The following is a 288,358-nucleotide window of genomic DNA, read 5'->3' as shown; positions in this document are numbered from 1 at the left end:
GGAAAGCGCTCTGCACATATGAAGTAGTGGAGCATCTGTCATGGATAGCGAATGTAGGCAGTGTTAAACACACTCAAAGAATTTTATAACTACACTCCTGGAAATTGAAATAAGAACACCGTGAAATCATTGTCCCAGGAAGGGGAAACTTTATTGACACATTCCTGGGGTCAGATACATCACATGATCACACTGACAGAACCACAGGCACATAGACACAGGCAACAGAGCATGCACAATGTCGGCACTAGTACAGTGTATATCCACCTTTCGCAGCAATGCAGGCTGCTATTCTCCCATGGAGACGATCGTAGAGATGCTGGATGTAGTCCTGTGGAACGGCTTGCCATGCCATTTCCACCTGGCGCCTCAGTTGGACCAGCGTTCGTGCTGGACGTGCAGACCGCGTGAGACGACGCTTCATCCAGTCCCAAACATGCTCAATGGGGGACAGATCCGGAGATCTTGTTGGCCAGGGTAGTTGACTTACACCTTCTAGAGCACGTTGGGTGGCACGGGATACATGCGGACGTGCATTGTCCTGTTGGAACAGCAAGTTCCCTTGCCGGTCTAGGAATGGTAGAACGATGGGTTCGATGACGGTTTGGATGTACCGTGCACTATTCAGTGTCCCCTCGACGATCACCAGTGGTGTACGGCCAGTGTAGGAGATCGCTCCCCACACCATGATGCCGGGTGTTGGCCCTGTGTGCCTCGGTCGTATGCAGTCCTGATTGTGGCGCTCACCTTCACGGCGCCAAACACGCATACGACCATCATTGGCACCAAGGCAGAAGCGACTCTCATCGCTGAAGACGACACGTCTCCATTCGTCCCTCCATTCACGCCTGTCGCGACACTACTGGAGGCGGGCTGCACGATGTTGGGGCGTGAGCGGAAGACGGCCTAACGGTGTGCGGGACCGTAGCCCAGCTTCATGGAGACGGTTGCGAATGGTCCTCGCCGATACCCCAGGAGCAACAGTGTCCCTAATTTGCTGGGAAGTGGCGGTGCGGTCCCCTACGGCACTGCGTAGGATCCTACGGTCTTGGCGTGCATCCGTGCGTCGCTGCGGTCCGGTCCCAGGTCGACGGGCACGTGCACCTTCCGCCGACCACTGGCGACAACATCGATGTACTGTAGAGACCTCACGCCCCACGTGTTGAGCAATTCGGCGGTACGTCCACCCGGCCTCCCGCATGCCCACTATACGCCCTCGCTCAAAGTCCGTCAACTGCACATACGGTTCACGTCCACGCTGTCGCGGCATGCTACCAGTGTTAAAGACTGCGATGGAGCTCCGTATGCCACGGCAAACTGGCTGACACTGACGGCGGCGGTGCACAAATGCTGCGCAGCTAGCGCCATTCGACGGCCAACACCGCGGTTCCTGGTGTGTCCGCTGTGCCGTGCGTGTGATCATTGCTTGTACAGCCCTCTCGCAGTGTCCGGAGCAAGTATGGTGGGTCTGACACACCGGTGTCAATGTGTTCTTTTTTCCATTTCCAGGAGTGTATAACATTTCCAGAAAGAGGCGTTATCAATGTATCCACCACAATGACATATTATTCTGTAGCAAGTCCTTTATAGAAACCATTTTTATATTGGCTGAACTATACACAAAAAGTCTTCATTCTCTGACGATAGACTAACTGGTGGCAGTCGGTCGCCACGCCTGTACGCCGTCGCTTTCTCTTGTGTACATAAAGAGTATGTTTATATCTACGGCTACATGACTACTCTGCAGTCAACACCTCGTCTACGTCTACAGCTGCATACACACTCGGCACGCCCCCGTACGGTGCGTCGCGAACGGTACCATGCACCACTACTAGTATTTCCTTTCCTGCTCCACTTGCATGCAGGCTGAGAAAAAACCACTGTCCATAAGCATGCATATGAGCCCTAATCGCTTGTATCTTATCTTCATGGTCTGCTGGCAGCAGTACTATCATTCTGCAGTCAGCTTCAAATGCCAGTTCTCTAAATTTTCTCAGTGGTGTTACTCGAAAAGACTGTCGCCTCTCCTCCAGGGATTCTCATCTGAGTCAGCGATGCATCTCCGTAATATTTGCGTGTCGTTCGAACCTACCGGTAGCAGGCCCAGTACCCCACCTCTGAATATCTTCGATGTCTGCTTTTTAATCCAGCGTGGTGTGCATCCCAACCCCTGAGCAGTACTCACGAATAAGTCACACTAGCGTCCAATATGCAGTCTCCTTTACAGATGAACCAAATTTCCCTAAAATTCTCCCAATGAACTGAAGTCTTCCATTCGCCTTCCCTATCACAATCCTCGCATGCTCGTTCAATTTCCTCATTCGCTAGGTAACGTTGCGCCCATATATTTAAATAACGTGACTGTGTCAAGCAGGACTCTACAAATGCTGTATCCGAATATTACGGATTTGTTTTTCTACAGCCACATTAACACACATTTTTCTACATTTAGAGGTAGCTGCCATTCATCACAACATCAACACTCATGCTCATAAATTAAGGATAATTTCAGAATGTGGTGCCACATAACGTGGCACTTCACAAAACTGGCGCTAATATCATAGCCACATAGTGAACACACACGGCACAGATCTGTAAGTCCACGGTATTGGCGATAAGTTGAGAAAACCGTCCCGAAACACATGTGCTACAAAACGTCACTGTTTCCTGCGCATGTACCCCGACATCAGTATGGGATATGATCAGCATGCACACGTACACAGGCCGCACAACAGGCTGGCATACTCTGGATCAGGTGGTCGAGTAGCTGCTGGGGTACAGCCCCCCATTCTCGCACCAGTGCCTGTCGGAGCTCCTGAAGTGTCGTAGGGTTTTAAGAAGTGCAGCGATACGTTAGCCGAGAGCATCCCAAACAGATCTGTGCCGTGTGTGTTCACTATGTGGCTATGTGGTTATTCTCATGTCTGTGTACTTCTATAGCCTGTTTGCCAGACTGCAGGCCTGGCAAACAGGCAGGCGACTCCATTCGCCTGATATCTTCTGTTTCAAGGTACTCCTCCACGATGGCAGCTCGATGATGCACCAATCGTAATCCAACCCCACACCATCAAACCACAGCCTCCATACAGGTCACTTTGAAGTGACTATACCTGGACTCGTCTGTGAACATAAGCTGGGACCACTGTTCCAATGTACTGTGTTGTTGACACCAGGCTTTACGGGCTCTCCTGTGACCAGGGGTCAGTGGAATGCACCTTGCAGGTCTCCGGGCGAATAGTCATGTCTGTTCAGTCGTCTGTATACTGTGTGTCTGGAGACAACTGTTCCAGTGGAGCTCCCGAGCAAGGCTACCTGAAGTACTCCGTGGCCGTCTGCGGGCACTTATGGTGAGATATCGGTCTTCTTGTGGTATTGTACACTGTGGACGTCCCGTACTGTAGCTCCTGGACACTTTTTCTGTCTGCTGGAATCGTTGCTATAATCTTGAGATCACACTTTGTGGCACACGGAGGGCCCATGCAACGACCTGCTGTGTTTGACCAGCCTCCAGTCACCCTAGTATTCTACCACTCATAACGTCACCAATATGTGTTCTTTGAGCCATTTTCAACACACAGTCACCATTAACACGTCTGAAAACGTCTGCACACTTACTCGCTGCACCGTACTCTGACGTGCACCAACACACCTCTGCGCTTGTGAACTGCTGCCAGCGCCACCGTGCGAAGACCGCAGGTCAAATGCACCGCATGGCCATACCCCGAGGTGATTTAAACCCGCAAACCGCCCACCAGAGCGTTGTTTCACCATTTATCAGCGTTATCCTTAATTTATGAGCATGAGAGTAGAAATTTTGTGTAAGTCGTCTTGTACTCTCGTACAGTCCCTCAACTTTGACTCCTTCCCGTACACCACAGCACCGTCAGCAAACAACCGCAGACTGCTGCCCACCTTGTCTATCAGATCTATGTACACTCCTGGAAATGGAAAAAAGAACACATTGACACCGGTGTGTCAGACCCACCATACTTGCTCCGGACACTGCGAGAGGGCTGTACAAGCAATGATCACACGCACGGCACAGCGGACACACCAGGAACCGCGGTGTTGGCCGTCGAATGGCGCTAGCTGCGCAGCATTTGTGCACCGCCGCCGTCAGTGTCAGCCAGTTTGCCGTGGCGTACGGAGCTCCATCGCAGTCTTTAACACTGGTAGCATGCCGCGACAGCGTGGACGTGAACCGTATGTGCAGTTGACGGACTTTGAGCGAGGGCGTATAGTGGGCATGCGGGAGGCCGGGTGGACGTACCGCCGAATTGCTCAACACGTGGGGCGTGAGGTCTCCACAGTACATCGATGTTGTCGCCAGTGGTCGGCGGAAGGTGCACGTGCCCGTCGACCTGGGACCGGACCGCAGCGACGCACGGATGCACGCCAAGACCGTAGGATCCTACGCAGTGCCGTAGGGGACCGCACCGCCACTTCCCAGTAAATTAGGGACACTGTTGCTCCTGGGGTATCGGCGAGGACCATTCGCAACCGTCTCCATGAAGCTGGGCTACGGTCCCGCACACCGTTAGGCCGTCTTCCGCTCACGCCCCAACATCGTGCAGCCCGCCTCCAGTGGTGTCGCGACAGGCGTGAATGGAGGGACGAATGGAGACGTGTCGTCTTCAGCGATGAGAGTCGCTTCTGCCTTGGTGCCAATGATGGTCGTATGCGTGTTTGGCGCCGTGCAGGTGAGCGCCACAATCAGGACTGCATACGACCGAGGCACACAGGGCCAACACCCGGCATCATGGTGTGGGGAGCGTTCTCCTACACTGGCCGTACACCACTGGTGATCGTCGAGGGGACACTGAATAGTGCACGGTACATCCAAACCGTCATCGAACCCATCGTTCTACCATTCCTAGACCGGCAAGGGAACTTGCTGTTCCAACAGGACAATGCACGTCCGCATGTATCCCGTGCCACCCAACGTGCTCTAGAATGTGTAAGTCAACTACCCTGGCCAGCAAGATCTCCGGATCTGTCCCCCATTGAGCATGTTTGGGACTGGATGAAGCGTCGTCTCACGCGGTCTGCACGTCCAGCACGAACGCTGGTCCAACTGAGGCGCCAGGTGGAAATGGCATGGCAAGCCGTTCCACAGGACTACATCCAGCATCTCTACGATCGTCTCCATGGGAGAATAGCAGCCTGCATTGCTGCGAAAGGTGGATATACACTGTACTAGTGCCGACATTGTGCATGCTCTGTTGCCTGTGTCTATGTGCCTGTGGTTCTGTCAGTGTGATCATGTGATGTATCTGACCCCAGGAATGTGTCAATAAAGTTTCCCCTTCCTGGGACAATGAATTCACGGTGTTCTTATTTAAATTTCCAGGAGTGTATATAGAAATCAATGGCTGTCCTACATACTTCCATAGAACACTCCTGACGATGCCCCTGTCTCTGATGAACACTCGCCATCGAAGACAACGTACTGGGTTCTATTGCTAAAATGTCTCCAAGCTATTCTCGGGTTCGATTCCCGGCGGGGTCAGGGATTTTCTCTGCCACGTGATGACTGGGTGTTGTGTGATGTCCGTAGGTTAGTTAGGTTTAAGTAGTTTTAAGTTCTAGGGGACTGATGACCATAGATGTTAAGTCCCATAGTGCTCAGAGCCATTTGAACCATTTTTTCTCCAAGCTAGTCATATATCTAGGAACCTATACCATTTTTTTATACCTTCATTGTTAAGTTAAGTGCCTGGCAGAAGGTTCATTCAACAACTTTCACACTATTTTTGACCGTATCACTCTCTAACAGTGTGCGGGAAAAACGAACACCTAAATCTTTCTGTGCGAGATCTGGTGTCTCTTATTTTATTACAATGATCATTTCTCCCTACGTAGCTTGGCGATAATAAAACATATTTGCTTTCAGAGGAGACAATTGATGATTGAAATTTCATGGAAAGACCTCGCCGCATTGAAAAGCGCTTTTGTTTCAATGACTGCTACCTCAAATCGCGTATCATATCATTGGTATCCTCTCCCTTATTTCGCGGCTGCCCTTCTTTGAACTTTTTCGATGTCCTCCATAAATCCTGCCTGGTAAAGATCCCATACTTCTCAGAAACACTCTAGCACAGAACGGAAAAGAGTAGTATATGCAGTCTCTGCGTGTTCTGGTAATAAAACGCATTGTTTGGCTCGCTTTCCTCACAACTTTATCTATGTGATCGTTCCAATTTAAGTTATTCGTAATTGTAATCCATAATCATTTAGATGAATTGGCAGCCCATACATCTGTGTTACGCATCGTTCAAGTGAAGTTTAACACCTCAAACTTTTCATTATTTAGCATCAATCACCAGTTTTTGCACTATACATATATTTTATCTAAATTATTTTGCAATTGGTTTTGATCTGATGACTTTACAGGTTGGTAAATGACAGCATCATCTGCGAACAGATCTAAGAGTGCTGCTCAGATTCTCTGCAAAATCGTCTGTATAGATTAGAAAATGCCTACACATTGTCTAAACACAGTACGGTCTATAGCATCAGAAGCACTCCGGGTTTCTGGTTAGTGATACTCGTAAGACAAGGAAATTGAATGATGGGCGTTTTAGACGAAACTTTCAGGAATTTGTGTATTAAAAGATAGTGCGCCAGTACGGAACTGTGTCAGGATACCGTTAGTTACCATGGATAAAGGCTGCCCCTCCTAAGAGTCGTCAGATGTATTTTCTCTGGTGTTTCCTTGTACGTTTTCAATTTCTATTTTGCAAATTATAGCTGAAATCGATCCAAAAAGTACTGCTCACCACATCTTCCACGCATCACTCAGGTTCGATAGAAAGTGTCCCATTTGCTAGAGCAGTCCCAAATGAGTCTAGTGCCATTCATTTCACTGAACGTTTCACGGGAGATAAACGAGTTAATGAATCACTTTATCTCTGTACTTAATTTTCAGCGTGCACTGATTTGTTTTAGGGAACAAAGAATACGAGCACAGGAGCTGCATATCTATGAGATCATTACTGGTTTCTCACCTCTGCAGCAAGAAATGGCAGAAAAACCCTTAAATTCTGTATGAAGTAACCTCTGCGATGTACAGGATGGGTACACTGTTGAACGATTGCCAAGCTGTAATTCAATAATTAAAGAAAGAGAAATCTTGATAACAATAAGAAAATTATATTTAAAAAACAGATAGACCAAATATGTTGTAAATCTCAAAGACAATAGTTTCAATGACGAGAATGTAGTGGAAGGCAGATTCATACTCCTACAAGTCTTGCTGCTGCACCTTCAACTAGACAACGAGGTGGTAAGAATGCAGAGTTTCTGTAAGAGTACAAAAAGCTTTAATGATTTAATACACACATTTTTAATTTTTCCCGTGTACTATACAAGAGCGGAATGACTTTGATATCGCATTTCGACTAGGGTATAGTATACATCACTCCCACATGGAGACTGCACATGCACGAACATGATATACCATTAATAACACAGCTGACATCGTACAACACATTAAAGACATCCACATACCACCAACCACTATATATGCCTCATTAGATATTGTTAACCTTTATATTAACGTACCAGTAGAAAAAACGATTAACACGATAAAAAATAATGTCCTAAAACACACAAGGCTCAGATTACCTGAAATATATGAGTTAAGAGATTCTCCTAGTTGTACTGTCCCATGACTATTTTCCTTTGAATAATGAAGTCTACGACAGACTTGCAGTGGGTAGCCGTCTTGCTAGATTCTTAACTGGTTTACATTAATCATCCGAAGTGAAAGTTCTTCTTATTCAGTAATCAAAATAAACAGTAAAATCGGTACACACGCGACAACTTGCTCTACCTAATATGTTCCAAAACGCCACGCATAAAAACGGGATTTTTCCTGCTCTCGCACCTCAGATTCTATTGGTGACAGAAAGGTAGGGTCTAGCGTCCTTCATAGCCCTTGGTCTAGGGATCATTTGTACACCCAACAGAAGAATTGTCGTACTGTAAATACCCTACGGTACAAGGCCAAGTTTGAATATCAAAATCCAGCTATGGATCCCAAGACGGCTATGCACACCATGTCGACGTAATTTTTGCAATGTATTCCCAAGACCGCGATCTCAAACAGTCTTGAAAATTTTCTTGGCATGTATATCCATTTCCGAGATACAGACGTTCAATGGTGCCCTTTCTTACACACGTAATGACTGTTGCTAGGCGAAAACATAGTTTATAGAGTAACGTAGCATGAAGAAATATGCCGTAAAGTGTCTACGTTATAATCAGAAGGGTTCCGGTCGCCCCATATTATTGTAGTACTGATGTACATGCAAAATTTTTGTGCACATAAAATCCGGTCTGATGTGTAATATTATACAGTCCTGCATTATTTCAATTTCAGATAAGGAAACTACTACAATTCTTTGCATATGAATGTCATGCCGTGCCGTAGCAGGGTAAAGAAGGGAACCAGCAAGAAAATGCTCCTATCGGAGCACAAAAAAGACGAATACGCTCGTGTTTATTAAAAGAAATGAATGAAGAATAGGGTACTAGCTGCCTCATTCAACATTCCTCAGTAGAAAAATGGTCCTATCCGAGTACAAAAGAGGCGAATATGCTCCTGTTTACTAAACGACTCTGGTTGAAAAGTGAGGTGCCAGCTGCCTCATTATACCTTCCTCTGCACTTTTAAAAATTTTCCCAAAAATTTTGGCGTGCGAGTATCTTAGCGCTTTCTAGCTGAGAGATAAGGAGACATTGGTAGCAGGAAAGAGACAGGAACGTGATAAATACTGGAAGATAGTGGACAGTGGTTTTGGTATAGAAAGAGCGAAGGAGACAATGTTTCTCTTTAACACGCAGCTCACCCCTCACTCCCACAAGCTCCCCTCTTAACTCGCTTGCCCACTCTCAGTCACTGGTTCAACCTAACTCATTGTCATTATTTCTCTCTTGTCATTATTTCTCTCTTGTCTCACAGTCAGTTTCCTTCCTTCTGTCCTACTACCAAAAAAATATTCAAATGTGTGTGAAATCTTATGGGACTTAACTGCTAAGATCATCAGTCCCTAAGCTTACACATTACTTAACCTAAATTATCCTAAGGACAAACATACACACCCATGCCCGAGGGAGGACTCGAACCTCCGCCAGGACCAGCCGTACAGTTCATGACTGCAGCGCCTCAGTCCGCTCGGCTAATCCCGCGCGGCTGTCCTACTACCAATGTCTCCTCTGTCCCCCTCATACTCTCTCTTACTGTTACTATCTCATTCCTTCCTTCCCACTGCTGCTGTTTCTTCTCACTTTCACTATCTTTCATTTACACGTTGTCATTGCCATAGACTATTTCTCTCATTATCACTGGCTCTCACCTATTTGCACTTTCTCCTTCTCTTCATTCCTCTCCAACTGTCACTATCCCCTTCACTATTTTCCTAACACTGTTTTATCACTGTCTAATACGTTCCATTATCCCTGTGTTCGGATGCAAAAAATTTTGGGAATTTTTTTAAAAGTGCAGAGATAAGTAAAATGAGGCAGATGGAACCCCACTTTTCAGTCAGAGTCGTTTGATAAACAGGAGCATATTCGCCTCTTTTGTGCTCGGATAGGAGCATTTTTCCGCTGATAATTTACTATAGAACGTATGAAGACGAGACTCTCACACTGTTTGATGGTAACAGCAGTGAAATTGATATCTTAGCTGAAGATCGGAAAAAATTAGAAAACAATATCAAATTCACAGTCAAACAAGAAATAAACTATATTATTAACTTCCTAGACCTTAAAAAGTTCAACATAAAAAACAAACATCACTTTGTTATAGTTTGAAAGCCAACAACGCAGATGTTTGCATCAGGAACATATCTTGTCATCCAAATCATCATTAGATGGCTAACTTCTGGTCATGTTTCATATGCATAAAACCTCCCTCAGCTCCACCGAACAGAAATGAGAAATCATCATAATGAAATCAGTTGCTCTCACTATGGATATGATTCTTCAACAATAGGTACACTTTCTCGGAAAATAAAAGAAAAAATTGCTAATAATAAGCCTCTGCAACAAACATCTACAGCCACTGTGAAGAACACAAAACAGATATAGTATGGATTCACACTATATAAAGGCCTACTTTCACCAAACAAATTCAATCTATTTGTAAATAAGAACGTCAACATCAGCTTTTAGACCAATACTTAACCTCAACCAGGAGTTAAACACACCCGTTAAATACCTCCACAAAAAGACCAAGAATTTAACTGTAGTAACTGTCCCAAATTCTACGTTGGTCAAACAGATAGAACGTTTGAAACGACGTCAAGAAACGCACTGATGCTTTATGACTGAATAACTTAAGCAAATCAGCCTTTGCCATCCAGCTTGCAAAAAATGCGTGTGAATTCCTAAGGGACCAAACTGCTGAGGTAATCGGTCCCTAGACTTACACGCTACTTAAACTAACTTAGGCTAAGAACAACACAAACATCCATGTCCGAGGGAGGACTCGAACCTCCGGCGGGAGGGGGCGCGGCTCTAACCCCGCGGCCACTCCGCGCGGCACCAGCTTGCAAACATTAATCATACAGTAGATGATATAGAAAAGAAACTACAAATAAAGATATCCTGTAAAGGAAACTGAAATCCATAATGCATAAAACACAGTCCCAGAACTACTACTTAGTGAGCAGTCATTCAACACCGTAAATAACTTCCAAGAGGTCTTCTCACCTTTAAGGCAATATTATATTATTCGTTCGGAGACTGGTTGAGATTCAGTAATTCACGACAACAGTTCCCGTCGTGTTTGAAATGGAGGGATTTTGACAATAAGTGACAGAGCTCTACGATCCCTGCCGGTTATTGTCTTTCTACAACCACTGTTCTTAGGCCATATTGCATAGCGATGGTGCATCTTCCCGGTGAACACTTAGAACAGTTCGCGTTGATATGCCATCAAATTGAGCAACATCGTTCATTCACGGTACGGTCATGGACACGTGCAAACTCAATAGATGCTTTGCTGCTCGAGTGCCGGCCGAAGTGGCCGTGCGGTTAAAGGCGCTGCAGTCTGGAACCGCAAGACCGCTACGGTCGCAGGTTCGAATCCTGCCTCGGGCATGGATGTTTGTGATGTCCTTAGGTTAGTTAGGTTTAACTAGTTCTAAGTTCTAGGGGACTAATGACCTCAGCAGTTGAGTCCCATAGTACTCAGAGCCATTTGAACCATTTTTTTTGCTGCTCGAGTGTTTGGGATCCGTACCAGGTCGGACTGAAGGAAGACATCGAAGCTATTCAGAGATGGGCTGCTAGATTTGTTACCGATAGATTCGAACAACACGCCCTTGTACTCTGGGCCCTTCAGTCCCACAAAGCAACCAACCAACAAACCGAACAACACGTAAGAGTTACGGAGATGCTTCAGGTAGTAGTAATAGTAGTAGTAGAGGGTTCTTTGGGCGCACGACAGCAAGGTCTTCAGCGCCCGCTCAGTAACAGATTGAGACGGGTGTCAAGAAAATAGTCAGAACAGTAAGGTAAAACAGAACGTAAAACACAGGTAACAAGGTTTGAAAGCGTGGGACGAAGCATGCCGTCAGCAGTAAAACATGGACAGCACAGGAAGAAAGAGGTTGAGGGAGCTAAAACAATATAGCAGATGGAAGTAGCTGGCTGACCGCAAGGAAAAAACGGAGGAGCCAGCCACTCTGCAATACACTAAAACCTCCAGCCTAAAAGTTTAGGCCAGAGTCCAGACACATCACAAAACTTTAAAACCCGAGACACACACGTCTCATCGTTAGCTAAAACACAGGGCACATCCCCATCAACTTGTGCTTCTGCCCTTGCATCACGGTATGAAATGCAGTCTGTTAAAATGTGCCGGACAGAGATGTGCACACCACAAGCATCACAAAACGGGGGATCCTCTCGCCATAATAGAAAGCTATGTGTGAGAGGACAGTGTCCGATCCGAAGACGTGTGAGGGCCACCTCTTCCCGCCTGAGCATCCGGCAGGAGGAACGCCACGGCCGAGTTGTTGGTGCGTCAGGGACTCAAATGAGAATACCTGGCGAGTTTACAGAACCGGCATTTGAAGTGACTGCCGAACGATTCTACTGACGTCAACATGCATTACGCGTAAGGACCACAAAGATAAGATTCAAGAAATTAGGACTCATACGGACATACACTGAGGTGACAAACGTCATGGGTTAGCGATATGCACAAACAGGGTGCTACAAAAAGGTACGGCCAAACTTTCAGGAAACATTCCTCACACACAAATAAAGAAAAGATATTATGTGGACATGTGTCCGGAAACGCTTAATTTCCATGTTAGAGTTCATTTTAGTTTCGTCAGTATGTACTGTACTTCCTCGATTCACCACCAGTTGGCCCAATTGAAGGAAGGTTATGTTGACTTCGGTGCTTGTGTTGACATGCGACTCATTGCTCTACAGTACTAGCATTGTTGGTGATGTCTTGATTGGGCCCCATGTTCTTCCACCTACGCTCAATGGAGCACGTTATCATGATTTCATACGAGATACTCTACCTGTGCTGCTAGAACATGTGCCTTTACATGTACGACACAACATGTGGTTCATGCACGATGGAGCTCCTGCACATTTCAGTCAAAGCGTTCGAACGCTTCTCGACAACAGATTCGGTGACCGATGGATTGGTAGAGGCGGACCAATTCCATGGCCTCCACGCTCTCCTGACCTCAATCCTCTTCACTTTCATTTATGGGGGCATTTGAAAGCTCTTGTCTACGCAACCCCGGTAGCAAATGTAGAGACTCTTCGTGCTCGTATTGTGGACGGCTGTGATACAATACGCCATTCTCCAGGGCTGCATCAGCGCATCAGGGATTCCATGCGACGGAGGGTGGAGGCATGTATCCTCGCTAACGGAGGACATTTTGAACATTTCCTGTAGCAAAGTGTTTGATGTCACGCTGGTACGTTCTGTTGCTTTGTGTTTCCATTCCATGATTAATGTGATTTGAAGAGAAGTAATAAAATGAGCTCTAACATGGAAAGTGAGCGTTTCCGGACACATGTCCACATAACATATTTTCTTTCTTTGTGTGTGAGGAATTTTCCTGAAAGTTTGGCCGTACCTTTTTGTAACACCCTGTATACAGATGGCGGTAGTGCCGCATACACAAGGTATAAAAGGTCAGTGCATTGGCGGAACTGTGATTTGTACTCAGGTAATTCATGTAAAAATGTTTCCGACGTAATTACGGCCGCACGACGGTAATTAATAGACCTTGAACGTGGAAAGGCGGAGGGAGGTAGATTCATGGGACATTAGATTTTGGATATCGCTAAGGAATTCAGTATTCCGAGTGTGTCGAGAGGAGGGTAGAGGAGGGTGGAATTGTCAGTGCTAACAGACAGGTAACACTGCATGAAATAACCGAAGAAATCAAACTGGGACGTACGACGAACGTGCTCGCCAGGACTGTGCGGCGAAATTTGGCGATGATGGGCTATGGCAGCAGACGACCAACACGTGTGCCTTTGCTAACAGCACGACATCGCTTGTAGCGCCTGATAAGTCTCGATTAAAGTTGGTAAGATCTGATGGTAGGGTTCGAGTTCGGCACAGACCCCACGAAGCCACGGACCCAAGTAGTCAACAAAGCACCGCGCAAGTTGGTGGTGGCTCCATAATGGCTAGGGCCGTGTTTACGTGGAATGAACTGGGTTCTCTGGTCCAGCTGAACTGATCATTGATGGGAAATGGTTATGTTCGGCTATTTGGAGACCATTTGCAGCCATTCATCGAGATCACGTTCCCAAGCAACGATGAAATTTTTATGGATGATAACGCGCCATGTCACTAGCCATAATTGTTCGTGATTCGTCTGAGAAACATTCTGAACAATCCGAGCGAATGATTTGGCCACCCAGATCGCCGGACATGAATCCCGTCGACCATTTACGGAACATAATCGAGAGATCAGTCCGTGCACCAAATCCTGCACCGGCAACACTTTCGCAGTTATGGGTGGCTATAGAGGCAACATGGCTCAGTATTTCTGTAGGCGACTTGCAACGACTTGTTGAGTTCGTGCCACGTCGAGATGCTGCGCTACACCGGGAAAATGGAGGTCCGACACGATTTTAGGAGGTATCGCATGACTTTCGTCACCTCAGTATACACACCATCATATTTATGCAATTTCTACAGCTTTTCCTGTCGCCTAGTCATCTCTCCTTCACCATTTTACACATTCTGTCAATCTCTCTGTAAAGATGTCTGCATTCCCTTTTCTCTGCTTCATCTGTTGCTGTTCTATGCTTTATTGTTTCGTCAGTGAAAGTCAATACTTCGTGTGTTTTGTATCTTGTCGTTTAGCCTAGTACTTCTCTTTATTACGGGGCTCATCCTATAGCGTCTAGAAGAGATCGTTTTTTCTACACAATTCTTCCATGGAAAATCTGTAAGGCGTGCTGCGAGAGCATATGTGCCTACGACAGAGTCAGTTACTATTCCAGCACACAATTTTGTACTGTTCATTTGTTCTATGAAGGTAACAGTATCCTACAGATTTTGGGGGTCCGCGTGTGGCACAGAAGCATGCAGCTGAGATATTGAAACTTTGTGACGAACTTCTGACATGATAGATTCATTGACTCGTAAGAAACGAAGGATTTTCGGACATGTTTACGTAGAAAGTTTATCTTGTCGGTGTCCTTCAAATCTGTGTAAATATTTAGAATAATCCCAGTACATTGCTAAAGTACGACAAAAAATAAGGAAACCCGCTTATTTGACGACATGACTTTAGCAATGATAAAAACTGCTGTAATACTCAGGGGTAACATTACTATTTGACCTCAGGTGAGTGAAATGGAACCTACGGAAGCCAGAGTATACTTTCCTTCATTTTAATAATAAACCGATGAACCATCGAAGATATGCTTCAGCATAACCCTATCGAAAAACTTCAGAGCTACTCTGGATATGATTATATCAAACAACATTTTGTTACAACCTCTGCTCAGATACGAACACCGGAGCAGTCCATGCATCACATTTTGGGCAGACAGCTGGTGTTTGCGACGATTTGACACCCAACTGAACTCTGCAATGCGAATTATCATTGGCTTCATAAAGTTAACTCCTATATTTACGCTGCCGTCAGCCATATCGAGGGGAAAGAATCTTCGACTTGTCACATCCAGACAATAACATGAGATATAGGTGCCTCTACTATTCACATCTCTTAGTCATGAAAACTAACAGTCGCTACATTTCAACAGCAGAAAATGTGCAAACAGATTCATCAGCACAGATGGCGCAGAAGACAAAGACAGCACGTCAAAGATAGCTCGAGCAGCTCCAGTACTGACGATGAAACAAGTGACACTAATGACACTGACATAACAAAGACACACAAAAGATACATAGCATAGCACACATAAAACATACGCAACGAGTAACATAAATGTCAGTCAAAGATCGCAATTTATCTCTCATTATGCATGAATGTAATTAAAAGTAGAAGCAATTAGTCCGTTCTAGAAGCCACACTATACCTGTACACTTCATTGTTTTAATATGAATGAACACATCTTGGTAAATGCAGTAATATGAGTCTAATGTAAATGTAACATAAAGTAAGTAAGCTGTAATTCGAACAGTGTTAGTATAAAACAGTGACAGATCATGCAGATTACAAAACATTTACCAAATTAACAAGTATACTACCCAAAGAAACTAATTTTATTACACAAATATCTGTTTTTACAATATTAATAATTAGACTAGTTGTGGCTTGTTATTTCTTTCTACATCCACGTAAAATCTGTATGTAATCTAATTAGACTACATCAATGCAGGATACTGTTTTAAACCCGTGCAAAATTTGTTTCGTAACTTACCTAGTACTAGTTGTTATGTAACCTAACAAACATTAACTCACACAGCACGCTAACGAAAAACACCAACATATATTAGATTATATCCGCATGGGCTGAACAAATCGAGTTTTCTAAGGAGTGAAGTTCTTGCGGAAATACTAACGTCGGTAGCGCCATGCGAGGCCACTGGACTGCAATATCAAGTCCTCTTCTCCAGATGGTACTGGTGAAGGGGCTTCTACGTCTACTCTTTACTGTCTTCTTTTTATTCTCTTCTTAAAAACCGAGCGAGGTGGCGCAGTGGCTAGCACACTGGACTCGCATTCGGGAGGACGACGGTTCAATCCCACGTCCGGCCATCCTGATTTAGGTTTTCCGTGATTTCCCTAAATCACTCCAGGCAAATGCCGGGATGGTTCCTTTGAAAGGGCACGGCCGACCTCCTTCTCCGTCCTTCCCTAATCCGATGAGACCGATGACCTCGCTGTTTGGTCTCTTCCCCCAAACCAACCAACCAACCAATCTTCTTAAAATATACCATTTATAATTTCTTACCTCCAAACCAATTTATTTTTCTTTCAAAAATACAGGTCATTGCTGTAGGTAAATAAAAGATAATATCAAAGTGCAGACAAAAGAACGGTGCTGCATGAGCGACAGTGTCAATAGCCTCAAATGTGTAGCATAATTCTGCTGCGCGGTGGTGAGCGTGGCATACCCACATTCACACTTGGCTGAAGGTAACTTGCCACATTTCTGCAGTGTATCTGCATGTGTTCCGTGTCGGTGCGGGTTCTTTTAGTTGTTTTCATATTTCCCGGGGTAAGAAGTCTTTTCGGAGCACTATGGCCTGTGTAAAGTGATAAGATGGCAGGCACTAGTACTCATAATACAGCCTGGAAAAAAAATGTAGTCGGTACTGCAGAGAAACTTTTGATGTGTGATATGGAAGCAGACGTTCCACTGGAGATCTCTCGTCGGCCGTTGTGGCCGAGCGGTTCTAGGCGCTTCAGTCTGCGGTCGCAGGTTCGAATCCTACCTCTGGCATGGATGTGTGTGATGTCCATAGGTTAGTTAGGTTTAAGTAGTTCTAAGTTCTAGGGGACCCCAGATGTTAAGTCCCATAGTGCTCAGAGCCATTTGAACCATTTTTGGATATCTCTTACATGTTAACAACGAAGATTGTGCCTAATGGATTCGATCTACCCCGGGAAATATGAAAACAACTAAAAGAACCCGCACCGACACGGAACACATGCAGATACACTGCAGAAATGTGGCAAGTTACCTTCAGCCAAGTGTGAATGTGGGTATGCCAGCCGCAATGTAAGTCGCATTGTAAGGCATTTCGAAATGAGATGATAGCCAAAAAATAACTGATTTTTTACACTCCCCCAGGCGACGGATTTATTGGTTGTAGGGTTATTTCTTGCAAAGAAAAAAAACTCATGCTATCTGTCACTTAAAAGTGAATGATAGCATAAATTAATTCGTTTATGAGAAATAACGTTAAATTCAAACACTCACACGCTGTCTCCACAATCAATGTATAAACTGTAAAGTAATGTTGAGGTACTGTACAACCATGGCCAGTAAAATCTTCAGATCTACTCCAGATAAAACTTGTGTGGTGTCATCTCGGACGCTATCAGAGATCTCGAGGACCAGTTACAACAATTGCGGGCCAATTTGCCTCATAAGAGGATACAACGACTTTATGAAACCCTTCTCAACCGAAGCAGTGCATGCAACCAGCCCAGAAGCGATGCTACGTCATGCTTGTAAAGTCGCTCATACTGCCAACTTCTTGGCAAATTTCATTCGATTTTGGAACCATGTAGTTTCAGTTCGTTTCCTTGCCCTCTTCTGGATGCTTCACTTATCTTTTGTCGGCATTGTACAAGAGTAATCAGTATTTGCGATTCTTTCGAAGTCGATTCTTTTGTGTCGATATTATCTAGGGTACGACATAATACACTACTGGCCATTACAATTGCTACACCAAGAAGAAATGCAGATGATAAGCGGGTATTCATTGGACAAGTATATTATACTAGAACTGAAATGTGATTACATTTTCACGCAGTTTGGATGCATAGATCCTGAAAAATCAGTACCCAGAACGGCCACCTCTGGCCGTAATAACGGCCTTGATACGCCTGGGCATTGAGTCAAACAGAGCTTGGATGGCGTGTACAGCTGCCCATGCAGCTTCAACACGATATCACAGTTCATCAAGAGTACTGACTGGAGTATTGTGACGAGCCAGTTGCTCGGCCGTCATTGACCAGACGTTTTCAATTGGTGAGAGATCTGGAGAATGTGCTGGCCAGGGCAGCAGTCGAACATTTTCTGTATCCAGAAAGGCACGTACAGGGCCTGCAACATGCGGTCGTGCATTATCCTGCTGCAATGTAGGGTTTCGCAGGGATCGTATTAAGCGTAGAGCCACGGGTCGTAAAACGTCTGAAATGTAACGTCCACTGTTCAAGATGCCGTCAATGCGAACAAGAGGTGACCGAGACGTGTAACCAATGGCACCCCATACCATTACGTCGGTTGATACGCCAGTATGGCGGTGACGAATACACGCTTCCAATGTGCATTCTCCGCGATGTCGTCAGACACGGATGCGACCATCATGACGCTGCAAACAGAACCTGGATTCATCCGAAAAAATGACGTTTTGCCATTCGTGCACCCAGGTTCCTCGTTGAGTACACCATCGCAAGCGCTCCTGTCTGTGATGCAGCGGCAAGGGTAACCGCATCCATGGTCTCAGAGCTGATAGTCCATGCTGCTGCAAACGTCGTCGAACTGTTCGTGCAGATGGTTGTTGTCTTGCAAACGTCCCTATCTGTTGACTCGGGGATCGAGACGTGGCTGCACGATCCGTTGCAGCCATGCGGATAAGATGCCTGTCATCTCGACTGCTAGTGATACGAGGCCGTTGGGATCCAGCACGGCGTTCCGTATTACCCGCCTGAACCCACCGATTCCATATTCTGCTAACAGTCATTGGATCTCCACCAATTCGAGCAGCAATGTCGCGATACGATAAACCGTAATCGCGATAGGCTACAATCCGACCTTTATCAAAGTCGGAAACGTGATGGTACGCATTTCTCCTCCATACTCGAGGCATCACAAATCGGTTGGAAACTTTCCTCATGTCAGCACGTTGTAGGTGTCGCCACCGGCGCCAACCTTGTGTGAATGCTCTGAATAGCTAATCATTTGCATATCACAGCATCTTCTTCCTGTCGGTTAAATTTCGCGTCTGTAGCACGTCATCTTCGTGGTGTAGCAATTTTAATGGCCAGTAGTGTATTAGCTACTGGTATCAAGACGAAAGTGTAATATCGAATCTTGTATTGGAACATCTGTAGTTCCAGTGGTAACAATACAAAGTCATTAATATAAAAACATGACTCCAAAAATAAAGTAATCGCATCTGTAGAGATCGGGACTGTGTGGAGGATGTGTAAGGGCTTCCCAGAAATATCTGCAGCGAACTCAAAAAAATCTTGACAAAATGTGAGCGGGTCCCCACACGATCTCGAGCCCTCCCTAAGCGATTTCCATATTGGGTCCCTGAAGGAAGACACTCGTGGCCATCGATTTGCTTCGGATAAAGAGGAGCACGCCTGGTACAATCATGGTTCCGTAGGCAACCGTAAAATTTTTTCCCTGAATGCTCTTACCGTCTTCTCTCACAGTTAAATTATTGTGATTATTTTCGAAATAATAAACAGTTTACTTGCTTTTTTCCATGTGTCTGGTTTTCATTTGCGTGCCCCTTATAGTATCCATACAGGCAGTAGTTTCGATACTTAGTCCTAAGCTCCTAACTGTAAGGAAAATTCATGTAGAAAGCCTTACAGTAAGTAGATTACAACCAGATCAACTAATACCAACCGAAGTCTATCTGTGTCAAAAGATACAGTAAAAAAGGAATTGTCTTTGGGTAGCAATTTGTTTGCTACCTACAGGCATACGAGGGTGAGTCAAATGAAAACCTTAAATTTGTAATAACGAATCGAAATTTCGCTCCGTTATCCTGTAAGTTGGTAAGCGTGCTACAAACAGCGTACAGAATCGCCTGTAGGTCGCGGCATAGTGTAGATGCATACATACCGTCGCAGTATCAGTATAAAGATGGCCACCCCACCTGCGACTTGCACCAAGGAAGAACAGCGTTCTGTTATTCCGTTTTTGCATAGTGAAGGTGTGAAACCTATTTAAATTCATCGACGAATGAAGGTTCAGTACGGTGATGCATGTTTGTCACAGCATCAAGTCTAGGAATGAAGTAGGAAGTTCGGAAATGGTGTGACTTCAGTGGAAGATGCTCCGAGTCCAGGTCAGGCACAACGAGTTGTGACTCCACAGAACATTGCAGCAGTTGTAGCCATAGTGAAGGAAAACCGCCGAGTGACACTGAATGACACTGCAGCTTGTTTACAGATTAGTGATGGGTCAGCACACCACATTGTGCATGATGTGCTCCAGTTTCACAAAGTGTCTGCTAGTTGGCGCCCCGACGTGTTCATGTTTGTGAAGAACTTCTTCGGCGCTTTGAACGAGAAGGTGATGCTTCCTTGCAAGAATCGTTACAGGCGACGAAACCTGGGTTCACTTCAACCAACCGGAAACGAAGAGAGCGAGCAAGGAATGGCGCCATTCCTCGTCACCAAAACCAGAGAAGTTTCGAACAGACCCATCAGCAGGGTAGGTTATGCTGACTCTCTTTTGAGATGAAAAAGGCGTCATTTTGGAGCATTACATGCCTAGAGGGACCACAGTCACCAGTGCATCATACACATATCTCCTAAAAAATCATCTGCGGCCTTCAATCAAATCAAAGCGACCTGGATTGCTGTCAGCAGGTGTCCTTTTTTGCAACGTGACAATGAAAGACCCCACACTGCCCGTACAACAGTTGCAACAATCACAGACCTGCATTTTGAGTGCCTTTCTCATCCATCATACGCACCAGACCTTGCCCAAGTGATTTCCATACGTTTGGACCACTCAAAGACGCAATGGGAGGAAAGAAGTTCTGTTCTGACGAAGAGGTACGCCACGGGGTGCATGGGTGGTTGCGAGGACTACCAAAAGAATTTTTTTCTAAAGGAATTTGTGCACTTTGTAAGCGCTGGAGGACTTGAATTGAGCGTGGGGGAGATTATGTTGAAAAGTGATACAGCTTTCTGCCACTTCTGCATAATAAATAATATTTTAAAAAATATTTAAGGTTTTCATTTGACTCACCCTCCTACACTAAAGGACTCACTGAATCAAAGAAGAAATCTCACTTCCTACATTTAGACCTTTTATACTCCAAAATTCATATATCCGCTGAGCAGGGAACTGCCAAATTGTAGAATCATGTAGATGCCTTCATAGCCCTAACGACACGGAAACAGTTCGGCGACTGAACAGAAGGTAAATGACTTTGTCTTGCCCCTAATCGCTCTGTCAGCAAGCAGCTGGACCGTTACAAGAGTGACATTAAAGCCATTACACGGCCAGCTGTGACGACAAACAGAGGCGAGGGAAATGTCACCTCGTTATTGGGGGGATAATAGCTGACAGGCGCCTAAACGAGCGCCTGCGGTGCTTTCCATGGTAGCAGCCTAACGGTGCGTCGCGGCCGTTCATGATTGTGCCACGTCAAAGAACTCTCGCCTGAACTGCCGTCATACTGAAACTGCTACATCGGTACGTCTCTATACGTACGTATGTATACCGTGATCCGTGGATCTGTTATGAAAGAGGGCCATTACTGACATATAAGTGCATAATTACTTTTACATAAATTGATTGGTTGGTTGATTCTGGGGGAGGGGACTAAACAGCGAGACATCGGTCCCATCGGATTAGGGAAGGATGCGGAAGGAATTCGGCCGTGCCCCTTCAAAGGAGCCATCCCGGCATTTGCCTGAAGCGATTACTTAGGGAAATCACGAAAAACCTAAATCAGGATGGCCGGACTCGCGTTTGAACCGTCGTCCTCCCGAATGTGAGTTCAGTGTGGTAACCACTGCATCACTTCACTCGGTACTTTTAAATAGTCTGTAGAAAAACGAATATAAACAGGGATTCGGTCTCAAGATATGCAAGTTAAACACAGACGAGGAAAGACCTAGGAAATAATGGTATTACAGCTGAAACTTATCGTGGCTGTGTCGAAAAAAAAAAAACAGAGATCCAAGCTCTCATGAAACCAATGAAGCAGAAATCGTTATAGGTACTGAAAGCTGGCTAAAGATGAGTTCAGCCGGAGTTTTTGCCAAGGACCTAACAACCTTCAGATACGATTTATTAAATTCAGCAGATAAAAATAAAATGTCGTGCGACTAGGGCCTCCCGTCGGGTAGACCGTTCGCCGGGTGCAAGTCTTTCGATTTGACGCCACTTCGGCGACTTGCGCGTCGATGGGGAATGATTAGGACAACACAACACCCAGCTCCTGAGTGGAGAAAATCTCCGACTCAGCCGGGAATCGAACCCGGGCCCTTAGGATTGACATTCTGCCGCGCTGAGCACTCAGCTACCGGGAGTTAACCGCAGATAATTTTAAAACAAGAACAATCACAGCTAAAATACTTACTTACATATAGTGTACAGAACTTTCATGCAGTATAATACAAATGCTAAAATGGATACAAGTGATGAAAATAAAGCTGAGCGAAATCTCGTTAATCCACTACAGCTGTATTTATTGAAGTCCTTGTAGACTCGCACTAGTGCTTTCGCAACTTTTATGAACAGCAATAGATGCAACTGAAAACGTTGCGAAAGCGGTAATGCGAGTCTACACGGATATTAATAAATGCAGCTATAGTGGATTAACGTTATTATAAACTGCTTTATATTTAATCAGTTTTATCCATAAAAGCATCTGGATTTTACTCCTTTAAAGTTCTGTGAACTATGTACTGATTAAATTCAGTTGGACGTGGCGTGTTAATTTCCGTGTAGTCAAGTTGAAGTAGATAATGATTGTTAGCTAATAAGGGTAGAGGTTATATTTGACAAACGGAATAAATTAATAATTGATTCCTTTTGGCGATACCCGACTCGGATGATATAATTTCTGTATGGCTGAACGTAAATTTGAGCCTCATCTCAAATCGGCACCCGACTCACACAATTATAGGTTAGTTGGTTGTGACCTCTATCTAGCCTCGAGAAATTACATGTATAGTAGTAGACATAAAACATTATTCTAAATTATTTTAAATGATCTCTCCGAAAATTATTTTGTGTAACTAGTTCAGGAGCCCACACGAAGTGTAAATAATTGTGATAATATACTATACATTTTAGACACAAATAAATTAAATGTCATGCTGGATACACGGATTGCGCCCAGTAGGTCATGGTAGTGAGACTGAATATCGTAATATCTAAATCCATTGAAAATATTCGAATGGTTCAAATGGCTCTGAGCACTATGGGACTTAACATCTTAGGTAATCAGTCCCCTTGAACTTAGAACTACTTAAACCTAACTAACCTAAGAACATCACACACATCCATGCCCGAGGCAGGATTCGAACCTGCGACCGTAGTAGTCCCGCGGTTCCGGACTGCAGCGCCTAGAACCGCACGGCCACCGCGGCCGGCTTGAAAATATTCGCTTGACGCCTTTCTAATGGACAGTGTCATGTATCTGTCCCATTTCGAAGTGCAGTGCAGCATTGAATAAAAGCTGGTTGGCCTGCCATAAATTTCGAAACTTCCTCATGTTCCATATACACTTAACAGCTAATCACCCTGCACCATATTTCGCACTTTCTTGTACTTCGTCTATGTTTGCAGTTTGGGATTTCATGACATGCGCCATCTCCAACAGAAGGACTGTGAACTACGACGTTCTAATTCAGCCGACAAATTTCTACTCACCATGAAGGGGCACACTCCTAATAAGCCTCCACCGTCTTTGACTTAATATGCTTTGCCGATAAGCTTCTCAGAACAAAGAATTTTATGAAGGAAAAGTGTTCTGAAAGGATATTATACCAAGCCCCTTTCATGTAATACTTGTTAGAATATTTAGTTTACGTAGAATTAATATGAGGTTACTCTGCTGCTGCTTGCTTTACATAAATAATAGCAGGGAGAAAGACTGCCTATACTGCCTATTATCTATTGATTTCATCAGCCGTCCGTTTATCGTTTCACCATACTTCCCTTCAAGAACAAGTCCTATGATATGTGGGTGACTGAGTAAGTGGTAACTAGAGGTTACTAGTGGTAACAAGAGAATTAGGGTGGCTAACCTTATTCCTTCTTTGTAGATGCTCAATAATTTTCAGTTGAACTTTTTCTTCACATCTAGCCTGTGGCCTGAGCTGGCTGTAGACGGATAACTTTGCGCTCCTTTTAGAAAGTATTCTCTGACCTTTCTGTTCGAATTTCGTTTGGTGAACTTTGGTGGAAACGGAAGCATTTCTTTATAGTTTTGCGTCTAGAGCGAAAGGTGTTTTGTTAAAGCTTTTGAAGAAAATGCATAGAACGTCGTAAAAATATATTTAAGTATCCAAATGCTACTCGAGCGGTTTGCTGTCATCCATCGGACTGGCGCCGCCAGGACGTTTTAGTGATTGGCCGACCAACGCCCCCATCCCGTAAAGATGAATCGGTCAAGAATCGGCTAATGTAGATTTCTAAAATTTTGAAGAGAACGCTTACCACAAAATGAGTAAGATATATTCTCATGAGTGCTTCTAGCATAAGCTCATGTTGGTTTGATCGGTTCATTTATTTCGTAATTCGATGTAGGTGTTCGCTGAGTTACTTAAATTCAACCTCCCAGAATATTAAAAGCCTTTGGGGATGTGTGTAGAGAAAAACTTTCCTAAAATCGGTTGCTTTTCTGTTTGCTAGGTATGAGTGCCATCTTATGGATCAAATTATTACTCTAACTATTAATCAGAGCATTCGAAGCAGAGTGGAAGAAATGCTAAAATCGATATTTAAATTTGCGAGTGAGGATTTTAACGAATTTTCTCCATTTTTCACGGACTGACTTTTAAGTATCGGTTCGCTCATAATATCGCCATACCGTGCTTTTCTTAGTTCTTGAACATTATGGATGCAGACAAGCCAGGGAAGACAGTAGTAGTTTGGAAATCAGCCGGGAACATTGGAATCTTATATGGTTTTGGGCATTTTTCATACATCGGAAAAGACCTTTTCTATTAGCTGTCTACTTTCCTCTTGTACCCATTAAGGAACCATAGCGATACGTTTGTCTACACTGACAGAAAAAAATGCAGTACCAAGAAGGAGATGTGCGCCATAAACAAAAGTTGGTAGGCGTGTTTCTACATCTTGAAAATTACGTCTATTTAAATTTAGCTCCACTCACGTAAGAATGAAGCTAGTAGGTGCACTATGAGGATGCAAATCGGGTTTGCTTTAAATACACGCTACAACGGTCGTGAGCGTTAGTTGCCTTTGAGATTGGACGTGGTGAGTTCATTTTGGTCCAGAACAAAGAACTGAGTTTGAACGAAGACGTGTAATAGGGCTACGACAAGCTGGATGTTCCTTCTTCGATACTGCGGAAAGACTTGGCAGGAATGCAGCCACTGCACACGATTTCTGGCAGCGGTGGTCACTAGGATATACCGTCGCAAGAAGTGCTCACTACGGACGGCCATGTGGCACTACCGGGAGGGAAGACCATCGTGTTCACCGTATGGCTCTGGTGCATCGTACTGCATCTGCAGCAGCAATTTGAGCAGCAGGTGGCACCACAGTCACACAATGAAATCATTTACAGGGTGTATCAAAAAGGAATTATCCGATTTTAAAAAAATGGTAACTATTATGTTATTTGAGACATGTGCGTTAACAACGTATCGTTGGAAAGAGTAAACTCTCGAGTTTTACACGGTTCCAGCTAGGTAGCAACAGTAAGCGTCCACTTCAGTTGTAGTAAAAATGACGTCGGGAGAACAGAAACCGCTTTTTGTTTTACGTTTTGCGCAGCGCGGGCCAGTAATAACTGTTCAGCGTGACTTTCGTACTAGGTACAGTGTGGATCTTCCTTCAGCACAGAACATAGACGATGTCATGAACAATTCCGAGAAACAGGTTGTTTGTGTAAAGGCAAATCGCCGGGCCGTCCCCGAGTGTCTGACACAGACGTCGGACACATCCGCCATAGTTTCACAAGCAGTGCGCAGAAATCTGTTCGTCATGCAGCTCGACAGCTCAACGTGCCCTCCATGTCCGTTTGCGTGTGTTGCGTCGACGTTTACACATAAAACCACACAAAATTCAGCTACTGCAAGCTCTTCGTGAAGGTGACAAACAACAACATGTGGAGTTCTGTAATCTCGTCCTTGGCAAGATGGAGGATGACAGTTTTCTTCCACGTTAAGTGTTAAGTGAAGAGACAACATTCCATTTAAATGGAAAGGTGAACCGCCGTTATGTGAGAATATGGGGTACGGAACAACCACATGAAGTTGTACAACATGAGAGGGACTCTCCAAAATTTAATGTGTTTTGTGCAGTTTCATGGGAAAAGGTGTGTGGTCCACTTTTCTTTCCCGAGAACACTGTTACAGGAATCACATATCTCGATATGCTTGAGAACTTTCTTTTTCCGCAGTTGGAGACTGATTCGAACTACTTCATTTACCGACAGGATGGGTCTCCACCACTAGGGCATCTGGAAGTGCGTGAATTTTTAAATCAGAGGATTACTGAACGAAGGATCGGTCGCACTGGACCAAATGATTCAGCCTTAAGTTACTGGGCACCAGACCTGACTGTATGTGATTATTTCTTGTGTGTGTGTGTTGGGGGGGGGGGTTATAAAAGACTCTGTTCATGTGCCTCTGTTACCAACAGCAAAGAATTGACTCAGACATCGCATAACAGCAGCTGTGGAAGCTGTAACTGCAGTGTAGGAATAGTTTGAATACCGCATTGACTTATACCGTGCATCTGAAACTTTTTGAGTTTCCCGTTCATCAACAACCAAAAGTCATTGTATATGTTTATTAGTTTCGGAAATATAGACGTGCCAAATCGGATGATTCTTTTTGATACACCCTGTACTTCAAGAATAGCTTCTAACCAGATGTCCTGTAGCATGCATTCCACAGACCCCAAACCACCGCTATTTGCGACTTCGATGACATCAAGCGAGAGGTCATTGGAGTGCAGGGTGGAGGATTTGTTATCTTTTCTGATAAAGGTGATTCTGCCTTGGAGCCAGTGATGGCTGTGTATTGGTAGGAAAAAGGCCAGTTGACACCCTGCAACCAACCTCCTGGTGTTACGGTCTGGGGCGCGACATGGCGTGACAGGAGGAGCACTCTCGTAATTATCCCACGCACACTGGCTGCAAATTTGTACGTCAGTGTGGTGATTCGACCTGCTGTGCTGCCATTCACGAACAGCATTACAGGGCGTGTTTTCCAACCCGGTAACGCTCGCCAACATACCGCTGTTATTACCCAACATATAGAGTGTCGACATGTTGCCTTGGGATACTCGATCGCCAGATCCGTCTCCAGTCGAGCAAATATGGGACTTCATCGGACAACAACTCCAACGTCGTCAATAACCAGCATTAATCGTACCTACATTAACCAACCAGGTGCAACAGGCACGGAATTCCATCCCACAAACTGACATCCGTCACCTGTACAACACAATGCATTCAGGCTTGCATACTCGCATTCAACATTCTGGAGGCCACACCGGTTATTAATGTACCAGTATATCACATTTGCATTGACTTATCTGTCACTTACATTAACCTGTGTCCCTGCAATATTAATCATTTACATATGTCATCTAGATAAATGTATTCCCGAAACTTCATTACTCTACAGTAATTATTTTTTTATGTTGCGATTCTTCCGTTAGTATATTTCTGATACATGAGTGAAATGCAAAAGGAGAAGCTTAAAAGGCAATAAATATTAAATCTCAAGGAAAGTAACTCAGTTCTCATTCTTTCCTCCACATGTATTCTGCCAGCTTCCAACAACCTCTGTAAATCACTGGTAATGACAATGCCTGCCTGATAGATGAATGGAGAAGTTTGATACAATTCATTCCCTGGTCCGTTGTGTGAAATCGTAATCCAGATTCCACCGCGCTCTTGATATGATTTAGTGAATCATGTTCTTTCAACGATTTCACGCAACACTGCTTTTCTCAAAAAGAAATATCGTAGCTGCAACAAGTCTACGGGATATGACAATAAGGTAAGTCCGATAAACACGAAGAAAGTAAATTATAAAGAGAAGTAAAGACACACCTTTTAATTCTAATGTACCCATTCGAACGAAACAGACATAACAATACTGCTTTAAAATCCATATAAGGAAAATTACTCCACACCTACATTTTTATCCCGGAAACAACTGTGCAGTGGGTGGAGGTAAGTACATTATTAGACAAAAAAACGACGCACGACGAACAATTTTTTCTAGTCTAATCATCGGGGCTCACTTCGAAGCGGGACTCGTCATAGAGTCAACAAGTTTCTAGGCCGAAGACGGTTTGCAGACGGACGTGGGACATCAACGTGACTGTCCCCCGCTGTAAGTCCCGACAACCAGCAGTGAAAATCTGGGGTGCCATTTCTTTCCATAGCAGTAACCCTTTGCTTGTCATGCGCGGCACCCTTACGGCGCACCGGTAGGTCGACGATATTCTACACCCTGTTTTGTTGCTCTTCATGGGAAACCATCCTGATCATACTTTTCAGCAAAATAACGCCCGTCCACATACGGCAATAGTTTCTACTGGCTGTCTTCCAGCTTTCCTAGCACTACCTTGGCCAGAAAGGTTGCAAGATATGCCTCCAATTGAGAAAGTTTGGAGCATTATGGGCAGGACCAACCACTTCGGGATTTTGACGATCTAGCGCCCCAGCTGGACAGAATTTAGCACGAATCCTTCCTGAGGATATTCAATAATTCTATCGATCACTGCCAAGCCGAATAACTGCTTGCATAATGGGCTGAAGTGGACCAACGTGTTATTGACTTGCTCATCTCGCAAAATTCTTTCTCTTACATAAATCATCCAGTTTTTCTGAACATGTACATCACATCTACCGATTTCCCGTTCACTAGAATAATTCCTTTTTGGTGTGTCGTTTCTTTCTTTCTTTCTTTTTCTTTTTTTTTATATACTTAAGTTCGTAGCAATGATAACGAGATCAAGTTGATGCTAGATAAAGGTTATTGCGACAGATGTACCAAGACAATAACAACAAAATTTCTTCGATGTCAATGACACCTCTATGTCAACTAAACTATTTTTTTCTTATTATCGTAAATTAAATGTTACTATGGTTAAATTTCCTTTAGTGGCCTTGGTGGTCTATTGGCCAGTGCGCACGACTCAGTCCCTGGAGGACCCGGATCCATTCCGGATAGGCGCGGGAATTTTTGCTGTTTCCAGTCCCTCCAGCATGATCCCACGTCTATTTGACTCACTACCCTCCCCCTTGTAATGCCGCGACGGACGTAAGACTGCAATCAGTCCACAAGCCCTTTCATGGTTTGAACGCCACAGGCTTTATCTTTTTTAAAGTTTCATCTCATTTTTCGTAATTTATGCATGTTTCTCAATTCCTTTTACATACTTTATGAGATGTAAACAGCGTTGGATAACATGATTCAAACAGGAGCGCGTGTCGGGAGTCAAGTGTTTACATGTTACAAGAACAAATAAGTAAAACAGTATATCTTCCTACTCGCTTACTAAATGAACCAGAGATACTGTTATCACGTTTGTAGCAATGTAGGTAATGTGGTACGAATATTTTGGAACTAAGATGCAGGCCGACAAAAATAAAATTTCCAGAGGGAAAAGTGTTTCAGATATTTTGTAACAAACTGGCCTGAACGACATAGAGGTAGTTAGAAAACTGTTCGAGACTAGTCCAAACACGCCAATTAGCGAACCAAAACAGTATTAAAAAGGAACTGAATCTTTATCCTTAAATATGTTCTGTTGTGTTTGAGTTGAGGCTTCCAGATCAATATGTGATGTTCAGCGAATGGTTTCTGAATGAAGCGGTATCGGAATATACGAATTCTGACTTTTTCATTTCTTAACATGACTTCTGTGTCACCCTGTCCAGATAAGTGAACACTGAAACGTCCCCTCTGGAAAATTTAAAAATGACAGTGCTGGAAAACCTATTACGTTATTTGATTTTCAAACAGCTGAGCAAAACTCAACGTACTCACAGTTTTCTCTTTACTTATTCTGATCATCACTAAACTGACACGCAATATTTTTAGCGCAACGCAATCTGACTTTCAATAATCGCTACAAAAGAATGGCCCTGACTAACAATAACCTATACCTTTCATGAATCACTTACCTCACAAAAATCTTCGTTACTCGAAGTACTGCAATACAGCAATCGCCAATACTGCCAGCTAAATAAAAGATTCTAACTACTGAAGGCACTAACTACTGATAGCACTAACTACTGATAGGCATAGTTAGCAAATGAAAGATTTTGATAGAGAACAAACAATGTATTTACCTTAATAAAGTTCAAAAGTCATTATATATATATATATAATCAGTTCATGACATACAGTCTTTCAAATTTCCTTTTTTTGACGGACATCCGTCCAGATCGTCCCCTCTCAAAACTTTGGCATCTCTCTCCCCACACCCAGCACTGCTGGCGGCTCACCTCCAACTGCGCAACGCTACGCGCTGTTCAAATCCAACAGCCCAACACTACCATTGCGAATATTTCAACAATGCCAACCAGCCACAGACTGCACACAGCACAGTCAGTGATTTTCATACAGAGCGCTACGTGGCGTTACCAACATAAAAACCGAAACAGCCTACTTACAACATAAAGAACCAGCGCAATTATGGAGCATAAAATCTTCATCTATACACTGAACAACCCTTAAATGGTGTTAAGACTGGTATTTAGTGCGCAGTTTCCGGACCACTTCTGTATTTGCCTTCGCCGAAACGATGATAATTGGCACACCAATATGTCGTACACAGCATGGTGAGCTGAATTTCTTCGTTTTAGCTGTAGATAGGCTTCTAGAGATTAGGTATTTTCCAATCAAACAGAAATATTGCTCATGATTTTCATGAATAGGTCAAACTCGTTTACACCCACATCCAAAGAAAATAATAGAAAATGGCAAAAGATAACTAGTCTTGAACGGCTCCTTGCTCCCATGTCACATGAAATGAAGTGTCCATTACTTTGTATAACATGTGAGTACATCAAGCTTCTGATTATCGTTTTTTTGGACTATCTGTACATAATTCAGAGATTTTTGAAAAATAGCAGACGAATCATGAAGTGTTCTGTTACAATCGGAGCGAAAATTTTCTTTCAGAAGACAGTATTATAAATATGAGTCGTGTTTTAGCGCCAGTAGACGACGCGGGCACCTATCTTCACCGAGATAATTTGGACTGCCGCATTATAAACGATCTAGTGTGTTAATGCGTAGAGAAAAAGAATGAAGAAGACGTCATATAGGAACCCGTTATGACACACACTGAACCACTGAAATGTACAAATCCGCTATTAAAGCTCTATTAAAGAATTCAAGGCAAAATTCGTTTGAGTATACCGACCGGGAAAGGAGAACCGTCGTCTGGGAAAAAATGAAACGAAAAGAGAAACAGTAAATATTAGACCACTAACTGCTGAAAGTGAACTAAAAACAAGTGATACGAGATACAGAGCTATTAAGTGAAATTTTGTAAATAAAGTGTCAAGTTTCGGCGAGTAAAGGTTATTTAAGGCAGTGAACTTTCAACTGTGACAGGCAGCATGTTTTATAAATACAGTAAATAGCAGTTTCCAATTTAAAAAAAGTGTATTTTGAATTATCCGCTATTTTCGGTTACTTTTGTAGTCTTTCGGGCCCGCATTAACCAGGCTAATCGGGAGTTTTTTTGTGTTGTACCGCTAGAGATGGTAATTAATTGCAGACAAATGCGGAACATATTCGTGGTATATATATAAGTGTTGAATGGTATCCTAAAATGAATAATGGATGGCGTTCGTAGTAGCCAGCGGTGGCTCATCTGTACGTAGGCGAGCAGCGATAATCGAACGCAGCGACTGACGTCACAAGTGTGACGTCATGCTGTGACGCAATAGCTCCGACGTCACTTCCCTCCGTAAGCAAATATGCCAACAGTCGGTCGTTAAATTCAGTACTGCAAGACGAGGATAATCACACGCACACAATGTATGTCGCAGACCATAGAATGAAATGCAACATGCTCTTCCCTAACAGACTTACACTTTAATGCGGCAGTAGATGTCCTACATGGCACATACATTAAGGAAACGAACTAACGTAACACCTCCCACATCTCACGTAACAGTAGCCTGTACATTCTGAAGCAGATATTTCGTAATCACTAACCTTGTAGAGGCCTAGAAGCACTAACGTCTTAGTAAACATCTCTTGTTTATTCAGTTGACTTATCTACGGGTACTTCGTTTCTTGTTGTTACTTGATGAAACATTGTAATAATTGTACTGACGCCGACTAGTCTACAGCATGTGATTCCGGTTATTAGAGAAATAGGTTAGTAATGTGCAACTTAGATTAGAAGCCCATAAAAGATTTGCGGAATGTATAATTAAGAAATAATGTGTCAGTATATTTGTCACTCATTTAATTCATCTACCAGCTACTTAAACTGAAGAGCCAAAGAAACTGGTACACCTGCCTAATATCGTGTAGTGCCCCCGCGAGTAAGCAGAAGTGCCGCAGTACGACATGACATGGACTCGACTAATGTCGGAAGTAGTGCTGGAGGGAACTGACACCACGAATCCTGCAGGGCTGAACATAAATCCGTAAGAGTACGACGATGTGGAGATCTCTACTAACAGCACGTTGCAAGGCATCCCAGATATCCTCAGCAATGTTCATGTCTGAGGAGTTTGGTGGTCAGCGAAAGTGTTTAAACTTTGTTCCTGGAGCCCCTCTCTAGCAATTCTGGATGTGGGGGGTGTAGCATTGCCCTGGAATTTCCCAAATGGTTCAAATGGTTCAAATGGCTCTGAGCACTATGGGACTCAACTGCTGTGGTCATAAGTCCCCTAGAACTTAGAACTACTTAAACCTAACTAACCTAAGGACATCACACACATCCATGCCCGAGGCAGGATTCGAACCTGCGACCGTAGCGGTCGTGCGGTTCCAGACTGTAGCGCCTTTAACCGCTCGGCCACTCCGGCCGGCGGAATTCCCCAAGTCCGGCGGAATGCACAATGGTCATGAATGGATGCAGGCGACCAGACACGATGCTTACGTACGTGTCACCTGTCAGAGTCGTATCTAGATGTATCAGGCGTGCCATACCACTACTACTGCACACGCCCCACACCATTAGAGAGCCTCCGCCCGCTTGAACAGTCCCCCGATGACGTGCAGGGTCCATGAGGTTGTCTCCATACCTGTACACTTCCATCCACTCGATACAATTTGAAACGATACTCGTCCGGCCAGGCAACATGTTTCCAACAGTCCAATGTCGTTGTTGACGAGTCCAGGCGAGGCTTAAAAATGGTTCAAATGGCTCTGAGCACTATGGGACTCAACTGCTGTGGTCATAAGTCTCCTAGAACTTAGAACTACTTAAACCTAACTAACCTAAGGACATCACACACATCCATGCCCGAGGCAGGATTCGAACCTGCGACCGTAGCGGTCGTGCGGTTCCAGACTGTAGCGCCTTTAACCGCTCGGCCACGCCGGCCGGCTGCGAGGCTTAAAGCTTTGTGTCGTGCAGTTATCAAGAATCCACGAGTGGGCCTTTGGCACCGAAAACCCATGTCGATGATGTTTCGTTGAATAGTTCGCAACGTGACACTTGATGACCAAGCACTGAAATCTGCAGCAATCTGTGGAAGGGTTGCACGTCTATCACGTTGAACGATTCTCTTCAGTCGTCGTTGGTCCTGTTCTTCCAGGATCTTTTTCCGGCCCCATCGATGTCGAAGATATCATGTTTTACCCGATTCGTGATATTCACGGTACACTCGTGAAATGGTCGTACAGCAAAATCCCCACTTCATCGCTAGCTCGGAGATGCTGTGTCCCGCCGCTCTTGCGCCGACTATAACACCACGTTCAAACTTACTTAAGCCTTGATGACCCGCCATTGTAGTAGTAGTAGTAACCAATCTACCAACTGCGCCAGACACTTGTTGTCTTACATGGGAGTTGCCGACCCCAGCGCCGTATTCTGCCAATTTACATATCTATGTATTTGAATACGCATACCTGTATCAGTTTCATTGGCGCTTCGTATAACGAAAAGCATATTGCATACGCAGCTGTGTTTTAGTTAATTGACGTAATGCGTCGTTCAATCTCGTTTATGCTTTTGTATTTTGCACTGACCGCCATATGCTCCCAACCATTTTGGCAGCCGTCTGATGTTATTTAAAGAAAAATTTGACATCTCACATTTTATGTTACTTCAGACTCATGCCTGACAGGAGAGCGCAGTACACTTGCCTTCCTTGACTATGTAGACAGTTGTCGCTCCAGCAAGCAGGTGTGATCTACACGGAAAACGAAATAGGTAACTCAAACAAATATTCAGGAACTAACAATACGAAACAACAAAAGAGTAATAAAAGTGCGACGAAGAAAAGAAGAAAAAGAAGGCAAAATGGATTAAAATCAGAATATACACTGACGGAAAAAGTCGCCGCACCAAGAAGGATTTGCACTTCTTAAACGAAAATTGGTAGGAGTGCTTCTTCATCTGAAAGATGATATCTATTCAGATTTAGCGCCACTCACTAAACAGTGGCGCTAGTAGCGCCACTATGATGATGCAAATCAGGTTTACTTTAAATATGACCCACAACGGTCGTGAGTCTTAGTTAGCTTTGAGGTTGGACGTGGTGAATAGACATTAACCAAGACTGACGACATTATCAACAGATCACTGAGTTTAACGAGGTCGTGTAATAGGGCTAGGAGAAGCTGTATGTTTCTTCTTCGATATTGCAGAACGACTTAGCACGAATGTAGCCGCTAATGTACATGATTGCTGGTAGCGATGGTCTACATCTACATCTACATCCATACTCCGCAAGCCACCTGACGGTGTGTGGCGCAAGGTACCTTGACTACCTCTATCGGTTCTCCCTTCTATTCCAGTCTCGTATTGTTCGTGGAAAGAAGGATTGTCGGTATGCCTCTGTGTGGGCTCTAATCTCTCTGACTTTATCCTCATGGTCTCTTCGCGAGATACACGTAGGAGGGAACAATATACTGCTTGACTCCTCGGTGAAGGTATGTTCTCGAAACTTCAACAAAACCCCGTACCGAGCTACTGAGCGTCTCTACTGCAGAGTCTTCCACTGGAGTTTATCTATCATCTCCATAACGCTTTCGCTATTACTAAATGATCCTGTAACGAAGCGCGCTGCTCTCCGTTGGATCTTCTCTATCTCTTCTATCAACCCTATCTGGTACGGATCCCACACTGCTGAGCAGTATTCAAACGTACTGTAACCTACTTCCTTTGTTTTCGGATTGCATTTCCTTAGGATTCTTCCAATGAATCTCAGTCTGGCATCTGCTTTACCGACGATCAACTTTATATGATCATTCCATTTTAAATCACTCCTAATGCGTACTCCCAGATAATTTATGGGATTAACTGCTTCCGGTTGCTGACCTGCTATATTGTAGCTAAGTGATGTGGGATCTTTCTTTCTATGTATTCGCAGCACATTAAACTTGTCTACATTGAGATTCAATTGCCATTCCCCGCACCATGCGTCAATTCGCTGCAGATCCTCCTGCATTTCAGTACAATTTTCCATTGTTAAAACCCCTCGATATTCCACAGCATCATCCGCAAAAAGCCTCAGTGAACTTCCGATGACATCAACAAGGTCATTTATGTATATTGTGAATATCAACGTTCCTACGACACTCCCCTGCGGCACACCTGAAATCACTCTTACTTCGGAAGACTTCTCACGAGAATGCACGGTCGCAAGACGACATGGCTCAGGACGGCCACGTTGCGCTACCGACAGGGAAGACCATCGTGTTCAGCGTATGGCTCTGGCGCATCGTACTGTATCTACAGCAACAATTTGAACAGCAGTTGGCACCACAGTGACACAATGGCATTGTTGGCCGGGAGGCCGCATGCGGGGGACTTCGGCCGCCGTATTGCAAGTCCTTTTTAGTTGACGCCACTTCCGTGCCTCGCGAGTCAATGATGACGAAATTATGATGACACACAACACCCAGTCATCTCGAGACAGAGAAAATCCCTGACCCCCGCCGGGAATCGAACCCGGGATCCCGTGCGCGGGAAGCGAGAACGCTACCACAAGACCACGAGCAGCGGACCAATGAACTGTTACAAATCGGTTACTTCAAGGGCAGCTCCGAACCAAACGACCTGCACCGTGCATTCCACTGACCCCAAACCACCGCCATCGGCGACTGCGGTGGTGTCAAGCGAGAGCTCACTGGACGACAGGGTAGAGGTCTGTCGTGTTTTCTGATGAAATCTGGTTCTGCGTTGGTGCCGATGATGGCTATGAGTTAGTTAGAAGAAGACCAGTTGAGGGCCTGCAACCAACCTGTCTACACTCTACACACATTGGACCTACACATGGAGTTAAGGCCTGGGGTGCGCTTACATATGAGAGCAGGAGCACTCTCGCGGTTATGCCACGCACCTCGAACGCAAATTTGTACCTGAAACTGGTGATTCGACCTGCTGTGCTGCCATTCAAGTGGTTCAAATGGCTCTAAGCACTATGGGACTTAACATCTGAGGTCGTCAGTCCCCTAGACTTAGAACTACTTAAACCTAACCTAAGGACATCACACACATCCATGCCCGAGGCAGGATTCGAACCTGCGCGGTTCCGGACTGAAGCGCCTAGAAACATTCGGCCACAGCAGCCGGCGCTGCCATTCATGAGCAGCATTCCAGGGGCTATTTTAACAAGACAACGCTCCCCCACAAACCGCTGTTATAGCCCAACATGCTGTACAGAGTGTCGAAGTGTTGCCTTGGGCTGCTCGATCGCCAGATCTATCTCCAGTCGAGCACATATGGGATATCATCAGTCAACAACTCCAGCCTCATATAGAAACAACATTAACCACCCCTGTACTGACCGACCAAGTGGAACAGGCATGGATCCCCCGAATTGACGTTCGGCACCTGTACAACATAATGCATTCATGTTTGCATGCTTGCATTCAACATTCTGGCAGTTACATCAGGTATTAATGTACCAGCATTTCACGTTTGCAATGTCATATCTCATGCATATATTAACCTGTGATCTTGCAATGTTAAACACTTACGTATGGTACAGAGACAAATGTATCCACGAAATTTCATTACTCTACATTTATTATTTCTTGGCGTTGCGATTTTTCTCCGTCATTGTATGTCTTACTACAGAATAAAAAACAGTGAGACAGTTTAGGGCGTAAGATGTACCCAACACAATAAGTTTAACAATATGAAATACATTAAAAGGATCTCAAAAAACGAACACTAAAACGTGTTTTAAAAATAAATTAAACATATTTGATAGAAATCACTCAAGCATACCCCAACGTGATCCCGTTCAGACAACGTTCAGAGCTGTACGAAAGGTTTCCAGAAACTGATAATCGACAGATATCACTACAAGATGACAAATGGTTCAAATGGCTCTGAGCACTATGCGACTTAACTTCTGAGGTCATCAGTCGCCTAGAACTTAGAACTAATTAAACCTAACTAACCTAAGGACATCACACACATCCATGCCCGAGGCAGGATTCGAACTTGCGACCGTAGCGGTCGCTCGGTTCCAGACTGTAGCGCCTAGAACCGCACGGCCACTTCGGCCGGCCTGCAAGATGACAATGGTGGACATTAATGCAAAAAGCAATACAAAAACTGAAAAAGAATTCATCAGTGAGAAATTCGGATCTGTTAACAAAAGTACTTGAGTAGAATTAGCCGAAAAAACAGCATACTAATCCTTACCTAAATCTTCTAAAAGAACACAAATAGAAAACGGTCTCGATAAGAAATAAATGGAGCAAAATTCAAGCTATTTTTATCAAATCGTAAGTAAATCGTTTAGTATTTCATAGTTCAGTATCAGTTTCGAATTACAGGAGATTGTAGCCTCGTAAAGCATACAGTAAAACGTAGATAATAGGCAGAATGAAAGAAATCAGGAGAGAAATTTAGATTAGAGAGGTTTAAGCAAAGGTAGGTACACTAAAGCAGATTACCTAACACCTTCGGCGTCTTATAAAATGAAGATTACAACAATTTAGACTAATCTGGTAGCTATGTACCAAAATTAGATCAAATGATATTACAGACCCGTAGAAAACGAAAGAAATTTATGCGTAACATGAGAATTTCGAGTAAACAATTAAAGGAGTATGACAGCTTGTGGTAAATCAATCCTAGAACACTTAAGGGGAGACCATGTTACACTGTTACTAAACCATCCTAAATTTTACTGCTCCATATTTTATTCAAAGTTCTATTATTTATAGTTTATGCACTAGTTCATTACAATTATGTCACATATATAAATAAGTATAAAGTGGCCTGTTTTACACCATGTACTGACAATACCACACAGGTGGGAACCGCGAATTGGCACCAACAGCAAACGTAAATTTTTCGAGGTTTTAATAGTGGAGGGCTAAAAATTTCATTTCGGGATTGTCTACGAGAGGATGTGAGTATATTCCGTGAATCTTTCGTATAAGAAACAGCTGTTAACATTAAAACATGAGAAAAAATAGAATTGTGTATTAGATAGACACCGCATTTCTTCAAGCACCACAGTGATATACATCAGAAAGGAGACTGTACAATCATTCCAAGATTTTAAATGTTTCTGTAGTTCAAGAAATGAATCGGAAATATAAGTACTGTTGTACTCTTCAGTCCGAAGACTGGTTTGACGCAGCTCTCCATGCTACTCTATCTCTTGCAAGCCCCTTAACCGCCGTATAACTAATGTAACGTACATCCATTTTCGTTTATTGTAAAATTCCTTTATGTGTCCTGTCAACGGATCCACTCTTCTAGTCAAATTTCATTTATCCTCCATTCGATGCAAAACCTCCACATTAGCTTCCCAGTCTACCCATCTAATCTTCCCCATCTAATCTTCGGCATTCTTCTGCTGCACCATGCTTCAAAAGCTTCTATTCTCTTCCTTCCTGAACTGTTTATCATACACTTTTCATATTTTAATGAAATTAAATAAAAAAAAATAAACAGTTACCTTTTTTTAAATTTGTTTTTAGTTAATTTGCCTTTCTTTCTTTCTGTACGTACGAACTTTGTTGTAGAACCCCTTATTTACGTGTGGTAATAAAAATTCATTTAGACAGAATTAAGTACATTTAAAATTACGTGAACTTAGTCAACCCTCTCATGCTGATATATTCATATTAACTGATTAAGAATATTTAGTTGAGAATTGAATCCTTTACATAATTCGGCCTTGGCACACATTTTCTAAATGCAGTGGTTTTTTTTTTTTTTTTTTAATCTTTACTGAATTCTTTCCCGGCGTTAGCTATGGAACACAAGACTGTCTCTATTAGCAGAAAATGGTTAAATATTGCCAAGCCGACCTGAACGTTTAATTATCATTGATAAAACACACTTCACTATACATTTAAGTTATTTGAAAGAACCAACGAATTGTTAAATTTCAACGTTAACTATCCGCCTATGAATACACAAATGTGAAACTAGTAATAAATTCCGTCAGTCTCAGGATCGCTGTAAAAGAAAAACATTTTCTTATTCACTGCTAATTTTTATCTGCTCCCGATTTACGGGTTTGGTTAATTTTTCTTAGCGGAACAATCGTTCGGTCGCGGCACAGCCCAGCAACACCAGCGATAATTGCTAAAAATGCTGAAAATTCTTTAAAGAAATATTATAGATGACATGGGCAAACTAATTTACATTAGTAATACACACTTTTGATAAATTATAATGTATTTAGACCACAACAATAATTCAACTTACATTAGTTTGTAATGTCTCCTCTAATGGCGGCTAACTCTAGATACAGACAGATGAAGTCTACTCATTCACAAAATGCTACGTCACGGGTTCCTCTCTCTCTCAGCTCTCGAGGAAGACGACAAAGAATACACACTATGTATTCCTATTTATACCACTATCAACCGTTAATGTCTCTTTGCAATGTGCGGCTGTATTTTACATTTTTGCTATCGCAGATATTGACACATTTCGTAATTACATCATGAGTATAGAAATATTACAATCATAAATACATCGAGAATATTACTACAGAAAATATTACAATAATAACGAATGTCCTTTACACAAAATTAAATAATATTTTTTGTTAAATAATTACAGTATATACAAATTGTTTCATAGTGGCGTATATAGTAAAATTAAATTTTAGTTTATTAATAGCGTATGTGTTGCCAGGGAACGTTACAATATCCTTACAATGCTACGCTCCAAATACTTTCAGATAATGACTGTGCAACATTTAAATTTATAAATTTACTTTACTTCACGTCTATGGCCACAATTTTTTTTTTTTTTTGTCTAATGACAAAAAATTTGTGACCATAGGCGTGAGTAAAGGAAATTTATTCTGTATTTGGGTCACTTTTTCACTCGCGACCATGTCGCAGCTTGTGATTTAAATTTATATTAAATGAAAAGGAATTTCTCCTTTTAAAAAATTCTTTTCTTGCTATTGCCAGTCCTTTCTACTTCAACCAACATCAGTTATTTTGCTGTCCAAATTCCATAACTCATCTACTGTTTTTATTGTTTCATTGATAATCTAACTCCAGCAGCATTGGCTAATTTAATTCGTCTACATTCCCTTATCCTTGTGCGACTATTGCTTATAACCTAATTTCATGACACTATACATTCCGTGAAACCGATCTTCCAAGTCCTTTTCTGTCTCTGACATAATTACAATGCCATTGGCAAGCCTCCCTGGTTGGAAAGTTAACAATAAGACTAAAATAAATATAAACGGAGAGTTATTGACTGTGAACCACGGATTAAAACAAGGGTCTCTCCTTTTTGATTCATACATGGTGTTAGGAGTACAACTGCAGATATTATCATCATTGGTACCTTAATACACTCCTGGAAATTGAAATAAGAACACAGTGAATTCATTGTCCCAGGAAGGGGAAACTTTATTGACACATTCCTGGGGTCAGATACATCACATGATCACACTGACAGAACCACAGGCACATAGACACAGGCAACAGAGAATGCACAATGTCGGCACTAGTACAGTGTATATCCACCTTTCGCAGCAATGCAGGCTGCTATTCTCCCATGGAGACGATCGTAGAGATGCTGGATGTAGTCCTGTGGAACGGCTTGCCATGCCATTTCCACCTGGCGCCTCAGTTGGACCAGCGTTCGTGCTGGACGTGCAGATCGCGTGAGACGACGCTTCATTCAGTCCCAAACATGCTCAATGGGGGACAGATCCGGAGATCTTGCTGGCCAGGGTAGTTGACTTACACCTTCTAGAGCACGTTGGGTGGCACGGGATACATGCGGACGTGCATTGTCCTGTTGGAACAGCAAGTTCCCTTGCCGGTCTAGGAATGGTAGAACGATGGGTTCGATGACGGTTTGGATGTACCGTGCACTATTCAGTGTCCCCTCGACGATCACCAGTGGTGTACGGCCAGTGTAGGAGTTCGCTCCCCACACCATGATGCCGGGTGTTGGCCCTGTGTGCCTCGGTCGTATGCAGTCCTGATTGTGGCGCTCACCTGCACGGCGCCAAACACGCATATGACCATCATTGGCACCAAGGCAGAAGCGACTCTCATCGCTGAAGACGACACGTCTCCATTCGTCCCTCCATTCACGCCTGTCGCGACACCACTGGAGGCGGGCTGCACGATGTTGGGGCGTGAGCGGAAGACGGCCTAACGGTGTGCGGGACCGTAGCCCAGCTTCATGGAGACGGTTGCGAATGGTCCTCGCCGATACCCCAGGAGCAACAGTGTCCCTAATTTGCTGGGAAGTGGCGGTGCGGTCCCCTACGGCACTGCGTAGGATCCTACGGTCTTGGCGTGCATCCGTGCGTCGCTGCGGTCCGGTCCCAGGTCGACGGGCACGTGCACCTTCCGCCGACCACTGGCGACAACATCGATGTACTGTGGAGACCTCACGCCCCACGTGTTGAGCAATTCGGCGGTACGTCCACCCGGCCTCCCGCATGCCCACTATACGCCCTCGCTCAAAGTCCGTCAACTGCACATACGGTTCACGTCCACGCTGTCGCGGCATGCTACCAGTGTTAAAGACTGCGATGGAGCTCCGTATGCCACGACAAACTGGCTGACACTGACGGCGGCGGTGCACAAATGCTGCGCAGCTAGCGCCATTCGACGGCCATCACCGCGGTTCCTGGTGTGTCCGCTGTGCCGTGCGTGTGATCATTGCTTGTACAGCCCTCTCGCAGTGTCCGGAGCAAGTATGGTGGGTCTGACACACCGGTGTCAATGTGTTCTTTTTTCCATTTCCAGGAGTGTATGTACGCACTTCAGTGTTTTAGTTGTTTATTCTCTGTGTCTAACAGTCTTCCCACAAACATTTCATGTAATTTACTACCTGATGTTTTCTACATGGTCGTAACTGCACCACTAAGTGGGCTGCACTTGTCAGTATATGAGTATGTGGTATCATGTATCAGTGAGGTATCATGTATCGACACCGCCCTACCGGCATGTCACAGTTGCCAATGGAATTGTAAGTTTCCGTCCAGCGCTGCGAGCGGTCTTGTGGGATCCGGCGGCCCCAATGAGGCGTGCCCACTGAGCCACAGCTCCGGCGTCTCCATACCACAAGCGCCCTCTGCTGCCACAGTATAGAGTGGCCGGCGGCAGCCGCTCATCCCGCTTGTGTCCAGAGCCACATTGCCATATGACGCTGTGCAGAAGCCATCTAGTCACGGCTCCAACACCACAGTTGGCGCTTAGTACCAAGAAACTCTTCCTTGTTGACGTCAATAGTTGGACTCTATTTGTTGTTGCATCATTTGTAATGAGTCTTCGTATATTTGGAGAGATGCTAGCTAAGTAAATCTCCTGTTCGCTGTATTACTTGTTCTCTAATCGTTTCTGCATCTGTCCAGATTTCCTACAACAATAGTTACCTCACCACTCTGTAGCCCACCTCTCCTTACCGTTGTGTACAAGGTTATACACAACACTACAGACTAAACTTTTTGTCTCCAAGCATCCACACTACAACATCCGATGTGATGTCCAGAGGAAAATAAGCATTAATGACTAGCTCCTGCCACATGTACTTTGAGGTACCAACCAACCTAAAAACATCCTAGCTTTAATTATTAATCTGCAAACGAAGTAAATACTGATGTTATGTTATTCTGTACACTGCCCTCAGGCACCTATAAAATATCTACCTAACACGCTCATCATCATCAGTGCCCTGCCTTAGAACAGGCCTTCACCTGTAGCTCTCCATGCAGTCCTGTCATTTTGATACCCTCTTCGTTTTCTCATAATTGTTTCCTATCGTTGTACTATACACCACCCAGTACATCAAAAAAATGTATAAGACTGAAATTCTAAATCCCCAAGAGGATCGACTTGGGAACGAACGAATTTGTCAACAATATACACTCCTGGAAATGGAAAAAAGAACACATTGACACCGGTGTGTCAGACCCACCATACTTGCTCCGGACACTGCGAGAGGGCTGTGCAAGCAATGATCACACGCACGGCACAGTGGACACACCAGGAACCGCGGTGTTGACCGTCGAATGGCGCTAGCTGCGCAGCATTTGTGCACCGCCGCCGTCAGTGTCAGCCAGTTTGCCGTGGCATACGGAGCTCCATCGCAGTCTTTAACACTGGTAGCATGCCGCGACAGCGTGGACGTGAACCGTATGTGCAGTTGACGGACTTTGAGCGAGGGCGTATAGTGGGCATGCGGGAGGCCGGGTGGACGTACCGCCGAATTGCTCAACACGTGGGGCGTGAGGTCTCCACAGTACATCGATGTTGTCGCCAGTGGTCGGCGGAAGGTGCACGTGCCCGTCGACCTGGGACCGGACCGCAGCGTCGCACGGATGCACGCCAAGACCGTAGGATCCTACGCAGTGCCGTAGGGAACCGCACCGCCACTTCCCAGCAAATTAGGGACACTGTTGCTCCTGGGGTATCGGCGAGGACCATTCGCAACCGTCTCCATGAAGCTGGGCTACGGTCCCGCACATCGTTAGGCCGTCTTCCGCTCACGCCCCAACATCGTGCAGCCCGCCTCCAGTGGTGTCGCGACAGGCGTGAATGGAGGGACGAATGGAGACGTGTCGTCTTCAGCGATGAGAGTCGCTTCTGCCTTGGTGCCAATGATGGTCGTATGCGTGTTTGGCGCCGTGCAGGTGAGCGCCACAATCAGGACTGCATACGACCGAGGCACACAGGGCCAACACCCGGCATCATGGTGTGGGGAGCGATCTCCTACACTGGCCGTACACCACTGGTGATCGTCGAGGGGACACTGAATAGTGCACGGTACATCCAAACCGTCATCGAACCCATCGTTCTACCATTCCTAGACCGGCAAGGGAACTTGCTGTTCCAACAGGACAATGCACGTCCGCATGTATCCCGTGCCACCCAACGTGCTGTAGAAGGTGTAAGTCAACTACCCTGGCCAGCAAGATCTCCGGATCTGTCCCCCATTGAGCATGTTTGGGACTGGATGAAGCGTCGTCTCACGCGGTCTGCACGTCCAGCACGAACGCTGGTCCAACTGAGGCGCCAGGTGGAAATGGCATGGCAAGCCGTTCCACAGGACTACATCCAGCATCTCTACGATCGTCTCCATGGGAGAATAGCAGCCTGCATTGCTGCGAAAGGTGGATATACACTGTACTAGTGCCGACATTGTGCATGCTCTATTGCCTGTGTCTATGTGCCTGTGGTTCTGTCAGTGTGATCATGTGATGTATCTGACCCCAGGAATGTGTCAATAAAGTTTCCCCTTCCTGGGAAAATGAATTCACGGTGTTCTTATTACAATTTCCAGGAGTGTATTATTTGTGGACGACCAACTTCTCCTAGTAGATAGTGAAAGAGCTCCATGAGAAAATGTGGTTAAATTGAATAATGTTTTTCAAACTTATCAAATGGTTATATTATCAAATAAAAGGAAAGTAATGGGAATGGAAAGGAAAGTATAGAAAGGGCAAACATTAAAATAACAGAACAGGTAAAATCATTTCATTACCTCAGAACAGGTATCCCAATATACAAAACTAATTCTGATAAGAAACTTCCTGGCAGATTAAAACTGTGTGCACAGGAGAGGAACAAAGAACTGAATCAACTGAGTTGAGGGTCCTGTGGTCACTTCTTTGAGTATAATTAAGAGGCAGAGTCCAGAGTGAAGACATAAGGTAGCTACCAACCGTAAATACAACGACGGAAGAGAGTAGGTGCTACCAAAAAATAGTATGACCTCACCAAATAATGCCACCTGAGCACTTACCATGGCAAGCATTACATTTTAACCAAACTGTAAGACAGGATATAGGACAGCCTATATAGAAATGAAGACAACAGTTTACAACGCGTACCTTTCAACCAGCGATGGCGAGGCATGACAGAATCTCTGACCAGAGAGTTATTTATCGTTGCTAGTCTGCGCTTGACCGCGCGAGAGTTCAGTTGTTGTATGTAGCGAGTCGCGAGAGCATGTAGTTCAGTTCCGAGTTGGACGCTGTTGCGTGTTGGACTCAGTTGCGAGTCGGAGTTATGTGTGAGGAGTCGGCGGGCGTTGACATGGGTCTCTGGTCACGATTCAGAACGAGGTATATTGTTATCAAAGGTAATGAAGCAGCATTGCGCTCAGCCAATAACATCTGTTAATTGTAATTAATTTGTTCAAAAAATGCCCAATAATAATTTTGTATTCAAAGCAATCGTTTTTAAGAAAAGAATCCTTGCAATTGAAACAATGTTTCCTATGCTTTTCCTCCCAGAATCAAATTAACAGATTAATTATTGCACAGGCCTAAGGTCAGCGATGCTGCCCTTCAATTTATCAGATTAATTATTGCACAGGGCCTAATTTCAGCGATGCTGCCCTATTGTGGGTTTAATGATTAAATTTCATTTCTCAATTTTTGTGTCGAGTTTACATTGGGCAATTATTTTTCTGTAATATTTGTGGGGAGACTACACTTGGTTCTATTCACTTCTTTTCATTTTCATGTTTTTACGGGGAGGTGACACTTAGCCAGATGTCCAATTCACATTAAAAAAAAATTTACATAAATTTTTGTGGGAAGGTTATAAGTTCTCTTAACGGTTCAGTTGATTTTGCAACTGGTCAACACCAGCTCCTTGAACTGGAGGAAGAAATCTGTGATTTATGGATTGGAGAATGCTTTTGAATCAGTTTCGATATAATCTGCACTAAGATATCTTACAAAACAAGCCACTGATTCAATCTACCTCAATATACTGCAAAATATATACATTGCTACTGCAGCTTCCATTGGTCTTCATCATAAAACTGGGAAATTCAAAGATGGGGCAAAGAGAGAAGAAGCCTTGTCACCTACACAATTGACAGCTATCTTAGAGGAACTTTTCACATCCTTATAATAGGAAAATGAAGAGAGAATAGATGTTGATGGATTGCATAGACTGTTAGTCTTAGACATTGAACGATACTTTGAAGTAAACAGATTCAGATTCTACTTTGAAAGAGTTTATAAAGTTGAAAGCTAGAAAAATTTCAATATAAGGTTTATCAGATGGACGAACTTATAGTCTGTTTGCTGAACAACTGTAGAAATATACATGTTCCTAGTAGATGATTTCTCTTTCGTATCACCTGTAACTTTTTTTTTTGTTTTCAGTTGCATACATAAAAACTTTGACCATGTTTAAAAATTTTCATCTACTTTCATGATAAATTTTCAAAAATTTAACTACATACTGGTGAGTTTTCTTCGTAGTACAAAATTAGATGATAGTTTTTCTGTGCTGCTGTTTCCTTTTTTCGATGAAAAGTTAAATAATTTGTAAGTTATAATCTGAAAACGTACCGTTATTTAGCTGCATCATGACACAATTTAAATATATTTTCAATATATGCATTTAGTTTAAAAGATAGCACATTTTCATTGGCGCAAAAATAACACAATAGATCTAATTACTTTTGCTTTCATTGAAAGCTGTGAAAGTTGTCAGGAATTACTTTATACGGATATAGTTTCTTCTTTTAACATTTATTATCGGAAAAAGTTTAATAAAATATTTCTGTTACAGTGGAACGTCGGTATATTATTCATTTTAAAAGATAAAACAGGATCCGGAGGAAATCCAATTCATGTGTAAGGGGAGGGGAGAAGGAGGGGAGCGCAAAATGAAATCTCGATCGTGTGGAAAAATTTTCTCGAACCGATCCTGTGACTCACCTGTTAACATTTATTTGTTAAGGTGAATGATGAGCAAAATGAGAACAAAGCGCCTGGAGACACTATCGCCGTGTTACTTCTTTACCAAACTCGTTAAAAACAATTCAACAGAATCCTCGAGGTGATTTTTACATTATTTGGGAAGTTCTTTCTCTAAACGTTTCCTGTAGACAAAATAATGGATCAGTTGTTGAGCTTCCATTGTTTCCAACATCCAGAAAAGTTCGAAACAAAATATAACGTCACTTCTCAATAGCGCCCACCATCTAGGGGTCGTTTATAAAGTTAAAAGCGCTCCTCCTAAAATTAGTTACGGAGGTTTTTGTATTTAGCGCAGTTGGACACGATTATGGAACTCACAGGAACAGAAGAGTAAAAATGATGCAGAATACCTTTTAATGAACTAAACAGACTTTTAAAAACTGAGCTTCCTGCGTGTACAAAAACGAAAGTTACAGTCAAGTCAGTGTGTATTACCAGATTTGAACTACGGCAGTGGAAGATGGAATTCTGACTCTGATAAAAAAGGAAATGGATGTCAGCTGGATTTATAGATCGGTTGATTAGTGGGGAGAGACAAAACAGCGAGGTTTTCGGTCCCTTGGATTCATAGACACGTAAACTGATAGTAAGGGAGCAACGAAAAAACGTTTCTGGATTTAATGAGGTGCAAAGAGGCAGAGACAAGCAATAACTGAACGTGGGTGAACTGCGGCATGGATGTGTACAGCTGAAGGTCGTAATGCATGGAAAAATTGAGGAAAGGGAACATAGAATGATTGATGATGATGACGACGATGATGATGATTAATCAGGTATCAGTTTCTCCTAATACAGCGATTCCGAAGACTCACTATACGCGATCTCTTTTACGGATAAACCACACTTTTCCGGAATAATAATTCTACTGATATAAGACCTACATTTCTCTGTATATCATGTGAGAAACGGGTAAGATGAGTTTCGCACGTACGATGCTCTCTAAAACCGTACTGATTCCTGGGCATACACTTTTCGGTCTCAAGGAAATTTGTTGTTTTCGGATTTTGAATATGTTCAAGAACTCTGCAGAAAACCCATATTAAGAATGCTGGTCTGCAATTTCGCGAGTCGTTTCTTTTACCGTTCTTATATACAGCTGGCAGGGGTAAAATACTGTGAGCGAAAGGCTGTTTACAATTTGTACAGAAAGCAGATGGTAGTTATAAGAGTCGAGGGGCATGAAAGGGAAGCAGTGGTTGGGAATGGAGTGAGACAGGGTTGTAGCCTCTCCACGATGTTATTCAATCTGTATATTGAGCAAGCAGTAAAGGAAACAAAAGAAAAATTCGGAGTAGGTATTAAAATCCATGGAGAAGAAATAAAAACTTTGAGGTTCGCCGATGACATTGTGAGAGCTTGGAAGAGCAGTTGAACGGAAGGGACAGTATCTTGATAGGAGGATATATGATGAACATCAACAAAAGCAAAACGAGGATAATGGAATGTAGTCGAATTAAGTCGGGTGATGCCGAGGCAATTAGATTAGGAAATGAGACACTGAAAGTAGTAAAGGAGTTTTGCTATTTGGAGAGCAAAATAACTGATGATGGTCGAAGTAGAGAGGATATGAAATGTAGACTGGCAACGGCAAGGAAAGCGTTTCTGAAGAAGAGAAATTTGTTAACATCGAGTATAGATTTAAGTGTCAGGAAGTCGTTCCTGAATGTATTTGTATGGAGTGTAGCCATGTACGGAAGTGACACATGGACGATAAATAGTTTGGACAAGAAGAGAATAGAAGCTTTCGAAATGTGGTGCTAAGAAGAATGTTGAAGATTAGGTGCGTAGATCATGTAACTAATGAGGAGGTATTGAATAGAATTGGGGAGAAGAGGAGTTTGTGGCACAACTTGACAAGAAGAAGGGACCGGTTGGTAGGACATGTTCTGAGGCATCAAGGGATCACAAATTTAGCATTGGAGGGCAGTGTGGGGGGTAAAAATCATAGTGGGAGACCAAGAGATGAATACACTAAGCAGATTCAGAAGGACGTAGGTTGCAGTAAGTACTGGGAGATGAAGAAGCTTGCACAGGATAGAGTAACATGGAGAGCTGCATCAAACCAGTCTCAGGACTGAAGACCACAACAACAACAACAACATATACAGGAGTCACCTGCGCTTTTTTCATGTCGTTTTGGACTTTGCGCTTGGCGAGAGGTTGGCGATAAATGCAAGTTACTTAAGTGAGGAGCCAGTGCCGTAGAGTACTCTTTGTAAAACCGAGATGGGATTCCATCTCGCTCTCGCGACTTATATCTTTTCAACTCTTTAGGTGTTTCTCTGCGCTAGGGATGCTTATTACCGCGAAATGTAAAACTTCGGCTTTGGTTTTGCTATCTTTTACTGCCACACCGGAGTGGTCAACGAATGACTGGATGGAAGCCTTAGACCAGTTGCCGATGTTATTTAGGACCTGAATTTTCTCGGGTTGTCGGCTAGATCTTCGGATGTATGGAGGTGGTAGTCGTATGCTTCACGCATAGATCTTTTCACACACTTACGAATCTCTAGTATCCTTTGCATGTCGTCATCTAAGCTTTCTTTTTTGAGCCGAGAGTGCAGGAGCCTCTGCCTCCTCAGCATTTTACGAATTTCGTTGTAAAACGATGGTGGGTCTTTTACGTCCTTAATCCACTTACTAGGCACATATTTTTCCAGACCACGAATTGCAATCTGTTTAGACTTTGTCCCTAATTCTTCTACATCCATCTTACTGGACTTAAATGATGTCAGTTCATAGTCCAAGTGATATGATAATACTGCTTATCTACTCTTTCTAGCAAAAACACTCTCCTAGCTTTTTTGAATGATTTATTAACTTTCGTAACCATAGTTGCTATAATGACATCATGATCGCTAATCTCGGTTTCTATACTGACATTTTCGATAAAGCCAAAAGGCCCTAAAATATTTTCATTTCGTGTGGGCTGCCGAACTCTCTGCTCAAGACAGTTTTCGAAAAACCATGTTCAAAAGTACTACACAAAAGTGTCTGTCCCTCGTGCTATGAATCCAATTACGCCCCAGTCTATACTCAGCACGTTAAAGTCGACTGCCACTAGTTTTGCATGGTTTGGATATTTCGCGCTACTGACTGAAGACTTTCTTTGAATGACTCCGGAACTACCACAGCGAAATCGGGTGGCCGGTGAAAGCATCCAACAATTAACTTGGTTTCACCTAGATCTGTTATGCGCGACTAGACAACTTCACAGTAACACTCAACTTCGACCTCAACTGGGACAGTATGTTTGTCAACTGGAATAAACACTCCACCTCAAATGGCATATATTCTGTCTTTCAGATATACGTTTCATGACTCGCTAAATATCTCACAGCTTTCTACTTCGGCTTTCAGCCAACTCTCACTCCCAAGAATAACTTGAGCGCGAGAACTTTCCTGACGAGCAGTAAAATCGAGAAGATTGTTAGGAACATTTCGACAATTTACTGATAAAATTTTGACAGTCCAAATGTCTTTCCTTTGAACGCGATATTATTGCGCTACAATGTATCGCGTGGCGAGTGTGAGCTGTGTTACTGATTAAGTTACGTGCTAGAGAAACCAATATTGCAATTTAACCACAGCTACTCAAAGGAGATAGGAAGCTAGAGATCTTTGATGATGGACAAACCTGTGGTTGGTACATAATTTTTATTTCAACTAAAGAACAAGTTTCATTATTACAGGATTACAGAATCAGAATAACAATATAAAAATTTAGTTCAGATCTTTGTCCTCTTAAGAAAATATAAAACTGACTTTAACCGTCTGGCCTATTTTTTTAAATAAAAAAAGATACAAATGGAATTACCGAAGACCAAGTCATGAAATTGCGGACGCTTGTCCTTCACGTAACTTAGAAAAACTGTGTGATTAGGACATGAACTAATATAAAAAACAGTATTTTAAAGATAATAATTAGATCTGATTGCAAAAGGACCACAGACAGTCACCACCATAAGCACACTATCCAGTTCATTGCTTAAGTAACCAAAATTTACACAACACTAATGATTCTCCTTGAGTTACTTATGAAAAGATCTCGTCCGTTCCGGCGGACAGGTCGGATATTTAACTAAAGGATGGAAGCGCGGCTTATACACCGTGGTACTCGGAACACCAAACGACTAGAAAGCAACCGCCAAGCACTTTCGGAGATGATCAGGCTGCAAGCCGGGGCAGAAAACACGCCGAACACACACACGATCTCAGCTTGCCCGCCAAGGAGAAAAACCCCATCTGCCCAACACACCAGACCATTTCTGCAACAGCAAATAATTCACGCAGCAGACAAATTTAACTCTCGTGATTCCCCTTATTCAAGACCATGCAAGGCTTACTAACTACGTGACTATCTGTAACTGAAAACCAAAGTGAGACATTTTCCGAATAGAAGAGCAATTAAAATTACACTGACTTAACAAAAGCTCTGCCCTTCATATTAAAAAAAAAATGTCTCAAACCGAAACTTGGCAAAGAGCACACTAATTAACATGTTGTTTGTTGTGGTCTTCAGTCCTGAGACTGGTTTGATGCAGCTCTCCATGCTACCCTGTCCTGTGCAAGCTTCTTCATCTCCCATTACTTACTGCAACCTACATCCTTCTGAATCTGCTTAGTGTATTCATTTCTTGGTCTCCCTCTACGATTTTTACCCTCCACGCTGCCCTCCAATGCTAAATTTGTGATCCATTGATGCCTCAGAACATGTCCTACTAACCGGTCCCGTCTTTTTGTCAAGTTGTGCCACATACTCCTCTTCTCCCCAATTCTATTCAATACTTCATCATTAGTTATGTGATCTACCCATCTAATCTTCAGCATTCTTCTGTAGAACCACATTTCGAAAGCTTCTGTTCTTTTCCTGTCCAAACTATTTATCGTCCATGTTTCACTTCCATACATGGCTACACTCAATACAAATACTTTCAGAAACGACTTCCTGACACTTACATCTATACTCGACGTTAACAAATTTCTCTTCTTCAGAAACGCTTTCCTTGCCATTGCCAGTCTACATTTTATATCCTCTCTACTTCGACCATCATCAGTTATTTTGCTCTCCAAATAGCAAAACTCCTTTACTACTTTAAGTGTCTCATTTCCTAATCTAATTCCCTCGGCATCACCCGACTTAATTCGACTACATTCCATTATCCTCGTTTTGCTTTTGTTGATGTTCATCATATATCCTCCTTTCAAGACACTGTCCGTACTACATCAAATTAGCGCTGCAAGGAGCCTTTAAAACAATCAGTAAAACTCTATTTCCTTTTGCATTTGCCGAAATAATTATACTCCGCTCCGCGGAAACAACACTCCGAAGCCTTAGACTTCGTAAGTTCCGTATAACACTCTCTTATTCAAAACCATCCTTAACTGATCTCCGGTAAATACAACACGCCACCATAAGTTTCACAAATCTTCATAGGTTAACAGCAGAATATGAATCATACGCAACTTAATGCTTCCAGTTACGCGATGAGAAGATGTCCAGCATGAGATGACGGACCCACCACCGTTTCACACGCAAACGCGTTGACTAATCAGCACCGTACACTCCGCGCGCGGCAAAATGGCAAGGACGGCGAGGCCCAGGCACAACTAATCGAGACGAGGGCCTGCCTTCAAAGCACGTTGCCTCGTTGACCGCCGACCGGAGAGAGAGCCCGGCCACACGCCAAGCCGGAAAACTAAAGGCGGAACAGAGATAAAAGACCAGACGACTGTCGATATCAACGACGCAAGTGGAGCATAACTAGCGCCAGTAGCCACTGCTCACAGTGTTCAACATTAGGTGTGATTATGTTACACTAGTAGATTTCCTGTTGAATAACGTATTTTTTAACCTTGTCTTTAGTTCGAACGCTTTCGATAAGAACCGTCTTCGAGAGGCATCAGAAACTTATTGAGTTAGTAGCTGATCAACTAGATTTAGCTCTCCATTACTTTCCCTAAATCCCGGGAGTGGGATCTCTTCGGAAAGGCCTCGGTACTCTGTCCTTCCTCAGTCCGAGCGTGTTCTCTCTCTCTCTCTCTCTCTCTGATAACCTCATCATCGACGGGACGTTAAAGTCTAATCTTCCCTTTTCCCTGTCGATTTCGTTTGGTAAGACCGGAAGTGTCACGCCTATGCTCATTGAACTCCAGGGGCGGACGCTGCAGGAGAAGCGAGCTGCATTGTGGAGAGATCTTCCGTTGTAATTCCGAGAGCGTACATTCCAAGAAGTGTCAAGCAACGCATTGCTTCCTCCCATGCATATCTCACAAAGCGATCACGACGGTATGTTCAGAGAAAATACAGCTCAACGAGTGCTTACCGAATGGGTTTTTTCTCCGCGAATAGAGTTCGCGTTTTGCATCTAGAAAATTCATTCAGGCACGGACTGTTGCATGCGAGAATGATTAATGTTTGCTGTTATGCATCAGAAGGAATTGTTGCATGACCTCATGCCAAGTAGTCTTGCAGTTGCTGCAACCGCCGGAAGATGATATCACCGAGCGCTGTGCGTAACTGGCTTCAGGAAGGTGCCAGGAATGGGAGACAACACGTGCGCGGCTACCGTGCAACCATCCTCGCGACAGGGGAATCCGCTGGCCTCGCCAATATGGGCATCGGACTGCAGCCCACTACGGGGCCAGTCACATTCGGGTAAATCCCAGATTAGTTTTCCATGTGACAGCAGATGTTTTTTGATTCCATCAAGTTACTTACAGAATATGCATTGAATCACATCAGTTCTTGACCATAACACAGAGGCACTGTATAAAACACGTTTTAGTAAGACGTGTATTCTCATAGTTTTTAGTTTGCTGAGTCCTAGTACGATAACAAAAATAGCTGCCAAGTATTATAATTAACACTCAATAATTTAAAAAATCTTTTCTGCAGTTTCAGTTATTCCGGTTGGATATAATTAAACTGTCGGTGTTCCAAGTGCTGCAGCGCGGGCTATATAGATCACAGGATTCTGAAACATCGTAGATATGTTCATTAGCCGGTGCTCTCGTGGAATATGCTGAAAAAATGATAATTTCACTTTCTGTCACCAGATGAAAATATGGGGCTGTAAGCAGTCAAAACGTGAAATGTTTCCTGTTCTGACTACAGTATGCTGTTCGTCGCTTGGTGACGTGTCTTGATTTCTTTTCTGAAGCTGCTGTTTGTGCAGATGATTAAGAAGATTCAACTGTTCCGTGCGAAAGGCAATGACTATTGAGAATAAAGACTGTACACTGCTAGTAACGTTATATTGTCAGAATGGCAGCAATAGTAGCGCTGCATTGCGGCAATATCGCCGACAGAAAGAGCTGTGAAGATGCCCCATGTCTGCAACTGAGCTAAAGAATATGATCGAGAAGTTTAAAGAAACAGCTGAATTACGCGGTGTGATTTTCCAAATCCTCCGACCTAAAGCCCAGATCGTCACGATAAAATAAGAGAAATCAGGGCTCGCACGGAAAAATTTAAGTGCTCGTTTTTCCCGCGTGCCGTTCGAGAGTGGAACGGTAGAGACACAGCATGAAGGTGGTTCATTGAACCCTCTGCCAGGCACTTTATTGTGCATAGCAGAGTAATCACTTAGATGTAGATGTAGATGTAGTTGTAGTGTCTATCAGGGATGTACCCGGACTCTTCCTCACCTGAAGGATAGCATACGACGACATGTCACTCTGATTATCTGATTACACTGGATATTTTGCGAGCAACTGTCAACCATGTCAAGTTGAAGATGCAGCAAGCTGCTAAGTTGGGAGATCATATTGAACACGTGTAACTTGTGACCATACACTAATTAATTTGTCAGAACCACCGTTTCTTGCACCCATACCACATTCTGTCTGCTTACAGCGACAAATTTTTACCTGGTGGCAGGAAGCAGAACCATTATTTTTTCAGCATACCCTGCAAGTGCACCAGTTAACGAGTAGAGGAGCAGTACCAGTACAAACCAAGACAACGATCTTATCTCAAGGTCACATTCTGTGCCAGGTTACACCTAAGCCAATTGGCCTTGCTATCTCCAAGGTCAGGATGTAACCTAATACTGGTCACGTGGTCGCCCACGCCTGTAGGACACTTGTGTGTGGTACATTCAGGATGTAACCTCATACCCTGCCCTTGCATCTTGGGCAACTGAGTGACATAAAATTGGCTGGGAAACAAAGCTCGCCTTCAACCTTGCTCCCCTCCTCTCTGAGCAATTGTATGAGCTTTGTCGTTCAATGTCTGTTTGCCATGGTGAGAGGATCAGACGGTTTTTGAATAATAATAACATACCAATTTCTGAATTATAAACAATAATTTTCAATCCCTCCTTTCCTCTCTCTAGAACAAGTGCATGTGGCTTATCATTTAGACTCTGTACTGAAACGATCGGCTTCTTTTCTAACTAATAACAATGATATAACAAATTATCTTATTATTTATTAACAGTAAAGTTCTGTTTCCAATTCCTCATTTTTGTTTATTTATAACTATTTTTAATTTTTAATTTATTATTTATTTGCAATAAATATCAAAGCCGCTTTTACAATAAATTCTTTTTTATCCTTTAAAGATAACTTGCATGCATACTGCATAATCATTTTTTATGAGCTAATACTATTAGTTACAGAGATACATACATACAGAGATGCTATTTATCTACACTAAAACTAGTACTAAAGAAGAAGAAACTATACAGATGAGGCAGCTAAGAAAAACCCCTCCAAATATATCCAGAATGAAAAAATACATCGAGGTGTGGTTTTCGCCAAGTTATAGCGGACAATATGGTGAACTTCCTGACGTTCGCAGGCAATTTTTATCGTTTATTGTCGCCAAATTAGGACACCGACTTGGTTCATTTGCTAATGGGATTACATACATTTTCTGTGGCATTTCAACGAAGCTTCTAAGAGAACTTTAATGACGTAACATGTATGAGACTTGATCAATACTATCAAGATAACAGCACTGCAAATCACTGTCCAGCCGTCAGAATAAGAGGTTGCACAAAACATCTCTCCCATTATGCAAAATGTAGGCAAACGTGTAATTCAGGTATGATTCTTGTGTTTACGTGTGCGGTTGACGCCCGTCAGTCTATGTTCTGCTGTTGTAGCAGCCAGATAATTTGCTCATAAAGCTATTGAGAACTGCACAATGTATAAGACAGTCGAAAAAGTGAATATCATTTACAGCGAATGTCGCCAAACTACACTGGTTCCAACATTAAAGGAACAAACGGAAATTTTGCAAGGTTGCGTTTATTTTGCCACAAAACAGTATAAACAAGCGACAGTAAAACAGAAACAAAGCAAAGAATACAGAATGTAAACAACTGCAACGTGAATAACGGAAGACAAAAATGTTCTTCGTTTTTTCCAACTTAACGGATTTGTACATGTGTTGCGACAACTGATTACTGTGCTTAGTAAGGGGTGTGAGCACCTCTGGTAGCAGTACAGGCCTGACAACGACAGGGTATGCTGTGAATGATGTCGTCAATCTCGTGTTGAGGCAGTAACGCCCATTCTTCCTGCAGAACAGCTCGTAAGTCTTGAGTATTGGTTAGTAGATCCTGGGGTGATGCAGTCCGTCTCCGTAGTGTATCGCAGACATCTTCTATGCAACTCAAATCTGAAGAGCGCAAAGGCCACGTCATGTGTGCAATATCTTCTGTCTCCAATAAAACATCAACCACCTGTGCTCTATGAGGTCGAACATTATTGTCCATCAAAACGAAGTCTGGGACCACAGCACCTCGGAACAACCGCACATGAGGTCACAAGATCTTGTCACATTACCTGACAGCAGTTAAACCTTACCGATTCACCCGTACAATTTCATGAAGAGTTGTTCGAGGGGTCACATAATCTCTGTCCACACCATCAGGGATCCTTCTCGACATCGGTCTCTTTCCACAATGTTTGGGTCCTGAAATCGTGTTCCACATTCTCTCCAGATGCGAATCCGTCGAGACTTGCTGTCTAATCCAATTCAGGACTCATATGTGAAAAGAACATTGGTCCACTGTTCGATCGTCAAGGTGGCGTATTGACGGCTCCACTCTAGACGTTCCCTTCTATGAAGACGCGTCAGAGGTACACATACAGCCTTCGACAGTAAAGGCCACTCGGCCGAAGACTGTTGTACACCGTTTGCCTCGTGGATACTGCGAGGTCAAATGCCAGTTGCCGTGCAGTACTAAGACGGTACCGTTGTACCCTTACTGCCAACTGTCTTCTCTTTCTGATGTCACATGAGGTAGGCCCTGCCTTGGTCTTTGGGATACAGTTTCGGTCGCTACAATCTGTCGCCACCTCCGAGAAACAACAGAACGATTCACCTTAAGCCATCGGGCCACATCAGATTGCAACTAAAAAATGGTTCAGATGGCTCTGAGCACTATGGGATTTAACATCTGTGGTCATCAGTCCCCTAGAACTTAGAACTACTTAAACCTAACTAACCTAAGGACATCACACACATCCATGCCCGAGGCTGGATTCGAACCTGCGACCGTAGCAGTCCCGCGGTTCCGGACTGAGCGCCTAGAACTCAGATTGCAACTGTCGTGCGTATTTCCCCTACTCTTCTCCACTGCAGAGAGTCAGGGAGGCGTCTTCTCTGTGCCATACTACACCATCTGCGGCTATGTACACAGCAATTGTGGATGTGGAGCTACCCAACAAATACCACCCAGTTTGATGGGTACCCCGCTGTCATTACTGACGTGGTTGTCCGTTAGATCGGAATGCCATCTTCCGTGCAGAACACGATTGTATGGACATCTGTTGACGGTTGGTATGACTATATCGTGAATTAGATACAGTGCGGGGAAATAGCGGTTTGTTCCTTTAATTTTGGACACCAGTGTATTAGAGCAGCAGTGCGGTTATATACTGAAGACTGTCCAGATCCTGTCAAGCACTCACAATCTGTGAAACTGAAAGCGTGGAGAATGAAATACGCCACAGAAAAAGAAGAGCAACTGATGAAAGAAATGAAACTAACATTTTAGCAGCACAGTGCATGTGTCATTAAAAGGCATCTCCGATGATCTAGAGAGATCAATCCAACGGTTTTTCTGTGAACGTTACATTCCATCGCCTTTCATCCTGTTCACTTTTCGATGCTTCTACAGCGTCATGGCAATGACTTCCAAAACTCTTTACTGTTCTGTGAGTGTCAGCTACGAAAAGTGCAAATTGATGTGACGTATCTATGCAAAATTTTATTTAAGGAACAAGCGTCGTTTACAAACGACTGGTAAGCTAATCTTAGGAAACTGCGCTACCCTTTACTTGAAAATTCACGCTGACTCAAAGAAGTTTATTAAATCAACGATCTTGATCTATGAACGTTTGGTGCATGCTCTTCAAAATCCTCATCACTGGTCACTGGTTTATTGATGGGTACCTAAATACAGCTAAGAATTTCAAATTTCTAAGATATGGTGCTACCGCAGTTATTGGAAGATATCCCACTGGACCTAAGGTAATCAATAGCGTACCTAACTGACGGATATCCCCTAATTCTGCACATATTATGACCTATTAACAGAACATTTGAAAGGCATTAAAACCGTGGTTCAGGAAACGCAAAATGGTCTGCACACTCACGAAACTTAACACTTCTATACTGTTATCTGTGGCAAAAATTAAAATAAGAGGTCTATTAGGAAACACCGACAACTCCCGAAGGTATCAAATGCCTCAAAACACGGGCCTGTGCTACCGTTAGTTCCAGATGAAATTAAACGTATACTATTGTTTCTCTAGACTGACTTTATAGCTTGCAGCAGTGCTCAGGGTCAATATTTTGAGCACTTGATGTTATAGCCGTACCTGAGCTTTTTTCTTGCTTATTTTTGGTACAATACGACAGAAGTTTGTGGAATCTCGTCTCCTGACTGCGGGACAGAGGTTGGTGGCGATGTTATCTTAATACTGTTTGATTAAGTCCCATACGTGTTATGTTGTTGAAGTTCTCTTAGAAGCTTCTTGCAAATAACACAGAAAGAAGTATATAGTTCCACTGAAAACTAACCAAGTCAGCGTAGTAATTCGGTGATTATAAACGATAAAAATTACTTTCGAACGTCAGAAAACTTGCCATCTTGTCTGCTACAACTTGGCAAAAATTGCGCCTCGATATAATTATTCAATCTGGATATATTTGGAGTGATCTGTATTAACTACCTCTCATCCTGTATACTACATTTTCCATCTGATCATTCATTTTTTCTGACTGGCTTTTAATAGGGTTCAGTTTTCTTTCTACTTATAGTTTTCGCTCTTTTACGCAAGTAAATGTCCATCATAATCTCCAATTACTCAAGTGAATACTATGAGAACAGTAGGGTCCCAGCCCCGTCCTCACTGATCAACCGTTTGTCGTCATGGCGCCACAGACCAACTTTCAGCTGCGTTGCAGTATGTACCTCATGACATCTCCATCGAAAGACTACTCGGGGCACTATAGAATTGGCGGAGCACCATCAACGCCGTTGAGTAGACAATCTTTCCAGTCTCTGATCGCGAGAACCGTTGAGGGCGCACGACTCGCCCACCTCTCGGTTGCACCTGTAGCTGTATGATATGCGTACGTTTTAGATTTGAGCCCCTCGAACTCCACAAGACAATACAAGACCCACTCATCTCGTTTTTCATCAGGACGATATCCTTCTTGTTTTATGAATTATAGGCATATCCAGACTAGTCGAATGCGTTAAGATGATAACTAATTACTTCATATGGATCACAGCCTTTCACCTAGTGGATGAAGCTGCCGGTATCCATATAAAGTAACTTTGGATCAGGGAAGTTTGGCTTCGCAAGCTCATAGCAAAATCGGCACATGTGGGGTTTGGAGATGTCCAGAATACATATGCCGACATTGACAGGTTTCGTGAACTCCAACGAAAGCTTAGCCATCTCCTTACCAACTAGTTCTTTATTGAAGATCGTGACCCACTCAAAATTAGGCCTGCCAATACATCTCTTCATCCATAACGCATCTCTTAAGGGTAAACTAAATTAATTTCGCGGCACCTCTAACATTTTTCATTGTTTTGCCAATAGCTGTATCGTCCATTACATTTAAAAAATCATTTTTGAAGTTACATGTCGCGAGAGCCTTCTTTTCGGTATTTATATGTATGTACTCCTTCAACTTGCGTTATTGAATGAGAAGCTGTAGATGGCTCTTATAAGTTTCATCCCCAAACTGAGACACTGAGACATTTTAGTGCAGAATGTATCTCCCCAGCTTTGTCATCAGCTTGGGGATGGAACCACTGCGTGGGACTAAACGCTACGGACCAGCAACAAGTCGCTGTCCACATCATGCAAATCAGTAAAATATGCCATGTTCGCCTCCATGACATATCCTTCATCAAAATCCGGAGCCACATCTTAGAACTTATCCAATCTGGCGATTTCCGCATCAGCCTGCCTTGGGAACCCGTCAACTGAAAAGTATGTTAACAGGGTGTGCCTGTAAGCCTGTAGGTTGTTTACATCCAAGCAAAGGGTGTAACTTGCCTTGTATTCCTCACTCATTCGCAGGTTATTCATCTTGGCATACCTATGCACACACTAGGAAAATCTCCAGCGAATCCTGCTTTCTATAAAGACCAACATGTCAACATCGGTCCAGAGTCCGATGCTGACACGTGTATTTTTAACATTGCGTCCCAGACAGGATCCAGAGTGTACGGGTCGACGCACACACTCTGCAATTTCTCGAAACATCTGTGAGCAGTTGCACATTAATGTTCTTATATAATATTGCATATTCTCCTAAATTAGGGATCCCAAATTCCTGCCTAATATTCGCCAGATGCTCATATTCCGCATCCGTTATGGTATTGACTGCTAGTTTACTGGAGAATGTGCTGATGTCGGGCAATCTTTTTTCATGGAGTTGTTCCAGCGAACCCAGGTATTTGTAAGGAAAGAACCCATTCTTCGTTATAGACTTTTAATCATACGGATACACAGCTCTGTGAAATGCGTATCCACCTGACGCAATTTCTCAGAAAATTTCTGAAGAGACGCGCAAATGAAACTTAGTGAGTGGAGGAAGTGGAACCTTAATGATTTGCTTGGAAAACGCTATGCAGTCTTCAACAGTGTGAAGAATGACACAGAATTTATTATTTTCCACACCAAAGTGCTCAGTAAGAGAGTGAGCCATCGTAGTCACTCAAATTATGGAAGAAGATGGGTATATGACATGGCAGTAACCTCTCAAATTATGGGATGATATGGGTATGTGTCTTGGCAGGTGGTATTTCACGTTGCAAGCATACTAAACTTCACCACAGAACTTCCCCATAAATATGACAGTACAACAGTCGGCTCGTATAAGGCATCATCCCCCCCCCCCCCCAAACTGGTCATGAGAATTATTTTTGTTGTAAATAGTGACAACACGCCAGCAAGTTTTTCCGAGTTCAGAGAGCAACCAGGATTATCCCCGACATATGAATCGAAATGGTTGAAGTGAGAGACATGCAAACATACCACTTTATTCATCCTTCGCATATGTTAGATGTCGTTCTCCTTCCTTGTATTCTACGGTCGCTGTGCGTAACGGTTCCGATTGGAACTGGTTACATAATATCTACCACGTGTCAAGTCAATATGAAAAGACAATTCTTCTGCTATATAGTTTAACAGCACTGACTGAACAATGGGATGGCTATAACCTCACTGTTGTGTATGTACGTTAGCTGTGTTGATATGGTGAACAGTTCTATCCATAACGATTTCACAGCATTTTGTTATGAATATCCCGGTGTCTCTAAGCAGAGAGGAATAAATTGGACTGATTCGTTTCCTGTCCAAACGAAAAATTTACCAGCGGATAAATCGCCGTATAAGTGAACGTGAACGTAGCTGCAACGAAGAGCGTTCGGGGAGAACTTCCACTTCCAACAGGGACATCGAGACGGCTGAGTGAATGATTCGTGATGATCCTCATGCCAGAACAGATGCTATTCTGCATGAACTGAACATAAGCCAAGGTTCAGCCGTTTCAATCGTCCATGAATCTTGAAAGTATCATAAATTTGTGGTCACTGGGTACCACATCAACTAACAGACAGACACTAATAGGAACATACTATGAAGGCTTTCAAGACCGGATGTCATAGTTTCTGATGAGTCTTCCGAGCTCCATGGCTGTGGTCCAAGATACTTTTTGATTCCTGCTGTTTTGTCCAGAAATATGCTGGGCATCTTCGGAGATACTCCTGGCGACCCCAGTCTGATGAATACCCCAGTCTGATGAACACTCGCCGTCGAGGACAACGTACTGGCTTCTATGATTTAAGAATTCTTCGAGCAACTCACTTATCTGTGAAACCACAATGGGGTACCGTGTCAAATGCTTTCCGGAAATGAAATACAGAATCTGCCTGTTGCTCTTCATCCATAGTTCTCAGTATATGTGAAAGAAGGGCAAGCTGAGTTTCGCACGAGCAGTGCTTTCTAAAACCCTGCTAGCTCGTGGACATATGCATCTCAGTTTCAGGAAAGTTTTTTCTATTCTAACTGAGAATATGTTCAAGGATTCTGGAACAAACAGAACTCAGGGATATTGGTCTGTAATTTTGTGGGTCCGTTCTTTTACCCTTCTTATTTACTGGAGTCACCTGTGCATTTTTCCAGTCACTTGGGACTTTGTGCTGGGCGAGAGATTCACGATAAATGGAAGCTAGGAAAGAGGGCAATGCCGTAGAATACTCTTTTTAAAATCGAACTAGGTTTTAGTTGTTTCTCTATGCCAGGTACGATTATTACTACGTCACCCATACGGGAGTGTGCCCGATGGTCAAATAACAGTACATTTGTACGATTCTCTTGTGTGAACGGTTTCTTGAACGTGAAATTTAAAACTTCGGCTTTCGGTTTGCTATCTTCAACTGCCACACCAGACTGGGCAACAAAGGATAGATGGAAGCCTTAGACCCACTTAGCGATTTTACATAAGACGAGAATTTTCTCGGGTTCTCTGACAGATCTTGTGCTAAGATGCGGCGGTGGTAGTTGTTGTATGCTTCGCACATAGATCTTTTCACAGGCGCACGAATCTATACTAACCTTCGCCTGTCGTCACTATTATTAACTTGCTGAATCTCTGAAGCTTTCTCTTGTATAAATCAACCAGTTTTTATGAAACTGGAATCATTTGTTTGTATATGAGCATCACATCTACCGATTTCCGTCCCATTCGGGTAATTCCTTCATCTTACGTTGTTTTTTGTAACATTCTTCGTTGCAGTTATCGGCAGGAGGACTGCGATATTAACGATTTCTTCAGCGACAGCATTTGAGCGCAGCACGCCGCTTACAGCTAAGCGAGAAAGCCACTTGTAAGTGTCCAGACAACATGCCGCCGGGCAAGCATCGATCATCCATCGCTCGATGTTTTCCATCCGGTGGTGCCAGAGGATGCTAAAACCACGTAACCTAACTGTGTGCGACGCCTATTGGCCGCTGCGTTCTTTTAAGCAGATTTAGTGCGCTGACACACTCATCAATATTAGTACGGAGGACTGCTGTGAGATCAATACATCAGTGTAGCATGATGGTACTGGGAATTACAACGTCTCAGAGACGCACAGAAGTTCATCAGCATTCAAGACTATCTGACAAGCAAGAACGTTAGTGTCATAAATCAGCACCACAGAAGAACCTACGCCATTCGATGTTACGTATAACTTGATTATTAAATTTACATAGTGTAAATAAAGGTATTAATGTGTCACCTTTTATTGTAGATGCTTGATTATATTTATTGACCACCTCAGCTACCGACACAATAGTTATCAACTGGCGACGAGTCTGAGTTGGCAGTGTTCGGCAAAACGTAATATTCCTTCCTAACTTTTGTTTGTGGAACTTTATCTATTTCAAGCAACTCAAGCTTGTGGGTATGTATGCAGTGGCAACTTCTGGAGAGCAATACCTAACAGCCTCATTCAGTTTCAAAGCCAACAAATTACCTCCTTGCTGGAAACTATTGGCAGATTGATGGAAACGCAACAAATCCAATAAACAATAAATGAATCACTGAATGCCAGTGGCTAGGTGCTATCGCCTCCTCCCTTCCTCTCTTTTGATGCACAACGAGAGGAAGGGACAGATTACCGTCTGCAGCTAGAGCAACACTTTGCTGCATACAGCATATCAGGTGAATCACGACGCTCTTTCTTCTTTCGTGGATAGAAGTGCGAATTTTCTGATTGTGTCGCAAGTTGTTCCCTTACAGCTCAAAACCTTACCCTATGAAGACATTATTCGAAACACAGACTCATTAAGCTGCCGCTTCCTTCAAACTTTTTCATATGCGTCGTCATAGTAATGACTTACAACGAGTGGACTACTGAACTCAAGGGCATGGCTCTGAGCACTGTGGGACTTAACATCACACCATATGTGATTTATGGAGCTTCTGTTCTCTGCGACAGGTATAACAGCCACCAGAGTGCTTTAATGTTGTTACGAGGCCTAGTAGTACTTAGAAGCGACGTGAACGGCGTCAGATGTTGAATCATCATTGTAAAGGACACATGCCGTGGACCGTCTGAGACAACGTTATCAGCATCTGACAGAGTTTGAAAGAGGCCTCAATAGTTCAAATGGCTCTAAGCACTATGGACTTAACATCTGAGGTCATCAGTCCCCTAGACTTAAAGCTACTTAAACCTAACTAACCCAAGGACATCACACACATCCATGACCGAGGCAGGATTCGAGCTTGCGACCGTAGCAGCAGCGTCTAGTCATGAACGGCAGGTGGCATGACTAGGAACTCTAAATTCAACAGCTTTTGCGAAGCCTGATTTTGAGACGAAATGCATCGTGATGCCCTTACTGAAAACCTTCCTAATAACGGAATAAGGCGAGCCTGGTATTAATGACGTGCCTAAAGTAGTCGCAGCTGAGGAAGTTCAATACTTCACTGAATGTGACCTTAATGTGCCTGTTGTTGCAATGCCGACTGGGGATAGCTCGAAGTAGCCTTATTTCGCAGGGCACACGACAACCGCTACCACAAGCAACGATACCCACAAAGCACGACGTTGTTAGCCCCCTCCTCGGCTCATTCCAACGTTCTGAAGTCTTGTGTGACATGTTGTTGTTGTCTGCTGTTTCGTTCATGTCAGTAAGAAGAGTTGGGCTGCAGAGTGGTGCAGCAACTGTTGTCGTATCGAAACTGGTCAAGAGCAGAAATGATTAGCGAACACTTAAACACGGCAAACAAAAGTTTCCCCTAACTTATACACTATTGGCCATTAAAATTGCTACACCAAGAAGAAATTCAGATGATAAACGTGTATTCATTGGACAAATATATTATACTACAACTGACATGTGATTACATTTTCACGCAATTTGGGTGCATAGATCCTGAGAAATCAGTACCCAGAACAACCACCTCTGGCCGTAATAACGGCCTTGATACGCCTGGACATTGAGTAAACAGAGCTTGGATGGCGTGTACAGGTACAACTGCCCATGGAGCTTCAACACGATACCACAGTTCATCAAGAGTAGTGACTGGCGTATTGTGACGAACCAGTTGCTCGACCAGCATTGACCAGACGTTTTCAATTGGTGAGAGATATGGAGAATGTGCTGGCGAGGGCAGCAGTCGAACATTTTCTGTATCCAGAAAGGCCCGTACAGGACCTGCAACATGCGGTCGTGCATTATCCTGCAGAAATTTAGAGTTTTGCAAGGATCGAATGAAGGGTAGAGCCACCGGCCGTAACACATCTGAAATGTAACGTCCGCTGTTCACAGTGCCGTCAATGCGAACAAGAGGTGACCGAGACGCGTAACCAATACACGGATGCGACCATCATGATGCAGTAAACAGAACCTCGATTCATCGGAAAACATGACGTTTTTCCATTCGTGCACCTAGGTTCGTCGTTGAGTACTCCATCGCAGGCGCTCCTGTCTGTGATGCAGCGTCAAGGGTAACCGCAGCCATGGTCTCCGAGCTGATAGTCTGTGCTGCTGCAAAAGTCGTCAGACTGTTCGTGCAGATGGTTGTTGTCTTGCAAACGTCCCCAACTGTTGACTCAGGGATCGAGATGTGGCTGCACGATCCGTTACAGCCATGCGGATAAGATGCCTGTCGTCTCGGCTGCTAGTGATACGAGGCCGTTGGGCTCCAGCACGGCGTTCCGTATTACCCTCCTGAACCCACCGATTCCATATTCTGCTAACAGTCATTGGATCTCGACCAACGCGAGCAGCAGTGTCGCGATACGATAAACCGCAATCGCGATAGGCTACAATCCGACCTCTATCAAAGTCGGAAACGCGATGGTACGCATTTCTCCTCCTTACACGAGGCATCAGAACAACGTTTCACCAGGCAACGCCGGTCAACTGCTGTTTTTGTATGAGAAATCGGTTAGAAACTTTCCTCAAGTCAGCACGTTGTAGGTGTCGCGCCAACCTTGTGTGAATGCTCTGAAAAGTTAATCATTTGCGTATCACAGCATCTTCTACCTGTCTGTAGCACGTCATCTTCGTGATGTAGCAATTTTAATGACCGGTAGTGTAACTTTCTCCATGCCTTGTGCAGAAACTTAACGAAACTACAAACAGCAATAAATTCCACCTATTGCAAAAGAACGTAGTGTAGTGTCAGACTCTCGCTGCTAATGCACGAGCGAACTGTTGAAGGCTGACAGACTGAAGATGTCGAAGATTGCGACTGAGACTGGGCCGTGTAGCTGCCGCCGGCCGTCCTATGTTGCAGCGGCAGATGGTGCTCGTAGACAGAACCGCTGTAGCGTTGGCTCACCGAGCGCGCATCACTGGATTCGGCAGGACTCTTCGTCTGTCTGAAACGTTGCAACTGTGAGTCGCCAGTGAAGATGGCATCGATCTGTGATACCACAGATGCATGACCGCAAAAACTGATTCTTTCACCACGCAGAATACCGACCCCGCCATAAAACAGGGGCGCACGGCCATGTGCATGCAGACGACCAGTAATTTCTGTTCCACACGTTTGTCCATTTGAGAAAACACAGTCTCTCATTGTGGATCTGTACACACTCCTCCTGGAAATCCACACAGGTACCACAGACGAAAGCGACGTAATAGCACAGCAGAGTGCACAGTGGAAGACTTCCGTCATTCTGATCTCCTTTAGCAGATACACAGCTAAACGCTTCGTCAATCACAGCTGAGACAAATATTTTAAAATTAAAGAGACCACTCAGAGAGAAAAGCAGAAGCATTTAGTTGTCCACAGGCACACACGAAAGAAGGAAAACTTGCTAGCTTTTGGAGTCATCATCTTTTGACGCGCTAGAGTACGCACACACACACACACAACCTATGCCCCTACATGATGCTGCCACCATGTAGGGACATAAGTATGTGTACGCGTGTATTTGTGTGTGTATTTTACTCTAGCTCGTCAAAGGATAGCTCAGAAAGCTAGAAAATTTTTATTGTGTGTGCCTATGGACAACTCGAAGCTTCTGTTTTACAGTGAGTGGTCTCCTTTAATCCTAAAGTATTTACTTTTTATTACAACTTTCCTACAACAATTCCAAGACAGTCTTTCGAAAATCAGAACAGGTTATCACATTCAGTGAACAAACCACAAATTGTTCGCCTCTCTGCAGACTTGCAGTTCAGTTACATACTGGTTCTTCAGTCATATTGATTAATCAAAATACTTGTCAGCAATTGGAACACTCAACTGCAAAAATCACGCCTGCTCCTCACCGCCTACAACGACGAAAGTATCTCGATACTCGGAACGTGTGCTTTGCAAGCAACATAGTTACAGTCTAGTCCCAATATTTTTGGCGTGAATGTTTCTCATGTGCATGCTATTGATACCCAACTTTCCCATGCCAGTATCCATCAACTATCTGAAAAATATGGACATTTGTTCGACGGCACACTGGAACATGGGAAGAATTTTCAAGCGCATATTACGTTCAAAGACAATGCAGAACCTAAGTTTTACCGCCCTCGTCCGGTATCCCATGCCACTTGCGATGTTGTTGTTTCTGAACTCAACAGAGTAGAAAAAATTGAGGTTTTGAAATCTGTTTCTGTCTCCGCGGGAAATCGATGAACCTGCGCTGCTTACAGAATCTGATATGGCGTCATTAATTTTGCGGAATATGGCATCATTTCTACCAATAGGGGAACGTGTTTTTTCCTAACATATGCACTACGACGATGCACACGCACACGTACAAGCACACACACACACACACACACATACTACTGATGCAGTGATGGCTTAGCAACAATAAATGGTTGAGTACTTTTGGACAAACATTGCATTGTGATTCATCCAGAGCGTCACGACGTCGACGTCACGTGACGTCACATTGGCGTGATATCACGACGCGATGAGACGTTGACGTGATGTGCAGTGAGAGCAGTGGGACAGAACTCACGTTATTAGATAAAATCGCAGAAAAATACGAAAGGTAGTAAAAATGTGGAAAATATATAAAACTGTGGAAAATATGGAAAAATACCAAAAATAGTAAAGTATGTGGATAAGATGAAAGATTGAGAGTACTTACTTATCTACCTGTGTGTGGTCCCTGATGATGCGCCGAATGGCAAAAATTAAATTAATTTTTTTTTATTAAAACATAGATCTCAAGTGATGGGACTTAATGTAATTACAATGACATTAATTTCTTATTAACAAGTAAGCACAGCAGATTCCTGCATAGGTCCAGAGTGAAGCTGAAACGTCCCCTTTGAACAATTTATACACGACTGTCCTTAAGCTGATACACAATATTTTTTTAGCACAACGCAATCTGACTTTCAAAAATCCCTACAAAAGAATGGCCCTGACGAACATTAAGCTATAAGTTTCACAAATCACTTACCTCACAAAAATCTTCGCTACTCAAGCTACTGCAATACAGCGAGCGCCACTACTGCCAGCTAAATAAAAGATTCAAACTACTGAAGGCACTAACGACTGATAGGGATAGTTAGCAAAATGATAGATATTAATAGAGAACAAACAATGTATTTACCTTAATATCATCAAACGTCATAATATATATAGCAGTTCATCACAAATTACAAAACTCCGCCATCTCTCTCCCCACATCCACCACTGCTGGCGGCTCACCTCCAACTGCACAACGCTACGCGCTGTTCACCTCCAGCTGCCGCTGCCCAACACTACAATGGCGAGTATTACAACAATGCAAAGCAGCCGCAGACTGCACACAGCACAGCCAGTGATTTTCATACAGAGGTGGCGTTACCAATAAAAAAACCTAAACAGCCTACTTACAAAGCCACCCAAACAAGTGCCCCTCCTACAAAAGGTGAAGATGGGGAATGGGTTCTTGAGTCTGTTTGGTCTAGGAGGTGGTGTGAGGCAGAAGTGGGCAGTTCCCCTGGACTATCTTGATCAATGGCTGGTGAGTCCCCGGAGGTACAGGAATGGGGCATGACCACGAATATACAGGTAAGTAGCCCAAACGTGTAAACTACTGTATCACTGACTTTGAGATAAAATCGTTGCCTGTTCCAGTATGCCCACTGACAGCCTACGTACAATGTGTAAAGCAAACTTACTAATATGTTACCTTTGTGTAGATGTCTGACTGTATTTATTGGCCACATCAACTATCGATACCACATGGCTAATGACAGTGCTTCATATTCTCAATTACAGTGGTTGTGGCCAGACAAGGTACATGATTACCACACGTTACGTCTACTTGACTGGTTCCTCAGTATGCAAGTACTCCATTACTTCGCATCAGAGACAAATGCCACCGTAACAGATACTCAAGATCCCATTTATCTATTATCCTGGTTGTACCCACTCATAAAACAAAAACATTTGCAATCTCCCTGGCTGCCGTGCACCTTTTGCACAATTTAATGCCCTGTTGCTTTTAAGAACAAGTCGTAGAATATCCTTCCGTCACCCTCATTTCATACTTCCCCAAAAATTAACGTATATAGCCAACTTCCTCTCTGTCAAATACGAGGGTTGGAACTTAAATAGTGGCAACTATTTATTCGCAACCGATACAAAAGAGTTACATGTTTGCACCTGTTACTGTCCTTCAAAGTAATCACCAGCGTTGTGTAGAACCCGTTTCCAGCGATGTGGAAGCGATTTGAACGGTCTACAGCCTTCATCTTCGGAATCAAATCAAGGACTTAAGTCTGGGGAGCATGATGGATGGTACAGTACTTCCCAGTCCCATCGAGCGAACAGAGCAGCCACGGCTTGCGCTGTATGCACCCGCGCATTGTCGTGCAAAATGATGGGTGGGCTGCGCAGAAAGTGTCGCCATTTCTTTCGCAAAGCTGGTCGCAGGTGATGGTGACTTTGATTTGATTCCGAAGATGAAGGAACCACTTTGTGGCACTGGCCTCAGAACTGTTCCAAAGATTCGACAGGCAGTAGACCGCTCCATTCGCACCATCAACAGAACAACTCTGCTAACGGTATACTACGCCTTCCACATTGCTGACAACGGGTTCTACACAACGCTGGTGACTACTTTGAAGGACAGTAACAGGTGCAAACATGTAACACTTTTGTATCGGTTGAGAATAAATAGTTGCCACTATTTAAGTTCCAACTCTCGTAGTATATCCAATGCTCGTATGTTCCTTTCTCTTTTCCTTTCTCTATGATTCATGCCACATCCCTTTCCCTTTTATTCATTAACTGGGTGTTGTCACGTTCCTTTTTCCCACCCTCCTCCACCTCTTCCTCTCACATCCAGTGCTGCTAGCACCGAATTCTAACTATTGATGTACTTGTTTTTTGGACGCGACGCTGTTGTGAACGCATTATCCGTAAACAAACCAAGCTCGTCACAGAAGGATAGCTCGTCGACAGAAGGAATCCCAGCGGCGGTAAGCAGACACTCGAAGTCCAGAGTAGGCTTGATTGGAACACATGGGCATACTATAGCAGACTGGCCGGGGCAGCTTACTTAGCCTGTTGCTATGAACAGGTGGGCCCACTTGCCACGCCTTCCGCACCTCTGGTGGCGAGCTTCACTGCTGGACTGCGATGCCTCCGAGCCGCTATCAGTATCATTCACTGACGAGGATGTTAAATTTATCACGTGTTTTTTTAATCCGTAAAACGTTAACTCAAACCCCATCTACAGACTCTGGGGGTTCATCAATATCGTCCGTGTCATCTTATGCTAAATGCTTCATTGGGTGCAATATGGAGGGGTGAGGTCAGCAGACTGCTCTCTCGGTGTGAGTTTTGTGACCTGCAGCCGCTACTACGCGGTCAAGTAAACTTGTCAGTTGGCAACATGAGCCTGAGTGCACTCGTTTCCAGTCCCACCCCAAAGGAAAAATACCTAGCAACACCGGGAATCGAACCCGGGACCTCAGCATGGAACTCAACCGCGCTGACTACTCAGCTATGGAGGGGAACTTTTACCTGTACAATTGTAATTATTAATTTCTAAATGTAGTATCACAAGTTTATTATGATTTTTTTTCATCCTTCAGTTTTCTGACTCGACTGAAGAGACCCACCTCGAATTCCGATCCTGTGCCAACCTCTTCATCTCAGAGAGCAATTGAAGAATTCCGATCTCTGTATCCTCTACAGTTTCCACCCTCTGCAGCTTCCTCTAGTACCATGGAAGTTACAAGAATGCCTTAACAGCTATCCTACCATCCTGCACCTTCCTCTTATCAGTGCTTTTCATATCTTCCTTTCCTCGCCAATTCTCTAGAGAATCTCCTTATTCCTTACATTATCAGTCAACCTAATTTTCAACATTCTTCTGTAGCCCCTCATCTCAAACACTTCGATTCTCTTCTATCCTGGTTTTTCCACAGTCTGTGTTGCACCACCATACAGTGCTGTGCTCAAAAAGTACATTGTCAGAAATCTCTTCCAAAATTAGGTCCTATGTTTGAAATTAGTAGATTTCTCTTGGACAGGAATGCCCTTTTTTGCTAGTGCTAGTCTGCTTTTTATATCATCCATGCTCCATCCATAGTACGTTATTTTGCTGCCTAGGTAGCAGAATTCCTTAACTTCATCTACTTCGTGATCATCAATGCTTATGTTAAGTCTCTTGCTGATCTCATTTTCGATACTTGTCATTACTTCCTTCTTTCTTCGATTTACACTCAATCCATATTCTGCGCTCATTACATTGTTCATTCCATTCAGAAGATCCTGTAATTCTTCTTCACTTTCAGTGATGATAGCAATATCATCAGTGAATCTTATCAGTGGTATCCTTTCACCTTGAACTTCAATTCCACTCTTATTTTGGTCACCACTTCTTCAATGTATAGATTCAACAGTAGGGGCGAAATACTACATAACTCGAGCGTTTCATTCTTTGTCTTCCTCTCTTATAGTTCTCTCTTGGCACTTGTACATATGTATTACCCACATTTCTCTATAGGTGACCTCCATTTTTCTCATAATTTCGAACATAATACATCTAATATAAAATATGTAGAATTCCTGGATGCGTGCAAGAGAAGGCCTGGTGGCCGAAATCTTGATACATTAAATAAATCATTAAATAAAAAATAAATGGAACATACCTCCGAACTATGTGTCTCACAATGATGCAATTTTGCAAGTATATTCAGTGGTATGCATGGATACCGCTTGTAAGGTATGTTGCGAATAGATTTAGCAACGAAGTAGAAACATATTAAAACGCCATGACAGATGCAGACAAACAAGTGGTTCCTGAAGAGGGGCAGTAGCCTTTTCTGTAGTTGCAGGGGCAACAGTCTGGATCATTGGCTGAACTGACTTTGTAACATCAACCAAATTGGCTTCGCTCTGCTGGTGCTGCGAACGGCTGAAACTATAGCCGTAATTTTTCCCAAGATCCTGCAGCTCTACTGTATGGTTAAATTATGGCATCCTCTAGGCTAAAATATTCCGGAGGTAAAATGGTCCCACATTCGTATCTCTGAGTCGGGGCTACTCAGGAAGACGTCGTTATCCGGAGAAACAGAACTTGTGTTCTACGTATCGGAGTTTTGGAATGTTAGATCCCTTAATCGGCAGGTACGCTAGAAAATTTAAAAACGTAAATAGATCGGTTAAAGTTAGATATGCTGGGAATTAGTTACGTTCAGTGGCAGGAAAAACAGGATTTCTAGTCAGGTGAATGCAGGGTAATAAATATAAAATCAAATAGGCGTAACGCATAAGAAGGTTTGATAATGAATAAAAAAATACGAACACAGATTAGCTACTCCGAACAGCATAGTGAACGTATTATTGTAGGCAAGATAGACAGGAAGTCGTAAAAGTCTATATGCCAATTAGCTTGGGGGAAAAGGAATGAAAGAGGAAGCTGCCTGGTAGACTTTTACACAGGACATAATTTAATTATAGCTAACACTTGGTTTAAGAATCGTGCAAGAAGGCTGTATACGTACGTAGAATAACATGGAGACACGGGAAGATTTCAGATTGCTTTTATAATGGTTAGAGATTTAGAAACCAGATTTTAAATTGTAAGACATTTCCAGGGGTAGATGTGGACTCTGACCACAATTTATTGGTTATGAACTCTATATTAACACTGAAGAAACTGCAAAAAGGTCGGGATTTAAGGAGATGGGACCTGGATAAGCTGAAAGAACCAGAGGTTGTTGAGGATTTCAGAGGGAGCATTAGAGAACGATTGACAAGAACAGGTGAAAGGAACACAGCGGAAGAAGAATTGGTACCTCTGAGAGATGAAATACTGATGGCAGCACGTGATCAAGTAGGTAAAAAGACGAGGTCCAGTAGAAAACCTTGAGGAACAGAAGAGAGATAGAATTTAATTGATGAAAGGAGAAAATATAAAAATGTAGTAAATGAAGCAGGCAAAAGGGAATACAAACGTCTCAAAAATGAGATCGACAGGAATGCAGAGTGGCTATGCAGGAATGGCTAGAGGACAAAAGTAAGGATGTAGAAGCGTATATCACCAAGGGTAAGATCGATGCCCCCTACAGGAAAATTAAAGAGAACTTTGAAGAGAAGAGAACCACTTGTATGAATCCAAAGAGCTCATATGGAAAACCAGTCCTAGGCAAACAAGGGAAAGCAGAAAGGTGGAAGGAGTAGACAGAGAGGCTCTACACAAGGAAGATGTACTTGAGGGCAATATTATGGAAACTGAAGAGGATGTAGATGAAGATGAGAAGGGAGAGATGATACTGCGTGAAGAATTTGACAGAGCTCTGGAAGACCTAACTCGAAACAAGGCTACGGAAATAGGCAACATTCCGACAGAACTGCTGATAGCCTTGACAAAACTCTTCCATCTGGTGAGCAAGCTGCATGAGATAGGTGAAATACCCTTAGACTTCAAGAAGAATATAATAATACCAATTCCAAAGAAAGTAGGTGCTGATAGGTGTAAGAATTACCGAACTATCAGTTTAATAACTCGCGGATGCAAAATACTGACACGAATCCTTTACAGATGAACGGCAAAACGGGTAGAAGCCGATTCGGGGAAGATCACTTTGGATTCCGGAGAGATGTAGGAACACTCGAGGCAATACTAACCCTACGACTCCTCATGGAAGATATGTTAAGAAAAGCAAGCCAACGCTTATAGCAATTTTAGACTTAGAGAAAGATTTTGACAATGTTCACTGGAATACTCGCTTTCAAATTCTACAGAGAGCGAAATGCTATTTACAGTCGAGGGGCAGGAAATAGATCCAATGGTTGAGAAAAGAGTAAGATAGGGCTGTAGCATATCCCCGATGTTATTCAATCTGTATATTGAGCAAGCACTAAAGGAAACAGAAGAAAAATTTGGAGTAGGAATTAAAGTCCAGGGAAAATAAATAAAAACTGAGATATCCCGCTAACATTGTAATTTTGTTAGAAGCAACAAAGGACCTGGAAGAGCAGCTGAACGGAGTGAACAGTCTCTGGAAAGGAGAATATAAGATGAACATCAACAAAAGAAAAACGAGGATAATGGAATGTGTTCGAATTAAATCAGGTGACGCAAATGAGAAACATAAAGTAGAAGATGAGTTTTGCTATTTGGACAGTAAAATAACTGGTGACGATCGAAGTAGAGAGTATGTGAAATGTAGACTGGCAACAGCAAGAAAAGCATTTCTGAAAAAGGGAAATTCGTTAACATCAAGTATAGATTTAGGTGTCGGAACTCTTTTCTCAAAGGATTTGTATGGAGTGTAGTCATGCTTGGAAGTGAAATATGGATGATAAACAGTTTAGACAATAACAGAATAGAAGCTTTTGATATGTGTTGCTACAGAAGAACGCCGAAGATTAGATGGGTAGATCACGTAACTGATGAGGAGGTACAAAGTAGAATTGGGGAGAAGAGGAATTTTCGGCAAAACTTTACAAGAAGAAGGGATCTGTTGGTAGGACACATTCTAAGGCATCAAGGGATTACCAATTTAGTAGTGGGAGGAAACTTGAAGGGTAAAAATCATAGATACCAAGATATAAATACGGTAAGCAGATTCAGAAGGATATAGGTTGCAGTAATTACTCGGAGATGAAGAGGCTTGCACGAGATAGAGTAGCATGGAGAGCTGCATCAAACCAGTCTTTGGACTGAAGACCACAACAACAACATTATTTTGCCGAGGGTGTCAGGGAGAAAAAGCTTTACGAAGGTTTGAAATTATGTGTATAGTTTGTCTGAAGTCTAAGTAGTCTCACTCTTCAATACTGGATGTATTTGGTCTGGAGTATTTGCACGCAGTGAATTATGCTATGTCAAGGCATGTTCACAGTTTCTAGCACTGATACTTGTTTTAATGTTTTTATTTTTGTTTGGTTACATCTTTTAATGAGTAAATTGACAGCATTTTAAATTTTTATTTTCGCTCAATAATTTTATGAAGCACTAAAAAACTGTCGTATTGGTACAGTGTCGATCGCGGGGTACAGTAGGGCTGCGAACGAAAAGGAATAACGGTCCTGGGACATTGCTCCGTTGTGTGAACCGTATATAGAGATCTGAGTTGGGCAAGGGATGTACTCGGATGGCCGAACCGGTAAAGCCGACCGATCGCACAAAGAGGAAAATCCGGGCTCGAATCCGGTCCGGCACAAATTTTCATATGGACACACGTCCTTTCATCTTGGGAGCCTATACACGTTCTTTCTTCGCTCATTGTGTGAAGAACCTCCTCGTCCCTTATCATATCAGTCTTCCTACTTATTTCAATGCCCCAGTGCAGTCAAATTCGGAAATGTATTTCGTCAAGTACAAGAAATCAAATTTTCGTTGCTCCTGAAAGCTGTTAGATAGGCAACCTGCAACTGAAACAGTGCATCGTATACCAGGTGCCAGTAATGACGCTGCATTGAGCCAGACACTCGTGCATGGGCGACGACAGGTCTACTCGACTGCGTCAGACGACAGTAGAGCTGTCGCCATGACGCAATATGCTGCTCTGCTGACAGCAACAAACAGATCGTTAATGAAGTTGCGATAGTGCAATGCCCGGAGAAGCTTACAGGCTGTGCAAACCACAGGCTGACCTCGACAAGACCTTAGACTGACGACTCGTCACCATCAAAGAACAGGCTGTCCAGCACGACTCACAAGCCGTCCTCACAGCTGTACTTTCCCCAGTAGCTCTCCTCTTCTTTTAAAACTTAACAGAAGAACTTCTGTAAAGGTATTTTGCGGGTCAACCACCACCGGAAAAAAGGATAACGCGGAGAAATGGATTAGCCACACCCTTTTTTTTCTACTGGCTCGTTGCGACCCGCCACAAGTTCCCCTCCTGTGCGAACCTCTTCATCTCAGACTAGCGCTTGCACCCTCGATCCTAAAATATTTGTTGGAAGTAATCCAATCTCTTGTCTTCTCTCACAGTTCTAACCTCAGCGTAACGATTAGTACAGTAGACTCTTATGCGGGAGGACGGCGGTTCAAACCCACCTCCTGCCATCCTGATTCAGGTTTTCAGTGATTTCCCTAAATCGCTTAAGCCAAATACCGGGATGATTCCTTCTAAAGGGCGCGGTCGTTTTTCTTCTCTGTCCTTCCCTAACCCGAGACTGTGCTCCGTCTCTAATGACTTCGATGTCGACGGGACGGTAAACACTTGATCTCCTCCTCCTCCCTTCAGTTCTAACTCTCAACAGCTCCTTCCAGTATCATTTAAGCTACACTGCCGGAAAAAAATAGCACATCATTTTAGAATTTTCCAGTTGACTCTGATTTATCGTTGCAACAGTGCATGTGCATTACGTGAAATGATTACACTTACACATCAATAGCACAAGCGGTTCTGAGGTACCAGGTATTGACTCACGCCGGAACACTTATATTGGTGCTTGGTGTAGTCTCAATAGGCTGCTACCTCTGGCATCTGGTCGACCGTACACACAGCAAATACTGTCTTGGGATCCGTTACGCCACGCCTGTTCGACCTGTGCACGTAGTTTTGTCAGAGTTGTTGGCTGACGAGTCACGTGAGTCACTTCTCGTCCCAACATACCCCACGCTTAATGCCACTTCCTCGGACGAGAAATGAAGATCAAAAATTAGCTCCAAAATTCCCAAATACTTCCCCAAAACAACTTCCAAATTCCAATTAACACTATTATTTGGATATTAACCAGTAATTGAATCAGCAATCTAATACTTAGTAATTTATTAACATACGAAAGGAAGATAGGATTCCAGTAAAATCAAACTCAAAATTCAAAATCATAGTAAATCGCAAAATCACCATAATTAAAATTCGCAAAGTAGGACCAACGTTCCCAAAGAATACTCCGTGTGAGTACTCTTTGAGATTCGTGAGTAATGGCTAAGGATAATTCAATCCATTGTCACTACGTTACGAGAGTTAGCCAAAGCAGGTCATACTTTCGAATCCTCGTATATGTAGGCGCAATTAGATTGCTTTTTTCAGAATTGATTATTGCGATCTACTATGACGCAGCGAAACGATACTTTGACTTCAAATATTACGTTATTTAGAATTCAGATAGAGGACTTGCATATATTAGACAGAAGTGACTTTCAATTAGATAACCATAAGTTAATACTATTTAAGAATGAACACAGATAGACAATTTCATTCGTAATAACTATTGGACTATGGAACTTGGCGATAGTTACGAAGCATATAATTTACAATTCCCCCCAACACCTGGGAAAGCTTCTTCCTCACGGCTCTGTTAGGAAGTGACTAATATTGCGTAATAAACCAGCGTATCGTGTCAATTCATACATTTATCATTCAACTTTTACAATATTATTTATAGAGATAACGTGCTGCGATATTATTTGACTGAAGCGATCGGCGCTTATATAGAAACTCCTTAACGTTAAAAATTAATAACACTGTTATGACTGATTATAGATTTGAGATTACAACCACTCTATAGGGAATGCCGCTGGAACTAATTTGAACTTATCATTAATATTTTAATATCAACTGATAAACCATCGATTATAAACGATTTAATTACGACATTTGGTGAAGTAAATATCTCGTACAAGTCGCGAGTTCAGTTCATCAATGTTTTTCTTTTTTTTTTTTGTAACGTCGATACCGATACACAAGAAATAACAATCTCACTGCTCTTCCGCTGAGTGTTAGCCAAGACCGAAGATCCGAAAAACATTACAACGCGTGTTAGACTGGAGATAAGTCCGGAGATAGTGGTAGCCAGGGAAGTTGCTGCACATCTCGCAGAATACGTTGAGTTTCATGGGCAGTGTGTGGTTGAGAATTATCCTGTTGGGACAACACATCACCTTCCTGTTGCAAGAACGGTAAAACAATGGGACTAAGAACATTCTGCACAAACCGAGCCCTGGTTAGCGTCCCCCCCCCCCCCCACAAACAACAAAGGTGAACGAGAGTTGTAGCTTATAACACCCCGGACCATAAGGCTGGGATGGGACCGTCCGAGGCCTTATGGTCCGGTGTGCGATAAGCTATAACTCTCGTTCACCTTTGGTGTTTGTGGAGGGGACGAATGCATTCTACGAGACAGCGCTCACCAGTCTACGTCGTACGCGTAAACGACCATCACTTGCTCGCAGTCAGAATTTCCTTTCACTGCTGAGGACCACATTGAGCCATTCCATCTTCCAAGTGATTCTCCGACAACAGTCGGACCTTGCACGTTGGTTCCTGTGGCGTGTTCGAAGACGAGTTGGTTGGTTGGTTGTTTGGGGGAAGAGACCAAACAGCGAGGTTATCGGTCTCATAGGATTGGGGAAGGATGGGGAACGAAGTCGGCCGTGCCTTTCAAAGGAACCATCTCGGCATTTGCCTGGAGCGATTTAGGGAAATCACGGAAAACCTAAATCAGGATGGCCGGACGCGGGATTGAACCGTCGTCCTTCCGAATGCGAGTCCAGTGTGCTAACTACTGCGTGTTCGAAGACGGTCTAGAGGTCTGCATGCCCATAGTCCCACTGTTAAATATTGGTTCGCAACAGTTCGTGTTGACACATCTGGGCTCACAAGCCTAGTTATCTGTGCTGGGTAGCCGTACGATCTGCCACTGCGTAACAATATGACGATTCTGGCGGGCGTCTGTGCTGCGTGGCATTTCTCTGAAAGAACAATCACTCCATTCGGAAGGCCACAATTTGGCCCCTTTAAAATTCGTTCGGCCAGCTGTAGGAAGCATGAGTGTGTCTCCGTGGCATGGTTGCCTGCTTGCTATACACGTTTGCACCACACTGAGCCTTCTGGTTGTGAGCTTCCCTGTTAAAGGGTAGACACAGATTGCGCTCTGGTAACTATGCCACCATGTTACTGTTGCTGGACGACGATGATACCATTGCCAGTACGTCATTTAGCCCCCAAATGGCGTATGCCGTCATCGGATCAAAATCGACGTCATCTTTCGAGGTGGACTAATTTATTTTCAAGCTATGTATTTCCTCATGTCTAAACACAAGTGCTTCCTTCGCCAATTATACCGAGAAGTGCCTCATGCCTAATATCAATCAAGCGAATTCTCAGCATTCTTCTATACCACCACATCTCGAAAGCCTCGATTCTCTTGTTTTCGGTCATCCCACAGTCCACGTGAAATTCATCTGACAATCTGAAAACCGTCTGACTTCTACATTTCTATTACAGATTCCGATCTAGGATGGGCATAGCTACCCTACTTTTGAACGTGGAATTATTTATGCATATTACTTTTTAGGAATGTGAGCTTAACTAATCTGAAATTCTTATGACTCTCTGTAAATTACACTGCGTAAAAAGAATAATTAAGAAGAATACTCAGAATCACTAACTGTTAAGTAATTTAAATGTGGCCTATTATTAAAAAAAAGTGCACCCCGATAGCTGAGTGGTCAGCGAGGCTGTCTGCCACGCCAAGGGGCCCGGGTTCGGTTCCCGGCTGGGTCGGAGCTTTTCTCCTCCCAGGGATTGGGTGTTGTGTTGTCCTCATCATCAGTGGAAGGCAGCGGGAAACCACCACTGGAACCACTTCCCTAGACGCTCATGCGGTGGACCTCTCTCACGGGGATTCCCCCATGACAAGACCTGCCGTAAGGCAGAACACAAAGTTTAAAAAAAAATTAATAAATGACTCTGTTGAGTTTATGTGAAATTTCAGTAATTGAAAACTGTTCCTAATATACTGTCAGAGTTTTCATTCAGGCCCTATAACAGATTCTTACGTTGCAACAGATAACTTGACTCTGGCTGGCTCCACTGGAAGAACGATTGGTTGAAATAAATTACTGCAAGACAGCTTGCCTTCTTATTCTCGTTTCCTTTAAAATGCTGTTTTAGCAAATTAGTATTTGATTCTCTTTTCAGAATTATTAATTACTGTTCACGCAAGCAGGACGACAGTGGGCCATTCGTGTAGAGAATGTGCTGACAGCACTCTTATCTGTGATGTCATGTTACAGGTCTAGGAGTAAGGTCATTGATCTGTAATCAAAACGTCCTGCAATAGAGTCGCAGGTAAGCAGGTAAGAGCAGTCTCTGCGGTAGTTGGAGTCGCTCGCTGCTACAGTGTAGTTGCAGTCTGTCGCTGGTACAGCGCAGTTTACAGCTGATAGTTGTTAAAGCCACAGTGCAGAACAAATTGTAAAATTTTTGATGATGAACAAATGAGTAATTGTTAATATAATGAAAAGTCAACAGTGTAATTAACTCAACCATCTATTGCAAGGTAAATTTTATTATTTTTATTAGCATTCGCATAGTTAAGTCACTTGTCTATGTTAATATGAAATTTTTTCAATCTTTTCTTTTGTGATTCATCAGCACCAGTTGACCCAGATTTTTAATATATTCAATTTTCCCTTGTATTAGATTGTAGATCTTTATCAACAACGTAAAAATATTTTTCGGAATATAATTGTTTTTACCAGTCAACTATAAAAGTATAATTTCCCCTTAAGTCATTGCCAGTCCAGATCCAGTCATTTATCTATTCCAGAATTTTCGTCAGAGCATAGTCATGTGCTTTTTAGTAATCAGACGACCAGCTGTGCAGCTGTGTCACTAAGTAAAGTCTGTTTTTCTAGTAATTCAGATCTCAGACAAATGTTGTCCAGTACTAGTAGATAGGCCAGCATTGCACTAAGCTGCGCCATTTACGAGCAGATATATAGACAGCCTTATCCGGCGACACCATCACGGGGTAAGAATTTTTCGGTTTGTTGCTCACGGACAGATTCAGATTGATTTCACAGGGCCATGGCGTACCTGCTTTAATTTTGAGTAAAAATTATCAGGTTTGGCGGCCGAAGACTTCCAGCACAAGAAGTCACCCTCATTCAGTCAACGGTCTTATCAAAAAGGGCGGAGGAGCGGATAGAGGTTCAGGGTACTCTCTTGCCCTTGGGGCGGGAAAAGCGGAAGACGAAAGAATCAGAAATGATCAACGAAATGAGGATGCAAAGGGCAATGGAAAACACTGCATTAAAGATCCATGATTTGTATCCACAGGACCGTAATGATCTCTCCATTGGCAAAAGATAACGGAACATTCCCCATTCGGATCTCTGGGAGGGGACTGCCAAGGGGGAAGTGGCCTTGAGGAAAAGACTGAATAACCAACGAAAAGAAAACGTTCTACCAGTCGGGGCGTGGGAAGTCAGAAGTTTGAACGTGCTAGGGAAGCTAGAAAACCTAAAAACTAAAATTATAAGGCCCAATCCAGACATAGTGGGGTCAGTGAAGCGAAATAGAAAGAAAACAAGGATATCACGGCATAGGAATACAGGACAATATCAATAGGAGCATTAAATGGCATAACGGGAATAGGATTCGTTGTGGATAGTAAGGTAGGGCAGAGAGTGAGTTACTGCGAACAGTTCGGTGATAGGATACCAGAATGGATAGCAAACCAACATCGACAACCATAGTTCTGGTATACATGCCGACATCGCAAGCAGAAGATGAGGAGACAGACAAAGTATATATGAGTATGTTGAACAGGTAATACAGTACGTAAAGGGAAATGAAAATCTAACAGTAATGGGGGGGAACTGGAATGCGCTTGCAGGCGAAAGAGTAGAAAAAAGGGTTACGGGACAATACGGGTTTGGTAGTAGAAAATCGAAAAAGGAGAAAATCTAATTGAGTTCACCAATAAATATTAGTCAGTAATAGCGAATATTCTGATCAAGAATCACAGGAGGAGGTATACTTGGAAACGGCAAGGAGATACGGTAAGATTTCCGTTAGATTACATCATGGTCAAACAGAAATTCCGAAATTAGAGACTGCATTGTAAGGTGTACCCACGAGCAGATATAGACACAGATTACAATTCAGTAGTGATGAAGAGTAGGCTGAAGTTCAAAAGACCAGTCAGAAAGAATCAATACGCTAAGAAGTGGGATGCGGAGGTACTAAGAAATGAAGAAATACGTTTGAAGTTCTCTGAGGCTATAGACACTGCGATGATGAATAGCTCAGTAGTTCGGAAAGTTGAAGAGGAGTGAACATCTCAAAACAGGACAATCACAGATGTTGGAAAGAAAACCGTAAGTATAAGTAAGTCTACTCCCAAGAAATCATGAATAACACTCGAAATACTTCAGCTGATCGACGAAAGGAAGTACAAAAATTTCTGTGAAATTCAGGAATACAGAAATACACAGAAAGTGCAGGGGAGCTAAAACAGAATGACTGCTTGAAAAACGTGAAGACACTAAAAGAGAAATGATTGTCAGAAGGACGTTTTCAGCATATAGGGAAGTCAAAACGACCTTTAGTGAAATTAAGAGCAAGGGTGGTAACATCAAGAGTTCAATGGAAATTCCACTGTTAAACACAAAAGAGAGAGCGGATAGATGGAAAGAGTATATTGAATACCTCTATGAGGGGGATAACGTATCTGAGGAATTGATACAAGAAGAAACAGGAGTTCACTGGGAAGAGTTATAGGACCCAGTAATACAATCAACTTCTGAGGTCATCAGTCTCCTATAACTTAGAACTACTTAAACCTAACTAACCTAAGGACATCACATACATCCATGCCCGCGGCAGGATTCGAAACTGCGACCGTATCGGTCGCGCGGTTGCAGTTTGTAGCGCCTAGAACCGCTCGGTCACCTCGGTCGGCCGATAATATACAGAAGAACGGAAAAGAAAGCTGAGGATCTGTTAGATGAGGATCAGTCTGGCTTTAGGAAAGGTAAAAGCAGCAGAGAGACAGTTCTGACGTTGCGGTTGATAATGGAAGCAAGATTGAACAGAGAAAAGACACGTTCATTGGATTTGTCGACCTGGAAAAAGCTCTCGACACCGTAAAAAGGTGCAATATGTTCGAAATTCTGAGATAAATAGGGGTTAGCTATAGGGAAAGGCGGGTAACATACAATATGTACAAGAACCAAGAGGGGACAATAACACTGGATGTTCAAGAACGAAGTGCTAGGATTAAAAAGGGTGTAAGACAGGGATGAAGTCTTTCGCCTTTACTGTCCAATTTAAACTTCGAAGAACCAGTGATAGAAATAAAAGAAATTTTCAAGAGTGGGATTAAAATTAAGGGTGAAAGGATATCAGTGATAGGATTCGCTGATGACATTGCCACTCTCAGTGGAAGTGAAGAACTTCAGGATGTATTGAATGGAATGAACAGTCGAATGAGTACGGAACATGGGTTGAGAATAAATCGAAGAAATGTTACTTAAAATCCGTCTTGATTGCAAATTTTTTTTATTATTCATATGACCGGTTTCGGTTCATTCAGAACCATCTTCAGATCTGATATTTAAGTTACAGGAGTAACCCGTCCAATTCAGCAACTTTCACATGCTACGTCACATATGTGCAATTGACTTTGAGACTCATGTGTCCCTAATGTATACCAGCTATCCAGGCAGAGAAAGGAAGCCTACAGCTTAACGAGGAACCCGAACCACAAGTCGTTTCTGACGAAACTGCACACCAAGGAGATGTGCCAGCTGAAAAAGAAAAAAAAACAACGGTTCGACCAGGATTCATTACTGCGACTTTCAGATTTCCTGGTAGGCGCTTCATTGCTTCAGCACCAGGCCCCACCAGAACTTGAGTAAAAATATGTTCTTTGTTAACTCTGCGCCAGGCCCACTGAAGATTTTTACGCCAGCGGACGCGTGCGCCACTATACCATGTAACTTACAATTTTTTTAATTGTCTGGTTGAATTTATAGAAGAGGGTTTGAGCTACAAGTAGGATCGTTATAACCATAGATTTTAGTGTTATTCTAGGCCTATATTAAAGCAAGTCTTACAAAAATGTATAGTGAAGAGAAACGGAAATATTGTATAGTCATAATAAAGAACAAGACGTCCAATTAAGAAAAAAAGTATCATGAACATGTATCAAGAATCACACTTTCTTTCTCTGGAGAAGCTAGGCAGTTATTACAAGTCACAATGTTTTGGCTGTGTGCAAACAAATATTTTGCAACTGTTGCAAGTCACAGCAGTTTTGTTATTTTTTTACCACTACAAGGATAGCACCTTCCACTTCTAACAATCTCTTCGTTCCTTACGGGGACCGATTGATAGGGTGACAGAAATCCTTGTATTTTACTTTGATAAAGAGTTGTGCCCTTTCTTTCGACTGGTTGTCCATTACAGCCATGACCAGGTTTGTGAGGTACGTTCTTCTTCTGAACCTTTTATTGAATTATTTGCGAATAACAGCGATTGTTAATTAATTCCAGCAATATGCAGATACCGGGAAAAAAACAAAGCTAACGCCAATCTTCTTGTTGTCTTCTGAGTGGAGTAGTATGTACACATGTAATCAACAGAATCTATGCCAACTTTGGTTGCATTTTAATCCAGATTTACAACAGACTTTCCTGTAGAAGTATCTATTTCATCTGTTTCATGCATTGACGACAGAAAAAGCACCGATTTGTTTCATTTCGTTTGGCACGAAACAAGGCGGAAGTCATCTTGAAATCCGAAAAGACAGTTTCCAGTATCTCGCGACCTGCACGGCAAAAATTCCGGAGGAATTTCGTTCCTGTTCTTTTTCAGTGTCCCTATGAAGGCTAGCCCATTTTGTAGAAGATATTGTCCTGAAGGATAACTGCTGTAATAATTGTCCGTAATTACATTCCTGTGAGTGCCCTTGATTGGTTCAAGGTTAATTTTCTTTACTCTCTGTCCCTCGCATCTGTTCACAGATGATCTCTTGTTAATTATATGTCTGTTGCTGTTCGCAACAACACAATCAATTATCTCAGTATCAAAAAATTCGAGAAAACTTTCAATTTCATTTTTAGTTTCTGTAGCATTACGTTTCGGGCCTGGGAAGACCTTGATTATATTCTTACGTTTTGTTGTATCCGGCACCACTAATACATTATTTATCCATCAAGTTTCCTGGTCCTTACCAATACAAAAATGGCACTCCTCACTTGGTGATTAATTTACGTAATTCCGGCCATCGTACAATTGTTCAGATTCACTGGAATTATTTGCAGCGTCAATTATTTCTGTTTCATCATCGCTGTCAAAGAAATTGCATCTTCGTCAGATGATTCCAGAAGAATTTCGTGTGGCGTCTATCCTTTTCTTTGTGCGAATCTTCAAGGCAATAGGAAAAGTATAATACTAACCTTGTAACTAAATAATCATTCACTCGAAGTCTTTTTGTAAAATAAAGCTTCTTATCTTCAAAACATTCAGCAGAGATTACGCCATTTATTTACATCACCGGGCGCCTGCCGCCTCAGTGTAGTTGTCCACTTCACAGATCAGTCACGGATATTATGAAGGGTCTTATAATGTGACAATAGTGTAACTTGTCGCCTGAGAATGTCGTTGAAACATCTCTAGCACAATGCTGAGTGCTTGGTGCCACGCACCTGGATTAAAATAATAGGTGGAAGATTTCACTGTTCTCCGAGTTACTGGTCGTCCATTGTTCTTTTTTCAGTCGGTACACAGAGCAGAAGAGAAGAGAATTAAGTTTGGAATTTAACACAAAGCTTCGGTGCGCAACTCGTAGCTAAAAAACTATGGTACCACTATCTCTCCTCTCGCTACTAGGGAAACTGTGAGAAGAAAATTTCTTTCACAAACATCTTAGAACTCGATCATAATGACGTAAATGTATACACAGCAATTTAGTCTTAGGATTCACGTGTGAAATATGAAAACAGACGGAAGCTAAAAGTCACGTACACCTTTCAAAGAGCTACAGCTGTTGATGAAAATTCCCTTAAAAGGTACGTATTCTTTTAGTAAATGAAATATGATGTTAATCAAGATGTTAAATTATCACACACACACACACACACATATATATATATATATATATATATATATATATATATATATATATATATATATATATATATATATATATATATGGTGTTACAAAAAGGTACGGCCAAACTTTCAGGAAACATTCCTCACAAACAAATAAAGAAAAGATGTTATGTGGACATGTGTCTGGAAACGCTTAATTTCCATGTTAGAGCTCATTTTAGTTTCGTCAGTACGTTCTTCCACCTACGTTCAATAGAGCACGTTATCATGATTTCATACAGGATACTCTACCTGTGCTGCTAGAATATGTGCCTTTACAAGTACGACACAACATGTGGTTCATGCACGATGGGGCTCGTGCACATTTCAATCGAAGTGTTCGTACGCTTCTCAACGACAGATTCGGTGACCGATGGATTGGTAGAGGCGGACCAATTCCATGGCCTCCACGCTCTCCTGACCTCAACCCTCTTGACTTCCATTTATGGTGGCATTTGAAAGCTCTTGTCTACGCAACCCTGTACCAAATGTAGATACTCTTCGTGCTCGTATTGTGGACGGCTGTGATACAATACGCCATTCTCCAGGGCTGCATCAGCGCATCAGGGATTCCATGCGACGGAGCGTGGATGCATGTATCCTTCCTAACGGAGGACATTTCGAACATTTCCTGTACGTTCTGTTGCCGTGTGTTTCCACTCCATGATTAATGTGATTTGAAGAGAAGTAATAAGATGAGCTCTAACATGGAAAGTAAGCGTTTCCGGACACATATCCACATAACATATTTTCTTTCTTTGTGTGGAAGGAATGTTTCCTGAAAGTTTGGCCGTACCTTTTTGTAACACCCTGTATATATATGCTCTTTTTCGAAAGACTGAAGACGATCTGTACTTTGTCACACATCACCTGGATGAAATATTACCCAGCAGCTACTTTTGGGTTCACTAATCCGCAAAGAGGTGCACTTTCGAAGACACTGGCTTTATTTTTGATGTATCGTTAGTAGAGGTGGCTAGTAAAGACAGTCAGACATCTACAAAAGAATATTAATAAGTTTATTTACACTGTGTACGTTTAGTAACTGAGACATACATAACATTGTATAGCTGTAGGTTCTTCTGTGATGTTGTGTTGTATACTAAGAAGGTAATGTTCACAATACTACCAAACTGACGTGAATGCTGATACTCTCATATAAGTCTCTGAGTATCTGTAATGCTTAGTAGCGTCGTGTTATCTCGATGTATTGTCCTCACTGTTTTCTTCGGTACTAATGGTGATAAGTCTGTAGATGCATTTGAGTCTGGGTGGTGAAACTATGAGTTTGGCTGCTTAAAAAGACACACCTCCCAATCAAAGTCGCGGGCGGTGTGGTTAAGTCAGCGTCCTCTGGTGGCGTGCGTCTGTAGCGCCACCCATCGGAGAACAGCGAGCGATGGAAGAGAGACCTTGCCCCGCGGCGCGCTGGCGGGAGGTTCAAAACTGCCCTCTGTCTCTCTCGTAGCTGTGAGACAAGGGCGGCGCGCTGGGTGCCGTCGTCGGAGATACCGTCGATTCAGCAATTTTGGTTATTGTTTCGTTTTCATTTCACAGTAAAATTATGTTTTCACTCCCTGTGCCCCTTGGATCTTAACACGCGTTCTCAGGTTTGTAGCGGGAGTGAAACTTCTTTGAACAGTAAATTAAGTAATAACAGTACGCAGAAGGGAGTGTAACTCGTCTTCTTCTGGTCTATAATGACATCGTCGTTGAGTGGACGTTAAACCCTAACATTCCTCCTTACTTCCTTCAGTCATTGTTCCTATACCCCATTCACGAATGTAACAGGAAGTAATTTTAATCTACAGTTAAATAAAACCAATCTTTACTACACACCTCTAGCTGATACGCAGATAACAGTTAAATTAAGATTCAGAATATAGTTGTATCATAATATTACACTTGTAAGCTAGGAACAATTTGGAGCGATAAGTGTTTTTATTATTGGTGAATATAGCACTTGTAGTATTCCTCAGGACAAAAGCACGGAAACCATGGAAAGTGAAAACAGAGTTACGGCATTGAACGTGGGTCTGGTAGCTGTCAAGTACACTACTGGCCATTAAAATTGCTACACCATGAAGAAATGCAGATGTTAAAGGGGTATTCATTGGACAAATATATTATACTAGAACTGACATGTGATTACATTTTCACGCAATTTGGGTGCATAGATCCTGAGAAATCAGTACCCAGAACAACCACCTCTGGCCGTAATAACGACCTTGATACGCCTGGGCATTGAGCCAAACAGAGCATGGATGGCGTGTACAGGTACAGCTGCCCATGCAGATTCAACACGATACCACAGTTCATCAAGAGTAGTGACTGGCGTATTGTGACGAGCAAGTTGCTCGGCCACCATTAACAAGAGATCAGTTGGTGAGAGATCTGGAGAATGTGCTGGCCAAGGCAGCAGTCGAACATTTTCTGTATCCAGAAAGGCCCGTACAGGACCTGCAACATGCGGTCGTGCATTATACTGCTGATATGTAGGGTTTCGCAGGGATCGAATGAAGGGTAGAACTACGGGTCGTAACACATCTGAAATGTAACGCCCACTGTTGAAAGTGCCGTCAATGCGAACAAGAGGTGACCGAGACGTGTAACCAATGGCACCCCATACCGTCACGCCGGGTGATACGCCAGTATGACGATGACGAATACACGCTTCCAATGTGCGCCCACCGCGATGTCGCCATACACGATGCTGTAAACAGAACCTTGATTCATCCGAAAAAATGACGTTTTGCCATTCGTACACCCATGTTCGTTGTTGAGTACACCACCGCAGGCGCTCCTGTTTGTGATGCAGCGTCAAGGGTAACCGCAGCCATAGTCTCCGAGCTGATAGTCCACGCTGCTGCAAACGTCGTCGAACTGATCGTGCAGATGATTGTTGTCTTGCAAACGTCCCCATCTGTTGACTCAGGGATCGAGACATGGCTGCACGAACCGTTACAGCCATGCAGATAAGGTGCCTGTCATCTCGACTGCTAGTGATAAGAGGCCGTTGGGATCCAGCACGGCGTTCCGTATTACCCTCCTGAAACCACCGATTCCATATTCTGCTAACAATCATGGATCTCGACCAACGCGAGCAGCAATGTCGCGATACGATAAACCGCAATCGCGATAGGCTACAATCCGAACTTGATCAAAGTCGGAAACGTGATGTTACGCAACTCTCCTCCTTACACGAGGCATCACAACAACGTTTCACCAGGCAACGCCGGTCAACTGCTGTTTGTGTATGAGAAATCGGTTTCAACTTTCCTCATGTCAGCACGTTGTAGGTGTCGCCACCTCTCCGTCTCCGCCCAACCTTTCTAACGTCATCACGCTGCAAGCCCCTCAGCGTGTGGCAATCTTTTACGGCAGCTCTTAAGCGTAGATCCACTAGCTAGAAGATAAACTGAGGGAATACTCTCGACTTTACCTCATAATTACCAAGACATTTAACGAGCTATAAATCTTCGAGATTGCTTCACAGAGTGCGAATACGTTAGTGTTTATGACTTTCCAGCATTCCTTTCTTATTACAACTCCATCTTAGTGCTATCTCACTTACTCCTGTAAATGCATACCTGTTACTTTTACGATATTTCCAAATTACTGACGTGTGGATCATGGTTTGTGACATACGCTGAAAGAATTATTGTATACAATGATATATGCGGCTGAGATGTGATTTCGTAGACTCGCATTACATCAACAAAACTCTCATTACGTTTAAAGTCCAGGATGGTCTCAAGAATTTGTACACACTGTCATTACATACTGTTTGTTGGAAATAAAACAATTTATTACACGACAAACACCACTTCAGTCAACAACCACTTTTTTTATCGTTGAGATTATAGAAGATACAAGCACAAAATTATTTCACTTTGTAGAGAAACTACACTGTTCCATAATATTGCAATCCCTGTCAACATGCAGTTGCATGACCATCTTGACAAGCGTGGTGATATCTATAATAACTAAAATCTGTGCCAGATCGGGACGCTAATCCGGATATCTGGTTTTTGGCGATTAGTTTTCTCTAGGCTTTCATTGTCACTCCGACTATGTGACGTCTGTCACTTCTGCTACGGCGAGGTTCACCATTCTTTGGATTTTGCCTCAACATTGTCGAACTCATTCTCTCGCATGTGAGGGGGATGATTTTCCTATTCCAGTAGCAAATCCACGACGCTAATCTCCATTGATCTGTACAGTTTTCTGAACCGCTGGAAGCTCTGTAAAAGCTATATGCACTCCTTTCTCTAGCGATTCTAAAATTCTCTTTTATTTTCTGCTGGAACCCCAATTCCTTCGAGAGGTCCATTCCTTTATTCATTGACTTCCGTGGATTCCATCAAGGAGAAGAACCTTTGAACATGTGAAACACATGTAGACATACATTAACAAAAAGGAGGCAACTCCTCGAAACTTCATCAATGTACTGTATTAACAATAAAATGAGTCGCCACCAGGAGACAACATACTAGTACCATACAGCACCCTCAGTTCGGCTAGGAATAGAGTCCGTATGTTTGTCCAAGTATGTGCAGTCCATCTGAAGCCGCTCACTGATGACTAGATCTCACAGAGCTACCAGACTGCAGACGTGTTCTCTGCTGCATTTCACCCATTGTTCTAAATAGTCCCACACAATTCCTGTAGGATTAAGATAGGGGCTCCAAACTTAGTGTCCAGTCACTTATGGACAGGAAAAGAACTGAAATTGAGAGTAGCTAAGAAAAACCAGAAATGGTAACTCTGTTTTCAAATGATCGTTTACAAAAGAAAACCGAAGAGTTTCGCCACAATGTAGGTCTCGTATCACTGATAAGATGAGTGAAATAGACTTCACTGGCATAGATCATGCGAAACCCAGATTGCACTTTTCTCACATGACATCCTGCAACCCATGGACCAAAGGAATCTGATAGATGCAGTATTTCTCGATTTCCGAAAAGTATTTGACTCAGTACCACACCTACGCTTATTTGGAAAAATATGTTTGTAAGGTGTATCAGATGAAATTTGTGACTGAACTGAGGAGTTCTTGGTATGGAAGACGCAGCATATTGTCTGGAATGGAGGGTCGTCGATGGATGTAAAAGTAACTTCAGGTGTACCCCAAGGATCCCTTCCTGCTCATGTTGTATATTAATGACATTGCGAACTTTATTAATAGTAACCTCAAACTTTTCGCAGATGGTGGAGTTACCTGTAATGAATCACAGTTTGAATGAAGCTGTACAAACATTTAGTCAGATTTCAAAGTGTTCCAAAGAGTGGCAACTTGCTTTTAATTTTCAGAAATGTGAAACTGTGCACGTCACAAAACTAAAAAACATAGTAATATGTAATATCAGCGAGTCACAGCTGGAGTCGGTAAACTCAACGAATATTTGGGTGTAACACTTAGTAGGAACATGAAATGGGAAGATCACACAGGTTCAGTCGTGACTAAAGCAGGTAGCAGACTTCGGTTTATTGGTAGAATACTAAGGATATGCAATCAGACTACAAAAGAGATTGTTTAAAAATCACTCGTGCGACACGTCCTAGAACATTGTCCAAGCATGTGAGAGCTGTATCGAATAGGACTAGTAGGCGATATTGAATGTATACGGAGAAACGGCAGCACAAATGGTTACAGGTCTGTCTGACCCGCGGTAGAGTAACACAGAGATGTTGAAACAACTGGACTGGCAGACCCTTGAAGCTAGACGGAAGCTATCTCAAGGAAGTCTACTAACAAAGTTTCAATAACTGGGGATTGTGAGGACAAGATCAGATTAACTTCTCATGGTCGGGGTTTACAATCATATAGAATTATTTAAAGAACGTCATATTGCCCGTTGACTGTGGATGTTATTTATTTCATAACTGTAATTTCAGCCCCTGGGATATTTTTAAGTGGTACTGCAAAAGATTTTGCTTCAGCACAGGTCAGCAGGCCAGACCTTACAATCCTCTGACATATATATACAGGGTGACAATTATTAAACTACATGAAAAAACGTAAAATAGTTACAAACTACGACGTGCACACGCGTTATTCAATATGCAAACGTCACTAGAGGTCTTCGGATTTAGGTAATGATTTGTTCGATATGCCTGCCATCATTCGCCATGATGTGGCCCAGATGAATAGCGAAGTACGGCATGACCCGCTAAAGTGTCAGGACGTCGATGTTGTGGATGACCTACTGAATGGCTGTTTTGAGCTCAGCAGTAATTTTGGGGTTATTGCTATACATCATCATCATCAGTTTTCTGCTATATTAGCAGGTCCTTTGCCTCTCCATTCTCTGTGATCCATTGCTTCCTTCTTAAGACTACTGTATGTTGTACCGTCCATCATTTCATCCAGTATCTGAAATCTCTTCCTTCCTTGCTTCCTTTTCCCTTTTACACAACCTTCTAAAACTGTTTTTATCAGTCCGTGTACAGAAATCTGGACCACCACCTCTGAAGATCTCACTGTATGTTGGTGCAACATGCAATGTGTGGTTTTCATGAGCGATAGAAAGGGCGGAAATGATGATTATGTTGATCTGTATTCCACTTTTCTGTACAGGTTTTGGAACTCTCGGAACCAAGGTGATGCAGGACTTTTTTTTATGTATGTATATTGCGAGGCGGCGCGTTTCGCCTGCGCGAGCGAAAAATTTTTCCTCGTGTAATTTGTATAATTTGTGTTTTTGGAGACTCACAAGCGATATGTAACGATATGTAACTTAGCCTTTAAGCCCGCCCGGTGTGCCATGCGGTCTAACGCAGGCTTTCCGGGCGGGAAGGAGCGCCTGGTCCCCGGCACGAATCCGCCCGGTGAATTTGTGTCGAGGTCCGGTGAACCGGCCAATCTGTTGATGGTTTTTAGGCGGTTTTCCATCTGCCTCGGCGAATGCTGACTGGTTCCCCTTATTCCGCCTCAGTTACATTATGTCGGCGATTGCTGCGCAAAAAAGTTCTTCACGTACGCGTACACCACCATTACTCTACCACGCAAACATAGGGGTTACACTCGTCTGATGTGAGACGTTCCCTGGGGGGTCCACCGGGGGCCGAACCGCACAGTAACCCTGGGTTCGGTGAGGGGCGGCGGAGGGGTGAAGTGGACTGCGGTAGTCGTCGTGGGGTTGTGAACCACCGAGGCTGCGGCGGGGACGGAGCCTCTCCGTCGTTTCTAGGTCCCCGGTTAACATACAATACAATACACACAACTTAGGCTTTAGTAAATGCTTTCATCCTTGGCCAGAAATCCAATTATCATGCCCTTTTGGACGTCAGGTAGATCGCTCTGTTTTTGCATTACGACAATGAGTGCACTGTTGTCCGTGTCCAACCTACACGCTTTATAAAGCCTCCGCTGCTAGTGCTGCCACCTGCCGTCTGTGGGTTGTACGTTGCCCGTTGATGTCGAACAGAGGTGGCGGTCACATTAATGTGACTGAACTATGTATATTTCTACTGTTATAGTGGTGTGCTAGCCAGGAGACAGGTGCGTGATGCGTTCTGCGCAGACGGAGACGGAGAATACTTTGCGGAATAAGCAGTGCTCTCTCTGTCTCTCTGTCTCTCTCTCTCTCTCTCTTTCTCTCTCTCTCTCTCTCTCTCTCTCTCTCTCTCTCTCTCTCTCTGCCCCATGCCACACGCTCCAGCCATTTCCTGTCTTGGTAATAGACAACATTGGATTAAGTGCTACATTGGAGAATTGTCTCCATTTCTGAAACTCCCTATGCTCAGACAACTATCGCCATCGCTTCTTAATGTAATACTTCACATGTTTCCTTTATTCCAACCGTAGTGAACACTATATTGAGTATCGTGAATAACCACATCCATTTATCCGGGGGAAGGAGGGTGCGAGACTTAAATTGCCGTGTTTGATGTAAATGAGTTGATTAGTTTCACTAGGTGTCATACCATTCCAATTAAATATTATTGCCGACACATCTATCCACTCACTAGTAGAAGTGTTTAAGAATTATGTCATGAATAAAAGCTCTGTGTTGTTCTTGTGGATGCCTGTAGTGACAAAGTACCGCCACCACACGAAAAGTACGAAAATCAACATTGATGTTCCACAAGTACTTTGAAGTGCACGCTACATTTAGATGTGGCAGAATGGCGCTCTCAGCTCGTTGTCATGTGATACACATCGTCTTGTTGTTGGGGGTCACCCCACCACCTGATAGCTTAAGTGCACAAAAATGTAATTGCTGCTATGTGTCACAATGATTGATCCCGTAGTGACATTTCAGGTCACTCTGCTGAACCATTTGTATATTTACCATAGAAATAAATTAAACCATTGGAAACGTTATCGCAGGATAGGAGGTGTAGGTGTCATTAGCATAGCCGAACTTGGTGTCCCCCATGCGACAAACCATTGATCACTTAAATCATGTGGATGACTCAGGCTTGTGAGTAAGGAACTTGGCTTTCAGGGCCATAGCATGGGGTGGTCTGATGCTCAACAGCCAGTCGTCTTCAGTCTGATGATGTAGACCGTGACCTATCATGTGCAAGTTTTTTTATCTCTGCGTAAGTATTTCGACCTAAATCCAGTTCAACCTCATTGTTTTCAAGTCTTGGTCTCCCACTACAGCAGTTCACACTCACGTTATCAAGGCTAAGCCGACCATTGCATCTAGCTCATACAGAGAAAGTGCATTTTATAATTCAACTACCTGAGAACCCCAGCATTTCGCCAATTTTCTATTAGAAACTAAAACAAAAAATGAACTGTGTCAATCATTTTCACATTTTCGTGAAAACGCCTTTGAAATTATGAAACAGTCGTACAAAGAAATATGCATAATGTACAAATTTATGAGTACTGTATCCCGGGCAGTATCTGCTAGCTGGACAATTTCTTCACGTGTCTACAGCGCGTTTTTGTATACGTCTGCATGGCAGCGCCTCTTCAAAGCTCTATCCATTGATCAGCCAGAATATTATGACTATCAACCTACTATTGATATAAACCAGTACAGGCCGCAGCAGCGTCACCTGACGAGGAATGACTACTAGCCAGTCACACGCACAGTGGCTGTAGTATCAGTGAGCGTACTGTCCGTGTGTAGAATTGGGAAGGCGCGCCATCTATCATCTGTGTCTGACCGAGGGCAAATATTTGTGACCTGGAGGCTCAGCACGAGAATTTCGGAAATTGCACAACTTGTCGAGTTTTCGAGGAGTGCTGTGGTGAGTGTCTTCAACACGTGGCAATACCATGTGGTGAATATCTTGAACATGTGGCAAAACCAAGATGAAACCACGTCCAAACTTCGTGGGGTTGGCCGACCACTCGTCATGACAGGTGTCGGACGTTGTAGGCTGGACAGGTTGGTAAAACAGGACAGGCAGCGAACTGTGGTGAACGTGTAACTAACATCAGACTTTAATGCTGGGCAGAGTACAAGTTTGTCTGAATACACAGTGCACCGAGCTCCCCTAACGACGGCCTTCTGCAGCCGACGACTCACGCATGTACCAATGTTAAAACCACGACTTCGGCAACTACGACTGAAATGGGCACTGGACGTTGGCGCCGTGCTAAAGCGTTTCATGGTCTTAACAAGGATAGATCATTCTGGCTTCTCTGCAGGTTGGCCGTTCGGGCTAGGGTTTTAACCAGGGAAGCACACTATCCAGGTTACAAAATTGGTGGATGATGATGATGATGATCGTGTTTCGTTTGTGTGGCACTCCAGCTCATTCATAACTCAGTCATCTCATTCATTTCTCATTCTTTTGTTGTGGCATATTCGTTTTTTGTCAATGTGGACTTTGGTGCAGCAGTCTGCCACCAGCAATGGGGGAGGTATGTTTCATGACAGACTGCAGTGTTGTCTGATTCCCTCTCTGATATCACTGAAAACGTCACGTATTGTTGCCGTATTCCTCTCTACACTCGTCCTCCCATCGCTCTGTTGCCACAGCGGACATAGGTCAGTTGACCTATGTATAAAATGGTGAGTAGTTCAAGAAATCGTGGGAAAACATCCAAGCTGGTGGACCTAACCCAATCGTCATAAGTATAAAATCCAAGAGTCAGATATGAACCATTTGTCCTAGAGCATTTTTCCCAGTTCTTTGACGTCAGAATGCAAGATGGCGGCCCAAAATGGCGGGCATAGCCCAACTGTCCTAAGTTAGAGTCCATTAGGCGGGCCTTAGGACAATATCTGTGATGTTATTATCCAAGAAGGCGGTCTTTAGGACAGCCTGTGTGATGTCACGTGCCATCTGTGCTACGTTTAGAATCCAAGATAGCGATCGGAGGTGGCCACTTGCCCTACTGGGTTTTTCCTACTGGAAGGGGCATCAAGCCATTACACACGTTGTGGTGTGCTGACACGCTGTCCAGTTGTTTCAATAAATAAAAGATGCCCCTATGCTATTACAAACTTGGCAAAACAGTGATCTTGAAGAGTATATGAAATTCGTTAGTTGGCTGACATTAGAAACTAGATCAAATTGGATGTTAAAGACACAACATGCTTCGTTTCTTACTGTATGAGATATGACTTGACTGCCTCTTTATCTAGATTACTGAACGTATAAATCACTCTAGTTGTTTCAGTTGCTCTTTGAACTTTAGTAATCGTGAATGCATATTTTATTCAACATGTTGGAGGCTGGATACAATGAAACACAGTTTAGATTGGTAAAACATCATTTATTAGCCTTTTTAAATTTAGTTTAGTATATTTGGGTATACAAATAATTTCAAATAAGCATGTGATTGTGCACCAACGTCTGGCAGTGATTCTGATGTGTGGTACGTACTGCATCTTGCAGAATGGGCTCAAGAAGCCTCGTCTTTTATGCAAAAGGTAAGGCTACGTTCAGGTCTGCAGCATCAAGCAGAGATTACAGCCAAGATCTCTGCTTCTCATCACAAAATTCTCAAAATCAACCTCTAAATATGTCCACAATAGCTCTTGGTGACTTTCCGAACAGCCAACACTGGCCAGTCATTTATGCAGTGAAGTGTCACATTGCAGTTATTCAATCCATTCCTTGCCGAAGATGGTAGTTTGAAAGGCCAAACTGGAAAACATTCTCCAAATAACTGAACAAAATTATCAGACTGATACCAGCTTCACCTGAAAATTATGACAGATTTGTTGGTGCTATAATCTCGACCGCAAAGAAATTTATACCAAAGGGCTATTGTAAAGAATATATTCCAGGGTAGAGCCATGAATACGAAGAACTTTAAGAATCATACATGGTGGATGGTGATTCTGATCTAGTTCGTGAACCGATATAAAAATTGAATGAATCAAGAAGAGAGATGTGGGTCAAACCAACAACTGAGTTGGATTTTAAGAAATAAAGTCGACAGTCCTGGAGCTTACCGAAGAAGTTGGGTGGAAGTAGCCCACCAGTTCAGCTAGTTTAATTAGTGACACCAGACCAAATAGCAAACAAAATTCTTTCACTGTCGAAAACCCCATGAGATAAAAAGCGTACAAGAAAAGTATAAGAGGAACCTAGTAACATTCGCCAAATGACATCTGCTGTTATCTCTAGATTTCACACTGAAGGAAACACAAACGGTTCTCCAGAATGTAAAGGCAAGCAAGTCCCTTAGTTTTATAGGAGACACCCTGAGATTCTAACTAGCTGTGGGAAGAGCACTAGGGTATGGCTGAACAAACCTTTTACACCGATTCTAAAAATCTTTCAAAATTACTAAAAAATTATCGCCTTCGGATAAAAGTTATCATCCAATAGATCTTCTCGGTTGTTGCTACAAACTTTTGGAGGGACTTCTGTTAAACAGGTTAGGCACAGGTCCCTGTAGAACAAGCAGGTTTCAGACCAAACAGGAGCTGCACAGACCAGATTCTGTGCCTAAATACACACATCGAATCTGGCTTTCAGAAATAACTGGAGACCTCTGTAATCTTCCTCGACTGTCGCTTACGACTTAATGTGGAAAGAAGGGCTCTGGTGTACGCTGATCAGAGTCATCCCCTACCAAACCTTGCTAAACCAAATCAGTAACTTGCTCTCAGACAGGCACTTATCAGCAGTAAAGCGTATAAGCAAAGAAGGGAAATTAAATAATGGGCTTCCTCAGGGGTCAGTATTATTCCCTACACTTTTCAACCTTTATATTTCCCACATACCTGAAAGTAGCGCAAAGAAATTTGGATATGCTGACGATCTAGAACTTGCGGTTCAGCACAAAGAGTCCAACGATGCTGAACACTCTCACTGACGAAATACATTAATATTTTGCCCAATGGATACTCATTCCAAATCTCTCTAAAACCGAAATCAACAGTTGCCTCTTTCCCTTAAGACTTTCTATCAATTTCCTGTACACACCTATATATGTTTTCGGCAGACATGTGTACAGTAGCACATGCCATAAGCAGTGTTATCTTCTTGTAAATTCAGAGCGTGTTAATCTGTTGAGTTGAGCACGATGATTACTCCACTTTAATAAAGAGAAAGAATATAATGTGATATCTCTTCCTCCCGCTTTCTATACTTCGATCATTTATTTACTAGCTGGCACCGAAATTTGACTTTCTGCATACAGATCTTGTTATACCTTTTATTAGACATTTTAACTGACTGCAAATGTATTCCCTTCAGCAAAATGAGGACGCCATCCATTAATATTATGTTAATGTGTTAACAAATTAAAACTACGTTTCTTAGATAATGTTTTAGTATATTCATATTTCAGTCAACTGCTGTGAGTTCGTTTGCTTCACTAACGACGCCAACTCTTAATACAAAGAGACCAAGCCGTTTTCTTCTTTGCTCGCTGCAGTAAAATCACACCTGTTACCTGTTCTGGTCTGCTACGGCTGTAGAAGTGGGAAACTGAAACTGATTGGTGCCTACCAGTTCTCCTAGAGTGTCAGAGTAGGAATGGACTGCATATATGCTCAAAAGGGAAACCTTTAAATGACAAACTGACTTCTGTCTTGCGCGAACCGGCTCCTAAGTTCGATTACCAGCGACCTTGTATCAATGGAATGCCATACGATCTGCCCTTAGGATCGACCTATTGGAAAGTTCGTGATATATCTCCAGAGGGGAAAAAAGTCAGAAAGCGGAAAAGGAACAGTAGTCAAGAGTATGTGAATACCGTAAACAGGGTGATCCAACGGAAGGAGCAGGGAATTGGATACACACAGGGTGACAATTGTTGAACTATAGAGAACACACGTAAATTAGTTACAAACTACGGCGTGCACACACTTTCAACATGTAAGCGTCACTAGAAAGATTCGGCTTTAGATTATGACACGTTCGATAATCCTGCCATCATTATCCATGATTTGGCGTAGACGAATAGCAAAATTCTGCAGCAACCGCTGAAGAGTCGGAACATCGATGCTGTCGATGAAGCCCTGAATGGCTGTTTTCAACCTAGCTATGGTTTTGGGGCTACTGCTGTACAAAAAAAAAGTGTGTGAAATCGTATGAGACTTAACTGCTACGGTCATCAGTCCCTAAGCTTACACACTAGACTTGGCCACTGTTTCTATGTTTCGAGCCAGACACAGAAACTGTATCGTTGTTTCAAAATAAGGCTGTTTCAGTCCACCTATGCTTGGAACGGACTGATTGTATCGAAACAGTGATGTTTCATTCCGCTCTGTGTCGGACGAGATTCGGGCTCGGCACAGGTACTGAAACACAGCATAACACTTCGTGAAACACTTTCAAGAGTGTCGAAATCTTTTTGACAAGCAATAGCATGAAGCTTAAGATGTCCGAAAATAAAGCTTCGTTTCTAGCTGACTATCCTATTCCGAAATGGCGTAACATCTGCTTTATAAACACTAACTAAACAATAAAACAACGCATACTATTCACAATCAAAATAATAAATATGTGAAAATCATTCAGTTAAATTACACTTTTTTATAACATATTCTTCTCTGTTCATGTACTGTAATCATATTAAGAAACGCAAGTAAGCCTGCAACATTTTGAATAAAAAAGGCGTAGAGTGACAGTTATTAGACATATACATAAATTTGATGTAGGTATAATTGCAAGCATCTGTTTGACATATCACTGATAGTGTAATGGTGAACGGGAAGGACTAGGAAGCATGGTGAATGTATACTAACGGTTCGAAACACCTTGAAAGACAAAATTTTTTTGTTATATTTTGTTATTTATTCGAATTATTTGGCGTTATTTGTGAGTCTATAGTGACTGTGCCTATTATCCTCAATGATTCCCTTTGTGTGCATGGAAAGAAGCAGGATGGGTATATTACCCATACTAATGGAATGTGGGAACCCCAGTAGCATATCCGTTGTTTCTGCAGTTTGCTCCCACCTCCAGTTCCGTTCGTGGTGGTTCTTCTGTCTTCAGCTATGGCTGTCCTCAGCCAATTGAAAAGTATGAAAGTCACACGACACGAAAGCAGTGCATTTGCTGCAGGAAATACGAAACTGCCAAGACGCCTAAGTGATAGTTTCATACTTTCTGCGACATGATTAGTGCTCTCGCACCTCATTTGTGTTTATATGAACATACTTATACAGTAGACATTCAAGGTGATAAAATGTGTAGGTTTATTAGATTACAAAACACAAATTGTTTCACTGTTTCGAAACAGCGTATCGAAACATTACATTGTACTGTTTCATTTGTTTCGAAACAGTTACGTGTTTCAGTTTGCCCATCTCTATTACACACTACTTAACCTAAATTATCCTAAGGACAAACACACACACCCATGCCCGAGAGAGGATTCGAACCTCCACCGAGACCAGCCGCACAGCCCATGACTGCAACGCCTTAGACCGCTCGGCTAATCCCGCGCGGCTTATTGCTGTACATCTTATCTTTAATATAGCCCCACAAAAAGAAGTCGCATGTGTTCAGATTCTGAGAATATGGTGGCCAATCGAGGCCCATGCCAGTGCAGTGGCCTCTGGGTACCCCAGAGCCAGAGTTCAGTCCCCGAAGTGCTCCTCCAGGACATCAAACACTCTCCTGCTTCGATGGGGTCGAGCTCCGTCTTGCATGAACCACATCTTGTCGAAATCAGGGTCGCTTCGAATATTGAGGATGAAATCATCTTCCAAAACCTTCACGTACCGTTCGGTAGTCACTGCGCCATTAAGGAATATCACACCGATTATTCGGTGACTGGACAGTGCACACCACACTGTCACCCGTTGAGAGTGAAGAGACATCTCGATTGCGAAATGCAGATTCTCAGTCCCCCAAATGCGCAAATTTTGCTTATTGACGAACCCATTTTCACGTGCAAATGGTCGACAACAACAAGACCCGTGTGCGTGCGCATGTGCATACTGTCATCATACCCCGCGGCCAATAGTGCAGTTTGAATGTCCTAACGCAAATCGTTCAGAAATTATGACGATTTTATTTCATATAGTTCAATAATTGTCACCCTGTATGTAGTCAACGAGATAAATGTAAGGTTGAACTACCATGCAATTTTCGAAACTTTGGAAAGAAGGAAAGACAAGCAACTTTATTGAATTTTACAAACTCGTGAATTACTATTCACACAATACATTTATTGCAAGCTTTGTAGTTGAAGTAAAATGTAAATGAGAGTACATATACTAAGACTGAAAGTCAAATATCAGAAAACATATAAGCGGCTAGAAAGCTACGAATACTGCATACTAAGTAATGTTGGCAAACCATGGCGTCTGTCAAAACGCTCTTCTGAACGTGTTTGCCATTTTTACCATGTGATGCTGACTCCGGACAAATCTAAGACGAAAAGAGCAAAACTGTTTCAATTTTCTCACCTGATGCTTGTTGTTAAGTTACACAGTTAACAAGGCTAGTTAAGCGTTTTATAGTCTGTAAAATGGACTGTGAGGATTTCAGAAACTTTAAGAGTATTATCAACCTCACTTCCACATCTAAACTTAATGTACATGGTAACAATACACATTTCAGAATATTTACGATGGTGAAGTTTTCAGTAGGCTGGCGGGAACTGTTGTTTAAAGTAACATACACTTACAGGAGACATGGGAGGCCAACATTTTCTGAACGTCACATCGAGGAAGACCACAAATTGTCATTTGTTTGTAGGTGCCTTGAAACACCTAGTGGCTACATACACTCCTGGAAATTGAAATAAGAACACCGTGAATTCATTGTCCCAGGAAGGGGAAACTTTACTGACACATTCCAGGGGTCAGATACATCACATGATCACACTAACAGAACCACAGGCACATAGACACAGGCAACAGAGCATGCACAATGTCGGCACTAGTACAGTGTATATCCACCTTTCGCAGCAATGCAGGCTGCTATTCTCCCATGGAGACGATCGTAGAGATGCTGGATGTAGTCCTGTGGAACGGCTTGCCATGCCATTTCCACCTGGCGCCTCAGTTGGACCAGCGTTCGTGCTGGACGTGCAGACCGCGTGAGACGACGCTTCATCCAGTCCCAAACATGCTCAATGGGGGACAGATCCGGAGATCTTGCTGGCCAGGGTAGTTGACTTACACCTTCTAGAGCACGTTGGGTGGCACGGGATACATGCGGACGTGCATTGTCCTGTTGGAACAGCAAGTTCCCTTGCCGGTCTAGGAATGGTAGAACGATGGGTTCGATGACGGTTTGGATGTACCGTGCACTATTCAGTGTCCCCTCGACGATCACCAGTGGTGTACGGCCAGTGTAGGAGATCGCTCCCCACACCATGATGCCGGGTGTTGGCCCTGTGTGCCTCGGTCGTATGCAGTCCTGATTGTGGCGCTCACCTGCACGGCGCCAAACACGCATACGACCATCATTGGCACCAAGGCAGAAGCGACTCTCATCGCTGAAGACGACACGTCTCCATTCGTCCCTCCATTCACGCCTGTCGCGACACCACTGGAGGCGGGCTGCACGATGTTGGGGCGTGAGCGGAAGACGGCCTAACGGTGTGCGGGACCGTAGCCCAGCTTCATGGAGACGGTTGCGAATGGTCCTCGCCGATACCCCAGGAGCAACAGTGTCCCTAATTTGCTGGGAAGTGGCGGTGCGGTCCCCTACGGCACTGCGTAGGATCCTACGGTCTTGGCGTGCATCCGTGCGTCGTTGCGGTCCGGTCCCAGGTCGACGGGCACGTGCACCTTCCGCCGACCACTGGCGACAACATCGATGTATTGTGGAGACCTCACGCCCCACGTGTTGAGCAATTCGGCGGTACGTCCACCCGGCCTCCCGCATGCCCACTATACGCCCTCGCTCAAAGTCCGTCAACTGCACATACGGTTCACGTCCACGCTGTCGCGGCATGCTACCAGTGTTAAAGACTGCGATGGAGCTCCGTATGCCACGGCAAACTGGCTGACACTGACGGCGGCAGTGCACAAATGCTGCGCAGCTAGCGCCATTCGACGGCCAACACCGCGGTTCCTGGTGTGTCCGCTGTGCCGTGCGTGTGATCATTGCTTGTACAGCCCTCTCGCAGTGTCCGGAGCAAGTATGGTGGGTCTGACACACCGGTGTCAATGTGTTCTTTTTTCCATTTCCAGGAGTGTACGTAGGAGAAAAGCAAATATCAACCTTGAAACACAAAAATATGACAAATCTACTAGATTTCATGCCTGAAGTGGGCAGACTTCTATCCGAACCTCAATTCACAGAATGTACTTTATGAAACCATGATAACAAGGACGATGAAGTGTTGTAATATGTCAATAGTGTGTGTGGTGCATTTAGTATCTAATCTTTAAGTTCATTTATAGTTTCACATTAATTACAACCTTTACAACTATCAAAAAGACACTGTTACCGCTAGCCTATAAATGACAATTTTGTGAATTGACACTAATAATAATAATTCTAAACCCAGATTAAAGTTTCGTTACATAAAATGCGTTATTATTTTTTCACAGGAAATATACAAGGTGATAATTTCCTATAAGCATTATTTAATCGGATAGATGGCTTATTCGCTGTTTACTTGTACCCACTGATTTGTCATCGTGTCGCGTCCCGTTCTACCGTCAGAGGGGCAAACTTCGCTCCTCAGTTGTAATAGTAGTAAGTCTTGACCCAGTACAATATTTGTTTACTAATGGAGTGAAACACCTGGAGTGAGTTCACTGAGGTGGTTGGTGCTTACTACATAGCGAATTACAACGGACGAACATCACAGCGGGTCTCTCGACAACAAAAGCCCAGTCGCTGTACCCGCATCAATCGGCGATTACCTCTGTGTGTCAACGCCTGCGCGAGACCGGCTCATTTAGCGATTACCTGTAAAGGGATGGAGTCGCACAGTACGAACTCTGCAGTTTTGAGGAAGCTTCCTGCAACATATGGAGCAGGATCCTCCCATAGGCACTCGTGCAACTGTGCGTAACATGGCAACGAATCAAAGGAATGTAACAAACGTCCTTGCTGAGTAATTGTTACATCCATTTTAGTTACAGCGTATGCACAACATGGAACCAAATTATTATCCGCCCAGAGCAAGTTTTCGTAGTGATACCTGGAACAGTGTGAAATGCATTCTATATTTCCATCCTCTCCACTGTTTACAGGGCGTTCGGGCGTGATGGGGTCTTTAGCGCCCACAATTCGCATGTTTGGAGTGAGTTTAAACTACATGCCACATTTGCTCGCACTCATAAGCTGCCGTTCTGCGTGAATGCTTGGGCAGGAATTGGTGCCTGTTTAATTGGACCTAGATCATTAAATGGCAGGCATTATTACCAATTTCCTCGCAAGAGCATTGCCGGGGTTCTTGGATGACGTGCTGCTCGTTACAAGACAGGGCATGTGCTCCCAGCATGACGGAGTACAGGCACATTTCAGTCGTTCTGTGCGTCCATTCATGAGTCGATAGTTTCCAGAAAAGTGGATTGGCAGAGGTGATCCTATACTGTCACCTACTTGATCCGCTGCTGTGGCGGTTCTGAAACCCTCTGAACTTTTTTGTGTGAGTAGAGATGAACAGCCTTGTTTACAATACCCCTGTTGAACCAGAAGAGGGTCTGATTGCCCAGATAGTAGCAGCAGCAGGAGATAGTAAGAATACTCCTGCAGTCTTTGACTGTGTTGGACAAAAAATGACCCGCCGGTGTAACGTTTGTTTACAAGTCAAAGGACGCATTTTTGAACCTCTACTGTAATTGAAGTAATTGTGTTGGGTGAATGTTGTTGTACCTTGGCAATAACAAATAAAAAATTGTTTTGTTACTTTTTGTCTTTTTTAAGTAAGACTTGATGTCCTCGAAAGAAAATGCCTCACAGGGAAACATGTTGGAAAAAGGGTTTTCAGTGTCCCGTGCAACCTAATTAATTTTCATTCATCGATTTAAAAGATGCGCACAGGGAAATATGATATTAGAAAAAAATGGTTGTTTTGGTATCCCGTGTAACCGTCCAGAGTTGGTCGGTTTAAATAATTCTCGGCCTACAGAATGCTGAGACTTGGTTAAATCACAAGTTAGACCTATGAGATAGATGGCTTACCTTCAAATTTGATTTTCACAAACATCTATTTTCTCAAAATTTGGGCCCTTATGAGTCTCAGTGCCTTATTCTAAGACATACTCGGCCTGTCTTCACGCGAGGATGCATCGAAGACGACTTATCATTTGATGTTTCTTCGTGTTTCCTCGTTAGCTAATAGGTGGGATGGATACTAACCACACAGTTCAAAAAGACTCTCTACGTGGTATCTAATGGGAGCAGCGTAATCAACAGTACTCCCAGAATAGTATGCGACTTTTTACTAATGATCATTTGTTTCAGGCCGCTACCTACGTTAGCCTATCACACAGTGCAATGTACACTGCGACTGTTGTCACAATTTTGTGTTGTCTTAGCTGTGCTGGGTTTTGTTTCGTGTGTCGTTTAGTCAGTGTCACGTCCGCTTTTGTACACAAAACCAGACGACGTGCTAAACTCAGTGCTGTCTACCAACGCAGTTAGACTAGGGTGGCAGTGAGGTGAAGGTGTCAGGGGGCGGTCGAGTGTCTTAGATTTGTGTCGATTTGGCTAGCCCCTGCCCATCAGCCACCTGGCCGAGTGTCTCTAAGGAGCGCGCGAATAGTTGTAAAATCCGCCATTTCCTTTGTGGGAGGTAGCTGCTTATGTCCCCTGCTGATGTACTCCAAAATCTGAGCCAAGCTGAGGAGATCGTTTTTCAGCACTTCATTTAAGAGGTGAATCGATTTCCTGCCTTTTGGACATTATTGGAATCAACGGCTGCCGATTTTTGAGGGAAGCAACCCAGTCACCGCCGCTGTTTCGTAAGGTAAGACGCATGGAACTCTTCCAGAACTGCTTTCCTGCACTCCTTAATCGGTAATTTTCAGCACTGGTCCCTATTGCTTCCGGATCGCGGAACATCATTAGTCGACTGTTTAAAAGCCAGGTCAGCAGAGCAGGCAGAGCGATTGGCTGTAACCAATCGAGGACCTCTTCTGAGCGTCACGACGAATTTCGGAAGCAGTAGCGTCAACGCACGAGATATCTGTATCGGGATGTCCGTATCAAGTTTCTACTGCTGCGTTGCTCTTATGTTCAGTGTGACATCTGCCAGCTGCAATTTACTGGTATGCTGCGTTATTTCGGCCTGTTTGGACACAGATATCTCGAAGAGGAATGTAAACGCTCTATTGGCGCGACAATTTCGTGATGTCATGCCATGCATTTCTATCTTCTGTTGCACGTGTCGGTGTGACTCTGATGTGATTTAAGAAGACTAAATTGCAGATGTTTCAAAGAATAAATAAATGAATAAAAAATAGTTGTTGTTGTTGTTGTGGTCTTCAGTCCTGAGACTGGTTTGATGCAGCTCTCCATGCTACTCTATCCTGTGCAAGCTTCTTCATCTCCCGGGACCCACTGCAACCTACATCCTTCTGAATCTGCTTAGTGTATTGATCTCTTGGTCTCCCTCTACGATTTTTACCCTCCACGCTGCCCTCCAATGCTAAATTTGTGATCCCTTGATGCCTCAAAACATGTCCTACCAGCCGATCCCTTCTTCTAGTCAAGTTGTGCCACAAACTTCTCTTCTCCCCAATCCTATTCAATACCTCCTCATTAGTTACGTGATCTACCCCCCTTATCTTCAACATTCTTCTGTAGCACCACATTTCGAAAGCTTCTATTCTCTTCCTGTCCAAACTGGTTATCGTCCATGTTTCACTTCCATACATGGCTACACTCCATACAAATACTTTCAGAAACGACTTCCTGACACTTAAATCTATACTCAATGTTAACAAATTTCTCTTCTTCAGAAACGATTTCTTTGCCATTGCCAGTCTGCATTTTATATCCTCTCTACTTCGACCACCATCAGTTATTTTGCTACCTAAATAGCAAAACTCCTTTACTACTTTAAGTGTCTCATTTCCTAATCTAATCCCCTCAGCGACACCCGATTTAATTTGACTACATTCCATTATCCTCGTTTTGCTTTTGTTGATGTTCGTCTTATATCCTCCTTTCAAGACACTGTCCATTCCGTTCAACTGCTCTTCCAAATCCGTTGCTGTCTCTGACAGAATTACAATGTCATCGGCGAACCTCAAAGTTTTTACTTCTTCTCCATGAATTTTAATACCTACTCCGAAATTTTCTTTTGTTTCCTTCACTGCTTGCTCAATATACATATTGAATAACATCGGGGAGAGGCTACAACCCTGTCTCACTCCTTTCCCAACCACTGCTTCCCTTTCATGCCCCTCGACTCTTATAACTGCCATCTGGTTTCTGTACAAATTGTAAATAGCCTTTCGCTCCCTGTATTTTACCCCTGCCACCTTCAGAATTTGAAAGAGAGTATTCCAGTTAACGTTGTCAAAAGCTTTCTCTAAGTCTACAAATGCTAGAAACGTAGGTTTGCCTTTTCTTAATCTTTCTTCTAAGATAAGTCGTAAGGTTAGTATTTCCTCACGTGTTCCAACATTTCTACGGAATCCAAACTGATCTTCCCCGAGGTCCGCTTCTACCAGTTTTTCCATTAGTCTGTAAAGAATTCGCGTTAGTATTTTGCAGCTGTAATAGTAATAGTAATAAATAGTAATAAAAATAAAATAAATACATTTTATTTTATTTACAAAAAAATTCTCTCCCTCTCTGTTTTTAAATCTATAACCTAGATGTGAAACCATAACCTATGGGTAAAAAGGCATACGCACACACTCACACACATTCACAAAACAGTTGAATGCAGAAAACTTAAAAAGATGGCAGCTACAGTGATGTGTAACTTAAAACTGGAAGTGAACTGTAAATTATCCACCCGGTTCCCACATGAGAAAAAGCAGTTTGCTTGGATGGTTGGTTCAAATGGCTCTGAGCACTATGCGACTTAACTTCTGAGGTCATCAGTTGCCTAGAACTTACAACTAATTAAACCTAACTAACCTAAGGACATCACACACATCCATGCCCGAGGCAGGATTCGAACCTGCGACCGCAGCGGTCGCTCTGCTCCAGACTGTAGCGCCTAGAACCGCACGGCTTGCTTGGATGCAATGAATTAGAAGTTACCTGTAAGTACCTTTCCATTTCATAAAAAACGTTAAGGAACTGTTTTTAAATCTATAACCTAGATGTGAAACCATAACCTATGTGTAAAAAGGCAGAAATCATATAATATTTCAGGACACCCGCTGAAGATGCCTTGTAAAAAAGACGAAACGCGTCTGGATGCACAAATAAAAATAAAAATTTCGATGTGGAGCATGCAAAATAGGCATTTTCTTTGAAACAACGGCAATTTATATACAGCTGCTGTGAAAATCACCACTACAAGAAACGTGAAGACTAAATGTGTGCACTTTCAGCAACCAGGTGAGAATCAACCGTAGTTTCATACTGTCTATAAGAAAACTCTGCCGATGAAGGTGGACTGGGAATCGGGATCCAGAATAAGGTTCAAATGGTTCAAATGGCTCTGAGCACTATGTGACTTAACATCTGAGGTCATCAGTCCCCTAGAACTTAGAACTACTTAAACCTAGCTAACCTAAGGACATCACACACATCCATGCCCGAGGCAGGATTCGAACCTGCGACCGTAGCAGTCACGCGGTTCCGGACTGAAGCGCCTAGAACCGCTCGGCCACCGCGGCCGGCCCAGAATAAGGCTCATATTCCATGTGCAGAGTGTAAATAATCTTCAGGTTCTTCCCAGCTAAAACTTCCGCTGCATTTTTCCGGTACCATCCAGTAAAGATCACCGCTTTTACTTTTATTTGTTGCTCTACGCCGACTTCGTAATACTGTTTAATAAATAGTCATCTTTAGCTCTTGCAAGTGTTTCCAAAGGTTAGCCCCCTTGTGTTGAGATTATATCTCTTATTTAATTGTTTCTTTACGGAATTCATGTCGACGCAGTAAACGTTCTCGAAAAACCACACACCAGTTCATTTACTCGCGAGTTTTCGGTTGTTGTTTCTGCGAAGTCTTGGCTAACGCCTTTTCACTAAAGATTTCTGACGTTTCTGCTTACACTAGGGACCAGACTCTCATTTCCTCAAATAGTCTGTTTTCTTAGAGTATTCAGTTTTGTATATTTGTATATTCTTTAATCGTTTTAATCAATTTTTTCCTAAGGTGTCACGTGGTCCGGTGTTATAGATCATACAGGTATGCGCAAGATTCGCCAGGGAAAATTACTTTTATACTATTGGGTACACCGAGAAATGTATGCTGGACGGCTCCAACGCAGAATCGTTTGCACATTACAATTCAATAGATTTCGTACAACGAAAATATTGTTGTGGTCTTCAGTATAAAAGACTAGTATGATGCAGCTCTCCATGCTACTCTATCCTCTGCAAGCCACTTCATCTCCAGATAACTACTGCAGCCTATATCCTTTTGAACATGCTTACTGTATTCGTCTCTTGGTCGAGCAATACAATTTTTAACTCCCACCCGCACTTCCTTACAGTGCTAAATCCCTGACATCTTGGTGTCTCAGGATATGTTCATTAACAGATACCTTCAAGTTGTGCCACAAATTTCTTTCCTTCACAATTCTACGCAGTACCTTCTCATTAGTTTTGCGATCTGCCCATCTAATCATCAGCATTGTTCTGTAGCACGAAATTTCCAAAGCTTCCATTTTCTTCTTGTCTGAAATGCTTATCGTCCGTGTTTCACTTCCATATAATGCCGCACTCCAGATAAATACCTTCAGGAAAGATTCCCTAACACTTAACTCTATATTCGATGTTCGCCATTTACTATTTCCCAGGAACGCTTTTCTTGCCGTTGCCCAATCTACATTTTATATTCTCGCCACCTCGGCCATCATAATTTATTTTACTGCTCAAACAACAAAACTGCTCTACTTCTTATTGTGTCTCGTCATCATCTCATTTAATTCGACACAATCCATTACCCATGTTTTGCTTTTGTTGATGATCATCTTACATTCTCCCTTCAAGACACTGTCCATTCCGTTCAACTGCTCTTCCAAGTCCTTTGCTGGCTTCTGTCAGAATTACAATGTCATAGACAAACCACGAAGTTTTTATTTCATCCCTCTGAGCTTTAATTTCTTCTCCAAATTTGTCTTTAGCTTCCTGTACTGATCGGCAATGTACAGACTGAATACCATGGAGGAAAGGCTACAACACTGTATCACTCCTTTCCCAACGACTGTTCCTCTTTCAAGCTGCTCGACTCTTATAACTGCCGTCTAGTTTCTGTAAAGCTTGTAAACAGATTTTCACTCCCTGTTTTTTTACCCCTGCTGTCTTCATAATTTCAGGGTGTGAGTATACGGGGGTGGTCCATCTGAAGTTTCGGATGAGATTATCTCGAAAACTATACATGGGGTAAAAATAGTGGGCAATTCAAGTTCTTAAGCTCAAAGGGGGACATCAAATGATACTACACGTGACCTCCAGCCCCCACCCCCTTGGATGGGGCGGGGGGCAACTTTTAAATCTTAAATGGAAACCCCCATTTTTTATTGCAGATTCGGATTCTTCATAAAAAAGTAATCAAGTTTTGTCTGAAACATTTTTTCAAACCATTGACAGATAGCACTGAAATCGAGAAAAATTAAAATTGGGGAAGAACTCCGATTTATTTAGAAAGATTCGAGAAGGATGCATCGAATCGATACAAAATGTGCACGAATTCTTTAAGCTATTTTTCTACAGAATGTATCCTACCCGCCACAGTTTTTGATGGAAGGAGGCACAATGGTATTAGAATCGCGTTAGGGAACTCTTCACAATTGCATTACTCACCCGACTGTGCGCTACCGTGGCCAAACTGCGAACAATGTCTCAGTATAAAGGTCGGTGCACTTCACTCTCAGATTGTGAACCGTAAATATCAACTGAAGAAAGTAAATTATTCTTTAGCGAAACATGGCTCACTATCCTCCTACAGAGATTGTTGATATGATGTCAATTTTAGGTGAATGCCATAACAATTACGCTGCAGCTGCGCAATTGTATAGAGATCGTTTCCCAAACAGACAACATCCAAGCGAAAACATTATTCGAAATTGCACTCAACGAGCTCGATATGGATACATGCACCGTCGACCTCGTCATCGCGAGTACAATGAAAATGACACTCGCACTCTTACCGTTCTCGCCTGTGCTCAACTGGATCCCGAAATGAGTAGTCGTGCAATTCAAACGGGAATACCGAAATCAACTGTTTTTACGATCTTGAAGGCACCTAAATATCATGCGTATCGTACACAGGTATTAGCGCCGAAAGATATGCAAATACGCGTGCATTTCTGCCAATGGGCCCTGGAAACGATAAGAGGTGGCAATGATTTCTTTAGATACGTTATGTTCACCGATCAAACCACATTCAAAAACAATGGTGAATTAAATCGTCATTATTGTCATTATTGGTCCCCTGTCAATCCACACTGGCACAGACCCGTTGCCGGCCTGTGTGGTCGAGCGGTTCTAGGCGCTTCAGTCCGGAACCGCGCGACCGCTACGGTCTCAGGTTCGAATCCTGCCTCGGGCATGGATGTGTGTGATGTCGTTACGTTAGTTAGGTTCTAGGGGACTGATGACCTCAGAAGTTAAGTCCCATAGTGCTCAGAGCCATTTGAACCATTTGAACAGACCCGTTGACAATCAACACAAATGGTTGTTAATGGTCTGGTGTGGAATTTTAAACGGTTACTAGATAAAACCGTATTTTTTTGACCGAAATGTTACTGGGGAATCTTATTTGCAACTTCTCCGTGATGATTTGTTGGAGCTAATTGAAGATGTTGATTTAGAAACTAAGCTACGAATGTGGTTCCAACAGGGCGGAGCAGCTCCCCTTTATGCTAAAAATGTGCCGACCATTTTAAATTTACGGTACCCTGGTCGATGACCAGGACGCGGCGGACCAATTCAGTGGCCTCCACGTTCACCATCTCCTGATTTTTTCCTTGTGGGGTTATTCAAAAAATATTGTTTATGACAGACAGCCCACAACCCGAAACGATATGCAGCAACGCATTCGAAGAGCGTGTGCAGCCATACCACGGGATGTGCTGGTCAAAACTGTGGACAACTTTATGCATTGAAGCAAACGGGGATAATTCTGAACAACTTCTTCTTGGCTAATTTCATTAATTAAGCATCCCAAATTGTGAGAGGCAAGGGGAGTCACACTAATGAAGCACCCCAACATGTGAGAGACAAGGGGACTCACGCTAATGAAGCACCCCATGGGAACATCATTCTATTACGTCCATGTCGTTGTTCCTGGGTAACGCTAAACGTAGGATACAGTCCATTTTGCACAGAAATACCTTAATTTAACGTAACGAAAGAACTGGTGTACATTTTTTTATCAATTTGATGCGTCTTCCTCGGATCATTCTAAATAAATCGGAGTTCTTCCCTAATTTTAATTTGTCTCAATTGCAGCGCTATCTGTCAATGGTTTAAAATAATGTTTCAGTCAAAACTTGATTACTTTTTTTATGGAGAATCCAAAACTACAATTTTAAAAAATGGGTGTTTTCATTTAAGATTTAAAAGTTGCCCCCCGCCCCACCCAAGGGGGTGGGGTCTGGAGGACACGTGTAGTATCATTTGATGTCCCCCTTTGAGCTTATGAACTTGTCTTACCCACTATTTTTACCCGATGCACAGTTTTCGAGACAATCTCATTTGATACTTTAGATGGACCACCCTGTATAAAGAGTGAATATACAAGGTGATTCAAATAAAGGTTTACAAACTGACATGGCACATTGGGCATACAACAATGATCAGTAATGACATAGGGACTGTGGATCGCAAAGGCCATCCGGAGGCACTAAATGGAGTTGCAGTTATTTAGTCAATTACTACAAATGGAACCCAATACAGGAGATGCTCAAAGTTTTGTCCAAGTGCATTGAGACACGTCTGACGACACTGCATAGAACGGTTCACCCTTTCAAAGGCACCTGCTGCATCTCGAAGACATCCCGCTGACCTAACAATCCAGCTCACTAGGTCCTCCGGCGATGTAACAGGTGTTTCATACACAAGACCCCTCAAATACCCCTCAGGAAAAATGCGATTGGGAACATTTTGGGAGATCGCGACAACCCAGCGGCCGGGGAATGTTGCCTGCAGATGTGCCCTCACTTGCCTGCTGGAACGCGCGGGCACTCCGTCGTGATGAAATCAAATGTGGTGACGAATAGGCATGGAACGTCATTCAGCGTGTCCGGCAACACTCTCGAGATAAGAGACACATGCGACCATCAAGTCGATCCGGGAGCCCAATTAAACAGTTTACAGCAGAGCGAGCCCACACGTGACCGTAGCGCCCTCTCCTGGCTTTTGCGACCCTCGCTGATTACTGATCCTTGTTGTATGCCCGATGTGTCACGACAGTCTGTAAACGTTTTTCTGAATCACGCTGTAGAAACGTAAATAAATGAATTTAATGAAAACGGTACAAAAGCTACTTCAATGGGTAGTTAGTGTGCAAATTGCGACTAGTTACATAATAATGTCTTAAACACTTTCATTCTCCCGTTAGCCAGTTTTGGAGCCACTGTTGACTCCTCGTCGTATGGTGGCTATTTACACACACTTATTACAAAATACACTGAAGAGCCAAAGAAATTGGTACACCTGCTTAACATCGTGTAGGGCCCCCGCGAGCACGCAGAAGTTCCGCATCACGACCTGGCATGGACTCGACTAATGCCTGAAGTAGTGCTGGATGGAATTGACAACGTGAGTCCTGCTGGGCGGTCCATAAATCCGTAAGAATACGAAGGCGTGGAGATCTCTTCTGAACAGCACGTTGCAAGGCATCCCAGACATGCTCAATAATGTTCATGTCTGGGGAGTTGCTGGTGGACAGCGGAAGTGTTTAAACTCAGAAGAGTGTTCCTGGAGCCACTCTGTAGCAATTCTGGGCGTGTGGGGTGTCGCATTGTCCTGCTGGAATTACCCAAGTTCGTCGGAAAGTACAAAGACATGAATGAGTGCAGGTTGCTTACGTACGTGTCACCTGTCAGAGTCGTATCTAGACGTATCAGGGGTCCCACATCACTCCAAGTGCAGTCGCCCCACACCATTACAGAAGCTCTACCAGCTTGAACAGTCCTCTGCTGACATGCAGGGAACATGGATTCATGAGGTTGTCTCCCTCCATACCCGTACACGTTCTTTCCGCTCGATACATTTCCAAATGAGACTAGTCCGACCAGGCAACATGTTTCCAGTCATCAAGAATCCAATGTCGTTGTTGACGGACCCAGGTGAGTTGTAAAGCCTTGTGTCATGCAGTCATCAAGGGTACACGAGTGGGCCTTCGGCTCCGAAAGATCATATCGATGATGTTTCATTGAATGGTTGGCACGCTGACATTTTGCGGAAGGGTTGCACTTTTGTCGCATTGAACGAATCTCTCCAGTCGTCGTTTGGTCGGTTCTTGCAGGATCTTTTTGCGACGCAGAGATGTCGGAGATTTGATGTTTTACAGGTTTCCTCATATTCACGGTACACTTGTGAAATTATCGTACGGGAAAATCCCCACTTCATCGCTATCTCGGAGGTGCTGTGGCCCTCGCTCAAGCGCCGACTACAACACACGTTCAAACTCACTTAAATCTTGATAAGGTGCCATCGTAACAGCAGTAAACTATCTAAGAACTGCACCAGACACTAGTTGTCTTATATAGGCGTTGCCGACCGTAGCGCCGTATTCTGCCTGTATACATATCTCTGTATTCGAATATGCATTCCTATACGTTTCTTTGGCGCTTCATTGTATAAAGTTCCTGTACACAATGTGTGTCATAAATGACAACGAAAACCGATACGGGCCAATGTATCCGACAACAGAAGCAATAACGTTACATTAAGCATTGGTCGGTAACGAGCAGTTTGCGAGTTAATTGAGGATGTGTGGTTACGATCCACTACAGAGTTCGGTGTGGAGTGTTATCCTCGCTAACACAAATTTATTTGAAATGCAAACTTTTCAATTAAATCCTCATCTAATTGTGTTTTTTGTTTCTGTTATCGTATGTTTTTCGTTTTTAATTATAGTGCACTTCATACAGTCACCACTTGATGATAAAACTGCAGTGGCTCGAAAGCTAGCTAATGGCACAGTAGCCGGCCGGAGTGGCCGTGCGCTTCTAGGCGCTACAGTCTGGAGCCGAGCGACCGCTGCGGTCGCAGGTTCGAATTCTGCCTCGGGCATGGATGTGTGTGATGTCCTTAGGTTAGTTAGGTTTCAGTAGTTCTAAGTTCTAGGGGACTGATGACCTCGGATGTTAAGTCCCATAGTGCTCAGAGCCATTTGAACCTTTTTTTAAATGGTGAAATGGCTTTTCAGGATGATGCGAGGACTAGAAGACTCGCGTGCTTACTGGCATGTTTACGGGCCTGAATCAGTTTTCCGAACAGACTAGGGTTAGTGCAAGAGACGTAGCAACATATTCACGCTCCAGGAAGCAACTGCGTGTTGCGTTAGTGTGTGCAGTGATGCAGTGCAGAACTATGTTTTACACCATCAGGTTACAGGTGCAAGTTGTGTGTGAACCAGACGACATTGTACAGTAGGAAACAGCCGAATAAGTACAATCGTTAAGACACTGACCTTATATTTGGAAGGACGGAGTTTGCTCTGTCCGTGCGTCCTGATTTAGGTGTTCCGTGGTTTTCTTAAATTGGTTTTCTTAAATCATTCCAGGTAAATGCCTGGATTATTCCCTCATCAATGCCACGGTCAACCACTTGCCGTATTTGAAAGCGATCCGATCTTCGAACTTAATTTACATCCGCCGGCCGAAGTGGCCGTGCGGTTAAAGGCGCTGCAGTCTGGAACCGCAAGACCGCTACGGTCGCAGGTTCGAATCCTGCCTCGGGCATGGATGTTTGTGTTGTCCTTAGGTTTAACTAGTTCTAAGTTCTAGGGGACTAATGACCTCAGCAGTTGAGTCCCATAGTGCTCAGAGCCATTTGAACCTTAATTTACATCCAAATGGAACATTTCTGGGGATGGGTTCCTTATCAACATATTCGCACTTGCGAATATGGACAACCATCAGCTTTAAAATGGAATGAAGACATGCATGCATGTCCGAAGAAATCTTGCATTATAATTTGGAATAATACAGGCACTGCAATATCGTATTTATCTTTCGAAACCGGGCGAGCAACTTCTAAGTAAAATGTCTCCCCTGTAGGAGAATACACATAATGGATGTACGAGTAGAAGTTGTTGACACATGGTTGACAAGATACGAAAGTCTGGATCTGGCCGTTTCGTGCTCGGATAGCCAACTGGTAAAGCGACCGCTCGTGATAAGCGGCTAATCATGTTTCGAGTGCTGGTCCGGCACAAAATTTTCACTGTCGTCATTCCATTTTACAGGTGATGGTTGTCTATATTCCCAAATGGAATACATTTCATGTACTTAAAGACGATGTAGTCGCCGTAGTGCCTGTTCCTTACGAACATTGGATCGTAATATGGAATAACACAAACAATGCAATATCGTATTTATCAACTAAGTCCACGCTACAACCCCTGTCACCTCGCAAAAGCGATTGTGAAACATATTGAATACAGAGACGGCGCAGTGGTTAAGATGCTGTAGTCGTGTTCTGGAGGAGCAATTTCAAATCGTCGGCCTCATTTTCATTTCCTGTGATTACTTAGAATCCCTGCTACTGTACTACTGATGGTCCTTTATACAGGTGTTGGCCGTTTCCTTTCCCCATTCTGATATAACTGACAAGGGGACCGCACCTACTCGCCATAACCAATTTCTTCCAAATTTATGTATATGCAGGGCCCGGCTAGAAATGTATGTGACAGAGGTGGAAGCTCCAGATGGCCAATAATTTAGAGAGAAGTAGCATTTTTCGCACGGATCGTGTGAGGCATGAGCCATTTATGGTAGCCTTGGTTGCACGCAGCGGTTAGCGCAGCTGATCGAGTGTAGAACGGTAATGTGAATGCTGCGAGGTCGAATCTCGCGGAGGAAACTTTCTTCCATTTTTTATTTCCAGTTTTTAAGTTATTTACACTGCAGATGAACAGGGATAATGCTGAATATACACTACTAGGCATTAAAATTGCTACACCAAGAAGAAATGCAGATAACCACCTCTGGCCGTAATAACGGCCTTGATACGCCTGGGCATTGAGTCAAACAGGGCTTGGATGGCGTGTACAGGTACAGCTGCCTATGCAGATTCAACACGATACCACAGTTCATCAAGAGTAGTGACTGGCGTATTGTGACGAGCCAGTTGCTCGGCCACGATTGACCAGACGTTTTCAATTGGTGAGAGATCTGGAGACTGTGCTGGTCAGGTCAGCAGTCGAACATTTTCTGTATCCAGAAAGACCCGTACAGGACCTACAACATACAGTCGTGGATTATCCTGCTGAAATGTAGGGTTTCGCAGGGATCGAATGAAGGGTAGAGCCACGGGTCGTAACACGTCTGAAATGTAACGTCCACTGTTCAAAGTGCCGTCAGTGCGAACAAGAGGTGACCGAGACATGTAACCAATGGCACCCCATACCATCACGCCGGGTGATACGCCAGTACGGCGACGACGAATACACGCTTCCAATATGCGTTCACCGCGTGTCGCCAAACACGTATGCGACCATCATGATGCTGTAAACAGAACCTGGATTCATCCGAAAAAATGACGTTTTGCCATTCGTGCACCCAGGTTCGTCGATGAGTACACCATCGAAGGCGCTCCTGTCTTTGATGCAGCGTCAAGGGTAACCGCAGTCATGGTCTCCGAGCTGATAGTCCATGCTGCTGAAAAACGTCGTCGAACTGTTCGTGCAGATGGTGGTTGTCTTGCAAACGTCCACATCTGTTGACTCAGGGATGGAGACGAAGCTCCATGATCCGTTACAGCCATGCGGATAAGATACCTGTCATGCTGACTGCTAGTGTTACGAGGCCGTTGGGATCCAGCACGGCGTTCCGTATTACCCTCCTGAACTCACCGATTCCATATTCTGCTAACAGTCATTGGATCTCGACCAACGCGAGCAGCAATGTCGCGATACGATAAATCGCAATCGCGACCTTTATCAAAGTCGGAAACGTGATGGTACGCATTTCTCCTCCTTACACGAGGCATCACAACAACGTTTCACCAGGCAACGCCGGTCAACTGCTGTTTGTGTATGAGAAATCGGTTGGAAACGTTCCTCATGTCAGCACGTTGTAGGTGTCGCCCCCGGCGCCGACCGTGTGTGAATGCTCTGAAAAGCTGATCATTTGCATATCACAGCATCTTCTCCCTGTCGGTTAAATTTCGCGTCTGTAGCACGTCTTCTTCGTGGTGTAGTAATTTTAATGGCCAGTAGGGTATTAAATTTTCTAAATGAACGAGGATTGCCATCGTCCAGTATTAAAGTGACTTCCCTAACCTACCGCCCCCCCCACTCCCCACCCCTTTCTCCCAAATGCAATCGGCTAGTGCAGCCCTGCGGTACCGTTTTCATCCTCAGATAAAGAATTTAACCAAAAAGCTTCAAAACTTTTCTTATCTCATCAAGAGAGAAAAAGAAATAACATTCCGAGAAGACTGCATCAAAATACATTCCATTGTACATTACCTGCTGTCCTCACCAATACTGCATGAAATGAGTAGTTTACTGCCAGACTGTGCGATTAGAGAGAAACTGTTATGTATGTTAACCAAGGCTGTCTTTCTATAGAAACTTTCAAACAACCATGAAACTGTAAAGATGCGGCACTGATAATGTGAGCATGAAGCAGAGAAAATTACGATTCCTCTGCTTTCACAGTAACTATCACCCCAGCCCGTGCAAAGCATCAACTTTAAAATAATAAAAGTACCTAATTTTATGTATGATGTTCTCGTGTACGCCTTACAATCCCTCCTTGGAAATTAATTTACAATCCTAAATTTTGCTCTGCCTTTCCGTTCCATGCCTATTATGAAAATATATTGATAAATCTTGTACACTATCATTTCGGTTCATCTACAGTGTAAGTAACATAGAAATAAAAAATAAAAAAGTTCCCGCATGGAGTCTCGATCCCTCAACCCTCTGATTGCCGTTCTGTACTCCTCCGCTATCTATACTCTGTCCCCGCATATGTAACTGAATTACCTTTACACGTTTTTAGGACATGCAATGGAGACCAAGACGGTTAAGTTTGGCATAGGAACTCTTGTCCGAAAACGAACCGTTTTCCCGCTACTCTCAAAATATCGCAACAAATGTTACTCTCTGTCTCCTTCTGTGTGTTGTCTGGGTCCACTTACAAACAGGGCTCGTTGCGACGGTCATTGACGTCAACACTGATACCGTACCTCCGTACCATGTTCCTCTTCCCCCAGAATCCACCATAGTCATAACTTGCGCCAGTGGCTCTTCTACGGATGCCACAGGGTTCTCGTAAATCAAGGATTACATGTGATCTCACAGGTAGAAGTCTAGCGCGTTCAAATCGGGAGAACGTGCAGGCCAAGTACACGGGTGACCAAGACCTTTCCACTTTGTTCAAAGATAATCTAGAATCGCACGCGCAAAAGGTGGTTCGCCATCGTGTTGGAACCACATGTTCTGATGCACACGCAGTGGCATATCTTCCAAGAGCCCATGCAGCCATGAGATGTGGTGGAAGTAGGTATTGCCCAATCACAGGTCCATCCGGGAACTCTGTCCAGATGTCCAAAAGGGTATCGCTCCTGAAACCCATGGGAACAAGTAGCATGCGGGATTTCATCAGCCCACACATGAATGTTGTGCTAAATGAGAACACATTCCTTGTGAACTTGGCTTCATCCGTGAAAAAGAGCCACCGTGGGAAGTCGCACTCATCCGCACAACGATGCCAGAACCACCTGCCAAAGTGAGCTCGTGGTACAAAAGCCTGGGGCTGCATTGCCTGTGCCTTCCATTCAGAATACGCCAGACAGTTTGGTGATCCATATCGAGTCTACCTGCTGTGTTTCTGCTATTCATAGTCGCGTTCTCTTCCGCTGTGTGGAGTACAGCCTCTCCAAACTCGAGAGTGCGGCGCCGCCGCGGAGCACCATACGCGGCCCTGCTACTGGTGAATCTCCCTGGGACTCGCTGATGCACTGTAGCAAAGAGAGAGTGCAGAGGTGTCTGGCGGTGTGGAAAACGTTATGCATCCTACTGACGAGCAGCACTCCCATTGCACAGAGCTTCGCCGTTCAGTGACAGCAAGTCGGCGTGTTCCGCGTGTTCACCACGCTAAGTAACAACACATTAAAAATGATATGTACAAACAGCTTCCATTTTGTATCGTAATGAATGATTACTACTGTACAGTAGTGCAGTTTGAACAAAGCCCACAAGCACAACAGCAGGTATAAATCTCTCTCGCCAGGTCATACACCCAACTGAACGGCATGCAAACAGACCAGTAGTGGGCACGGGACATCAGACGTCGATGAGGACGTGCGTAATGCCCTCGTCACTGCCGCCAAAAACGAAGCAGAGTTAAACATGCATCTTAGTATTTTGCGTGTAGCAAGAAAACGGTACGTTCCCGGACATGAGTTCCTATGCTACGCTTAACCGTCTTGGTCCCCACAGCCAGTCGTGAACGTCTATAAAGGGAATTTAGTTACACGCTATGTGCAGATGTATATGTTGGTGACTGAGGTCAGACAACATTAAATTAGTATTTACTTAATTTGCAGAGTAATTATTATAGCTATCAGGAGTAGTATGTGCTTAGGTTGGTTATCATCTCGAAGTACAAGTGGCAAGGGAAAACCATTAATGCTTATTTTCCCCTGGCAGCAATGTGGACCCAGAATGATTATAGACAGGCGTAGTCCATTTAGTGGTGCAGTTACATGAGATACTAAATTATGTGACTAGTCTGTGGGAAGCCGGCCCTTATGACCGAGCGGTTCTAGGCGCTTCAGTCTAGAACCGCGCGACCGCTACGGTCGCAGGTTCGAATCCTGCCTCGGGCATGGATGTGTGTGATGTCCTTAGGTTAGTTAGGTTTCAGTAGTCCAAGTTCTAGGGGACTGATGACCTCAGATGTTAAGTTCCATACTGCTCAGAGCCATTTGAACCATTTGTCTGTGGGAAGACTGTTAGATACAGAGAAAAAACAACTAACACACTGAAGTGGCTAGACATTACAGTACGAATGATCACAATATGCCTCCCTCTGACATATAGTTTCCAGTTTTAGCGTGCAGCATATATATGGAAGGCAGAATGCAACTAACGTCAAACTGGCACGAAATATGCAAGCAAACAGAATTTCAGCGCAACCACTCGAAGTAGGTAGGAGTAACGCTAACTATATCCTGTATACAAGGAAATATTTTATGCAGCAGGGTTCTCATTTATGAATCTCATTTCAGTGTTGATTTTTTGTGAGGGGATCGTGTTACGCCTCATGTACGAAGTAGAAGCATGTTCTAGCATGTACCGGAAATCGCCACTGCCAGAATCCTGGCCTATCAAGACTATGGTTTATAATTCCACAATGCTGCTACTCGCTTTGGGATCCGGCGTCTGTCAAACCAGCATAGAATCCATGGATTCAGAAGGGCCACACTCAGCACCATGTAGAGCCACACGACTAGCGCCCGAGAGGACAGGCATAGCGTTCACTCGGACGTGCGGGACTGTACAATACGCGACACATACCTTGCGTCAGAGTATGAGTTTATTCTCTGTAGGAGAAGTATACACAAGGGCAGTGAGACGAAGTCTGGAACACCATGGACTGCCAACACGGCGACCATTGTTGCGGTTTCCCTTGACGCGGCGGCAGAGAAAAATGCGTCAACAGTGGCGTATTCATTGGACTCAGGAGTGGCACACATCGTCTTTCCAGAAGAGTTCATGTTCAGAGTGCAGGTATACAACGGATGTATCTGTGTACTTAGGCCCTGAGGAAAACGAACTTTGCCAGACTACATTCGTCGTTGTCATTTGGGCCGAGCAACTGGCGTGATGGTATAGTTGACTAGTCGGTACACAAACAATCACATCTGGTTCGTACAGCCGGTAAATTGGACAGCAAGTTTTACATTTCTGACGTGTTAAGGCCCATGGCGAGGTCTCTGTGACGTTATCTTTCGACAAGATAACACAAGACCGCATGGTGCAATTGCTGGCCTGACATAAGTGGACACAGAACGCGTTTGTCTGTTAACATGGCCAGCTCGTCCTCAGATCCCACAACGAATGAAAGCATTTGATTATGGATTGCTAAGAAATTGGCACGGTAGCTCTCGGAATCCACTATAATTGATGAACTCCGACCCAGCGGTGAAGCATCCGCGGTATCGGTAAGTCATCCAAGTTCAGGTGGGCACCGTGCCAGTCAGTTGCGATCCATTGTTACTGGTAGACGCGGCAGCTCCGTGTACTAAATTCTGCATCCTGCGTACCCTCAATATGCTACAGTAAATAAAATTTCTATGATACAGTGTCTCCATTTAACAGTTTCTTTTTAATTCCAGGCGCTGTTCCTTTGGACGCGCATACAAGTCCAGAGGGATATTGCATCGAATTTTAGACACAGTCCAATAACTGATGGGTTTCATGCCAAAGCCAAGGCATTCTGACGAGGAAGCTAAACAAGTCTCTGACTGTGCGGGAATCACAAATTGTGCTGGCACTATTAGAAGCAGATACTGGGGCATAAGGAAGTTTTGGTCTGTCCGGATAGCTGAAGCCGCGACCATTCGAGTTCCGGCACAAATTTTGATATGTTTCTAGTAAATCGTATAGCTGTTGTTCAACCGCATTCGCAGTTTGAGAATATATTTCATAATTTAATATGGCTGTTACTTGTCAGCAGTGGCTGCTTCTTCAGACATGGATGCGTGTCTGAAGGAACATTGCACCGAGATAAAGAGACACTGTTAAATACAGACATTGTACCACTGCATTCCATGACAAAGCAAAGCAACCTCACGAGAAAATCGAAGTCTCTCCCTTTGCGGCAGTCACATGTCGGACGGAAACACTACGACATACGGAAGTTTGGGTCAGCCTACGAGACATTCTCGGATACTTCTCGGACAGCTGAAGTGAATAATATGATAGCTCGCGAGAAGCGGGAAATCCGGGTTCGAGTCCCGACTGAGCACAAATTTTCACATGTTTCTAACAAACTGCGAATACATTTCATAATTTCATAAATAAAATTTCGTTATTTACAATTCTTCCTGGTGTTTCAAACTGGCTCTGAGCACTATGGGACTTAACATCTGAGGTCATCAGTCCCCTAGAACTTAGAACTACTTATACCTAACTAACCTAAGGACATCACACACATCCATGCCCGAGGCAGGATTCGAACCTGCAACCGTAGCGGTTGGGCGGTTCCAGACTGAAGCGCCTAGAACCGCTCGGCCACTGCGGCCGGCCCTGGTGTTTCAATTGTAATTTCCAGTAATAAACTTACATACATTTATATATGTTCTAATACCAGCAAAGTGTCCTCGTTACCACAGCAGCCACAACTCTCCCTCTCACCTCAGCACCCTCCTCCTTTGCTGCTCCGTGCTGTTCCGATGATCCCTCAGTCTACCTAATAGTAAGGGTAGTTGCAGTGTGCAGCAAGCATTGTTATATACAGTGAAACGCAAAAGTGTGCCATGGAACTGACTGAAAATTTAGGTTTCGTTCATATAATGCTTACATAAGAGCCAATTGACACACATGTAGAATAGGAGACGTAAGAGGAAGTGTTAAATCACAAAAATACTTTTTCATTTGGAGACCAGCTTAGGTGCCTAACATACTACATGAAACAAGTTTGGTAAAACCAATAATAAAAATTCTGTTGTGAAAGAGAGAAATGATTATTCTCACTTACATGATAAACGTTTTTCGAAGTGACAAAAATTGCAACTACTCATTTATGTCCTTGATATAAACGGCTCAAAAAAGTTTTGCCTCGCCTAGGCTTCTGCGAAAGTGTGTGAGTTTAGAATGAAGGGGAGCAGAAAGTGAAAGAATGATCATTATGAAACTAAAGGAAACTTCACTGCCAAATACGATTAAAAGAAAAGCAATACCCTAAATAAAGGGAGTCTGTTCGAAAAGGCAGATCTTTGCCCACCTGTGGAAACAAACTCCGCTGCTTGGTATTATTCAACACCGCGTTGTTTATCCAGTGCTTTGTAACATGCTAGCATACCCTCTGACATATTTTCGTCAAGTTGGTGCAAACGTCGCGCTCAAATCTGTCCCCTCTTTGATAGGAGCTCTCGGAGGGCTGGGGGGGGGGGGGGGCGGTCTTGCGAAATCATTGTGCACCATCTTGTGTTTTCTTTCATCTTTTTCTAAATTCCAGTTGATTTAAAGAACGCTCAGTGCGGTTCAAGTCGGCGGATACCTCAGGCCATTACAATCCGTCGTTTCTCGCCTCCTAGATGGAGGTGTTCTTGAAGTAAGCACAGTCGACTGGTATTTTTTTGCCTACGTCGCAGAAATATAGGGCTGTTCAATAGGTCGAAGAATCTTGACACAACACTGCACAGCCCTCAGACTGCCCTCGATAGCAATGAGTGACGTCCGGGGTCCCTACACGATACCATGTGTCGGCTCATTCAGTGAGACCCTATTCTGAAGGTATCGGTAAGCTCGATGCTCTTCACTCTTTGTCCACCCCGATAGCTGCGTGGTCAGCGTGACGGATTGCTGTCCTACGGGTCTGGGTTCAATACAATTGGAAGCAAATATGGGGAAACGTCTCGGAAAACGTGTTGCCTAAACATGCGAAGGAGACAAGGTACAAAATAGTTAACAGAATGGTACCAACCAACCAAAGACTGGAGGAGATAAAATCCGGCGCAAGTGACAAGTGCGACGTATGTGCCATGACCGACCCCCTCGAGCACCGATTCACCTGCGGGAATGCCACCAACATATGGGAAGCTTGCCAGCAGATGGTGGCCCACATCAACAGAACGGCGCCGGGAGGCATCACAGTGGAAGCAATCACCACCCCAGACTGCAACCCACTTCCACGACCCAAACGACTCTTCTGATCCTCGGGACCTCTGGGAGGAGAACAAGACGGCCCAACAGCACAGGCGCTACCGCTAGAACTTCAGAAACTTCCTGCAGATTCCACTGCAGACAGCGATCGCCAGAGTCTTCCCCAGCCTGTGACCCTCAGCACCGTCACCAGCCACCTCAACACACTCATCACAAGAAGAACGTGTTCACTGATACTTTACCATTCTGCGTGGTTTCTGTTTGTTCTAAGTCGTGTCTCCCTACCACTTTCGCGCAACGATGCTCTGAGCGTGTTTTTTAGGGAATTGACTAGTTTGAACCTGGGACCTGTTGCTGGTAAGGAGACGCCAGACCACACATGACATGTAGACTTCAGAAGAGTTCAGTGAGACTAGCGATGATATAACCAAATACTTAATGATTTCAGCGTCAGCTCCACTGCACTCCCTGTAAAAGAATCTTAATACTAACTAAATTTAGTGGAAGGGGTTCAAGGCTTTCCTATTTTTAGTTAGCTGGTAAAATAACGTCGAAAAAGCAGTTAAGTTTACCATTGGAAATTTTATTCTACTCACAAAACATTGTTTATAAATTGCACTATTGATAAAAGAAAATGTTTTAATACAGAATGATAAAAACCAACAACGTTCAACAAAAATGTGAACGAATATTCCCTGAATGGGTTTCAGAGTTCTACAATGGATCGAAGGATGACCTATGCCATATCACATCTATAATCTAGGTTTAAATTAAGTTTCACAAAAGAGAAAACTATCAAAATGGTCTACAGTGACCTTCAATTATCTTTAATTATTTATCTAACTTTTCGTAAATTACAGTGACTGATGTGGCTTCTCAATAATTATATAACAGAAAAATCATCGCGTTTCAGATTTTAACTTACGTAGCAAATGTGAATACCATGAGCTTTAATTGACGATCGACACTAGTATTACGTAAAAAGGGGATGTAACAGATGAGACTTCTGCAGTTCTGAGTGAAGCTTTATGCGCTCAAAAATGCGGCATCGCTTGCGTTCATTACCTTTTCGGTGTTTGTCAGGGGGCGGCGGCCGGCGCAGCGCCATCCAGTTCGCCGTCTCGGAAGCAACTCTTTCCTAACTTCTCCTTACTACAATTTACCGAAGTTGCTTTAAAAAAAACCTATCTGGCTGTGTTTTCATCTGACCAATCAGGGTCTCAATGTTAACCTTAAGCTCCGCCTACAAAAATTCTGTCTATCCAATGAGAAACGTTATACTTTTAGTGGTGGGGCAATGTTTTTAAAGTTTGCAGCGTAACAGAGACGCGAAAAAGTCTCACGCTAAAACTTTCAGCTGGTGTGGCCTTTTTAGTGTTATCGTAAGATCTATACTGTTCTTCTGGAGGGCTCTATCTTTTAACATGGGCTGGGGGGTGGTCCTGTCGGTTACTTTTCGTGGTGAGGCAATGTTTTTAACGTTTGCAACGTAACATAGACGCGAAAAAGTCTCACGCTAAAACTTGCGGCTGGTGTGGCCCTTTTAGTGTTATCGTAAGATATATACTGTTCTTCTGGAGGGCTCTAGCTTTTAACATGGGCTGGGGGGTGGTCCTGTCGGTTAGCTGGCTACGTGGGTATCCGTCCCTTATCGTAGGGCCTTCTAGCTTAACACGGTTCTGCTCTCGGCTTCTGTTCTCGTTTCTCCCCTCGGAACTGCGTCTGTCTCGCGGTGGGGAGGTATGGCAGGCATTTAGGCATTCTTGTGTTAGTCTGTGGTATTCCATTTGCTCACTCGTTACTCGTATTACTTTGGTTAATTTAATGTTACGATTTATTTGGGGCTATGTGACATACTACTGGATTTGCTTATCATGTCAGGGTTTTCATGGAAGGTGTTGGATTTGCCTGACACCTTACATAGTGAATAACTGCATCAGAAAAGATAAAGTGCTTTCTCCTCTCGCCTCAAATACCGAAGTATAATGGTATAAAGTGTTTCTTCTTAGAGAAATGAGTGATACAAACTGCTTCTCACCAAACATCTGTCACGCTCACAGCCAAATCAGTGTCAAAAGAATGCCCAGTAGTACTACCAGTCTTTTTTTTTCACTATTTGTACTATATTGTCTATGATATAAGCATTACTTAGTGGAAAGTACCAACTACTCATAATTTTTTTAATGATTTCCTTTACCATGTGCCCCATAAAATTTATATTGTTTACTCACACTTTCCTCTCTGCTTCTCTTATACAATATGACATAATTTTCTCTCTTCTTCAATTTATGTATAATCTCTAGTATATGTAAAAAAGTTTCTTCCACTTCTGCCCCATCTATCACGTTGATGTTTCCCTCATACTGTCCCACCCAACAGTGCAAACTAGAGGAAGAGATCAAACCAGAATGGACAATGTGCCTGTGGCATCACAAGTGCATGACATACAGAAACATGAACTCAAAATCAATGTGTCGATGCTACATATAAATTATTATACCTGTCCTGCAATGATTTACTCAAAAAAAGATGACAAATGGCCATGTAAAAAGGTTCAAGGAACAACAATAAGGGAAAACGAAAAAGAAAAGAATATACAAACGAAAACGTATAAAATGACAGTAATTTTAAGCAACACTAGGAATGTAATAGGTTAATAGAATAAAATGTTTTTTAATGTATCGTTGTTAATATATTTAAATAAATATATATGGTTACAAAAAAAAGGTTCGCTTCCCGTCTGGGTCAGGGATTTTCTCCGCTCAGGGACTGGGTGTTGTGCTGCCTTCATCATCATTTCATCCCCATACGGCGCGCAGGTTGCCCAATGTGTCGTCGAATGTAATAAACCTGCGCCAAGGCGGCCGGACCTGCACCGCAAGGGGCCTCCCGGCCAATGACGCCAAACGCTCATTTCCATTTTTGTTCACTCTTTGGTTGAAGGTGGAATGTGGGAAAGCTGCTGCCTTGGCCACAGTGAGAATATCACGCTGGGTAATGGTGTCTGGTGAATGAGTGGGAACGGTTCATGTCGTGCGAGAAGATGGCAGGAAGGCCTGCCTACGCGCTCAGGTACAAGTGACAAAGGGACACCGGACACAGAACAGTTAACTCTTCCACACAGTGTTTGCTACGAAGCCTAGGCGACACGTGGAGTTGTTATGAAACCGTAGCGGCTCCGGGAGCTCCAAGGCTATTAACATACACCGAACGCTCGTGGGTCGGCAACTGTGAAGTTTTGCTTTCCTGCTAAAGGTAAAATTTGTGATTTCCAGATGACAGGTACACCAGGAATTTCACCTGGGAGGAGCAGACTAGGCGACAGGTTAGAAGCGAGCCGAGTGGCAAACGGATGTTTATGAGACACCTAATCAACACAATGGAGAGGCCAAGAATTTGTATCAGCCTACAGGAGCTGGAAGGCAGTAAAGTCTGTCGGTGTTAATCCGACCATCGCTGCACAGCGGTCGACTGGTTAGTGTAAGGTGCGACGAGATATGTTTAAAGTGGGTTCACTGCACGATGGAAGAGACTGGGAATTCCGCCTGGAGTGGCGGAAAGCGAAAGACGCAGTCTGCGTAACTCGAAGTACTGTGCTGAAGGGAGCTCGTAGCAGTTACACTACTGGCCATTAAAATTGCTACACCACAAAGATGACGTGCTACAGACGCGAAATTTAAGCGACAGGAAGAAGATGCTGTGATATGCAAATGATTAGCTTTTCAGAGCATTCATACAAGGTCGGCGCCGGTGGCGACACAACGTGCTGACATGAGGAAAGTTTCCAACCGATTTCTCATACACAAACAGAAGTTGACCGGCGTTGTCTGGTGAAACGTCGTTGTGCTGCCTCGTGTAAGGTGGAGAAATGCGTACCATCACGTTTCCGACTTTGATCTAGGTCGAATTGTAGCCTATCGCGATTGCGGTTTATCGTATCGCGACATTGCTGCTCGCGTTGGTCGAGACTGTTAGCAGAATACGGAATCGGTGGGTTCAGGAGGATAATACGGAACGCCGTGCTGGATCCCAACGGCCTCGTATCACTAGCAGTCGAGATGACAGGCATCTTATCCGCATGGCTGTAACGGATCGTGCAGCCACGTCTCGATCCCTGAGCCAACACATGGGGACGTTTGCAAGACAACAACCATCTGCACGAACAGTTCGACGACGTTTACAGCAGCGTGGACTATCAGCTCGGAGACCATGGCTGCGGTTACCCTTGACGCTGCATCACAGACAGGAGCGCCTGCGATGGTGTAATCAACGACGAACCTGCGTGCACGAATGGCAAAACGTCAGTTTTTCGGATGAATTCAGGTTCTGTTTACAGCATCATGATGGTCGCATCCGTGTTTGGCGACATCACGGTGAACGCACATTGAAAGCGTGTATTCGTCATCGCCATGGTGGCGTATCACCCGGCGTGATGGTATGGGGTGCCTTTGGTTACATGTCTCGGTCACCTCTTGTTCGCATTGTCGGCACTTTGAACAGTTGACGTTACATTTCAGATGTGTTACGACCCGTGGCTCTACCCTTCATTCAGTCCCTGCGAAACCCTACATTTCAGCAGGATAATCCACGGCCGCATGTTGCAGGTCCTGTACGGGTCTTTCTGGATACAGAAAATGTTCAACTGCTGCCCTGGCCAGCACATTCTCCAGATATCTCATCAATTGAAAACGTCTGGTCAATGGTTGCCGAGCAACTGGCTCGTCACAATACGCCAGTCACTACTCTTGATGAACTGTGGTATCGTGTTGAAGGTGCATGGGCAGCTGTACCTGTACACGCCATCCAAGCTCTGTTTGACTCAATGCGCAGGCGCATCAAGGCCGTTATTACGGCCAGAGGTGGTTGTTCTGGGTACTGATTTCTCAGGATCTATGCACCCAAATTACGTGAAAATGTAATCACATGTCAGTTCTGGTATAATATATTTGTCTAATGAATACCCGTTTATCATCTGCATTTCTTCTTGGTGTAGTAATTTTATTGGCCAGTAGAGTACTTTATTGGTAGGAGGGAGGAACTCTGTTCGGTAAAGGACTGGAGGTTCATGGTTTTTTGTTACTATGTCTACTTTCCAGGAGAACCTATAAGCTATTAAGTGTATTACTGAGACAACAAAGATTTAGCAACTTCTTCAGTTAAGATACGAAACCAGGGATTGCTGGGTATTAATATTCAGTATTAATTTATGTTGACATGTCCTTATCAATAGTTAGCCTTTATTTTTCTTTTCAGTTAGTCCAGTGTGTGGCAGATGTATGGGAACAGAAGATTTGCTCATTTTAAGCGAGTTATTGCTGTCCATTTTCCGGCGCAGACATTACTATTGTTCGCCGGTCCTTTGAACGTACGCTGGGCGCTCTGGAAATGAGCAATCAGAAGGATATGATGAGCCGGTTAGTGAATTACTCTTGAATTATAAGGGACGATCAAAAAAGTTTCCGTCTGAGGGCGTTCCCGTGGCGTATACAAACGAATCGCGACTCCGTTGCGGGTATAGAAGCACCGACATGTAGACAAGAGATGAGTGTGGCATCCGTGTCTCCCCAACGCACGTGCGGTAAATGCTAAATGTGAACTATGGCGACGTTATTATGAAATGAGTCCAAGCAGGGACAACGTCCTGTTATTCTTTCCTTGACTGCCGAAGGACAAACACCGATAGACGTCCACAGCACCGCTGTGAAATAGTGTGCTAAGGGTGTTGCTGCTTCATGATAACGCACGTCCCCATATCGCAAATTTCGTAACGCAGAAGTTACGCCAACTCACGTGGGAAACACTCGAGTACCCGCCCTGTAGTCCTGGTCTCTCCCCATGCGATTTTCACGCCTTCGGTTCCTTAAAAAAAAAAGGCCTAGAAGGGCTTGAAGGGCCGACGATTTCTGTCGGAAGAGCATGTGCGGCAGCAGAACGTGGTGTTTCTCCAAACGGGTATCTTCATTCTGGTGCTTCGTTAGGATGATTGCCTCAATATTCATGGCAATTTTACCTGGTTTCCATATCGGCTCTGGGCTATACGTCCTCGAATGAAAAACTTTCTGATCACCCCTTACACTCCTGACTCAAGGGGGACAATATTTTATCATTTTAATCGATTAAACTGTGGGTTCTTGGTGAAACGATGTATATTGCATTAACTAAACGAAACACTTTTTTAGCATTTTTCGCCAACTTTATTATAGTGTAAGACTTAAGTTTCGGGTCATAACCCCATTTTCTAGTACACTGCCGATCCTAAAGATGGGAAACAAGCAAAGATAACCACCTCGACTTCTTAATCCATATACAGCTAGATAGACAGGCAGATAAAGAAAATGACATGTTTATCTTTCATTAGTTCTCATCTTTGGGATCAGTTGTGTTCTAGGAAATGGTGTTATAACACGAAACATAGATCGTACATTAATAATAAAGTTAGTGAAACAAGGCTAAAAAAGCGTTTCATTTAGTTAGTCAACATTTTATAGTGAGACCGGCGACCCAATTATTTACCGTTATCGGCTTTGGGAAGGTTAGTATCAAAAGTAGCCAAAAGCGATCAACTTTTCTTAAGTAGCTAAGAAAAGGGATGATGAATTACAGATAATCCAAATCAGGATTGATCCACCTCCCTATTTAACCCGAGAATTACATACCTGAAACGTGTATTTGTACCTCGCGTCATCCAAACTTTTCTACGGCGATCATCGTGCGTCATAAAAATCCCACAATGGCCAGTTAAGAGAGACGAACGCCCTGATCTAAGTTTCATTCTATCCGTTCCCTTCCCCACCTTCCTCGTTCACGACGGTGTTGGAGCATTCGTACTATTATTCGTAACGGACAATTGGAGGCCACACTAATCGTACGGACAAGGTTGCTTACTGTCTGGATCGACACAACCCTTCCTCATATATCTAAAGGAGCCCTCACGCATTCAATAATACTGTCAAACGTATTGTCCGTCTAAGGGCCGTATTGACGTATTGTCAACAATAGAAATACTGGCGAGCAGTATTGATGGTCCCAAAAATATTCTCAGTACTGTCAATATGTACCGACCGTGTAAGGTTGAGTACTGACGGCGTGATAATGTCCGTCATTCAGATGTTGACAGAGCTTCATGAATCAGCCGCAGAGCTTTAGTGTGCACTGTTCGTGTTTGTGCATATCATACCGCAGATTCTATTTTTCACGTAGTTTTTTTAACACGAAACAGTTCTAATAGCCTAATGCAAAGATAGTCATGGAATGTGTCACTTTAAGACGATCACTGAAGGATTCAGTACGGTATCGCTTCATTTATTCATTTCTAAACATAGTGTTTCCTTGTTGAATTGCCGGTCGTTGTGGCCGAGCGGTTCTAGGCGCATCAGTCCGGAACTGCGCGACCGCTATGGTCGCAGGTTCGAATCCTGTCTCGGGCATGGATGTGTGTGATGTCCTTAGGTCAGTTAGGTTTGAGTAGATCTAAGTTCTAGGGGACTGATGGCCTCAGATGTTAAGTCCCATAGTGGTCAGAGCCATTTGAACCTTGTTGAATTACACAGCAGTGTGGAAAAACTTCGAAAAGTAAGTCATTCATTTGCAGTGACTACTAAGAGGTCTGCAAAATGCATGCCAGTCTTGCAAAATTCTCATAAAACGTAAAAAAAAGTTTTGCGTTAAACAAGTGCACATATCCTTGTAGGGCAGATATAATTACGTCACAAGTCGTCCCTTTGCAGCCCTTCTCAGACCCGTTTCCTCCTTTTCGTTGTTTTTCATTGTTTCTTGGCAATTGTAGCTGATAAAATTGCAGCACACATTTTCTTTTGGGTGTCCCAATGTCATTCTTAGCCTTCTTAAAACCTCGTTCCAACTGGCGTCTGACAATACTGGTAGATTTATCGATGGTATGACAGTGGCTTCAGTTTATTGAAGGTTTGACAGTCTAGCACGCCGGGGTAGCTACGTGCCGTAAATTAGCGGTCATCAACTGGAGACGTTCGCTGCGAGCTACACCTTAACTGTCTCTCACGATAGGACATGAACGTTCCAATGCCACTGCTGTGATGTACGTCATTTCGGCGAGTAACTTCCCGGCAGCTCTCTTTGCCATAAAGTGACAATGCGTACAGAGCCTAGATTTGAAATAATCCTCTATAGTTCATTCAAATTGTGCACAAAAAAAGAAACTAGCGGAAGGTTTTGTAGAAGTTTTGTGACAAGGTTTCTATATGTTTTTGAGGATGCCGAATCCGAATTTTCAAAGTCCCACCAAAATTTCGGCCCCGAAATGGGTCAAAAAATAAAGAAAACTACAAAAAAATGGGACTTTTTTGGTCTTTCTCTTATAACTCGGAAACAATTAAATTTTCGGCGAAGCTGAGTATTTATGAAATTAAAGGGTATGGAACTTCCCACAAAATAGGTCTGCATGACATTTTTTCGTCAGCGCTTGTTGAAGTTAGCGCGATTTCGAATCTGAAACGCAGGACCTTTATTTTCATAGTCAGTTTTGCTGAAAATTGTGCCGTTTCTGAGATACAAGTGCCGGCCGCGGTGGTCTAGCGGTTCAGGCACTCAGTCCGGAACCGCGCGACTGCTACGGTCGCAGGTTCGAATCCTGCCTCGGGCATGGATGTGTGTGATGTCCTTAGGTTAGTTAGGTTTAAGTAGTTCTACGTTCTAGGGGACTGATGACCAGAGATGTTAAGTCCCATAGTGCTCAGAGCCATTTGAACCATTTGAGATACAAGTGAAAAATAAAAAAAAAACATGTTGTGGTTTTTCCATTTATGATCAGCTTCCGGACCGAAATTCTGACGGGGCTTTGAAAATTCGGATTCAGTACTCTTGAAAACATATAGAAACCTTGTGAAAAATGCTTCTACAAAACTTACCACTGTCTTTGACTGCACTATTAAGATGCGCCGACAATCTGAACGGTGAACACAATCCACATTTTCCCATTCACGATTGGAGAGATAGAACACTGTACTGAACTGATTCATAATACAGATTTATTTTTATCTCCCTTAGACATATGGCTGACAGTGGCGATTTTCTTTGCTCAAACTACCACATACTGTACTTTGCAAGTAGAGAGGCTGATGTGAAACTTGTTTTGATTAGCTTACTTTGAATCTTTGACTCAAATGGCTCTGAGCACTATGGGACTTAACTTCTGAGGTCATCAGTCCCTTAGAACTTACAACTACTTAAACCTAACTAACCTAAGGACATCACACACACCCATACCCGAGGCAGGATTCGAACCTGCGACCGTAGCGGAAGCGCGGTTTCAGACTATAGCGCCTAGAACCGCTCAGCCACCTCGGCCGGCTTGAATCTTTGAGTCGGTATATGAAACTTGTACGGGTAACGCAATTGACAGCGCATTACATGCAGAATTCAGGTATCTGGGTTCGAGTCCCAGTCAGATACACAATTTTAACGCGTTACAAATTTTCGTCACAAAGTTAACTGCACGAAAGAATGGAAAAATTTCATGTCACTGAGAGCATTTAGTTCAACATTAGAAACTAGTGCCCCGTTTAAACACACAGCAATCGCTCTGTTGGACAGTGATGGGGAAAGACATCGTTCATATTCCGTTCACTCGTGGAAAATCACAGAAAACGCAGACTGGTCGGGCAGGATTTGGACCAGAGTCTCCGCCCCCGAATATGAGGCCAGTGGCCTAGCGAGTGCGACAAGTAGAGTACAAGCCGCGGTGATTTTGTGCAACACCTACGGGCACGGAGTACGGGAAATGCACTCTTCCTCAAACGTTAGCACATGCCGACAAGTCTCTGCCTACGAATAAGAATAAGTGACGTCATGTTCTTATTTCTGTCAGACTTGATGAGGCGCCAGTGCTGGTTCCGAGGATAGAGAGGGGAAAACGGTGAGGGGAATGCTATGCCTGCAACCTTGAACCTCGCCTCTGGTGTGTGGCGCCGAAGAAGATCGTCCTCAACCGCGGAGATCCCTGCTGCCAACCCGAACCTGTCGCAACTTGTGCAAAAGCTCCGTCTGGCTACGCCTTCGGCGCGTGCACTCGGCTGCGCTCGGTTCCCGTCGGCAGAGTTCGGGGTCGCCGCCGGCTCTGCGCCGGGTCTGCCTCGTGGTCTCGCTCCTCATTCAGTCTCTGACTGTCGCCGCGTGCGGACGAGGAGTGGCGCAACTTCCCGACGTAGCCGGCGGCTTACGTCTGCGACAGCTAACAAAACTTGCAAGAACTGGAGTTCCCGCCTATCTCACACGTAGCACAAACAGGTATGAGACCGAGCACTGTATTAGTGATCTGAAGCTGAATACGCTGGTAACTTGGCATTTTTTGCCGGTCGTTGCGCAATTGCTGCCGGCGGAAAGAACAAATGCAGTTCAAAACGCACGTCATTTATTACTATACGCAAGACTTCATTTTCTCTCCTGCAGTCGACAATGCGTGCGCCAGTGACAGATTTTCCTCGCTGTTTACACTCATTGCTATATTGCAGCATTTGTAAACAAACCTCAAAGAAATGCTGGTGATTCGACCCTGATGTTCTTATGAGTGCTCCTGTTTTCCTCGCAATTTATTGAAGCTGCTTAGTCTAAAGTGGCACAATATACAAATATATTGAACATTTAGCCATTTTAGCGTACTGATTCGTCGTAATGTTGTAAAATCTGTGAAAATGTATTCTCCAGTTTCGCTAAAGTGTCACTCGTTAGGTTTTGAGTGTTCATGCAATGGTCTGTTTATCCATTTACCAAGAGAAAAGTAAACATCTGGAATTTAGTGTGACATTTATCCACGTTTATCCGTAACCTGACGGTGTAATTAACAGTGCGCGCGCGCGCGCGCGCGCGTGTGTGTGTGTGTGTGTGTGTGTACGTGAATGCACCTTTTACGGCAAAGATAAGCTATTTTCTGTTCCTAAACCATTATGGACGCTAAAGAAATTAAATTGTAGTCTTGCAGTGGTTTCAACGAAATCCTTGGTTCTTCTTACAATGAAGAAGGCAAAGCAAGAGTAACCGGATAGTATTCGGCGCTAGTGATTGTTTATTTACTTTTAACTACAGGCGCCAGGCTTAGTGCCGTCTCAACGGGCAACCACATGTTTCGTTTGCAAGAGGTAAATAGTTCGTCCAGTGTTTCCCTCATTGCGTTTGTCATGAAATAAGAGAAAACTATTTCTCGGTTTCTGTGCTACTCCGATATGGATAATACTTTTCCACGATCCAGTTTCCTGTACTAGCACATGATAGCTACACTATTTCTTGGACAGCGTGTAGAGCACTGAATTGTAGCCACGTGAAGATAGATTGCCCGCCTGAAATCAGTTGTGGCAAAAAGTATACCTTTTCACTTAATTTCGCAGTGTCAGCTGTCGTCTGCAGCTGCATAGGAGTGCGGGACGAGAGCCAACCTGTTTGTATTCTCCTCGCAGCACAGTCTTCCTTATGCAGATGCCAAGAGTCTCGCAGGAAAAGGCGTGTTCGCCACACGACGCCTTCATCTAGGGACGGGAGCGGTTTGTGTCTGCCAGGTCGTTGCCGTGGGTTACGTACTGCGGCATTTCCATAGCAGCGTTATCCTGAATATTTCATTCCGTCCATTTGAACGAATGCTCCCGATATTTTCAGAAACGTTTTACACAAGCAGAGCGGACAAGAAATTGCCATAACGGCGTTAGGTGTCACCAATATAATGGACGAGGTCCCTATCGACCAGAGAGCTGACTAAGCGTTTCTCGTTGTGACGTAGTCAGCCAGCTACCTGTTTCACGCCGGCCCGGCCGCGAGAAACTGTATACTTTCGCGATAGTTACCGCCTTCTGCAGCGGGTGAAATCCGGCGACCCCGGAGCGCTGAACGCCTAGCACTGTTGGCGCCTTCCCTTATGTAACTAGACGCAGTTTCTTCATTTGTATATTAAGTCGTTTAGTTCGGTACTAATTTACTTTTTAGGAAAATAGCCACCGTTTTTCTAGCAAAATTCCAGAAACTGGCAGAACACACTCCTTTTTCTGCTTTTCCGCCGGAACGAGCTAAGATCTACAATGTATTTAGTAATAACATATGGACCAACCTTGGATTAGTTCACGAGCCTCAGACGAGACTGCCCAAGCTTTGCACAAAAAGAAGCCATTAACACAACTTGTTTGAACAGCATAGTGCTAAATGTTAAACACGGCAGGTGCCTGCCTCTTAGCAACCGGTTCGTTCAGCCAATTATAGCGAAACATAAAATTTAACGAGAAATGTAAATAGTGATTAGAGTCTTATCCGCGTGCACGGAGGTCGCAAGTCGAAGTAAAATGATGGTAAAATAGCTTAAACTTAAACCAGGTAATTAAGTACGTGGATTTTTAGTCTCGTTAAACTGCGCTGATACCGCACAACGGAAACCTGTTGCGCAAAATGCATCGTGGAGAATGCTTCGACAAACAGCTGTGTGTGTTCCCCTGCCATTGTGCTGCTAATATGAGACGTAGAATTGTAATGGCCTACGACGGTTGGCACATCCATTTAGACTACCACTCAGAACTCCACTGTGTGTGTGTGTGTGTGTGTGTGTGTGTGTGTGTGTGTGTGTTTTCAGATGCTCTTTTAGTTAACTGTATGTTATGTTAGTTAAACGCGATACCTTTAGTGGCAATTTTGGCCACACAAATATATAATCATCAACCAGAGAGGTCGGGGTCGTATTATTGTTACCGATTAACCAACGAGAAAGGCTAGGGAAACCAAAGACTGTCCGGCGATATGTGAAAGCAGTAATCTTAGATATCTGAGGAGAACGTTGTGAACGTCCACTTCATTGCGTCTAACAATTGCTCAGCTGTGCATGTCTATTACGAATTCACTACGCAAAATGTCATGTATGTATTCGCAGACATCGTCACCACATTTCGCAGTATTGCATGTATGATCACATCAGTCAGTCATTCTTATACAATATCCAACCAAACTATATCATATTCCCGAAGAGAACATCGAAAAATTAAATAATAAATCTGAAGAATTAGCCGATAGCATTATTACAAAAAGTTGAATCTTTTTTCTTGAGTGTTTGATGGTGAACTCCCCAAAGGATTGTTAAAATATTAGAAGAATCGAGACTCGAAAATTGGCAATCAAAAGTTTTCAGTAGTCTCCTGAAGGAAAATGTATGAGTAGACATATTAACTTACGTTGGTTCAGAGTAATACAGGCCATTAAATCTTCTGTGCTACTGACGTCGGAACCAGAACGTTACTATAGAAATCAATAGCCCACGAACGCCATATGGCGGTTTACGATTCTGGGCGAGTTATAGTCCTGTCAATGGACAGTAGAATATGTTTCGCTTCGTTCATGTTTTCCTTGGCACACACTATCAACCTTCCACTTATTCGACCACTTTACGCATAGCTTCGTTAGAGGTAGCTTTTGTTTAGGCATCATAGTTTCTCTGTTAGCGGCCTCAAAAGATCAGCAGCTGGTGCATTTCTCTCACTTTTAGTTGCTACAGAAATGTGCATGTGTTAATTACAAATTCCCATTAACATGTATTTGCAGAAATCCAAAGAACCGAGCCCCATTGTTGAGAATGTCTTTTTACTTTAGCTTCCTTGTTACCACACACACACACACACACACACACACACACACACTCTCTCTCTCTCTCTCTCTCTCTCTCTCTCTCTCTCTCTCTTCCTGTAACAGGTAAAGTGATTCTTTTACCACAAGAACACTATGCGTTTCAAAGTGACGTTGTTGTTGGTAGCGTATCATCCAAAACTTTATTACGGACATTCGGAAATTCTACACGTCTTTTCATCGAAGCACTTGTGACGGCATCTCTGAAAGCTGAAAATCAAAGTTGTGGTATCTTTCGACGTCTTTTGGCCTCACTTTCTTGTCTGAAAATTTGCTGTTTTGCTTTGTCTGATCAGGTGAGCATCTTTTTAGACTAGAATTAGTCTTCTTAGCAGTTATGTGAATCTGTAGTATTAAATTTCTCAGTTTTTTGTGATTGTCTTAACTACCTCACTACTCACTCCCAGAATGGTTTCTTCATCGTGGTTGTAACTAATTTCCTTCCGCAGCTGCATCCAAAGGTTTAGTGCTCCGTATCTGATTAGCTAACTGGTGATGGGAAGTGGTTGCAATACAGGTTAGCGTGCAGTCAATTTAACTGGTGGGTTATTAACTTCAGATTTTCATTACTCTACACTATTGCGAGGCTCTAATGGATGCCGTAAAAGACGTCTACATCAATACTATGCAGTTCACACTTGCACACCGGGTAGAGAGTTCTTCGAACCGCATTCAGACTATTTCTCTACCGTTCCACACTCAAACAGCGCGTGGGGAAAAAATGAACAAATATTCCTGTACGAGCTCTGGCTTCTCTTATGATATCATTATGATCGTATCTCGCTTTGTATGTTGGCGACAATAAAATATTTTCACACTCAGAGGAGAAAGTTGGTGTTTGAAGTTCAGTGAAAAGATTTCAACGCAACGAAAAACGCCTTTGTTTTAATGATTGCTATCCCAACTCGCTTATCACAGCCGTGATACTCCATTCCGCGAGAATACAGAACTAGCTGCCCTTCATTGAGCTTTTTCGATGTCCTCCGTCAGTCTTGTTTCGTAAGGATTCCGTATAGTACAGCAGTTGTCTCACAGAGGACGAACAAGTGTAATTAAGCAGTCTCTTTAATAGACTCGTTGCATCTCCTAATTGTTGCCAATAAAACGTAGTCTTCGGTTCGCCTTCCCCACATTATTTATGTGACTGTTACAACTTGTAAGTTCCAGATATTTAGTCGAATTGACAGCCCTGAAATTTGTGTGATTCGTCATTTAATCGAAATTTAACGGATTTCTTTCTGAACTCATGTGGATGACGTCACGCTTTTTCTTGTTGAAAGACAGTTGTCACTTTTCGCACCATTCAGATGTCGCGTCTTTCATTTTACAATTGGTTTTCATCTTCTGATGACATGACTAGACGGTAAGTCACAGCATCATCTCCAAACAAACTAAGAGGGCTGCTCAAAAAAATGTCCTAAATCATTTATGTGAATTAGAAACAGCAAAGGGCCTACAAAACTTCCTTGGGGAACTCAGGATATCATTTCTGTTTTACTCGACGATTTTCCGTCGGTTATTACGTATTGCGGCCTTTGGGGCAGGAATTCGGGAATCCAATTGCACAACTGAAGTGATTCTCCGTAGGCACGTAATTTTATTAGAAGTTTCTTGTGAGGAACTGTGTCAAAAGCCTTCTGAAAATCCAGAAATATAAAATCCATTTGAGATTCCTCGTGCAAATACAGAGCTAGTTGTTTCGCAAGGTTATTTTGAGTCCGTGCTGACTGTCAGCAGACCGTTACCTGCGAGGTAATTAATTATGTTCGAACAGAGTTATGTTCCAAACTCCTGCTGCAAATCGACGTTAGTCAAGTGGGTGTACAATTCAGCGAATTACTCCTATTTCCATGAGTATTGGTGTGACTTTTGCAACTTTAGTCTTTTGATAGGTATCTTTCGCGAAACGAGTGGTTGTATATGATTGCTAACAAGGGAACCTCCCCATCGCACCCCTCCCCCCCCCCCCCTCCCCTCAGATTTAGTTATAAGTTGACAAAGTGGATAGGTCTTGAAAAACTGAACACAGATCACTCGAGAAAACAAGAAGTTGTGTGGAACTATGAAAAAATAAGCAAAATATACAAGCTGAGTAGTCCATGCGCAAGATAGGCAGCATCAAGGACAGTGTGAACTCAGGAGCGCCGTGGTCCCGTGGTTAGCGTGAGCAGCTGCGGAGCGGGAGGTCCTAGGTTCAAGTCTCCCCTCGAGCGAAAAGTTTGATTTTTTATTTTCAGACAATTATTTTGCGAGGCTGCACAGGTACACAGAGCAGTATTGTTTACGTGATCGTGTGTCAATTATCAAAGTTCAGGCACTCACACATAATCAACTTCGCTCTCCAAAATTGCAGGACACGTTCAGATTTGCTTGGACATATGCAGGATTTGACGGTCTACACACGGAAAAATTTGAAAACGTTAAAAACATATGTTTTGATAGAGCACAGGGAAAACTGTGCGACTGTGAAACTGTTGCATTCATTTGTTGCAGTTTATGTGACAAACTCTTATGTTTTCATCACATTTTTGGGAGTGACTATCACATCTACAAGAAAACCTAAATCTGGCAAGGTGAAGAATCTTTTTACCCATTCGCCAGGTGTAAAAGTTAGGTGGGTCGACAACATATTCCTGTCATGTGACGCACATGCAGTCACCAGTGCCGTATAGAATATATCAGACGTGTTTTCCTGTGGAGGAATCGGTTGACCTATGACCTTGCGATCACATGTTTTCGGTTCCCATTGGAGAGGCACGTCCTTTCGTCTACTAATCGCACGGTTATGCGGTGCGGTCGCAAAACACAGAAACTAAACTTATTACAGTGAACAGAGACGTCAATGAACGAACGGACAGATCATAACTTTGCGAAAATAAAGTAAGAAAACTTTTCACTCGAGGGAAGACTTGAACCAAGGACCTCTCGTTCCGCAGCTGCTCACTCTAACCACGGGACCACGGCGCTCCTGAGGTCACACTATCCTTGATGTTGCCTATCTTGCGCATGGACTACTCAGTTTGTATATTTTGCTTATTTTTTTCATAGCTCCACACAACTTCTTCCTGTTTCCTAGACTGATCTGTGTTCAGCTTTTCAAGGCCTATCCACTGTGTCAACCTAAAACTAAACATGAGGGGGATGCGATGGGGAGGTTCCCTTGTAAGAATGAGCCTGTTGCATCAGCATACTCTGACAAGAACCTTATTGGTATGCGATCTGGACCGGAAGACTTGCATTTATTATGTGCTTTAAGCTGCTTCGCTACTCCGTGGACTCCGACCGCCAGTGCGAACTCGACTGAAGCCTGTCAGTATATGCCAGTTGCCATCCGGCTGTGAACGCGCGCCCTTTGCCACTGTGCGGAATGGATCTCGGTAAGGGCAGGGCGACGTTTATCTGACCCCCAGGCGTTTTGGCTGACGATAGCGTGCTGCCAGAGCCATGCGCCTGCACCGTATCGGCGCGACCGTGGGAGCTGCAGACGTGCCCGACAAGGCCCGACACGATCAGATTGGAAGCCGAGGTCGCATGCCCTTTCCTCGAAACTCGGAACCACCGACGAAAGCGGCGCAACGGTGGGGCGAGGTGCTACCGGAAGGTAGTTCTGATTTTGTTCCGGCCACGAAACTGGACGTCTGTAAATACCGAAAGTGCAAAGCTTCCTTGGTTTACAGAATAGGCACGTAGTTTGAGGATGTTGAAAAACGCATCTTATCTGTTACGTCATGTCTACCTGTGCAAGGTATGCAGAGTCAGGTCAACGCGTCGTTTTAAGAGCCTTTTGTCAAACAGCTGAAAACTGACTCGAGGTGTTATTTTTGCTTCAGTGCATGTCTCGTAAGCTATTTGATGAACACATACATGCCATACTTCACTTTTTCCGTCTCGTAAAACGTGTGTCGGCCTGGTCTTCTTCTGCTTTGATGTTGACTCCTACACGTGCCAGACAGAATGGAAAAAAGTTCAGAAAAAAATGCCCTTAAACTGGAGAAGTAGTTGCACATAGTGTCTGTGAGTGCGGATATGGAAGAGCTGAATTCATTACACTCAATCCTTCATTACCATAATACGAGGGTCATTTCAAAAGTTCTGTACACCGTAAGACAGAATCGAAGAAAATAATGTAATTTACAGAATACGTTTACAGACATTCAGTATAATCTCCAGTCTTGTTTGACGGCTTCCCAACGTTTTGGCAACTTCAGTATTCCGCAGAGGGCACGTTCATTGGTGAGCTGTCTGATTATTCGAGTCACCCAACTGAAAGCTTCATAAATTGTACTTTTTTTTTCTTCAATGTGGGCCTGGTTGGCCCATATCAGGACTGTATGGTGGGTGAGGAAGTATTTACCATCAATATTTGTCGGGCATTTCTCTCACTGGTATGCAATATGCAGTCTTGCATTATCGTGCAAAATGACACCAGTTGCAAGCTTGTCAGGCAGCCTTTGACAAATTTTCTGGCGCAAAACATTTTACAGAAACAGCTTGTAGTACGCGCCTGTTACAGACGTCCCCTGGAGCACTCAATTGTGCCTGCGACTCATTCATGTCACATGCAAAGCTGATCATCAGTTTCGCATTTTATTGTTGGCGGCGGAATTTTTTCGGGCGTGGAGAGACAGAACTCTTCCATTGTGATGACTGAGACTGACAGTTCTTGCTCGAAATCTCGTATCCAGGTTTCATCAAGTGCAACAATGCTTTTCCGTAACTGTTGTCCTTCTGTTTGATAATGTTGAAGCAATTCTTCTCAGACTCTTTTGTGACCTGCTTTCTGCTCTTCACTCAGATCACGCAGAACCTATCTGCAATTTCCGTTGAGTTCTTTCCACATAGAGATTAGATTCTGATGTAGGAGCGCTGGTCACTACGTGTAAGCCGGCCGGAGTGCCCGTGCGGGTCTAGGCGCTACAGTCTGGAGCCGAGCGACCGCTACGGTCGCTGGTTCGAATCCTGCCTCGGGCATGAATGTGTGTGATGTCCTTAGGTTAGTTAAGTTTAATTAGTTCTAAGTTCTAGGCGACTGATGACCTCAGAAGTTAAGTCGCATAGTGCTTAGAGCCATTTTTGAACTACGTGTAATCCGACCTGATTAGGTTTCAGCTTCCGTTTTAAAACTGAATTAATACACAGCCACACGAATCACGAAACACATAAGCGACCGTCACGCCTTAAGTATCGCTCACGACTGACAGTAATTTCAACCTCATCACGCCACCGTCACAGTGCGCATGACCCTTGTACAACACTGACACCAACATTAACCATCCTCAGAACCACCACTAATAAGCACTCACTACCACCGTCCACTGTCACCATGCATATCACTACGAACGGTACAACTGTTGTCACTATACGTACTGTTTACAACAGTAAGCACAGCAGATGAGTTCACTACGCAGGATTTAGTGTTTTATCACTAGTCACACTTCCTAAGCGTCTAGGACTGCGTAATGTACCGGTGAATTCGTGCAGATCCCAGTAAAGTGATTTTTTTGTAATTGGCAGATAAATTTTATCCAGTGTCTACGGTTTTAATGCCCACTAAGATCTTTCGGCACTGCTCCCAATCTGCTGTCAACCACTGGGACCACTTTCACTGCTTTTTGCAGGAATCGCTGTAGTTCGCTTTTCAATTTATCATACCTGGCAAGCTTTGCCAAGTTGTGTCTTATCGATTCTGCTATCACTTGTGATGACAGTGTCAATTATCCACCCCTTTTTTCCTTCACAATTTTTATATCTGGTGTATTGTGTTCCAGCATTCAGTGTGTTGAAGTTGGAAAGCCCACAGTAATTAGACATGTACGTTTTTAGACACTGCTGTGGGTCCCTGTTCACTCATGAATTATTCGTAATGAACACGCTGATAAGCTTTCCAGAGTACTGGTGATGACTCCATTTGTTGCACAGGAAGCTGTCTTACCTATCGCTAAGGCGATGGTAAAATATAAACTGCGTAAGTGGATCAGGACTAAAAATCAAAAACAAAAGCATGGTAAGCTGAAGATGCCGTAACCATGTTTAAAGAGAAGTTGTGTAGTTCTGGGCCTTAACAGGAAGCAGGTTATACTCGTGGTAGTTCTAGTGACTGGCCATAGGAACTTCATGAAACACCTATACACGATGGGTATAGGGAAAAAAGCCCCGTAGTGCAGATTATGTAGTATGGGGGAAGAGGGGGGATGAAACTGCAACATTTACACTTCCAATTCGAAGACGAAAAGGGACAAAATACCTGGGTGATTAACTCCTGAAGAAATTGTGGCTGACAGATCCGGTAAAAGCACTCGTACTAATCTGTAAGGATACTGGTTGACCTTTATAGAATGAGGGAGAGAAATTCCGCACGATAAATTGTTTCGCTTCGGGAAACAGAGGGCTAGGACCACCGAAGTTTTTCTTCCTACTTAAATCAAATCAAATTACGTTAAATTCATCATGTATTATTGCGACCGTGCTTGTACAGGGTTATTACAAATGATTGAAGCGATTTCACAGCTTTACAATAACTTTATTATTTGAGATATTTTCACAATGCTTTGCACACACATACAAAAACTCAGTTTTTTTAGGCATTCACAAATGTTCGATATGTGCCCCTTTAGTGATTCGGCAGACACCAAGCCGATAATCAAGTTCCTCCCACACTCGGCGCAGCATGTCCCCATCAATGAGTTCGAAAGCATCGTTGATGTGAGCTCGCAGTTCTGGCACGTTTCTTGGTAGAGGAGGTTTAAACACTGAATCTTTCACATAACCCCACAGAAAGAAATTGCATGGGGTTAAGTCGGGAGAGCGTGGAGGCCATGACATGAATTGCTGACCATGATCACCACGACCGATCCATCGGTTTTCCAATCTCCTGTTTAAGAAATGCCGAACATCATGATGGAAGTGCGGTGGAGCACCATCCTGTGGTACGTTTAGCTCCCTGCTTGCTTTATTCGTCGACTTCCGCGGGCTACGCGTGAAACTTGCCCGCACGCGTTCAACCGTTTCTTCGCTCACTGCAGGCCGACCCGTTGATTTCCCCTTACAGAGGCATCCAGAAGCTTTAAACTGCGCATACCATCGCGAATGGACTTGGCAGTTGGTGGATCTTTGTTGAACTTCGTCCTGAAGTGTCGTTGCACTGTTATGACTGACTGATGTGAGTGCATTTCAAGCACGACATACGCTTTCTCGACTCCTGTCGCCATTTTGTCTCACTGCGCTCTCGAGAGCTCTGGCGGCAGAAACCTGAAGTGCGGCTTCAGCCGAACAAAACTTCATGAGTTTTTCTTCGTATCTGTAGTGTGTCGTGACCATATGTCAATGAATGGAGCTACAGTGAATTTATGAAATCGCTTCTATCATTTGTAATAGCCCTGTATATCATATGATAGCTGGTTCAGGAAGAGGATGAAAATTGGTCGCCGACTGTGTAATAGCAATTGTTGCTGGATTTTGTGGTTTACAGATATCAAGTTGAGGGTGCAAAGACCGGCTGCTCGTACCTCTTGCTGGCAGATAAGAATAGTTAAATTCAACGATAGTATCCGAACGTGGATATAGCACTTTCTTCGCCGTCATATGGCGCCGAAAACGAAGGCATAAGTGGTGATGTGGATGGTTGCTGGAAGCGAATGGTGCTGAACGTTGCAACCTTGCAGACGACATCAGTTTGCAGATAACATAAGAAGCACACCGCGGCGGAAGGACGTGAGCTTCCGGATTGTTGTTCGAGCCTCGCATCTGCGCGGCCTCCATCTGTTATCACTTATTTACAACGTTTCACACCTAGCACGAACTGTCAGCTGCGTATCAGAAGAGCTCTAGACCTATAAACACAATACGCAGTGTAGCCATGAAATAACTAGGCACGTAGCTGGGCTGTAGAACAAAATCGAACAGGGCTTGTTATGAAACTGACCTGCAGAGCGTTTTACTCATCAGTGCTGTAACAGTTTACAAGTAGCAATTCTAAATCTGAGAAGTGTAGTGCATGTTTGAAGAAAAGGTAGTGGTGACACTTTAATCGTACGTAGAATAAATTGCTACGAAAGGCGTGCTTAGAATAAATTGCTGCGGAAGGTTAAAAGATACAATTACGACAATCTTAGATAGTTCTTAAAGGTTCGCAGAAGAGCTTCTGTGAAGTCTGTAAGGTAGGAGACGAGGCACTGGCGGATCTGAAGCTGTGAAGACGGGTCGTGAGTCGTCCTTGGGTAGCTCAGATGGTAGAGCACTTGCCCGCGAAAGGCAAAGGTCAGGAGTTCGAGTCTCGGTCCGGCACACAGTTTTAATCTACCAGGAAGTTTCATATCAACGCACACTCCGCTGCAGAGTGAAAATCTCATTCTGGAATCTTAGCTCAGTTCAGGAACTCATAGATTTCGGAGCTCTAGAAAGTGAAAGGAATCTCTTAAACCTATTTCTACGGAGAAACTCCAAACTTTTGAGGAAGCTAGAGAATTGCCAATCATTTTCTAAAAACAGACCTGTTCTGAGTCTGTGCCATTATTTCACAAGAGCGAGGTAGTAAAGTAGTACAGTTAGCGGAAAATTCACTGGGACAGTCGTTTAAGAGTGTGACTGAGAGCTGCAAGCTGTATCCCGTTCGATTCGAGATCGTTCAGACGCTGGGCTTGTACTGCGGAGGAGTAGCTGTTGGAATCCACAACTAGCCATACTGATTTATGTTTCACTAAATTTCTTCATACGGGTACTTCGAGAATTCTTTCACTGAACTGTTTCTCCGGTCCCCTCAGTTTCCTTGTTTAGTCCGAATTAGTGTTCGGCGTGTAATGGAAACGATATCGATGGAACGTGACAAGAGACCCTTCCTTTGTGTGAGTGAGCCAGACACACACGTAGAGAAAATGTTTGTATTAATACTGGGATAGCTGTGAACTACCGTCTTAAATAGTGATTTTAAGCTTGACAGTACACGGTAAGTTGTACTCCAGATATGGTTTTTACAACTTTGTTTTCGTCTATATTAAGTATGTACCATAGTTTTATCGTTATGTAAACAGATGGATCCCAGCAAGAGAATTCTCTCGGTTGTCCTGTGGTTTCCCTGATACGGTTTTTAAAATGCGTCTTCCAGAATAATTTACAAATTATGATGCGGACTTATATGGCATTCTGATGGCACTGGAGTGGGTTCACAGACATCGCCGTACGAGTTTCCTTGTCTGTTCCGACTCTTAGTGCGTTGCAAGCTCTTCACTAAATTTATCCGGTAGACCCGCTGATTCAGCTCATCCATGACTCCTTACAGCGGCTCCAACGCAATGGACGGTGGTGATCTTTCGCTGGGTACCTGACCACGTTGGGATAATACAGGGTGACGGCATGGCTGACGAAACTGGCAAGGAAGCATGTTCGGATGGTGCTGTCCATCAATGTCCCATCCCGTTGCACGCCATTATCTCATGCTGCATCATGCGTCAGTGGGAGACTGAATGGTTGCAGGTGTCACACAAAAAACTGCGGTCGCTCAAATCGACCACAAAGCCTTGGCGGACTTCGTGTCACCCTCGCCGCTGGAAGGAGGTTTTGCTTACCAGACTGCACATCGGGCATAGCCCTTTAACACATGGCTTCCTCCTTTGGCAGGAGGATCCAACATTCTGTGAAGTTTGTGGCGTGCCGCTTTCAGTTCAGCATATTGTGGATACGTGTCTCCTGTCTACTGATATTAGGGCAGCCCTTGGTCTCGCTGGAGATCTGCCCACCATCCTCGCAGATACCGATACAAGTGTTAAGAGTGGTGAAATTTTGTGAACAGTCAGGCCTCATCCCTAAACTGGTGGGGAAGGCCGGCAGACTTTAGTACGTTATAAACTGCTCCAAATGTGAGACAGCCTTCGTCCCCACCCATGAGATTTCATGTTGACTTTTCGTCAGGGCGCTGATGACCATGATGATGACCATGATGATGATGATGATGATGATGATGATGATGTCGAGCGCCCTCTCAACCAAAATAGAGAGCGAGAATGTCTCACTGGGAGAAGCCTCATGCCATGTTGAAGCTAAGATTCCAGCATTAACCTTAAGTGGTGATACAAAAATCCTTACCAAGAATAACTGCAGCCTGTAAAATGTCCTGTGCTCGCTATGTTCGCGAAAAGCAAGTATTCTCCAATCTGTGCTGTCTGGTCCTGCTGAACTGAGAGCATGCCTGATAGTTCCCCTATCCTGACCGAGTTATCTCGGGATCAGATTTCACGCCCTATTGGCAGTAGTTATACTTAATCACCGTCGACAAGATTAAAGGTACTATCATGAATCAAGCATGTGGGCAGCTTACAACACTCGCTAATTAGTCGCAATAGCACTAAAATTGGTAGTCAAGGGTGTTAAAGTTGTTCAGCACGTACATAGAATAAATCCAACGGTCACTGATCGGTTAATTAGAGAATACAAGACATGAGAAACAAAGGCAATAATAAGACGAGTGGGCAGATATCGTCGAATAATGATACAGCGGCAGGAGCAGCAGCAGATTGGGTGACCTCATGGCTCAGTGACCATTAGCTATTTTAGATAAGAGCTACAGCGACTATCGAGCAGTAATAGGTTTAAATTGATTGCTCGTTGAAACCCGATAGCCTTCCCTAAGTTCACCGAGCTTCACTGTGGTGAACTTCTTCAGATATTTTATGCGGTCCAGAGACTGACTTTACTGTTCATGGAAGCACCTGTTGAAGACCTGCTAAAAAGTAACGTCGATTGCTCTTGTCGAGTCCTATTCAAAATCTTCGGCCCCGAGAAAAATGGTCGACTGACCACAGTCTCGGTGTTTCTTGCCACCAACCTAAGTGGGTCTTTGTAGCGACCTGAAAAACCACTCTACGTCTTGCAGGTTCATCCGAGTGCTTGAAGCCAGCCTTTAATAACACGACGACTTTGTTTTGATGGATCTCGCCATCATGGTGATAATTTATTAATGCCGTTACGCATTGGCTAGATAAAAATCAGGGAAAAATACTGAAGTGCCTGTGGTACATCACGTTGTTATCTCTCGGTCGCACTCGAAACCGTAATAAAATTATTCAGATTATCGCATCCATTAATATTTTTTCGTAGATTTATAGCCCCGTGGTTTCTCTTACGTAGTTATACAAAACCCTGATATCGTGGTCGTTCAAATCGACCATAAAGGCATGACTTAAAAGTTGGAAGGAGTTCTGCTTACCAGACTGCACATCGGACGTAGCCCTTTAAGACTTGGCTTCTTCCTCCGGCGGTGTGGTCCACCACTCTGAAGCTAGTGGCGTATCACTTTCAGCTCAGCGTACTATGGCAATGTGTGTCCTATAAAGATATTAGGGCAGCCCTCAGATTCGATGGAGATCTGCACACCGTCCTCGTTACAAGGGTGGTGACATTTTGTGAACTGTCAGGCCTCATCCCTAAATTAGTGGGGAATGGAGGCAGGCATTAAGACATAAATTGCTTCGCATGTGGGAACAGCCTTAGTCCCCGCCCATGAGATTAGCATGCTGATTTTTCGTCAGAGCACTGATGACCATGATGTCGAGCGCCCTCACCTCAAATAATCATCTTCATCATAATTGTAATCATTATAATCATTATTATCATTATAATCGTCATTATCATCATCATTACCGTCGTCATTATCATCATTACTGTCGTCATTATTATCACTACCGTCACTACCGCCATCTGATAAAGTTGTTGAGGATGTGATATCACATTCTGCCTCCTCCCGAGTAGAGGTCGAATGTCTCCACTGCGCAATCACGCTTCATAACGTGGCAACATTGAGACACCTCTATATTGTTGGCCGTCAGCCGTAATACAGGGTAGACAGTTTTTCCCTGATTACAAAAACGTACTTCTAAGTAACTACGCTAGACACACTTAGACGGTTTATTGCAAATGGTATCTGAACTCGTATAGCTTTTTATGGATTCACTTCCATGTGTGTCCCGTCTCTCCCCTAGAACGTCAAGGCGCTACTCAATTTCTCCCCATGTCCTCGCCAAAACCTCTTCCGTCAACGCCTTTTCATCATTTCATAGTCGTGAACGGAACATGTTATCCTTAACGTACCTCAGAAAAAAGTAAAGAGCGAATGCCTTGTGAACATGGTGGTCATGATGTACCGTCTCGACCAATCCATCTGTCCCGAAAGGTTTCATCCCAGAACTAGCGAGCAAATAACGTCCGGTGTAGCAATGCCCTACGTTGTATGTTGTTGAAATACCATCCGTGATAACGAGAGAGAGAGAGAGAGAGAGAGAGAGAGAGAGAGAGATATCGGATGCTGTCAGAACAAATCTAGAAGTATATCCATAAAAGCTTCACGAGTCAAGGCAGAATTTCCATAGCTTTATCTATCATGGTTCCTTTGAAATATATCAGTGAAGAACTTAGTGCTCATCCTGCATTTTAGTAACTACTGAAGTCATGGATGTGGGACACCCACAATCGTGCCATCGTTCGACCGCAATAATCGCACGCTGTGCCCGCTTGAGCAGTAGCTTGTATTCACAAACTGTCAGATACTTCTTTAAGTTTGAGCAGTGCTACAAACTCCGCAGGTCATAGGTGGTCCACAATCGTACTTTGCGGCCCTCCGTTCTCTTGCAAAAGCAGACGTGGTTGCTAGTACAGCGTTCATTGACAGTGAGTTCTCGAAGGAGGTCGTGGCGCAGACTACCTGCCGGCGACCTTCGTAGGCGAAGATCGGACGTTTCCTTCGCGTTTTTCCTTTTCCTCGGCACCGTTACAAGTTAATGAGGTCTCTTGCGACACGCAGACGCTTAATCGAGAGGCGCATGAACCTTCGATATGTGATCGGGAAAGCTGCCACTACCACTGTTGTTTATAATAAGGACCGAACCATCTGGCGCAGTGGTGAGACACTAAATTCGTGTTTACTAGGACTGCGGTTCACATCTCCATCTGACCATCCAGATTTAAGCGTTCAGTCATTTTTCAAAATAGCTTGAATCAAATGCTGGGCTGCTTCCTTTCAAACTCGAGCGTGTGCTCCCTCTAATGATGTCGTCGATGGTACGGTTAATTGTAATTTTTCTTCCTTTCTTCTAAAACACTGGAGTATAATTGTCTCGAACATCATATACTGTGGGTTAATATAGCAGTGATGGCAGGCGTGCACTTTCTATTCCCTCACTTCTCAATTATTTAAAATGGGACTAGTATAACTAGTACAGTACACACCAGGACCAGAGACGAGAGATTGACTCCTACCAACACTGAATAGCACCTGGAACCTTAGACGCTGGTGCTGCAACCTTTACAACAACGAGGCTATCGGTGAATCGTATATGTTTGGCTTTGATTGGTCAATGTGGAGCGTGTAGCTGTCAAAAGTGGGTTAACAACTGGTGGATTGTATTGACATGGCGATTAGCGACAAAAGACGTTTGACAGCAAATAAATCTCGTGCCTGAATGGTTTTGGCGAAGTGAGATAGTGTCTTTACAGCTGACTGACGCCATGTTGTCTTGCTGCAGGAGTTACACGAGTCCCACATACCATCTTAGCATCCGTTAGTGTCTAATATTGAAGCTGGAGCCACAACTTCTAGGAGAAGTTTCTCAGTTTTCAGGAAGCTGGTACCCATTATGATATTCCGTTCTTAATCCTCAGGAACCTACACTGCCTTTCTGAAACTCAATTGTCCTATCATTCCCATATGATTTTTTTTTTAAGGGTGGAACATCTGTTTGTTACAAGTAATGTGTGTCCCCTCCATGCCCTTTCTTATTCTATTTGCGAAAGCTGTGTAGAAACAAAATTGCTAGTTCTTTCCTCTGTGTGACATCTCTTACTTCTATCATCCTTATGATTACTGTGTGCCATATTATCTTCCTAGAATTCTGTCATAGCAGATCTCTATAATCTGAAAAGTGGCATTGTAAATCTGTTCTTAGGGTATGTTGAGCAGGTAATTACCGAATAATGTTCATACAAATCTTCTAGATCAAGCTCCTAACTATGATTCATCAGGAACACAATCTATACCGCGTAGACTGCTGTAAAATAATAATAAATTTTCACAATGGTCCTTGCTTAATGTCACGCGACAAGGAAACCATTTCTAATCGTTTTATAACATATAAAACGAATGAAAGATACTTACTGTAAGGTTTTAACGTGTATTTTCTAAGACCTTTTCGCAAATTATAGAACGTAAATACGGAAGTTGATTTAATTTCATGCAACTGGCACCCCCTTACGCACTATTTTATTATTTTCTTCGATTTCTGCCAACAACGAAGAATCCAAGGCGTTCGATGCAACATCAAACGTTACATAATTTTCTCGCCCACATACAATGCCTGGAACTCAAATGTCCCACATACTTTCACCGAAATTAATTTCGCCACGAACGAACCACACCCACTGGAAAAATTGGGGTGGGGGCAGAGAGGAAGCAGGATCATCCAGTGTACCGAAGAGCTGCAGTATTTCAAAACGACGGCCAAATATTATTCTAGCACAGTGCATCGCGCTCCAAACGTAGAGGGTCAATGACGATTCGTCCTGAAAAAGTATTACGTTGTAGTGGGCAAAAACTGGCAAGCGCATTTAAACGTGATATGAGCATCACACAAATCACATAGTTACTGTCCAGAGCACTTCAGGGGCTGGTTAAAGTTGCAAATACTTCGCCTTAGAAGCTCTGAGTACAAGGAAAAGACATTTTTTTTCTACGGAGAAAACCTCAGCATATCACTGAACAGAAGACGAGAATGGAGATCATAAATTAACATAAGCTGACGTAACTACAATCACCTGTAAAACTGCGACTGCGGTAGGAAACGCCTCAAAACAAAAAAGTCGACGTGTTCAGTAAAGCGAAGTTCAGCAGAATCAAGATGTTATTCATAAAAGCGAATGGCGGAACACCTCATGGATATGCATGGCAACTTGACAGCGATTGCTGCACCTGTTCGTGAGATTACGTAACATCTGGAAGTAGCCGGAGCATTTCTCGGCCTCTGGTCTCGTATTTCAAAGATGGTAGTTAGTTTCCTGGTTGTATTACGTACCTGTTTCTTATGCCTCCCCCCCCCCCTCTCTCCCTCCCTCTCTCTCTCTCTCTCTCTCTCTCTCTCTCTCTCTCTCTCTCTCTCTCTCTCTCTCTCTCTCTCTCTCTTTTTCTTTCTTTGTAAAATGCATACATATATGTTATTCGCTGTCTGCAATATCCAAAATCGCCCTCTACTTGTCGCGAAATTAGGAGAAAAAAGTTGCAAAATTACATCTCTGCTGGAAACTCAACCCTGAACTCGAGATATATTAAAATACGCTGTTTTGTCGAGAACTGGCATTTTGAGCCTGTGGCTGGGTAAAAAAAATACACGTTGTGACAACCTATATATTAAAATATCCTCCATGTCACATCCACCTAGTTCGCAGAAAACTAACGATCTTCAGGATGTCAAATTAAACACCTTTCAGACGTCTAGTTATTTTATTTGGTGACCAGTTTCACCGTTTTACTACGCCATCTACAGGCCCTTGACTGATGTGGAGGAAGATTCTACCTTGGTTGTCATCAAAACAGGGGTCAGCAATACTGGTATTAGTAGATTTTTGCTATAGAGATCATTTCAACAATCATCTGCCGATTGTTATCTAAACATTGTTAGATCAAGATGGCGTAGTAAAACGCTAAAACTGGTTGCCAAATAAAGTAACTAGATGGCTGACAGCTGTTTAATTTCACATTCTGTATCGAGCAACCGAGTCCCGCAACCAACTTTGAAAAGATGGACTTACAGAGACTTAATTATCTTCAGTCCAGATGAAAACAAAACTGCAGAATAAGAAAACTTATACTAAAAGTCCGAGAAATACTTTGGTATGTATGTTAAGTACCAATATTACTACCCTGCAATAGAACGATGCCGTAGGTGAAAGCGATTATCTTTTTAGCTCTTGTCCAAGTTGGTCAACTGGTTGTTGAAAAACAGCTTTTTCAAGCGGAGAGCAAGTGTCTTGTCAGTGACAGTTCTCTCCTACCAGCTTATAAACAAAACCAAACATACGATTAGACTTACTGGCGGAGTCGATAACTTCTAGAGGTTAGTTTTATGTGAATGAAACAAAGCTACATCCCCTACTGAAAGTAGTTATTCGGATTCACAGCGAAATTTTATATGATTATGATAATGCGAATATCTTATGCACAGTCCAGTATTGTTTGGTACATCTTCCATTACCCTTTTTTTTGTAATAATTATCGTTGCCCGAATTCTGTTATAAGTCAGCTGGAGACAACCGGAGACGAAAACATATCCGAAACCGAGAACTTTTACGAGAACAACTGCTAACTTCTCCTTCTGGTCTCTAATGAAGCCTGCACGAGATGACTCGCAAGGTGATACGCGGATGTGGCAGTCGCTGTCGAATACTTGGCGTCAGTTCTCGATCGCACACAAAATCGAAAAATACTCAGTTACTGGTCCTCGAAAGCCCAACACTGGGTTGGACTGAAGACTTCTTATCAAACATAGCGTAGGTCCCTATTACGCGATCCACCCAAGGTGTACACCTCCGCAGCAGCACCGCAATTGCGCGAGTTCGGAACTACAGACTGGTTCACGTCGACCGATTTCATGACGCACGCGGGATATTCACGGCGCGAATTCGCGCATGCGCACTATACAGCAAGAACGCGGAAATAGGAGCTTGAGGTTCCTATTAAACAAGTAATTGCAGTTACTGTACGTACCTATCACAGAATTACGTTATTACCGTTCTGAATTACGGGCTCAACTGTCCGTTTTATATTAAGACACTTGTTTCCACAAAGATATTTTATCAAAATTTACGTTTATACGGCTTTGTGGACATGGAACGGAGTTGTTTTTGGAGTTATTGCCTGGCAGTGACTCTGACCCTTAGGATTGTGCCATAACGAAGACGACGAAAACTGAGACGTTGTTGGGTTCGATCCTGGCTGGGAAGAATGGAAGATGGTAGGGGGATATGTTCCCTGTTAATGGAGCAGTTGAGGCCAGAAGATCCGAAGGAATTTCGGAACGTCGTGAGAATTGCCGTGGATTGTTTTGACAACTTGCTGTCGATGATACTGGAAGAAATTCGCTCAAGTGACACAGTAATGTAGGAAGCAGTTTCACCCAGTCGGAAGTAAGAACTAAACCATTCGTTTATTGCTTTTGTGAGCGGGCTGTCTCGCAGACTAGTCTGCTTCTCCTTTGTAGTACGCTAAAATAAAGCAAAAGAATTAAAACAAAAGCAAACTTCCGTCAGTTACGGCTCTACGAATCAATTTGAAAATCAAGCATGTGAAGGTGTACGCGTATTTACTCAGGAACAAAATTTGCTGACGTACCTTTTTATGACACACCTTTTCGCGTCATACAACTAGATTAGAAAGCTTAATGCTTGTTTGATCCACTCCATTTCTATATAGGAAGCAATTAGTACAAAGAACGCATTTTGCAAACAGCTTGTATAAAAGTAAGTCTACTGGAGAAATATATTGCTTTCGTTTAATGCGTTTATGAAAATATGCTCACTGAAAAATGCGCAAAAATCTCCAATATGAAAAAACCGGAAGTTACCTGCTGGCCCCAGATGTGAGCTAGAACAGATCACCATAAAAATTAAGTAGAAAGCGTACTCTGAGTATCTCCTCCTGCATTTGCACGCGTTGTCACCGCCTATTAGCGGTACGCATGCGCGAATTCGCGAGGGTTTTCAACTGACGTCTATTTCCGTGCGCGGATAATGCGCCTGCTAATTCTCTTAGTGCCACCCATTCTACCAACAGATAGCTGTCGCGCTGGACCGGTGCCGTGCGTGATGAATCGTCTTCTAATACACGCTTTAGAGGGGAGTTACCGTACGAGGGGGAAGTGCATCGGTCTACCGCAAGGAAAAACGAAGGGACCTGCAGTGCAGAGACTTTCAGCTGAGCGGCCCTTCAACATAAAGAAATGAAATGTGAGTAAGGCTGTGAAAATACCTGATATTTTATGGTTACACCATGACCGAGCACTCACGGGAAACACCACTACCGTCGGATACCTGTGGCGTGTCTGTTCGGAGCGATTTAATGCCGAAATGCCTCATCAACTAGATCTAGTGGAGGCATCTGCCAGACGCCCTGTTTTCAGTCTGTATTGTACAAGTTATCCTCATATCGGTCAGTGTAACTAGTGCACCCTGCGTCCTTTAGCGCCTGTTTTCTCTATCTTAGTCTTCCTCTACAACTTTTACCCCCTCCCCCTCCTGCCAATATTGCCCGCTATTACCAAATTTACTAGTCCATGACGTCTTAGCATGTGTTGTCAGCCGATCCCTTCTTGTAGTTAAGTTGTGCCATAAAGCACTGATCTAGAGTTCTATCCAGCACCTCTTCTTTAGTTACTCAGTCTACGATTCTAATCTTCAGCGATATTTTGTAGTACTGCAGTAACGCATTTCAAAAGGTTCAGTTCTCTGAACTACCTATCGTCCAGTGTTAACTTCCGTACAAGACTACACTTCACACAAATACTTCCAAAAAGAGAATTTAATGTCAACAACACTGATGAAAGTGCTCCTCCAAAGACTAAGATTAGGACACTGCCCATCAACACACGATTCCGCTTCCAGCGGGAAAATTCGCCACTTTATGAAGTTTGCAGTGTTCCGCTTTAGGTTAGCACGTTTTAGCTAGGTGTATTCCATCTACTGACATATGGACAACCCTCAGTTTGGCTGTAGATCAGCCCACCGTCCTCGACGCCGCCAACACCAGTGCAACACGGGTTTTTAAATTCTGTGAAATGTTGGGTCTCTTCCGAAAAGTATTGGAGAGGGGAGATCAGCGGGCTCCGAATGGATAGCTCACCCAGGCACCATAGCATTTTTGTTAATCGGTTTTGTGTCGTAGTTTTAGTGTAAAATGACTACGGTGTTTACTCGTGTAACTGGCCGCAGCATTTTAATAAATTATAACTTTTAGCGACAGAGGCATAGATGTTAAATTAATTTCAAATGATATGTGGCACCATAAGAAAGATATTAAGAAAAAAAAAACCAAGAAGACACCCGGCTCAAGTCAAACAACGTACTGGCTGTCCCTATATTGCTTTATGACGGAGAGAGGGAGCAGGACGACGAGGAAGAGGCCACGTACGAACAATAGAAATGAAATTTCTGGGGTCTGTAAAAGGATGTAAAAGAGATTATAGAAGAAATGCACATATTTAACCTAAATATAAAATACATTGATGGAAAAAAATCGCAACACCAAAAAACAGAGTAATCAGATTTTCGGAATATATTTGTCTAGGGAACATATTTAAGTGATTAATATCGCAGTATCATAGGTTAATGTAAGCGCGAGATAAGCCATTGCAAATGTGAAATGCTGGATTCATTAATAACCTATGTAACCCCCTGACTGTTGATGCAAGCATGCAAATGTGTACGCATTGTTGTACGGGTGCCGGATGTCAGTTTGTGGGATGGAGTTCCACGCCTTTTGCACTTTGTCCGTAAAGTCAGGGATGGTTAATGCTGTTTACGGATGACACTAGACGTCGTCCGATGTCCAATATTTGCTCGACTGGAGACAGATCTGGTGACCGAGCAGGCCTAAACAACACATGGACACTTTGTAGAGCACGTTGGGTTATAATAGCGGTTTGATGGTGAGCATTATCACGTTGCAAAACACCCCATGGAATGCTGTTCATGAATGGCAGCAAAAGAGGTGGAATCACCAGGTTGTCGTAGACATTTGCAGTCAGGCTTCTTGGGATAACCATTCATACGAAATCACGCCTCAGACCATAACTCAGGTGTAGGTCCACTCTGCCTAGCAAGCAGACACGTTGATTGCAGGTCTTCAGCTGGCCTCTTCTTACCTACACGCGGCTAAGACTGACACCGAGACAGCTTTCATCAGGAAATAGCAGACCTCCATCCTGCCCTAGAACGAGCTCTCGCTTCGCACCACTCAAGGCACAAATGTCGGAGATTTGGGGTCAGTGGAATGCACGTTACAGGGCGTCTGGGCTTGTCCTTGAAGTAACAAATTTGTAATAGATCGTCGTGTGACAGTGGTGCCAACTGCTGATTAAATTGCTGCTGCAGATCCAATACGATGCGCCAGAGCCATACGCCGAACACGATGGTCTTTCCTGCCGGGAGTGCCATTAAACCGTCCGGAGCCCGGTCTTCTTGCGACCGTATACTCCAGTGACCACCAATGCCAGCAGTCTTGTATAGTGGCTACATTCCTGCCAACCTTTCTCCAATATCGCAGAAGAAATATCCAGCTCTTCATGGCCCTATTGCACGGCCTCTTTCAAACTCAGTAAGGTGTTGATAGTGTCGTCTTTGTCACCAGAAAGTCATTCTTGATTAACAACACTTCACCACGTCCAGTTTCAAAGATAACTAAGGCTCAAGACCGTTACAGAGCGTGTATTTGCATACTCATGATGGCACTACTAGCATCACTCTTAAGCAACTGGTGCGAAATTTGAATAGACATCATCTTACAGATATAGAAACACGCCTACCAACTTTCGTTTACGTCTCACAACTCCTTCTTTGCGCTCTCAATTTTTTTGTATCAGTGTACAACTGCATAAAAATGGAAAGACCTCCTAGAATGTTTGAGTGGAAGTAGATTACTAAAACCGGCTACTAACGAAAAGCTAATCAGATTTAGTAGTGTTGGAATAAATACCCCGAAGGCGAAACAGTCACTAAGGCCTAATCTCTGTTTGGAGGAGGAGGAGGAGGAGGAGAAGGAAGAGTAAGAACAAGAAGAAGAAGAAGAAGAAGAAGAAAAGAAGCTTCGCCTGTGGGGACAGCAGTCTTCGTCTTTGTCGCCCCACTCCTCCCCACCCTCCTCCAGATCGGCGTACTGGCACCTAAATTTCCTACTCTTGAAATTAATATTAGATATTAACATATTTCACTTCCCCAAGTGTATCTAGGTTGCTGGAGCTATGGAGTGCAGATGTAAGAATAAATCTGGATTAAAGCAAGACACTGAAAGGACGAGTTGCTAGGAGGTGATGGAAAGAGGAGAGGGGCGAGGGGGGAGGAACTTGCGCAATTACGCAGTAAGCTTTCGCGGCATTGCGGTTGATACTTGCGGCGCATGACACAGATAAATCCAGGAGCATTAAGGTGTCTGCTGGAGGGTGTCTGATGGGCGTTCTTATCGCGAACATCTACGCTTTCGCAATTTCGTGACAGCACTCGGAGGAGAAGAAGCCGGTGCGAAACGTGGCGAAATGCGTAAAGAAGACACGTGATCGTGATGTCGGCGTTACCGGACGTGTCGTATAATCGAAGTTCTCCACTGTTCGTGAACAATAGATTTCAATTTACTGACGGCTTGCATTGTAGCATACCGTCCATTGTCTTACTGTTATTGCAGCTCGTCTACGTCACAGGCGTAAAAAAGTTTTATCGCTCAATAGTTAAACCAGTTCGGATTGTTTCCTGGATCGGTTTGTTGGCAACTACATGACTAAACGACTGGAGTGGTGGTTTACACCACTGTAAGGCAGTGCATGATGTCAGAGCACAGTAAGGCCACAGACAGTAAAAGTGTTAAGTTACACGTGAAACTTGTTATACTACGTGTAGCAGCTAAACTGAAATCAGACCATTGCAACGGCACTGAGACCGGAGGCCTACAAAAGTTTGCAGCTGCTAAGAGGTTCTCCTTAACCACAACTGGGTTGATACGCCTTACGCCGTTCTGAATGGGATATATCCCTATGTATTCGACGTATTTGGTGGGAAATAAGAGACAATGGGGTAAAGAAGAAAGGAAGGAACATCACAGGTCATCGTCCCGTACGCAACAGTCATTAATGATGAAGTAGAAGCACGATAGAGCATGGAAACTAATGGAAATTGGCCGTGTATTATCGGCAAGCAGAGCAAAGGGTCTTACTGCAGTTACTGACTTGTACATACTGTCTAGAAAAAGTTCATAAATTATTAAAACTCATGTTAAAAAGCGAATTTATCGTATTATAAAAGCATAAAGTTAACAACTTTGGATACAACGATATTTCGCGACACACTACATTGAATATGCCAAGCATTTTGAAGCAATAGTAGGGAAAGCCAGATCTACGTTGTGCTTCGTGGCGGAAGCTGGGAACCCAACACTACCACATTCATCAGAAGAGACTAGATACACTTTTGTATCTGAATAGGATAAACTTTGAAGAATGAATAGAAAACTGAAAGAAATTTGTATAAGTAGGGTATATACAAACTTACTGGAAAGAACGTAAAGCAGGATGATAAACTAGCAATCTAAGTGAACTAGATAACATCTAACTCTGTGAAATGAATAACTGTCAGACTCTGTATTCTAGTTGTCCCTACGTTTGCCTTAGTGTCGGACGTCACTAGCAAACGATTTTTAGGCGAGGTTTGTTCGCAATGTAAAACAATCTTTTTTGAAGATACCGTAGTGCATTACATGAAATGTATTCGCACTTGAGAATACGAGCAACTATTAACCATATAACGAAATGACATTGAAAATTTGTGTCGGATTGGGATTCGAACCCTGACTTCCCGCTTTACGCGAGTGGTTGCCTCAACTGCTTTGGCTGTCCGTACACGACTCACGACCAGACCAAAACTCCCATATGTTGTTGTTCAAGCATTACAACCTGCAGTCGTACACACGTTACGTGGTTCCTGTACAAGGGAGGATACCTAAATTCAAAGCTGCTGCCCAGTGTTGATGGTGCAAGTTGTTACTAATGTACAACCAACCACAATGGACCCGTACGCGTAGTAGATAAAACTTTTGTTCAGTTTCAGGTACGTAAAATGTGATATAATAGTGTATAATTACGTCGAATGTATTCGTCAAATATTAGAAATGTTATTGTTTTCGGTTACTTTAAATTGCTGCACAGTCATGCGCACATAATGTGTTTACTTTCAGTTCAGAACTGCTAACGGTTGATTATCCTTTTAAAAAAAATTAGTATATAATTCGAATCCTCGGTAACTCGGCATGAAGAGCATGTGCCAGGTGTAAGGGGCTACATATATATTTTAATGGTGCACTCTATACCATACATTTGCTACCACAGAGAGAAAATATTTTATAAATTTCTTGCGTTGTTTGTTATTTTAACTATGTACCGTGATTCTTTGATCGTAGGATGTCTCAGAGTATAGTAGTGTGTACAGAAACCTAGAGCCAATGGGCGAAAAAATAAATTCGATTACAAACTAACTCACTACTAAGTGAGTTTGCTTGGTGTTAGCGTGGGGTCCATAGTTTGTGCCACTTGAACAGTAGAGTGGCTCTTACTTGACACTTCTTTACATTTTTATAATTTTTCTTGCAGTATCCAACAGTTTGGTTCCATTCCATGTAAAAATTAGCTATGTGAAATTTGGACTCGGTAATAGGGGAAGGGGTGCCTCTGATCTATCAGAACCGGAAATGCCGCAAAAACAAAACCAACTTTACAAAATATTGGTTCTGCATGAGTCATTCATTCATTACCCAATGTAGGCTGTTAGTTTACTTAAACATCATACATAGTAACATTATAAATCGAATTATTAAAATTAATGCAAAAAATTTAATAATTAAGTTTAAAGTATTTGGTTACTCGGCTACTTCAGTGTAATGTTTTGTGTGATGAAAGATAAGATTTTTATGTAAATATTAGTTTTATTTTCAAATGTAGACTACTTTTTCTATGGAGCTCAAATTACACAACTGAGTTTTCCCTGCAATAGAACCAAACTAAAGGATAGTATAGAGGACAAACTTGCTAAATACCGAGCGAGGTGGCGCAGTGGTTAGCACACTGGACTCGCATTCGGGAGGACGACGGTTCAATCCCGCGTCCGGCCATCCTGATTTAGGTTTTCCGTGATTTCCCTAAATTGCTCCAGGCAAATTCTGGGATGATTACTCTGAAAGGGCACGGCCGACTTCCTTCCCTGTCCTTCCCTAATCCGATGAGACCGATGACCTGGCTGTTTGGTCTCTTCCCCCAAAAAACCAACCAACCAACCAAACTTGCTAAATAAGAATCATCCTAATGTTCAATAATGGATAAATCGCACACACCATTGCGACGGGCTGTCGAGTACGAATGTAGATGTAGATCGGTGTGTCAGTAGTTCTCCGTGTTTGGAAGCGCCTGCTGTCAACGAGAACAGTCTCTGTAACCGCTTTCGACTAACGACTATGATGCAGTAAAGGACACCAGAAGGCTACTGGTTCGATTCTTGATGGCGGAATTTGTTTCCATCGGCGGAATTCAGTAGCATCGGAGGAGAGACATGCAAATTATGTCACGGATTATGCTCTGGACTATCTCCCCGAGACTGCGGTTGACGCTAGCGAGGGCTGGGGAGTGGGGTGTCTGCCAGCGATAAGGCAAAACTAGTGGGGATGTTTGCTCTAGTGTGTTCTCAAATGTCTCTGACAGATGTGCTGCCTTATCTTGCTGTTCCCACGCTTTTGTAATTAGGGAGACGTACGAGTGGGGGTGGGCGCCGGTAGATATGAAAACGTGTGCACAGCCTTATCAGTGTTTAAAACAGCTGCTTTATCAGTGTTCGCAGGAGAATGATGCAACACGGTGTCCCGTCTGGTTGTAAAACACCATGAAATCACTTTCAGATTCTAGATTTTTCCTGATTTCAATTGTGTTGAGGTAGTCAAGTTAACTCTTCGTTGTGTCCAAATAAACCTAACTGCTGGCCAGATTATTGTGCTGATAATCGCAGAGGAACCGCAGGACTACTTTAATCCCACCCACGCTAAGTGTGAACCTACTATCGGCAACCTGAAATGCGTTCAGAGCGTCTCTGTTCGTTGCACAGGGTATTTAAGTCTTTGCAATAAAGGTCCGCGTATGATAAATAGCATCATGTGAATCACTTCTAATCACTAGACTATACGTTTGCGGACACTTACCAGCGATGTTTCAGCGATGTTTTAGTCCGTTTAAAATTACTCTATAGTTTAAACTTAACCCGTTGGAGCTGATTTCTTCAGAGCGCTCAATGTTACGCCCGAACCATTCACAGTTGCTCAACTACCACAAAATTTGTCAGTTCACTTCGAATTCCTTGTCGGGCATTCTCTCTTGATATGTTTGGATCCCGAATCATGGGTCTGGCACGTTTATTTCGTATTTCATCACATATGATAGCCTTCTCTCTTGATATGTTTGGATCCCGAATCATGGGTCTGGCACGTTTATTTCGTATTTCATCACATATGATAGCCACACAAAAACACACACACACACACACACACACACACACACACACACACACACAATATTCTCTCTCTCTCTCTCTCTCTCTCTCTCTCTCTCTCTCTCTCTCTCTCATGAAGTACACACATTTAACACTACAATAGTGAAGCCAAAGTCACAGTACATAAAATTTTTTCTGTAAAAAGAAAGGGTTACGTTACCGGTTTCAACGAACTAAGTCATTTTCAAATGTAAATACGTTAGTTGGAGAATATATAATTCCCATTATATATTCTCCAACTGACGTTTTTACATTTGAAAATGACGACGTAGTTCGTTGAAAGCGGTAATTTAACCCTTTCTTTTTAAAGAAAAAAAATTTATGTACTGTGACTACTGCTTCACTATTGTAGTGTCAAACTTTTAAATTATATTTTAGTCACAGTCCTTACGACAGTCATGTCAGAATACAGAAATACACACGTTTCACACACAGCACTAACGAAACAGTATTGGATACTTTCGCAAAAGACGCAAATGTACATTTATCATGATCATAGAGATCAGCTTACATTATATAAGCTTCGCACGAAATTCCGTGAAGCTGAATTTTTGAACGCTGCAATTCATCGCTGCGACCGGGTCTCCAATGTCATATATATACAACCTTAACCCAATGTTGTGGCGTAGCGTAGCGTTTACTGAATAAACCTGATGTCTAGAAGATCGTAGGTTCGACTCATGTTAATATAGCAAAACTTTTAATTATTAAATCTAATAAAGAGTTTTCTTATTTTTAGTCGATTAATTAGTTTGCGTGTAATTTTTTTATTTCTAATTCTCTGCCGCATCATTTTCATCATCGTATTGATTTCATTTGCTCTTATTTTTCTTCCTGCCGTTCTATTTTCGTTTGGTATCTGCCTGTGTCCCCTACAATGTGCAACCAACTGCCAATCAGGACTGCTCGTCGGTTGCTAATGCGGCAGCTTTTGTAGCCAGTGCGAAGATATTTTGAGGTAACCAATGATAGCGAGAAATTACACTTTGCTTTTAGGGCTGAAACTTATTTTTTTTCATGAAGTTGTGGTTAGCTTTTTAATTAAGGGCTACAAAACGCGTCATGTGCCGTAGTTCAGTCCTCGGTCACTTAAAATGAGCTCGTATTTTCGAGATATCTCGCAGCGGCCACTTTCGACATTCCTCCGCGTTACACATTAGCAGTATTTGTGAAGTGACCCGCCGTGTTTGTGTCACCTGTAACCGAGGGGTAGACGGTAGGCGATCTGGCAACACTGTTTCGATAAGTGACAGACGTCAACTATCAAGTAATTTTAATCGGACTGTTTATTATTAGTTACGCCTCTGAAAAGCGAAAGAGCGTAGGAACTCTGAGGCGTGCATATTCTTTCCAACCCAGTAAATCTATTTTCAACAAGAAAACCTTAAGAATAAGTGTTTCTAAGTGGAGAAAGACATTTTAGAGGTGAATCAGCAACTTTAAATTTCCGCCCCTACTCCTTTCAAGCGGAGCAGCTGGCTGTACTATAGGCAACACGCATTACATGTCGACAGGACAGAATGCCGACGGCCTGCCACAGCTAAGGGGGATATCCAATAATAAACAGAATAAAATCGCCGGGAAGCGTCAGGAAACATTGTCTCTTATAAAAGTTGTTCGCGATGATATGATCCATCACCCCTAGACGTCTTATGCAGATAGTTAAACACCTTGTATATGTGTCCCATTGATTTGCGTTAATAGGAGGAGTGTTCAAAAAGTAATGCAACACATTTTTTTCTCGGACAATTACGGTTAATAAATGCGGAATTTGTTGTAGTACATAGTGGAATATTCCCGCTACAGTCCCTAAAGTTTCGTGAGTTGCCGGTAGATGGCGGTGCTATACTTAGCCTTCACAATGTCGTCTACAACGGGGTGGATTCCAAGCAGAGAACTGTCGAATTTCTTTTGGCGGAAAACCAGAGCATAGTAGATATCATAGGCGCTTGCAAAATGTCTATGGAGACCTGGCAGTGAACGAAAGCACGCGGAGTCGTTGGGCGAGGCGTCTATCATCGCAACAAGGTCGCGCAAACCTGTCCCATATTCCGCGCCGACCGGCCACACACAGCTGTGACTTCTGCAAACGTGCGGACACTCTCACTCGAGGTGACGCAAACCAAGTTCTCCTTTTGCATGACAACGCAGCGCCTTACTCAATGCTATGCACCAGTGAGGAGCTCTCAAAACTTCATTGGACTGTTCTTTCCCATCCATACTGTAGTCGGCGTCTCGCACTTTCGACTTCCATCCGTTTGGCGCAAATCAGTGATTCACTCCGTGGGTAACAGTACGCAGATGGTAATGTTTTTGATGCAATAAGACGTTGGCTCCGACGTCGACCAGAAGGCATAATTGCTCTCTCAGTAAAGTGGCATGAGGCCATCGCATTGAACAGGGATTAGGTAGAAAAACAGGATTTTTTAGCCAAGAGTGGGGAATAATTTGGTATATTGGAATCCTGAATAAAACCATCCTGCTTTCAGAAAAAAATGTTCCATTACTAATTGAACTCTCGTGTTGATTACCCCTAAAGACAACCTGAAAAAGCGAACATGTGTTTGGAAAGACAGCGTTCTCAATTTCAAACCATCCGAGGTGCAGTCTGCTTAGAACATCTTCTTTCTTATTCTGTTATACACTCTTAAACCTAAACTTTATAACCACTGCCCACCGCGACGTTGGATTCCGTCTGTTGGTGCTGCGGGCCCGTGACGCGGTAACAGAAGTATATAAGCGGAGCGAGCATGTGGACTGCAAGTGGCGAAGTTGACAGATATAAGCGACGTGACAAAGGACAGATTACTATTATTCAGAGCCTGTTGACGAGTACCTCGAAAAACGACGAAGTTGGTCGAATGCTCACGTGCTACTGCCGTCAGCATATACGGAAAGAGGTAGACAGTGAAATTACCATTAGACGCGGAATGGTTGGACATCCACGACTCTCCACAGAACGTAGGGTTCGGAGGCTTGTCTGCTCTGTAAAATAGGACAGGTGGTGATCTGTGGCATCTCTGCTGACAGAGCACAATGCTGGTGCACGCACAAGTTTTCGCAGCACACCGTTCATCGTACATTGTTGAACATGGGATACCGTAGCGGACCACCCCAGCGTGTTCACATGTTGACCCAACGACATGGTCAGTTAAGATTGTGGTGGGCACGGAACCGTCGAGATGTGACCGTCGATCAATGGAAAGGTGTCGGCTCTTCTGGTGAATAACGTGTTTGCTACGTAAGGTTGCTAGTTGTCTTCGCAAACGCCGTAATCGACGTCGTCTCCAAACGTGCATCGCACCATTGACGCGGGCTGATGGGACTAGTATTATGCTGTGGGAAACATTGTCCTGCGCTTGCATGGGACCTGTGGTAGTAACCGAAGACACGCTGGCAGCTGCCAACCACCTGCATTCCCTCATACTTGACAGCGATGTCATCTTTCAGCAGTATAACTGTGCGCGTCTCGGAGCCAGAACAGTGGTGCAGTCGTTTGAGGAGCATTACAGCGAACTCATGCTATTGTCTCGACGACCAAAGTCGCCTGATTCAAGTCCTATGGAACACATAAGGGTCGCTATCGGGCGCCATCAGCACGCACGTAAATCAGCGGCCCATTGTTCACATGACCTGTGCGAAGACCTCTAATGCCACATACCTCCACAAACCTACCAACAGACTGTCGGATCCCTGATAGGCACAATCAGTGATGTATTTCGTTCCAAATACGAACAAACAAGCTATTAAGCAGGGAGTCATCGTGTTTTGGCACATTAGTGTGTTCCTTCTTCGGACTGTAAATTGTTGTACTTGGTCTTTTTTGCCTCGACGTGTACCAGTAACTCCATGTTTCCCTCCTAGGCAGAAACCAAGCGAAGTGGCGCAGACAATGGCAGGACAACAGTTCAAATTCGTCTTTGGAATCGCTGAAAGCAAATGCCCTGATGGTCCATTTGAAATGGACACGACAAATTTTCATTACCCATTTTTTCATCGGTCCGACATTTTGCTCCGTCATGAATGACCTCGTCATCGACGGGACGTTAAATCCCAAACGTTCTTCCTTCATTTCGCTAGTTACAATGCGCCACTGTGCTGCCTGCATCATCAGATAAGTTATTTGCTTAGAGTGGCTCTCAAAAGCTTGAGTGAAACTCCCCTCCAGTTGCGGAAAGAGTGTGTGTGTGTGTGTGTGTGTGTGTGTGTGTGTGTGTGTGTGTGTGTGTGTGTCCTGCGTTGTTCAGTTCAGTCTTCAGATTAAAGAAAGAATTTTTTATGATTATCAAAAGCCCCGCCATCTATTGTGATATTCAGATGATGTCCGTCTAATCCAAATACTTAAAACTGCCGTTAGTTGTTGTTGGAGTATGTTCTGTGTGACGGAGACTAAAAATGAACATTGTTTGTATCTTCAGGCACGGCCAACTGCCAGAATCAATATATTGTATGAGTTACTGAAAAACTTTTTAATTAGATAATATTTTTGGCATAGAATTTGTGAATTTTCTACTGTCTGTCCTATGTATGTGAGCAACTACTTAAATAAGTGTGAGCCATAAAAGTGATCTCTAAAATGTAATAACTATGAGAATTAAATTTACATATAGACATGGGATTTTGTGGTCATGTATATATGTTATGTTAGAACTGAATTTTATTCTTCGCCCTGAATAATGTTTAATAGCTAATGTACTAGCATGTGTTACTTTTTTTTTTTTTTACTAAGCCAGTGCTTCTGCCGACACTGCAGACCTATGAGAGTCCCTCACCTATCAAGTCTGGTAAATAAAACACAGACTTACGTTCTTCTCTAAATATACTGAATGATGTATCTGTTGCAAATAAAAGAAGCTGGCGTAAAGAATAACTCCAGCCAGAACAAACATGGTTAGTACGTCATTGTTCGAACAACCTCGAAGTCTGCTGCGGTACCAGAGACCAGTATTGTTCTGTTTCTTTGCGATACAACTCAGGAAACAACTGACGGCGTTACATTTAATTTACTTTAGCCTCACCGTAGCGAATTCCAGAAAGAAACGTTAACGAAATGTTTTTCATCAAACCAGAGACAAGAATTGTAGAGGCCATCGGTAACGTGTGGAGGTTGCCAGGTAGCTCTTCCGCGTGTAGCTGATTTTCTTTTTCTTTGACGTGCACGAATTCTCCCTTTTTCCTCTACCTGGAGGCGACAGTTTGGCAGTATTGTCTGTCACAGCGAAGGTCGCACGAGAAACTGGCAGAGGTCCTTGTCCCACAATCACTTCTGCTTCCCAAGGTCCACAAAGCGAATCACATTCTCAGGCTAGCCAGTTACTGGTCGGTTTCATTTTATTTTATTTTTTTCGTTGATCTAACAGCTGCCAGATTGTGATGTTTACTGTTGTTTTGTTTCCGTCAGCAGTCGAATGGAGAGTGGAAACGTAGCGAGGGCCAAGTCACGAATTATTTCGTAATAGCTGACAATGGTTACAAAGAAAAGAGATTACTACAGTCAAGGAAACCGGTTGTCGGAAGCAGTCCCTATTGACACTGGAATTACACTGTTATTACACTGAGTTGTAAAATACATGATTAAATTCTAGGTCAGGATCACTAAAACTCCTTTGACTACTCGTTTCAGGTCTTCAGTTCTTCTCTCTTAGCCTGAATCGATTGTTTTTTTTATTTTCCCCTTGTTCAGTCTCCGGTATATAAGCGGTGATTAACAATTACTGGAAAATTCCCTGACTTCCACCTTTTAAGATCGTATTAAACGGTGTCACTGTAGTGTGGATCCTTTCGTAAAATGATGGAATATGGCTACTTTTTACTTGTAATTGTGATTTGAAAATGACATGAAATACAGATATTTTAAAGGTGCTTGACAATGACGCTTAGTTGAAATTAGCTAATTGCACGATTAAATAAACATAGAATTACAGCCTACTACGGACCATGTTCACGTTTATTAAGTATCCTATGGAGGAACAAGCAGACTAACAGCTTACTCTAGTGCGTCCTTCAGTAGGGACAACGGCCGCAAGGCCTATGCTTCGCGTGGGGGCGCACACCCAGCATCGCCCTCCAGCGGAACCGTGCATTGTCTGGCTCGCTACTCATCCCTGCTTTACAGCCTCGACGTGTCTGCGAGGACAACAAACGCCACGGATCTCCTAACACTGCGTCCGAGCACCCGGGGCTCTTACTACACTACAGCCTTACGTAACCGTTAGCTGTAGATGCTCCGACCTGCGAGAGGCAGTCACGGACATTAATACCTTATCTAGTTTCTCAGAAACACTTGTGTGACCAATTACTTTGCCATTAACACTTTTGCCAATAACATCTCGGCCGCTACTGATAAATATCGCAACCTTTCTGTATTTCAAAGGAGGTTGGCCTTTCTCAGAGGCCAACACCTTGGCAAACTGCACAGGTCTTCTTTACATTGGGGCCGCGATGCTCTTTATTCTTATCTCATGTTTCCCATTCACGCACTCATTCACCTTGATATTAGTCATCGAAATGACTTTTTTCTTCCTTGCTGTCCAAAAGCAAGAAAATCATTGTTTGCTCATCGCAGTAATTCAATAGTCCCCGAAATCAATAATGGTCTAATTTCTCTCTTCTGAACACCTACAACGGCGAATATTTTTTATTTTGACTTACGAGTAGCACTGTTGTCACAAGCAAGCTCAACATACATTCTCAGAATTTCTCGAAAGAGCTACAACCGTAATGTATCATACTGCCCGTCAAGCTGATATTTCTGCGTAATCTTTAATAGGCCTACCTGCAGAAGCATAGTTATGTAACAATTCTTCTGTTTCCTTCAGTTGTTGGTGTAGAGATGGCTTCGAAGTAAAAAAACTGTTTCCTGCTCTTTGGTTGCTCAATAATGTCTTCAATATCGCATAGTAAACTTAGGTATATCGTGACTTGAGGTGAAGGTTAGTATTTGAAGTGGAACAGTGATAGCTGTGATGGATATTGCACAACGTCTGATCACACTAAACTGCGTCAACAATAGCCGTCTCCCACGAGCATTTAATTTACGTTAGAACTACTAATTGTTTTTAGTTAAATTTTTTCGGTACTAATTAATTGTACAGTTAGTAGTTTTTTGTACCTGAGACTACTAAGTAATAAAGGAACACGGCCAATTTAAGCGCTCCTGTAATCTAGAGTGCAGATTCCCCAAGTTCATATTCATAAGGATCGATTTGAATCTCGAGTTCGAAAAAACATAGCAGACCATGTTTGAAAATACGTGATTACTCTCCGATATGCGTATACCTAGTTAGTTTGGTCATCGTTGTCCTCAGGAAGACCCTTAGAGTATGTCGTTTCCAAGCGGTATAGGTTTCCTGTTTATTTCTTGCCTGTTCATATTCAAGGCTTGAAGTAAGCGACATCATCTTTAAAGCAAAAATTCCTTGTTGCTGTCCTAATTTAAACAAAAGGGCTTACGTTATACGAAGTTAATATCGACGACTTGTCAACACGGCTTTTGCAATATTTTATAGACACACCGCCGGCCGCGGTGGTCTAGCGGTTCTGGCGCTGCAGTCCGGAACCGCGGGACTGCTACGGTCGCAGGTTCGAATCCTGCCTCGGGCATGGGTGTGTGTGATGTCCTTAGGTTAGTTAGGTTTAAGTAGTTCTAAGTTCTAGGGGACTTATGACCTAAGATGTTGAGTCCCATAGTGCTCAGAGCCATTTGAACCATTTATAGACATACGAGCCAAATGATGGCGTGAAGTATGTTCTTCAGATGAGGAATTAACATGAAGATTTTCAGTCCTAGTCTTAAATTACTTACGTCGATCAACGTCTCGCCGACTCTGCCGTTTCTCACTTTTATATGCTTTCGTACCACAAAGTTCATGCGCAACCTACTTTATGGTGTTCTGACAACTGCTTATTGTCATATTCATGTGTGATACACGTTTCTGCTACATACTTCTTGGACTGTCAGTGACTTCTAAACAAGAGTTATCACTCGTAAGAGATTCTATGCTGTAATCCAGATAGACCTACAAGATACGACCCAAAAATTATATAACCTGCAAGCACTGTCGTGGAACGTCGCAGAATGCCTTGAATAATGTTAATTTCTACGTGGAAATACGTCCAAACCAGCCGTTGTAGTTACGTGAACTATACATAACGGTCCGACACTAAATAAAAAAAAATTCTATGTAATCATACCCACAGGGTAAAATAAGTTGCTAAGAAGTTGCTGAACTATTTCACTAGCTTCAAGGTACATTTGGAAAATATTTTCGTCTCTTTTCGTGTCTGATGGACAGTTATTCTCTGTGTAAAAAGTCTTCACACAGTGCATTTCTTCCAATCATGTCAGAGTTGCCTGTGTGCCATGTGATCAATTTTTCAGTATAAGCATGTGGCTGAAAAGAAAAGTTGTATGAGATCAAAATAGGAGCATATTTGAGCATGTACAAACACAAAGCCGCTGGGAAGATTGCCACAAAATACGTGTGATGGCCATGGGAGATTGGTGTAGAAACAGCAACCAAGTACATATAACATTCTGCTGCTCCCAACTGTATTCAGAATATCTCGTGCCGCATGGAAAAAATCAATGAAAAATGCGGAGTGTGTAAGTATACAGTAATAGTGTAATTCTTTCGTGATCAAAGATTTAATCAACTGCGACAGAATTTAAAAATACATGTTCCGAACCGCAAATAGGAATTACAGTGCTGGTTTTCATAACTGAAGACAGCCCCTCTTTCCGTCTCTTTCCAGCATCATGTCAGAGCTTGCATCGAATTTCTCATTACCTTTAAATAGATACCTGCATGATTTTTACATAATACGTATCGGCACTTTTATGCTGCCCTCAGAGAGATTGTAGATATCGCGCTGTCTGTGGTGACGTCATTAAGAAAACATTGGATACAAGAGCACAATTACCGACTGCACCCGACATCGATCGAGTTGCCTGGCTACGCCATCGACCTGAAGGAATGTGTAATGCGGTGGGCAGTTTAATCATCCGTGAATCGGCTTCTGTCGCGTGTTTTTCTAGCTACCCAGGTGACACAGTTCGTCGCGCGACCATACCACAGTGGAGAAGCGATATACGAGTAAAGTTAGGCTCCGTACGGTTTTCATGCGGTTTTATTTACACGAAGAACAGCGCTGAGCTGACCTTAACTCCAGTTACACACAGATACCATCTGACAATTTTCGATAGACAGTTTGTGGTTTCGTAAGAAAAAAAATTTTGGAATGGTATTCTAGATGCTTTGAAGAGAGTTGCATAGTTATATGAAGATCGTTATGGTCAGTAGTGGAATTCTTTCTCGAGAACAGTTGATGAATATTTTAATTGTAAAGAAAGAGAATGCCGACAACAGCATTATTACGGTGTTTTGCAACACGAACAACGGGGAATAATTGAGATACCTGCTTTCTTCCTTAATCACCGCTTGGTATTGTTTCGTCTCGTAGATACTGAAGAATGGATTGACAATAGAGGACCGAACATACTCCAATGCTAGCTACTTATCCGCCCCATGTTGCAGTCGGCACAAGGAAACAGTCTACACAAAATTCGTTTATTGCAAATTTCCTTCCAGCTATTATAAAGAATGCGTCTCAGTGACACCAGCATTTGTACTGTATAATGCAGCATCCAATGTTGACAGGGATAGTTTCACACGCGTTACTTTGGTTTCTGGATTTCGCATGGTTTTGCAGTTAGTGACTAGGTATCGTAAAACTCTCAACTCGGTCGATACCCTGTGTTAGCGCTCCCGGCATTGTTCAGATGGCGGAGTCTGCCATCAGCAACTGTTTATGGATATAGGTCGCGAACTGGAGCGAGGATATTGCATTGCGTGACCGTATCCTGTTGTCTTGGTGACAGATTTACGGTTCGTCCTTCAGGGCTAGAATTCGCCGACACCAGTATTCCTCTATAAACAACAGAAGGAAAGTGCTGTAGACAAAAGGACGACACTGTTGTAGGTAGTTAAGAGTCCTGAAATGTGTACCGCGAAAGATAACAGAACAAGTGGTTTCTATCGTATCTACCTATCTTTCGCCCGAGGTCTCCAAATTATGGACGCTGTATACCCGCATCTCGTTCATGGAAAAAAAGTCATTGCTGAATGGCTAGAAAGTAGGTGGTGCGAGCCCTAGGGGACGGGGTTGATTTGAGAGCGCGGAAGGGAGAACAAAGGCATGAAGCAGATCACACATTTGGGTGCCTTTTGTTTCTCACTACCCCCTTAGATGGTAAAGACAATTAATTTCAAAATTTCTTGTAGACATACAGGTTTGTGTCGAGTTTCATTATCTCACTTCTGTTTACTTCCTTACACATCCGTACGGAAATGATCACGTACTGCAGCTATGTGCTCTGTGCAAACACGGGCAGTAGATAAACGTCGACGTGTGCAGTGACGGTGATGAATTTCCGGGTTGCCGGGAACGATATGGGCCTGAAACGAATTCAAAGTACTTGTCACGTCAGTCAGTGATTATTTTTTGGGGAGTGATTTTGCACATAATTTTCATTCTCCCCACACTTCATTTTCCAACGTGGTGGGACTGCTTTGACACCGATCACAGTGGGTTGCAATACGGAATCGGATCGGGCAGCAGTGGCACCAGTCATTTCAAGCTGAGCTGTGCCGTGTTGACGAATGCCGAACAACAAAAGGAGATTATAAATATATTTACGCCTATACTTTTGTTTACTGCGTAGTTTGAAAGCAGTTCCAAGTTACTGGCGTTACAGCTAAATACAATATCATATAACCGCAAATTGTAGCTGTTTTCAAACTACGCAGTAGACATAAGACCATATATAATCATCTAATGGTACAGAGAGCCGTCTTGTACGACAGTTTGCTGCCCGCAGGTATAATCACTTATTCTGACACTTATTGCCAACTCGCACACTTTGCGATAGTAATGGAAGAATAGCGACCGCGAAGGCTGCATCAACTGCAGCTATAGCACGACAATGCATGCCTGCTAACCGCCGACAAAACATTTCTTCAAGAGCTAGACTGGGGAAGACTCAACATTTCCCCATATAAACTTGAGTTTTCACCTTTAAAGTTCCTTTTCTCTCCCCCCCCCCCCCCCCCCCCCCCTCAAAAATCTGAATACTACAGCATTTTCCAAACTAGCTATGATCATTTTCAAACGTTTTCTTCCATTTTTTAGATGCTACAGCACGGTTTACAGGAAGACTCTTCTATTTACTAATTTATATTCGTTAATCCTATCCGATACATGAATCATGGCCAAAAAACATGACCGACTTCGTACAAATCCAACACGATTGTTCAGTTTTATGGGGGAACGTGTAACGGACGCACTAGTGGTTGAAAAAACAGCTTCCTCCACTGTCACTAGAAACATACAGGGTATTTAAAAAGTAAGGCGACCTTTGGCATAATGGATATCAACGAATTTCAAAAGTTACTAATTTTCCCCAGTCACATAACTAAATACGACGTTTCATATTCTGAAAGACCTGTCGTTTACGTTTGTTGAACGATCGCAGCAACATGTCGTTAATGTCCCTTCTGGAATTCAGTAATAATGAGGGGATTAGTTTAGAAAGCATCCTCCTTAATGTAGCCCCCACAAGGAAAAGTGATGTGTAGATAAGTCAAAGGACTGAGGGAACCACAACCTCTCTGAAAACACCTGACCAGCAACATACTGTTAGCTGTGTGAGCCGCAGCATTGTCCCGCAGAAACAAAGTGCTCTGTAGCTAGTATTCAGCTGTTCCATTTGTAGCGCCACCTGAATTCAGCGCTCACTGTGTTATGAAAGGGTGTGATGAATATTCGCGTACGTAACATTACATACCAAATATCAATTTTCAATGTGTGCATAAATGTCTTGTGCAGATTAGTTGTATTATCTGCAGCCTGCACGTTTAGATCCTGTGCAGTCGCATATCCATAAAGGTCGAACCATGCCTCGTCAGACTAAAACCAATCGTAGAGGTCCTCACCTGCTGTTAATGACAGGCGCAACTGACAGAAAGCTACGCTTCCTCCATTCTATTCAGGTAACAATTCACGATTAACACTAAAATTATGTGCACATGCATCCTTAAATACATGGGCAGACTTTGAAACGAGATTATGTAGCTTACATGTCGTTCAGCTTCTCTGGTGTTGACACTTTCGGTCGCCCTCTTTTGGCTGCACACGCTGCATTTCCTGTCTTCAGGAAGTTGTGCAGCTGCCTGAGGGCGAACGTGGCCGGTGCATTCTTATCACACTTTGCAGTGATGTCTCGGCATAACCGGCACATCTAATGTATTGGGTGACAATGAAGACTATCTGCTGTAGCGTTGTCACTCACTTCTTCGTCAGTTAAACAAGGACCAGACTTGCAACTAAAAGAATAAAACATACATCCACATGGTGAGTCACATTTTGAACACCCTGCGGTAGCAGCAAATGACTGGTCGCCGTGAAAAAGTGACCCGTTCTGGAACACAGGCGCAAAAGTAATTTTGGTAACCGTCTGTACACTTCTAAAAAAGCATTCCTAACATCAAAGTACGTACAAATCGGCAATCCGTTGGCTATAAGAACTTCAATATTTCAAAAAATTGTGAATGATTTGGCACACACTAAGACAGCTTTTGGGTAACTTTATGCAGTCTCAGCATCTTTCTTGCTTTCTTCAACATTTCCAGTCTTACTTCAATTCCCTCTATCGAACATTATTATTATTATTATTATTATTATTATTATTATTAGATCTTTGTAAAATTAGAGGGGGGGAGTTTGTAATGGGTAGTTTTTACGACCAAGCTAGTATTTTCTTTATTCCATAAGGCGCCACAGGCACAAATTTATTAAGACAATTAATTCCAGTTTTCATCTTGGGTGTGTTACGATGTGCTTTGTTTCACACGGTGAACTGATTCTATCCGATGTGCTATTTTGAACTGCTGACTCTCAACGTTTAAATATGTAGCTGGTGTAGTAGATGCGACCGTTCCACACCTGGTAATGACAGCAGTGTTCTTGACATCTTTGACAAGGTAGGGCAGTCTGCTACGGCCGCTACATATTTAAATGACATCTAGGTCTGTACTCCGCAGACTACCAATGCTATGTGGCGGGGGTGCTGTGTGTACCACTTTTATTACCCCCTCCTTCATTTTCTTGTACCACTCGTGAATGGTTCGCGGGAAGAAATAATGGGCTCGATAGGGTGGGCTCAAAGCTTTCTAATTTTATCTTCATGATCTTTTCGCGAGAAATACGCAGAAGGAAGCAATTTATTGGCTGACGCTTCCAGGAAAGTACGCTCGCGGAACTTCAACAGCAAAACACACCGTGATGCAGAAAGCCTATCTTGCAGCGTATGCCACTGGGGTTGTGCGCGCATCTCCGCGCTTGGTAAATAAACGTACAACGAAACGAGTCGCTCTTCTTTGGATCTCTACATCTTCTATCAAATCTACATGGTACGGACACGTATTGACGAGCCGTATTCAAGTATGGTACGAACAAGGGTTTTGTAAGTTACCTCTTTTGTGAACTGACTAAATTTTGTTAAGGATTCTTCTACAGTTTCTGTCTGGCATGCGTCTAGTCTGTTGTTTTTTAATGCACAGTATTACATGGTATGTTTGGGATTTTGAAGTCCGTCCTCTGCAAAACACACTATGTCTTTTTCCAGTAGGAGCGATCATAAAGTTTCCGTTCGGAGGCCGTACAGTCTGGAACCGCTGTGGCAATCAGGCGAAATCGCCGTGAGCACTGAGGCAATCATCCGACCGACACACCATTTCGAAGATGCCCGTTAGGTAAACACTGTGTACAGCTGCGCGAAGTACTCCGTAACTGCCTCCTGCGTATCGTCGTCCGACCCTTCTAGGCCGTCCGAAGGAGCCGGAGTGATCAGCGAGAGAGAGCATGACTACAGGGCGGGTGCTCGAGTGTCTCCCACTTAAGTTCGTTAACTTCCGCTTTACGACATTTTCAATATGGGGACGTGTGTTATCGTGAAGCAGTAACACCCCTTTTCATAGTTTTCCGCCGTAATTTCTTCAGCGATGGATGTCTACCAGACGTTTGCCCTTCAGCAGCCAAGAAAAGAACAGCAGCACATTGGTCCTGCTTGGACGCATTTGGTAATAACGTTGGCACAGTTCGTTTCCACATTTACTGCACGCACGTCGGAAAGACACGAATCCCAAACTGATACCTTCCCTGCATATCGATGCTTACATACCCGCATCGGAGTCGTGCTACGTTGCATATGAGCTGCAGTAACGCCCTCAGACGGAAACAATTAGATCGCCCCTTTATACTCTCCACAATACCACAGAGTTTACCACGACTACTTGTTATGGCACATCCATTGACGTTTGCGCCTTTCTTTCTTAAAAAAATAAACAATTCCTTGTGAAAACAAAGTTTTTGGATAGTTACAAAAATCATTCCAAAACGAAGCAGGCTCTCCCCTAAGTGTACATCAAAACAAAATCAATGAAAATCTTTCTCATGAGGACGACGTCGACGGTGACGATGATTCAGTCTTTAGTAATACACTCCTGGAAATGGAAAAAAGAACACATTGACACCGGTGTGTCAGACCCACCATACTTGCTCCGGACACTGCGAGAGGGCTGTACAAGCAATGATCACACGCACGGCACAGCGGACACACCAGGAACCGCTATGTTGGCCGTCGAATGGCGCTAGCTGCGCAGCATTTGTGCACCGCCGCCGTCAGTGTCAGCCAGTTTGCCGTGGCATACGGAGCTCCATCGCAGTCTTTAACACTGGTAGCATGCCGCGACAGCGTGGACGTGAACCGTATGTGCAGCTGACGGACTTTGAGCGAGGGCGTATAGTGGGCATGCGGGAGGCCGGATGGACGTACCGCCGAATTGCTCAGCACGTGGGGCGTGAGGTCTCCACAGTACATCGATGTTGTCGCCAGTGGTCGGCGGAAGGTGCACGTGCCCGTCGACCTGGGACCGGACCGCAGCGACGCACGGATGCACGCCAAGACTGTAGGATCCTACGCAGTGCCGTAGGGGACCGCACCGCCACTTCCCAGCAAATTAGGGACACTGTTGCTCCTGGCGTATCGGCGAGGACCATTCGCAACCGTCTCCATGAAGCTGGGCTACGGTCCCGCACACCGTTAGGCCGTCTTCCGCTCACGCCCCAACATCGTGCAGCCCGCCTCCAGTGGTGTCGCGACAGGCGTGAATGGAGGGACGAATGGAGACGTGTCGTCTTCAGCGATGAGAGTCGCTTCTGCCTTGGTGCCAATGATGGTCGCATGCGTGTTTGGCGCCGTGCAGGTGAGCGCCACAATCAGGACTGCATACGACCGAGGCACACAGGGCCAACACCCGGCATCATGGTGTGGGGAGCGATCTCCTACACTGGCCGTACACCACTGGTGATCGTCGAGAGGACACTGAATAGTGCACGGTACATCCAAACCGTCATCGAACCCATCGTTCTACCATTCCTAGACTGGCAAGGGAACTTGCTGTTCCAACAGGACAATGCACGTCCGCATGTATCCCGTGCCACCCAACGTGCTCTAGAAGGTGTAAGTCAACTACCCTGGCCAGCAAGATCTCCGGATCTGTCCCCCATTGAGCATGTTTGGGACTGGATGAAGCGTCGTCTCACGCGGTCTGCACGTCCAGCACGAACGCTGGTCCAACTGAGGCGCCAGGTGGAAATGGCATGGCAAGCCGTTCCACAGGACTACATCCAGCATCTCTACGATCGTCTCCATGGGAGAATAGCAGCCTGCATTGCTGCGAAAGGTGGCTATACACTGTACTAGTGCCGACATTGTGCATGCTCTGTTGCCTGTGTCTATGTGCCTGTGGTTCTGTCAGTGTGATCATGTGATGTATCTGACCCCAGGAATGTGTCAATAAAGTTTCCCCTTCCTGGGACAATGAATTCACGATGTTCTTATTTCAATTTCCAGGAGTGTATGTCCTCCCCGCACACGGAGCCGGCCGATGTGGCCGAGCGGTTCTAGGCGCTTCAGTCCGGAATTGCGCTGCTGCTACGGTCGCAGGTTCGAATCCTACCTCGGGCATGGATGTGTGTGATGCTCTTAGGTTAGTTAAGTTTAAGTAGTTCTAAGTCTAGGGGACTGATGACCTCAGATGTTAAGTCCCATGGTGCTTAGAGCCATTTGAACCATTTTTGAACAAAAAAAGTTGAAAGTATGCAAATGTAAAATTTCCTTTCCCGTTTCTTTTAATGTCAATATATGCACTATAAGACGAGAGGAAAATTCTGTTGAAACCGTTTGTTGAAAATAAATATTTATTCGATAATGGCTTTAGAAAGTTCTTTTAGCAGATTAAATCGTTTGACTTCTCAGTAAGGGCAATTTGTGCAAAAAAAGTTACCCATGCTATACTGGTGTAAATACAGGCTGAATCTCATAAGTAACTGAAAATTGCTCTTTCCATGGGCCACCATGTGGGTGGTTCTTGGAAGATGCAAGTGCAGAGGAACGTACAGTACAGGGACGGTCGTAGGCCGGCAAGTAACAGTGACCAGTAAATAAATAATGATAACAATGGACTTGTAAAGATAAATGTACGCTTCCGTTATTACGAGGCGTGTTTCTTAAGTAAGTACCGTTTCGAAATTAGAAAATACCTGCTAAGATATCTCAATAATTTCATTTTTACATGAAAGCTTGTCCCTTAATTTACTTTTCTACATAATTTCCGTCAATATTGAGGCATTTTTCACAACGTTGTACCAGTTTTTGATTACCCTCCTCATAGAAGTCTGCCGCCTGACTTGTTAACCACTGCAGCACCACTGTTTTGACTTCGCCATCGTCTTGAAGATGCTGGCCGCCCAGGTGTTTCTTCAAGTGCAGGAACAGATGGTAGTCACTGGGCGCAAGATCGGGGCTGTACGGAGGATGATTTCGAGCTTCCCGTCGAAAAGATACGATGAGATCTTTTATCTGATTCGCCACATGCGGACGGGCATTGTCTAGCAGCAAAACGATACCCTTTGCTCAACATCCATGGACTGTTGCTTTGATTCTGGTGTGACGTAAGCCACCCATGTTTCATTGCCCGTAACAATTTGGATTAAGAAATCATCACCGTCGTTGTGGTACCGCTAAAGGAAAGTCAATGCACTGTCTAAACGTTTGGTTTTGTGCACATCTGTCAACATTGTCGATACCCAACTGCGCACAATTTTCGCTAATTCAAGTGCTCGGTCACAATGCCATACAAAACACTACGAGAAACATTAGGAAAGTCATCCCGCTAGGAGGAAATCGTAAAGCATCTGTTTTCTCTCACCTTATTGTCCACTTCCTGCACGAAACTTTCATTAACGACCGAAGGACGCCCACTCCGTTGTTTATCATGCACATTTGGTGCGGCCACCTTTAAATGCTCTCGCCCACTTTCTTACCATTCCATCACTCATAATGTTTTCTCCGTAAACTGCACAGATCTCACGATGAATATCGATCGCCTTTAGGCCTTTAGCACTAAGAAATCTTATAAAAGCCTGTACTTCACGGTCGGCGGGACTCACGATTATCGGTGGCATCTTAAACACTCAGTACACAACGTAAACAAGGAAGAATCAGGCTGTAATGGCGTCAGTGGGTAGATTAAGGTACAGGCTATCATGTAAAAATAAAATTGAGATATCTTAGCACGTCTTTTTTTTAATTTCAAAATGGTACTTACTTAAAAAATACGCCTCGTAGTTTGCCGCATTGCCGTGTGCGGGTGCGGGCGCAGTGGCCGGCGTGCTGTGCCGCTGTCGGACGATGCGCCGTCTCCAGCGGGGCCGGGAGCTGGCAGCGCGCCCGTCACACGCAGCGCCAGTAAATGACGCCCCTGCCCCCCCCCCCCCTCAGAGCCCTTCACGCTGCCACTTTCTGGAAGCAGCCGCGGCTCTACGGGGCGCAGTCTCCCGTGCCAAATCGGGCGCCCTTTCTCTGCTCAGCTAGCACTGCAGCTTCAGTACGAATCTCCTTCGGCTGTGAACCGGCTACCCGGAGCAGAGGCCTCAATGAGTTCGCAATCGGCAGGACGGCGTATCGCATCCCCATTCGGACAACCGGATATACACAGCCTGGCAACAACAAGTGGAGCACCCAGAAACGGAGGAGGAAACGAAATGAATCTTCTACATCTACATTTATACTCCGCAAGCCACCGAAGTGTGGCGGAGTGTACTTTACGTGCTACTGTCATTACCTCCCTTTCCGGTTCCAGTCGCGTATGGTTCGCGGGAAGAACGACTGCCGGAAAGCCTCTGTGCGCGCTCGAATCTCTCTAATTTTACATTCGTGATCTCCTCAGGAGGTATAAGTAGGGGGAAGCAATATATTTGATACCTCATCCAGAAACGCACCCTCTCGAAACCTGGACAGCAAGCTACACCGCGATGCAGAGCGCCTCTCTTGCAGACTCTGCCACTTGAGTTTGCTAAACATCTCCGTAACGCTATCACGCTTACCAAATAACCCTGTGACGAAACGCGCCGCTCTTCTTGAGATCTTCTCTATCTCCTCTGTCAACCCGACCTGGTACGGATCCCACACTGATGAGCAATACTCAAGTATAGGTCGAACGAGTGTTTTGTAAGCCGCCTCCTTTGTTGATGGACTACATTTTCTAAAGACTCTCCCAATGAATCTCAACCTGGTACCCGCCTTACCCACAATTAATTTTATATGATCATTCCACTTCAAATCGTTCCGTACGCATACTCCCAGATATTTTACAGAAGTAACTGCTAACAGTGTTTGTTCCGCTATCATATAGTCATACAATGAAGGATCCTTCTTTCTATGTATTCGCAATACGTTACATTTGTCTATGTTAAGGGTCAGTTGCCAATCCCTGCGCGAAGTGCCTATCCGCTGCAGATCTTCCTGCATTTCGCTACAATTTTCTAATGCTGCAACTTCTCTGTATACTACAGCATCATCCGCGAAAAGCCGCATGGAACTTCCGACACTATCTACTAGGTCATTTATATATATTGTGAAAAGCAATGGTCCCATAACACTCCCCTGTGGCACGGCAGAGGTTACTTTAACGTCTGTAGACGTCTCTCCATTGAGAACAACATGCTGTGTTCTGTTTGCTAAAAACTCTTCAATCCAGCCACACAACTGGTCTGATATTCCGTAGACTCTTATTTTATCAGGCGACAGTGCGGAACTGAATCGAACGCCTTCCGGAAGTCAAGGAAAATAGCATCTACGTGGGAGCCTGTATCTAATATTTTCTGGGTCTCATGTTCAAATAAAGCGAGTTTGGTCTCACACGATCGCTGTTTCCGGAGCCCATGTTGATTCCTACAGATTAGATTCTGGGTTTCCAAAAACGACATGATACGCGAGCAAAAAACATGTTCTAAAATTCTACAACAGATCGACGTCAGAGATATAGGTCTATACTTTTGTGCATCTGCTCGACGACCCTTCTTGAAGACTGGGACCATCTGTGCTCTTTTCCAATCATTTGGAACCTTCCGTTCCTCTAGAGACTTGCGGTACACGGCTGTTAGAAGGGGGGCAAGTTCTTTCGCGTACTCTGTGTAGAATCGAATTGGTATCCCGTCAGGTCCAGCGGACTTTTCTCTGTTGAGTGATTCCAGTTGCTTTTCTATTCCTTGGACACTTATTTCGATGTCAGCCATTTTTTCGTTTGTGCGAGGATTTAGAGAAGGAACTGCAGTGCGGTCTTCTTCTGCGAAACAGCTTTGGAAAAAGGTGTTTAGTATTTCAGCTTTACGCGTGTCATCCTCTGTTTCAACGCCATCATCATCACGGGGTTACGGGGCATGTGATATTTCGGTCATTTCAAAAGACTCAAATCTAGTCTGGTGGCGACGGGAAGGGCAACCGGCCACCCCTTAGGCCGGTATTGCACTATCATATTTCTTTGTCAAAGATTTGATCAACTATTCCTCAAATATATTTGACAAAGATCTTCGTCTTGGCGCTAAAAGCGGGCATTACTGTCATCATATTTTTCGTCAAAGTTCAAGATGGCTGACAACAACTCGTTGTTAACCGCAGCAGTTGCATGTACCACAATTGCACTGTAAGCACATGCGGAAGAGAAGCGGGGAAAAAAAAGGAAACACACCTGGGTGAAGCCGTGGGTTTCACGACGACACGATAAAAAGCATTTAACACAAACTTGTTACTTGAGCTTATAGTGGAGGACGTTAAGTCCCACATCAATTATTTAAGAATGGATGAGCATACATTTCTGTATGTGCTCAGTGAAGTATATCGTCATATCAAAAAGCATAATATTCACTTAAGAACTGCTACATCTGCAGAAGACAGGCTCACTGTAACACTCCGATTCCTTGCTACAGGAGAGGGTTAGGTTAGGTCTCCAATCTTCTTAATCTATTTTTGTATTCAGGGTGCCTCACGTTGTAAAGCGCCTCATCAGTTTTATACAGCCCTATTAATTTTGTAGTTGTCGGTACAAACCAGTTGTATTTACCGGCAATGTTGTTCAAAACACTACAGATCACAGAACGCTGCAGCGATGCTAGCGCTCCACGTGGTAACATGTCACATTGCAGTGAATGGAAAACAAGCGACTTCTTTGATCAGATCTACAGCGAGGCCCTAGATTTCATCAAATATTTGACGACATTTAGCAAAGTTCCCTATTACACCATTTAATTTCTTTGAAAAAGATATTTGACAAAGGGGGCGGCATTATTGTGAACTCGGTTGATGTCTCTGCGACCAAATTCGCTTTATGTACATCCTGTGGAACCCATCTGGGTCGCTATCGGGCGCCATCACCGATTACGCAAATCAGCGACTTGTTATTTATGCGAATTGCATGACCTGTGCGTAGACATCTATTGCCCCCTACCTCCACAAACCTACCAACAAACTGTCTGATCCCTGATACGTAGAATCAATGACGTATTTCATTGCAAAGATGGGCAAACGAGCTATTAAGCAGGTGGTAATAATGTTCTGGCTCATCAATGTATACATCTTAACCATTATTTCGACTTATTTTCAGTGTATGCAACGTGAACATAGGAAAAAATAACCTTTTCACATAGACTCGACCCCACGACCCTCTGATTGCCGTTCTGTAATCTTTACGTTTGGACTATCGTTGTCTGGAGAATACCTTAGCTTAAAGCGTTCGTGTCTGGCTGGAACCGTGACTTTTTTCCTCTAAAGCTTAGCCATCTGGAGCGCCCACTTCTATCGCTTTCATTTCTGAACGAGCCTTGCGTATACCACAGGTTTGGACGAAATAGGTGATGGCCGGTAGAAGCGGTCCCCTAGTGAGCGTACCGAAGCACTTGCACCTGCCCTGCGACGTAGAGGGGAAAGTAAAGGCTTGGTGCACCATCACACGTGGTGGAGTACAAAGTCAGCGCACGCCAGGCCACACACACAAAGTGGAGAAGAGTGCCAGACGAGTCTTTACTGTTGGCAAGGCACCAGGTGCTTTCAGGACCCCGAACCCCAGAGCTGACAAACTGACGCGTGCTTACACATTGTGACGCTCTGGCACGGCGAGGCCGGGATTGCCGAGAAACTTCTAGAAAGCCAGCTTCGGGGAGTCTCATAATGCGACGTCTGCAGGGCCTGCCTCGCGATATATGGCATGCGATCTCCCCTGCTGAAGTAGTTGCCGAGCGAACTTTGTAGCACCTACGTCGACATCCTATATACTCCACCAGCCACCGTGCGGTCTGTGGCGGAGGTTTACTTCATACAACATAACAACCACTTTTGCAGTTCTATTCGAGATTCGAGCTTAGGAACGAAGATAATCGTGAAACCCCCGTGACAACTCTAATCTCTCCAATTTTCCTGCCGTGGGCGTTTCGTGTGATATATGTGAATGGAGAAATATATTGCTTGACTCTTATGGTAATTAAAACAGCAACTCTCACCTCGATGCACAGCGCATCGCTTGCAGCGTCTGCCATTGGCGTTTGAGTTCTCCGTGATACCCTAGCGCTTGCTAAGCGAACTAGCGATTTCTTTGTATCTCCTTCTCCCGTGTTAATTCACCTCTTACGAGTCCCAAATTGTCGATAAATACTCGAGACTCAGTAGAATGAGCTATCTTCCATCAGTAAATAACATTACCATAGTATGTTTCCAATTAAATGCATTCTCATACAGCAGCATGTGTAGTATATGTGTAGTATATGCTGGACAGGTAACGGTTTGAATAGGAACTCTTAACTAAAACAGTAGGCTACGCTCATCTGCTAGCTGGAAGAGCGAGAGCTATTAGAAAATACTACGTTTGTATCCGAGTAACTAACGTGATATCAGTGCTGTTAACCACTGTTCTAATATTGGTCCAGGGGTACGACTACCGGTGGAAGAACTGAAGCACTGTTAGGTGACGCTAGTAGAGTACGTCTTACATGCATCTCAGCTAGATGTTCCATTAAAACGGTAGATGGGAAGAAATTTAGTTCAGATAAACGTAAAGTTTGGCATCTTATGCGGAATCCTCATCAGTTTGTACAAGAGTAGTGTACCATGAAAGAAAATTTTAAGTGACCCTCGCTGCCGGCCACTGTGGCCGAGCGGTTCTAGGCACTTCATTCTAGAACCGCGCGACCGCTACGGTCGCAGGTTCGAATCCTGCCTCTGGTATCGATGTGTGTGATGTCCTTAGGTTTAAGTAGTTCTAAGTTCTAGGGGACTGATGACCTCGGCTGTTAAGTCCCATAGTGCTCAGAGCCATTTGACCCTCGCTGCGTCTAGTAAACACAACATAGTAAAGTGACACTCTGTCGCTTAATATCATTACTGTCAGTTATTCACGTTTAGATAAGGAAGAAAAGAGCAAAGAAGAAATGAGAGGAGGAAGAGGAAAGAGAATTAAATTGAAGTCTGCCTTAATACTGTTACACTTAACCAAACCACATTGAGCTCAGCAAAACAATTTTTCAGACTGCCGGTGTACCATAAATAAGTAGTTTTGCATATTGTTTGAAAATACACGGTGTGGGCTAACTTCTTATGTACTAAGAAACACCGCCCAAAAGTTTTCGCCAGCTACAAAATTTTGATTGTGCTTTATTAGAGACCAATCTGGACAGTATTTTACTGTGGAAGAATTACACATGAACCAGGAAAATAAACTATTCTTTCGAAAGGCTTTCCTATAAAAGCCATCTCGGTCTTCGTTTTAGGTTCGTTACGAAACTTAAGAAAATCCTTAAACCAGCTTCGTCGGACAGGAATTTAAACAAGTTCTTCTTTATGGGATTAGAGTCCCAATCTGTTTAGCACTTCCTCTCTCTCCATAGTGCTAGCAGTTAAATGCAGCGTCACTTCTTTGAATCAGTCCACCAGTATACTCTAAGTATGGCACTTGTCAAGACTGGTTCCACTGGCAGGCTAGTGAATCATGACACGGCCCGCACATCTATTTTTCACTCTCCTACATCACCATTGTTACTCTACTACCTATCTCCATATCCTGCGTGATTGTTTTCGGAAGTGTCATGCTTCCACTATTAGTATTTATTTGGGCAACTACATTTTTTGAACCCAGCAATTTACGTAAGTGTGGTGTCTGTTCTTTTGGACATACGCGAAAGAACACATCATTTTTGATTTTGCGAAACATAAGAGAAACTGAGTCCTCTGCTGCAATAGAGCATTGAAATAAATTCATTGGTGGAAAGTGAAAATTTGTGCCGGGCGAGACTCGAACGTGGATTTCCCAATTTATGCGAGGCGTCGCCTTAACCACTCCGGTTATCTGAGCACACTTCCCGTCCAACCCAAATTCTCAACTTGTCACACACTACACATTTAGCGATCACTGTCTTTCAGGAATCAGACGAAGCTGCGGGCAACGAAGGACAGTGGACGCTACATGTGTAATGTGCAACAAATTGAGAATTTTGGTTGGACGGAAACTTTGATCAGGAAACCGAAGAGGTTAACTCGACTACTCGTGTAAAGCGAGAAATCAGGGTTCGAGTCTCGGTCCGTAACAAATTTTCACTTGTCGCCGTCCTGTTGCGACCGAGGCCTGAATTTCTATTACATCAAGAAATTTGCATTCACTGAAATATGAATGCGGCAATTTGTCTGAGAAATAGCAAATAAATTAAGTGAAATGAAGAAATATACTAGTTTTAGAGGAACTAGCGTAAGTAACACTTTGAGGGTATCACGGCTCCTGCTTGGAGAACTCAGCTGGTAAGAGCATTGCTCGTAGGAGGCAAGGCTCCTGTTTAGAGTCTTCCTGCACACAGTTTTAATCTGCCAGGAAATTTTCATTCTTGTCGATATTCCACGTAGTTACAAATATTTCGGAAAATCCATGTTAAACGAACCCAGCATTAATAAGCACCATAGTGCTCCCCAATAAACACTTTTTAGTGAGAAATTAATCGACCGTTCGGGGCTAGCCCCAGTCACGAATTTACTGTGTGCGCTGGAGTTCGTGCATCCAGCGACCCACGCTGCCAAGCTCGAAACAATAAACGCGTCTGCAGTGAAGCGAAGACACGGGGAGCTAGGCCCACACTTGGAACTTGGGGTAAAAGCATCCCTTAGCAATTAAAGGGAGAATCATTTCCGGTAAAACAAGTCACCACTCATGTGGAACAAAGATTACGCACCGGAATGTAATAACATTGCCGAGACGGTGAAAGCGTGATATAACGTTCTGAACACACACACACACACACACACACACACACACACACAGCAAGTGTGAAGTCTGGCTCGCCTCAGTGTCCCGAATTCGATCCTGTTGCATTGTGAACTATTTTAGTAAAAATTAGTGCAGTTTGCCTGGGGTCTAGGTCACATACAAAGGAGTGCGTCAAATACAGATGTAGGCATTCGTTGCCTGTATATACGTTTTCCGACTAAATAAATAAATGAATTACACCAAGATTTTATCAATTTGCAACCTTCAACAAATGTTGGCTATTGTTGCGTCATTAGTGCATTCGTAAAATAAAGAATTAAAATGAAGAACAAAGGAAGTATAAAAAAGTCACGCAGCACCTTTCTCCCCTTTCCGTGACCGGTAGTGATGTTTACGGCGTTTCCACGGTAACGCTAGGTTTGCCTGCACCCGCGGGACGCGACCATCAGTCGCGTGTCGCCCGACTGGCCTCGAGAGCTGCGATAATCGTGAGTGATGTTTGTGCTGTGTATGCATACCCACTCGATCCCAGCGCCGCAAGAGCTCGCACCAGGAACTATACGATTCGCGCAATACTTCCCGCTGGTGACCGTCTCCGCTTTCACCGCAAGATCAGCATGTCTCTTAAAGAGGCCTGCTCGCGGTTTAGCATCACGTGGATATAGCCTCTTACGCTAATTATTTGCAAATTCGTTCTAGCAGTATGACACTTCAGTCTGCTACTGTTTTTGTCGTCGTTTTCTTCAATCTGAAGACTTGTTTGAGGTAGACATCCAGGGTAGTCTATCCTGTGCAAGCACAGCTGCTACAACCTAAGTTCTTACCTTGGTCCTTCAGTTGACCTTGGTTTCCCCCTACAGTTCGTAACACGCCCCCCCCCCCCCTCCCGCCTCCCATTTACAGACTGACTATTCTTTACGATGATTACCTGCCATTGTCAGCTGTATTGGAGGCGTACTCCGAATCTAAACACGGTTCTTCTTATCACAGAAGTTCATTCGCCCAGATCACATAACAATACACAGTGATTACTAGTTTCAGCGAAATTAAATCGCCATCTTCAGATCATTTAAACAGAAAAAAATTTTACATGGACAACCGTAGTTTACAGCAAGGTACAAGTATGGGAATTTCTAACTTCAAGCAAACATAAAATGCTTACAATGAAGGATATAAAATCAAGAAATGTAATTTTCAACAATGCTTAATACATGACGTTGGTTGGAAGAACTACCATTTTATATGCTCGTATTGACTACTTCCTCAAAAGTAGCTTCCGATGTCATTAGATTTTTGGAAGTGGTCCTCATGTAACGAAAGAGGATCCATTGTACCAAATACGAGTGGAGTCTCTTAAGAAATGCAACTCCTTTTTATCTCGTCCAATTTCGATTGAAAAGAATGCGGAATTTGTTGTGAGATATCGCAGATTATTCCCCCTTCAGCCCCTATTGTTCTCCGATGTTCTGATAGGTGGTGGCGCTATACTTCACAATGGTGTCTGTAAAGGAGGTGCATTCCAAGCAGAGATCTGTCACTGACATTCTTCTGGCGGAACACTATAGCACTGCAGAGGTTGCAGAACACTTGCGGAGACCTGGCAGTGAACAAAAGCACGGTGAGTCGTTGGGCGAGGCGTCTGTTATTGCAACACAGTTGCGCAAAACTGTCCGATCTCCCGCGTGCGGGCCGGCCGCGCACAGGTGTGACTCTTGCAGTGTTGGAACGTGCGTACACTCTCGTTCGAGGTGATCGATGGATCAGGAACACACACATCGCTGCTAAACTGGACGCCTCTGCTAGTAGTGCTGACACACTCGTCCACTAGATGGGCTACTCAAATGTGAGTGCCCACTGGATTCCTAGCCAACTAACAGATAATCTCGTACCTTGCAACTTCCATCTGTTTGACTCAATGAAGGGTGCGTCCTTGGGAAGCAACATTTGTATAATGACGAGGTTATTGACACAGCAAGACGACAGCTCCGACGTATACTAGTATAGCGGCACCATGCATGCTTACTCGGCCTCCCAGTATGGTGGCGTAAGACCGTCGCATTGAATGGATATTATATTGAGAAACAAGTTTTTGTAGCCAGAAGTGTGGGGAATAATATGGTTATTGGAATCCTGAATAAAACCATCCTGATCTCAGAAAGAAAGTGTTACATTACTCATTGAATACCACTCGTATATTTATGGAGGCAGAGTAGTCTGGTGGGGAGCGCAGTGTATTCAACCGTGTACATTTTTCACGCAATTAATCAGCCAGATTGGAATTTTCAAAAATGGCTCTGAGCACTATCGGACTTAACTGTGGTCATCAGTCCCCTAGAACTTAGAAATACTTAAACCTAACTAACCTAAGCGGTCGCGCGGTTCCAGACTGTAGCGCCTAGAAACGCTCGCCCACTCCGGCCGGCTAGTGAAATTTTCGCTCTGCAGCGGAGTGTGCGCTGATACGAAACTTCTTGGCAGATTCGGACCGAGACTCGTACTCGGGAGCTTTGTCTAGGCAAAGTTCGAGTCTTGGTCCGGCACCCAGTTTTAATCTGCCAGGAAGTTTTAATGACCTAACCAGTCATAAATTTATACTCTCTTCACAGCTTTCTTTTATCGTATGGATACGATGCATTAAATGCATAACCTCACTCAGGGAAAGTTGTTGTTGTTGTTGTTGTTGTTGTTGTTGTTGTCTTCAGTCCTGAGACTGGTTTGATGCAGCTCTCCATGCTACTCTATCTTGTGCTAGCTTCTTCATCTCCCAGTACCTACTGCAGCCTACATCTTTCTGAATCTGCTTAGTGTATTCATCTCTTGGTCTCCCTCTACGATTTTTACCCTCCACGCTGCCCTCCAGTACTAAATTGGTGATCCCTTGATGCCCCAGAACAAGTCCTACCAACCGATCCCTTCTTCTAGTCAACTTGTGCCCCAAACTCCTCCCCAATTCTATTCAATACCTCCTCATTAGTTATGTGATCTACCCATCTAATCTTCAGCATTCTTCTGTAGCACCACATTTCAAAAGCTTCTATTCTCTTCTTTTCCAACCTATTTATCGTCCATGTTTCACTTCCATACATGGCTACTCTCCTTACAAATACTTTCAGAAACGACTTCCTGACACTTAAATCTATACTGGATGTTAACAAATTTCTCTTCTTCAGAAACGCTTTCCTTGCCGTTGCCAGTCTACATTTTATATCCTCTCTACTTCGACCATCATCAGTTAGTTTGCTCCCCAAACAGCAAAACTCCTTTACTACTTTAAGTTTCTTATTTTCTAACCTAATTCCCTCAGCATCACCCGACTTAATTCGACTACATTCCATTATCCTCGTTTTGCTTTTGTTGATGTTCATGTTATACCCTCCTTTCCAGACGCTGTCCATTCCATTCAACTGCTCTTCCATGTCCTTTGCTGTCTCTGACAGAATTACAATGTCATCGGCGAACCTCAAAGTTTTTATTTCTTCTCCATGTATTTTAATACCTACTCCGAACTTTTCTTTTGTTTCCTTTACTGCTTGCTCAATATACAGATTGAATAGCATCGGGGAGAGGCTACAACCCTGTCTCACTCCCTTCCCAACCACTGCTTCCCTTTCGTGCCCCACGACTCTTATAACTGCCATCTGCTTTCTGTAAAAGTTAAAAAGAAAAAAATCGCGTGTCAGACTTCTGTTTGGTAGTAACTCTTGGCGAGAAGGAATGGTCCGCCTCTTGCGTAACAATACTAATGTGTGTCTGGTAACAGAGGTAAAAAGAAACCTCTCACATTCTCTGGCTCTTCATAGACATGCTAAAATAGCACGGCCTGGGAAGACCTCTGCTGCTTCTCTCATTACTCCGATGCGTTTCTCGGAAAAGCTTCTGCTGCGCGCGTCAGCAGTGCTAGCAGTGAACCTACTGTTTTTCCGCCCGCTGCTAATGTCAGACTAATAAGCAGTGTCGAGTGGTGTCCATTTGCTCTACCTGTTCTAGTTCTGCTGTCGGCTGGTTTGCGGAATGGCGCAGCGCGAAGCTGTGTGCGAACAGAGGCCGCCAGGTCATTAGCGGCGATATTCCGCACTAAATCTGTTTTCTTTTCTTTGTGAGGGTTCAACTTTCGGTTAGTATAACAGCCATTAAAGCAGAGTACGTCACGACAAAGCTGTAGGAGGAAAGAAAAGCGATAGAGGGGCAATTTCGGAGCCAGCCCACCAATGGATGTGAACTTCCTGAAAGAATTCCTGGAACATCCAGATAATATAAAGACACAAAGAAATAAGTTAAAAATTTGTACGAGACCGGCATCAGAACCTGGCTCTTGTCCTTACTAGGCAAATGCGCTGACCGCTGCGCCATACGGACACGGTGATCATCGCAACTGCAGACTATCTTAGAACACCTCCCGTCAGACTCAAATTTTCAATTTATCCATACATTACTAATGCAGTGACCCTTACACATTATCCTAATTACTTGCGGCATTTCGCCGATTCTCGTAAGAGAAGAGACATGTCCGAAAGACTAGACACGACATACATACCAGACAGTATGGTTTCAGCGGGGTTTCAGTCGCAGTAGTTTTTTTTATCGTCACTCCTCTGACTGGTTTGATGCACCCCACCACAACTTTCTCTACGTGCCAATCTTTTCGCTTAAGAGTAGCAGTTGCAACCTACATTCTCAGTTATTTGCTGCAAGCATTCCAGTATCTGTCTTTCTCTACAGTTTTTACCCTCTAGAACCAAGGAAGTTACTCCCAGATGTCTTCACAGATGCACTGTCATCCTGTGCCTTCTTCCAGTCATTGTTTTTCTTGTACTTCTTTCTTCGCCTATCGGTGGAGAACCTCCTCATTCCTTACCTTCTCAGTCCACTTAATTTTCAGCATTCTTCTGTAGCACCACATCTCAAATGCTTAGGTTCTTCCCTGTTCTGGTATTCCCACAGTCCATGTTTCACAGGCATACAAGCCAATACTCCACATGTACATTCTCAGAAGTTTCTTTCTCAAATTAAGACTTACGTTTGATACTACTAGACTTCTCTTGGCCAGGTATGCCCTTTTCGCCAGTGCTAGTCTGCTTTTGATCTTCTCCTTCAGTCCGTTATGGGTTATTTTGCTGCCTAGGTAGAATTGGGGATCACGGAGTAGATGAAGTTAACGAATTGTTCTGACGCTAAATTTCTCACTGTTCTCGTTTCTTCTACTTCTCATGACTTCCGTGTTTCTCCGATTTACCCTCAATCCATATTCTGTACTCCTTAGACTGTTCATACCACATAACAGATCCTGTAATTCTTCTTCACTTTCATTGAGGACAGCAGTGTTACAGCGAATCTTATCACTGATATCCTTTGGCCTTGAATTTTAATCCCACTCTTGAACTACAGGGTCTTTAAAAAAGATTCATCCAATTTCAAAGATTACATATCCGCTACATAAATGAAGATAGTAGTTTAGGAAGAGTTTTAAATGATGTGTAGGACAATGAAGCTTTTGTTTTCAAAATAACTAGTTTTACAGGAATTTAACTTTCACATGTATGCACATACAACCTACGAATACTTCTTACAGTTACATTTAAAATCAAAGTTTTTATTTACCTTTCACAGAATTTCGATGTGCCCTCCACGGGGCTGTGAGGATGCCTACGATTATTGCATTCACCTTTGTTGATTTTTTTGGCTTTCCATTTCACCCAAAGTAATTGGAAGAGTAGACACAGTTTTTTGCAAGGCTATCCAATGCCAGATCCGTACGCCCTTTATGCTGTAGGTGGTCCAGTGCTGTTCTCCGACGAAAATTACGTAGCACAGTTGCAACTGAAATGTGCTTGTTAAAACGGAGAACGCAAAACTCCTTTCGGTGCTGTTACCGCCTTATCGAGTCTATACACATCAGTGAACAAGCCAGCGACCGAGTTACACCATGCTGACACCTCCCCCCCTCCTCCCCTTTCTCAGGCAACAACACGAAGCTGGCAACTTAACACTGCCGCCAAGGCGAACCTTTAGTTTATGCGTAAAGTAAAATTTATCCCAAATTTCTATCTTTATTCGCGTAAAAGAGAGTCTTGCAAAATCTGATAAGCTTTTTAAAACACTTCTTACAACAGCAGGGGCTGGATTATTGGCTCCATACTATTACATGAGTGGTGTAAATATTTCTTATCGCGCTATTCAGACAAAAAGGATATTCTAAAATGACACTGTAACACCTTTTGAAATTTTGTAAAACGTGCTACTACCAACCAGTGTTTTCCTTGTTGGCTGGGCGACTGTTTCACCACAAATTCAACGGATCTGATCTCGACCTCAGTTGGTTCAGATGCTTTTAGGATTCCGTGCCTCAACCTGTAAAAACGGAAACGTTCAAGGATCGTTGTGTTGTTTTTTGTCTTCTGTCTGTCTGACTGTTAAGAACCTTTTTTTCTCCGGAACAGGTAGACATATCAAGTTCAGTTTGTCACATATTAACGTGCATGGTCCTTAACTGAGTAAAAACTTTAAGCTTCTAAGTCACTGCGATCAAAGATTCGGTCATTTGGCACACATTTTGAAACTCGCAAACTCATTTACCGAGATCTATATGGTACTTCCCGTTGATCTAGGTTTACGAAATTCGGCAAGAAGCAAGGTTTCACAGCCGAAGTAGAGAAAAGAATATGAAACATGTTAAATTATATCGCATAAAAAATCTGTTTCCGCCGTTTGAACATACACTGCATTCATCATTCGCCAAAAGCATAATAGACTAACATCACTGCACGAATAGGTCAGTCAGTCGTCATGTTTTATTAGTTAAATAAAAATGTTTTAGTAAATCTTCTCTCTCTACATACACTCCTGGAAATTGAAATAAGAACACCGTGAATTCATTGTCCCAGGAAGGCGAAACTTTATTGACACATTCCTGGGGTCAGATACATCACATGATCACACTGACAGAACCACAGGCACATAGACACAGGCAACAGAGCATGCACAATGTCGGCACTAGTACAGTGTATATCCACCTTTCGCAGCAATGCAGGCTGCTATTCTCCCATGGAGACGATCGTAGAGATGCTGGATGTAGTCCTGTGGAACGGCTTGCCATGCCATTTCCACCTGGCGCCTCAGTTGGACCAGAGTTCCTGCTGGACGTGCAGACCGCGTGAGACGACGCTTCATCTAGTCCCAAACATGCTCAATGGGGGACAGATCCGGAGATCTTGCTGGCCAGGGTAGTTGACTTACACCTTCTAGAGCACGTTGGGTGGCACGGGATACATGCGGACGTGCATTGTCCTGTTGGAACAGCAAGTTCCCTTGCCGGTCTAGGAATGGTAGAACGATGGGTTCGATGACGGTTTGGATGTACCGTGCACTATTCAGTGTCCCCTCAACGATCACCAGTGGTGTACGGCCAGTGTAGGAGATCGCTCCCCACACCATGATGCCGGGTGTTGGCCCTGTGTGCCTCGGTCGTATGCAGTCCTGATTGTGGCGCTCACCTGCACGGCGCCAAACACGCATACGACCATCATTAGCACCAAGGCAGAAGCGACTCTCATCGCTGAAGACGACACGTCTCCATTCGTCCCTCCATTCACGCCTGTCGCGACACCACTGGAGGCGGGCTGCACGATGTTGGGGCGTGAGCGGAAGACGGCCTAACGGTGTGCGGGACCGTAGCCCAGCTTCATGGAGACGGTTGCGAATGGTTCCCGTCGATACCCCAGGAGCAACAGTGTCCCTAATTTGCTGGGAAGTGGCGGTGCGGTCCCCTACGGCACTGCGTAGGATCCTACGGTCTTGGCGTGCATCCGTGCGTCGCTGCGGTCCGGTCCCAGGTCGACGGGCACGTGCACCTTCCGCCGACCACTGGCGACAACATCGATGTACTGTGGACACCCCACGCCCCACGTGTTGAGCAATTCGGCGGTACGTCCACCCGGCCTCCCGCATGCCCACTATACGCCCTCGCTCAAAGTCCGTCAACTGCACATACGGTTCACGTCCACGCTGTCGCGGCATGCTACCAGTGTTAAAGACTGCGATGGAGCTCCGTATGCCACGGCAAACTGGCTGACACTGACGGCGGCGGTGCACAAATGCTGCGCAGCTAGCGCCATTCGACGGCCAACACCGCGGTTCCTGGTGTGTCCGCTGTGCCGTGCGTGTGATCATTGCTTGTACAGCCCTCTCGCAGTGTCCGGAGCAAGTATGGTGGGTCTGACACACCGGTGTCAATGTGTTCTTTTTTCCATTTCCAGGAGTGTATATAAACTGAAGTCCCCAGTTTCCTTCTTTTTGTATCCCCAGGCTAGTCTAGGCAATTACAGTAGAGTTTCTTATATAGTCTTGAAATTCCTAGGACTAATAACTTGCCAGTATAGTTATCAATAACAAGTAAAAATCATTGACATTCCTGATTCCCACGTATATGAAGTCCATACATAAACATTTTTGTACTGAACGTTCAGTGCGCCAGTCGCAGTCGCACTAGGCCAATTTTTTTCCTTAGCGCTTAACACAGGTTTCGCCCGTGAGAGTGGTCCGGGAAATAAATCCCGAGACCAACTGTGATTTCAGTTCCATGCCAAGTCGCATTTTCCCTCATAAATGACTAAACTCTTCCACATGTAACAATAAGGAAAAGGTAGAGCACATCCGATAGGTCACGCTAGAGTTAAGACCAACCTTCGGCTTGACGATAACTCCCCACCCCAAAACCAGATGCACTATAATGTGTGTCTGCTATTTATGTTAACTCTGCGTGGCTTCATTTCATTTGACACAGTCTTTCACAATCTTCTAAGTCGAAAATGTTTCAGTGAAATCATATCATGTCGTTGACATCTTCATGTGATTTGCAACGCATTTCAGAGAATGCTCTCTCTTTTCACGTGCTTCTTATTTACACTAAAGATAACAGTATGCGGGAACGTGTAACAATATTGACACATATTTTGTCCTTAAGTGTAGCAGAGAGAAAATACGTGGAGTGAAAGATTACCTATTAAATTTCTACAGAAATTAGACAGCAGTACTGAAAGCTGAAGCGCATGAAATAGAGGCGGTAGTTGAGAAGGGCACTGTAACATATTTTTCGTTGCCCTGGTTTGCATGGGTATTACTAAGTGTCTATTGCTGGACGACTTATTTCTAGTATGTAGCGAGTATCCAAACGATGCATGCGGCTCTCGATGAGAGTTACGTCGCACCTCGCTTTCGAAAGGAGTTTGTCAAGGAGCGAGTTAAGCATGATGTTCTCGAGCCACAGCAAGTCTCGCCTGACGATCTTCATTGGATTCTTGAGACCTCATTTTCCGTATAGTCCTCAGGATTGAGGAAGATACGGTGATTTTGTAGGTATTTTTATTCATAAGCAAAAGGAAATCAAAATGTAATAAGTAGCACTCACATCACAAAACAAACTCAATAAATTCGTTTTTCCTGGTCAACAAGTCAAATATAAATAATCTATCGAAAGAAGCAAAACAGTTTTTAATACACGAAACGAAATCAGTAAACACATATCCTAGCCAAATTCAGTGTTAGTTTATATTCGTAAAGACAAGATTGTGGTGCTTGATTCTGTCAACTGATTTAAACTTCCGAAAATACATCTGTCATTTATTTTAAAAAATCGGAAAGGTCTATCTATTGCTTCTTAGATGTACTACAAAGTGATGATTAAACATCTCGTCTACTAAGCTAAGCAGACGATTTTAGATAAAACTTTAATTTAGAACATGTTTTTTCCGTGTTCGGATTTGGGTGAAATAAAGTCTGTTACCCCAAGCTTCGCTCACATCACCTGTGAAAACGCCATGAAATTAGCCCAGTAGTTTCGGAGATGAGCTTGATCAAACAGAAAAACAAACTATTTTCTAAAATAGCTTTATGGTATTCTTTTGCTCTTCCTACATCACCTGCAATCATTTTTGGCAAATATTTTCAATCTACAGACACGATAATTTTATTATTGGTATAGATATGTACATCTAGTAAATGAAACCGAGGGAAGTTTGGAAAGGTACTCTAAGATAAAGGAGAAGAAATGAAAAACTCAGATGTTCGCCGATGATGTTGAAAAGAGGTCTGGTACAGCTTGACAAAAGGACCACTTGATAAGAACCGCCTGAAACGTCAAAGAATAGTTATATTTGAATGGAGGGAAGTTTGGGGGTGAAAAGTTGCAGGAGACCAAAGGCTTACTACAGTAATTAGCTTGAAATGGAGGTATCTTGCAGAATGTACGCAGACATGAGACTTGCTCAGGATAGACTGTCGCGGAGAGCTGCATTAAACCTGTCTTCGAACTGAAAACCACAGCACTCTTACGTAAATAACGTGCCCGTAATAGAGCCGGATGCTTTTTAAGCCTCTAGTTTCCTGCTTCTGTTGCATCATCACAAATGAACGATGAAACTGTTGAACAATGTGAAGCAACAGTTGCCCGCACATCAATATTTCGAACTGAAAGAGTTATGCCGTCAAAAGCTGTGTAAGCTGCCCAGCTCTTGGCACAGTTTCGGAATGCAGTCATTTCAAGAGCAGCTAGTTGTGTAAAGTGTTAAGTGCACGAGTGAGTTACGATATTACTCCCGGAATGCCTTACGTCATCCAATTCGTTAGTGTTGGGAAGCATGAAATTACGAATCTGCAAGTCATGGAATACCTCTTAATATCGTCTCGGACCTCCTTTTGTCTGGCGTAGTGCATGGACTCAACAAGTCACTGAAACTCTCCATAGCCGTCTATAATTGCGGAACTGTTGCCGGCGTAGAATTTTGTGCACGAACTGACCTTTCGATTATATCCCACGTGTGTTTGATGGGATTCATGTCGGGAGAACTGGGTGGCCAAACCATTCGCTCGAACTGTCCAGAATGTTCTTCAATCCGTTCGCGAAAAAAGGTGGTCCGGTGACATGTAACACTGCCATCCACAAAGATTCTGTCGTTATTTGGGAAAGTGAAGTCCAAAAACGACTGCAAATGGTCTCCAAGTAGTCGAACGTAACCATTTCCTGTCAGTGATTGGTTCAGTTGGCCCAGAGAACCCAGTTCATTCCACTTATACACAGCCCACATCATTATGGACCCACTTCCAACTTTCTCAGTGCCTTGCTAACAACATAGGTCCATGGCTTCGTACGATCTACATCACACTCGAACCCTACCATGAGTTCTTAACAACTGAAATTGGGACTCGTCTAACCAGGCCACAGTTTTCCAGTCATCCAGGGTCCAACCAGTACGGTCACGAGCCCAAGCGAAGTACTGCAGGCGATTCCGTGTTAGCAAAGGCAGTCGCGTCGTCTTCTGCAGCCACAGCCCATTAATGCCAAAATTCGCTGCACTGTCCTAAAGGGTGGTACGTCCCACATTGATTTCTGTTGCTATTTCGCGCAGTGTTGCTTGTCTGTCAGCACTGACAGCTGTTTTCTAACGCCGGTGCTCGCGGTCGTTAAGTGAAGGCCGTCAGCCACTGGGTTATTTGTGGTGAGAGGTAATGACTGACATTCGGTATTATCGGCACATTCTTGACACTGTGAATCTCGGAATATCGAATTTGCTATTGATTTCCGAAATGGAATGTGCCATGGTTCTAGCCCCACCATTCCGCGTTCAGAGTCTGTTAATTACCGTCAAGCGGCCGTAATCACGTCGAAAACGCCATCTGTACAGGTGCTTATCGCCATCTCATGACTTTCGTTCGTGGAGGTTTCATCTTCAGCAGATATGAAACTTCCTGGCAGATTAAAACTGTGTGCCGGACCGAGACTCGAACTCGGGACCTTTGCCTTTCGCAGGCAAGTGCTCTACTAACTGAGCTACCCAAGCACGACTCACGCCCCGTTGTCACAGCTTTACTTCTGCCAGTACCTCGTTTCCTACCTTCAGCAGATATTTCTTTCCTGACCCCATGCTTGCTGCATGTGAAAGCTGCGAACCTGTAACGTGGTTCAAAATCGACGCTACACTGTTAGTTCCCCAGTAACTGAATATATGATATGGTACTACAGCAGCACTGTGCCTGTTAAAATAGTGTGCTGTTCTGACGAGATTCCTAATGACTACTGCTCCACTTCCCGATTTTTGCTTCCATCCTTACTGCCAACCAATTGTATCATCTTACGTCTGTTCCGCTAGGTATTGTGACGCTGCTCAGCGATGGAGGAGCAGTGACGCGGTGGAATGGCGTATCCGTTTTGTACTTCATACAGTGATACTAACTCAGCTAGAGTTATGCGCTGTTTAGCGTACGTCATTGTGTTTGCTCGTCGCCGTGCGCTTCCGCGCGAGTTTGCTTCGATTACGACAGTACACACGCACACAGATAAATACACTCACTCTTGAAGGTCATGCGTCGCACTTGAGGAACCGGTATGCTCTCTGTGCAATGGCCTTACTTGCAGCGCTGGTTGCATAACCTCTACATCCAATCAAATCAAGCTACTCAGAAAGCAATAAATGCAGTGGATATTCTGGTTTAGAGAGGCAATTGTTTAAATAATCCTGCAAATATAACGAAAATGAATGCTCTATATATTGAGTTATAAATGTTGTGAAAGAGACGCATTTCACACAAAGCTGTGAAGAACGCTAAATGCGAATGCCACCGTGGTTTGCTGAGCGTGCTGATGTTGGTATTTGATTGCGTTTCTTCAAACCTACTCATCCATCTGTAGTTAACGTGTACATTACACTAACAGTTAACGTTTCCTGCAAGTAGTAGTAGCAAGAGTTTGAGTGCTTTACTGTGTTCTTACTCGCAGCTGTGTTTACCATTACCGTCAAATGTGAATAGTATTTTTACACACGCTAGGCATACTGCCTTAGCGAAACAGTAACTGTGTTGTAAACGGAATTATTTTGTAGTAAAAGAATGTCGTGTAGTATCTTTAGTTGGAACAATTAGCTGCCTTAACGACATCCACAGGTTCCTGGAAACATTATTATCATGCGAACGGCACCTGTACAACGTCCTGAGTACGTTGCAAGTATTTAAACATCCCCATGAAAAATTATGAATGACTGTGCTGCTAAACTTCTACGTTATTCTGAATTTCAAACACCTGAGCAAAACTCAACGCACTCAAACAGTTTTCTCTTTACTTATTCTGTTCATCACTAAACTGATACACAATATTTTTAGCGCAACGCAATCTGACTTTCAATAATCCCTACAGAAGAATGGCCCAGACTAACAATAACCTATACCTTTCACGAATCGCTTACCTCACAAAAATCTTCTTTACTGGAACTACTGCATACAGCGAGCGCCAATACTGCCAGATAAATAAGATTCTAACAACTGAAGGCACTCACTACTGATAGGCCTAGTTAGCAAATGAAAGATTTTGATAGAGAACAAACAATGTATTTACCTTAATAATGTTCAAAAGTCATCATAGATATCTATCAATTCACGAGAACCATCTTTATAAATTTCCTTTTTCTGGCGGACACACGTCCAGATCTTCCGCTTATAGTAACCTCTCATAACTCTGGCATCTCTCTCCACATCCACCACTGCTGGCGGCTCACATCCAATTGCCCAACACTATGTGCCGTTCACATCCAACTGCCCAACACTATGTGCCGTTCACATCCAGCTGCCCAACACTATGTGCCGTTCACATCCAGCTGCCCAACACTATGTGCCGTTCACATCCAGCTGCCCAACACTATGTGCCGTTCACATCCAACTGCCCAACACTATGTGCCGTTCACATCCAACTGCCCAACACTATGTGCCATTCACATCCAACTGCCCAACACTATGTGCCGTTCACATCCAACTGCCCAACACTATGTGCCGTTCACATCCAACTGCCCAACACTATGTGCCGTTCACATCCAACTGCCCAACACTACGTGCCGTTCACATCCAACTGCCCAACACTATGTGCCGTTCACATCCAACTGCCCAACACTATGTGCCGTTCACATCCAACTGCCCAACACTATGTGCCGTTCACATCCAACTGCCCAACACTATGTGCCGTTCACATCCAACTGCCCAACACTATGTGCCGTTCACATCCAACTGCCCAACACTATGTGCCATTCACATCCAACTGCCCAACACTATGTGCCGTTCACATCCAACTGCCCAACACTATGTGCCGTTCACATCCAACTGCCCAACACTACGTGCTGTTCACATCCAAGTGCCCAACGCTACACAAGCGAATCTTCCAACAATAAGTCCAACCAGCAACAGACTGCACACAGCACAGTCAGTGATCGTCATACAGAGCGCTACGTGGCTTTGCCAACAAAAAACCTAAAAAGCCTGCTTACAATATCAGTAGTGGTCAGAAAAGAGTTTTATTTAGTTGAGAGTGCATTATGTCGGAGCTAATTGTTGATGCTCGTACGGTGGATGCTTCCGGAACCAAGGCAGCCGAAGTGTTTGGTGTTTCAAGAGGCATGATATCGAAGATCTATACCGCATATGGGGAAAAGGAAAAATCATCATTATCGCGGACGAAAGGATGAGTGATCGTGATAGATGATCACTGTAAGGTATGTGACGATAAATAAAGAGGATGATAGCAGGTAAACTAACCGCAGAACTGAATGTCGCACTCGCAAACAGTAATTATCAAAACAACGCGAAGGGAGCACTTAAATCTGGAACTGCAGGACGAGTTCAGATTCCAGAACCCCGTAACGGGAAAACGTGGTACCACCTAAGTCATAAAGCTGAACGGTGGAGCAATGGAAGAGAGTAACTTGGTCGGATGGGTCTTGTTGCACACTGTTTTCAAATTCTGGTCGAGTTTACGTTCGAAGCGCTAAACATGGCAGATGGTGATTTGGGCAGCCATATTGTGGTATTCCATGGGCCCCATCGTTACTCTGCAAGGTCGCATTAATTCCGAGGTTTGTGTGATCATTTTGGCTGATCAGGTCCATCCCATGGTACTGTCTTTTTTCCCCAATGGCGATGCTGAATTCCAAAACGACAGGGCCCGTGTCCTCACAGCTCGCCTCGTCCAGAAGTGGTTTTGTGAGCATCTCGCCTGGCCACCAGTCATCAGATCTCAATAGAGCTGAGCCTTTGTGGTCTACTTTGGAGCGAAGGGAAGGGTGCGTGATAACAATCCACCATTATCTTTACCTTGAATTGCCACTATTTTACTGGAAAAGTGGTATAAGACGACCTTGAAAACCGCACATGGCGTATATTTACCCATTCAAAGGCTACTGGAAGCTGCTATGAACGTCAGCGGATTTCCTACACTGTAATAGGGATCTAAATGTTTCGTGTTCTTGGTGTTCCCACATTTTTGTCTAATCACTGTGTGTGAAGAGACAACCACGTACACATTTTGTAATGAGTCGAAAAATTCGATGCACCGACAGTTTTATTCACCGTTTATGTATTTACCGCCTTCAAAGAACCTGTCAGTAAAGACATTAGCAAGCACTCGTGTTTCCAAGAGATATTCCGTGCCATTTTAAGTAACCGTGAGAATTTTGATAGGACGTCATGTGGAAAACAGTTCGAGTTAAGACTACACTTTGTGTTTTAGGACGAATAGTTACGTGAAGTCAGAAGAAAGGTCTGATTTGACACGCGCTGACAAATTACTTCCCAAAGGACTAAAAACCCTGTCCGTGGCTGACGATCGATCTGGAGTGCAAACAATTGGAGCCAGAGGTGGAAAGTAAATAAATGAATAGCTCTCGATTTCGTTTGAATACATCAGTGTTGCACGATGGTGCAGGCGATGTTTGATTGAATTTATATTCTAAGACTATCCAGCTATTGAAGTCCAGGCATCGTGTGTGTCTCAATGGTTCGCCGCGCCTCACGAAGACACACAGGTCACCATTCAGTAGATGAAGTACGTGAACTCTGCACAAAAACTTGACTGGACGAACGAGTCAGCCTTCCAGTCCTGAGAACTATTACGTTACGTTCATTGCAGTATTAACAAGATTATTACGAAGGCGTACCGCAATTAATTTGCATTGCAGGAAAGTATTAGCCAGAGTGCAGCGTGCCCTGCATTCGTTACATTCCCACACCACTGACAGTGCGAATTCTCGCCAGCACTGCGTTCAGCGATAGTTCGGCGGGCGGTTGCAACTGATAGCTTATCAGTAGCAGCGCCGAGGCAGCTAGTCAAGTCCGCTGACTTTCACCAAGGGGGCGCACCTGTACCGTTGGACTCCTCTCCCACTGCAAATGAAAGGTGAAGGCAATAAATATTTACACATTTAATTATGTCTTTCTTCTAAAAGCTGCTATGGATCAAAGTCACATCGTACTCTCCAACCCTCTCCCACTCTCACAGGTCCACAAACTTCGCACAGAATTCTTCGTTCAGATGTTCTTAGGCACCTACATAGTACGTGGCTAGTCCTGGATTCACTGCATTGTTTCTCCAGCAATCTTTGTCGCTATGTCCACGGCGGATTTGTCAATGTGATTTCCGAATCCGAATGCTGTCCTCGTTTCCTGCAGTACATGACATCACAGAAGAATGCCAGGGGACTATCCAGTGCCCTGCCGAGCGAAGTGGCTCAAAGTGGGTCATTGAGATGACTCTGGACTCATATTCGAGAAGGTCGCAGTTCAGATCCCTGACTTATCATTCAGATTCACATATTCCGTGACTTGCCTAAATCACCTATGGCAAATTCCGTGTTGGTTCTTTCGAAAGGCCATGGTTAAATTCCTTCCCCGTCTTTTTCCCAACCAGAAGCTGAGCTCCTAATCGTCTTTCTGTTCACGTGGCTCATACACCGCATCTGCATCACTGGATTTAGACATTGTCGACTGGACTACATCTGAAAGCTACATTGTTTCGATTATCCTGTTTTGAATATTTACTAAAAGAGCAAGCTACTACCGAAGAATTTTTGGTTAGGATTATAGATCCTCGTCATACAAGATGTGCGCTATGGGCACATCAATATGAGAATGGACACTGACTATAAAGGAAGCTAACACGGAAGTCGCTCCAGTTGTCCAGCGTATTTAAAAAGAAGCCATCTTCATGATCCACGTCCTTCGCTTTTTTCAAAACCAGCACCATCCACGCCTGAGAGACTTTGAGAAAACAGTTCACATCTTTTTACATATTTCGTACGCCACGTAAAAGTCTACATCATTGCGAAAACTGTCATAAAAGCAGTGATGTTCCTTCTGTTCGAACTTGGAATACGTTTGCAGTGACATCCGCATACAAACATCTTTTAGCTGGTAGAAAGTGTCCCTCTAGGAAGACCGAGTGTGGTGACGTGGTGCTTGCGACACGGGTATCGAATTCAACAGGAAATGATCCAAATCTCGAATATGGATTTCGTTGTAAAAATGTCTCCTTTAAGACGATACATGTTGATTTCTGTTTCCCTTCCCTCCTCACCCCCCCTCGTACAAAAATGGAGCCCGTTCTGTGTCTTTAATGGCCTCTTTTTCGAAAAGCGAAATTGTGTACTGTCAGAAGTCTGCAACTTTCCCTTCGTGCCATGGTTCTTCAGCAGGATTTCCGCTTTTCGCAACCAAATTGCTTATGTCAGTAGAAAACATCTAGATGATGCCCTTTCCTCCTTGCCTTCAGGTTATATGACTCTTTCCTCTTGGCGTGCCAGAGCCTTTTTTTTATTCGCTGAGAATATTTCTAGAGCCATGTAACAGTTCCCACACACATTCCACTGCCGGTTGATATTCTTCTGTGGGGCAATGAACAGTTGCAAAACGTCTAAGTAAATGTTAGCGGTAATGGATTTTTCCGCGAAGAAACAGTCCAAAAACCTTGTTATGCATGAGGCCGCAGCGAACATCCACTTTTTCGCTGTCTCTCTGTAACTGTACAGTAGCATGTGGAGACTCTGAACCCCACATACGGACGTTATGCCTATTTACTATTCCACAGACATGAAAGGTGGATTCATCGGTAAAGCATATGCGATTTAAGTAATCGTTAGCGCCATCAATCCTGTTGAGAATTTCAGTTGCAAATTTAGCACGTGTCAGAAAATTATTCGGTTGCAAGGCCTGCACTATTTGCACTTTGTAAGTATGCAACCTCAGCCTTTCATGAAGAATCTTCACCATACTTGCTTGCGGTATTTGAAGTTTAAGTGATGCTTGAAGAGTTGATTTAGACGGACTCCGTTGAAACTGTTGTCGAACACGATCAAAAGTTGCATCACTCACACCAGACCTGCCACTTCGAGGACGATCTTCAACGCTGCCTGTTTCGTTAAACTTTACATACCATCGCTTTACTGATTTAACGTCAGTCCATAAGAAGCCCGAAATTGACGCTGAACCCTGATGGGCGATTTCGTTTCGTGAAACCAACACACATTGCGCTTTCTCCTGCTTCGACGCCATTTCGCCAGCAACTAACGTTGCCTAACAGACCGCGTCGGTGTTGTGGAGCACTAGCGCCATCTATTGGTCACAACAACTAGTAACACTATCCTATGAAACGGCATCAAATGTAACTTATTATATCAAACGGTTATTCTGTCACAATTTTTTATAATCAGGGCAAAACTTTGTGCTCACCCTATACTACACAATTAGATCAACTGCTACTTAAATTATGTCAATGTGCATAAATCCATTGGCACCTAAGGTGAAATCCTGACGTCCTCCTGTTCTTTCTCCCAGCCTACTCCGCGGCTGTACACAATACAAGAAACTGTTGTTTGTTACACGGCATATGTTGATGATATTGTGCCATGGCTCAAGCTTGCACTTCACTTTCCATGCACTATGCCATCGTTACTGAATCCGCCGCTCTGGCGTGAGCGCAGTAAACAAACTTATCACATGACAGCTGGCCTTAGTGCCTGTCGATGTTTGCACCTTGCGTCCAGGTTATACAGCCCTCATTCACGAGGCTAAAAATAGCACATTTTCCGAGCTGAAATAACGCTTGGTCGCTACACTCTTGCCTTCCTACGGAAAGCGTGTCGAAGCGCTATCAAAACTTTTCAGTGTCTTTACACGACTGTTTATCACATCCTTATTGCATCATATGTTTGTGGCAACAAAACATCTCTTTACATTGAACTGTATGCACTCAAGAATGGAGAAGTTGTTCTTCACTTTTTTCCCTGATCTCTGTACGGGCGGAAGACATATCCCAGTTATCAGTACATACCGACTGTTACGTAATACGCAAGTGAGTATACTGTGGTTTTTCAAGGCCATTAAGACTAGAGTAAAGAAGAATAAATGTGAACTGCATTTCGACCGCGAACGTATATGGACGAATAACTCAACGTCATGCAGCTGTTATAGCTACACAAGGAAAACTTTTAAATCGCAACATGGTCTGGAGTAGCACATATGGTTCTGAAACGGACGATTCGTGAAGGTATTTGACTTCTGCCAGTGGAAATTACGTAAATTCGTAGGTGTTTGGTCTTACAAGGCGAATCTGTCGTGTCAAAGTGGAGAAAAGTTTCACTGGTTACAAAGGGGTCTTCATCGAAACCTGTCTAGAGAAGTAGGAATTAAATCTCACATCCGACCAATCTCATTTGCACTTCGTGCGACTTCCGTAAATCACATTAAATGCTGAGATCATTCTTTTAAAAAGCGTATGGGTGACATCCTGCCCTCGTCGAGCTATTCACTGCCCTATCTCCAATCACATCTAAGAATATTGAACTCAATCCTATCTTCCTTTCTGTTGCCTTTTGGACGAGAGGCACAAAAAGGGTTAAGTTTAGAACTTCTGTGTACAAGGATTGCCTTTATTACACATATATTCGTGTATGCAGAAAAATTCTCATAAATTAAATTCTTATAAATTAAAAAACTGTGTCAAACTATGCGCCTCACGACGCAATCTGGTTTGCGCGAAGCGTTGTACAGACTAGTGGCTATTTCAGAAACCCATAAAAATAGAAAATTCCTAAATTAGAATGAATCTGGGGGACGATCACGACGACAATTTGATAGGAAAAACCTCGGAAAAAGGCAGCAATTTGAAAAATGTCAATTTTTGGTATCGTTTTTTACGTTCAAACATTTGAAGATACTTAAAATTCTGATTAACATGTCCTCTTTCATTTTTAAAACATCAAATAAATCAAATCTGTCGAGGCTCTAGAGCTCTACGCGCGCTGAAAAATGTTTAGAGAAAAACGCGTTTCAAGTTTGAAGTAATAAGGAAGACTTTTTCAAAACTTAAGATTAATCCGCGATCCCAGAACCATAGCTCATTCTTCCTCTTCCTCAAACACGCTCTAGGTCTGATTTTGGGGCTGCATTTTTTTCAGTCCAGCCTCTCAGCAAACTGGAGCATTCCTTGGTCCACAGCGGTCACGCGTTTCCTGTTAGATAACTCCACGAAGTTTGTTGTTCGTCCCTATGGCGATTCCTAACGCCAAGTGTACCAGTTTCTTTGGCTCTTCAGTGTATTTCTGCATCCGTTTTTATTTAATCACTACCGCTCTATGACGTGTTTGAGGGACATTTTTCTCTCCAGCCGTTATTTTCCAATTGTCCAAGCTTCCAGTTACCACTTCTCAAAGTAGTGTCCCTCTTCGACGGTATAGTCTCAAAAAACAAAACAAGAAAGTTCTGAATCGTGGCACAAGAGTCATGTTACGGCAAGTCCATGTTGGGACGTGGCTTCATGCTTTGTGAACAGCACCGCTGTTCGAAGCGAAGCGTCCCAAGTTACCAGTGCGGTAGTTTCACGAACTTTCCTACTTCAACGGTTCTGTTCTATACATTTCTGTTTTTACGAGTGTTGCTGAACTTCACGTGTGACCCTAGTGTTGGGGACCATCGCCCCTCCCTCCCAAATCGCTCATTGAGGATTCAGCTCTTTTACTTCAGTGATGTTTCAAAACTATACAAACTTTATAATGTGCCAACTCGTGTGTTAATCACTGCTTTGAGAGGACGTTAAACTCCAGCTGCCGTATAAAGAGCTGTCATGAATATTAAAGACTCGTTCGTCGGTTACTTAGAGATGCAGACAGCGAAGCTGTAACAGACATACAGAAATGCTGCTGAAGAAGCGTCTGGAAACAGGGACGCCACGCAGCTGACTGCGTTGCGCGCCTCGTCTTTTGTTGACGATAATCGTGGAGTCAGCGGGTCGTGGCATCAGCGGTTTCTCAATGGAACGTTCCCCACACAACAAACACGCACGGGCACACACACAAGACGCCCCGTATCTGATCAGACATTGTTTGTTTGTATCTGAAATGCCCCTTGACAATCACACTGACCCGAATTCCATTGAGAGAGCTGTAGCCACTGCCAAGGACTTTGGTCGCTGGACGCTACGACTGGTTACAGAAAACATAGCAAGAAATCTGACGCAAGGACGCTACCGCGTAAAATTGATGCTCCACCCACATTTCACGGAAATTAATTTGTTACTCTAGTACACCAACATAAACGAATCGTATGTACATATATACACACACTCCGCAAGCCACAGTACGATGCGTGTCGGAGAGTGCCCTTTACCACAACTAGCAGTTTCCTTTCGTGTTCCACTCTCAGATATGGGGAAAAAACGACTATCTATATGCCTCCGTATGAGCCCTAATTTCTGATATCTTATCTTGGTGGACCCCACGCGAATCGTATGTTGACTGCAGTAGGATCGTTCTGCAGTCAGCTTCAAATGCTAGTTCTCTAAACTTTCTCAGTATTGGTCTTCGAAATGAATGTCTTCTTCCCTCCAGGGATTCCCATTTGAGCTCCCGAAGCATATCCGTAACACTTGCAAGCTGATCGAACCTAATGGTAACAAATCTAGCGGCTCCCCTCTGAATTGCTGCGATGTCTCGTTTCAATCTGACCTGGTGCGGATCCCAAACTCTCTAGGACTACTCAAGAACTTGTCGCACTAGCGTCCCATATGCGGTCTCCTTTACAGATGAACTTTCCTAAAATCATCCCAATAAACCGAAGTCAACCAATCGCCTTTCCTACTACAACCCTGACATGCTCGTTACGAAGCTATATGAAATGCAACGTTATGCGCAGATATTTAAACGACGTGGTTGTGTCAACCAGGACACTACTAATGCTTTGTCCGAACATTACCAGTTTGTTTTTCCTACTCACCCACATTAACTTCAATTTTTCTACATTGAGAGACAGCAGTCATTCGTCACAATAATAAGAAATTTTGTCTAGGTCATTTTGTATCAACGTACAATCACCTTACATGGCTTCCTGTACACCACAGCATCGTCAGCGAACAACAGCAGATTGCTGCCCACCCTGTCTTCCAGATTATTTACGTGTTTAGAAAATAGCAACGACCCTACCACACTTCCCTGGGGCACTCCTGATGGTTTGATAAACGACTCTCCAAACCAACACATTTAAGCTGCATACGAGTAATTTATTATTCGTCAAATATGCAGCATTAGCGCATCAGGAGTTTTATACTATCAATAATCACATCAAAGTTGGTGTCATGTATACTGCGTATTAAAGGTGGGCGATATCTATGTAAGAGGTAAAACTTGAAACATTTATCATGGAAATACGCGGGTTTCGTTAAAAGCACAAAGTAGAGCCAAAAGCCCGCTAAAAGACAAAGTATACTGAATCCAGATGCTCAGTGCAAGATATAGTACGTTAATACAGCTCCCGTGAGCAGATGCCCTGAAGCCAACATGAGCTGTTCGTGCTACTGTTTTTTAACAACCTGCCACGTATTCATATGTTTCTTTTTTTCAAGTTACCACCCTGACTAAAGTAGCGCAAACAGTTCTTGGAAAGTATACATGTCGCCAACTTTGAATGTGTTTAGCGCTGGTCGCGGTTTCTGATATGAGCTAGCCCCGAACACTGGTCGAAAAATAATTTATGTATAAAACTTCCTGGCAGATTAAAACTGTGTGCCCGACCGAGACTCGAACTCGGGACCTTTGCCTTTCGCGGGCAAGTGCTCTACCGGGCGTGAGTCGTGCTTCGGTAGCTCAGATGGTAGAGCACTTGCCCGCGAAAGGCAAAGGTCCCGAGTTCGAGTCTCGGTCGGGCACACAGTTTTAATCTGCCAGGAAGTTTCATATCAGCGCGCACTCCGCTGCAGAGTAAAAATCTCATTCTGGAAACATCCCCCAGGCTGTGGCTAAGCCATGTCTCGGCTGTATCCTTTCTTTCAGGAGTGCTAGTTCTGCAAGGTTCACAGGAGAACTTTTGTAAAGTTTGGAAGGTAGGAGACGAGATACTGGCAGAAGTAAAGCTGTGAGTACCGGGCGCGAGTCGTGCTTCGGTAGCTCATATGGTAGAGCACTTGCCCGCGAAAGGCAAAGGTCCCGAGTTCGAGTCTCAGTCGGGCACACAGTTTTAATCTGCCAGGAAGTTTCATATCAGCGCGCACTCCGCTGCAGAGTGAAAATCTCATTCTGGAATTTATGTATAGTTTAAAAGTGTTTTAATTTTAAAAGGAAAAGTAATTTATCAGATATGTGGAAGCTGTGGAGCACGCGTGCATCCGAAACACGTGATCACCTTCTCTCCTGGATGATATTTTTGCTACTAAACGAACGTAGTGAAGCTTTCTAACTAAGAGTAAATTAAAAAATAAATAAACTGCAGGTATGAAAAGTTCCCATCAAGACACTGCGTGATATATGTGAGACGTGTATTTTATTAATGATAGCTTCTGTCTCCTCATCGGTTCAGTCGCGAACCACCCTCAGACATCCAACTTCTCCAGCTCTGTAATTCCCTCTTGCAACTAATGCGGCGCATCATCGTACTCGAGACTACTGTGTGTAAACCCAAAACACCCATGGGTGGCCGTCTCCTATGTTTCTCTGTCTGCCTTAGAATGAACCTTTCTTCAGGAAACGCGGAAGCGTAGCGAACATTTCACTAAACGATTTCAAGCTTAAAAGTTTCGCTTGCTGCCCAGCTAAAGAAGTAACAGAAAAAGTTTGATAAATAGGATCTAAACGTAAGTTAATTATCTTTTCAATATATTTAGCCGCGAAAGTAGCTTCTTAATTCTTTGTTAACCCTTGGTATTCAAGACACACTTCGTCGTAGACTCAGTTTTTCATTATTTTTTTTTTTTTCAAGCAACTGAAGCTGCATCTATCAAGTTATCTGATAAGACAATCCCTCGTCTATATTCTCGCTGCGTAACACTTTGCGTCCCCCGTAAGCCGGAAGCCTAACTCTGATAGATGTAAAGTGTTAAATGTGTCCGCTGCTAAACGCACTGTTTCTACATGTACGTCCATATTCCGCAGTGCACCTTAAGGTGTATGGCGAAGTGTACGTTCTGTTCCAGTGTCACTTTTCTCTTTCTTGTTCCAATCGCTTATCGTTCGGAATAAAGATTGCTGGTAAGCTTCCGTATAGTTCAAATATCTCTAATTTTACGTTCATGATCTTCGTGCGAGGAAGCAATATACTGAATGAACCTGTAACGAAACGCCCTGCTTTTCTTTGATCTTCCCTATTTCCTCTGTCAATCCTGTCTCTTACGGATCCTAGACTGACGAGCAATTCCAAGCATTAGTCGAACGAGTGTTGTGTAAGCTACTTCATTTGGTGGACTAAATCTCCTGAGAATTCTTCCAATGAATCTGTCTGGCATCTGCATTACCCGCGATTAATTTTAAGCGGTCGTTCCACTTCAAATCGTTGCTTAGTGCGTGTCTTTAGTGGATGGCAAGGACCCTGATCGCTTACTAGGTCAGGCACTCACTTTTCCTTGTAATTTAACTTGACACTGGACGTTACAATCTTATCTTAAAGATGGAGATAGTCGTATCACAAATGGACTGGATTTTTTCAATTTGCGGTTAATTGCTTTGAAACATTCAAGTAAGCCTTTCATCTCTTCAGAGAAAAAAAGTAAATACCATTATAATTGATGAAATTATCTCATTTGACATCAGCTAAACAGGTCAGTTCCGCGGAGGAAAACAAGATACAGTGTAGAAAAATTTCCGCAACCAGTCACAATAAAAGATTACTTATTCGTTACACGACCGGTTTCGGGTTTGTGCCCATCCTCATGTGTTTATAGATTCATGTACGTGTTTATATCGCTGGAGACCAATAAAGATGAGACATCGTTATTATTATTACGCTGTGGTGACAGTTTCTCCAATTAGTTGCACATTTCTCATTTTCACGTCCATGTTTGTTTTATAAAATTTAGCAGCATATTTCACTATTGCGACGTGCACTCGTGAGATACGCTTTGTTTACATGCAAACATGTAGGCTATGGTAAACAAAAATTCTATAAGCTATAAAGGGAAAGTCTGGGAGTTCACTAGCACCCACTGTGGATAAAATTCAAACAAAATACATGTGCTGCAGACTAGCTTTCTTCGCTGTAACAACAAATGACATCGCAGTACATAAATGCTCAGTGTCACCAACTGACAAATACTGTGTTCCGAAAGATAGATGTTCCGATTATCCAAAAATTACCATTCACCCAATACATCCTGACCAGCATGCTGACTTTAGCAAGGAAATATTACGGTATACGCTTTCACAAAGTTTGATTCATATGATACATGTAACATAAATGGCAGACAAATTTCTTGAATTCACGCAGTAAAGATGAATGACTAATTTCTCAAAATAAATTAAATTAATTTATGTTAGACGTAGAATTGCCTGTTGTCAGACAGAAATGTCACTTCGTAATTTTTGGGCAATGTGTACAATCTGTTTCAGTAACTAACGATAATTTACTGTTTTTCAGAAGATTGGGGAAAACTTACCATCAATTTCAGGAAACCCTATATTGAAAATTACGTAGAACATCAATCAGTTGACTTAGGAGTGCAATAAGCCTAAATTTGTGTTTTTATTTTAGGTTGTAAAAGCAAACCAAACTTAAGAGGAAAACAATAAGTTATTATATTAGGTCTTAAGTTGCTGGATATATATTCCAACTATGGGAAGCTTACTCATTCATGTGATAAATGTAATCGGCATTAGCGCTGTGTACAGATCCATACAACATAGAGCCGACGGCAAAACTGATCACTGTTTACTGGTAGAACCAAAGATGGTCACAGAGTTCTTTGTACTTCGAGAGCGACTAGTATATTACTATTAAAAAACTGGGTTATGTCTGTCACATCTACTTACTGTAGCAAGCGACACACAACTTGTTAGTAGTAAGATATAGACACTGTCGATGCATGAAGACCTCTATGACCATCTTCAATTCTACCAGCAGGTAGTGATCAGCTGTGCAGTCGGCACTACGTTGTATGTATCTGTTGACGCCTATTGCAACAACACAATGGATGATTACACTACTTGTAGACTGACGATGTAAATTACATTGTGATATAACAGGTCACTCTGTACCAATGCAAACCACCAGTGTGGTATAATACACTTCTATTTTCGGTGTCTAGTTCATGATTTTATCATTTGACGATTATAATTCAATATTTCGCCCAACATGAAGCTGTGAATACTTCTATGTAAGTAGGTGACATTTTATTATCTATATGTTGTCGTTAACATTTACGTAAGTTAAGATTCGCGACAGTGTAAGCGTGTATGTTGCTTACGTATTTTTCTAATTGGAATGTAGGAATCTGACGATGGTCAGTCGAATTTGATTTGCTTTTACGACATAAAATAAAACACAAGCTGGTTCATAGCACTCCTAATTGAGATGACTGAAGTTTTGTGAGTTTTTCAGTACAGGATTGAACTCGGTATTGACTTTCTGAAACCTTTGGTCACATTTTGATGAGTCACAGGTTACAACAGTTCTAGTATAAAGTTTGTGTTTTTTTTCTGGTGAACAATGTGGTCACAACTTTTCATTTCCCTCCAGCATTTCATACCCGTGTCATTTGTCTTTCTGATTCTCACCTGCAACATCCCGCTCAGAAAATAACCTATAACCTCGCATCAGTTTAACTACTCACTAGTAGTGAAGCTAAAGACAGATTAACAGCAGTAAAAATCTAAAGCACTGTTCAAAACAGCTAACCATGCTGCGCTCCTTTTTGCTTGACAAATTCTCGCCGCCAATATTACCTTTGTGTAGGCTGAAACTCACCTTGACAGTTCGTTGTGCTGCTTATTGCTGAAAATGAAAAATAAGTAGTAATTCCATTGCATCGACGACAGACGCTCCTGGCTACTCGAAAGTTAAATCATGTATCGATAGCAGCTGAATTTCATTGTTGTAGGAACTCTCCAGACAAGATCTCAAAGGTTTGGGGTTCTGTCCTGTGTAGGGCCAACTATTTGTTTTAGCTCTGAATGTTACTTTCACCTTTGGAAATGCTTATACTAAAACTTCCAGGTTGCACTGTCGGTTCTTTTCACGTTACCCTGTATTTCACCTTATGCCTGGCCAGGTGAGCCGGTTCTCATAATGAAGGCGAACTCAGATCACCTCCAACAGCATCACTCCTAGTAAATCTATGGAGTTCAAACCGATCTACAAATTTTGGGTTTAGGATCACTAGCAGTTGTTTAAATGATATCTGCGCTCAAGGGATCCACATCAACAACTTATCCTTAGTGATTTCCTAGTTATCCACCTGCTATAGGTTGAGAAGGTGTATTCAGTATTTGAAGTTACTCGAGTGAATTTCCATTATCTGTCAAACAATACTGCTCTCACTACATTATAGTAAATCGATAAAGCTGATTGTGGCTAAGTAAGACATTTGGATGTCTCTTATGATTACAAAGGGACTAGTGAACTGAAATGTTTCTCACTCTTAGAGACTTCCAATGTTTTACGCTCGTCGCTTTGCATTTTGTCTGAAAAGAGCAAAGGGCTCTGAAGCTGCGGTCCCTGACTAGATCGGCAGTAAATGCAGGTTCGCACGTTGTAACAGAAGGTGCACCCATTCCCACTGGTGAGCCTGCCACTGCGATGCCCATCCGTGGCGTTTCGCCTCAGCGTGGCATCCTCATTACAATAATCGGCACGGCGTGTGTGCCGGCGCGTGCTCCACCTACGCCCCTGTCGGCTTGCCAGCTCCAGCCCCGGCCTACTTCCTGGCATACTTCAAGGGGAACTACCCGCCAACTTGTCTCGCGCGTGCGCTGTCCAGATGTTGAGTATTGGGGCGTGCGGGCAGTCAGTCTGACAAGAAATCGCGTAAGCTTCATTTTTATTTCTGACAACGTTAAGATTTTTGACATTTACTCACAAAAAAATGGATTTGATTTATCCCTTAGAAATTGGTTCAGAACACCAGAAAGGAGACAAACGGTTGTGCTTTCTTTACTCCAGTAACATAAATGTGAAGTGTCATGCAGGACGAAGGTGACCTTAATTATAAGTAGTTCTCAATTGAGGCTGGCTGGGTCGCAATGGTAAAAGACAAAAATCAGGCAAGGAACGACTTTATTGCTCGTATGACGCATTTCGGAATTTATACTTCCTTGGATATCCAGGAGCGATTACTGAAAGTAGATAAGGCGTTTGAAGTTGCGTGTGAAACTCAATATCTATGAGAAGTAATTGCTCCTAGATATCTGATGGATAAATTCCGAAACACGTCATATGACCGATGATGTCATTTATTGCCTGATTGTCTTTTACCATCGAGAATCAAATAGGCTGACTGCAGAACTACTTATTGCTTTAATTTCCAGTTTGACATCGGATAACAAATGACGAAATATTTTTTTCGTATGACATAATTACAAATTAACAATTTTCGGTTTTTTGTTTTACTGTGTAACCTTTGTTCTTGACAAAGTCTATGACTTTAGACCGAAGGGAGGTACCCTATAGGTTTTGATGAGTGAGTTAGCTAGTATAAACGTATGTAACATAAACGGTCGTACCTTTTGATTACATTGACTCACTAGCTAATGTTTATTATGCCATCAAGGGACCCTAGCCAATAGTATGTGACATAAATTTCAACGTGATGCATCTAGCCGTTCCTAATAAAAAGGTGTCTTAACGCGGACGAACGGTCACTCAGATAAGAATTGCCGAAAAAAAATTTCGGGCGAGATAATAAAAATTTACGGTTTCCGAATTTTTTCCTTTACTTGTAATGTAAAACCTTGTTTCTTGCCAATAATTTTCATGCGTCTAGACCACAGGGAAGTACCTTTGTATTACACTGACTTAGAAATTTCAATGTTTTTCACCGACAAGGAACCATAGACCTCAGTATGTGACATAAATTTCAATCTGTTATGTCGACCTGTTCCTGAGAAAAAGGTTTTTAACAGTCTGACAGACTGACCGTCAACAAAGTGATACTACAAATGTTCAGTTTTTAACGATGGAGATAGGGAACCCTAATGAAGCACTCAGTAGTCTCCTAAGTCGCATATATAGGGACTAAATGTTCCACAAAAGTCAGAAGTCGTCCGACAATAAGTAAACTCAGCGGAATCAGTGGGGAGGGGGGGGGGGGGGTTGTCATAAATTGGAGAAGTATTTTACAAAGTTTATGATGTTGGGAAGGAGTGAATACCCCCGAAACACTTGACGCATGAAATGAACGAAATTTAACTTGTTACGCAAAAACTTTGTAAGAGGAAGCTGTTGGCAGGCTGGCGTCAGACGACTGTACACACTTGACCAAAAAAGAAATCCGGCGGCTTGGGGTTCGAAACGTTCAGGGGCAATCAAACTTTTGATTCACTTTTTTTACGGTTGATGGAACTCGGATACATTAAATTTAACGGCACGAAGGAAGCGTAGGACAACAGAAAGTAAAGCATTCCTTCAACTGAAACAGGTTCAAAAATGGCTCTGAGCGCTATGGGACTTAACTTCTGAGGTCATCAGTCCCCTAGAACTTAGAACTACTTAAACCTAACTAACCTAAGGACATCACACACATCCATGCCCGAGGCAGGATTCGAACCCGCGACCGTAGCAGTCGCGCGGTTCCGGACTGCGCGCCTAGAACAGCTAGACCACCGCGGCCGGCTGAAACAGGCGTGTTGTGATATTTATCGATTGCCTGGACATGGGAAATTGCCACATATTCATTACGCAACTTACTGGATAATTTCCCAGATAACTGACGAAAAAGAAAACAGGTCTGTATTTCGCGAATTCCTTACACCAGCTTACAGGCTTGTCACAACCATTGCCGTATTTTATACTCGAATAACGCCCCCCCCCCCCTCCCTCCCCTATTCTTTCGGTTACTTTCTCTCAAACTTTAAGAAATCTCTCGATAGAACAAAATTCACATTGAATGCTGAGATGACTTTAAAACTGTTCCGCACCGGGCGTCAAATTGTGTAGAAAAATTCGGACAATGCATATTAAAATAACGAAGAATATGTTCAAACGACGAATGGGATTTTAGGAAAAACTTTCGTTGGTCAGATTTTACCCTAGTTCCATGTATAAGCCCATTTTTTCCTTACTGTAGGCTTTCTTGTTCATGTATGCAGAAAATTCCGGCTGACGAACACTGAGCAAGATAATTTCGTGTTGAATAAACCCGGTTAAGTGCCGCGAAAATACGTTCACGCTGCGTTTAGGAACAAAACCCATGACGATGATTAATCGAGAGTCCACCGGTCGTTGTCGAAATTCATCCTCGAGTCAAAACGGAAGGGGTTTGGTTTGCATGCAACAGCACGTTGCTAGGAATACTTCTGCTGGGGTGTCATTTTCGTACATATATCTATCGTTCGTCTCACGCACCTCTCCTACTCGCTTTGGGAACCTGTAGTTTAATGTAAAATCAGAACTCAATTGTAACTCACCCTTTTACAAAACCAGTGTCAGTCATGAAAATCACAACAATCGCAGTAAAATTGTTTAAAGTCCAATCTCGGACCGGAGCCTGTGGTGTTTGCATGACAATCTCTAACTACGGAGCTACAGTACCACTATTCGGTATTACAGTAATACTGTAATTAGAGCCACCATAATTATAAGTAATCACCAAACGCAAGTTTGGAAGGAGATACAATGCTTGCAGTCTCTGAATATTTATTGCATCACCCGGAACTTCGTGGGCCTTGCAGCGGGTAGGTTGCGGAATTTTCCCCCTCATAAGAGAAAGTGCCACCTATCGATCGTAGAACTTAAGTGTCCATCTTTGAAAGAAGCCATCCACTTTCGCGTCTGCGTGAGTCACCGTCGGAAAGAACAGAACAGATTACGAGGACAGGCCCGTAACATTGTGAATCTGATCAATAGCATTTAAGCATTAAAGTCTAATGAATCAAAGTTTGTCGTGGATAGCGGGTATGTTGGAGATAGGCACTCGAACGAGGAATTCTGGTTTTCGATACTGTTCTACCACGGAAATACCTAAGCACATCTTGTTACAACTGTGTTTCAGTTACTGATTTGTTTTTTGTCCTCTGCCACACATGTAAATTACAACTGAAAACAGTGGAGTGCGTGACCGTCGATGGACTGATGGCATAGTACTCGAAATGGTTGTAAAGCTTCAGAGAAAACTGGCAACCATTCACACGTTAAAGTTATTTGGGGAGTAACGAAAATAAAGAAACCAATTTTGTGGAAATTATAAAAAGAGAATTTATTGTAAGAACATAAATAGAAGTTATGAACAAACATGGCAGATGAATTTAACGGAAAAACTAGCCTTGGAGCGTAGTTATATAAACATCGCAGTCTTCGCGCGGAAAGTGAAATAGCTGTTGCGTCTTCCTCTCTGGTTACATCATCTTTTTAAAGAATTTAAAATTAAGGAAATTCAGAGTACTTGGCTTGAGGTGTCACTAATGAGCAAACTTCACCTTCCCTACGAAGCGACTAGCGCAAATAAGGAAGCAACACCGTGTAAAATATAAATATCCACGTTTCGAATTGCATCAAATGCAAACTAACGAAAGTCATTAAATTACCAACATCAGTTGTAGACAATCTCTTGGCGTTGCAACTACCCATCCATATTTTCTATTGTCCTCTTCATTTCTTCATTTATTTAACTTTATCTTCGTTAAATCTGCTAATTTTTATTGGCTTCACCATCGTTTTCTTTTTCGATGTTTTGCCTTCCCACGTATTTCATAAAAACTCATGTATGAAATATCTACAGTTTCGTTTTTTAATAGTTAAGAGATTATGTTCTTTTTGGTTTCTTTCAAAACACCATTGGATTTTATTTTTTCCAGTAACCCTTTTCCAAAGTCCTATTTTCATCGCTTCTAAGCACTTTCTGCGCAAACACACGCGCACGCAAGTCATTTTCCAAACCTGTATTGTTTTATTTTCTCTTTCGAGTGTACACTTCCAGACTCTTCTTACACAAACAACGGTGATGATACTTTCACTGATCTGACGCCATTCAACTGCTGTTTCACCATGGCGATGATTCAAATGTCCACTTACAGCATTGCTCCAACAGGCTTCCTCAATGCGGACAGGCTCTCTCATAATGCAGACGACTGTTTTTGATCTGGCGTCGTGTCGTATCACCTTTTCTTCTAATAAGGGGTAATCTCCTATAACTATAGGACAGGTCGCTTGTCAGTCGGTTCCAGCAGCTTCAGACGTACATGAACCTTATCATCATTCAAAACTGTCACTTATTGTAAACCATGTTACCAGATGTCTCATTGGGCAGTGTGTTAAATACTCTACTGGCTATTAAAACTGCAACTTCAGTAAGGATAGCAAATAACGAAATTTAATTTGTGGTGTGCGTACAGTACAGTGGGATTAAATTTATAGTAACGTGGGAATGTACAGCGTACAAAATACAGTACACAGATCTGCCACCTCTGGCAGCAACAACCCTGCTGACTATAAAGTTGAACTGAGGGTAGGTAAGTCAATCCATGCTAGTTCAGCTGTAGGTCGGAGTTCATAAATTGTAGTTGCTGGCACGCGGTGGTGTGCCAGTTTCTTGGCAAAACATGGCCAGATGTTTTCAGTGGTGAGCGATGTGGAGAACATGCTGGCCAGTTTACGTAGGTCAGGATAGCACAGGCAAAATGTGACCTTGCGTTATCTTGTTCAAAGCGAACGACATGAAGACCTCGAAGATAAGCCACAGCCGCCGACCTTAATACCGGGTGGTTTTAAACTGACGCTGTCCCGAGTACTGCAATGCAGGTTGCATACATGGCAGGATGCTGAAACATTGGAGGTATGTTCATTCATCGGTGCACTAGCGGAATACACTGAAAAAAAAGTACTTCCACTTTATGCCACTAGGTGAAATAGGGCGCTGTAAGCAGTCAGAATGTGGAATGTTTCCTGTTTTGACGTCACTATGCTTTGTGTCGTTTGGCGACAAGTGTTGATTTCTTGTGTGAAGTGGCTGTTGGTGTAAAGCATTAAGAAGGTCGAAGTTTTCCGTACGAAACGCAGTGGCTGTTAAGAAAGAAAGCGCACTGTTGGAAAAGTTTTTATCAGAACGGCAGCAGTTGCAGCGCTGCATTGCGGGAGTATCGCATATGAAACAGTTGCGAAGAGGCCCCATGGCAGTAAATGGGCCAAAGAATATGATCAGTAAATGCAAAGAAATAGATGAATTGGGTAGTGCAGCAGGGAGAGAGAAGCTGCCCATTGCGATGGCAGTTGAAGTGGCTGTAGCGATAGCTGACTGTTACTGCAGAATCTGGGGCTTATGCAGCAATGTTTGAGCTGCGTCATGGGAATTCTCTCTCCGCAGGTCAACAGTTCAAAAAAATTTTGTGGCGCATTTTATACTGGTATCCCTTCAAGATTCAGAATGTCCACCAAATGAAGCCCCAAGATAAGTTACAACACCGTGACTTCGCCCTCCGTTTTTTGTCACAAATGGGAACGGATGACATATGACTAGGAAGTATTCTTTGGGTGGGCGAGTCAAGTTTTATTCTGCACAGTGCCGTGATTGCACATAACTTCGCATATTGTGGTTCTACTCCGCCACATGTTGTGCCAGGACCATCCACTGCAATCATATTTTATTACTTCGTGGTGTGGTTTCACCATCACCATCGTTACCGGTCAGTTTTTCTTCGAGCAGATGTAATCTCACGCACCTTTTCGTGTACAGTGCACACTATAAGGACTTCATTGTGCAACACTGTGAACACAGCACTAATGTCATGTAAGATGGGGCGTCACCACATGTCGCTTACCAGATGGATTTCCTTCGAAAAATCTTCGGTAACGACCGCATTATCTCAAGATGCATCGCCTTCCAGATTCCATATGACTTACGGTTGTGGTGATATCTGAAAGACCATGTCTATCAGGGATGTATCCGGACTCTTCCTGGTCTGAAGGACAGCATATGACGACGTAAGTCTGATTGCAGCAGATATGCTGCGAGCAACTGTCGACCATGCCGTGTTAGAGATGCAGTATGTTGCTGAGTCAGGGACCATATTGAACACATGGTGTAACTTGTGACCATATCCTAATAAACCTGCCAAAATCACCATTATCATGTTTTTGATCGTTCCCTCTTTTCCTGCACCCACACCACATTCTGACTGCTTACAGTGCAATATTTTCACCTGGTGGTAGAAAGTGGAACTATTCTTTTTCAGCATATTCTGCGATCGCACCCACTAAAAAAACGTTACATATGACGATTCAGTGTCTTCAGCCTACACTGCAGCACTTGCAACGCTGTCAGTTTAATTACAACCACACGGTATGTCAGAAATGTAATGCCTGCGTCCGAGTTACCCCCTGTCTGTACCAGAGCTGGTCGTGTCTTATTTCTAATGGCACCTCTTTCGATCACAACAGGTGCTAGGCCTGTTCGACGATGACGGATGTAATATGGCGACGTTAGTTTTCCTCGGAGCCTCCAAACACGGCTACGATCATCGCGAAGCCTTACACTAAGTCAGGACTCGTCAGCAAAGACGTCGTGGTGCCATTCGTGTGTCCAGTCCTGCCATATAAAGGGGAGCTGCAGCAGCGGTCGCTCTGATGACGGACCGTGGATCACGAGAAGTCGTCGCGATGTCAGAGTGGGTATTCGCACTGCTGCGGACCTGCACATTTCCTGCCTCGTGGTGTGTGACACTGGCTGCATGATCCTGCAGCACTGAGCCATCAATGTGCGTCTTCTTTGGCGTGTAAGTTGCTCCTCTTTTCTTAAAGCCAACTAGCGTATTTTAGCTGTCGGAATTTTAACAAGCAATCTGACTTCATGGGAACGATAGCTTGGACGGCGAACTTAACAAACAAGGTACACGCGCCTATTCGAGAAAGTTCTTAACCATCTGCCTGCTGACACAAGCCGTATCTGCAGTTCGCATGATTTTAATCAAAACTCCCACCAAAATACTATCAGTTAATATGACCAGATCAAATGCATTTCACACTGATTTGACTGCACCCGGTTTATTGTCCTTTAATCGTAAACATTATGCCTATGAGCCTAATCACACTAGCTCTGCACTCACATTCACTCACTTAACGCTTTTTTTCAATCGAGTTTTCCATTGCTGGTAAGTTCCTCGCGGTCGGACATAATTCAAAAATAATCTCCCAAATATTTAAATAATTTCCGTACCGCTTTTACGCACGATTGTGCGGATCGCCAGAACACGGCACTTGACCTGCAGAGTTACTCATGCTCGACTGACCTAACACTGCATCAAACTGACTGGCAAGCGCCAGGCAGCATCCTTTTAGTACAATGGGGCTTCCCCGTCAGCGACGTCGGATGGATTCTGTCTGTCCGGGACAGGTTCGATATCTTCGTCCTTACATGCGATAGTGACATGCGAGAGTGGGGTAGGGTCGGAAACACGAAATCCCAACCGAGGTGAAGTAGCAATATCGCGGAATGTTACACCTCCGTCCATGATCCTGTCGCTCTCTTATTTTGCCGCGTACTAGTACAATTTTCTCTCTTACACGAAGCATAACGCGATCATCTCAGTCAACACGCAAATGTCATTTCTGAATGAGAAACTAGATGCGTAAATATTCCATATACACAGAATGTAGATGTCATTTCTACTACAGTGAGGTAACAACTTGTGGAATACCTCCTGAAATTGTCAGGCCTCCTGTTGCCCAGCGTGATGAAGTAACTGTGTGTGGCATGGACTCAACAGGTCGTTGGAAGTCCCCTGCAGAAATATGCAGCCATGATGCCTCTACAGCTGTGTTGCCGATGCAGGATTTTGTGCTTGAACTGACCTCTCGATTGTGTCCTATAAGTGTTCGACAGGCGGCCAAGCCATTCGCTCGAATTGTCCAGAATGTTCTTCAAACCAATCGCGAACAATTGTGGTCTGTTGGCATGGCGCATTGTCATGCGTAAAAATTCCATCGTTGTTTGGGAACTTAAAGTCCATGAATGGCAGAAAATGGTCTCCAAGTAATCGAAAATAACTATTTCCAGCCAATAGTCGGTGTTGGACCAAAGGACCCAGTCCATTCCATGTAAATACAGCCCATGCCATTATGGAGACATGACCAGCTCGCACAGTGCCTTGTTGATATCTTGGGCCCATGGCTTTGCAGCGTCCGCGCCACACTCGAATCCTACCATCTGCTCTTACCTACTGAAACCTGGACTCACCTGACAAGGCCATGGTTTCCCAGTCGTCGAGGGCCCAACCAGTATGCTCACGAGCCCAAGAGAAGTGCTGCAGGCGATATAGTGCTGTTAGCAAAGCCAATCGCGTCGTCTATTGCTGCCAGAGTCCATTAATGCCAAAATTCACTACACTGTCCTAAAGGATCGTACGTCCCAAACTCATTTCTGTGGTTATTTCACGCAGTGTTGCTTGTCTGTTAGCACTGCGAACTGTAAGCAAACGCCGCTGCTCTCGGTCGTTGAGTGGAGGCTGTTGGGGTTGTACTGAAATGCTATTCATTTACATATGAGAGCATGTCGTACACTTCCTGCTAATTTGACGCTCGTTGAATGTCGCCTTCACGGTATTACAGATGTAATGGTCAGAATGGTCAGCAGCATGTAAAAGAACGTCCACTTCTGGAAAGTTGGAGGAGAAGAATCTTACCCTTCTCTGAGGCACTCATGTCGAGTTGGTCTAGAGTCAGAATTCGTCAGCGGGTCGCAGGCAGATATCTGCTGCTATGCACGGCATGTGCCTCTCGTGGGTACACGAGAAGGCCGGCAGACTGCAGCACGGTCGCGCGAGCCTGGCTGTCGGCCAGTGCGTGTATGCCCCTGCTACTACTGCGCCCTTGACCTGCACGCACTACGCACACGCATCCACGGCTGCCATTCAGCAGGCCGCGCCTAGACCTCTGGTCTTCCGCGATGCAGCTGTTGCTAACTGCTCCCCGCCGCCCCCCCCCCCTCTCTCTCTCTCTCTCTCTCTCTCTCTCTCTCTCTCTCTCTCTCTCTCTCTCATTCGCTACTATATCACGATATAACTTGGCGCGCCTTGTGGGGATGCTGTAAGAAAAAACATGAAATTGCTACCTGTCACTTGGTCACTTGTAAGGAATTTTCCGATACAACAAAGTATTAGAGGCATGTGTTTCCATACAGAGTGTTTTTATAATCGAAAGAAAAGTATTTGCATAGTTACATTCGAGGAAAATAACTGAAATCGTAATTAATAGCGTGTCAGTTTCTGCTATGCCACCTGCTGATGGAGGCACTCAACCAACTTACAGATTTAATAAAGCCCTTTGAATATGTCACAAGAGAAGTGTCTAGACGAAAGTATTGTTACAATATCCAAAACTATGCCAATGATCTTTTGTCAGCAGAACAATAATATCACACAAGTCTCACCAGTTGTCAAAGAATACAGGAACGTCTTATTGAGAGAGCTGAAGAAAAGATATGGTTTATCCGAATTAAATCTCCATGAAATTATTGCTACTCTGTTGGCTCCAACGCTTTAAAACCTGCATTTTCCAGATCCAGCGGCATGTAGATGAGCCATACCAAAACTCAAAAGTACGATTTATAAGTAATAAACCATGAAAAGATGCTGCTATTTCTATTGTACCACAGGAATACGTCTTTTGGAAACAACATAAACAGCTAGCACAAAGCCGCAAAAAGGAAAACACGAAGTCGCGAAATCTCTCTTCATTTTTCAAATCCTATAATATCATTAAAACGCAACCCATTTCGTAATGGGAAGACGTGAAAGTTATTGCTCAAAAATATCGTCGTTGCAATATTTGTGCCTAGTAAGTGTGTACTTTCAAAAGCTGGTGCAGTTATGAGTCAGAATAGAAATAAGTTATCTCATAAGTATTTACAGCAATTGCTCTTTTTGGAAAGTCTTCCAAAAGGTGACGCTTATGTTGAAGGATTATCACAATCAAGAAATTAAAGTAAAATATTATGCACACTCAGCATTATTTGATTCCATATAAAAAATTTAAAAAAAATATTGATATGAGGTATCGATACTTCTTGAGTATTCACACGAGTAATCGGAGGACGCCTTTAGTGCCACCCGTTTAAGTAGGCATCAACACTTTGCTATCGGAACGTCCCTGAACACACAGTATGATACAGGGGAGCAGGAAGGGGAGGTTTTCCTTTTCACAGGCCGGCACACTGGAATCAACATTGCATTCACAGTGCCCACTGCAATGCTACACTCTACGATGCACTCGACTGTTCCCTAGTTAACGTTGTAAACGAGCGGAAATATTCCCACGGACTCGAAGTCATCACCCTTCCACTGATTCCTTGGCTTCCAGAAAAATACTGTATTTATTGTGTGTAAACGTGCGAAATAACTTTCGGTAGACGAAAACTGGATTTCGTTGTTGTTTGCATGTCAGGCCTTAATCGATTTTTCTATGCAGATCAAATACCGGTTTTCCGAGCATAATTCAGCGGTACGTATTTAGTTCATTTTTCTTTCTCTTCAGTGTGTATTACTATCAGATTGTATTTGCACCATCATTTCCTTCCAGACCCTTTGTCCCCAGTCATACGTCGTTCGGTATCTTGTTTCATTAGTCGTTCATCATTGTGACTGTCCGCGAACTATCTTCTTAGACTCCCCCTCCAATGCATTTTTGCTTACCACCGTTATACTCCATGACCTTCCAACAATCAAACTGTTCTCAAGCATTATTCAATATTATACAAGAACATAGCTACACATCTAGCGTCTGATTGTGCTTGAACCTAGATATTTTGTATTTTTGTATAAGTCCTGCATCTCAATATATGTAGTGCTATCCAAGGAATTGTAATTTTCATCGTTTTTTATGTGCAATGGTTAAATATAGTTTCACCTTGTATTATGATCACGCATTGAACTTGATCAAAGAGTAACCGGCATTCAGAACAACAGAAAATGTTCAGAATCAGTAACTCGGAAAAAATCTGTTAATTCAATGTGCTTCACATATGAACGCAAACTTTTTTTTTCATTATAGAATATGAATTTTCTGGACATTTGTATGTTACCGAGAAGTGGAGCTACAAAGTCTCTGCGTTGATGCCTTTCATTATTCAAACCCGTTTATCAGCTGGGACAAACGAAAATAAAATGGATTTGGTGTTTCAAAAGTCCTGTGGACCATCAATGTGTACTAGATACTAAATGTAAGTGCAAACACACAGAACTGCAAACTGCTTTCGCTATTATACTAAATACTGACTGCTGTGAAGAGAGACCTGACGGAGAAAGATGTAAATTTGTAATTTTTCCTATAAAAAAATTTAATGTTTCTGAGGGTTTGTATGAATATCGCTTTACATTCACGGTTTTTTTTTCAATTGTTAATTTATTCGTTTTCTTGTACTTTCAAATTATTTAGCAGCAGTTAGGTTGTTGTTCGATAGCGGATGATGAAATTCATGTCACAAATTTCAGTAGCTTATAAACGAACTGGAAATTTGTGGTAAATTCTATGGGACCAAACTGCTGAGGCCATCGGTCCCTTGGCTTACACACTACTTAATCTAGCTTAAACTAAAACACGCTAAGGACAACAGACACACAGACACCCAAGGGAGGACTGGAACCTCCGACGGGGGAAGCCGCGCGAACCGTGGCAAGGCGCCTGAGACCACAAGGCTACCCCGCGCGGCTATACACGAATATCGTTATCATGCATCAAAAAGTTGGCAGCTTCCGCATTCGTATCCAAGAATCTTCATTTCAGCTTTTCTGTTAACTTACTTCCACATGCGTATTTGTACACATCATTTGGCTGTTCGATTAATATCTCTTTCCGTCCACAAATCAGCATGCCTCAGTTGATAGTTCTAGTTCTGTAAATCGTATCGGCGTCTTTAGCTAAATCTATCTAGAGTGTGAGAAAGCTCTAATCGACCATGGACACGATAAGCAATAAGTTTGAGACTAATTCTGTATTTTAAATGACAAGTTTTAGTAACTGTTACGAAATTTTGTCATGCGACGAGTTACGATGCATCCATGGCCTACGATAGGTAACCATTTCTTCTACACTGTCCAGTGACATGTGACCATCTGTCAAAAGCCTGAGTAACCACTTTTGGTATCGCGAGATGTGCAAGAAGAGTGTCTGTGAGGTTCTGGAAGGTATGTGGATCCACGCCGACTCCAGTGACGTGGTCAGCTGCGCTAGGTTTCTTGGTTTAGGATCCGCGGCACGAACAGCCCTATCGATGTGATCCCATAGATTCCCGTCTGGGTTTAACATAGAGGAGTATGGTGGCCAGGGGAGTACAGTAAGCTCATGCTCATGCTTCGAACAACGCACGTACATTGCGAGCTGTGTGACACGTTGCTTTGTACTGCCTGCAGGTACCATTGCGCCGAGGAAAAACTAACTGCATGTGAAAGTGTGTATGCTCTTAAAGGATAGATGCATTCTTGGATTGATCCATCGTGCCTTCTAAAATGTCGAGTCACCCAGAGAATGCTACGGAGACGTTCTCCGGACCATAACGCTTCCTCCTCGTTTAATTTCGGAATTTCACACCTTAAACGACAATGGTCATCTGTCCGATGGAGCATAAAACGTGACTGATCTGAAAAAGCCACCTGTCGCCATTTCGCAAACGTGTCGCGGTACTGGCTTGCGATTTCCAGCCTTCGTCGCCATGAACAGCAGTGAGCAGGGGTACACGAACCAGGCGCCTACTGCTGAGGCCAGTACGCAGCAACGTCAGCTGAACGATCATTGAGGAGACTGTTCGTAGCCCCTTGGTTCGCCTGGGCCGTCAGCTGGTCAACAGTTCCACATCTATTTGCCTGAACTCATCTCCGATCGGTCGTTCACCCCTGTCATAAAGTTGCCGCGCCGCCGGTTTTGGATAGCGCCATTTTACCATGTGCAGTATGCTTTAGCCACGGCGTCAAGTGAAGTTTGCCGCCCCCCCCCCCTTTACCCGACGCGCTTTATATACCTTCCGGAACAAAGGCCGTGGTCACATTGTGACAGGATCATGTAGATTAATACAGTAGAAGCTGTACTGCAAGTCCTATTCTGAACGTGTGCTGGTTGCCAAGTAGGATAGGCTGAAGGGCAGACAGTGTTCATTAGCTGGTTACTCTGGGTACAGGAACTGTGCCGCCCGAACGAGGTCGGACAGGAATTGCCCCTCAGCCGACGTGGCCAACCTGGACCTGTGACAAGACCCTGGCCAACTACCTGTGTCCAAGGTTTGGCAGAGCAAGTTGTCTCCGCAAGACGCCGAGTAGCTTCCATCGTCTCTTGGACGAAACTTCCAGCGAAATAAACACGAAATCGGGGCTTCGCGACATTAATACAAGAAGGTAAGCAGTCGCAATACAAGCGTGTTCCAAGTGTTTCCTTTCTTCCAGAGCTCCAAATGCCCCGAAAATTTGCCGTTTGACAGCACAATTAAAATGTTCAAATGTGTGTGAAATCTTATGGGACTTAACTGCTAAGGTCATCAGTCCTTAAGCTTACACACTACTTAACCTAAATTATCCTAAGGACAAACACACACACCCATGCCGAGGGAGGACTCGAACCTCCGCCGGGACCAGCCGCACAGTCCGTGACTGCAGCGCCTGAGACCGCTCGGCTAATCCCGCGCGGCACAGCACGATTACACAGTTCCTATACTCTAAGAGCCAATTATTGTCTCTCAGCGTTGCAGGCACCTATGGAGGCAATTTACCTGAGGAAGATAATTTATGAGAAATTTCTTTACACTTTGGAGAATACAGTAACCAAGAGTCGAACGGTATGAAAAGGAAGCAGTAATTGAGAAGGGACTGAACGAGGATTATAGCCTGTCTCTGATGTCGTTCAGTCTGATCATTGATCAACCTACGAAAGAAACCAAGGAGAAATTTGGAAAGGGAATCGAAGGAGACGAAATAAAATGTTGGAGGTTTGCAGGTGACATTGTAATTCAGTCAGATGTAAAAGACATGGAAGATCAGTTGAACGGAATGGATTGTGTATTTAAAAGGTTATACGACGAAAAGTAAAACAAGGGTAATACTGTGTAGTAGAATTAAATTAGGCGCTGCTGAGGGGATTGGATTAGGAATTGAGACAGCAAAACTAGTAATTAAGTATTGCTATTGGACAGTAAAATAGCTAAAGGTGGCCGACGTTGGGAGGATTTAAAATACAGATTGGCAACAGAAAAAGAAGCTTCCTGAAAAAGAGAAATTTGTTGACATACATATTATAAAAAAGTTTGTGTGGGGGGGGGGGGGCGGGAGGGCGTGTGATTTCCCCATCTCTTTCTTCCTAAACCACTGGGCTGAACTTCGAGCACAAGCTTCTGAAAAGTGGTGCTACAGGAGAAAACTGAAGATTACATGCTTAGGACGCATAACTAATGAGGTGCTGAATCAGCCGAATATGAGAGAGAGAGAGAGAGAGAGAGAGAGAGAGAGAGAGAGAGAGAGAGAGACGAAGCCTCATGTACAACAAACACAGAGCAGTCAAAAGGCGCTAACGTTATTGGATTCGTACACGTTATGAAAAAAATACTGTGATTTTTAACACGGTAAAATACTCATGGGATGGTTTGGTGATGACCCAAAAAGAAACTTCGTTTTATGTCTTTCTTTCCTTCGTTCCTTTTCGAGGCCTTATCTTGTACCTTTCACGGTATCGGCCTGTTAATCTGAATTTGGAAGTGCTAGTGGTAAAGGGTAGCCTGATCCTCTTCCTGTTTGTGCGTCCGTGTCGTCGTCAACCCCACTCCCCACTCCCCACACCCATCCCAGGACGGAACTGTGTACCTTGTCTCTCTGCGTCTGGTTTTATCTCACGTGGAACCGTGTCAACGTTTTGGAAATGGTTGTGAATCGTGTAACCAGGATGGGACGTGGGTACTAGCCCAATATTCACCTCGTCAGGTGTGTTCCTCCGTTCACTTTGATATGACCAAGTACCTAATACGTCTCCACTCAGCGATAGGCTAAATGGGTGAAGGGATGTCAGTAAAAATCTTGTAGTATATACTAACCAGATTATACCTCGGCGGAAAGCGAGCGTGGCAAGGGCAGCGTGGTCTTACAACGAACCTTCGGGTAGAGGACAGATTTACTTACTTCCTGTTGTAGGAAATTGTTGAGAAGTGCATTACTAGGCGGGGTCTTGCTGGAGATTGTATGCCCTTATAGTGCTCTGACCTTTGAACGAACTTTGCCTGCCAGTTATAAGGGGCTCTACATTTTCATGTGGACTCTGAACAACAGTGCAGTGGCCAGTGATCGAACACGAGATCTTCGGCTCCGCAGTCTGGAGCTACACCACTGACCCTCCGAGTCACCCTTCCCTCTTAGAAGTGGTGGTGGGAGTCATAGCCATGCTAAGTCTACGGTTGCAGTGATGCGGTAGATGAATCCAGCTTAGAAAGAAGAGCTGAATTCGGTTTTACTTCTTCTTTTTAATTGGATATATCGTTCCACCGATAAGGGGCCCCTTAGCGAGCACCAATTTCCGCCGCTCACAGTTTTGTTTAAAAAGCCATCCCGGTTTTGGGTTGCAGTGGTTCAGGTAGAATGTAAAGCTGCCATTAACCCGAAGGCTGGCCGTTTAGTGGACACCTAATCACGGTGCAGTTCGATACTTTTCACGTTAACACTGCCAGAGGTTAAAAAAGTGACAACTGAGGAAAAGTTCCAGGATTGGGCGGGTATCGAACCCCAGAGTCTGTCGCTTAACCACTGAAGCACCAAGCAACGGAAAATCAGTATCATTGCGGCGGACGACGAAATTTGAACATTTTATCCCTTCTCCCCTCCCCGACACATACCTCATTCCATACAATTCACACGCGTAAAACTAATGACAGATGTTTTCAGATACTTCGTTCAACACTCAGAAGTTATCAATTAAGTGAGGCGCGTAGTTCAGAACCACACCCACTACAATCACTTCAGAGACCGATCACGTCTTTTGCACGAGGCTATCAGCTCTGGCGTTTATCTGTCCGACTAGTGTCATCTCGCTGACGAAGACTAATGTCATGGGCGTTTAGATTACGCTACGTCGAATTTTATCGCAGCTCCGCTGCGTATTAAATACTACTGTCCGCACGCGTGAAGGGAAAAAAGGAAAACAGTGGTTGTGAGCAGAGAGAATAAAGAGGTCGTTACACCCACAGCTAAGATGTAGTCCTAGGCCTACCAACTAGAAAAATGGGACCCGCGTTCAATTCTTCACTCAGAGCTTTCGTAATAAGTTCTTAGAGAAATATTAAGTTGTGCACTTAACGAAACGTAAAAACATAGTGGGCTTTGCCTAGTAACAATGGAATGTTCGTGTAATTCCCTTTTTAGTGAAACAAATTACAGGCTCCTCTTTCCTGGTAGGATACTGTCAGAATTCAATTTCTGTCTACGAAAGATAACTCTTACGAAACACTTGTGTGGCCCATACGCACAGAGGTTGCACAAAAATTTGGAAACACCGCGAGAAATGCATGTTTGAACATAAATAAAGAAGGTAGATAAGACTGCAGATTGCGCAGTTTTATTTGATCACGGGCAGCATCTGTACTATGTCCTAAATACGTTGCTTGTGTTAGTGACCTCGACCACTGGCAAATTGTTTGTGCTCGTGTGGTGGGTCCATCAGTAACCGACGTAACTGAAGTGTTTGGTGTTTCAAGACGCACCGTATCGAAGATTTATATCACACACAGGGAAAGGAGACAAGTATAATTTGAGTGGCTGTGACAGTCAGTCATTGAAGAGGACTGTGCCGAAAAACAGGACAACGGTGCAAAAGTGGCTGCAGAACTGAATGTCTCACTCGCGAACCCCGTCAGCACCAAAACAACACGGAGGGAGCTCCAGACGCAGGGAATTGCAGTGATACAAATACCCGTACCAGGACAATGCGAGGTGGTCCCATAAAACCTGGGCTATAGAGAAACGGAAAAATTATTTGGTCTGATGACTCTTGTTGCCCACTGTTTCAAACTACTTATCTCAGTGGTCGTCAAATTGCGCCCGCACTTCTCAGGAAGATGAAATTAAGTCTGTTGTAATGCTTCTCAGCGACTAGAAGAAAAATGAAATTCAAAACGTTTATTTTTTATTCATGTTCATGTCTCGTATTGCATAATGCATTTAAATGTAAGTAGAATTATTGCTATTAATCAATCATTCATAGGCCGGTATTACACTATCAAATTTCTTTGTCAAAGATTTGATCAAAGATGTGATCAAATATTCCGTCAAATATATTTGACAAAGTCGTGTATAGCGCTAGAAGGGGTATTACACTGCTATCATATTTTTCGTCAAAGTTCAAGATGGCTGACAACAACAACTTGTTATTAACCGCAGCAGTTGCATGTACCACAATTGCACTGTGTGCACATGCGGAAGAGAAGCGGGGAAACAAGGAAACGTACCTGGGTGAGGCCGTGGGTTTTACGACGACACGATAAAAAGCATTCAGCAAAAACTTGTTACGTGAGCTTATAGTGGAGGACGTCAGTTGGACATAAATTACTTAAGAATGGATGAGCATACATTTCTGTAAGTGCTCAATTAAGTGCATCGTCATATCAAAAAGCACAATATTCACTTAAGAACTGCTACATCTGCAGGAGACAGGCTCACTGCAACACTCAGATTCCTTGCTACGGGAGAGGGTTAGGTTAGGTCTCCAATCTTCTTCTTAATCTATTTTTGTATTCAGGGTGCCTCACTTTGTAAAGCGCCTCATCAGCTTCATACATTTCTATCAATTTTGTAGTTTTCGGTACACACCAATTGTATTTACCGGCAATGTTGTTCAAAACACTACAGATGACAGAACGCTGCAGCGATGCTAGCGCTCCAGGTGGTAACATGTCACATTGCAGTGAACGGAATACAAGCGACTTCTTTGATCAAATCTACAGCGAGGCCCTAGATTTGATACAAATACCCGTACCAGGACAATGCGAGGTGGTCCCATAAAACAAATTTGACATTTGACAAAGTTCCCTATGACACCATCAAATTTCTGTGAAAAAGGTAGTTGACAAAGATATTGGACAAAGAAATTTGATAGTGTAATACTGGCCTTACAGACAACACAGCAAGACTTCGTCAGGCAGTTACAGTTTCACAACTTTGGGACCGTTCGGGGTGGTGCCAATTGAAACAGGGCAGTCGACATGAAGTGTTCCGATGGATGCCGAGTTTTGACGATCAGTACTTGCCTGCCAGCCCCCAACTTGCCGAGTCCTTGAAGCAAATAATCTGTTAGATCACACATATCTATTTATGTACGTTACCAGTTAACAATAATATCGGTATACATGTGCGGCTTAAGGTGCCACCCCGACAATAACAGTATTGGCTCCAGTGAAAGATATCAAAGGCTCGGTTATGACTTGGGCAGCCATATCATGGTATTCCAGGGGATTCTTGTGTATTCTGCAAGGTTGCATTGCTACTGAAGATTGTGACCATTTTGGCTGATAAGGCCCATCCCATTGAACAATGTTGGTTTGCCAATGGTGATACTGGGTGTTCCAAGGCGCCAGAGTCCCTGTTCACACAGTTCGTATCGTCGCAGTTTGGTTTTGTGAGCTCGAGGATGAAATTTTGCAGCTGGCCGGTGTGGCCGAGCGGTTCTAGGCACTTCAGTCTGCAACCGCGCGACGCTACGGTCGTAGGTTCGAATCCTGCCTCGGGCATGGATGTGTGTGATGGCCTTAGGTTAGTTACGTTTAAGTAGTTCTAAGTTCTAGGGGACTGATGACCTCAGATGTTAAGTCCCATAGTGCTCAGAGCCATTTGATCCATGAAATTTTGCAACTCGCCTGGTCACCAGTTATCAGATGTCAGTATTACAGAGCCTTTGTTGTGTACCTTGGATAGAATGGTGCGTGACCGCGATCCACCTCCATCATTATTACCTAAACACTCACCCATTTTTGCAGGAAGTATGGTATAAGATTCCCCTGAAAACTGTACAGGACCTGTATTTATCCATTCCGAGACTGGAAGCTGTTTCGAATGCCAACGCGTTTCCTACAACGTATTAGACATAGTAATGTGTTGTTTGTAGTGTTTCAATATTTTTGTCCACGTCCTGTAGGCTCCATGTGATGTGCGACTCACATGGAAAATCGAGCGCACCCAAGGAAGGCCGGGCGTAGTTGATCTCAGGCGGATTAATTACCAAGCCAATGTGAAAGAAATGCTGAAATGTGTTAAACGGCAGGCAATCGAACGATGAGGCTGTACATCTCACGAAAACCGACTTAGAAGATTCCGAGAACCAACTTTCAGGACGCAAACCAGAAATATCCATCACACAGAGTTTGTGAAGAAGAAATTAGATTAATTCCAGTTTGCACGGTGCGGATAAGCAGTTACTCTTCGCGCTCTATCTCGAATTGATTGAAACGCGAAGAAACCTAAATGTGCGACTACGATGTAACAGAATCTACACTCCGTCGGGAACTCTTCAGTGATACTCAGGAATAGATGTGGCTGATCTCTTAAACGACTCACATTACGTCATAGAAAATTGCGTTGTAAAGCGAGGGATGAGCATTGACACACACAAATAAAAACAAAAAATTAAAAATAGTGTTGCTTGACGCTGCCGCTGTTACTACTAGTTTAACTTTTATACAGTGTATAGAATGTTTGGCTGCAGAGGTGACGACTCCTGAACTGTGCCTCTCTGAGCCATTGTGTGAAAAATATGAGGCGTAGAAGAGCTTAGTTTCCAGTAGTTAAGTCAGCCTCCGGTCAAATTTAAAAGCTCTGCAACATACGTAGGTAACTCTCGATGTAACGTGGAAATTATATTTATAAGGTCTCGTGAACTTCATAACTGCCGAAGGAGTATAAATTATAGTACTGATATAAAAGGAAAACTAGACTCAATTCATAATTCGATACGCCCAGGCCACCGTCTTGCCTGCCACGGGCTTTCCTATACGAAGAGTCAATAGGATATTAATGTGCAACGGACGGTTGCGTTGATTGATAAGATGCTGCGTTGATATCCCACATTTATCTGTGGACTATGTTTCTCATTATGGTGATCAAGGACTCCATACGAGAAACTGTAGCACTGCAGCCAAAATTTCAGCAGGAGAAATTGTTTTCATTATTACGATGTGAACAAGCTGCCTCCTATTAGTCAGGCCTTGGCAGCAAAGGTCGATAAAATTACAGCACATGATAGCCAATGTCGGGCAAGGGAAAGGATGGAGAGGATGCAGAAGCCGCTACAGATACTTACGTAATTTTGTGTCATACCAACATTCAAAAAATATCGACCGAGGCAGTCGGTTCCCTGTGGAAACTATAGACGCGAGACCGGGAAAAACAGAGGGCAAGCGATACAGCTATACTTTTACCCTGTAACTGATAGCCTGTTAATTTTCATGGCATATAATCAAGGCAACAGAGCTACGAATGTTATTATAGGAGACTGGTACAGAATTAAGTTGGCATTGTGCGTTTCGCTTGAGCGTCATCTGTCAGTGCCCACAGTCTGAAGGACGTTGATTGGGGTTGACTTTGACGTGGGGACGTAGGTAAGAGCATGATGAACCTCTTTAAAACTAATTGGCTGATCTGTGAATGAATGAATCTAGATCTTCAGATTATTTAATTAGTATTCTTCAAATGAGTCGTTGATCCAACAAAGAGGCTGACCTGGCAAACTGGTTTGAACACCTCCTTGATAAAAGGATTTATTCGATGTTTAAATCATCGTTCAGACATGTTTCTATTCTCACGACGCCTACCTTACTGTCGTGTTGCATAAACCTTAAAAGTACATAATACTGTTTTCTAGTTATCTACACTCAGCCGACCTTTAGTTTCTTACTGATAATTCCTGTATATTTAGCAATGTATTCCATGATGCCAAAGCGTCCCATTATCTAATGACAAATGATTCACACTATATTTTCTGATGCACATTATGAAAGTATATTGTAAAAGTCTTTGGTTGGTTGCTGTCATAGTTTTCTTCACGTTATTCACGTCTTACTTCAAGAAAGAATAGATGTTTAGTAGGTTTTCCGTGTAAGCGGTTACCTAGCCTACACATGGTTTTCCAGCAGCAGTGGTCAGTATTCAGGGATATGACAAGAACGATCATTCGAACGAAACAAGTCTGGTAAACATGGGCTCTAAAATACATACCTCAATAGCTAGGAAGCGTTTGTTCATCTTCGCTATTGTGAAACTTTCAGTGAATAAGACCTCATAGCTCTTCAGGTATTCGTTTTATAGTCCATGATTACTGAAAATTTTTGCTTGGATTGGTCCATAGTATCTCCTTCCAAAATACGGAAAGCAAAGAGCTTGCAGTAAAAGAGATTTGTTTCATAGTACAGATGATGTGGTGCTCGGAGCTCTTAGGGTCCGAATTTTAGAGCCCGTGGTTTCTCTCGACTTTTTTTAACTTCGAATGGTAGTTTTTCCACATCCTGAATATTGTTTTGAGCATTGTCGTATAGTTTGCAAGTTACACAAGGAAATTTCTTGACCCCTAATTCGTAAAACGCAGATTCATGAAATGGGTCTGCGGCATTTAAACCCAAAGGAGAGTTGAAGCTGACTTAAAATTTTTAGTGACACATCGTTTCTTTCCAGTCTGTTGTAGCATGGTTGTAATCATCAGTCCTTCGTGATCTATTGCAGAAAATGTTTTGCAGTGTGTATTGAGAACAGGTTCGTCATTTTTGTTAACATTCTTGATTTTTTTTATGAGATGGCAAGTAAGTCTGTCAGCACTTGGTTCCATAATTCAGATACTAGGAGCAATAGGTAATTAGGGTATAGACGTAAAGCACAAAGCAGTTCTTCCATGCAGGACACCATGCCTAAAGAAATCGCAGACGATAATTATCTAAACGCACGACTTAAAGCATCTGTTAGATAGCAGGATTTGAACGATGTTCTTAGCAAGCCCTGACTTGGGTCTGTAGAAATTGTACATCGTGAAAGATATTATTCTCTATTTTAATAAAGTCTTTCTGTGCGGGAAATAAATGTGATTAGTTTTGCACACAAAACGAAGAACCGCTTATCAGTTTTCAGATCCTATTTTCAGCTTGTTACGTCGGTTGCCATTCTACAGTACATAAATGCGATGATAAAACTGTCTGCCAATGCTATCATGTTTCGCCATCAACTAGATAACCACCGCAAATTGCTAGTTACGGAAAATCAGTTTAATTATTGGCAGCTTTTACGTGATTGTTTCTAGTCTTTAATAACTTTGGATAAAAGCCACAGAAAATTGTTTATTAATTTGTGATCTTAATTAGAATATCGGAGTATAGGTTAACGAAGGAATGCATTTCTAGTGGTAAACCAACCAACCCGCTGCAGTGCCAAAGCCATGTAGTCGGCCCGCAATCTTAATCAGATCTACCGGAAGCTCGTCAGAGACAAATGAAAATTAGTATGTTTTGAAACTTAGGCTATTGTCACAGTGTACATGAAGCAGATATTTATTGCGCGACCATTTTGTATTCTATACTGACTTTGCTCGAGCGAAAGAAATGAGATTTTAATAAAGCAATGTCCATTTCTACTCTTGTAGCTTCTGTAATTTCTGTAATAAAGTTCGTTCGTTCCTGGCACACACACACACACACACACACACACACACACACTACCTGTTGTGCCGAAGAAATGCGTTGGTAGTTGATCAAATCTATCCCTGGCTGAAGCAATTCTCCATTAAGGCGGAAATAATCTTCGTGCTGGACTGTTTGCATTAACTCTACCATCTGAAGTGCCACTGTGGAATACTATAATCTTACGCTATGACTGAATCAAAGACCTCAGCGAGCATATATCCGTCTAAGTGAGGAAGCATTTCTTCTGTCGGGCACATTGGTATTTCACGAGTATTGTGTGGGAGTGTTGTATCGTAGTTCTGTGTATTGTAGGTGACTGTTAGAGTGCGTGTACAATGTATGTAGTGTTGTTTCCCTAATGACGAATTCGGCGGACGGATCTCTATCAACAATCACATGCCTCTTAGTGAGAGAAGGTGGAAAGGTTTGGAACGGTGCTCATTGAAATTATCAATCTGAAACACTCTAAAGCTTCTGCGTACGTTAGAGCTGTGTGAACTGTCTTCTCCGTCTACACTAGATTCACGGAAGTGGTTGAAGCATGTCTATGTAGAGCTACATATTGTGAAATTTATCTAGGGCCTTTTTTTAAATATAAAATTGTAAACTACCAGCTGTGAGAACTGAACTGATTGTGTTAGATTATCCAATGCGCCGATGATGCCCCCCAATATCCCCACGATCCGTTTTTATGTTGCGACATAACAAGCATAGACCGTTTACTCTCTTCTTCGACACTCTCCCCGTTCACCACGAGAACTTGATATTCTGCAAATTTCTGTAAATCTACATATTCTATCCGTCCGGTATCTGATATTCCGATCTCATTTAACATAATTTTAGCTGTATTGTTGAGCTTATACACCTGTTGCTTTCCCTCTGCCTTGCGATCACCTCCGCTGTTTTCCATATATTCAGTAACCGTGCATGCAGTAGATATGTTTGCTCTCACGAGAAGCACGCTAGACATTGGGAATTTTTAGCGTATCTTTTTATTCTATCGGTTTCTGTGATGGTACTGCTGCGTAAATCAATCATTTCTCACTGTCAATAATCGACAATCCACACTAGAGTGGTAAAACTAGAGTGAGCAGAACTTACGGAAACTCGCTACAGATCTAAAAGCTTGTATTTCCTGCGCTATGTACAAGGCACTAGTAAACGAAATTTTGTGTTCTTGGTGTGACCTAACAGATATCTGCCGTGAAACAGTGTTCAGTTAACAATCTGAATACGCACTTAAGAGACAGTGATCCGACCATCATGTGTCTGAACACAAGATCACGGAATTTCCCCCGCAGTGCTACGTTATAACGTTGTTGTTGCAGGACCGAAGTTCGTATCTACGGCAAAGATGTAGCGAATGAGTATAAAAATGCATGTGCCCAAGCGATGCTTTTGTCAACGTTGTGGTATCACTCCCCAAAATTTAAACTACACCTGTAGATGAAATTGTCGGCCGTTTTCAGTTAAATCTTATCGTGGGAAGCCAACACATTTGTGAGCCTTGCACAAATGTCGGCAGTATAATTTATTTTTATTTGTAGCCGCCAATTGCCTTGTTGGCCATCAACGACAGTAAACAGTAGTATACATATGCCGCATGCTATTAAATGTAAATGTACCGGTACGCAACGACATTTTTTTCGCAGTTGTCAATAACGTGCGAACTCATAACATTACGTGTTCCGTTCGCCAACAGCGTAATGGCCATTGTATTGTAGCATTTTTGCTTGACTGATGCAGACAGTGCGTTCCATGTGAAATAAATGCACTAGTCCACGGTTCTTCTGGACACAGTGCTTCTGACTATTTTAGATGATAGCTGGCCATCGGAATTCGACCTGGCGTAATATCTTTGTCCAACAGCTGACGCTCATACGAACACCGACAGGAGAATGTAGAAAATGCGATCGCGATTAATCTGCGGAGGGATTCGAATTGAAGGAACTGTGATTAAAAACGATTTATACATCTCATTTCACTTTAGTGAAGAAAGTGTATGTTGTACTTAACAGCCGAGGATCTTAAAAGTAGTGAGGTGGACAGTTGTTTTGAAATTTAAACTAAATGTTTTCATGAACGTAACATAACTAAGAAAATGCAGGATATAGTGTTAAGAAATTATTCGTCAGTGTCACCAGAACGATGCCAGTTATCGTTCGACAACCAGACTAAAGTACGCACTTCTCCATTGTTTATTTTAAAAAGAAAATGCAGAATGATACTGTGGCTTGCAGGCACCGGCCAAACATAATTCTAATAATCGATTTGTTTTAGGTCGTGTGAACCATGAAGAACAACCTGGCGCCTGATTTCACGACGGACAACGAGATATACAAAGACGTAGTCATTGTAGGTGAGTAATTAAAGTACACACCAAATTATTTTCATTCTTCTGAAAATTACTTAACGCGGTTTCCAAAAACCTCGAGCCGTTGTAGTGAAAGCGTGGAAATCTCACAGTTTTGGCGACTGTTGTTTACATAATCTTCCGAAACTCATTATGGTAAAGAACGACGAGGAATGTGATAGTAATTAACGTACATTATAAAACGTGTATGAGGTTATACAGGGACAATATAATGTGTTTCAGGAAATGGCCCATCGGCTATGGCACTTTCGTTTCTACTGTCAGGAAACTTACCATATTACACTGGTGGAGAGCATCCAGATGAAATGTTAACTGCTCGGCTGAGGGTTACGTCACTTGATGTGACATTGTTGGATCAAGATTTGGAATTCCTGTCTCAGGTGAGCCAGAAAGTCAATTTTTGTTCAGCAATTTATTAGTATGAAAACAGATGAATGTATCTCTAAATTATATATTCATATTAGATGATGCGGCAAATAGATACCTGTTGCAAAAATTTACTTGTCATTTTGAAGCCTGATTAGTACTGCATGGTATTAACACTCAGAATAGTGGAAGTGTTGGTTTAATGCTGGTTTTCTTTTTTTTTCTTTTTTTCCCCCAGAAACACTTTAAAACACTTGCAGCAATCAAAACTCATAATGTTAAAATGCGCAGTAGCATGAAAGTATGTAGAACATGTAGACCTACTTACGTTTCTCTGTTCTGTGACTAATTGAACTACCAAATTTGCAGGGACTAGAGGGACGGTCACAAAACCCTGTTGCAGTGTTGATGGATAGCCTGGCTCGACCAGGAGCTGACATTGGCTTGGAGATTGATCCTTTGGTACAATACAGACGTGCACCAACAGGACGGCAGTTACCCTCTTACATTGCACTGGGACGTGGGCCTCCAGGTGGTGTATGGCGACGCGTTGATGGACAAGTGCTAGCACTGTCTCCAGCTTCTTGGATGTCATTGCCAGGTGTTCCCCTGGAAGGGAGTGGGCGTCCTCCTGCAGGAAGGGTTGCACAGTATCTTGCTGCATATCCTTCTATAACAGGAATCAGTGACAATTTCCACTCAGGAGTAGATGTAACACGCATCTCTCCTCCTCCTGTTGCTGTAAGTAATAAAATGAATGCTTAGATATTTGTTAATAATTTGTTTTTTTTATTGTAACTTTAATGAGTGAGTGAATGGCATCATAATGCTGCCGAACGCAAATTTTACAGCCTACCATCCCTGCCCCCCCCCCCCCCCCCCTGCCGCTCTTCCTCCCCAAATCTCCCTGCCCTCGCCCTCCCAGTTGAAAAGTTATTTACAATTACACTTGTAGTTACCATAATTACTTTGCAAATGTGTTACAATTTTACAAAATTCTCAGTAACATAGCACAGAAAGAAACATTTTTAGTGTTTATTATAATAAATTTGGTCCACTTACACAGAAGCTCAAAAAGTGTGCCTCGCAATTACTTATTAAATTCACTGTTTTGTGTTGTAGCATTATTTTGTTCATTTTGAATAGAGCATATACATGATGACATGAACTGCAGGTACATCGTTAAACACCTTTCCCCCTATTTCATTCCCATTTCTAACCAATTTTTGTTAAAATTCATTTCTTGACTGAAGTGGACTTAAAGTTTCCGTGGCTCTGGCATTGTATACTGATGTTGGCAGTGCTTTGACATTGGCCATAGCCAGTGAGAATAGCTGAATCTAATGGTTTCTTTTGTTGGAAGGTAAAGATAGATGACATTTGTTTCTGGCATGGAAAGCAGGAAAAAGCTAGATGTGCTGACAGCCTGACTGACATTTAGTGTAGCGATTGATCTAGGTTAGGTGGCAGTGTGGCAGATTTATCTTGGCGAAGCCAATGAATCTTGACACGAAAATATGGTTGCCGTAATAGTGGTGTGGAGAGTAGCCAGACGTGGACATACATCATTGCAAGATCTACTTGTATCTCTTATTTCCAGTTTTGTTGAAAATTCTAATGTGGTTAAATTTTAGCCTAATGGGACAAAATACCAGCTAATTTTATATACAAACCATTTGAAATTATGAACAACTATTCTGATTGGCTACCAACAACTCGCTCATGATTTGTCATATTCAGTTCCCATTGTTCATCATATGAGTTGTTACCAATATTCGCAGGCAATGCAATAGCTGTGAAAGTTTTAAGTGCTCTCTTACCATTTTTTAACCCATTTAGCATGCATAATCTAAAAACTGATACCCTCTCTAAGGTGAAAGAGGGTTTGCAGTAGGTACATTAATAACTATGTCCTTGACCCTTTCGCATTCACAGTGGTTCTCCTTTGTGCATGATCTGGCTCCTGCACATCTTTTCCAACAACTCATCAGACCAATGGTTTTGGTAGAGTCCCTCCAACATGACCTAGATATTTGCAATCCCATCACGAACTCTTTCTCTTGCCTGGCCTAGTCCTTTCCTTTTCCGTTCCACTCTTCTGTTCACTGCTACCTGAGCCATTGCTGTTTTATTCACTTGTTATCAATCAAATATCAGGAAAGCTTAAGCAAGATTAATGATATATTTATTACATGGAGAAATAAGACTACAGAGGTTAACAGATAGTGTTCAATATGTAATGTTTAATGGATAGACTGGTTTCAATATTTGCCATTCTCTGTAGCTCATCTTACACCTTAGCCGAGAACTGCAGTCGAGTAACAGACCTAAGTAGAGTAATGCTCCTACTGTATATCAATGTAGTCATCATGTAAGGTGAATGGCATTAATGTTCAAACAAGTCTAGTCAACAAACAACATATTAGAGCATTGACTGTTAACCTTGTAAGTTAGTGCTCTCATTGATGGTGTATACCCACACTGTGGAAGATGTGTAAAAATTATGAAATGAATAATTTAAGCAATAAAGGTAACAACTCACAAAAAATGTGGGGTGCTGAGTCGTCGTTGCTGTGGTCTTCAGTCCAGAGACTGGTTTGATGCAGCTCTCCATGTTACTCTATCCTGTGCAAGCTTCATCTCCCAGTACCTACTGCAACCTACATCCTTCTGAATCTGCTTGGTGTATTCATCTCTTGGTCTCCCTCTACGATTTTTACCCTCGACACTGCCCTCCAGTACTAAATTGGTGATCCCTTGATGCCTCGGAACATGTCCTACCAACCGATCCCTTCTTCTAGTCAACTTGTGCCACAAATTTCTCTCCTCCACAATTCTATTCGGTACCTCATCATGTGATCTACCCATCTAATCTTCATCATTCTTGTGTAGCACCATATTAAGAAAGCTTCTATTCTCTTCTTGTCTAAACTTTATCGTCCACGTTTCACTTCCATACATCACTACACTCCATACAAATACTTTCAGAAACAACTTCCTGACACTTAAATCTATACTCGATGTTAACAAATTTCTCTTCTTCAGAAACGCTTTCCTTGCCATTGCTAGTCTACATTTTATACCCTCTCTACTTCGACCATCATCAGTTATTTTGCTCCCCAAATAGCAAAACTCCTTTACTACTGTAAGTGTCTCATTTCCTAATCTAATTCCCTCGGCATAACCCGACTTAATTCGACAACATTCCATTAAACTCATTTTGCTTTAGTTGTTGTTCATCTTATATCCTCATTTCAAGACACTGTCCATTCCATTCAACTGCTCTTCCAGGTCCTTTGCTGTCTGTGACAGAATTACAATGTCGTCAGCAAGCCTCACAGTTTCTATTTCTTCTCCATGGATTTTAATTCCTACTCCAAATGTTTCTTTTGTTTCCTTTACTGCTTGCTCAATATACAGACTGAAGAACATCAGGGATAGGCTACAACCCTGTCTCACTCCCTTCCCAACCACTGCTTCCTTTTCATGCCCCTCGACTCTTATAACTGCCATCTGGTTTCTGTACAAATTGTAAATAGCCTTTCGCTCCCTGTATTTTACCCCTGCCACCTTGAGAATTTGAAAGAGCGTATTCCAGTCAACATTGTCAAAAGCTTTCTCTAAGTCTCTTAATCTATCTTCTAAGATAAGTTGTAGGGTCAGTATTGCCTCACGCGTTCCAACATTTCTACAGAATCCAAACTGATCTTCCGCAAGGTCGGCTTCTACCAGTTTTTCCATTTGTCTGTAAAGAATTCACATTAGTATTTTCCAGTCATGTTTTATTAAACTGATAGTTAGGTAATTTTCACATCTGTCAACACCTGCTTTTTTGGGATTGGAATTATTATATTTTTCTTTAAGTGTGAGGGTATTTCACCTGTCTCATACCTCTTGCTCACCAGATGGTAGAGTTTTGTCAGGGCTGGCTCTCCCAAGGCTGTCAGTAGTTCTAATGGGATGTTGTCTACTCCCGGGACCTTGTTTCAACTTAGGTCTTTCAGTGTTCTGTCAAACTCTTCACGCAGTATCATATCTCCCATTTTGCTGTCGTCTACATCCTCTTCGATTTCCATAATATTGTCCTCAAGTACATCGCCCTTGTATAGACCCTCTATATACTCCTTCCACCTTTCTGCTTTCCCTTCTTTGCTTAGAACTGTTTTTCCTTCTGAGCTCTTGATATTCATACAAGTGGTTCTCTTTTCTCTGAAGGTCTCTTTAATTTTCCTGTAGGCAGTATCTATCTTACCCAGAGTGCTATATGCCTCTACATCCTTACATTTTTCCTCTAGCCATCCCTGCTTAGCCATTTTGCACTTCCTGTCGATCTCATTTGTGAGGCGTTTGTATTCCGTCTCGCCTGCTTCATTTACTGCATTTTTGTATTTTTTCCTATCATCAATTAAATTCAATATAGCTTCTATTACCCAAGGATTTCTACCAGCTGTTCTCTATTTACCTACTTGATCCTCTGCTGTCTTCACTACTTCATTCCTCAAAGCTACCCATTCTTCTTCTACTGTATTTCTTTCCCCTGTTCTTGTCAGTTGTTCCCTTATGCTCTCCCTGAAACTCTGTACAACCTCTGGTTCTTTCAATTTATCCAGGTCCCGTCTCCTTAAATTCCCACCTTTTTGCAGTTTCTTCAGTTTTAACCTACAGTTCATCACCAATAGATTGTGGTCAGTCCACATCTGCCCCTGGAAATGTCTTACAATTTAAAACCTGGTTCCTAAATCTCTGTCTTAACATTATATAATCTATCTGAAACCTTCCAGTATCTCCAGGCCTCTTCCATGTATACAGCCTTCTTTCATGATTATTGAACCAAGTGTTAGCTGTGATTAAGTTATGCTCTGTGCAAAATTCTGCCAGGCAGCTTCCTCTTTCATTCCTTCCCCAATTGCATATTCACCCACTAAGTTTCCTTCTCTTCCTTTCCCTACTATCGAATTCCAGTCACCCGTGACTGCTAAATTTTCGTCTCGCTTCACTATCTGAATAATTTCTTTTATCTCATACATTTCATCAATCTCTTCGTCATCTGCAAAGCTAGTTGTCCTATAAACTTGGACTACTGTTGCTAGTGTGGGCTTCGTGTCTATCTTGACCACAATAATGAGTTCACTATGCTGATTGTAGTAGCTTAGCCGCATTCCTATTTTTTTTAAAATTCATTATTAAACATATTCCTGCATTACCCCTATTTGATTTTGTTTTTATAATCCTGTATTCACCTGACCAGAAGTCTTGTTGCTCCTGCCACCAAACTTCACTAATTCCCACTATATCTAACTTTAACCTATCCATTTGCCTTTTTAAACTTTCTAACCTACCTGCCTGATTAATGGATCTTACAATCCACGCTCCGATCCATAGAACGCCAGTTTTCTTTCTCCTGATAACGACGTCCTGAGTCATTGATAGTCGTGTAAATAAGACTGAGAATAATCCTTGGATTCAGAAATGGTTGCTGTATGTTTAATTTGATTCATTATTTTAAGTGTGTTCCCAGACTTTGATGTATTACTTTCAGTTCTAAGAATGTAATATGACCAGTTTCAGTAGTCATTCATCTCTATTAGTTGTCAACAAAACTAGGGCTTGGAGTAGAGTAATGAAGAAATGAGTGAATACTAAAATTTAAAAAAGAAGATAAACAAAAGCAAGTATCTCATTGATAGGCAGCCCATTTCATGTTCCATATCTTAGACATTTGGAGTGTTTATTGTTGTTATCGTGAGTTGAATATTTCCTCCTCAAATCACATTGAGGTCAATGTACTGTTATTTTGTGTCCTTATCTGGACTTGATCTCTCATAAAGTGTGATGGACCTGGAGAAATATTGAGAGATAATGGATTAAAAGGAGTTTTCAATATGGTATTGCAAACTCAAAAAGGAACTGTTACCTTTCAATTTAACCTAGACCTCGAGCAGTGTTACAGATCACACACACAAACGAGGGCTTTAATTTCACTTTGTTGGCTTCGCCAACTCGAAACAAAATTCAATTTTCAACCTAACCTGTACTTTGAGCTTAACTACAGATCAGTTTTTCATGACAACCTACATTCCAAGAAATAATAAATATGCAAAAAAGTGCTGTCCATATTCTGTTCCTTCCATTTGCACACACATCTTGCTATGTACCACAACACCATTGTGGCATCGTGTATGGGTAGGTTCAGTTGACCCAAGATGACACCGTTGCTCAGATCACTTGTTAAACTGTAAGCCCATGTAGTTGATGACATTTGGCTATTAATTTGTCTGTCAAGGTGTGTAAGCAGTCTTCACAAATGCATGTGTGATTTGGAATGTTTGTGGCTGACTCTTTACGTAAATTATGATTAAAGTTGTAAAATATGTAATAAAAGAATAACAAGAAGTAGACACTTAATTTAAAATTGTTAAATATGTGTAAGCAAGTGTTTTTCTTGATATTTTCAGGAAAGTTCTGACAAGCTGTGGAGGGTGGAAGCAACTGATGGTCGTGCAGTATTTAATTACAAATGCAGGACAGTGGTCCTGGCAACTGGAGCACATGATGTACCTAATCAATTGGGAGTGCCTGGTGAAGACAGCTTGCGATGGGTTTTCCATGATGCCGCCTCCTTGGAGCGAGCTCTTGACTGTCCTGGTATGATAGGCACTGGCGTAAACCCTGTGCTTATCGTAGGTGCAGGGTTGAGTGCTGCTGATGCTGTCATAGCTGCCCGCTTCCGTTCTCTTCCAGTCCTACACGTGTTTCGGAGGCGTCTTGATGCACCGCTGTTTGATCATGTGCTGCCTGAGAATGTTTATCCTGAGTACCATAAGGTAAGTCTTGGTGTATATTGGTTTTAATTTTCTGCTGTTCTGAACTAAATGTAGTGATGTGACAAATAACACAGGGGAAGAGAGGTTGGTGTTGATCAATACAACTTGAAACTGAATCTGATATCTCACACAAGGGAAAGAAAAGTTAATGAAATGAACTCTCATAAAAATAGAAGATCTTCTTACTAAAAATAAATAGGGCCTGATGTAACAGTGCTAATGAAATAAAGGAAATGATTCTAAAACCGGATGTGGGAATGGGAAACGTAGGAATTGGTGTGGGGGAGAAAGGATCAAATGGCTCATAAAGAGTTCAATGCAAGGATTCACTTATTACCTAGGTTTCTGAAAAAAATATATCCACCATGTAGTACATGCAAGAAACTGTTTGGATCATTTTTAGGTGGAACTGACCTTTTATATTTCTGTATTCCCAAAAAAAGTTGTGAAAGCTAGAGAGATTCTTAAACAGATTCAGATGTGTGACACACAGCCTGTGAGTATAGTGGGATATTACAGTTTTACCTTTCTAAACCCTGTAACTTAAATCAAAAACAAAAGTCATACAAACTCAGTATAACAAACTGGTGTGTTATTGTGTACTTCCACACCCAACACAGCACTACATGTCAGCAGGAGATACAAGACTTCCTGTTACCAATTGCCGTCCTGACTAGATACTTACCTTGGCCACATAATGGTTTGGCCAGGGTTACCTTGACAGTTATATTAACTTTCATTCTCTCAGTAAATGCCAAGTGAAAATAGTGTGTTCTTCAAACCGGTCTCCACAAAAAAATTCACTCTCTCTGCCTGTGCCACATGCACGTTTCTAGTTTTATAATAATCATAGGTTTCATTTACTAATGGCACAATTGTTTATAAAAGTGAGTGTTTTTAGTATTCATTGTTACACTCTTCCTAATTTGAATGGAAATGCATATATTTTTGTACAAACTAGTGGTCTGCTTTAACATTAGCTTGCCTGGTGATCAAGTGATAAAGTGCATGCATGGAAACAGAGAGGTTGCAGGATTAAATCCCAGTCGGATGATGGATTTTTCAGTCTGCATTTTAATCTGCGTGAATAGTTACTAGAACATCATGTGGTTCAGATTCGACATTAAACTTTAGGTCCCCTCTTCCTACTTAGATAATAGCGGTAGGTTATGGCTATGCAAGTTAAAAGACTTGCATCAGGACATTGAGTTACACATTATTATTATTATTATTATTATTATTATTATTATACTGTTCACCTACAATATTCAAATATTATACAAGGAGTTTTGTCTATGTACATCAGTTTTCTAAACGTCACTCCTTTTTCTACAAATCACGTATCATATTTCAGGACTTCAAACAATTATTTATACGTGGCATACAGAAAATACACACCCGACTAAATTAATAAATCCTCATTACTGTCTTCATTCATTGACTACATAGCAGTTAATATCCTAGAATAAAATACAATATTATTCTTTATTTCACAAAACAAGTAAGGAAGAACAATGTTTAAAGTACTTACGCATTCGTATTACACAGTTCGGAGTTCATAAGCTCGCGCTCTCTCTCTCTCTCTCTCTCTCTCTCTCTCTCTCTGCTGCTGCTGGCGATTTCATTTCACAGAATTTCTGCTTTACAGCCCATTCATTTCATTTCAGTTGCTCTCTTTCTTAAAACATACTTCTTGACACTTTATGAAGTTGTACCCAACATAAAGTAATTGGTGCAGTCATACAGGTGATTTGATAACTTGTTTTCTTCAGTGTTGCTTTTCCTTTGAGATGAATGTGTGTTCAGTAAAGGCAAAGATAAAGTGAAATATTTACTTTCAGGTACGTCAAATGATGGCTGATGGAGGTCACTGTTACCCAAGGTACCAGGCTCTGGCAGATGCTGCTGTATTGGAGTTCTCTGAGGAAGGGACAGGTTCACAGGCTGTTCGATCAGTGCTTATTCGTGGAGCGGACGGGAAAAGAGAGCGAGTCCAAGTGTGTGCTGCTGCTATCCTGACTGGTGCTAGGCCTAATCTCTCATTTATTCCTGAAGAGCTTGTGGCACAACTTACATGTAATTCAGCAAAGCCAGTGGATCCACGTCGTAATCCAATTGCTGTGGATCCTTACACTCACAAAGTGCTCCATGCTCCTGCAGGTCTTTACGCTTTAGGACCTCTTGTCGGTGACACCTTTGTGCGATTTGCTGCTGCTGGAGCCCATGCTGTTGCTGCATCTCTGCTTGGTGACCTTACGTAACCAACATAAGGGATGAAACTTGGTTGACTTTCTTATTGTGCTATGAAAACACCAACAGCTGGGTAACTTGCCAGCTACTACAGTGGCATCTGTGGATCGCTGTATATAAATTCAACATGTCTGTGATATTATTTTATTAATTTCCTGTTGTGTATAAACTGATCCTTGATGTGACAATGGTATTCTGATCAGATACTGAATGATTTTGTAAATATGTGTGTAGGATATAGTTTTTCATATTGTCAGTCCTATGTTTACTGACTCTAATATTGAGTCCAAAATCAGTATATTAATGCAGCAAGCTGTATTGGTGGGTGCTATTTTTATGTTCCATGATGCATTGATGTCTATTTATTTATTTTCATATCATTTTTAAAATATATAAGCAGAATTTTATTTATTTGTGTTGTTTTATCATTATTTCACCCAAAAATTTAAAAGCATGAAGATTTTATTTTTTAACACTGGCAGTATTTACAGGAAAATAAATTACATACATAAAGCAGTATTTCACTGGGGAAATAGTAGTAGAAGGTGATGGGATTGTTCATTAGACCATTGTTGTTGTCATTAGAGATTTTGCAGAAAGAATTAAACATTTCAGGGGGGAAAAAGATCTTTGCTAGTAATGACATTACTTTTATACCACACTCTAGCACTACATTAAATATTAAACTTGTTTCACATCCTCAAAGTTCGGTCAGACTCTGACTGATTAAATCTGGTTTTGCACTAACACCCAAACCTCCAGGTGTCAGACACTCAGTTTGGTACTAGACATGTATGTAGATAGACTATCAACCAAAACACTGATTTAGTTCGTGCTATGTGCTGTCATCCAGTAGAAAATGTGTAAATAGTAATTAAAAGTAGCACCACAAGTGCAGAACATCGGAAAAGCATATTAGTGAGAGATGATCTTGTAGCTCTCGTGTGAGTGAGTTTGTAGAGTGTCAGGTTATCGTGTCAAAGATTCTGCATTGAAATTCCACAGATGACAATTTGTTTCAACTGTTTATATATGAAACGGTTGTAGGGGAGAACATTTTCCTGACGTGTGAAAGGACTTTTCGGAGTTTGTAGCAATGTTCGTTTGGTAGTCTGCTTTCGCTTCTTTTGTTGAAAGTAGCAAACCTAGAGAGTACATTTGGGTGTGGTCTTCTGTCGGACGTGCGACTGAACAGATAACATTTGTGATAAACCAGCTATTGTATTTGTAGTGTCATATAATAAACATAAACTATCGGAACACTAGAACAAAGAAACAATTGCGTCACACTTGTGGAAGTATTAATAGCCCCATATAACACTTTTGCGCATAATACAGTAAAAAAATTGTCATTATTGGGGTATAAACCTAGGAGCACTGGTATGACGATTTAACATTCTACCTACTTTTACACAGGAGCTGTACATACTAGTTCCTCACAGTTATGCTTTTCCTGTGCCCCTTAGTTCTTTTAATTAACGTTTACGCCCGTTCTGCTGGTCAACAGCACATAGTATGACCTAAATCAGTTTTGGTTGATACTTTATCGACATACAGTGTTTGGTTCCAATCTTAGTGTCTGACATCTGTAGGTTTGAGTGTAAGCAAAACAAAGGGCTTAATGTCAGTCATTCATAAGCAAAATTGAAATTAAGTGGCCCATATATTTGGCATATGTGATGTAAACAGATTGTCCACACTTGAGCATACTGACATTGTGGTTAATGCTAGTGATCTGTGTTACTGCTGTGGAAATAATGTTTAAATATTGCTTCAGATAACAATCTGTGGAAATAAAAAGCCCTGTGGCTGTGGGTGGTAGACCCCAACCATAACATCAAAATTTTGTCGAGATATTGTTAAATCCCTGTCCTCTATTGTGCAGGATCTGACACAACTGTTGAAAAGCAGTATGACTAGCTTGTACTCTCTAAATTGTGTTGTTACTGTTTGTGGGGATGAATGTTATTAAGATGTTTACTTTAATCTTAAGCCTAAATGTCTTCTCTGTTTAGAAATTTTGGCACCAGTAGATTCCCAGATTTATTTAGTTACTTGGACATTCAATGATATTGACCATACAGTCATCGATGTAATTTATTTTTGTTATGAAATCTTGTATAACGACATTTTCTTTTCATGCTTCTGTTATAGTTTCCTTAAATTAAACTTACAACATTGGTATGAAAATTTAGCTAGTATTTTATGCACTATCATATCATTCTTGAAAAGTAATTTGTTGACAGTTGTTGGCCAGATTTTACTAAAACATTAAACCTTTCTGGCAATTGATCTACCACATATTGTTACTGTGTAGCTGATCAGTGCTTCTGGTGAAAACTGCATGACTCTTGCCTGAATGTGCATTCATTACTGTCACTCCAGTTGTTTCACATAAAGACCTCTGACTGGGACTGTAACAGTTCCTTCAAAGTCCATCACTTGCACTTAATGTTTATGGTGCTTCCAGCTTCCCTAATATCAACAGCACAGTGAGTGGGAGCCACAAAATCTAAATATGATTCTTGGAAGAGCCCCATGAAAGATAAATTTTCTCTAAATTGCCAGTCATTCTGTTTCTTCATTCCTTTAAAGATGTCTTAATTGCTATGGTATGACACCCATTTCACTTTTTGACACATGCTGATAAGTGCCCATTGAATGTGTTTTCCCAGAGCCTGTCTGGCCATATGCTATTATTGTCACATTACTCTGTTCTTCAGAATAGAGTTAAAAGATACTGTTTGAGATGAGATGATTCAAGGCAAAACATGGAGTTACACGTATATCTCTGTACTACTAAGCTGAAGGAACTGTCCCCAAAAATGTTTGACAACCTCTTTCACTTTCTGAAGAAACTAGAGACTGTATCTGTAGAGCTACTACAATACATCTGCACAAAGAATCACAGTAAATAGTCTTTGCAGTTTAGATGTCTCCTCTGTCAATCTACCTCACAATGCCATAGCTACTTCATGACATACGATGGCGGTTTAATACACACAAAATGGAGTGGGGAGCAGATGCTTACATTCTTGTGTACGTACATAAAGGGAGATAGAGGAAATATATTTTGCTGCAAGTAGTTTATTTGATGACAGTATCAAGGACATTGTGGCTATATAGAAAGATACATACACAGATTCCAACCAGTTTTGGGAAAATAAATAGTTGGTATTTAACACGTTGACTGCCAGGAGGCCGCTGGTGCCCACAGCAGAGCCTACATCTGATGCCGTTTACCAGGCAGCAGCCACAGCAGAACCTCACATCTGACATCCTGGCCAGATGGTGAAACAGTCAACACTGGTGGATGTGTGGCAGTCAATGTGTTTAAGTGAGAAACCACTTGTGTTTTCAGTCGACTTCTATAGAGAATGAATATATGATCCAGAGAAAGAATTGAGATTATTATTTATTTTAAAAATGATAAAAGATTCCCTTTCCTTAAAACCTTCTTAACGCAGTAGTTCAAATTTAATACGTCTTGTAATATGAAAATCCTGATGAGAGAGGAAAAAATTACAGTGGTGCTATGTATGTCTTCCAACTAACATTTGAGAAAGTTAAATGAAGCACAGTTTTCATGTACGACCTCTTAACTTTTTATTTAGACAAAATAAAGTTTCATTTGATGTTTTGCAAGTTATAATTTTCTAAATTGTCAGTTTCATAATACTAACCTGTTGCAGAAATAGAGTAGGTGTTGTACTGAAATTAAATGTACCTTGTATTTCAACGTTGTTTAATATAGAATAGTAGTAAGTAACTATGAGCAGAACTTGAAAGTGGGCAACTAATCTTAATTGCAATACTCTACCTGTTGCTGCTGCTTTTATTTTGAGACTGATTATTTGTATTCATAAAAATGTTAATTGAGCTGTTACTGTCTATAAAAAAAAACAATACTGAAATGAAAATGAACAATATATAATTGCTAGGAATATGAAGCTGCTTTTTTTGTCGGAAACAGCAAATATACCAGTAAGCAAGGTTCCACGATCTATTCAGTACCCTAATCATGGGCACAGAATGAGTAAAGCTTAACCTTTGAGCAGGTGCACCTATGTATAAAGTGCGCCAATCACAATAAACATTGTCTTGTACCATTCTATTGTTGTTCTACAATTGCAAACCCGTACCTATTCCTTCATTACTGCTTCAGCTAAAACAGTGCTAATTTGTCGTCATACAAGTGAGCTGCAGTAATATAAAACAGTGAGTCAGTTGAGAAAGAAATCACAATTGTGTAAGATAATGACCCAGATTCTGAGCAAGCAGCACAACGCCACAGTGAGACAGTTGTCTACTAAATAATAAGTAATAAAATATGCAGTTGGCAGGTATCTGATGGAACTGTGCTGTTTAATGCTTCGAGTGGGTAATTAATGTGAGGCAACACTTTTACACGGCAACAGATGATCTAATGAAAGTTTATTTTATTGTAGTTTAGTCAAATAGTGATGTAGCTCATGTAATGTTAGTTCACTTTATCATTATTTGATTAAACTGTGATTTTGCTCGTACATGTTTACCTTCGTAACATAAAGACGGGTATACTTTACACATGTACATAGTACACCACGTGCCTTTTCGTGTTACAAAAAAATGGCGTGATCACTCGTGGGTTAATGTATTGGCAAGTCTTGCTATCCTTACTCAAGGCTACAGTGGTGTCAGTAGCAATACTGCAAGTGATAGATGGAAGTGTCTAAGGACTAATTCATGCCTGAATTTTCCATTAATCTTGTCAGAAGTGTGTACAGAAAAGACAATGAAAAAATGATTACCAGCTTCATAGACATACATACCAAAAAACCGTATCTCATTAACTAGTGTCCTAGGGAACATTCAAGAGTTAGAGCAAAAACACTTTAAACAGTAGATTGTACAAGGGAAAGAGGAGAATGTATTGAGTTGGCACACAGATAGATGGTTGGTTGGTTAGATGGTTGGTTGACTGATTCTGGGAAGGGGACCAAACAGTGGTCAACGATCCCATTAGGTTAGGGAAGGAAGTCTGCCAGGCCCTTTCAAAAGGAACCGTCCTGGAATTTGCCTGAATTGATTTATGGAAATCACAGAAAACCTAAATTGGGATGATGGGACATGGGTTTGAACTGTCATTCTTCCGAATGCAAGTCCAGTATGCTAACCACTGCGCCACCTTGCTTGGTCACGCAGGTGTCCAGACTATCAATTTGTACATTTGTTTTTATTTTGTTGCTTGTTACACAATGATCCAGTTATTTTGAAACACGGAATAGTATAACTTATATGAGGGCTTTAAAATAGCCATAGGTTTCATTCAAATCGTTAAGCTGGAACACTGTGCCACTGCAGAAGTCTTGGTGCTGAGAAGTTTGTCATGACTAGAAAGTCATCCGAATTTGAAAACAGTTTAGACTCAGCCTGTGTCTTCACTTTCAACAGTGAGTGAAGTCAAAAGTAACCATAAATCTCTTGAAGATGACTGAATCCCAGAAAATGGCAACATAAATCGAAAATGTCCAGGCAGTGCACAAGGTATCAGCTGTTCAGCAATTAAATTTACATGAAGTACAAGTTGATGCTATCATTCACACCTGGTGATACAAGGCTCCCTTAATACACCATTGCAGTTTTATATGATGGAAACAACACTGACTGGAATACGTTCCACAGCGACAACATGCTCTTGTAATTTTATGTCTGCTTAATCCTTGAACTGCTGTTCTTGGTTTTATGGTTAATATCACCAACAATTTGAATTTCTTAAAGCAAGGAGAGAAAAATTCAGTTACAGGTATGATGGACAAGGTTGATGCTTTCAAACAAAAGTTAAATGAATGAAGAACTCAACTTTGTATTCATGATAGTAGTCCAGATTTTCTATATCATGATTGACAACATTAGTTTACTTGCTTTTACATCATTGGCACCTGCGCTGCACCATGCTCCCAGACTGTCAGCGTGGTTCTGCACACAAGTGGTTGGTGTTCATACCATGTGGCTGACCTGCAATAGAAAGTGTATGTATTGTGGTTGTTCTCTCCTACTTAATTTGTCTCACCCATCCGAATGTTAACATTTGTAGGTCAGTTTCATTATTGCCTCCCATCCCCCACCCCTCATTTTCTTTTTTCTAGTTATCCCAACACTTAATGACTGGAACTCTCACACTGACCAGCCTGACTGCATGTTATGTATTACCAAATACTATTAGTAAATTGCGTTGTTTTGGCAGTCTGCACTTACGGTTTTTACACATGTTTTGCGTTATATTTCTTCATTCCTCTCCTTTGTATATTACAGTTTCATACACCTGAACATGGGATTTTACATCATAAAACTCGTTGTGGTTTAAATAAATATTAATGCGACAGAAGTGGATCTCTCTCAAATAATTATCAATCCTAGAACATTGCTTAAGTGTGTGGAACCTATACCACTAAGACTAAAAGGGATAGTAAATGTATATAGAGGACAGCATGAATGGTCACAGGGTTGTTCGACCTGTGGGAGAACATCATAGACGTGGCAGAGAAATTGAATGGCAGAGACCTAAAAATAGACACAAAGTATCACAAGAAAACCTCCAAACAAAATTTCAGGAACCAGCTTTTATTGATGAATCTATGAATATATAAGGGCCACCCCCCACCCCCTTCCCCGTATTACTTCTGTAGGGACTGTAAGAATGAGATTAGATTACAGTATGCACTGAGGCATATAACATGTTCAACTGCCATAAGCCCACTGCCGGCCACTGCAGACCCTTATGCCTGACAGTGTGTGCATGCCAGTGGGCACAGCAGAACGCCATACCAGATGCCATGGCCTGGTGTGTGGCACTCAACATTTTAGTTATTCTTTTCATGCTCTATACTTTAGTACCATGTCAATACCATTCAGCATCATGTATTAGGGATTATATATTAAAATTGCTACTAAAACTCAGATAACAGACAAGAAGTATTACACAGCACTGATGTTATAAACAACAGTTATAAACAGCACTTCACAGCTCTTAAATGTTTCCAGTTTGTGGCTTAGCATGTGATGGTATCATGTTGACCAGTCTACAATTCTACTTGTAGAGAAAAATTCGTTTACAGAAAATAGTGGCTGTTACTTGAGCGCGCGCGCGCACACACACACACACACACACACACACACACACACACACACACAGTGTGTGTTCCATCATAAAATCCAAACACAGAAATACAAATATCTTATGTTAGTGATAAATGCCATTATGCGAAGTATTTTGTTAGATAACACCTATATGATAATTTAATGTACTGATGCAGTTAAGAAATAAATATTTTGCATTGACAGAAGAATAAATAGTTGAAACACTGAGGTGACAAGTCATAGGATACCTCCTAATATCTTGTCGGACCTCCTTTTACCTAGTGTACTGCAGCAACTCGTGGCACGGACTCTACAAGTCGTCGGAAGTCTCCTGCAGAAATATTGAGCCATGGTGCCTCCATAGCCATCCATAATTGTGAAAGTGTTGCTAGTGCAGGATTTTGTGCATGAACTGATATCTCAGTTATGTCCTATAAATGTTCAATGGGATTCATGTTGGGCAGCCTGGGTGGCAGAGTCATTCACTTGAATTGTCCAAATGTTCTTCAAACAAATAGGAAACCATTGGGGCCCGGTGACATGGCTCAATGTCATCCATAAAAATTCCATCATTGTTTGAGAATATGAAGTACGTGAATGGATGAAAATGAGCTCAAGTAGCTAAACGTAACCATTTCCAATCCATGATTGGTTCAGTTGGACCATAGGACCCCAGCCCATTCCATGTAAACACAGCCCACACCATTATGGAGCCACCACCAGCTTTCTCAGTGCCTTGTTGATGACTTGCAGAGTGCCTTGTTGATGACTTGGGTCCATGGTCTATGCCACACTTAAATCCTACCATAAGCTCTTACAAACTGAGATTGGGACTCATCTGACCAGGCTATAGTTATCCAGTTGTCTAGGATCCAACCACTAGAAAGCAGGCATGTCAGAACATGACATGTGATGGATCAATGCATGCATTTTGTGAACTAGAATTCATTGGTGATTCCATATCAGATGTCTAGTAAACACACCAACAGACAAAACTATCCCTAGGTGGTACACATCATCATGTGAGACTGGCTGCTTACGTTGTGTGGAGGAAACAGGTCTGCTAGTAACATCAGCAGAGAAGGTAGGGCGTGTGCGGGAATTATTCACCAGGAGTCCAAAGTAATCAACAACATACAAAAGCAGATAATTGCAGATACCACAGCCAAGTGTCTGGCACATTCTGTTCAAACATCTGCATATAAAACTATACCAACTACAGTTTTTACATGTGCTGACTACTCAGGACAATGAGCTTTATTCTAACATTTGTAATGACTTGCGGTAGCTAATGAAGGAAGACTGTTTTCTGCAGAAATTGGTTTTCAGTGACGGAGCAGCATTTCATGTGTCTCGAGAGCAAATATATCAATAACAATCAATGTGAGTATAAAACAAACAGTGATCTTATAATTGATAATGATATTAGAACCAGTGGTAACAAATATGATACCAACTGTAAAAAATGTGGGAAAACTGCTAAAAGTGGTGTAGTATGTGTAAAACGTGAAACAAAATTCCACTTTCGATGCGCAAAGGTGGATAGCTCATTGAAAAGAAATGAGGAGTTTACAAAATCGTGGAAGTGTAATACGTGTAGGCCAACCGATATACTAAGCAGGGCCGCAAATATCCCGCTAACAAACAGATTTGAAGTGCTCGATGTAGACAGTAACTATGATGCTCTTGAAGCTCATACAGAACATTCTCAATCATCGAATGCTGCAGTAAATCTTCCTGGAAGCACTACCGCTTCTGAACTTCAACAAGGAGATCTTCAAGTTCCGTGTGATGCTGCTGTTCCTGTTCCGAAAACCATCTGTCAATATAAATCGCATTATGGTATTCTGAGGAAGCTTGTGATTCTTGCCGATAGTCACAGTGAAGAGATTGCTTCTCGTATAAATGAAACTGCTGAAACTGTCAAGGCAACAGGATTTGTCAAGCCTGGAGCATTTCTCTCTCAAATATGTACGTATATACATTCAGAAGAAATCGGTAAGTTGTCATCCAAGGATTTCATTGTACTACTCGGCGGCTCTTGACGTGTACCGCAATGAAACATCAGTAGCCTGCCAAGAACTAAAGAAGTGCTTGTGTTATCTAGGACACACAAATGTAATATATGTAAACATTCCAAAGAGGTACGACTTACATCAGTCGTCTTGTGTGAACAGAGAGATCAAACTTGCAAATGAACAGCTCTCAAACGTATGTAAACAGTTTAAAAATGTAAATGTTCTAGATGTAAGTGGTGTTGGGCGAAGATTCCATACCTCACATGGGCTTCATTTGAACAGTCTTGGGAAAAGGTTTCTAGCACAAAAATTAATTGAAATAAGCACAGGCAACAGTTTTACTACAAATTCAACAGTAATGGCAAAATTTGTTTCATCGCCAACCACAGAAAAGAAAACTAGTGATTTTTTCCCACAGCAACACATTCCAGTAATAGTCAACACTCAAATAAGATCTTTTTTAGGCTAAAGAACAGAAGAGAGCACAGTGTAAATGTTGTACTTTTTGATAATTTAACTTGTGTGAAAACTGACATTAAGGAACCATTTAAAAATACAATTGATAAGCTATATTGTTTAAAAATATTTCATCAGAATATAAGAAGTCTTTTGAATAAAAAGGAAGAGCTGGTGCTTTCACTGCAAGAAACAACTGACACAGATGGAATTATTTCTGATGTGCTCTGTGTGCTCTGCCTAACTGAACATCACTTGGAAGCCACAGAAATTAATCAGCTACATTTAAATAGTTATAAAATTGATTCTTCCTACTGTCGGAGCAATTTAAGACAAGGCGGTGTGGCAATTTACACACACAATACTATTAGGTCACAAGTTATAGATGTATCTAAATATTGTATTGAACAGCACTTTGAATGTTGTGCAGTCAAATTAGAGCTTGAAACACAGTTCCTGATCATAGTAACAGTTTACAGATCACCTATGGGAGACATTCAAAAATTTCTCTCTCAGCTAGAAACAGTTCTTACTAATCTTTATAGAAACAATAGTAATGTCATTGTATGTGGTGACTTTAACATAAACTTACTCACAAAAAATAACAACCAGAAAATATTAGAATCACTACTGTTAACCTTCAATTTGCTTCCCATGATCTCATTCCCAACAAGAGTATATGGGCACAGCAAGATCCTGATTGATAATCTGTTCCTAGATCGCACAAATTACAATGAAGTGATGACACGGGCAGTAACAAATGGTATGTCTGCTTACGATGGTCAAATGACAACCCTAAAACTTGCCAGCAGAAAAACAACACATGGCCATTGTAACCAAGTTAAACATGTTAGATCAATAAATGCTGAATCTACTTGCTTGTTCAGAAATAGTTTATGCCATGAACAATGGGAGGAAGTATACCAGGCTGACACAGTGAATGAGAAGTTCAACTCATTCGTGAACTTATTCCTTAAACATTTTGAAGCTTCTTTCCCCCAAAGACAGATTAAAATCAAACCAACCTGTAGTAACAAGAAAGAGTGGCTAACTACTGGCATAAAAATATCATGTAACAAAAAGAGAGAACTGTATGTACAACAGAGGACTAGTACAGACCCAGCAGTAAAGTTACATTACAAGAAATACTGTAAAATCCTAACAAGTGTAATCAAGAAGGCCAAACAGTTGCACTATGCACAAAAAATTAGCAATTCAAACAATAAAATAAAAACCATATGGCACATCATAAAAAGTGAGATAAATAGGAACATAAAACCTGACAATAATAAACACAAAGCTGCAGCCTCAGATTTTAACAATTTTTTCTCTCTTTTGCTGAAAAAATAGTGAACCATAATAAAGAGGCTCACACACAAGCTATTGAACTACTTAACCACATGCAAATAACATCTAAAGTAGCACTTCATTTCAGAAGTACAACCCCTAAAGAAATTGAAAAAACCATAAAATTACTCAAAAAATCAGATTCCTGTGGATACGATGGCATATCAAGTAGGGTTCTAAAATCATGTGCAGACTTAATCAGTTATACATTGTGCTATTTGTGTAACAAATCTATGGAAACTGGTGTGTTCCCAGATAGATTAAAACATGCAGTAGTGATGCCAATCCACAAAAGTGGAGCAAAGGATGAAATATCCAACTATCGGCCCATCTCCCTGCTGCCAGTATTCTCAAAGGTATTTGAGAGAATAGTGTATGATAGGATTTATAGTCACACTACACAAAATGGCTTACTGGCTCCTACACAGTTCGGCTTTCGTAAGGGCTCCTCCACAGACAGAGCTATATTTAACTTAACACATGAAATTTTAGGTGAACTAAATTAAAAAAGGTATCCAGTGGGGATATTTTGTGACCTTGCCAAGGCATTTGATTGTGTAGATGACAACACACTCTTGAAAAAGCTTCCACATTATGGCATTAAAGACAAATCTTTGACTTGGTTAGAATCATACTTACAGAACAGGAAGCAAAGGGTTGTCTTAAGGGGGGCAGGAACAGCATTAACATCAGACTGGGGAAATATAAGGTATGGAGTCCCACAGGGCTCAATTCTTGGGCCATTAATTTTCCTGATCTACATTAATGACCTGCCAATCACAATTAACAACAGAGCAAAAATAGTAATGTTTGCCGATGATACAAGTATCCTCGTAAAAGGACCCAACTCAACAATGCAGGATACAGACATGACAGTCTCTACTCAAGTACACAAATGGTTCACTGCGAATAGCCTAACCTTAAATATTTCAAAAACCAATATGATACAGTTTCTGACAAAAAATAAAAAAATTAAAGCTCCTGAAATACATGTTAACAATCACAAAATTAATGAAACCACACATACAAAATTCCTTGGTATCCAGATAGACAGTCACCGAAGATGGGAAGAACAAATTGATCAGCAGGTCAAGAAACATAGCTCATCGTGCTTTGCACTAAGAGCTCTCCATCAGTTAGTAGACAGAGAAATAATGTTGTTGTCATACTTTGCATATTTCCATTCTGTTCTATCCTATGGCATAATCTTCTGGGGAAATGCTGCAGGTGTTGAAAAAGTCTTCAGAATACAAAAACGAGCAGTGAGGCTAATATGTGGAGTCCCTAATGGGACATCTTGCAGAGGTCTCTTCAAATCTCTCGGGATACTTACCATCACAGGTCAGTATATACACTCCTGGAAATGGAAAAAAGAACACATTGACACCGGTGTGTCAGACCCACCATACTTGCTCCGGACACTGCGACAGGGCTGTACAAGCAATGATCACACGCACGGCACAGCGGACACACCAGGAACCGCGGTGTTGGCCGTCGAATGGCGCTAGCTGCGCAGCATTTGTGCACCGCCGCCGTCAGTGTCAGCCAGTTTGCCGTGGCATACGGAGCTCCATCTCAGTCTTTAACGCTGGTAGCATGCCGCGACAGCGTGGACGTGAACCGTATGTGCAGCTGACGGACGTTGAGCAAGGGCGTATAGTGGGCATGCGGAAGGCCGGGTGGACGTACCGCCGAATTGCTCAACACGTGGGGCGTGAGGTCTCCACAGTACATCGATGTTGTCGCCAGTGGTCGGCGGAAGGTGCACGTGCCCGTCGACCTGGGACCGGACCGCAGCGACGCACGGATGCACGCCAAGACCGTAGGAACCTACGCAGTGCCGTAGGGGACCGCACCGCCACTTCCCAGCAAATTAGGGACACTGTTGCTCCTGGGGTATCGGCGAGGACCATTCGCAACCGTCTCCATGAAGCTGGGCTACGGTCCCGCACACCGTTAGGCCGTCTTCCGCTCACGCCCCAACATCGTGCAGCCCGCCTCCAGAGGTGTCGCGACAGGCGTGAATGGAGGGACGAGTGGAGACGTGTCGTCTTCAGCGATGAGAGTCGCTTCTGCCTTGATGCCAATGATGGTCGTATGCGTGTTTGGCGCCGTGCAGGTGAGCGCCACAATCAGGACTGCATACGACCGAGGCACACAGGGCCAACACCCGGCATCATGGTGTGGGAGCGATCTCCTACACTGACCGTACACCACTGGTGATCGTCGAGGGGACACTGAATAGTGCACGGTACATCCAAACCGTCATCGAACCCATCGTTCTACCATTCCTAGACCGGCAAGGGAACTTGCTGTTCCAACAGGACAATGCACGTCCGCATGTATCCCGTGCCACCCAAAGTGCTCTAGAAGGTGTAAGTCAACTACCCTGGCCAGCAAGATCTCCGGATCTGTCCCCCATTGAGCATGTTTGGGACTGGATGAAGCGTCGTCTCACGCGGTCTGCACGTCCAGCACGAACGCTGGTCCAACTGAGGCGCCAGGTGGAAATGGCATAGCAAGCCATTCCACAGGACTACATCCAGCATCTCTACGATCGTCTCCATGGGAGAATAGCAGCCTGCATTGCTGCGAAAGGTGGATATACACTGTACTAGTGGCGACATTGTGCATGCTCTGTTGCCTGTGTCTATGTGCCTGTGGTTCTGTCAGTGTGATCATGTGATGTATCTGACCCCAGGAATGTGTCAATAAAGTTTCCCCTTCCTGGGACAATGAATTCACGGTGTTCTTATTTCAATTTCCAGGAGTGTATATTCACTGATGTTATTTGTAGCCAACAACAGGGAACTGTTTCAGAAAAATTGTGACATCCACAACCATGACACAAGACAGGTGAAAAATTTTCATCAAGGCTCTGCATCTCTCACTAAAGTACATAGAGGAGTTACTGAGTCATGTATAAAGGTCTTCAATAAGCTCCCCATCAATATAAAAAAGGAAATAAATAATGTACAGATTTTCAAAAGGAAACTAAAATTATTTCTCATCGAACAAACTTTCTATAAAATGGATGAATACTTAGAGTTATGATGTACAAGAGTGGGGGAAACTGCCTAAGAAAAGCACTCCCTTAAAGATAAAGTGTGATGCTGTTACTTGTAGTTTAACTGAAATTGTGGTGATAAAATGTAAATTTATCTGTTTCATTACGAGAAAATGTGAACTCCCGTGTATCCCACTCTCTTGAGCATTCACTTAAACCTCTTCTTAAGGAATGCAGTTAAAACTTTTATTCATTCAAACCATGACCATGAAGAAAATTTACTTCCTTATATATGTCAGTAGCATAAAAATATGCACTGTCACTTATTCTACTATTTTGAACAATCACTTAAACTGTTTTTGGCATAATGCAAGCTTTAATACTGCATGCAAGTAATTGTTCTTGTAAAATAAACCAATGGCTGTGCAATGTGATGTATAAATATTAATGTACTACTGTAATTGTATCAATTGACTTGTCCTATATTACTTGTACACTGGCTGTGTAATATGTAATCAACAGGACCAAATAAATAAATAAAAATAAAATAAAAATAAACATTCTATGTCTTGTAGTTTTCACACAATCATTTTCCGAAACCCCAGAGGTACTTTTGAATAACACTGTACAAATTTTAGAATGTACAGTATTTGACACATAGATGTTGTCTCTGCAGTTTTGCCTTACGTTTAAAGATATTTCATGTTGAAAAACATATTGAGTCCAATGAAGAGCTTATAGGAGCTGTGTGAGTATTTTGCAGACCCAGAAACAAGGATATAATCTAGTCAACAGAAAAATGTGAATTTTTACATAAAAAAGAGAAAAAAAAGTCTATCACAGCCAGGCTGAAAATTTTCTTTTTTTCCTTTACATGCCCTTGATGCAATTAATACAAACACATTTGTCACAACTGGAATCAAGTCCAAATCCATAAGCAGCATCATCAGGGAAGTACAACACTTGGCACTGAAAGCATTTTAACTAAAACACCAACATACAGCTGTAACAGAACTCACCTACTAGACAGAAAGTGCAGCAGCAGCAGCAGCAGCTCATACGGACACCAGATATTCCAGACTATACAAACATAATAAATTCTGAAAACCTTCCAGAACTGATAAATACTAAATGACAAATAACTGTGGATGGTCAGGTTCGAACTGACAACCTGCAGTACACAAGCTGAACATGCGAATCACAACACTGCCTGCAGCACAGGTCTCAGCATTGCTCCCTCTCCTGAGAAACAGAGACTTGCTGTTTCAGAAGTTCTCATTGGATGTGAGTTCAGCATTCCGGATCCTCTCAAGAAGTCTAGGGTGTCAGCAATGCACAGCAAATGCAAAACATCTTTTATCATGATTCTGTGCAATCACTGATGCCATGTGCCACCCTTGTTCTTCACAAGGACCACAAGAAAGTACCAAGGATGCTCTGAAGGTTCAATTACGTCATCTTGCAGCATCTCCTCCATTTCCTCCCAGATTATTTTTCATTCAACCGATGACACCCTACTTGATGGCTGATCCACAACATCGATAAGCTGTTCTACCATGGGTATTTGGTGAGTCTTGTCTCCAATCTGGATTTTAAAGCATCCAAAAAATGGCACAGAATGGCTAACACTCACAAACGTTGTTCTTTAGGCAGGTCTGATCCTCTTGGCAGTTCTGTAGTACAGTAGATTCCTTCCCTACACTGTCTGTAGTGGTGGCAGAACCTGATTCTTGGTCGAAGGAACTAAGCTGCCTTTCCTGGACTGGTTCAGCTGTCACTAAACACATTGTTATAGAGATGAGTTGTGGTTGCTAATGACAGTTAATGATCAAAAGTTCTGCTTGACCATCTACAGTGCTTATGCTCATTGCTGGTATGTCAATTTCTTTTGTAAGCTTGAGCAGGTTTTTGCAATCAACAAAAGCTGCACAGTTTAAATGAGTATTTAGACTAATGCCTGGAACTCATCCTGTGGACGACAATAGGGTAACAATGTCTTTAACAGCAAACAACCTCCCTAAGCTACATTTGTAGTGGGTGCTTACTGGAAGAACTTTGTCAATCTGGTTCTCTGGTCTTCAACAGTATATAACAGCTTGTGATGCCTGCAAGAAGTCCCATATGAGAATAATCTTATGACTATGTTCTGATAAAACCATAGATTCAAAGATTTGTGTTCTGTCCTTTGTAGTTATTCTTGTCGTACTTGATGCTACTGACTGGACAAACAATAAGTATTCAACATTATAGAAAAGAAATCCCTTGAGTTGGCATGTGCCTGAACAGGTTGGCAGGCGACGATGACATTAGTAAGATTTTCTAATATCTTGTTGACTATTATCTGTGGAGGATTTTCATCAGTGCTGGTCTCTGGCAATGGGCCCTGTCCCACAAGTTGTCTATAATCATCATCCACAGTTGACTGGTGTGAATAGAACTATTATGTCATTGATGTTTGTTTTCATAGTAGTCATCAAAAACTCTTCTTCTTTCTCTGCAATAGTGCACAGCATGTTCAAGGCATCCTCCCAATGTTTGTTTTTCAGTGGGGCATAATATTTGACAGAAGAGTTCTCGGGTGCTGGGTTGTCATTTGATAGTTGCAGCTTAAGTCTGCATTGGCCAAATCTGTTCTTCTTGGTGTGTTTGATTGGTGCTGCAGTTGGTGCTAAAGTTTGGTGCACTTATTCTTCAACATTCTCTAATATTTTTTGTCATGTGCAGTTGACACTCATGGCTGCTACCTCGTGCTTCCTTGGTCTCACAGTTCTAACTGCCATAAAATGCTTTATCACCTCTCTTACACGGCATATGAGACATGAGGTCACAGTGATCTCCCACTACTGTCAGAGGGGCCACATTTGGGAGTTTATCATAGTTCTTGCTCCTTTTCTTTGCATTTCCTCAATGCTGACGAATTTCTTTGGTGTTGTGACACACTTTACCAGAAGAGCCTGGTGTCCATCTCCTGTGACTGCATTCATCAAGTGTGAGATTCAGTCAGTTTCTGTCATATTTGGATTCACAACATGGCATAGGGCTAAAATATTACATATATAGGACTGTTCTTTCTCCATGACATTGGACCCTGTTCTTCAATAGTTCTTCTAGTAAGTGGACTAGCTGCTGATTGTTGCCAAATGTTTTCTTCTGTTTGGCCTGGAATTTATCTAAGCTATTAAACTTCTGTCTGGTGTACTCAAACCACTGCTGAGGTGTGCCATACAAGTAAAAGTCCACACTCATCAAAGATTTTATTACCATTTATTATTATAGCTACGTCGTTCACCACTCAAGACTGGATAGACTGTGTTTGTGTTACAAGGTTAATATTACATGATCATTATAATACAAACACAAATTAGTGTAAGTATGCATAATAATACAGAACAATTTTGCATAACTATAGCATAACTCTCAATGATATATAGAGTAAGGAATTTTTAACAAGTACATGTTCACTTCATTTCATATCACAGCGAGGCCAATTTGCTCTTTCACTGTCGAAGAACTCATTTAAAATGTACAATTGTTTTTGGTGCAGATTTTGCAACATCTTTCCTCAAAATTTCACAAAGTCCAAGGACTGCACTTTAGTATTTAAATGGTTGAACATTTTAATTGCTGCTGTTGGAACATTGTCCTGTGTCGTGGAGAACTGACAGCTAGGGATGTCTATGTCTTCCTTACTGTGCATGTTATAATTGTGGAAATCATTCCTGACTGAAAATTGTCATCACTCCTAGATGTGTGAAGAAGGGTTTGCAGAGGTCTAGTTCCCTGCTTGATGTAACGATCTTTATGGCTTTTTTGTTGAAGTAGTAGCAGTATTTTCTTGCAGCTTGTAGAGTGACCCCTTAGTAACAGGCTTGATATGGGTGTGGAACACTGAATAATATACCATCAGCAGATACTGATCATTTATAACATGCTCTAGTTTCCTCAGGAGGTATATGACTTATGGCAGTTTGTCACACACATGCACAGTGTGTTCTTGTTAAGTGAGTTTACAATTCACCATTAACCTCAGATGCTTTACAGTTCCCTCATTTCCTACGTATCTGAGGCTACATACGAATTTTTGCATTTTTTCTTCATTTATTTTCATTTTGATTATATGGAACAAATCTCTGCAGCAACAAAAAAAGCATCTACAACTTCTTGAGCCTTTCTGGCAAGTACAGACTTGTGTCATCTACAAATTACAAGTACTGTCCATGAGAGCTTAAATCATTTACAAATACTAGGAACAGGAGTGGCCCATTACCTAACCCTGTGGCACATCACATTCCAACTTCCATTCACAAGATAGAGCTTCTTGTATTGATACAATCTGCCTTCTGTTACCCAAATAAGGTTTGATGGTTGCCAAATCAGTGCTTCCAAATTCATATTTAATGAGCTTGTTTCCCCCCCCCCTCCTGCACCACCACCACCACCACCATGAACCATGGACCTTGCCGTTGGTGGCGAGGCTTGCGTGCCTCAGTGATACAGATAGCCGTACCGTAGGTGCAACCACAACGGAGGGGTATCTGTTGAGGGGGCAGACAAACGTATGGTTCCTGAAGAGGGGCAGCAGCCTTTTCAGTAGTTGCAAGGGCAACAGTCTGGATGACTGACTAATCTGGCCTTGTAACACTAACCAAAACGGCCTTGCTGTGCTGGTACTGTGAACGGCTGAAAGCAAGGGGAAACTACGGCCATAATTTTTCCCAAGGGCATGCAGCTTTACTGTATGATTAAATGATGATGGCGTCCTCTTGGGTAAAATATTCCGGAGGTAAAATAGTCCCCCATTCAGATCTCCAGGCGGGAACTACTCAGGAGGATGTCGTTATTAGGAGAAAGAAAACTAGCATTCTACGGATCGAAGCGTGGAATGTCAGATCCCTTAATTGGGCAGGTAGGTTAGAGAATTTAAAAAGGGAAATGGATAGGTTAAAGTTAGATATAGTGGGAATTAGTGAAGTTCGGTGGAAGGAGGAACAAGACTTCTGGTCAGGTGACTACAGGGTTATAAACACAAAATCAAATAGGGGTAATGCAGGAGTAGGTTTAATAATGAATAGGAAAATAGGAATGCGGGTAAGCTACTACAAACAGCATAGTGAACGCATTATCGTGGCCAAGATAGATACGAAGTCCATGCCTACTACAGTAGTACAAGTTTATATGCCAACTAGCTCTGCAGATGACGAAGAAATTGAAGAAATGTATGATGAAATAAAAGAAATTATTCAGATAGTGAAGGGAGATGAAAATTTAATAGTCCTGGGTGACTGGAATTCGGCAGTAGGAAAAGGGAGAGAAGGAAACATAGTAGGTGAATATGGATTGGGGCTAAGAAATGAAAGAGGAAGCCGTCTGGTAGAATTTTGCACAGAGCACAACTTAATCATAGCTAACACTTGGTTCAAGAATCATGAAAGAAGGTTGTATACATGGAAGAAGCCTGGAGATACTGACAGGTTTCAGATAGATTATATAATGGTAAGACAGAGATTTAGGAACCAGGTTTTAAATTGTAAGACATTTCCAGGGGCAGATGTGGACTCTGACCACAATCTATTGGTTATGACCTGTAGATTAAAACTGAAGAAACTGCAAAAAGGTGGGAATTTAAGGAGATGGGACCTGTATAAACTGACTAAACCAGAGGTTGTACAGAGTTTCAGGGAGAGCATAAGGGAACAATTGACAGGAATGGGGGAAAGAAATACAGCAGAAGAAGAATGGGTAGCTTTCAGGGATGAAGTAGTGAAGGCAGCAGAGGATCAAGTAGGTAAAAAGACGAGAGCTAGTAGAAATCCTTGGGTGACAGAAGAAATACTGAATTTAATTGATGAAAGGAGAAAATATAAAAATGCAGTAAATGAAGCAAGCAAAAAGGAATACAAACATCTCAAAAATGAGATCGACAGGAAGTGCAAAATGGCTAAGCAGGCATGGCTAGAGGACAAATGTAAGGATGTAGAGGCTTATCTTACTAGGGGTAAGATAGATACAGCCTACAGGAAAATTAAAGAGACCTTCAGAGAAAAGAGAACCACTTGTATGAATATCAAAAGCTCAGATGGAAACCCAGTTCTAAGCAAAGAAGGGAAAGCAGAAAGGTGGAAGGAGTATATAGAGGGTCTATACAAGGGCGATGTACTTGAGGACAATATTATGGAAATCGAAGAGGATGTAGATGAAGATGAAATGGGATATATAATACTGCGTGAAGAGTTTGACAAAGCACTGAAAGACCTGAGTCGAAACAAGGCCCCGGGAATAGACAACATTCCATTAGAACTACTGACAGCCTTGGGAGAGCCAGTCCTGACAAAACTCTACCATCTGGTGAGCAAGATGTATGAAACAGGTGAAATATCCTCAGACTTCAAGAAGAATATAATAATTCCAATCCCAAAGAAAGCAGGTGTTGACAAATTTGAAAATTACCGAACTATCAGTTTAATAAGTCACGGCTGCAAAATACTAACTCGGATTCTTTACAGACAAATGGAAAAACTAGTAGAAGCCGACCTCGAGGAAGATCAGTTTGGATTCCATAGAAATGTTGGGACACGTGAGGCAATACTGACCCTATGACTTATCTTAGAAGCTAGATTAAGGAAAGCCAAACCTATGTTTCTAGCATTTGTAGACTTAGAGAAAGCTTTTGACAATGTTGAGTGGAATACGCTCTTTCAAATTCTGAAGGTGGCAGGGGTAAAATACAGGGAGCGAAAGGCTATTTACAATTTGTACAGAAACCAAATGGCAGTTATAAGAGTCGAGGGATAGTGTCTTGAAAGGAGTATATAAGATGAACATCAACAAAAGCAAAACGAGGATAATGGAATGTAGTCGAATTAAATCAGGTTATGCTGAGGGAATTAGATTAGGAAATGAGACACTTAAAGTAGTGAAGGTTTATGCTATTGGGGAGCAAAATAACTGATGATGGTCGAAGTCGAGAGGATATAAAATGTAGACTGGCAATGGCAAGGAAAGCGTTTCTGAAGAAGAGAAATTTGTTAACATCGAGTATAGATTTAAGTGTCAGGAAGTCATCTCTGAAAGTATTTGTATGGAGTGTAGCCATGTATGGAAGTGAAACATGGACGATAAATAGTTTGGACAAGAAGAGAATAGAAGCTTTCGAAATGTGGTGCTACAGGAGAATGCGGAAGATTAGATGGGTAGGTCACATAACTAATGAGGAAGTATTGAATAGGATTGGGGAGAAGAGAAGTTCGTGGCACAACTTGACTAGAAGAAGGAATCGGTTGGTAGGACATGTGTTGAGGCATCAAGGGATCACCAATTTAGTATTGGAGGGCAGTGTGGAGGGTAAAAATCGTAGAGGGAGACCAAGAGATGAATGCACTAAGCAGATTTAGAAGTATGTAGGTTGCAGTAGGTACTGGGAGATGAAGAAGCTTGCACAGGATAGAGTAGCATGGAGAGCTGCATCAAACCAGTCTCAGGACTGAAGACGACAACAGCAACGAGCTTGTTTAGGAGTACCTTATGGGGAATGCAGTCAAATACCTTACTAAGGTCACAAAGTGTCAGTACCACAAATTCTTTGTTCACAGAACTATGCTTCTCTATCCTAGAACACACATCTAGTGCAGGTGTTGTTGTAGATTTACCTTTCTGGAAACCATGCTGTGCATCTGTAAAGAGTTCATATATTTCAAAGTAATTTGATATTTAGTCCTTCATTGCAGACTCAATGACTTATGCAAAGACTGGAGTGGTTGAGATTGGTTTGAAGCTTGCTGCCATGGCTGGGTCATCCTTTTTATAAACTGGTCATGTCTATTTATTTAAGGGCATTAGTAGATATCCCATATATATCCTGACTATCAGAAGATTTTACAATCAATTAGGTTTACTTAATGTGATGACTGTCATTTGAATTCAGTACCATTTCCCGAGCATGCAGAGGCCAAGAGTTTATAGTATATGCTTCTCTTCTCTGTATGTGCTCCTTTGGTGCGGTTTGAGTAGGGATCGAGAAGAATATAGTGTTATCATAGTGCCATGCTGTACATTGCGTATGTGTGTTTTCTGTAATAAATTTATCAACAGAGATGATGTGTGTATTTTAATTCAACTACCCATCCATATCCATGTGTCAGTACACATATAAATTATGACGGGTTACTGGCCCAGTGTGTGGGTGTGGTGAGCGTGTTTGAGTTTGATGAAAAAAGAACATAAGGTACAAGAATTGATGAAGAAGACGTGTCTGCCATTTTACCTTAGCTGATGACGAAGGAAACAATTCAGAATAAGGGAACTATCTGTGAAGATTTATCGCCTGCCCAGCAATAACTATTTCACATTGTCAATTCGTATTTGTTCCCTGATACAACATTGTGAGACATGGGATGCCATAGAACCCAGATTTGGAAACATAACAGTCAGTTGGATGTGGAGAAAAAAAATGAAAATGAGAGGGCCTTGTCCATCATTCTAGTGCTGGTCAGAGACCGCTATCTAAAGACGATTGGCTCTCTAAATTTATGAAGAAAGAGTGGGAGAAACCGTAAAAAATACACACAAACAATGGCCTACTTAACACGATATCCAAGATGGAGGTACTTAGTAAATATGAAGAAATAAGATAATATGACTGTGGACAACTATGTAATGAAGATACTGGCTGCCAATATGAGGTGCATTTAAGTTCTAAGGCCTCCGATTTTTTTTCTCCGGACTGGAAAGAGATAGAAAAATGGCTCAAATGGCTCTGAGCACTATGGGATTTAACTTCTAAGGTCATCAGTCCCCTAGAACTTAGTACTACTTAAACCTAACTAACCTAAGGACATCACAAACATCCATGCCCGAGGCAGGATTCGAACCTGCGACCGTAGCGGCCACGCAGTTCCAGACTGTAGCGCCTTTAACCGCTTGGCCACAGTGGCCGGCGAAAGAGATAGAAACATGCGCATTGTTTTAAAATGAGGCCGCGTTCATTGCCAATATGTCCAAGAGATGGCAGCACCGTACGGCAGATGGAATTTTACCGCCAGCGGCGAGAATGAGAACTGTTTTAAATACTTAAAATGGCGACATTTTCCTTACTTGAACAGCGTGCAATCATTCGTTTTCTGAATTTGCGTGGTGTGAAACCAATTGAAATTCATCGACAGTTGAAGGAGACATGTGGTGATGGAGTTATGGATGTGTCAAAAGTGCGTTTGTGGGTGCGACAGTTTAATGAAGGCAGAACATCGTATGACAACAAACCGAAACAACCCCGGGCTCGCACAAGCCGGTCTGACGACATGATCGAGAAAATGGAGAGAACTGTTTTGGGGGATCGCCGAATGACTGTTGAACAGATCGCCTCCAGAGTTGGCATTTCTGTGGGTTCTGTGCACACAATCCTGCATGACGACCTGAAAATGCGAAAAGTGTCATCCAGGTGGGTGCCACGAATGCTGACAGACGACCACATGGCTGCCCGTGTGGCATGTTGCCAAGCAATGTTGACGCGCAACGACAGCATGAATGGGACTTTCTTCTCGTCGGTTGTGACAATGGATGAGACGTGGATGCCATTTTTCAATCCAGAAACAAAGCGCCAGTCAGCTCAATGGAAGCACACAGATTCACCGCCACCAAAAAAATTTCGGGTAACTGCCAGTGCTGAAAAAATGATGGTGTCCATGTTCTGGGACAGCGAGGGCATAATCCTTACCCATTGCATTCCAAAGGGCACTATGGTAACAGGTGCATCCTACGAAAATGTTTTGAAGAACAAATTCCTTCCTGCACTGCAACAAAAACGTCCAGGAAGGGCTGCGCGTGTGCTGTTTCACCAAGGCAACGCACCCGCACATCAAGCTAACGTTACGCAACAGTTTCTTCGTGATAACAACTTTGAAGTGATTCCTCATGCTCCCTACTCACCTGACCTGGCTCCTAGTGAGTTTTGGCTTTTTCCAACAATGAAAAACACTTTCCGTGGCCGCACATTCAGCAGCCATGCTGCTATTGCCTCAGTGCTTTTCCAGTGGTCAAAACAGACTCCTAAAGAAGCCTTTGCCACTGCCATGGAATCATGGTGTCAGCGTTGTGAAAAATGTGTACGTCTGCAGGGCGATTACGTCGAGAAGTAACGCCAGTTTCATCGATTTCGGGTGAGTAGTTAACTAGAAAAAAAATCGGAGGCCTTAGAACTTGAATGCACCTCGTAGATTAGTGAAGCAAGGGGGCTTTATTCTCTATGACAAAACATACTTCTATGACTGCATTCTGGAGACACATTGAAGCCCTCATTAGAAGTTACAGAAAGACAAAGGCAGATTGACCACAGACTTTGTTATCAACAGACTAGTCCTAGAAGAGAAGTGCCTGGAATCAGATTCCAAGTCCACTAAGAGCCAAGAAGAAGCCAAAGCATATGCACCACAAGGTGAATGTCATAAACAACAGAAATTTGGCCAAAGCCATTATAAAAATCATAAACAAAACCAAGAAGATAAGAAGAATGCAGCCAGCAGAAACAGACTATGTTTATCTTGAGATGAAGCAGATCACATGACAAGGAGTGCACACATTTCCATGGAAAACAAAGAGGGGGTGCACGAAGCAAGCAGAATGCTCCCAAGAAATCATCAAAGAGGGCAATTGGATGTAAGCTCAACAGTGCGAATAATCATCCAAGCACTGTAGACTTAAGTGCAAGTGCAAAGGAAGATGATGAACTTGTGGCTATGGCAGTGATCAAAAGTGGAGGAGATGCTGAGGGAAATGGCGGGTGGGTTTCTGAATTCAGGAGAATCACATCATATGACTAGTCACCAGGAGATACTACAGGACTTAGAGATGGGCAACTTCGGAGAAGTGAAACTGGCTGATGGAAAAGTTACTAATGGGACTGGTAAGAGAAGTGTTGTCATAAAAGCAGAAAAGTCATGTGGGGTGAATCAGTCCAACTAACAGAATTGTTTCTAAAGAACTGGATGGGAACTTGTTGCCTGTTAAACAAATGGACAAGACAGGAATGTTGGTTAGATTAAAAAATGGTGATGTTAATGTGTTTATAGGTGAGGACGAAGTGTTGAGAGGAAGATCATATGTAGTGATGTCTATTTAGTGCACTGTGAATATTACAAAGTGAATAACAATACAGTGATGCCCCACAACAACAAAACACATCAACCAGTGGAAAATAAAGCAACGCACAGACAGGTGGAAATTTTGTGGCACCAAAGACTTGGACACAGAGAAGCTTTAACAAAAGTATGTGGAGCCTTTCAAACCAATCCAAACTACTATTGAAAATGTTCTAGAATTTGTACATAGAGATGTGGGCTATATTAGACAGACCTCCTTTGATGGAGCACATTATTATGCTACTTACCTGAATGATCACTCAAGATATTCAGTAGTGAAAGTGCTAAAGCAGAAAAGTGATGTGTCTGACTCATTTGTGGAGTTTAAAGGTCATGCAGAGTGTGAGACAGGGAGAAACCTGCAAAGTTTCCGATCGGGCAATACATCAATAGCAAACTGAACAGTTGTTCAAGAAAGACGGCATATTACACTGGGAAAGCACAGATTACTCTTGCACATCCAAAAGAAAAGCAGAGTGCCTGAATCAAACTCATATCCATTGTGAGGTGTCTACTATCCAAAGGTGGTTTTCCCAAAAGCTTTTGGGGAGAAGCTCTGATGTTGGCATGCTGCATCCGACATAGATGTCCAACAAGATCACTTGGTGGAAAAATACCATATGGAGTCTGAAAGCAAAAAGAACTTATTAAAGAAAACTTCAAAACATTCATTGTGTTTGGCTGCAGAACCTGGACAGGCATATTAACATCTGACAAACTTGGGAAACGGGCAGAAGAATATGTTTATCTTTGAGTAGAAGCATGATCAAAAGGATATCATCCTTTTGGAAGAGATATCATCTTTGATGAGACAGTATTCACTCTTAAGGGCTACAGTAAACAAAAAACTGTGTCTTCCAGAGGAAGTAACCACGAAGCAGAAGGCAACAGCTGGTCCACACAACAATGAGGTGACAGCAGATGATGCCAATATGGTAGGGTTGAGTTTCCCTGATCTGTCAACAGATAGTGACAACACACCACCAAGGAGTGCAGAACCAGTAGCAGATGATGCGGTTGAGTCAACAGCTGTTTGAGGAGATGAGAGCCAATCAAGGGTTGGAGAAAAAGATATGATACTGAAGGCAACGTAATTACCAGCAGTGGAGATAGTGATGTGTGTGAGGAGTGTGATACCATGTTGGAAAGTGAATTTTCTATTGCAAATTGCGAAAAAGGGTTAAGACGGTCTTCATGTCTGATGAAGCCGAAGAAGTGTGGTTCGCATCTCTGTGCATGTTTTCTTGCTACCATGTGTCAAGTGAATTCGTCTGATCTAACATCAGTAGAAGAGGCTTTAGCTTCAGTTCATAGGGACAAATTGTGTACAGCCATGGAGTCAGAGATGAATAGCCTAAAACACTACAATACTTGGCAACTTGTTGACAGATCAAAAGCTGATTGTGTTATAGGAAGTAAGAGGGTGTTTACTACAAAGAGAAACAGAGAATGTGAGATTAATAAATTTAAAACAAGGTTAGTAGCTATGGGTTATAGCTAAACATTTGGAGTAGATTACTGGGAAAGCTGTATCCCAGTAGTGAGACAAAGTAGCTTGAGGATTCTGATACAATTGCATTACTTAGGGGATATATTGATCTTAATAGCCCCATAAGAGGCACCATTTTCATGGAGCAAGCAAAATGGTTTAGCTTAGGGAATAAAGTGTGTTTATTGAATAGGAGTTTGTACAGGCTTCACCAAGCTGGTAAGAATTGGAATGATTTTTCTCTGCTATGTGACGAAAAAGTTAGATTTGGAACAATATGAAAAGGATCCTTGCGTATTTTTCTCTAACCATTTGATCCCTGCGTTTCTTGTTGATGATATTGTTGTAATAGGTGAGGAATAGAGGACTGAAAAATTCACAAATATTTTGAAGTCTTACATTATCAATAAAGAAATGGATGAGATGTTATTTACTTTAGGACTTATCATTTAGCACTCTCAAGGAAAAATGAAACTAAACCAAACCAGTTACATTCAGCAGACACTGTGAAAGTTTAAAATGCATGACTGCAAGGGCATAGCTATGCCACATAATAACAGCCACTTTGATGAACATGAAAATGACAAACCATTTGACCAAATTTGTACCAAAAGGCAGTGGGTTGTTTGTTGTATATATCCACATGTGCTTGACCTGAAACTGCGTTTATTGCAGGAAGGTTTAGTCAGTTCAACTCTAAATCAAGGGTTTCTCATTGGGCTAGAGTAAAAAGGGTATTACATTACCTGCAGCAAACTGAAGATCTGAGCTGATGTTTTAATCCAAGGGGTTCTGATCCTAGCACATTCAGTGATGCTGACTGGGCAAATGACCCAGTTCTTAGTAAATCTGCAACAGGGTACACAACTTTGTTAGCTGGAGCAGTAATCAGCTGGAAGAGCAAAAGGCAATCCATTGTAGCCACCTCTACAGCAGAAGCTGAATACTTTACAATGTTTGAGTCGTCTAGAGGTGGAATGGTTTGTAGATTTGAGATCAAGTGTTCTGAATTCGTTAGACTACCCCTGGAGGTCAGTGCTGACAACACAGGTGCCATTTGTTGTGGCGTAGCAAGACAGCCACGCCACGGAAGTAGCCGAAAGGCACGCATTTAGCAGGCAAGAGATAGGTCTGTAACAGGATACGTAATGAATGCTATAAAGAAAAGTACGTAGCTTCTATAATACTTAACTTTAATCCATCCTTGGTACATCTGGAGATTGTGGCGATACAAGTGAGACTCTTTAGATACATGCAATGTTACTAATGGCGCCTTGCTAGGTCGTAGCCATTGACTTAGCTGAAGGCTATTCTAACTATCTGCTCTGCTAATGAGCTATGCTTCGTCCGTGTAGTCACTAGCAAAGTCGTCCATACAACTGGGGCGAGTGCTATCACGTATCTCGAGACCTGCCTTGTGGTGGCGCTCTGTCTGCGATCACACAGTGGCGACACGCGGGTCCGACATGTACTAATGGACCGCGGCTGATTTAAAACTACCACCTAGCAAGTGTGGTGTCTGGCGGTGACACCACACCATTGACATTATCAAGAAAAAGGGTGTGTCAGAAAGAAACCAAACATTTCAGAGAGCGCTATCATAAAGTCAGTCAGACTGTCTTGGATGGTTTTCTTAAATTTAAGTATGTCTCAACTGATGACAATGTTGCAGACATTTTAACTAAAGGTCTTAACATTATTAAAACAAAGAGTTGAAGACAAATTAGGATTAAAATGAGTATTATTTTATGTTGTACTACCTAGCTGTTAAATTTGGTCTCATTTGTGTTATGTTTAATAAAGTATTTTTGCAATGTGAAACTGATAAGTTATTCTCTTATGTTGCACACTGATGGGAAGTGTTGAAAGTAGTTTTACATAATGCACTGACCATCATTCAAATTCAGGTTCGTTACAAGAGCACTAGGGAGCCTAGGGTTTCTAGTATTTGCTTCTCTTCTCTGTATGTGCTTCTTTGGTGCAGTTTGGGTAGGGTACAATGAAAACAACCCTGAGAAGAATGTAGTGAGACTGTAGTGACATTCCGTATATTGTATGCGTGTGTTTTCTGTAATACATTTACTAACAGTGACGATGTGTTTATTTTAATTCAACTGCCCACGCATGTCCATGTGTCAATACTTGCTGCACATTTAAAAAAATACATCAGCATTTTTTTTTCTTTCCCCCTCCAGTTCATCATGGTGCATCATTTGTCATTTATTACAGCAGCTATTTGTACTTACCGTGTTTTCCACCATGTCAATAAAATAACTATTAAAGTCATATGGACTACAGGGAGGGCGTTTTCTTCCTATGTTCATTGATCAGGTCCCACACTGCCTTGCATAGGTTGTGTGCTCCTTCAATGAACCTGTCATTGCTTTTCTTTTTGGCTTTTTCTGCATCCTTTCTAGAATGTCTTTTTGCTTGTAAATATCTGCTGTAGAATACTTTCTTTGCACTGGGATCTTGTGCTGTTTTGTAGTGATCATGTAATAGCAGTATGACCCATTTTAAGTTTTTCAATTTATTAGTATACCATGCTTTTTTTCACACAATGTGCACTGTGGCTGTGTTGTGACATGCTCATAGGACATGTTTTGATATTCTATGGATAGATATAGTCAAATTTGGCTTTGATGATCTGGAGAAACTCTTTAAATGCATTGGTCTCTGTCATTTCCACTCTGCCACTTTACCGCAGATACTGCTGTCTGAAAAGCATTTAATGTTTCCTTACTTATGGCCCTTTTTGTGAATACATAATTAGAAATCCAGACAACAAATGGTTGATTTTGATCTCTTTTTGTATATAGTTCTATAAATAGTGCACTGTGGTCAGAGGTCATTGGGTCAGCGACAGTCATCTCATAGTCCCAAGCATTTAGACTTGTGATCACAGTGTCAATGCAGGCATCACATCTGTCTGGTAGATGGTTTGCTAAGAACAGACTATAATTGGTTAATAGGTACATAAATTCTCTCTCCTTAGTGCTCCCTTTACCAAAGAATACACTGAAATCACCACACAATGCAATTTTATATTATAGGTGCATTAAATAGCACATGCAATACTCCATTTGGTTAAGACAATTTTCAGAGTTGCCATTTGGAGAATGGTATACTGAGATGTCAATTATAATAGGATCTAATAACTCCGAAGCAGCCAACTCTAAATCTAGGTCCAAAGAGCAGCTTTTTAAATCAATTTCTTTAACAGTTTGCATATATATATACACCACCAAAGGAAGCAGTTTTCTGTAACATGCATGTACCAAGTTTAAGTGTTAGATATAGCTGCAGTACTCAGCTTCTTGTCCTGACAACCATTGTTCACATAGGCTTCACTTATTTTATAAATAATAACAGCACATCAAGTTTCGACTACAACCTTGCACATTCGAACTGTTTACAACTATAGCACTGACGTTCTGGTTGTAAGTGAAGTCAGTCTTCACTTAGCTGGTATTGGTATATCTTTGTCATAGAGGAGCATATTTCACAGGAATATTGGTAATTCTTTGGAATAAAACTACTTTATCATAACATTTTTGGGCCATGTAGTGCTATCTGTTAGTTTATCTCTTAAATCAAAGTCAACACTAACTGTGAAACCGTTATCAACCCCCTTAGATTCAAGCTTCTCAGCTGTAAAGTTGTTATGTTTAGGAAGCGTCTTTTGCATGAAACTAATGACATATTCTGGAGTTGTCCCACTTCTTCATCTGCTCAGATGAAACTAACCCCGTTTTTTCACTATAAAGCACTCCTTGTTCTTCTCTTGTACCAACTACTGCTTTAGTCATGCTGTTAGTTTTGGTGTTTCTAGATGCAACTAGGTTCTGTGATGATGAGGGTGCTTTCTGTTTGGAACTTTGTACTGTATTTTTGTACCAATATTTATGTTCTTCAGCCTCAGTTTCAACACTGACAAACTGTTCATTTCTTCTCATTTTCCTGTGCCCTTCTTGAAAGGGTGCCTCCACATTTTTTGGCGAGTTTTCACCCGCAAGATTTACAGGATCATTAGGATTTTTAGATTGAAATACTGGTTTGTTTCCATATTACCGGATGATTTGCTATTTATATTTATTTATTTATTTCTTACATCATGGGTCCAACTGTGAGAATTTCACATGGATGTAGTGTGTGTCAATTTTTACATTGTCAATGACAAGTACTTATACACTATGTTTACAAGTAAAGATTACAAAGTTATGGAACTGGTACAATGATCCATAAACAATATTATAAAATGAGAAACCTTAGACCCCCAGATTACAAAGTATAAAACATAGTAAATTAAATATGAATGGGTCATATAATCCAAAGAGTTAAATGTAAGCAGTTAACACTAAAGAGTTACATATGTGACTAGAATGTACAGCTTTATGTTCAATTTATATGATAATACATCTTATTTTGTTTTAAACTCTTCCAAACTGTAAAATGACATGGCTAAAAGAAATTGCCTAAGAAGCTCTTTAAATGTAGATTTGTTGGCTATTTCACATTTGATTTCTGGAGGAAGAGCATTAGATATCTTTATACCAGAGTACTGTACACCCTTCTGCACAACCTTCAAATTTTTACCTTCATTGTGCAAATCATGTTTCCTCCTTGTATTGCACTGATGGTATTCACTGTTGCACTTGTGTAAATCAGTGTTTTTACTTCTGAAACACATAAGTGAATATATGTATTGAGAAGTAGTTGTAAGAATTCCCAGATTCCGGAACAGGCTTCTGCAACTGCGCCTATGATCTACACTACACATCACTCTTACAACATACTTCTGAGCAACGAATATTTTCTTTGCAAAAGGTTGATTTCCCCACAAAATAATTCCATATGCCATCAAGGAATGGAAATAACCATAGTATGCTGCTTTTTTTAATGCTTAAGTTTGCACTGTCAGAGATGATTTGCATTGCAAAAATTGAAGAACTGAGTCTCTTGTAAAGATCTAAAATGTGATGGGACCAGTTTACTCAACAGTCAATCTTCACACTGGAAACTTTGTTACTTCCACTCCTTTTATGACCTGTGTGGCATATTTAACAGTCATTTCTTCCTCAGTTTTGGCAATACAATCAGTCTTACTAAGGTTTAGTGAAAGACCATTTGCAGTAAACCATTTCATTAAATCTATAAGAATAATATTAACAGACTCTTGAACATTTTCCCATTTATGACCATTAACCATTATGTTCATGTCATCTGCAAAGATGGTAAAATTACACTTTATCATGGTCAAATAAGGTAAATCATTTATAAATAACAGGAACAGTAATGTACTAAGAATAGAGCCCTGTGGCACTCCACAATTTATGTCTCTCCATTCTGATGAAATCATTCCACCACACAAATTGTCTGACTTATCTATGACTACTTTCTGTTTCCTATCTGTGAGGTATGACTGAAGCCAGGTATTTGCTACACCACTTTCTCCTAGATGGTCTGCCTTCTGTAATAGTATTTGGTGGTTCACAGTATTAAAGGCTTTAGATAAATCACAAAGCAACCCCGTTGTCACCATTTTCTCATTTAGAGATTCCAAAACCTTACCTATAAAGGCATATATCGCTTGTTCAGTTGACAGACATTTCCGGAAACCAAACTGATGTTTGCTAAGAATGTAGTTGTTATAAAATTCTACGATACATAAGTTTTCCTAGTACCTTTGAAAACACAATCAGGAGAGATATTGGTCTGAAATTTGTAACATCAGTTTTCTCCCCTTTCTTAAAGAGAGGCTTCATGATAGCATATTTTAGTCTGTTGTTGTTGTGGTCTTCAGTCCTGCGACTGGTTTGATGCAGCTCTCCATGCTAATCCATCCTGTGCAAGCTCCTTCATCTCCCAGTACCTATTGCAACCTACATACTTCTGAATCTGCTTAGTGTATTCATCTCTTGGTCTCCCTCTACGATTTTTACCCTCCACGCTGCCCTCCAATGCTAAATTTGTGATCCCTTGATGCCTCAACACATGTCCTACCAACCGATCCCTTCTTCTAGTCAAGTTGTGGCACAAACTTCTCTTCTCCCCAATCCTATTCAATACCTCCTCGTTAGTTACGTGATCTACCCACCTAAACTTCAACATTCTTCTGTAGCACCACATTTTGAAAGCTTCTATTCTCTTCTTGTCCAAACTATTTATTGTCCACGTTTCACTTTCATACATGGCTACACTCCATACAAATACTTTCAGAAACGACTTCCTGACACTTAAATCTATACTCGATGTTAACAAATTTCTCTTCTTCAGAAACGATTTCCTTGCCATTGCCAGTCTACATTTTACATCCTCTCTACTTCGACCATCATGAGTTATTTTGCTAACCAAATAGCAAAACTCCTTTACTAATTTAAGTGTCTCATTTCCTAATCTAATTCCCTCGGCATCACCCGACTTAATTCGACTACATTCCATTATCGTCGTTTTGCTTTTGTTGATGTTCATCTTATATTCTCCTTTCAACACACTGTCCATTCCGTTCAAATGCTCTTCCCAATCCTTTGCTGTCTCTGACAGAATTACAATGACATCAGCGAACCTCAAAGATTTTATTTCTTCTCCATGGATTTTAATTCCTACTCCAAATCTTTCTTTTGTTTCCTTTACTGCTTGCTCAATATACAGATTGAATAACATCGGGGATAGGCTACAACCCTGTCTCACTCCCTTCCCAACCACTGCTTCTCTTTCATTCCTCTCGACTCTTAGAACTGCCATCTGGTTTCTGTACAAATTGTAAATAGCCTTTTGCTCCCTGTATTTTACCCCTGCCACCTTCAGAATTTGAAAGAGCGTATTCCAGTCAACATTGTCAAAAGCGTTCTCTAAGTCTACGAATGCTAGAAACATAGGTTTGCCTTTCCTTAATCTATCTTCTAAGATAAGTTGTAGGGTCAGTATTGCCTCACGCGTTCCAACATTTCTACGGAATCCAAACTGATCTTCCGCAAGGTCGGCTTCTACCAGTTTTTCCATTTGTCTGTAAAGAATTCAAATTAGTATTTTCCAGTCATGTTTTATTAAACTGATAATTTGGTAATTTTCACATCTGTCAACACCTGCTTTTTTGGGATTGGAATTATTATATTTTTCTTTAAGCGTGAGGGTATTTCACCTGTCTCATACCTCTTGCTCACCAGATGGTAGTTTTTTGTCAGGGCTGGCTCTCCCAAGGCTGTCAGTAGTTCTAATGGGATGTTGTCTACTCCCAGGGCCTTGTTTCAACTTAGGTCTTTCAGTGTTCTGTCAAACTCTTCACGCAGTATCATATCTCCCATTTTGCTGTCGTCTACATCCTCTTCGATTTCCATAATATTGTCCTCAAGTACATCGCCCTTGTATAGACCCTCTATATACTCCTTCCACCTTTCTGCTTTTCCCTCTTTGCTTAGAACTGGGTTTCCATCTGAGCTCTTGATATTCATACAAGTGGCTCTCTTTTTTCCAAAGGTCTTTTTAATTTTCCTGTAGGCTGTATCTATCTCACCCCTAGTGAGATAAACCTCTACATCCTTACATTTGTCCTCTAGCCATCCCTGCTTAGCCATTTTGCACTTCCTGTCAATCTCATTTTTGAGACGTTTGTATTCCTTTTTGCCTGCTTCATTTATTGCATTTTTATATTTTCTCCTTTCATCAATTAAATTCAATATTTCTTCTGTTACCCAATGATTTCTACTAGCCCTCGTCTTTTTACCTACTTGATCCTCTGCTGCCTTCACTACTTCATCCCTCAGAGCTACCCATTCGTCTTCCACTGTATTTCTTTCCCCCATTCCTGTCAATTGTTCCCTTATGCTCTCCCTGAAACTCTGTACAACCTCTGGCTTCGTTAGTTTATCCAGGTCCCATCTCCTTAAATTCCAACCTTTTTGCAATTTCTTCAGTTTTAATCTACAGTTCATAACCAATAGATTGTGGTCAGGGTCCACATCTTCCCCTGGAAATGTCCTACAATTTAAAACCTGGTTCCTAAATCTCTGTCTTACCATTATATAATCTATCTGATACCTTTTAGTATATTTTAGTCTATCAGGAACAATTCCTTGTTGCAAGGAGGCATTTAAAATATGACACTCCCCTTTCTTAAAGAGAGTCTTCATGATAGCATACTTTAGTCTATCAGGGACAATTCCTTGTTGCAAGGAGGCACTGAAAATATGACACAGTATACCACTTACAGGAGTACAACAGTGTTTTAACAGTTTGCTAGAAATATTGTCCACTCCATAGGAGTTCTTGGTTTTCATGAATAGTGAATAGTGTTTTATTCATCTCATAACATACATTTTCTAATCATATGATTAGTGCACAGGAGACACGTAAAAAAATGGATAACACTACTTAGGCCTAATTGGTACAAAGAATTTTAACATTAATGTAGACTTTTATTTTTCTTTCCTCCCTTTTGTGAAGGACAGCTACATTTACACACAAGACTATATGTAAATTTATCCTGCTCAAATGTTCAGTTCATCCTTCATGAACTCCTCAACAGTGTAGTAGCAGCCTTTGACAAGTAGATCATATAGCTTTGTTTTCAATGTCTCTAGGCTCATACTCAGAACATTCTTTCCTTTTAGCTTGTTATGAATTTTCATTGCCATATACTGAGGAGACTGCGCATATAGGTTTAAGCGATGAATGGGAAGCGTAAAATTGTCTTTGTTTCTCGTGTTATACGCGTGATTGAAACAGTTTTTCTCGAATAACTCTAAATTGCTATGTAGAAAG

General features: G+C 42.8%; 1 protein-coding gene across 2 annotated transcripts; it reads left to right on the top strand.

The window, feature by feature from the left end:
• The first annotated feature begins 136,860 nt into the window (after positions 1-136,860).
• LOC126416345 (oxidative stress-induced growth inhibitor 1-like) lies at positions 136,861-253,444 on the top strand. Of its 2 annotated transcripts, none has more exons than XM_050084022.1 (6): positions 136,861-136,987; positions 243,500-243,578; positions 243,816-243,973; positions 244,329-244,700; positions 250,415-250,783; positions 252,625-253,444. In XM_050084022.1, the coding sequence occupies exons 2-6, from the start codon at positions 243,512-243,514 to the stop codon at positions 253,042-253,044; spliced, it is 1,386 nt and encodes a 461-aa protein (XP_049939979.1). In that variant the 5' UTR covers positions 136,861-136,987; positions 243,500-243,511; the 3' UTR covers positions 253,045-253,444. The 2 variants fall into 2 exon arrangements, with proteins under 2 accessions (XP_049939979.1, XP_049939981.1); XM_050084024.1 differs by lacking the exon at positions 136,861-136,987 and adding an exon at positions 243,077-243,398.
• Positions 253,445-288,358: the final 34,914 nt, after the last annotated feature.

This window comes from Schistocerca serialis, chromosome 8 (assembly GCF_023864345.2).
Source record: "Schistocerca serialis cubense isolate TAMUIC-IGC-003099 chromosome 8, iqSchSeri2.2, whole genome shotgun sequence".
Classification (NCBI taxonomy): domain Eukaryota; kingdom Metazoa; phylum Arthropoda; class Insecta; order Orthoptera; family Acrididae; genus Schistocerca; species Schistocerca serialis.
Note: the sequence above shows the minus strand (reverse complement) of the source record. Positions and strands in the feature narration are given on the sequence as shown.

Bases quoted from the DNA above. Each gene is read 5' to 3' on its own strand.
- LOC126416345 (XM_050084022.1), top strand. From the start codon at position 243,512: ATGAAGAACAACCTGGCGCCTGATTTCACGACGGACAACGAGATATAC. The intron at 243,974-244,328 runs GTGAGCCAGAAA...CCAAATTTGCAG, and splicing joins ATTTGGAATTCCTGTCTCAG to GGACTAGAGGGACGGTCACA. The intron at 244,701-250,414 runs GTAAGTAATAAA...TGATATTTTCAG, and splicing joins TCTCTCCTCCTCCTGTTGCT to GAAAGTTCTGACAAGCTGTG.